Source organism: Vigna umbellata, chromosome 2 (genome assembly GCF_029865625.1).
Source record: "Vigna umbellata cultivar VRB3 chromosome 2, Vumbellata_1.0, whole genome shotgun sequence".
In the NCBI taxonomy this organism is placed as follows: domain Eukaryota; kingdom Viridiplantae; phylum Streptophyta; class Magnoliopsida; order Fabales; family Fabaceae; genus Vigna; species Vigna umbellata.
Window position 1 is genome coordinate 49535595 of NC_142166.1, and position 279942 is coordinate 49815536.

Consider the following 279942-nt stretch of genomic DNA (forward strand, 5'->3'; position numbering starts at 1 on the left):
TCAGAATCCATGATGAATATATTATTTGTTTAATATAGTTTTCTACAAAATGATTTTATATTTTGTATACTATAAATATTATCATCACTTTATAACTATTAAAAAATACTTATTTAAAATTGTGTTGCTAAATAGAATATATATATATATATATATATATATATATATATATATATATATATATATATATATATATGCCATCTCGATGATAAATTTCATTGAGTTACAAGAAAATTAGATAAAAAATTTATTTAATATTTCATTAATTATTCATTTTCGAACAAAAAATAATATATTTTTAAAATTTATTAAAAACTCAGTAAAATTTAATGTACTTAATTATTTATTTTAATATTTATGTAATTATATATATATATATATATATATATATATATATATATATATATTATTTATTTCTTAACATCCTGTAAAGTTTTGAACATGTTTCTAATAACTCTTACAAATCATATCACACACAAAAAATATTTTAATTCTCGTACATATGTTTTATTTAAGTCTAGTCTAGTCAATTTCTTGTACTTTGTCTTTCTTGAAACATTTTGTTTTTATGTTAGGATAAGTAGGTAATGGTCATAACAAAAACAATAAAATAAACGTGGCCGTGGCCGAGGTATTCGCCACTGCCGTGTTCCAAATTAATTGGCAACCTCTTCCATAATTTCACATCCACACATACATTATCTTAACCTTTTCTTTCCTCTGATAGCCATAAGAACATCAGAGTTTCTAGCCATATCTGCTTGGTGCACCCCGCCAATATTACTTCAACACGTAAATCACTGTGTTTATCTAACCAAAGTCTCATATTTTAATATGACTATAATCTTTTAAAACAAAAATTAAGTTTTGTGTTCTTATAATTAAATATTTCCTAAAAAGAAAACATTCTTATATTGTTATGAATCAAACAAACAAAAGCTATTCCAGGATTGTTCTACTAAATATTTTAACTTAAATTTATATTTTATTTTCATAGTTTATACAATTTTTATTTCTAAAAAAACTAATTAATTAGTTGTTCAGTTTTTTAGTTTAAATTATTTTAATTCAATATTAATATGTATCTAGTTGATAGAAAATTATATGCGATTGTCAATTTATAGTAATACTAAATAGCTGTTTACGTATAATACTTTTATCAAAATTTAATGAAATTTCACACCTGTTATGTTTTTTTAACAATTCTTTTTAGAACTTTTTTACAACCCGATATATGCAGACTAATAAAATAGTAACCATAATGTGTTGTGAAAAAATTGTTAAGATATTATGGTACTCTCATATACACCTATAATTAGTAATAGTTGAATAATAAATTGATAACCAACTAAATAACTTGATTTTAACATGTCGGGTTTTGACAAGATACGCATAAACCAGACAGAAACGTTACAGGTACAACATTAATTATGGATAAATGATCTAGAGAGGATTGGAAGCTGAAACTGAATCCATGAACTCCTGGTCGGATTCCAGCGCAGTCATAACACTTGGAGAAAGACATACTTCTAAATCCACGCTTCCTCCTCCTTCATGACCTGGATATGACGTAACTTTTCCATCAAATTTGTTGGCATATCCACTTCTAACTGCTACTGTTTTCCCCATTCCAAATTCATTCCCGTACATGTTGAATCTGGGTGAGCTTCCCATCATCACACAGTAGGGATCAAAATAACGACCAAGTTGATATATCAGAGGACACTTTAACCACTCTCTCACCCATCCCAACACCACCCTGTCATTATGGTTTATAACAGCCATGTGCAACTTCCACGCTGCCCATCCCAGACCATTCTCAAGCAATTCCCCTGAGGTGGCTGTTCCTGCATTCAGTGTATGAATCGAGTTTCCAAAGTACTCCTTAGCCAGTGGCGGATCCATTCTTGTACGGTTGTTTGTCGATAACTTGCAACTTGTTTTCTGATCACGCGCCAAGCTCCGCGCCCGAGTTATGCATCTCCAAACAAGTGCTGACAGTGATTGAAACGAAGATATTTTTGTGGTATTGCATTCCGAGTTGGCTTTTGCTTTCAGTTTTGCAATAGACTCTGCTGAAAAGTGGAATATTCTCTCTCTCATCATGGGTGCTTCATACCTACTGATAAACTCGTTGTGGTGTTTGAAAGGAAGATCGATTGGTGGAACGCAATCATTCGGAAACCAGCGGTTGTGAATGGGAGGGTGCGATATGGGAGCATCATGTTCATGGCCTTGAGCTTGAGCTCGAAAGATCTCTGACCACGCGTTGAAGAAATTCCAATAAGCAGTGCCATCACCGAGAGAGTGGTTCATGGAACAGCCTATGAAAACACCATCCACTAGCTCGGTTACTTGGATGGACAACAGCGGCATGGTGTGACCATCGTGGTTGAGTGCTCTATCGTGATCAAACAATGATTGAACAATGGGTGGGACATCAACGGGAGAGAGGATATCAGATATTGTCATATCTAAAGTTGCATGGATGAATCTAGCTCCCGAATTACTTGTGCAATCGACGAAAACAGTATAGAAGGGAGGGTTTTTGGTTTTGTGGGTGACAAGGCGACCACACAATGGATAGAAATGGGAGAGGGTGAGAGAAAGAGAGTGTTTGAGCTTTTCCAACAGATTTTCTATGAAATCACGTTCATCAACAAGGGTTGCAGGCTTCTTGTAGAGAAGACCCTTTTGGATATAGTGTGCAGACAACATGGCAATATCCCAAGGTGTTAAGTGACATATTTGGTTTGATTCTTGGGTGGAGTGGTTCGCTTTGACGAAGCATTCTGAAACCTTATGCACTACAGGACCATCCATCGTCTTCGTCGAACTGTTGCACATCTCCGTTTTGTGTTACCAAGTCTACGAAAAGAGTCAAAAATTTATTATGATCAAATATGCTATTCTTACGATCCTATAAATACAGAATTATTCGAAAAGTTTTGAAATGCTGACAAATCATTCTTAGCAGCACGAAAAATAAAATTACAATATAGAATTATATATATTATCATGAAAAGAATACTAATTATTTGAAATATTTGCAGTAATTTTATAATATACTTTGCACCCTTTTGGGTGTAGAAGTAATTTTTTTCATATGAATTTATGATACGAAAGCTTTCGGATAAATTTAAATTTTAGAAATTTATTAATAATTTTGTTTAAATTTTATTTTATTTATTTGGGTACAGTGATATATATTTAGTTTGATTTTGATAAAAATAAAATAAAGCTAAGTAGTTTTGATTTTTCATTTATTTAAGAATAATATTATTTTATTTTATTGATATAAAATAGAGATATATTAAGTATTTTATTTTAAGTTAATTGATATTTTATTTTTAGTTTTTATTATTTATATTTAATTTAAAATTTTATTTGCATCTATTTAAAGATTGTGAAGATTTAATAAAAATAATTACAATAAATTTAAGAATTCAATTATTTGTGTAGATCACATTTTTTTTTAAACAAAAATAGCACTAACAAAAAAAAACACAAACACAAACCCACACCTAACTCATGATAAACGCCGGTAGCCCAGAGACGTAAACGCCGGTAGCCCTACCAAGTAAAGAATAAAAAAATTTCCTAATACCATGTAAAATAACAAAAAAACATACTTTCACAAAAACAAATTCATTGTATATTTTATTTAATATTATCTTTTTTAGTTTATTTTTTTAAAATATAAAAATTTACTTTTTTTTATTATCATCTCACTCTTATAATATATCAAATAAATATAAATATATGTCATTTTATTATTATTAAAAAACTTAGAATATTTTGAATGAAAAATTATCAATAAAAATGTGATAGAGGAAATATTTTAAATGACTTTACATTACTTGATTGCATTATTGTCCGTGACTTTTAGTACATACCGAGACAACTGGCAATATTGTCCTTGTAATAGTGTGTGTATATATATATATATAATATTCCTTGCTTCATTGACTCAATGATAATGAGTGAGAGAAATCCTAATATCTTCTTTTTTTTCTCTTTGAAAACTTTGATTATTAGACTAAAATAATTTTTTTTTCCTTTTAAAGAGTTTGAATGTTTAAACGCTCTTTTCAATGTTTAAACAAGGAAAAGACTTAGGCCCTGTTCTCTTGAGTGGATTTGAAGGAATGGATTTGAGGGGATTTGAGAGAATTTGAAGATAATTTTTTTTATCGTTTTTTTGAGCAAATTTGGAGGTAAATGAGAGTGAATTTAAAAATAATTTTTTTTAATATGTCATGTCAATACAATTCTATACTAATTCTCACAAATTTTATTTTCAAATTCACTCTCATTTACCTCCAAATTCGCTCAAAAAAACGATAAAAAAATTATTTTCAAATCCTCTCAAATCCCCTCAAATCCATTCCCTCAAATCCACTCAAGAGAACAGGGCCTTAGGAAATGTTCACTTCCAAAGAAATTACTGCTCACATGGATTGAAATTAAAAATTCTGGTCGTTTTAATTGATTTCTGAACAATGAAAGGCGAGTGAATGCGAAATTGTTGTTTTCTTCCATCATTACATAAGAAATGTGATTTGGAGAGATTTATGAGAAATTCTCATATCTACTCTTACTACAATTAATAATTCTCAGGTGTGAAACAACGTTTCAATCGTTTTTTATAATACTACTCAAATACTACTTAAAAAATCCAAAAATCTGGTCTAGAAAAGCCTTTAATATTTTTTTAGATGTTCTTTGTTTTTTCAAATTACATATATCTTCTTTTTACAAACGGTATTTTTTGAAACATGTTGCATACCACATTTTGTCAAATTATATATGATTAATGTATTCTAGTTGACACACTGTTTGTTTTAACAAGTTAAAATACCAATTTATCTGATGAATTTTAATTAAATAAAATATATTTTTTTACAATATGCACGATAAATTTTCACAAGTCATGTTAAAAATCTATGAATCTTTTTTTAATGTTTCTTTTCTTTTCTGGTAGGTAAATATATATTTTTAAAAATAATTTCATCAGTATACGATAAAACTGTGAAAAACTCTCTTAAAGAAAGTCAAAAATCAAATTTTTGTTATTTTACAGTGGAGTAACCCTTTTGCTAAACAAGAAAAATGGAAACAATCTAGAAAATACACGTTATTCACGTGCGTGCACCACCATCTACTTTATTTTTGTAAGGAGATTTATAAATAATTTTTCAAGAGTTTATACTGCTTCAAAACTAAATATATTACTGACATGCTTTCTGAAAACGTGTTTAGTTCATATTAAAACTCTTACAATCATAAAACAATTTTACATACAACATTAAACAAACAAAACTTCTGTAAATAATTATGGGTATTATTCTACTTATATAATTCCTCTCAATTCAAGTCAATCATATGTACCATATATATTAAGGGATCTTCTTCCTTATACAGCTTTTCTATTTCTATCTTTTAAGTATAAATCTCCATCGAATATTCTCTTAACTTTGTATACTTTGCATTATTCTACCGGATATTCTCTTTCGCATACTTTATTCGCACATCTTTTACAAACTATAGAATTTTCAGGTCTATTTTTGAAAGAATGATTTAGTCTTTTAAGTTTTTACGTATTATTCCACAAGCTTATTGGAGTTTAAGAAGCTTGTTGTAGTTTACGGTTGGAATCAAAGTATAAATTTAAATCCCACGTTAAATAAAAATAAATTAAACATTATATAAAGACTGAAAAAAATTAAACATTATATTATGATGGAGATCTATAAATTTATTGTTTTAAAATTTTGAAGTTTAGATATGATATTAATTTTTTTATATGTGTTTAGTTCATATTTTATTAATTAATGTTATATTTTTCTGATAATCTATTATCGAAAGACTTAATATTAAAATTGAAAGTTTAAGTATGAACTTAAATTCGACATTAAATAAAAAGATGAATATTCTATAAAAATAAAATATTATCTTAAGGTTTTAAGTTAAAATAATTATAAATTTCGTATATATGAAATTAATTAATGCCTTATTCATATAAATTTTATTATTCTTTCTCAAAAGATCTATCAATAAACTTTTATCTTGATTAATTTAAGAGACTATGTACTCCTTAAAAACATATAATCCTTAAAAAAATATAAATGGTGGACATAAAAAGGTTAAGATTAAAGTATCAATAAACTTTCTGATTTAATTTTTTTTTTAAATAACACAAACACTAATAAAAAAATGGGATTAGGAAGCGCAATATATGCTTCGGTTTAAGCGAACCCGAAGCGTATAATAGTGCGGTGGCAGAGTTGTAATAATAACTTAAATATATGCCTCGGTTGTTCCATAACCGGTGCCTAAAGCACGCTACTAACTCGGTTCTACGTAAAACCGAGGCATAAAACTCTGCCCAAACCTGCTCCACTGACAGCTGTTGGGTCTGATAAGAGCAACAAACTCGGTTCCCTAGCAACCGATGCCTAAAAGACACTACTAACTCGGTTTTAGGCGAAACCGAGGCATAACTCCTGCCACCTAACACACGGTTCTGACATTAACTCTTCATTTTCACTTCTCTCTGCCCGTGACTCCCATTCTTCCTCTCTTCTTCATGCTCACTCCCCCTCGTGCTCTCACTCCCCTCGTGCTCTCACTCTTCTCTGTCCGTGCCTCCGCCGCTGCCTCCGCCGCTGCCTCCGCTGCCTTCGCCGCTGCTGCTGCCTCCGCCGCTCTAGATCCACCGCTCCAAATCGCCATCGCCAAGCCGCTCCAGATCGGCGAGCCTCCGTCGTTGCTGCCTGCCTCCGCCGCTCTCGATCCACCTCTCCAGATCGCCGCTGCCTCCGCCTCTCCAGATCGACGAGCCTCCGTCGTTGCTGCCTGCCTCCGCCGCTCTCCATCCACCGCTCCAGATCGCCGCTGCCTCCGTCTCTCCAGATCGGCGAGCCCTCCGTCGTTGTTGCCTGCCTCCGCCGCTCTCAATCCACCGCTCCAGATCGCCGCTGCCTCCGCCTCTCCAGATCGGCGAGCCTCCGTCTACTCTTGTTCTTCTGCTTTTGAGGCCAGGCCAGTGAAGACTCACAGTCACAAGCACTTTGGGTTTCTGAAATTGTAAAATGTTAGGTCTGTTTTGATCTGGGATTGGGATTGGGGTTGGGATTGGGATTTTCCGATTGTGTGAAAAACATTGACTTGCTGAAACAGTTTCTTGTTGCTGAAAAAAATTTTGCTGAAACAATTTCTGGTTTCTGAAACCATTTCTGGTTGCCTACTGTAAACAGGTTGCAGGTTGCATCTGAAAAAAAAAATAAGATACTGCCTCGGTTATGTAAGAACCGAGGCATATTTCGTATGCTTTTTATCTCAGTCCATGACCCGAGGCATAAAATCGGCCCTTTTTACCTCGCTCACATATGCTTCGGTTACAAAACCGATGTCAATAATAAAATATAACCGGTGCCTTTTCTTGTTAATGTACCAGTGAAACAACATTAGATTGTTTCATCTTTAAACAGATATTAGAAAAAAAAAATAAAACAATTGCTGGGTTCGAAATAGTAACAAAAAATAATACAAGAATCAAGTTGGAACAAAGAAATTTGCATTCACTAGAAAGTTGTTTACAGAGTCTATTCGGAAAAGTTAATATATATAGAGTTTGAAACTATTGACGTGGTCTGTGAGAAAAAATTTTCAAGAGACTTGTGAATAAAATATTTTCAAGGAGGATTAAGACTTTGAAATGTATGGAGGAATCACACTTGATAGAATATATAATTAAGATTTTAAATTAGAGTTCTCATTATATTCTTGCATGAAATTATTAAAATAATATTATTGTTTATTAAGCGCCAAACATAATAACTTTTATCATATTTAGGTTAACACATTTTCTAACCTTTTTCTCTTGGTGGCATTGGGATTCGTCGTACAAATTTGGTTTTATTGAGCATAACTGTTTTAAACGTGTTGTTTAATGTGGACTTCGTTGAAACTAAATCATAAGGTGAGCCGTCATCTGTCCTCAATATCTTGTAATGATCTTGATTGTCTTGTATGATGGAATATTTTTTTAGCTTACTTTTTCCATCGTTGAAAAATAAAATCATTGAATTTGAATCTCGTTTGTAGATTAAGGACGTGTTATTTTATGAGGATGGATTTTGGGACACTGAGTTTAAGGATGGATTTGGGACACTGAGTTCATGAATTTGGATATATTTAAAGATAAAATTGTGTTATTTTTTAAAAAAAAATTAAAAATGAAAGTTAAAAAATTTAAAGATAAAAAGGTTTTGAAAAATTGAATGATATGATAAAATAAAATAAAAAATTAATAGAATAAAGTATAAAATTATTATTTTACTTCAATAGTTAAAATTAATATACTTAGCCAGAAATTTCTTTAAAAAAATTCTAACTTAAACGCGGTTTTAATAAAACTGTCGAATTTTTTTTTTTAGGTTTTCGAAACTGTCAAAAATATATTTCTCCTATATTACATTGTTTTCAAATATTAACTAGAATATAATAGGCTCTTAATAACTTCAATACAATATTAGAAAGTAAGTTTCAATGTAATTTAATCTTATTAAACCAGTTTAATATATATATATATATATATATATATATATATATATATATATATATATATATATTATAATTTAATATTATCTCTAGTTTACATATGATTTCAATTTACAAGTTTTCAACTTTTTTACATATTTTCATAATAACAAAATCTAATGAAATTTTAGCAATTAATTTAACACGAGTTACTTGATTCATTTAATAGTTAATTTGGATCTCAAAACTTGAACTAAACAGATGAATTTATTGGATAATTAAGAGGTCAATCTCAAATAAATGGTTCATGAATACGAAATTAATTAATAGTTTTTACCAACCTTGTAGCTTCTTATCTAATTAACCCTTGGTCAAAACTCATTTTGTAATTATGTTGTTTTACTCTTTATATCATATGTAACTTCTAGTCACATTTTTCCATGACATGTTTTAAATTGATGATTCTCAAGTTTCTTGATTCATGTTTATACTACTCTTTTCATAAAAAATAAACAAGGTTTATTCATTCATATAGTCCTTATTTTTTATTATTTTTCTCAATAAGTTTCTTATTTTGATATTTCTTTCAATTGGATTCTTGTTTTTTAAAAAATCAAGCAATTAAGTCATTGATGTTAGTTCCGTACTAACACAGTTAAATAGATGTCACGTGTCAACTCGTGATTTTTTTAATCTTTTAAATATTTTTTTTATTTTATTTTTATTTTAAATAAAAAAATTGTCACATGTCAAGCAGACACTGTGTCACGTGAGAATGAAAGTGTGACATGACATTGGTATTGACAGTATCACGTGTCACTCTCAGGCCACGTGTCATTGCATTTGTCTCAATTTAGTCCTTTAATTTTTTTAAAAGTTAAACAATTTTGTCCTCTCCAAATTCAAACAAAATTTAATTTGTATATGAACATATACAAGTATTTTTATTAAATTTGATATTTTTATTCTGTTTTAAAATTTTTGTCTTTAAATCTGTTTAAAAAAAGTTAATTTTTAGTGATGATGTATTCCAAGTCTTAATGTTTAAGTCCATAAACATCTTATGAATTATTGATGAATTATCGAGACTATTTTTTTGTAGATCACCTTCACGAAAATATTTATTATTGTTAACTTTTATAGTTTGTTCATTCATATTATTTAAGTTAAATGATTTCATTTTTGTTTAATTTTGTAGAACAAATTTAAATGAGTTTCTTTATTTTTATTTGTCTGAATTTAGTTTTTGTTTTGAAAATTTTAATGCAATTAAGTTATTTTCGTTAATAATACATAAATAAAAATGTGTCATATGTTAGTTTACAATTTTTTTTATTTTTCGAATAAAAAATATCAATTTGTATAAAAAAATTTGTAAAGATTTATATACAAATTAAATTTTGTTTGAATTTGGAGAGGAACAAAAATGTTTAATTTTTAAAAATATTATGACTAAATAGACAAAATAAAATACAAGGACCAAATTGAGTTAAAATAAAAATATAGGGAACAAATTGACACAAGTGCAATGATATAGTGACACATGGCACTGTCAATGTCATGTCACATTGTCATTGTTACATGGCAAATGTCATCTTGACATGTGGCAAAATTTTTTAAAATAAAATTAAAAAACAATAAAAAAATATTTAAAAAATTCAAAAAAATCACAAGCCGACACATATTACTTTTTTTAACAGTGTTAGTATGAAACTAACTGCAAAAACATAATTGTTTTAATTTTTAAAAAATAAAGAAAAACCTATTTAAAAAAAGTCACAAAAATAGAATGTATATGAATTATTAAACCTTTTGACGGTGTCGTAAAATCATAGAAGACAAATATATATATATATATATATATATATATATATATATATATATATATATATATATATATATATATATATATATATATATATATATGAAATATAATATAGAATGTACGTAAGTATATATTAAACCTTTTCTACACTAACATCCAATAAAGCCTAATCATTTAATCACGTAAGATTAATAGTTAAGAATTGTATTATAAATTAAAATTCTTTAATAATAATAGCTTGACCAACAATCTATTTTTTTTTTCCAACACTTCTCTACTTTATCAAAACTTCAGTTCATTTTTTTTTCCACCTTCCTTTATCTGAGAACCAATCCCCGTTCTTTCAACACTATCCTCCGCTTGACTTCTCCTAAAAAAAAATAACTCAACTTCTTTTGCCCCATCCTTTCATCTTAGGCCATTGCTTCCTGCACCCTATGTTTTCTAACCACCATATTTTTTTAACCACCCTCTTCAGATACATATATGCTAGCCTTTACTTAAATGGGCTTTGACTTTTCTTAAACGAATAGACTTAAGTTTGATATGTCAATTTCTTTTTTGAGTTTTTTTAAAAAACCTGTTCTCATATTTGAACTTTGAAGTTACTTCCTACACCACTTCACTTTGCTTCCTACACCATCACATTTTTTCTTTAATTTCAAAACTATACTTTATATTTTCAAATATCTTACACCCCCACCTCTTTTCTTCAACGGATCCGTTGAAGAATTTTCTTCAACGGATGTGGCACATCCGTTGAGTTTCTTTCTTTTTTTAATTTTTAGTTTTTTAATTTATTGTATTTTAAATTAATATGTAAATATTATTTAATTTTTTTTAAATTATTACTTAATTATTTATAAATTAATTTTATTTTATTTAATCAAATAATTATTATTAATTTAATTTATATATTATTATTTAAATAATAAATAAAATACTTTTTAAAAATCTATTAAACGGATGTGGCCACGTTGAAGTTTTTTTTTTAAATCAAAATAATAAACTAAAATATAAAATATGTAAGCGGATGTCAACATCCGTTGAAGGTGAAACGGATGTTGACATCCGTTTTATAGAAGGGCAAATTAGGTATGGGGTGGTGTAGGGAGCAACTCTCTTGAACTTTTTATATACGTGGTAATTCTTAGAGAGTCATTCCCTCCACCACCATAGTCTTCTCCATGCACCTCTCCATCCCTTATTTACCCTTGCCAAAAATTTATATCGTGTGGTTAAAAAAAATTAACTTTTCACCAATGGATATGAATATGCGTTCTTCCTTCATGGGAAAGTAAAGAAATGAGGAAGAGAAAAGTTTGTGTCGAGGTGGGGAAGAGAAACTGTTAGATGTGCATTTTAAGCCTAACTCAACCCCACAAAACCAACTTGTAAGGTGAGGTTTGCACCTCACTTATATATTATAATTTGGTCTTATCTCTAGTCGATGTGGGACTTCTAACACACCCTTTTCACGCCGAGGTATAGACATCTCGTGTGTGATAGTAGAAATTGGGTGGTCCGTTAATGGCCCGATAGCGGGTGGAATAGAAGAATAGAATGTCCACTTAGAACTCGCTAGGATAAGCTCTAACCATGACTTTGATACCATGTTATAAGTGGACATTAAACCTAACTCAACCCACAAAACCGACTTGTAAGGTAAGGTTTACACCTCACTTATATATTATAATTTGGCCTTTTCTCTAGTCGACGTGGAAAAGAAAATAAATAAGGAAGAGAGAAGTTTGTGTGGAGGTGAGGTGTATGTGCCCATAAGAAATTTAGCTTTTAAAAGTATAAAACCTAAGGGTAAAAGTAATAAAATTTTAACTTTAAGGATATTTTTGAAAAACAAAAATAAAATGGGGAGATACAAGAATTAAATAATCATTTTATCCTTTCATAACTGATAATTTGTAAATCTAGAATGGATAAAATGATCATTTAAATTTATTGGAGGAAGAATCAACAATTGTACATGACAATTAAAATTACTGCTCCTCCAAATATAAGACAAAGTTGGAAATAGAGAGACTAGCTTTGGAAAAAAAGCAAAGCTTATCATATTTTATGTGACATGACTTTTTAACGTGTAGTGCATTGCAATTTATTTTAAATAATATTTATACCAACGTTGTATTTTTTAATTTCAAAAAAACACACACACACACATATATATATATATATATTTATTAATGGAACTAGTTAATATAAAATATATAAGTATTATTCGTATATATAAATGTACAACTACATAATATTAAAATTTAAAAATAATTTTTAAATACATTACAAAAAAGTATGTGTAAATGATTTCGTAACTTAATAAATCCTTTATTAGCACTTGTAATGTTATGTATTATCCTACCATGTATAATCATAACATGGTTCAATAACAACATGTGAAAATGAACTAATAAAAGAAGTAAACATTTACCATATTATATACAAGTAAATATTCATACACATGTTACATACAAGTAAAAATTCATATACACACGTGTGTATATATAATTACACATGTACATCATATACATATGTATCATTATTTTGCCACTTAAGTGATATTATGCTACTTGAATAATACCAAACGTGATAACAACTTTCTTTTCCTGAAAAATCAAAGAAAAACAACATTTTATCTCATCAACACACATGTTAATACGTCCAAATCTCACTTTTTACATCAATTTCAACTCCATAATTAACCAACAACATATATTCTTCATTCATAAAAAAAAATATTCAAGGATGCATGTATATAACTTTTTTCCATATATGCATTTATATATATATATATATAAACTTAATTACTTATTTCATTTTTATTTTGGTTGAAAAATTGCAAGTAGGTCTTCACTTTTATTTTTGTTTCAATCAAGTCTTATTTTTTTTAAATTGACTCAATTAGATATTTTTTCGTTAATACCTTGTAAACAACGTTGAAAATATGTCATGATGTACGTTTGGCAAGTGTACCAATCGTAATTGTAGTAATAAAATATCGTCCTCAAGGATTGAATGAGTTGAGTACTAGTTTACTAATTTACTTAATTTTGAGCAACAAAGATTGTCAAGTAGAATGATGAACATAAACAAGTGATGGAAATTCAAATAGTATAAACAATGTTAGAGAATTGATTTCATACATTTTCATATAATTTCCTCCCCTTTTCAATCGATGTGTAAATTATAATTATCCACTTGAGTTTATTTAGAGCTTGTTTACCCCTAATCCCTTAGTAGGCAAACGTATCCCTTGAATTTGAATCCCCAATCCCTTAGGCCAATTACAAATTCAACAAGATCATGAAGAACAATCATATCTCAATTCAAACTAACTAGTCCTGCCCAATTTCCCAATTGTGACAGCATCTAATCTGTTCTATTTATAAACGCAATCAATTCCCAATCTTCCAACTGTGAATCTGCTCATAGAATAGACATTAAAACATAAATAGAACACTGGGATAATTAAAATGAACTTAACATCAATTGAAAAAGGTTCAGAAATATAATCCAAAGCACTACATCAATCCACTAACAAAAGGAAATTTAGTTCTGCATAATGTAAAAAGAAAAATCAAAAAGCAAAAAGTTCCGCAAAAAGTTGCAGCCAAAAGCTCCCAAGAAGAAGACGAAGAAGAAGCCCTTTGTTGTCTGTGAATTCCCTTTTTGTCTCCCCCTTCCACGTGTTTTCATTCCTCTCCCATCATTTCCACCAATTCCTCCTTTTTAGGAGAGTGGTTTTCCTTTTCCCTAACTTCCTCCAATTTTCCTTTAATTTAATCTTTTAAAATCAGTCATAAAAGAGATCAATAACTGCTCAATAACTGCTCCTGGAAACTTTCACAGCCCATGGAAAACTCCCCACTCTGCCTGTGTTCTTCTCTGCTTTAATTCTGTTTTCTTACGTGAATCCACAGATTACTCCACAGGTTGTGGAAACTTTCACAGCATAGTTGTTGAACTTTCTGTTTTGCAACTCCATTTAGAAGCAACATCCACATGTAACTCCACAGGTTGTGAGACTGTTCACAGCGTGGTTGTTGAACTCTCTGGATTCATCTTGGTATCTTGTACATCAATTCTTCCCACATTGTGATTTTGGCACTTAGAATCATCAATCTACAATAAAAACACAAAATGCCAATGTATGATCCGAAACAGAGATAATCCATGACTAAATCCTTCAATGAATGCAATTATGCATGCAAATGACCTAAACTAAGACATGAATGCAATTACATGTACTCACACATCATGTCACATGTTAGTTTGAAATTTTAAAAAAATATATATAATTTTTTTGCAAAAATTTGTTACCCACGTGTCAAAATACTGTGATGTGACATGTGATAATGTTATTGCCACGTGATACTGTATCACACAATATTGTCTTACACAATATTGTCTTATATTCAATTGAGACTATATATACATCTTTTTGATCCAATTCAGTCCTTTTTTTAATTGAATAATGTTGTCTATTGAATTCAGATTTATAAATGATATACAAACATTTATATTGAAATTAATATTTTTGTTAAATATTTCTCAAATAATTTTTTAACTAACTCTAACTATATTATGGGTTCCATTTAAATTAATTATTTTTAATCTTATAAAAAATATTGACTAATAATATAGTAGCTTTAAATAAATATTATTTTCGTAAATACAAATTAAATTTATTTAATAAATATAATAATTTTTATATGATAAATAAAAAAGTATTATTTGATTTAAAATAAAATAGAATATAAAATATATATTTGTGTGATTAAAAATATTAAAATTTAGAATGAAAATAATTTAAAATATCAATTTTTTATATAATTAAAAAAAGAATATAGAATAATTTAAATAATTAATATCTATGAATTAAATTTTAATAATAATAATAATAATTATTATTATTATTATAACAATAAAATAATTTAATTATTTTAATCTGACATGTTAAGAAATAACTTTTAATAAAAATATCACTATTACATTTATAAAAATAATAAATTTCGTCGAAATTTGGAGAAAGACACCATTGTTTTATTTTAAAAAACTTAAAATTGAATTAAATAATATATATATATATATATATATATATATATATATATATATATATATATATATATATATATATATATATATATATATATATAAATTGAATGAAATATTAAACAACGACAGTGATACCATGACACATAAATATATAAAAAAGAAATACTACCATTTGTTATTCCAAGAAATTGATACATAAACAACAATTTTTTTACAAAAATGTAATTAAAATGATAAAAAAATTACAAACAAACACATAACATTCTTTAATATCATATGTAATGTAAGTACAGTGGAAAGAACTAAAGTTTTAAAAAATTAAGACTTAATTAGAAGAATAAATAAAAGTAAGAATCAATTTCCAACTTTTTAAACTAAAATCAAGACAAAAAAGTAATTAAAACTAAAAAAATACAATCATTAAAATAAAATTAATCATTAATTTCGACTCCTATTGAAAATGAGTGTTAAAATTGCACAGTAAAATGTTTGTATATGAAGGATGAATTTGTGTGTTAAAAAAATTGTGTCTTTTAATTTTTTTTATAAACTAATTTTATAATAAAGATTGATTCTTTTTAAATAATAACAAAGATAACGAGTGTACCAATGAGTGTACCAAGATGGACGACTAATTTTATATCTCTATGAAATGTTTTACTTCTTTGAATATACTACTCCAATTATAATACCGCTTAACACACTCAATTCTAACCTATAAAAACAGGTTGGTATATCAAATTTTCTTTTCCTTTCTGAGAGAATGATTGATTTTTCTAATTAATAAAAGCTATGATTATAAAAACATATATAAAACGAATAAATTGAAATGGCGATATTATTTATTTTTCTTAAAAAATCATTTTTCTATTTCAAATCTCTATAATGGAATTTACATTTTTTTCTTTTAAATAAATTGTTTTATCTTAAAATTGTAAAAAGAAATTATAGAATTTACATTTTTTCCTTCAAATAGATTGTTTCTATCTTCAAAATTATAAAAATTATTTAATGTTTATAAATATTTTTTATTTAACCTTTTCCAGCAAAATTAAAGGAAATATTAGAAAAAGGAAACTTTTCAAAGAGCTTTAAAATATAAAGAAGTAGAATGTTTTTTTTATATAGGAAGATGAGTAAAATGACGAAGTAATGAATACAAAATTAATAAGAAAATATTTTTAAAAACGTGAAAATTAAGTAACTTTGTAACAAAAAAAAGTAGAAAGCATAAACCATTAAAAAAAAGAGAGAGATTGAAATAGACTGAAAAATAAACTATATGAATTGAAAACTAAAATAGGTAAAATTATAAATTGTGGAGAGAATTATTAATATATATACATGTATATATATATATATATATATATATATATATATATATATATATATATATATATATTAATATTGACTAGGAAATGTTTTAGTTAGTTGAATATACTACTCTAATTATAATACTATTCTAATTAACACACCCAATTCTAACATAAAATTTGGAATATCATACTTTATTTCTTTTAAAAATAATTATTGATTTTTTTAATGGGTTGTTCTTTATTTTTCTTAAAAAAAAGTCATTCAAAAGGCTCCCTATAATAATTTAGATTTTTGTTCCCTTTAAATAAATCGTTTCTATCTTCAAAATTATAAAAACAAATTAGTTAACTTATACAAAATTTATTTATTTTAACCCTTTTTTCCAGTAAAATTAAAATAGGTACTTACAAATTTTAGGTAAAAAACTAGATAAATATATTTAGAATCTAGTATTAAGAAAATAATTTAAAGAAAATCACCTAAAAAATTTAACATTAGAATTTCTATATTGATATATTGATGAATACTTAAAAAAATATTACTTAACATTTATTTATTTTTCTGTCAAAAACGACAAATATTTTGTATGATTGTTTCTAAAAAAAACTGCAAATCTTTGTCTATTTTCCTATAACTTTTGTGGACCAAATTATAAATCTTTCTTTTACCATTTTCATGGAAAAAATTACAAATTATTCTCGTACACTTTTTTCTATACAAATTACAAATTCTTATATTTTTTTTTATAAAGTTACAAATTTTGTGATATCTTTTAGGGAAAAAACTGTAAACTCATGTGATTTTTTTTACAAAATCGTAAGCTTTTACAGTATATTTTTTTAATAAAAATTACAAATTTACCAATAACACACAATTACCCAAATACTTTATACTAAAAAGATCCTATCAAGTGTTATCTCTATCAAATAAACTCTTATTTTTATAATAATTTTCTTATGCTCAATTCTTTATATTATTGAAACTTTGTTCGATATCTACTAAAGAAGAATATATCTTCCTTCATTAAAGTTTCATATATTTTTCGTATGTTTAATAATAAACATTGCCTAATTAGTGACTTTTACACTTATATTGACAATGATAATTTTTTTTATTATTAGCGTTCACAATCTTATACACAAGGTTAACAATTTTATAATAAAGATTGATTTTTTTAAAATAATAACAATAAAGATAACGAGTGTACCAACGTGCACGACTAATTTTATTTCTTTATGAAATGTTTTACTTCTTTGCATATACTACTCTAATTATAATCCAGCTTAACACACTCAATTCTAACCTATAAAAAGATATTGGTATATCCAATTTTCTTTTCCTTTATGTGTCAGACCCATTAAAACACACTCAAAACCCCAAATAGTGGGATCCATGTGCCAATGAGTGAATGAATGTTTAAGTTAGTGAAAAACAGGTGGTTGCAGGAGAGTGACCGTTCGACTTGGGTGACGGCAGTACTAATGCGAAATTTCAAATGTCGTGTCACTTCGCTGCATGCCTTCCTTCTTCTTCAAACTGCTAAAACCATTTTCTCCTCTTTCTCTCTAAAATCTCCACCTTCTCTCTAAGAAAACCTCACATTTTCTTCTTCCAATCACCTCTCAGGCACCGTTTGAACACTCCCGACGTCAAGAGCTTTCGTTTAAACCGATTGGTTTGTGATTCTAAGCTGATGAGTTTCTTTCTCTCTAGTACGTTCGTTTAGTCTCGCATGCAACCCTCTATTTCTGATAGCCTGAGTGGATGGTATAATTCTGAGTGTTTCTGGTTTCTGTTTGGTTCAGTACTCCTAAAACGTGACTGTCGAACGTTAAGTCTTTGGTAGAGGGGAGCTCTATTCTGCTTCGTTGAGCATTTGGTTACGTATAGAGGTAAGAGAAGCTTATATAATTTGATTAAATTCTTGTTTGAACGTTGCTATGTTTGCATGATACATTGTTTGATTATTTTATGAGTATGAGATATGCGTGTACTGCTTGTTTGGACGTGTGGATGGATGAATGATGCATGTGGTGAATAGAGTTGAGATAGGAATTGATCGTCAACTGTAGTATTTTGAGTAAAGGTGATAATCTAGTCGAGCGTCCGTTTATATTAGGTTCTTCTTATACAAGGAATTTCGGTAATAACGATCGTGTTATAATATTAGATATGTATGAATGAGTGTTCGACCTAAGTGTAGTCCTTCTTTAGGCTTCTTAAACAGTATATTTAATGTATTATATACTACTTAAGGTCGTAGATGTTATCGTTATTTTTCATTAAGAATAAGTGGTGGCTCAATTTTGTGTGTGTGTGTATATATATATATATATATATATATATATTCATTCGTTCTATGTAAGTTATTAGTGCTCGGTCTTGGACCAAGCGTTCAATCTCAGTAGCGCTCGTTCTTGATAATCACTTGGCCTTGGACTAGTGCTCGTTCAATAGTGTTCGAATTCTACAGGTCTCGGTCTTAAACCAAGCGCTGGGTCTCGTTTTCTATAATATATTATTACCATTTTTAGAATAAGAGTCTTCATTCAAACTCGATAGCGTTCGTTACTTCATAGTTTCTCATCAGTATTAGTATTGGGTGTCAAACAGTGTTGGTCTTTAAAAGGTGTTCGGCCTAGAGTCTTAGTACTCGGCCTAGGCTTCGTGGTGTCCGTTTTGAACTCTTAGGGGTCTGTTTATTGAAGTGGATAAGTAGCGCTCAGTTATGTTAGTTTCTAAGAAGTGTTATTCTAGTCGTACTTGTGCTACGATGAGAATGTATCATCTTATTTCATTTGAATATATGGATGATAAAGTATGAGAGAATTTGAAATGTGATGTGAATGAAATAGTTGGATTATGAACGAGTATTCCAGGAAGGAATATCTCAGAAAGTGGTTATTGATTGGTAAAGTATGAACGTGGGCAAAGCTTAGCGGGCGTTCATCCTGATATTCCATGATTACTCGTTCTCATGTAGAGAGGAGTAAGTCATGTGTGGGAATGGCAGGAGGTCCTAGTCCATAAGGTTAACTTGGACGGAACAGATCAACCTCGGGTGGCAGCTGTTGAGGGTATCCCAGTTACTACATCACCCGGGTGCACGAACGTCGTAGCTACACACGATTCATACAATCCGGACAGTCAGAGTCAAGTGTTCGTTATTTGCATGCCTAGATGTATGAATGATGATTTGGTTGTTGTTGGTTTAATTATGAATGTGTATGTCGTTATTGAATAAATTAAATTACATAAGCTTATCCTGTTTATCATTTTTTTGTGTCGGGTGTTCTGTCGTTGTCCTGTTGCAATGATCATCCGTGTGGATATGAGCAGAAGGAGAAGAGCTGTTGGAAGAAGTATTGGAGGATGCATCAGAAGTGAAGGCCGAACCTTAAGAACATTCAGTCTGTTGTTAGCTTTATAAATTGTAAGACCGTTCGGTATAAGTTATTTTGTGGAACGTTCGGTCTAGTGATAGTTAGTGTACGGTTTTACATTTTCTGCTGTTATGTAAGACCGTTATTGAGTTTTAAGTGGACATTCTATTCTTCTATTCCACCCGCTATCGGGCCGTTATTGAGTTAGGCTTAAAAATCCACTTACAAAATAGTAAACTTTTACAGTAAATTGTTTTAATAAAAATTACAGAACACACAGTTACCCAAATACTATACTAAAAAGATCATATCAAGTTGTGTTATCTCTATCAAATAAACTCTTTTTTTATAATAATTTTCTTATGCTCAATTTTTTATATTATTGTAACTTTGTTCAACGATATCTACTAAAGAAGAATATATCTTTCTTCCTTAAAGTTTCATATATTTTTCGTATGTTTAATAATAAACATTGCCTAATTAGTGACTTTTACACTTATATTGACAATGATAATCTTTTTTTATTATCAGCATTCACAATCTTATACACAAGACTTGTTAACAATTTTCACATTTTTGTCACTTACAACTCACTCATTTAAAGTGAAATCTGTGACCAACACTATTTTGATCAAGTCAGATTTAATTACACATATATCAACAAAATCATTGTAAAAAAAATGATAAAGACTAACCTCACTAAAAAAACACAACATACAATATTAATTTTGGTCAGCGTACCAAAATGTTCACTTCTCCTGTTAATTACCCTAGCTCTCCTACAAGATTGAGAATCATGCAATAGAAAAACAAAAATTTCAAACGAAAATACATGTACTAATAATAGCATAAATTTAAATAAAATCTCAGGAGTGGCACACACAGGCTATTATTACTTAACCTGCAATATTAATTGTTTTGTACATTTTCTTATTATTTAAAGACTTTATTGAATAGGAATAAAAAAAGAAGAAGCAAGAGTATATCTAATGCATGAATTTGTGTATTATTTTTGTTTTCCATGTACACACAGTACAATAGCACAGAAGAGAGAGAAAGAAGGAGTCCTTAACGTGTTATGGAATAGATGGGAACACAAAAAGGAAAAGGGGTTGCACTGAGACAGGAAGGCCAACACGGATAATTTATTAACATCATTATTATCTGCTCGGGGACAGAGGCAGACCCATATGGATTGAACAAGGTCAGAACTAAAGACACGCACCTCACCTCACTTCAATTGCTAATCTGCCAAACACCCATCCCTTCCCCCCACTTTCTCAATCCGGAATCACCCATTACTCATTTAATTATTAATTATTACTGTTAATTACCAATGTAACTCTTTTTTTTTTATTTCCATTTTCTATCTTCCTTCTTTTCAGGCCATAGCCTTTACAATAATTTAAATTAATATACTAATACATATCTCTTGGATTGTTTTGTAAATTGAAGATTTCTGTCTTCAATGCAATACATTTTTATTTTATTATTGTTTATTTTTTCTTCTTTTCAGTTTTCTATCCGATTTTGATATCCTCCACCATCCAACACCCTCTCTTCTCTCCCCTTTTCTCACTGTTCTTGCCTTTCTTCGTTTTCTACCAGGAGGAAAGGGAACATTAAATCGAATAAAAAGCACCCCCGTATCCAACCTGGTCGCTTTCTTTCTCTGTTTGTTTTGACCCACTCATACTTGATTATCCAATTAGATCGGCCGTTTTCCGTTTCATCTGGTGAGTTTCTTCCATTTAACCTATTTTTTTCTGCTCTGATTACTTGATCATGTGTTGCGTTTCAGAAATTTATAAAGTTATGCTCTTTTTTGGAGGGGACTTCAAGGAAGATTGGTTGTTCAACTGCGGAGTTTGTTGTTGGTTCTTGTTTTTGCAGAGTCTCTTAAATTCAGCTGGGTTATGTGTCTGTTGAACCTAGTTTGGTGTTTTGAAACATTGGAGCTGATCTTGTGAAAATTTTTTGTTTCTTTGTTTTTACCGATTTTATTCGTTGAGTTATATGAGAACGTGCTGACTTTGTTGTTGAGGTTTCGTCTATTTTATGCAGGGGGTGCGCGAATTTCTGGGACTAATCCATTGCCAATGCTGCATTAGGGGAATTGGTACTACAAGATTCTTACTGGTTATCAAGGATTGGGTAGTGGTGCATACCTGTTCTGTACGCCAATTGAGAAGGTTAGGGCATAAGATTAAGAAGCACCTACACATTGGCTTCTTAGTTACACATTGACTTTATTAATAGATGACCTTCCCGTGTTGAGGTTTGTTTGTTTTTGTAATTTTGTTTCTTAATTGTTGAGTTTGCCTTGTACTCTGATACTTTTGTTTATATCTTAGGTTTTACTGAAGCATATGTGATTTACATCTTACATGAACATTTTCTTGCATGATTGTTGAGTTTTCCTGATGAACATTTTCTTGGTTTGTTGAACAGCGCTGCTAAGTTTAGTGCCTGGCTTATTGGTGGTTTATTGAGGGATTAATTTCATATATTTAATTATTTTGTGCGGGAAATCAATAGATTCCTTCAATGCAAGGGCAGAGAGGTACAGTTGGTCCAATGCCAGAAACCTTAGAATTTGATTGTGGCTCTACGCCAGGTAATTCGACTGTGGATCAGCAGATTTGCTGGAATAATGTGAATCCTGCAGAAAATCAAATACCTGATTATATACTTTCTCCTGGTAATATGAACTCACCTTATGTGAATTCCATTGATCACGAATGGCAAAATTTGAGTGGATGGAGCTTAGGGGAGCCAAGTTCTAGCAATACCCCAAATGAGATTAACAATAATGAGCCAAAACGAGAAGTTGGATGGACATCAACCATTACTGCTGGTGCGTTGCCTGGTGCAAGGCTAGAAGAAAGGCGCCTTGAACCAACCAATACACTTTCTCTAGACAATGATAACACAAGTGCTGTGTACATGCGCAGTCCCGAGTCTCGTTTAATGTCCCAGAATCTCAACCTAAATGCAGGTTTAGCGGATAGTGGCGATGATAATAGTCAACATCTGGAGCTCCCTAACTTACACATGTCTAGTGGGTCATCAAATGAGCGCTTGCCATCTAATGTTGGATCTGGTTCATTTTTGCTTCCTTCTGCAAATAGTGGCTTCCTGGTAGAAGGTTCTGATGGTAGGCCAAGTTCTCTTGATACTCGACGAGTCTCTTGTAAAAGAAAGGCTGTTGAAGGAAATAATGGACAATCTTCAGATGCTGGAAGTTCTAGCTACAATCAGCATGCAGATGGTAGTGTTTGGCATGCGATTCCTACTCAGGATAATGCTGGAAGCAGTTCAAACAGAGCTGTATCCTCAGAGCAGGTGAATGCAAGACTTGGCCTGGGAATGGGGAATGAAGCATCTGAAAACGTTCCTGATTCAAACATTGCAGGAAGCTCAGAAAGCTTTCACAGGAATTTCCGGTTGAGGTTAAATCCTTCGAGTCAACAAAGTTCTGTTCCTCCCGCAGCATTCTCAACTGGGAGCACAATTAGGCAGTCTGGTGTTTCTTCATCCTCTCAAGCATCACAAAGGTTTCATTCCGTTGATAATTCTCTGAACTTGAGATCAGCTCCACCAATAGATAACGTGGTTCCTCAAAGCCAGCCACTTGTAATCCATGTTCCTGCTTTGCCTAGGAATAGGCAGTCGTTTAGATGGAATGGTGGTTCTAGCTCAAGAAATATCCATGCATCAAACCCAGTTATATGTGCCGACAGAGACCAAGAAGATGCAAGCTCAAGGCGAATGTCTAGAAATATTTTGGAGCATCCTGTCTTTGTACCTGCAACTGATTTAAGAAATTTGGTTCAAAATCCAACAGTTAGAGCTTCAAGTTCAAGTAGTGAAAATTTAAGTATTCCAGGAAACGTCTCTTCTTCATCACGGACTGGATCCAATCCAGCTACCAACCCCTCTCCTGCCTCAAATTGGGTATCTCGTCCTAATCCTCCACAACATCCACGGAGGCTATCTGAATATGTCCGTCGGTCCTTGTTTTCTCCTGGTTCTGATCCTATTGGAAATCCAAGCAATGCTTATTCTTCCTTGCGTTCTGCTCTTTCAACCTCTGAGCCAAGGCCATTATCATCTGGGACTGGGGCAAATCCAAGATCATCTCCATGGATGGATAGGCAAGTGGAAAGTGAATTTGGAATTCCTTATTCACTGCGTGCTCTGGATGTTGCAAGTGACGGGAGTAGTAGACTAGTATCTGAGGTTTGTATTTAACTGTCTTTTTACTTGTGTTTCAATACTCATAGTTTTTTGTGCTGGTAAAGACTGTTGCTTTAATGATTATATCAAGTGTTTGGAGGCATCAAGTGATTGGCACCATTTTCTTTGAAATTTTAGTTTTTGTTTCAGAAATTGTTTAAGTGGATACTTGTCTATTTAAAAATTGCAGCTTCAATTCTGAAGATTTGGTTTGCATGGTATGTTAGGATGATGAGTAGCCAAGCTTCTTTCCTTTTTGTCTCTATGCTATGAACAATATTTGGCTTCAAATTTATTTAAAGCAAACTCGTGGCTGAAGGAGGTGATCTTAAATTTAACCGTTCATAATGATTTCTGACAAACAAAATGAGTCTAGGAGCAAATTTTGATAACATTTACTCCTACGTTTAGTTGCTCTGGCTAACACACTTGGTTTGATCGCTCTTTTTGGATCTACAATAGTTTGATGTAGTTCCAATGCTTCAATGGTATTGAACTTCAATAACTAGCCTATAATGTTCATAAAGATCCAAAGTAGGATAAAGCCAGTAAAAAACATTTTCCCGGAGATTACTAAATACTAAGAATATACTCTAATAGCATGATTAGAAAGGAATAAATATTTCAGTAGCTAATAAAACCTCATATTCTGCCAATGTCCTATTCTGCCTTCTGACAATATTTAAGGTGTTATTTAAATACTCTTAAAAGTTGCTGTATTTTTTTTTTCTGAATAACTATTCTCTTGCATGACATTTTTTTCCATGATGCAGCTCCGCAATGTGTTGGGCATTATGCGTAGAGGTGGGAATGTGCGATTCGAGGTTAGTTATTCTAAATTAATGGTGTATATTGACAGATAGATGTTACTTCCTTTACCTTTATCTGATTTTCTGATGCGATAAACACTTCAAAGGCTGTTTAATCCCTATACAGATCTAATACAAAAAAATATAATTACCTGTCCCATTCTTAGCAGCGAGGATTGAGTTGTCACATTGACCCTTAACAGGCCTACAACGATGTTGATTTATTTGTGATTTTGTTTGGACATACACTCAGATTCTGGAATGTATATTCTGTCCAAAGGTTGCAAGTAATAATGATAAAATTCTTATTTGAGAAAAATTGGAAGAATGCAAAATTTTAAACATTATTAGTATGTCTTGTATGTTTCTGATAGAGCAGTATGAAATATTGTGAGCAAAATGATGAATCTGTATTAATCAACCCTAGTTCCTAATCCAACTCTAATGAGGGCACAATACCAAGAACTGGAAAATCTCAAAACAATGGTGAGTTCCTGGATTTTCGACAGATATAGGACTCTCTCCCTCCTTTTCCTGAAATGCAAGTTTGTCCCACCCTTCTCTAATTTTCATTGTTTATTCTTTGAGCCTAACTAACTGTTACCGTAGTTTATTAAACTCTTTTCTAACTACAACAACCCCTTAAAAAACTTAGAGTTCTTTCTATATAGTATAATTATTGAATTTAATTTCTTTCTTTAATTAGCTTGCACAAATTGTTAGCCTCTTGAGAAATGACGAGTTCTAGTCTGAGGTTTAGGGGTGTTGGATCAGATAATCCGATCCTAACATATCGAGTCTGGTTTTCATTGCAATTGGGTTGGGTTTTCTTTGCTATTAGGTCCAACCCAACCAATCTCTTATAGGTTGAGTGACAGTTTATGTATGATGAACTCGATACCCAACCCAACTTGACCAAAATTATTAAATAATAATAGTAATAAAGCTATTATTCAATTTACTTCATTAATCTCTTGACTAAATGTGTATTTTTGAAATATTGTATTATTCCATTCATCGAGTATTAAATAATATAGTCTATTTGTAAAAGCAATTACTCTAAATTAACAAAGAATGTTTTGAAATTACTAATTTTAACAAAAAGAAAGAATTTGAAACCTATGATCCAACTGACCCAGGCTCACTCTGAGATTGCCAAAGTGCAACTTGGAAACAAATACCCCTTCCTCCCTCATAAATATATCACGAATTACTTATTTATTTCTCCACGTATCAAAAGTTAAAAGCGAATAAGGTAAATAGGTTTACCCCCAAAAGGAGCACTTTCCTTTTCTACCCTTGAAATCCCAGTTTACACAATCAAAATTCCTAACCTCCTTTTGGTGAAACCAGGTCACTATATAAAGGAAAATACATTTCCTTAACAGGCTGTAATAGAAAACAGAAAGGAACCCCAATTAACACAAACATATATAACAAACCATATATGTCCTTATTTTAATCTTTCCTTTCTCCTATATCCAACAATACCTCCCTCCTCCACCACAGCTTGTCTTCAAGGTTTTAAGATGGAAAGCTGATCTCTGATGGAAGAAATATCTTGCCAAGTAGCTTCTTGTGGGGGCATTACTTACCATTTGACCAACTATCGAGATTTTTCTGACCTGCAATGATTGACTGTCCTTGTTCCCAAAATGTATAGTGGCTGGTAATTATCTATTGTATCTTGTAACTGAGTTAGAAGCTCTTTTTCAACTGGACGATGCACTATTACTTTCTTTGAACTGTGATGTATGAAAGGCTGGGTGCATATTTTTTATCTGTTCATAATCCCAATTTGGTTGTTTATTTACTATTTTTGGCTTAATGGATATTTTATAGTAAGCTTGTAAATGCTAGTGTAAGTCTTCATTTTGTGACAGGATGTTGTGATCCTTGATCATCAGTCGTTTCTTTCTGGAATAGCTGATGTTCATGATCGACACAGAGATATGCGACTTGATGTTGATAACATGTCTTACGAGGTAAAATTCATTTCTTCATGTGGATGCAAATATTAGTATATCAATTTAATCATAGTTTCACTTTTTTTTATCCTTTGATTATATTTCAAATTGCTTCTTCATTTTAGAGAGTTTCTCATTTGACATTTATGACAACAACAGGAGTTATTGGCTCTGGAAGAGCGCATTGGAAATGTGAGTACTGGATTGAGTGAGGAAGCCGTATTGAAACTCTTGAAACAGAAAAAGCACTCGGTTGAAAGAGAATCTCCGATTGATGCAGAACCCTGTTGTGTTTGTCAGGTAAACTTGACTAGCTGACTTAATTTAAATATCCCTGCGTGCTTGTTTACACAGGTCTCATCACTTGATTACGTTGAGTGCAGGAAGATTATGGTGATGGAGATGATATGGGAACGCTTGACTGCGGCCATGATTTCCATAGTGACTGTATCAAACAGTGGCTAATGCATAAGAATCTGTGTCCTATTTGTAAGACAACAGGCTTGGCAACATGATGTCTGTGACTCTATCCTCGGGCAATAAGCATGATCATGAAGAGAAAAATGCACAATTGACCCAGGAAATTCTGGTGCTTTGCTGCTGCCTTGTCATCATACCTTTTTTTTTTTCTATCTGTAGCCTAGTAAATTGTCGTACCTGTCTGACAAAGGTTTCCCCTACACTCCCTCCCTGGAATTTGTTATATCATTTTGTTTATTTATCTAAAAGCCAATTATCACCCGGTTTAGGTGATGGATTGGTTTGGATGAAGGAGCAATTTCTTAACTCAAGTTAACAAGGCTTGCTTTCGTTTATGATTTTTGTTTTTATGCTGAACGGATAACTAGGTACAAGAATATATTATACAAATGTAAGAATCATAGCTACTGGATTCTAGAGTATGCGGTCGTTCTTTTTTAATTATTATTATTACTATTATCAGTATTAACAAACTTAGAACTCATAACTACTTTTCCTTTCTTTCCTCAACGTGGGCATGATGAATGTTAGGGATGGAACTCTTAGCATTGCAAAGTTTTCCCTCCACAATCCTATTGTAGACAAAGGGAAAAGATTCCCATTTACAAGATGGTGAGAAAAGTCAAAACAAAGTTAATAGGAGATGGATGTTCTCGTAGAAAAGGATGTCATTATCATAGACATCCAGATCGTTTCTTTCACTAACACGAGTGTTACAATATTTTTTTACACTTCTCAAGCTTTTCTGTATTGTTTATAGCATAAAATTGTTCGTATGAGGTCATAATTAAACTTTTTCAATTTTTGTTTTACTAAACTCAAAATGCTTGTGAGATGTATATTTTTTTAGTTTTACTGTTCCTTTAAATTTAATTATTCTTTTAATTTGATCGTATTTTTAAAATTTAATAATTTTTTAAATATAAAATTATCTATAAAATAAATAAAAACTATTTATAATAAAATTATAAAAATTGTTTATGTTTAATTTTATAATAATAATAATAATAATAATAGTAATAAATATAAAAATAATATTAAATATAATAATAATAGTAATAATAATAATAATATATTATTATTATTAAAATATAAAAAAATAATATATTATTATTATTAAAATATAAAAAAATAATATTAATAATAATTATTATTATTATTATTATTATTTCAATAATTTTTTTTACATTTAAAAATTATTATTTTTTCTCTTATAAATATTTTTAGAATTAAATATAAAATTAACAATTATTATTTTATATTACTTTAATAACTAAGGACATTTTGATAATCTTTAATTTCTATCAATTAAATAATTTTTTTTATCTATTACATAAATAAAATCCTACACTAATTCTCCCAAATCCACTCTCAATTACCTCCAAATCCATTCAAATAAAAAACAAAAAATTTATTCTCAAATCTTCTCAAATCCATCCACTCACTTTCTCCTAAATCATCTCCTCCAAGTGAACAGAGTCTTAGGGAGATAATTTGGAGAAGAGTGAGAGGATGAATTTGAGGAGATTTCAAGTAAATTTTTTGTTATTTATTTGAGTAGATTTGGAGATGAGTAAAAGTGAATTTGGAAGTAAAGTTTGTGAGAATTAGTATAGAATTTGACCGATGTGACACGTAAAAAAATGATTTAGTCGGTAAAAATTAAAGATTACCAAAATATTCTTAATAATAAAAGTAATATAAAATAATAATCATTAATATTATATATAATTGTAAAAATTATTATAAAAAAAAGAAAAGAAAAATTAATTTTTAAAATCCACTATTATTATTATTTAATTATATCATTATTTTTATTATATATATATATATATATATATATATATATATATATATATATATATTATAAAATATTGATCGTGTACAGTAAAACAACAACACACTTTGGATATTTTCATAAAGTAAAAAGTATATTTATGTAAAGTTAATTAATATACACAATAAATGTCTCCAAATCTTCTGTCTATCCCGAAGATTTATTCCCTCGTATCATCTCTCTCAATTCTTCACAAATATGCTAAAATGAACATCTACTTCTCTCCCAATTCCTCACAATTCCATAATCTTCAACAGTAAAAACACACCCTAAGAGTCTAATACTTTCCTATCTATTTATAAGCAATATTCTTTATTTTTTTCTACAGTAACTTCCTCCCTTACGTAATAAACACCTAACAAATATTAATGAGTATTTTTTACCTTTCTCTTTATCATATGGTCTACAAGAATAAAAATAATTTAACTTCATTTCATCACAAAATTCAGTTTTAGGACGATTCCTACTTAAGAAAATATTTCTTATACTTGAGAGAAAATATATATTTTCATTAACATGTCGAAACTTAATTAGTAACCAGGCGCAAATATAAATATATGGGAGTTGTTATTATAAATTGAGATTAATATATATATATATATATATATATATATATATTGTAATCGCCTTGAAGATTTAACTTCACTAGCCTTGTAGATCTTTCTGCATATATTTTTGTTTTAAACCATCTTATTTTGAGAATTTTCAGTATATTTTTATCTTCTCTCTGAAATGATTGGTGTTCAGTATTTGCACGTCACTTTAAGTCTCTTCATTTTTTTTCTTTTACCTTTTCTTGTTTATTTTTAACGGAGATAAAAAATGTTTGTCATATTTATAGATGCTAACATTAGGAACTAACTTTAAGGATTAGTAGAAATATCTTTAAAAGATAATAAAAATTCCATGTTAAGTTTAGTTATAAATTAGATTTTCACTATTTATTAATTAAATTTACAAAGTTTATTATATTTTTAAATTTCTTTTCTTCATATTCTCTCTGATTTTTTTTCCTAAAATTTTGATATGATTTCTCATTCTTTTCTCTAATAAGAAAATGTAATTTAGAAAAAAATAAATTTTAGAATAATTTAAGCCAACCAAATTGTGTTTTTGAATGAGTTTTTTTTTTTTGGATCTTAACTTTTTCATTTTTGTGGTGTGGTTTGTATGTACGACATCTTGTTTCTATATGTGATATTTGAAAATAATTTAATCTTTACTAATTTAGATTTATAGTGATATGTTCTGTTTGTAAATTAAGTTTTTCGAGAGAAAGTTAGAATTTGCTTAATTTTACTTAACTCTTGGATATTTTTTTTTTAAATGAGCATATAAATCAAGGTACCAGGAACTATATGCTATTTAAAAGTGAACTTTTTGTATCTTACAAGTTGGTTGAGATCTTGATTTTGAAAAATTGTTTCATGTGAAATGCCATATAGATTTTGAAAATTTCACTCAATTAAGTATTTGAATAATTTTGAGCACTGGGATAATCATATTTGTTCTGAATCATGGGAAGTAGAAAGATGAACTTTGAGTTGGATTGAATTGAATTAGGTGCAAATGGTTAGTTTATGTGTTGATTTATATTGTTTAAAGTTTATTAGGAATGTCAAATTTACTTTGATAAATGTTGAATTGGTTACTTGGTGTGCATTGAGTTTTGGATGTACATAATGGAATGATGTTATTAAGTTGTAAAATGCGAAATAATGTGTAATGGTATATATTCATGAACGAGAGAGATTTAAGTGGGTGCATAGATTATTTATGATTTACTAAAGTATCTAAATGTGCCAAATATAACTAAAGCTTTGTGAGGGCCAATATGAAGTGGAAGCTTCAATGATGACATGGGTTGGGCTAACTAGTTTCAACTAATCCTAGAATGTTTCTTTCTACACCACTTTACATTTTTTTGTATACTCTCACATTTTTTTTTTAAATTTTAAAACTATTTTCTACGTTTCATATCTCATTAACGAATTTCAAAATGCTAAAAAAAAAATTCTTTCATAGTTTTTAAAATTTGTTAAAGAATTTTTCAAGCTATCAGTAAATATCGAAATGTTTGAAGTTTTCAAAATAAATTTTAACGAAAATTTTGAAATTTGTTCTTCAACAAATTTCGAAATCCGTTAGAGAATTCTTTCTTCAACATTCGAAATCCGTTAAAGGATTCAAAGAATTTCAAAATCCGTTAAAAAGAGGTTATTTTTGTAATGTAAGGTGCATAGAAACGTGTGGTGGTGCATAGAGAAATTCCTAACCCTAATCTCTTTTTGTCTGACCCGATTGCAATTCATGCTACTTGTTGGGCTAAGTGAAACACCCATATTCCTTCTATCATGAAAACAAAAATGGTTAGTTTTAAAAATCAAGCTTTATTTATAAAAGAGAAGGCTATAATTAGTGGGAATTGGAGAGAGAGAGAGATGCATGATTAAGAAAATGAGTTTGAAGAAGTGATATTCAAGTTTTGTAAGATGAAAGGAAGAGACAAATAACCTTTTTATTGTTGTTGGTTAATTAATAGTTTAATAGTGAGGAATATGTGAAACTTTTGTGGATGTATATTCAAGTAGTTGGGAACATAAAAGGGAGAGAGAAAGAAGGAAGGAGGTGGAGAAGATTGGTGAACTTTTTTCTAATCATGCCTTAGAAAGTGATGACAAAGAGGAAAGTGAATGTGGTTTGCCCATGATTATAACTATCTATATCTTGCAATCTATTATTGTTATTATAATTATTCCCACCACCTCTTCCACTTCCACCACCTTCCACCGCAAAATTCCAGCTGATCTTAGTCCTGTCCTACTCATACCCTTTGCCTTTTTCTTTCTCTTTCTTCAAAAGTAAATCACTCATCATCCTCTTCTAATTTCCACTCTACACCACAACTCAAATTAAGCGTATATGATGTTGTAAGTCTACACTTTCACTTCAATCATGCAACCTCATCCTCTTATTCCTCATAAAGCTGTTTTTATACTTTCTTTTTTCTTCTTTCTCTTTGTGGGGTATTCTCTAGGCCTGCTTCCTTCCACTTTGTATCACAATATGCTTCTTCTTTTTTCTTTTTTTTCCCCACTCAAACCATCTATACCATAATGAATTTATTTTAGGACTCCACCAATATCTCTGTTCTTTTCTGCAGTCAAAGTTATTCCCTCTTTAAGCTGAACCATGTAGCTACTTATGCCCACAGCTTCTGCTTTTCATGGATATTGCGCTCTGATGCAAAGCTTCCCCCACGTAAATGGAACATTTGTTCTTTTGCCAGGACATCTAAAACCCAATATTCTTTACCCTTGTGTTGCACCTTGGGAGATGAATTAACTTTATGCTACCTTACGGAATTATGCAAGTCCTACCTCGAGTATACATACATACATACATGCTGCTCCCTGTCCTATCTTTTCTTTTTCACCTATATATCCTTAATTTCATCACATTCATCACTAATCCAAATGCCTCCTCTTGTTTTTCGATCTGTCAGAATGTTATATGTTGCTATTAATCAAACATTATTCAAGAAACAATTTTTGTTCTCATGTATACGTATAGGTTGGGTAAATGACGTTGTTTTTTATTTAGTGAGGGTTGAATATTGAATAAGTGAAACAGTAAAATCAATGATGAGAATGGATTTGAAGGTAGTGTCCAGCATGGAAAACTAGGATGTACGCTTTGTCTTACATGGTTGTACGCTTGTGTTCTTTCACTTAAATCTACAAAAGTTTGGTGCGTACGCTTTGCTTTTTTGGGTGGGACGTGAAAACAGCTTCACTCTTGTTCTGCAAATAAAGCCAAACACCAAAGAAGCCCCGGACCATAATAGGATGTTGGTTCCACTTTTGGCAACAGTGATGCGCTCCTTCATACTTATACATCTCACTTACATTAAGACCATGTTTTTCTCTCTCATTATATCTGCGCCTACCTTTTAATTGCCTTATCTGCATTATCTTAATGCACATTTACTGTCTCCCCACTACTTTTTCATACCATATTAAATTCTTATGTCTCATTAATTAATTGTTTTTCTCCTCCACGTACCAAATCTTAACTGGTCTTAATCTCATATACCAAGGACACAATCACAACTTTTCATTATTTGTCTTTTCCCTTGTTTTTCTAATTACAAAACCACATCATGTCGAATAATCTGTGTCTTCTTTGTTCGCTTTTTTTAATTAAAATATCATTTTCTTTTGTTCGTAAGTTAAAAATCAGGAGATGGACGCACCAAAAAGATGATACAGATTTCATATATAAATCACTCCCAATGAGAACTGTAAACAAAATTAAATTTTAAATAACTAAGTTTTACGATTGAACTGGATCAAATTTAGATGCAATTTCAGAAACTAATTAAATCCTATACGATCTGAATATTATACGCCCTTTTATATATATAGAATCAAGTCACTCATAATATGCAATTACAGCATCAATTTTTTTTTTTGTAATTAATTCGTCAGTTTGTTGGAATTTTTTTTATCTCGCCAATTGTTATATAATTAGCATTTATGTTTTCCAATGTGTAACAAGTTATAATATATGGATAATGATACTTTGACAATATTTTTTTTGACAACATTTTAACACTAACTACGTGTCATTTTGTGATTGGTCCATATTGGTGTTTATGATTATTTATTGATTGTGGAGTAATTTTGGACCAATCACAGAATGACACGTACATGATGTTAAAATGTTGTCAAAAAAAATATTGTCAAAGTATCATTATTCATAATGTATAGAAAGAAAATAGACGAAAGAAAAAACGAAACGACAGAGAAGTACGCATTTGCGGTAAGGACCATGATATATGTTAACAAAAGAAATTATTAAAAAAACATTTTCCTTGTATTATTGAGTGTGTCTATTTTTTTTAGAAACAATTTTTTAAGCAAAAGGATATTTTATTATCATGATAGAGCATTTGAGATACAAACCTATTTACACTTTTTTCTAGAAACTTTAACATATTTAAGTAAATTATAATTTGGACAAGAGACTTAAAAGGAGATCAATAATGCAACCGATAATACGTAACAATTAAAAAATATTATTATATCATATAGATTTATATAACACATGTATGCATTTACAAATATTTTAATTCCTATTTCATTTTAAAATGAGATTACAATAATATTCAAATCCTATTTATAGTAACTTTGAAGTTACGATAACTCACAAGTTCTAATTTCTATAATCCTTACGCATTAAGTTATATCCTAAATACAAAACTCCATTAGGTATTTAATAATTTTAAATCTAAGTTTAAAAGACATTTTTCAACACCTAATTAATGAACCAAATATCCTGTTATGAATAACCAAATCAAAGCAAAAATTAAGCATAGAAATAAAATACTAACATGAAAATGGAAAAACATATGTACTAACACCATATAATACATAAGAAATCAATTTATTACATCTAATCTCAATAATAGGTTTTGTTTTCTCTATTAAAGAACCTAGGTCATGCAAATTGAAGAGATAAAGAAAAAATTGAAACTAAAGAGAAATGCATACCATTTTCCAGGGTTCTTTGCCTCTACTCCATGCTCCAATTGCGCTTCCTGCACTAATGCAAAAAACTCCTTTAACTTTGCTCAATATGCCTCAATTTTAAGAAATGGAAGTCTATAAAAATGCAATGACATTTTTGAAATTATTGAGAAAATTTAGGCTTTAGTTCTAATAAAATTGAAGCATATACACATTTTGGCTTTGGTTGTCTAAGAATCATTGCGTAAAAGTTTCCATTAATTTGAAAATTGTTACTAGTATTTTTTTTTTAATTTTTGGACAAAATTTTAGGTTTCGATTATTGTAAAACTGAAGCCTAAACGTGCTTAAACTTAGGTTATTGTTAAAATCAAAGCCTAAACATGTTTAGGCTTCAATTTTATAAATAACCAAAGCCTAAACACGTGCTTTGGATTATTTTTCTGAAATTTTACACTTGCCCCAAACATTTCATCCTGCAGAAGTTGCTTTCCTCCATTATCCACCACTCTTACCTCCTTCTTTCTTTATTCTTGAGCATCTCCGTCAAACTCAAGTCGCTACTGCCACTTAGTGTTGAGTGAACGATGAGTAAGTTTTCTTTCTTTCCTATTTAATTTGTTTTTTTCTTTTGCATTTTTCATTAGGTTCCTAATTTTTTAAAACTCCATAGCAACGAAGGTGACCTACGTGGGTTTTGATTGGGATTTCTAGTTGTCTTATTTTTTTTGGATTGGGACTTTTGGTTGCCTTGATTTTTTCAAATTGAGATTTTTGGTTAGATTATGCGTTTTTCTAATATGGATTTTCATGGCCTGAGCTGAGTTCTCAATGCATAGATGAAGATGATGGATCTCACACTATTTTTTTTATGAAGGTGAAAATATGATGAAGAAAACAAAGGTTAATGATGATAAAGATGAACAAAACCCTAAATGGAAGAAGAAGTTCAAAATAATGGGAAAAAAAATGAGGATTAGACTTTCGTTTCTGATAAGAACTAAAACCTAATTTGGAAGTTTAGGCTTCAGTTCATGATAGAAGCCAAAAGCACACTCTTGTTTACCTCACTTGGAATCGAAGCACAATGTCTGAAATAATTTGTGCCAAATCCCTTCCTTACCCTATTGCTCTTCACATTTCTATATTCTTCCTCAACTCAAAAAGGGCAAAATCACCATTGACAAAAATTGAAGCCCAAGGAGGAGATGGAGAGCTTCCCAGTACTCCAAAGAGTCTTCAAGGACCTCTCCCAATTGCTCTAAGTGAAAAATGAAGTATGGGAGGAGAGAAAAATTTAAAACTCTCGCAATAACCATGTATCAATACCTATTTTTGATGAATCAACGTCAACATGGCCCCACATGTACCGCTCAACACAACAAATCAAAAGCCTCTGTCAAATTGTCGCTCAATACTACCTATGCAAGGGCAAGTGGCTCTTAGCCCCACAAATGTGACACTCACTCAGACAGTTTGACAACACTCTTTAGTTGATGCACTGGATGTGATCCCAATGGTGTATGATCTGGGTATTTGCTGTAAATTGATCTATTTTGTCTAAAACATGTTTTTTTTAGTTCTTACTTATTTTTCTCTGCTAGAATGACTCTCTATTCATTTATTTTATACACTTAATAAATATATTAGAAGTAAAACAAAATATAAAACAACTAAAATATTGAACAATATAAAATGCACTAAATTTAAGGATAAAACAAGATAAAAAATATAAATAGTTGATTTATTCGTGACAATAAACATACAAAAATAAATAAAAATAATGGAAGTTGTGATATTTAATAATTTGGACAAACTTCTTTCTTTCATTTATTATATTTATTGTGCGTTTACCTAGTTTTATCTCATATGTGTTATTTTAGGATAAAAAAAAGGTAAAATTAATTAAATAGTAGATCCAGTTCCGATTAAAAAAGATTAGACGTGTAACAAGAAGGAAGTGAGTTAGACAAAAAGAGCAAATAACCCGCTATTAGTTCTTCTTCCGCTTCTGGTAAATCAAAAGGTAATCTTTCACATTCTACTAGGAATAGATCGGCCGATAAGAATATTTGGCCATCTGTAATGGAAATTACATTCGTAGGAATATAAGCTGAAACATCTCCTGATTGAGTTTCAACTATTGTGACTAGACATCTAGGGGTAAAGCACTGTTTCGGTGCGGGTCGCGAGAGCGGTACCAAATCGAGTCATACTCTAAATATTAGATATGACCTCAAAATAACAAGGTTCAAGGTTGGCCAGTAAGACGATGGGGGATAAGGTTCATCGTCGAGAGGGAAACAGCCCGGATCACCCGCTAGGACCCCTAAATGACCGCTCAGTGATAAAGGAGGTAGGGTGTAGAGACAACCAGGAGGTTTGCCTAAAGCAGTCACCCTTGAAAGAGTGGGTAATATAAATTAATTCAAATTGAACCATAATTCACATATATGATTGTATACCTAGGGCGAATAGCTAAAGTAGGAATATGCTAGCTACATTGGTCCACGAATAGAAATCCAACATCTGCTAAATGAAAGGTTGAAAAACTAGGACAATCAAATTAAAAATGCTTTCTCCTATATCATCAAAACTGAGAGAGTATTAGTACGACCTTGGGAATCAAATAATCGCCTTTTCTTTAATAATTTCTGCTTTCCTTTACGTCGCTTTAACAAATGAAAAAAATATATTAGTACATAAGTAAGGAAAGGAAGCAATAATAGAAAGAGTGTTGCCGTAGTTTAAAACATGTGAAACTTTTAGTCAAATAAGTTTTTAATTAAATAAAGAAGGCAAATGGAATTAGTGCATGTTTGATTACGATTTTAAACAAGCATACGCTGCATTGAAATCCATGTCCAACGGAGAAGCTATTCTTTGTAGTTTTTACAATTCATGTATTTTGTGCATCTCTCGTGGCTAAACCAAACATGATCTCAATATACACCTTTCAGATGTTCATCCTAACAACAAGAAGCTGAAACGAATTTAAATTCAAATGAAAATCACAAAATATATGATTTACAAATAATCATTAATTAACTCATCATCATCAAAATATTATAGACGGCAAAATAGGTTTCAATTTATGAGTCAACTTAATTCAACATGGATTCAAATAAGATTAGATGAAAAGAAATTAATTTTCTTAAATGTGAGTCATATTAGACATGTCTCACTTAATATGTGAATTAAACGGATTTAAACTAGTTTGAAAGTAGTTTGGTTTATACTATAAACAACAATCTTTTATTAATTTTTACTATTTTTTTATTATAATTATTTTCTACATTTAATTGTGTAGATTGACAATTTCATGGTTTTAAAACTAGAATAATGTTTAATAATATTTAAATAGTTTAGATGTTTAATTTATTTGTTTATCAAATTATATAAATTAATATTTTAATTTTTAATTACTATCTTTATCATAATATTTAGTAAAATAGATGAAAATAATGAGTTGAATCTGTCTGTTTTGATTATACGGTAATAAATATATATAATAAATTAAAAGAACAAATATTTTTTAATAGGACCCAAAACCAAGTTACAATATTTTTTACTCACAAAAAATAAACCTTTATTCATTTTTAACTCAAATAAGATCGTCTGAAGATTGACTCATTTTTTAATTTGATTTTTGCTGTGATAATTTTGAAAGTATTTTCGTCTCAGTTTTAAACTACTGAGAAATTAAGTGAATTAAAACACTCTGTAACTTTTTGTTTGCCTATTTTAGAAGAGAGGTCTAAACCGCCCAATTTGGTACAGCTTAAAACTCAAACAACAAGCTTCGTTTCTATATTTTGATTTAAATGAAAGTTTCCAACTCTCTTCCAACTTTGGTCCTTCAACTAATACCCTAAAAAAGGTAACAGAACAGAAAAGAATATTTAAACCTAGAAAACAATTAATTCTGAACACACGAAATATTAAATAATTGTATTTTAAATACTCTAAAAATGTATATAAATATAGATTACTAGAAAACCCGACATCTTATGGAAAGATTACCATATTCATCAGCTCATTATAGTTTTTCTTTCTATTTTATTTCAGAAAAGTTCCTTTGAAATTTAATAATTTGAACAGGATGAAACAAAATTTGCACTTGTCAATAAAAACAAGGAAGATGGTCTCTTGCTTCAGGAAATGAAAACAAAACCCATGGTATATTTTTCATAATTAGAACTAAGATAGATACTTTGAAGACTGAAGCAATTTTGAAAAGATTGCAAGGGATGAATTATGGCATGAACACTATACAGAAGAAGGAATTCCATGATCACGATATGTAAGGACTTCAATCCTCAAGTAATAAGTAAGTTAGCGTGAATCAAAGATTAAATTGAGGTAAATAAAGGATATCTTATATACGAATTAATGTGCAAAAAATACTGTCACATAGTTACTCGCACATAAGGAACAAGACACCTTGGGTTAGAAAAAGAAGACGAGGCAAATGAAGGGGAGTTTCATCCTCCGGCAAACTTTCACGGCGGTTTCACGGCGGTTTCACGGCGGCAAACTGGTGAAAGCCAGCCAGGTAAAATGTCGTCCAGAACTATAATATAGTTTGGATTACTTTTTTCTTTTCTTTTTCTTTTCTTCTGGAGTGCACCTTGGATAACTAGACGCATAGGTTGTGGGGTCAAAAATTTTCAATTTGTAGTAAAGAATAATGTCTTTTTTCTACTTAACCAAATTATTAATGCGATATCTCACACAAAGACTCTGCATAAAGATATTGGAATTCAAAATTAACCAATAACACAAGGTCATTCAAAGCAGAAAATAAATTGTTTGATAAAGAATAACACGTATAGCATTTGTTAACTTTTGAACAGAAAGATTTCAATTCATTAATCAGTTACCTTGCTGAATATTAAACTTAATGGAAGCTTTACTTTAAAATGCAGTGTCCATGAAAGTGTAAAAGAAAGTCCCAGGGACAAAAACTAATGAATTGAACCCATAAAAAGGATGCTGCTACAATTTTTAAAGATAACAACAAAGTTTGCGTAATAGACAGATAGTTAGGTTTATTATAAATTTATAATTAGGGTTTCTCTCTTGTTCCTATACATAGAAGGAGTTTATTACGAAAGATTGAGTTCGCTCCAGTAATTTTTACACTTAAAAAAAAAATCAATTTTCTAGATAACCAGATTATAAACGGAAAACTTGAGATTAGTCAGTTCCCTGGTTAATCGAACAAGAGTCGATCGTATGCCTATCAGATCACTAAGCGAAAAGAACTTTATATGAGACATGATTGACTCAGCAAAAAGGGTTTTGGTTTAGTGGAAAATTAGGTGGCAAGGCAAGTGTGTTTTTTAGCATTATAGATGTAGACATAAGCGTATACAGTAGATGTTGTATTTGTGTAAGGAACAAAAAGGGTAAAGATTTGAAGGAAGAAACTGGACAGTTGGAATCTATGGAACAAATGAAATGATTTTCCGATGACAGCATAATTAAAAAACGCGAAGGGATTGTGATTCAGTTAATTTAGGTTGTTTACTGGAAGTCGATGTCAAGAGGATAATGAGAGTGGTGGTGAGTGAGGGTGGTTGGCATTTTGATGAAGATGCAGTGATGCATTATTGGGTGGCATCAGAAAAAAATGGCACTTTAAGGAAATGGTTTGCAAAGTTATGGACGTGAGAGAGGTGGGTCTTTGAAGTATATGCATGAAATGATGAGGTGGGGGACCCAGAAGCAGAAGGAAGGAGTTTCATCATGTCATGGAATCCCTTGGATTGAGGAGGGTGTAGCAGAAGCAGCCTTCAAACTGTGGAATATGGAATGTGGATGTGGAATTAACCATTCCCCTTTTAATTTTTTGTTGCTTAGTAATCACCTTTATTTTTTGTTTTTTTCTCTTTAAACGATTAATCAGGGCACAGTATGAAAAGAAGAGAAGGAGAAGAAGAAGGAGAAAAGAATGTGATATGCATGTGATCCAACAGACTTTATGTTCCCCGTTACCTCCCACCTCTACCTAGATATCTATCCATCTATCATATCTTCCTTCTTCTATACTTCAACTCTATTTCTAAACCAAACCATTGCTTCCATCTCTGTCTTTTTTCACATTCCGTCCCTCCATCTTTTTGCTTAATCATGTTTAGGTCAAGCATCCACATTTTAATGCTAATTGTACTGAAACCACATTTTCTCTCGGGTCCCACTCCTAGACATGCGAGGTCGGCCATGCATGCCTCCATGCATGCTGCTAATATGTGCTTCATCATCCATCAAATTTAAACTTTCTTAGGCCCAACATCCCATCAACTACGCAATACTTCTACTTGCTTTTCTTTTCAATAATTAAATTACCAAAAGATAGATGGTGTTTTGATGAGTTAGGTGATACGAATATGAATATGAATATACTTCACCGTTCTATTCTTATTCTTTGGTACGAGCCAAAGTATCTCATGATATCGCATAATAAATAGAAGGATCTTTCTTTTTCTTCACGTAGAAGTCGTATGGATGGCTTTAAGAAAGAAAGAAAATAAAGCGAAAGAAAAAGGAGGGAAAGGAGAGGGGAAAAAAAAAGAGAAAGTTTTGAAAAGCAGAGGAAGAAAGACCTCTCTTGTTGTTCTCTCCTTTTAATGTAACTCTAAAGTATGCTAAAATGAACTTTCTTTTGTTGATGAGAGGTATCAATATGCCATGCATGTATAATATTTTGATCATAGAGATATTAATATTCTTCCAGGAAGCTGCTTTACAACGTCTTTTCCAGGACAATTTAACTTTTGCATGCAAACCCATTTCCCCCATGTACATCATACTTTTTATTCTATATACCCTCCTTTGTGTTACTTTTTCGTTTCATCAATTATGGATACTAGTTTTGCACATATGTGTGTTACATCTTCTTTTCATATATAAACATCTAGCTAATATTATATATCACTACTTGTAATTAAGATTAAGTTTCCCTGGACTTGCTTAGTTACTCAGCAAGTGTTTTTTTACATGAAATTTCTTACATCATATCAGAAACCACAACTAATTTAATTATATATAACAGTTTTTCTATATGGCTATCTTAATCAAGTTTCGAATTAAACGATAACCTTATATTCAAATAACATTTTATTGACACAAATGTCTTCATTATAGATTGCATATCTGTTATCTGAGGGAGAGTACGTAATTATTCCTTCTATCAATCTTTATCAGGTTGGCTCTTCCATTCGTTTCTGCGCCGTTGTTAAAATTTAGGAAAACGCTGGAGGGAGTAAATGTTGAACTCCACAAATTTTCCTATAGCAGTACGTGATTTGTCACATTTACTGTTATTTTACTATTTTAATTATATTTTATCTGATAAAGTTTGAACATGTTAGTACTAATTAACAGCTCTATAAAACTTATGTTCTTTTTTCTTTGTTAGACAAGAAAAAAAAATCCGAAGTTACTGGTTGTGTTAACAATAATTTTGTTAGCATTTATGGGCATTGGAACTGTACTTTTGAAGTGTTGGGTGTATTTAGATATAAAGCTGCTTATAGTATTATCCAGTCTCGGCAGAGGGAGCTCGTATATACTTTTGCCATTTTTAAAAAATGTGCCTTTTTTTTTCCTGTGAAAAAAATATAGTTGCTATAGTTACGTTGAGGAACATAATTATCGTATTTTTTTTTATTATGTTTAATTATAATAAAAAAATTCAGAATGTAATTTGGGCATGACTTAGTTTTGTGGACTTTTACTCAGAAATATTTTTTCGTTGAACTTTAATTTTAAAAGGGAAAATGGTTTTCTATTAGATATTTCACTTTTCATGTTATGGCAGTGTTTATTTAGATCACCCTCTTAGGGTGTTACTTTTAACTTTCAAGAAGGGTGATGAAAGCTTCGATTTTGGATACGGAATAACATAAGTGCATAATGCTACTATTATTTTGATAATAATTTTTCACACACTTTACATTTACTATTTTGGTTTTTAATTTCTTTTTTTATAAATACAAAAATAAAATTTTCAAATAATCAAAATACTCCTAAAAATAAGTTGTCCTAATTTTCTTATTCAACTTTCCCTTTTAGGTTTTCTAACTTAGTACGTCTAATTATTGTATGTGGTTTAGACCTCTTTGTCCTCTTAACGATGCTTTGCTCATAAAGAAAAAGGTGCATATATAGAGAGACAAAAAAAAAACTTTTGATTTAATAAAGGCAGTGTAAGTTTGTTCTAAAAAACCAAAAGATCCGAGAAGTAACAGAATGACCTAAGTTTGTAACTTTTGATTCGATTTGCAAAATTTAAACTTGGAATTTTATTTTATCTCCAAAAAATTAGCAATGTTCACCACAGCATATACATATTAAAAAATGAAATAGTATTTTCATTTAAAAAAAATCAACCAATTTTTAATTTTCATTGAATAGCTTTATTTTTAAACAAATGTATATTTAAATAGCAGGAATGTATGTTAAGAAGTATCTGTTGTTGAAGAAGAAGAATCAGAGTTGGCATTAAACTGAGAAGAAAATAGAAGAAGAAAGTAAATAGAGAAAACGCAAGGTGTCCGTTATTGAGGAAATTTATGCACGAGTGTGATGTGGGAGAGATATTTGAATGATTCCATACACAAAGAGAGCAAAAAGAACCTGGGGCTGAGGTACACGAATGTTTCTACATAAATTTAAATGACACTATAAAAACAAACGCCTATGTTGTCCTCTACATTATTATCAGTGTCATTTCCTCGTGGGATTCATATGTCATAGCCTCATAGCCCCTCGTGACCCTCCATTTAACCAATACTCTAAGAAAAAAAGAAAAAATTGAATTCAACTCACAAAAAAAGGTACATCATAGCCAAAATATGTGCTTCGTATTAGTTCCTAAACAAGTTTTAACTTCAAACCTAATACACATTACCCTCCTCTTAAGTTATTAATCCAATCTTAACAGCTTATCTGTCTCTCTTCTCATATTTATTTTCCTAAATTTAACAGGCATGTACGTATCTGTATGCTGTAATTTAATTAATATAAAATGTGTGTTTTATGGAAATTGAAGAGGCGTCAGTGAAACAGACAAAAAAGGAGTGCGGAAACAGACAGAAGAAGAAAGAAACAAGTTCAGTGGACTTGTCGTGTAGAGAATACGATTTGTTTTTTTTTTTAAATGATTAAATAGATATATGGGTTAGTATAACACAGGATGTTGGTAGCTTAAGGGTAGAATTGAAGTATAATAAATATTAATAATTAAATTGGTTGGATTGATAAAGAAAAGGGTTTATCCGTATTGGGTGTGTGTTTTGAAGTTGTCTGTTCTTGAAATTGGCGTTGGAGTTTTGTCCAATAATAAGAAAAATGATTTTATTGAGAGGTACACCGGCGGTGGTCATGTGACTGGAGGTGGGGTTGGTTCACTTTCACTGCGTTTTAGAAATTAGAATAGAATCTTCTTGGCTCTCGAACGTGAGTGAGTGTGAAGTGCGTGAAGCGAGAGCGAGGGATGTGAGTTTCATTTGTTTGTTGGGTGAATTTTGGGAGTGATTTTGCCCTTGGTGGGCTCACTAGGATCTGCTCAGTTGCTGACAACTTGTGAGCGAAAATCAGCCTTTCTTTTTCTAGATTTCCTTCCTCTCTGGCTCCACATCTTCTTTCTCTCTCTCTCTCTCTATCTAATTATTAAATAATATATACCCCTTCCTTATCTTCTGTTAAAATTACAACCCTAATCACCAAGCGAAAAAACAAATGCAAGGACTCTTCCATTTCAATTTAACAACTACGGTCCAAAAACTCTATCGTATCGTATCACATAAAATAAAACCGAGACGTTGGTGGGATTGGATCGTATCACACACTTCACTTCTTTTACCAAAATACCCCTAAAGAAAACTTGGGGCCCACATGGGTGGACCAGTCTAGTTATTATCTTTCATTTACAAATACATAATTAGGTCAAATTATATGCTGTTCTGGTCAAGGCAATGAAGCGGGCATAATTCTGGATAGATAGTATTATGGACTGTGAAAACATGGAGAAAGTTTCCATGTCGATGAAATTGTTTAATATTCAGCCGAGAGCGAGGTTAATTGTAGAGGTAGCTAGGTGGAGAAGAAGACGATGGTTTGAAGTAGCTTAGAGTGATGAAAGAAATAATTTAAAAAAAAAAGTGTGGAGAATTCCCATAAATAAGCACGTAACATGAACAAGGGAATAAGGTGGTGGTAATAAATATATGTTAGGATGGGAAAAAAACAAAAGAAGAATCACGAGACTAGTAATACTCAGATGCATAAAAAATAAAAAGGACTACTACTACTGTCTCCATGTCAGCCGCTGCTGCTGCTTCTGCTGCAATGGTGCAGTAGAGTACAGAGAAAGAGTCAGGGGGGGTGTGAACTGGGAATTGGGAATTAAGAAAAGGTTAGGAAGAAGCAGAAGGGGTGCAGAAGAAGAAGCAAAAAGAAATAGAAAGAAGGGCATGATTGTTTAGAAACTTGCCAGATACTTATCACTTTGGTCCTTTCCTCTTCTTACATAACATACACATCTACCTCATCTTCTTCTTCTTAATTCATTTTTTACATTTCTCTCTTTCTCTTTCTCTTTCTCTTTCTCTCTCTTTCTATCAATGCTATCATATGCTACACTACAATACAATAATAGAGTAGGGGAAGAACGACTACAAGGCATCATCCATTTCCCCATTCTCGTTTCATTATTGGGACTTGAAGCTGCCGGCATTGTTACCTCATGCTGCATTCTTTCTCACTTCTCATGCTTCCTTTTACTCGTCTATCTTTTATTTACCTATACCACCTTAATAAATCCACAAAAATCACTGAATAAAGGACAACACATATTCTGTTTTTTCAGTAATATTTTTATACTTTACTTCTTCACCATATGTAATATTTTGTTTGTAAAACCATTGTTTTAACTCCACTTCAGGAATAACTGAAAATTTAGAGTTACTTTTTTTAGAATAATTGCAAATAATTTACTGTTTATTATTCAATTATAAAATAATAGATTATATTTTCTTAAAAAATACCCTTTTCGATGGTTATCTTGTAAATCAAGGTTTAAAAGGTTAATGCTTAGTAACTTGTTGGATTTGTTACATGGATTATCTTCAGTAAATTCATCAGTACCATTGAATGGTACAGAATATTTTCTAAGAAATTTTATATTATTTTATCTAAAATAAAAAAATCCTACTGTACATTGACATCAAATTAGACAGAGAATAGAGCAAAATATTATATTGACCCCAGTTGAATTTCATCGTTTTACTTGTATCATTATTTGTAAATGTGAGGGAAATGTAAACTTGAATAAACAAAAACAGATTACAAAATATTATAAAAAGAACTTGCTTTATTATCCGTATTTATGTTCATTTTTTTTTATAATAATAAAATTATAATCACAAAAATAATATAAATATTTTTTACAATTTTATTATAAATTATTTTTATTTATTTTATAAGTAAAATTTTATTATTGATGATTATTTTAATTTAAAATATTATCACTTTAATAATATAATAAATAATATAATTATTTTAATTTAAAAATTGATTACTTGCACCAGTACAATCTGCCTTCTAACTCTCACAAATTTTAGTGAAATTTTAAATATGTTGTTTAAAGTTTATATGCTCAATAAACTAAAGAAAGTTAATTTTCTTGAATGGAATAGGTTAAACCTTAAATATAAAAACGATCAAAGTGGTCATTAAAATTATTGAAATATTATAAACAATTTCAGTGTATAAACGTATGGATCGAGATTGAATTAATTAATCATGCATCAATGTTGAATACGAAAGAAGAGTAGAAAAATGTATACAATTTGTGCAACGTAACGAGGATAAAAGTGACGATGAAGTTAACTTCAAATGTTATGAACTTTATTTGTTATATAAGTGTATCGTAAAATATTTTGTTGGTATAGAGTCAGAAAATTAAATAATTATTTAAAATAAGACATAGTTTATGACAATGGTTGCTGTTGGAATTGTTACCAAAAATCGAAAATTATTTTTTTTCTTCTTTAAATTTTGTTCAGATTCCTACTATAATGTTCTTATAATCGAAGCAAGATCTTCAACTTTTGGCTTCGATTCTGAACTGAGACGGAAAGTCTCTCCATTTTTACCTTGTCTTAATATGTTTGGGTTGATAAACTATTAATTATTGTCTAGATAACCGTTCTCGTATTCTTTCATTGTCCTAATATTATAAATATGTGTAAAATGTAAACTTGAATAAACAAATCAATCTATACAGTTTTCCAATAGAAAAGTCTTTAAGTACTTAATAACACTAATAAGTTTTATATAAATTGAAGAGAATTTGAAATTCACTTTCACAAATTATGAATTTTATTTGAGAATAGACTCAATTTCATTAAATCAAGTTATGAAATTAAAATAACTTTTTATATATTTTTTCTTTTTTAAGTTTCATATATTGAAGAAAGATATTGGTTCCTCATATATTATTTTTTGTGTTAATATTATAATTTGGTCTAAACTAGGTGAAAGTCTACAAAAGCAACTTATAATAAAAGTTATCTTCACTTTTTTTATGCATTATTTAAATTTATCTCTATTCAAAACAGTGATTTTTTTATAAAATATTTTACTTCACAACCAATATTAGTGTAATATCAAAATATTTAACTTCACGACCTAGTGTAATATCACGATATATTCAATTTATATTATATCAATATCACAATGAATCACATAAATATTTTTAAGACTTTTGTTTCTAATTAAAGTATAACCATGGCTTTTCTGATTAAGAAAATTAATATGTAAAATTAGGAACTGATTGCTAAACTTAACTACTTTAAATCCCATAAACCGTATCAATTTTGATAACATCAATAATATAATTTACAATTTTTTTTGTAATACGTATTTTAAATATAAAGCTTCCAAGAAATAGTTAAATAAATATGATTTATCAATTTTTTTCTAGAATCATTGTTATGCTATTTTCATTATAGTAATTAAAATATAAATAAAACATATACATAATCCTTTTTCTACAAATTTTCTAATTTTTTTTACCTTTTTTATTCAATATTAAATTTTTGTTATATACAGGGCATTCTTTCTTTTCATTACTCTTTTTTACTATTAAACGTATTAAGTCATTTTAAACCAAAACATTGAAATTGGATACAACTTCATGGAGCTATATTTATAAAACCTTTCACAGGTTAACTTATATCTTATAAAACATTGAAATTATATACATATTTTTAGTGTGAAATTAACATTAATAAATAATTTTACAGTGATTCGATGGTAAATAAAATAATAAATTAATGAATAACATAGTCAATATAAACTCTAACTCATAATTTTGATATCAAATTAAAAAATTAATTTTATATCTAACTCAACTCTACAATTATTATAATATAAGATTTCCAACATAAATAACCATTAAAATTGATCTTATTATCAAATAAAACAAATCACTTATATATTATGAAGTAACGAGATATTTCTATAACAATTAATCAACAACTTATACACCAAATTTGTTTTAAATCCATCATCACACGGATAATAGTATTTTCAACTAAAATTTTGTTTTAATTAACAAACACTAATAATTTTCATTTTTTTTATTTAAAACAGTATACAATAAAATTCATTTACTGCTAAAAATTGTTATGTGCATAAGATTAACGTTGGTAGTGTAACTTCTAAGAAAAAAAAACTATTCATATGGAGTTTAGAAATATACAGTAGCAATATAATGGATTCCAATAACTATGAAATGTATGTTTTGATTCTCTTCCGAATAATTATTTACTATTATAAGTGTAATATCGTATACAAATGCATAGTTAAGTTTTGAGAGAGAAAAAAATGTTAGTAAACACCAGCTTGGTGGACAGTAAATCATAGTTTTTTCTATAACTTCCACGTGGGAGACCAGTTTTCCTTATCAACCCTATGCAACAAACAAAATGAAAAAGGTAAAAAAAGACAAAGATGTACAATTAATAGAAAGAAAAGTCGTTTAGTTAAAAATATATTGTTAGAAAGAAAAATAATTTTATCCATTTATAATGTTTTTTCTAATTGTTTATTGTTATTATCATAAAAATTTACAAATTTAAAATTTATTATTAGTAATTCACACTTGGATTATGTCATTTCATAATTGATTATATGTTCACTCAGTAGATCTAATTAGAAAATAAATAAAAAATGTTCTCATCTTCCATTTCTTCATTGTTCATTCTCCCAACTTAATATATACACTAATAAATAGCAAAAATTTTCCTTTAAAGAGCTTTTGTATGATGTTATCTTCCTTGGTATTGTTAATAGTTGTTGTTGTGTTGGGTAGAGCGATGATAAAGTTAGAGGTTGTGTTGGAAGCTTGAATTGGGTAGTGAGGCACTTTTGAGATATTATTATTTATAAGTATATTCACATTGTTATATGAGGAAAGCAAAGAAAATTGTAAAGTGAGAAATAATTACTACATGGGTGGGGAACCGGGACAGTTTAGCTTTGTTTTTCCAATAATGAGAATCATAGACACTATCAAAATAATCAGTTGTGGTATCTATCCGAAATAATTAGTCATCATTTTCCCATTGTTTTGCTTTGGCCCTCAATCTGCTTCTGCGTCCCTACTATTCCACTTTCACTTATTATCACAAAATCAATGCTCTTCTCATTTTAATTATTTGGATCCTCACTCTCCACTTATTACTCTATGGTTTTCAAGCAACTTTTTTTACCTCCTCTTTTCTTTTAAATTATGAAACCTGTAGCTTACTGTGCAAACACAACCCTACCCACCCAGAAAAAAAGGTAATAAAAACTAAACATAATTAGCTAGACAATCAAAGAAATATTAGAAACTCGTTGCATGATTGTTGATGTGAAATCATGAATGGACAGAATGATTTGCTAATTGCCCTCTTCATATGTTTTACTTATACAAACATACACGGTAGATTAATGTGAAAAAGAAAGAAATAAAAAATATAATGGAGGTGGAAAAGGTGTGAAATTTTGGCTAGTTGTTTCATGGGAACTTTTGGGGTCAATAATTCAATTGAATCACCTGGACACATGAGGAAAAGAAGCCGAGCCAAAGTTGGAGGCTCAATGTAATGTAAAAGTAAAGGAAAGCTAAACACGGGTAGCTATAGCTACCTATTGTAAGCTAGCGAGTAAAAGGTACTAGTGGCCACAGTGAGCATACGTCTCTAGCACACGATTTTGAAGTTTGAAATATGTTTTTTTGTTTTTTTTTTTTCAATGAGAAGAAGGAAAACACATGAAAGAGAGAAATCATAGAAGCAATGGAAGGAAGAAATGTCATCACCCACAACAGTCTTTAATTCCCATCACGTACTTCGATGTATCCTTTGCCTTATTATATCTGCTAGAGATGTGCAACGCGAGAACAAAAAATAACTGATGGGGATTCGAAATTAGGGACTGTGTTTGGCTGGTGACATTAGACAACAAAAGGAAAGCTACAAATTGTGAAAAGAGGACACTCGTTTGACGTGAAGTGAAACCCACCTTCTTCACATTTCTGATGCATCTTTTGCTTGATTCCAATTCCAATATTTTATTTGGATACGGAAAATGTAATGTCAATACCCAAAACAAAAACCACATTGTTTGTCAAATATCAGATTGTACTTCTCTACGAGATTCCCTCCCCTTTGGAATTCGTAATTCAATACCACACCCCTCATGACATAATCATTCCAGCACATATATGTAACAAACATTCAAATTAATTATTAGTTACGATACCAACAACGACAACAACAAACGGTTAACTAAAAACATTAAAACCTGTTTATAAAATGATTAGGAAAAGGCTGTAACGTAGGAAGTGTTTGACTGATTACCCCTAATGGAACGGAATAAAAGTAAAAAGGAAGAGTGGATTGAGTTGAGGAAGGGTTGAACGGTCAATTGGAAAAGATGATATAGATAACATTGGTCTGCACCTTCTTCCTCTTGTGCGTGATTTTAAGTGGGTGTGCGCGGGATCGATGTCAGAACTCAGAAGCCTCTCTGCATCACCCACACACGTAGAAGGAGAGAGAGAGAGAGAAAGTGAGTCACGGGTTTGCCTTGAAAGGCCCTTATTTCACAGTCCTAGACAGACAGACACATATTCTCTCTCACAACACAACCGATGAGGGTAACAAAAATATAATGCCCCCTACCAGACAATATCCTTTCACCCAAAACATTAATACATCTCAATACAACCACATTAAAATAATACAAAATATATGTATAAAACATGCCAAATACCACCTTCTCTTTTCTCTCTCTCTCTCTCCTCTAAACATTTTTATCTATCCTTTCCCTCACCCTTCTCATTCTCACTCTCATTCATACGCACACCACCCTCTCTTTCTCTCCTCTTCCAATGGCTCTTCTTCTTGACAACTGTGAAGGCATTCTACTCTCCTTGGACTCACACAAATCAGTGCCAGCTCCTTTTCTCACCAAAACATACCAACTCGTCGACGACCCCGCCACAGATCACATAGTTTCTTGGGGTGAAGACGACACCACTTTCGTCGTTTGGCGTCCTCCTGAGTTCGCCAGAGACCTTCTTCCCAACTACTTCAAACACAACAACTTCTCCAGTTTCGTTCGCCAGCTCAACACCTATGTACTATATTCGCATACCGTCTACCTTCTAAAATTCTTTTTTTCTTTCTTGTTCTTTCGATTAACATGGTTGATTTCAAATGCATGAACTAGGGTTTCAGAAAGATTGTACCAGACCGATGGGAGTTCGCCAACGAATTCTTCAAGAAGGGAGAGAAACACCTGTTGTGCGAGATCCATAGGAGAAAAACCGCTCAGCCTCAACAAGGGAGCATGAATCACCATCACCACCATTCACATTCTCCACTCGGAGTCAACGTTAGCGTTCCCACTTTCTTTCCCTTTTCCAGCAGAGTCAGCATCTCTCCCTCCAACGACTCCGACGACCAAACCAATTGGTGTGACTCTCCGCCACGTGGAGCCACCTCATTGATGAACGGTGCAGCTAACTACAGCACTTCCGTCACCGCGCTTTCCGAGGACAACGAGAGACTCAGGCTAAGCAACAACATGCTCATGTCGGAACTTGCGCACATGAAGAAGCTTTACAATGACATTATCTATTTCGTTCAGAACCATGTCAAGCCCGTTGCTCCAAGCAACTCTTACTCTTCTTCTTTGCTACTGTGTAATACACCCTCGGCTACTCCGATGAATGGGGGCAATGTTTCGATGATGCAAAGGCCAATGAACCAGCTTCTGGGGTATTATTCTAATAACCCTAAGCAGGGAACTACTCCAATAACTCAACATCAGCAACATCAGCAACATCAACCTCAGACCTATGTTGTGAACTCCCCCACCAACACATCAAGGAGTTCTATAACGATTGTTGAAGGGCCTAGCGGTAACGTTAACAGCTGCAAGACAAAGCTTTTTGGCGTGTCGCTGCAGTCAAAGAAAAGGGTGCACCCCGATTATGGATCTAATTCGGAGACCAACAAGGCTCGTTTGGTTTTGGAAAAGGATGACTTGGGGTTGAATCTCATGCCTCCGTCCACTTGTTAGTTCCACTGATTGATTCTAAGAACTTTGATATCCCAAGCTAGCTTAATTTTCTTTTACTTGCTTTCATTTGTTTTCATTTTCTTCTTAATTTTTATATCACTACTCTCAAGTTTTGAGTCTTGGAGGAGCAGATGATATTGATGGAAACGTGTGTGTGCGTGCGTGGGTTCGTTTGTGTGACTGTTTTTGTGATTCTGTGTACATATAACTTAGCGCCGATATTATTATCTTTGTTCCCGGCCCATCATCTATTGATGTAGGTGGGTTTTGGTTAGTGTAAAAGGTCAGAAATTAAAGCAAACTTTAAATGTTCTTCAACTCCTCTTTCAGGTCGAGTTTTTCTCATTTTCATTGGTACACTTTATTGCCCAGGATTGTGTGGGATCATTCTTTTTTTCGTTTTGTTTGTTCATAGTCTCTTTCGCTTGTTTTGGTATCTGCATGCCTCCAGTTGCATTAATGCTAATGCCAGCGAGAAAAAGAGAGAGAGAGAGAGGGAGAGAGTTAATGATAAAGAGTTGCTTACAGTTTTATTGGGTAAAAAGCTGAGAACTGAGAATGTAACAGGCTGGCCTAAAGACAAATTTGCAAGGCTTTCTTGAGGAAGCTAGCCTCATTAATGGTGTCCGTGTACGAAGCAAAGAACACAAAATACATTGCATCTCAATTCAAAACCCGATGAAAAGACGAGTGATATTACAAAAGATCCATACTATAAAGGAGCTGACAGTAAATCACTGATTCGTTCAAAAAATATTCCCATTATTAGATGTACGATTTGTGGTTAGTCGTTTTAATTAAATAATAATATTTAGTAATCAAGATTGATCAATCTTTTTGTTTGAGATTGTGTACAGTACTATATATGATTCCATAGAAAAAAGGTTATCATAATGCTTCTTAGAGCAGTGCTATTAACATATTAGTAAATGAGAAGTTATTGGGACGTAATTATCCCATTATAAGTTTCATAAGAATGAGATAGATAAGAATCAGAAATGCGAGATAAAACGAAAAAGAAGACAGAAAAATGTAGGTAGTAAATTGTCAGTGGCAGAAAAGGAAAGTCCCTATCCTTTCCTTTCCCTCCATAAGAACGTAAGGAGAACTGTAGAGAGAGAAAGATCACGGGAATAAAATATTCAAAATGGTGTTGGAAGGTTTACAAGAAAAGAACAAGGAAGTGAATTATTCGATGAAAGCGAAATGTAAGGGAAGCTTGACTGAAAATGTTGTTTGAAATGTTTCTATCAAGGCTTCTTCTATGCTTCTGAGGACCAGAAACCTTTGCCTTTCCCCACTTTGAGTAGTCATCTGAATAGCGTTTTCTCAGCATTCTTAGGATTCCATTCTCTCCTTCTTCACTCTCTCACAATACAGTCTCTGTTTTATTTTCCCACTACTTTTCTCCATATATATTTTGTTTCTTACATAGACAATAACACGAGCATTGAAACAATGTATCATGTGTCTGTGCCTTTGCCCGGAAGTTCATGATTCTTGCTCCTTTGAGTCCAGTCTTCTTTTCTTGTCGCATTGCCCTACTCCTACATCCCTATAAGGGTAAAGTGTCCCATAATGTTTTGTCTAGCTAGTGTTCTATAACTTATTTTATTATATTACATATCATGTATTCATAACTTCATAACCATATATATATATATATATATATATATATATATATATATATATATATATATATATATATACACTCTTGCAAGTATTAAAATCTCAAACAGAGAAACCCTGAAAGGCATCAGAGAAAGCACAACAAGCAATGTCTATATTTGTATTTGAGTCTTCAGACAAACAAAGGAGGAGTATAAAGATGAGATAATTTGACATGGTGAGAGATAAAAAGTGTAAAAATAATAAAAGAGAAAAAAAAAGATGGAAACCCTAGTGCAGTTGTGTTTGTATTAAGTAATGATTAATAATGTTGATATTTTGGTTTGTTTAAGGTGAGTTTGGCACGTGTAGAGGGTGGAATGTCAGATGAGGTTCAGGTCCGAATGTCTGGGGCGAGAAGAGAGTGGAGATGAGTAGTAAGATGGAGTTGGAGTTCGAAGAAGATAAAGTGAGTGATGGGTTTCAAAAGTGGATACCGATCATGCTGCCAAAAGAAGCTTTCGGTTTAACACTTTTAAGCGCATTTGAGATTGGATAGAGCTGTTGTTAAATCTTACACACCGCATCGAACTACTCGCTAAAGCATTTCTTTCAATTACGCCTTAAAACAAACCAAAACTCCACACCAACATTCCTGCTTCTAAAACAAAAAACAATTCAACTTATTCTAAACTTTCTCTTTCTCAAAAATTCTTCAATTAACAATTCAATTCCTATCTGTTGTTATGTTGCTTAACGAGTAATAATGTTTAAGAAGAAACATATTTTTATAAATGAGTGCATTTATTTTAATAAGTTGTTTATTTGAGTTTTTAAGATTTTAGAAGTTAGGCATAAAAAAATGAATCAATTTATTATACTTTTATTTATCTAGTTTTTATTCACTGAAAACTATTAAAACGTACTAACTCACTAATGTAGGTTGAAACTTTAACCCACTAATATTTATAAATACATATTTAAAAACTTATCTAATTATATGAATAGTTTTTAAGTAAACTAATTAATTAATATTTTTAATTAAATAAATTTAAAGAATTGATACTTTACATATTAAATTATTTTACAACTTAATTTTTGAGTATCCATAATTTAAATTACAGTAATATTGTATATTTCATCTTTCACAAAAGTGAGAATCCTCTGAATTATATTTCATAATTTTAATAAATCATTTTTAATATTTTACACATATAGTATAAAAGTTATTGGTTCGGCAGTGGGTTGAGGTTAGCTATCTCGTACCCTAAGTTCCTAACAAATTTTAAAGTACGTTATATTCCAAGTATTGGTTCAATTCTGTAATACGAGAGTACTTGTAAAAAGTATTCTGATACTTAAGTTAATAGATAATTATTTGATAAGTAAAATTAACTTTTAATAAAGCGATTTCGAAGTAGAATTTTAATTAACTGACGTAATTATAATCCAATTAGTTGATAAATGTACTTTATTTATAAACATATTTTATCTAAATTTAATCATAATTACAATAATTACCGTTCAGTCTATTCCTTAATTAATATTATCCCTTAATTAATAAATGTCTAATTTTTTAGTAAACTGCTTTAGGATGTTGGAATTGACCGCCTAATAACTACTGGACGATATTATGATACATAACTTTTTTAAAATTAAAATGAACAAACAAACTTCATCGGCCTAATAATAGTATACTCATGTCACTTTGTGGTAAACAGATCATTTACTTTTTTTTATACATTTGTTTAAGAAAATTTTATTCAACGTTTTCAATCTATATAAATGTTAATTTCAATTAGTTTATGTTTACTCATAATATGACTATGTTAGTAGTGTATTCAAGAGAGAAATATATATATATATAATTTTATATTTCGTAGAATGTTATTTTATATTAAAAAACGCTAAAGTGATTGTTACGTCTTAAGTTAACTGCTAACACAAAAACAATTGTAAACTCAACTCAATATTAAAGTGACTTAAACTTATCAAACACTAAAATATAATTTTATTTTTTCTTTCATATTTTTTGTCGACTTCAATGAAATAATTTAGTTTGGTTACTTAAATAAAAACTGAATTAAAAAACAATTGTCAAGCAAGTGTAGAAATACTATAGAGTCTTAGGTTATAATAAAAGAGTGAAAGTGCAATTAACTTGGTGAAATAGTAATATAGACTCGTTGAGTTTTGCTTTATTGCGGGTGGTGGCAGTGGGACCTCATGCTTTCTGCCTTTATCACTGTACAAAGTACCTCAAAATCTTGGTTACATAATACATCACTATTCACACTCAATAAAAAATAAAAAATAACACTATTTACATGGGCCATCAACAATCATCATCTTGCATGCAAGCTGCAGCCCAATTCATGCATTGCAGAAATTATCCTTGAACACTGGGCCTGCTTTCACCACCTCCATCTCTCTCTCTCGCACTTCCACTCAACGATTTCTTTGCAATGGATCAAAGTTCTCATACACCCTTCTTAAACTAGCTCTCCCTGACACTGAATAGTTCAAAATGATGAACTTTGGTCTAAAAGCTTCATTAGTGCTCTGATTTTTTTACTTTATATCATGACACTTGTCATTCTAATTCTACACCCTTCTCTTATGGACCGATATATAACCAAATGAAATTATGATATAATATAAAAACTAAGATATTCATGTCTAGAATCATGACAGTTGTCCCCAAAATTGTTTTTTTGTTTCATTGTATTGCTGTCACTGCTTTGTTAGTCCTTTTACCAACGTAGCCCTTCTTTGTAAACTGAAGAATTGTATCTTGAATGGCAAAATGGTCTATCGAGCACCGCGCCAAGACTGTACTTTTTTGGCTCTCGTTTGTAATGTTTCAGAGTAGTATTTGAAATGACAAAGAAGGATTTCAAATGCAAATGTTTATCTCTCACGGTGAAGAAATGTTTGGAATCTTTCTTCTTATGTTTGGAGTTTTTGATTACTATGTTCTATCATTTTCTTAGAAGTTGTACTATGGTTGTTTTTTAAGCTGTGTCCAAGAAAATTTGTTCTTTCTATGTCGTTCTGAACCCGAATGGAAACTTTGGATTGTGGTTGTTTTCTTAAGTTTGTATGTTTGCTAAAATATTCATTTGTTATGTGTTTTTCTCGTCTGATTAAATTTTTGGGTTCTACAGGCACCCGTAAGATAGCATTGTCGTGGTCCACATTGTGACTCTTCTGTACCTTTGAGGACAAAACGTGATCATCACAGATTCCGATTTCGCACCCTTTGGCATGGTAGTTTTGTGTGTGGTGGGTTTTACTTCTAAATTATTTTTTTTGAAGGAAAACTTGTTATTTTTTTGCAGAAAAATGCTCTGAGATAAGTCTATTTTCAATGGTTGGACTGGTTGACTGCACAGTTAGATAATTAGCATTGAATTTAGTTCAACAGGTGCTAAAGGAATCATGTGTAGTTTTTGTTTCTTGCAGGCATGTCAACAACCCCTCAATGAAAGCCTATTCTATTTCAATTTTCTAAGAAGGTCTTAGAAGTGTGTTGACTTTAGCGACCTTGCTGATTTGAAACTTGCTAAAGGAATCATGGTGGAAGCTGCACCGAACAAAACACATGTTGCATTATTACTCCATCCGTTTAAGTCGCATTTCTTCGTGTTCAACATCTTTTAGAGATATCTGCATTTGGCTGTCAACGAGTTTGACGTTGAGAACAACTGATTATGGTGGTTAACTGATAAAGATCATCTTAATGTTAGTTTGTTATAAATCTCTTTTTGTCATATAATTTTGTATATAATGATTTTTATTGATTTTGTTTATTCTCATAACAATCCCAATTAATAAATATACTTTTTCTTGATATTTTCTCTTCTTTTTTTTATTTGGTTAATTTGTTTTGTGATTTTAGGTGGGTCTGTCAAAGTTTTATTTTGAAAACATAAATACTTTTGTAATTTAAGAAGAAAGTATTTCTGTAAAATATTATTGATTATGAGGTAGAATTTTAAGTTCAATAAAACAAAATCCAAAAATACTTGATATCTTGCCGGTAAATAAATTAAATATTTATTTGTTTTGTATTGGATTGGAAAGATGACAACCATTAAATTAATCATTCATTAAATTGCTAAATTTGTTATATTATTATTATTAGAAAATGTGTATGGACAGACAACATAATGTTGTGCTAACATTTGGAAGCCAATATTTTAGAAGTAATAGAATGATTTTATTGCTAAGATTGCAACAAATATATACACTAGAAAAGTAATTTATGAAATATAATAATAACATAATGTACTGATATATTAATACGGGTTGGCATGTTCTGTTTTCAGTTAGTACATTTTAGTAATGTGTATCGGGTTTTAGTAGATAAAAATACTCTTATATCATAGATTCTAAGTTTTAAGTTTAAGGGTATTTTAATAATTTTTATTCTAAAAAAAACTTCTCTCATAATAATATCTATGCTACCTAGTATTGTTATAATATCGGTCAATTTCAATCTTTTAACTAATTGAGGAAGAATTTGCAAATTGATAAAATCGGACAGATGAATTTTCCTTCTCCAAGGAAAACCATTTTGATCCCTTATTAGAAAAATCCCTAATTCTCCCTTGCGGGCATCAATTCTTACATAAAGTTGTATTATATAAATTCTCAGCCCTTTCTCTTTCATCTCTCACTCTAACATTTTTTCTGTTATCTAACCCTAATTGAAAAAAATCAGAAACACTTGTCTCACTTATCCAATTTGTTTCTCTCACATCTCCATATTCTCGCGACACCGCAATTTGTTGTTCTTAGCTTTATTCGTTCATTTGTTTTCCACTTTAATAACAAAATAATTGATGATGTTGATGTTGATTTTTTATTCGAGGACTGTGTTATATATTTTCCCTTATTATTATTAAATTTCATTCTTAAATTAAGTGATGGTAGGGATGACAGATAAAAGATTGGAGTGACAGAGATGAAAGAGAAATGAGAGAGGTAAGTAAAGGTTTGGATGTTTCTTTTTTTTAGTTTTGATAAAAAAAAATATTAAAATACCCTTAACTTTAAAACTTAGAATCCATGATATATAAAGATATTTTTGTTTACTAAAACCCGATACTGCTAAAATGTACTAACTGAAAAACAGGATACGCATTAGGAAACTCCTGTTAATATTATTATTTAGGAATATAAAAAGATTGTATACTGAATGTTATTAACAATAATTTGAAATTTAATTTTTTAATTAATTAAATGTATATCCTATTACTACTACAATATTATCATTATCACTAAAATTATCTTAGTACTTTTTATATGTTATTATATTTATTAAAACTTTATCTGTTACATTAAAGGTATAAATATTTTATACAGTTATTTAATTATAAATCCTCATTATATTATTGCTGACTTTTCTACTGATGTTTTTAAAGGTCATGTAATTATACATCATTAATCAATTATTATATCAATTTTATAATTTACACAAACACATTCATGGTCAAATGTTATTTTTTAACTTTAGTACTTATCATTCTAATTCTGTTTAAAAAATTAATTTCAAATTCATATTATTTTAATCTTTTTTAATAAATATTACATTTTACAATATATCTACATTTTAATAAATGTTATTTTAATCTTTTTTAATTAATTATTGTGTCAATTTTCTAATTTAAAACATACAAATTCATATTCAAATATTATTTTTTAATTTTATTATTATTATTGTTGATATTATTATTAATATTAGTATTACTATTATTGTTGTTATTATTATTATTAATATTATTTGTAGTAGTATTATTAGTATAACCACATTGATTTACTACACATTACTAATCAATTTTATGTTAATTTTATAATTTAATACAAAGAAATTCATATTCAAATATTAATCTTATTATTATTGTATATAACCATATATAAAGATAATATATTTTAAATTTAAATAATTATTCATAATAAAAAATATTTTCTTATTTAATAGCTACTTTTTTTAATTCAAATGATTATTCATTATAAAAAAGTTATTTATTCTTTTATAATATAATTTTTCAAATTTAAATAATTACTTATAATAAAAAAAATTATTTACACAATATTACTAATAATATTTTTTATTTCAATAACTTAAATTTATTTTATTTATAGCTATATTTATAACCACATAAAACTTTTTGTTTTTCTAAATTTATCATTTTAATTTTATTATTGGTATTATTTTTATTATTATTATTATTAGCAGTGCTATTATTTGTATTATTATTATCATTATTATTATTTGTATTAATTGAAAAGTATAATTCAAAATTTTAATTATGTTACTACACTATCAATTATTATGTCAATTTTATAATTTAGCACAAATAAATTCATATACAAAAAATATATTTTTAATCTTAATATTTATTATTAAAAAATAATAATATTTTTGTTTTCATATGCTAATAGCTTTTAATATATTTATCTATCTATATGTATGTGTTTTTATTTACAAATCTTAACATCAGATTTTTTTATTTTATATAAAATCTTATTTCACAATATATACACATTTTATTTTAAGAACGACTCGTGAATATGCATTTCATTCTAATATAATATATAATTCAAAGCTTTAACAGTAAATTTTAAAGGTTATATTATATAACTTTTGCTATATTAAATAAATAAATTATATTATTTTACAAATAAAAACTTTGATAATATAAAAAAATAAAGTTATTTTTCAACGAACCTAAATTAAATAATAATATTAGTAATAGAATAAGAAGTAATATCTAAACATATTTTCTTATATTAATTAAGTTCTGAAATATTTTTTTCGATGACGCTAAATATTACATAAATACAATATTGAAAACTAAATTTTAAACTTATTTCCTATAAATAAAAACATGTTTAAACATTATGGTAGTATTTTTATTATTACTAAGAATATTACTACTACTATATTGATATAGTGAGATATTCCTCATTAATAATTTCATATGTTCCGTATTATCAGATTTTAAATTTATTATTATCTTCATAAATATACATAATTATATATTATTTCTCTTAAAACATTGTTATAAAAGAAAAAATATCTGTATATGTACGGGTCTAACACTAATTTATTAAAAAATAAACCCAATGTATAATTTTAGTCAATAAAGTAATAAATTTATCAACTAATATAGCATTTTTCCGAGGATTTTGTCTCTAATTTTAATGATACAGTTTAATTTTAATGGAAAGTGACATCTACTTCCCATTTCAAAGATCATCGATTTAATATTTGCTAATTCACATTTTATTTATTTATTATCATATATTTCTAAATACTGAAGTTATAACATATGATAAACGATTGAAAGTTATTTGTTTGTAGTAGTATGTTAAATTTTTAGATTTTGTTAATATTTTTTTAAAATTAATTTAATGATATTTAAAGTGGGACCGGGGCAGTAGACAGTTTAGTTAAATAACAATTTAGTTAGATAAGAAGAAGAAAATAAGAAGAAAGAACATGATGAAAAGATATATTATAAAAAAAATGTTTCTAGAACAGTCCATGAGATATTTCAATGAAGATTGTTTTGCTCAGGAGTCATTGTTGCTTGTAGTGTTTGGTGTCTTGTACCCTCTTCAACATTTTATAGGTAAGAAGTTTAACCACAACTTCAAAACAAATTAACTTACAAAATCAAACTACTCATATTATTAAAAGAGGATGTCATTTTTTTTTTCTATTGATTCCTATCATGATTTTATTTTATTTTATTTTATTTTATAAACTAACGAATTGTAAGTTGATATATTTATGTATTTTAAATTTATCTTATTTTTTGTGAATGTATAAAGATATTGTTGAATGGTTCAAGAGCTGCATTTAACAAATAATAAAAATTTTAACATAAATTTACAATATTTTTTATACTATTCTAAAAGATGCACTTTACATCTATTTTAATTTAAAATTAGTATGTAGGGTGAAGTTATAAATCTACCTATAATCAATTTAAGGTTTTCAACATTTAATTTTTTTTAGAATAAACAATAAAGTCTGTTCTTACTTAAATGAACTTTTACCATTTGAGTTCAAAAATTACATATATTTTTCTTAATCCTAAATTAGTGATAACTTGTTCTTATGATATTATTATCATTAGCGAACTATCATAGAAGGATATCTAACCCTAAATTATATATTTAAACTAATATATAGTTAAAAAATTGATATATTTATATATTTAACATTTCAAAAACATTTATTTATAAAAAAAAAATTGATACTTTCAAAATATTTATTAAAATTTCATTACTAATTATCATCACGTGATTAGTTGTGGAATTATATCATTTAAAAGATGGTGAATAGAAATTTTTGGATTTACCTAATATAATTTGAGTGCATCTTGGTCTTATATAAACTGATGATGATCTCAAATTATTAGTTATGTGGATGTTTTTTTTTATTGTTGTCTAATGTCTATACGATCTAGGTTGACATTCATCCTAATCCTACATAATTTTGATATGTTAACTGAACATTCTCATATTGCAAGGATGTTTTGTGCAACAAAAACTATCACACCGTAGTGGAGAGAGATTGAACTTGAAGAGGGCACTCCGACCAAACCAGGGGAGGTAGTACATAGTACACTAAAGAAAGAAGGGAATGTTGTATACATCTAAAGAATTAAACTTGTATGATAATGGGATGTTTCAAGCATTGTTTAAGACTAAAGAAAATTAAAAAAAAATACGATAATTAGATTTATTATTTTTGAACCGGAGGAATTTATGAGAGATGATTTAATCTATTATGAACTCAAAGAAAGGTGGACCAAAACGATATTCAATAAATATAAACAAGTGTTTGTGTTTTAAAATTTGAAGCGAAGATGTGTACTAATTTAAAATTGAAAAAAAAATTGAGACAAATTTTTTTAATAATATTTTGATATAAAATATATATTATTTTTTATTGGTCTATTATTATTTATTATATATTTTAAATTTATTAAAAAATGACATATTTTCTGTAACGTCTCAGATTATATAGAAATATAATGTAGTAGGTCCACATTTTAATATAAGAGAACAGCTAGAGTAGACTTACAAATAAGTTGTTAAGCTTACAGTTATCCAAAATAAGTCATAATTTAAAAACTTTCTACTTAACAGAGTATTTCAAAATGATAGTACTTAATTAAGAAATTCCTAAACAAACTAAGTTGCAGTATCATCACCATCCAGGGCCTGCTCCAGGGGTACTTCATCCACCTCTGCTCACATTCAAGTGGATGATCATTGCAAAAGAAAAGCATACCCAAGCAAAACACAAACACATAAGCAAAGATGAGCTAGATATATAAAAATCATGTTATAATAATCACATACAATATGCAAATAAAGACATATATACTAGACTATACAAACATGACTTGTTACACTTTAAACTTGACTCGTCCGAACTTAGAATGATTGTCGAGCTATGGCGGGTCATGCACTCGTGGTGGCTTCTACTGCTTTGCAAAGTCGTTGCCAATAGGTTTGACCCTACCACACTCACGAGGTTAGTCCATTATCACTCACCTTGGGCCATACTGGAAGCACCCAAGACTAGGACCTCTTGCTACTCCTCACCACATGGTTCAATCCTCTTTACTTGAGAATGAAAGACCATTGGAGCGTCAGGATAACCCCCAAGACTGAGCTACCATGCAAATCATTCTAAAATACACCAAGGGCACCACCATGAATCCTCTCCTTGAGAAGCATGGAATTACGTCCAATAACCACACTTTGTTACATTCAACCACCAAACATTTCACATACTTTCAATGAAATACAATTACCACCATCATACTATGCATTTTGTTCATGCCACACACTTAATTCAACCAAAGAGAGAGCAAAAGAGAAGACTGGACTCAAAGGATCCGCACAGCGCACCCTCACTCGCAAGGCGAGTTAACTCGCTGAGGTGTTGTACCTCATGTCCCTCGCATAACGCACCCACTTAATTCGCTATGCGAATTAACTCGCTGAGGCTACAGGCCTTAGGTCTTCTCGCATAGCGAACCCAAGTCGTTATGCGAGAGCTCAAATAGAGGCCAACCCCCCTAAAACTCTCGCTATGCGCCCAATTCGCCTTTCAAATTAAACTGGATGTGGCTCCGGGTCACCATCAGTCGCACAGCGACTTGATTCGCTATCCGAATCACCAAACAAAGAGCACACCCTCTAGTCATTCGCACAACGCACCAACTCGCACAACGAATGACCCAAACAGTGAGCACTCTCTACAGGGATTCGCTATGCGAGACAGCTCGCATAGCGACTCTGCATCATCTGTAGAAACAAGTTCTGCAGAATCAGACCCTCATACCCCCCCTTACCATTTCTAGGCCTTTCCTCCAACTTCTAACACCTCTAATTCATGTTTTAGACCTAATTAAACTTATCTAAATGATTATAAACGTTCCTACTACAATTCTAAAGTGACTTAAACTCAAATTCTACTCTAGAACACCAAAATCAACAACTTAGGGACCCAAATCTAATTCTACTACTTGTAACTTGTTTTAGACCAGTTTGAGGTTCCTAACAAGTCAGAATTGACCTATCTGAGTTACCCAAACAGCACAAGAACACACAAGACCTGCAGTGTCCAAAATCACTACCTCACTTTCTCTAAAGTGACCAAAAACACTACAAATCCTCTTAACTTTCAACATACAGTTGCTACATCAGATTTTACTCATCTAACATCCTCAGTTGCAGTCACACAACACGTTTAAATCAGTGCACAAGCATTAGTTCACAGATTCACAGATGAACATTTAAGCACATATCATTTCATACACTCAAAACTTAAAAGTGCAACCCAAACAGCACAATGATGCATAAATCAGTCCATACACCTAACATATAACAACTTATAAGAAAGTATTCTAGCTCCCCTTACCTCAAAGTTGAACAGTTCAACTCACAACACTGCTCCCACAGTATCCTACTCGGTGAAGAACCTAATAGTACCTACAACCACCGAAATGGTGATGAAAACAGCTCTTAGAGCTCGAAATTTAGCAGAGAACAGAAAAGGGAAAACACAAGACATAGGCAACCAACAAAGATTGCATGTGTTAGGTTTAAGAAAGGAGAAGAGGTTGCATGCAGGGACTTACCAGCCTAGAACCCAAAACGAATCAGACAGTTGTGAAGCCCTCTACGTTGCGGACGTTTGAGCGCCACCTAATCGGAAATCCACTACCTCAAAGAGAAGAAATGGAAGAGAGAAGACAGAGATGTGGTAGAGAGAAGACAGAAAAAAATTTGAAACTGAGTTTTAGAGAGAGAGAGTAGAATGCTTGAGCTAATGGATCAGGATGTTTGAAAAGTCCATTTAAAGTCTGGTTCCTTTAACTTAATACACCTTTATGCTTCTTTTTAACTCCATTTTTCAGGTCCTCACATTTTCTATATAAAAAAAAAATCTATATTAACGTATATTTATTTTAAATTAGTGAGATGAAAAAAAGACAATGAAATTAAAGGGGAAGCAGGATGATCCGAAAGAGGGAAGAGGTGGACCAGTAGTTGCCTTTTTGTGTTGTTGCAAAATGATAATTAATTGACATAATTGCATAGGGAATTGAAACACTAAACTTACCAGTGATTGTATGGATGAAGCAAGTTGTGAATTGTGGATATTTAAAATTGTGGGCGTAAATGGCAAAGGAATTTATTGTGCTGGTTGCACTTCAAAGAAGAAATATGCTAAATTAAGGAAGGGAACATTCAACTCGTGAGATCACCATCACATTATATTTGTTTTTTCTCGTTATAGACATTTTTTTAATTTTATTGACATAAATAGGTTATTAATTTTTTTTTTAAACTATACTATTTTTTGCTGTAAGTATAATTTTATTTTATTTTGTTAAAAACTAAATTCTCGATGTATTTTTTTTTAATTTTACTGTTGCTAAAGTTCAACGTTCTTAGCTAACGAGATGTTTTATATGTTTTTTTTTTTGGTTTTGATAAATGAGATTTTTAAAGTTAGTTCTTAAGTCATTTACAACTTATTTAAATGTTGAGTTAAGTTAAATTTTAGATAGAATTGATACTTGGTTCTTATAATTGTTGTTATGTTATAAATTATAACTAGTGAAAAACTTAAAGTACAGAGGTTGTGATGAAAATGAGATGTTAGGATATGTTATTTAATCCTCTATGACTTGTTCAACTCTTTAGTTTGCAGAATTTTGTGTGAGAAAGAGTAGAATTAAGTTTCGATATTTTTGGAGTCGTCATATAAGTTTAATTAACCTAATTTGGATTTATCTAAAAGATACTTTGTTTTAGTTATAAACATGTTTTCATATCAATTTTAATATGTAAGAAATCCTTTTGATTGATTGAATAAGTTCTAGGTGCATCAAAGTCCATAAACAAAGTGTGTTGTCAACTGGTATGATGCTTGAGCACCCCTCTCTGGACGCCTGGGTGCCACTTTCCAGAGGCTCCAACATTGAGCGCTCCTTTTAGGCACTGAGCGCCAGTTTCCAAAACCTAGGACGCTGAGCGCTAGTCTCCGACGCCTAAGCGTCAACTTCTAGGTTTTGTTTTAGGTGTTTTATGTTGTATTGTGATTTCTCGATAGATTGTTTATTGTTTATTAATTGATAGATACTTAGTGATTTGGTGTGATGATTTTCAATGTTTATATGAGATTATATATGTGGATGAAAGGTTGTGGAATAGAGTTCTAAAGAAGAACCTCTTATCGGTGGTTTCCAAATGTTGTTAGTTTAAATGTAAGAAGTTTGATACGTGGGTTATTCTGATATCGTTCATGCTCAATTAGAGAGTGATGACTCATGTCGTGAGAATAACAAGAGGTTCTAGCCTGTGGGTCTTTCTCTAGTTGACAAAGAGTGTTTTGATGGACTAACCTTGTGTGATAGCTTTGAGTGAGTCAATTATTCCACCACACAAGTGCAGAACCCGCCATGGGTTGACATTTAAACTATTTCTAAATGGCCAAGTCTAACTTAGGGGTATGATCAGGATTAATGTTCTTCTTTGTGTAAAGTATAATATATGATGGAAATTTATTTTACCATGTTGAACTGTTTTATCACTAATTTAACTTGTCTTTTGTGTTGTTGGTTTGCATGTTTGTTTTCTCTTTTGCAATAATCATCTAAATCATATGAGCTTAGAAAGACGTCTTTTCAGTTCAAAGAGGTGAAAGTGAAGGAGATAGATACTTATTCTACATGTATACATCTCTTATTTGTGTTAGATTTGTTTTAATATATAGTAGTTCTATTATTATCTTTGTAACACTTTATTTTATTAGTTTTATATTATTAAAATGAGATGTTACATTATACAACAAATATATAAAATATAAACCAAATTGTATAAATCTATTTATTAAAAAATAAAAGTTCAGTCATAAATAATATGTGAAATTAAAAAATATATGATAAAAATTTAATCTTTCGGATAAAAAATTATACTTAAAAAGTAAAAAGATGTAGTTGGAAAAAAATCCTAATAATGTATAATATTAATAAATAAAGTTACAAAATATCAATTATAAAAAGAAAAAGTCTTGACATGATGACCCAACCCACTCTATACATGCCCCAAACAAACCCATATAGACTTCATTATGCACCTTTTTCCACTAAAAAAATGAAAATTCAAATGAACCAATTAAGGGTAGAATTGTTGAAGTTGAAGATTTGCGCAATTGGGGAAGCAGAAAATTATTCAAGTTGCGAGCGATGAAAATCATGCAGCAACAAATGCGCATGCTCACGCTATGTTGCAGCAGGCACACTGTTTCTCACAGACAAAGACCTGCCTGGGACCATTAAATATTGTAACCATCTCTCATTTTCCAAATTAATTTCTTTAAATGTAATTCAGACATATGTGTTTCATGATTTATCGAATCTGCAAGCCACCATGTTTTGGTTTTCAATGTGATGGTAATAATAATAATACTGATAATGATGAGAATGAATTAGATGCATGGGAAAGAGATGATAAGGTGATGACGGATGATAATGTAATAAAAAAATAAAAATAGCACACACCAAAATCATAATCTGTCCCTTTTGGATTCGTTTTATCTTGTCCAACTTATTCTTGCAGACAATTGTCTCCCCTCCCTTGTTATATATATATATATATATATTTATCTCTTCTTTTATCTTCATACCTTTTATATAATCTAAAAATATCAAACAATGATTCAAAATTCAGTCATGACTAAAATTATCACTAATGAAAACAATGACCCATTTAATAACTAAAAAAAATTATCATTAATATATTCATCATTAGCTATAGAGATTGAATTTGTGACTGAATTGTACCAAATTTATGACAAAAATTGATAATAGAATCTGTGATTGAAATCGACAACTATATAATTATCATTCTTTTACAATTTTTAGAATCATAATCCAGTCATGGTATTACATATATATTTTAGTACGTAATATATCATGAAAAGTTTAGTAAATTTATACTATATTAGACTACATATATATCATCCAATTGGAGTTTGAAATGGTTTTGAATTTTTATTTTCATGTACAAATTTGTACATCTTAGAATAATTATTTTTGGCATATCTTATTTATATATATATATTTTTTGATATTGAGATTAAATATTAATTGATAATCATATGATAACCTTTATTAATTTTATAATTTATAATGGTTCTAAAATAACAAAAGATTCACTTGATACATTATTAATCTATTCTTTTATATATTGCAAAAGTATGTAGCTTGAAAGTTGTTCTGTAAGTAAATTTGAAGGTTACCATTACTGCAAGAAACGGAATTTTATCATCATCTCTTTGTGAGTTTTGATTTGATTTCAACGAACTACAAAGTGTGAGACCTTCAACAAGATATAGACTTTTTGGTTGGTTACTTTAGGTATTTTAACTCTGTAAATAAAGGATGAATATATATTCTAAATCATACAATACATTCTTAATTAATTTTCTCTCTTTGTATAATAGTTTCTTTTAAAGTTTTTTTTTTTACAAAATTCATTTTGAGCTCTTTTCTTGTTATTTTTTTCTCATTTTTTTCCACAAACAATTTATTTATTGAAGATATTTGCTAATTTTGTTATCTCGGAATTTTGAAAAAGTTTATGTTGTATTTTGAGAAACTTGCGCAACATGTTGTTGATAAGTTCTTGAAGACAGTAAATCTACAAGTTTCGAGAAATTTTGTTCATGTATATTTTTTTTTATTTTACAACAAAATCATACATCTAAAATTGTCCTCAACAAGAAAGGATATTGTGACTTTTGGACTAGCAAAATAATAGACTTTAGGCCAATGATATAGGTTCTTATAACAATTTTGGAAGAAATTAGTTATCTAAATTATTGTTTAATTGTGTTCATGGTCTTCATGTTCTTTAAATTTTCTCTTTCATGGAACAATATAAGATTCAAGAAAAAGTGTTTTAATCTAGGACATTACACTAGTATAAAAACAGCGTATAACGTTGAATATTTTGGGCTTTTCACGTCAAATTTAAAAAATTCGAAAAATTATCTAATAATATTTATAATGTGTTCATGTTTGGACCTTTTAAGAGTATGTTCTTATGTAAGAATGAATTTGAATATTTTGTATTTCTTTTAAATATTTGAGAGTGAAAGTAGATAGATTTAAAAATTAACTTTATGAAAGTTTGCAAAAGATTTAATCTGTATAATTTTTTTTTTAATAAATTAAAATATAAAATTATTTTTGTATCTTTAATAATAATAATTATTTATATTATTTTGCTATATATATATATATATATATATATATATATATATATATATATATATATATATATATATATATATATATAGATAAATATGAAGGAACATAATCGTAAAAGCATATTTCATCCACCCAAATCTTTTCACTTTAACTAGATAAGATATTAATTAAGGTTATTTTTTCCTCTCATAATTGAATTGGTACAAACATCAAATCCGTCCTACCAAATTCTTATATACAATACCATCATTATATGTGAACGCAACATAAAAAAATAAAAAATGGACAAAGTTAGCACTTTGATAAAGGTATCTAAAGTATCTTTATTTAGGGTCGCAAAACACAGGTCTATAATAATTATTTTCGTCAAGATTTGATGAATTAGGTTTAAGTTTCTAGTATGTTAATTTATTTTTATGTTCTTCCAACTAAATTGGTGACATGAGATAAGTTAGTCAACAAACTTATTTTTAAATAGAAATTATTTTAAAAAATTATTTTTTATAATATATTATTTTAAAATGTAAATATACAATAATATTGTGATTTATTTTTTTATAATTACACATTAAATTTCAATTATTAATTATAATAAAATAATTTGATTCCCTTAATGATATTAATTAATTAATTAAAATTTTATTATTTTAATATTTTAATTCATTCCCTTAATAATATTAATTAATTAATTAATTAAAATTTAAAAAATGATTATATGATATTTTTAATATATATATATATATATAAAGTCTGTAATAAAACAAATATAAATAAAAATATAAAGTTTATTATACGACTTGCTACTACAAAATATTAAGAACTCAAGTTGAGCTATCGCTTTAAACTAAAATTAGTATGCTTTCTCACAGTAAAAAAGTGTTTGAGTTAAAAGAAGTAGAATAGTTTTTTTGAAGAGAATTAAGAAATCAAATTTAATTTTCGCATTAAGAATACAGCCAGAAAACATTCTCGGATTAAAAACATTTTTTCAAAATGCTTATAAATAAGTAGTTGAGTATGTCCTTAATGAAGAACACACAGAATCAATGATATTATTGCCTGGAAGTTTATATTATTATAAAATTTTATAGTGCTAAAATAAGAAGTATTTTTTGATAAACATGTCTAAGGTACAATGAACAAGTTTACTTAAATTGGTTGAAAGAATAGCTGAGTCCAACAACATTTAATGTATATAAATGTCAATAAAAGATGACAATAATTATTCTGGACACTTATCTATGAAAGATACATGGCCTTCAAATTCAATGCCACGTAGGTGACGTAGCATCTTTCATTTATCATTCACTACAATACAATCATCCTTCCCTGCATTATTAGTCAATGACTTCATTATCTCCTAAAACCATAAATTCAGGCATTTACAAATGAAATCTAACCTTCACCCGATTTATAATATTCACCATATTTATAATATCCACACTGAAATCTAAATGTAAAATATTTTATTATCCACACTACTAAACTAGGAATGATAATGAGAGTTCATTACATAAAATAGATTAGAATAGCTTAACTGATATAAGATATATGAGTTAATAGTTTTAATTCGTCATGCATAACTCTGAGTTTTTTCATCAACTTACATAAATTGAAAAATAATATTTAAAATTTTATTATAATTTTTTAATCTCAAACTTAAGTATCTAGTAAAAATAAAGATTAACTAAAATACATTTACCTGTGAATTGACTGTATGATTTGTCCTGGGTCACCATCCTTTAGTATTATTAAATTAATATTTTAATTATCTTATCATTTTTACAAATTTTCTTAATATTTATAAGTAAACATTGAACGATATCTATTTAATGTTTTCAAAATATACGAAGTACTTAATATTTCCTTCAATTAATTAAAATAATTATTAATGAAAAATTATTATTAAAAATTATTTATTCAGTTAACCCAATAAGCTATATATAAATCCCCGATAAATATTGGATAACTAGGCTATCTATGTCTAGTATTATCTGTCATTAGTTTTCTTAAACAAAGCTTTGAAATTTTATGGAGGAGTTTTATTTTTATTTTTGATAAAGCATGGCTATTTTTTTAGAGGGGTAGAGCTTAGAGTATAAGGACTATGATACATAATAAAAGATAAAAAATATTCTGCTTCCAATATTTAGTGAATCTATAACTATACATTAAAAAGAATAATAAATGTAAATTATTTTACTACAACAATTTATAGCATAAACGCGATAACGAAGGAAATAATAGAAGTTATATATCTTCCCACGTACTGATTCCCTTGCTATATATTAAATAATAAAATATTACATACTTGCATATATCTTTATAAAAATACTAATTATATTCACTTGAATAAAGACTGGCTTATTAACAAAGAGTTCGAGTGTTTGTATTAATTATGAAAAACTATGTAAATATGAATATCATATTCTTTTAAACCATTAAATGACAATTATATGTTCAATTCCCCGGTTTCTTAATTATTTAACGAGCTTGTTAATTTGGCTGTACATACTTATAATAAAATTTACAAATAATAGTTCTTAATATTTTTCAGTTATTTCCTTTTGTTTAATGAGAGCTTTAACAATATGTTCTTTAACATACTCGTTTTCATATATTTTATTATTTATTAAAATTAAATAATCTGAGTTTCGATAGCAAAGTTCACCAAACATTTTTGTAATTACTTGATCTTAATAATTCACACAGGTTGGAGTATCTTCAGTAATAGTTTATAAGAACAATATTATAACATGTTATATATATATATATATATATGTGTGTGTATGTATGTATATGAGAGGCATAAACATGTAGAGAGTCACCGCTTCCCAGGTGTTGATCATTTTCTGCAGTCTGTTCCCAATATCACTATTTTATTGATTTTATTTTTTTCACTATTGCCCCCTTCTTTCTCACCATTCTAACAAACTCTTCTCACACTGCAAATTCTGAGAGAAACTCAACTCCCGATTCCACTGCTAAATATATATTCTTCTTTTTCTTCCCCATCCCTCTGTACCCTTCTGCTAATTTTCTCAGTTTTTTCAGTTACCCTTTAAATACTTGTCCATCTTTTTTCCTTTACACCTCACTCTCACCATTTTCACTTCACCTTTTCCTTCAGCAAGCTGAAACAACCCATTAATGGACACTGTGGAGCAGTTAAAGCTGGAGGAGGAGGAGGAGCAGCAGCAGCAGCAGATGGACATCACGACCATGATGATGCAACACCTCCCTCAATTCTCTGAACCCTATTGTGACACCGACACCATGGATGGTTTTCATCCCCAAGAAGACTTCTACAGTAACAACAACAATATACGCAGTGGTAGCACCATGCCACTGGCAGATTTACTAGATAATAACCCTCCCAGCCACTTACCTTGGTCCTCTTACTCATTCACGCACTTAATACCATCACCCACATCCTCCGCTATAATCTCTTTCTCCGACAACAGCAACAACCCTACCCCAATAATGCTTCAACAAACCCCAACCGAGGGTGCAACTGCAACTGCAAACCCTTACGGTGAGAAGCGGAGCTCCATGGCGGCGATGAGGGAGATGATATTCAGGATGGCGGCGATGCAGCCGATACACATAGACCCGGAGTCGGTGAAGGCGCCGAAGAGGAGGAACGTGAAGATTTCGAAGGACCCTCAGAGTGTGGCAGCGCGGCACCGCAGAGAGAGGATCAGCGAGAGGATAAGGATCCTGCAGAGACTGGTCCCTGGAGGAACCAAGATGGACACCGCGTCGATGTTGGATGAGGCAATTCACTACGTCAAATTTCTGAAAACGCAGGTTCAGTCGCTGGAACGCGCTTCTGCTAACAATATTAGGCCCCTTGTCGGTGTTAATGCACCAGGGATAGGGTTTCCTGTTGCTATGTCTGGTTCTATTAGGACTGCTACCACTTCCGGTTCCAATTTCACCCCTTATTTTCCTCTGCCTAATACCTATGATTAAGATTCCCTTAGCGTGTAAAACCTAGTTAGTCCATTCATAAATACTCTTAATATATATAATTAAGGCATAGCCTCTCTGGATTATATATGTATATTGGTGCAAATTAATTATATGTATGCACCTATCCGCCGCATTTCATATCGGACTTGTGTTTCGAAATCCAGTTGTGTTAAACTGTTATGAACAACAAGAAAAAGTTATTCTCCAAACGTAATTCGCATAAATTAATCTGACTTAAAAGAAAGTGGGGGATAGATAATTTAATGAGAAAAAAGGAGTTGAATTTGACGTGTTATATTGTAATTAGGTTGGGGGAGAGGGAGCAATGTGCAAGATGAATGCAGAAAGAAATGATGGTGGTGGTGCTTGGAACATCTGTACGGCCATAATGGGAGGGTTTCCGAGGCTTGGAAAAGTTGAAGACGACAAAGTGTTGACACGGTGTAAAAGAGGATGATGCGAGCTGTAAGGTGTAGTTGTGTTAGTGCACTATAACTTAGCTGCTGATGCTGCTATGTATCATCATCAATAATATACACAGCCAAATCTGGTTTATATATTAAATAGTTTGGAAAAGAAAAAAGAAAAGGAAAAAATAAGAGGATTTAGCAACGTATGCAGAAAAGAAAAGCACGGGGATAGAGGAGAAGATGCATGAGAAATCCACGTGATTATCTGACACCAATGCGGTGGTTGCGTTTACTATCGGCCACGGCCATGACGTCCTTCCACCTCATCCCCTCACACGTGATCGCCATCTGCTTCCTCCACCCCAAATCTTACGGTGCTTCTCCACCTCACACTGCTTTTTCTTATATGCGCACTCTTTATTTTCAAAATTTACCCTTCTTATATTACAAATAAATAACTAAATACTTTTTTTTTTTAAATTAAACAGAATATGACTACCTTTCAAATTAAGGAGATCGGTGTAATTTTCTTAAACAAACATGCCTGTTATATCAGCAATACAATTATAATAAGCTTTTTTCTTAGCTTCCTTAAGTAAAAACGCTTAATTTATAATTTAACCATTGCTCATGCCCAAATAAATTCTTCCAGCTTAATAATAATATTAACTTGAAATTTCGCTAATATATATTTTTACCGACTAGGTCATAATATTTTCTATGTAGCATTTTGTCCGTAGGATTAGTGGAAACTATTTTATTTGTGAGACTAGCATGTTGTGAAATAAGTAAAATAATAACCATCTCTATCTGGATCTAATGTTTCAATAAAAAGTCAATATTTTAACATACATAGTAATTTCTGATTGTATTTTTTGGATATCCATACTATTATTTATATACAGACATATATATATATATATATATATATATATATATATATATATATATATATATATATATAATAGTTATTAACTTTACCAATGTTTAATCTTCACCAATAAATCTTACATTTTTAGTGGGACATCGTTTTATAATTTTAATTGTTCTTGCAATTGTAGTATTGAAACATTGTTTAGAGGATTGAAAACGGTAGAACTATGTTTCACACATTACTTGTTAGACGCAATGTTTGTCGTGATTTGAGTGATATCATACACTTCATATTTATGTTTTAGGGGAACATCACTTTCACGATCGCGCTTATTTTTCTTCCCTATAGATTTAAAGAATAATTGTGGTCCTTCTTGTATTGGTCCCGCTTCAATTTTGTAATTATGTATGTTTTTTTACGTTATATTTGTTACATTGATTCTGTACTTTGTTAATATGTTTTCGGCATAAGCATTTTTGAGTTGGAAATATTATTCTTGCATTTAACAGCTTAAATTAGAATTAGATTAATATATGTTTTTTTTTCGCATTAGATGCAATATTTGTTAGATTAATATTCCGCAAAATGTTATGCATTGACTCTTGGATGTTTAAGTTTATTTTTATATATAAAAAAGTAAAAAAAGTTCGTCTTAACATGGTCTTTTTTATCAAAATAGGTAAATTTGGATCCAATATTACGGAAATAGGCAAATTCTTTTCATTTGATGACGTCATGAGGGGATCAATGATCTTCGAACATTTGTTGGGGATAACTTCAATACAATGAATGAAAGCATCAACGCAAGATTTGAATAACTGGAACTGAACATGGGTGACCGCTTTGATACTTTTGATGCTCGAGTTGAGCATGTAGAGCACGACATTGCCTATCTGCGTTGTCATTTTGGTCCACATGGTGGATCATCTTCCTAGATACATTTCAATATTATTGTACTTTCGTTTTTTTTAATTTAAGTTTCTTCCTTTTGTTTTGTAATGCATTTTGAATTCAATAAAAAAAGACTTCAAATTTCATTTATGAGTTTGCCTTATCGTTTTACTTTCTTTGTTCTATTTACATTAAACAAATTACTCTTCCTACACATAACAATACATCACAATGTCAACATCAACAATGTGTGCTTTACATAAAAATAAAAATTCCATTCACACCAGAAAGTTTTCCCACACTGAACCTCCTGGTAATCAATTACTACTACGGTGTAATCGATTACCACTGACATTTTTGCCTACAAAAGTAAAGTCGTGCAGTGGGGGCACGACTTCAGCACGTTGTAATTGATTACAGTTCTTGGTAATCAATTACAACATCATGAAGTCATTTTTTGGGTGCACGACTTCAACACTGGTCAAATGAACAGTGTGAAGTCGTAAGGGGGGCACGACTTCTTCATTAGAAATCGTTCTGACCTCCACGACTTCCCATTTGGTCAAAAATTGCCTATTTTCGTAATATGGCAGGCAAATTTGTCTAGTTTGATACAAAAGTCACTTAACATGTTGTTAATATTGTACTCAATTAAATATGTATATGTAAGATGATCATAGTTGTAGAAAAAATATTGTGCACGGATTTTAGGAAATAACTTGGTTGCTAGAAAAAGGATGGCATGGAGTATCTCACCAGAGCTGGAAGAGATAAAGAGAAAGATATTAGAAATGGCTATTTGCTTGTCTTGTCGTGACTCTAACATCTCTCATCTTCTAACTTTAATTGGTTCACTTCATGGGAGGCCAAGTTGTCTGTAATTCAAGGGTAGAGTGCTAACCAACCTTTGTTTATATATATAATTAAATATCCAAGATATCACGTGCAATAAATAAAAATATCTCTACATGTAGTGGTTGCATTGAATTATTTTAGAGGCACTTATTTCATTCATCAGTTAAAAAGTTACGTAAACTTCTCTAAACAGCAATCATGTAAAGCATATATGTATTCGTTGAACATATGTTTATAGTGTATATGCACTTGTTTTTTGAATCAGTTTAATATTGTAAAACAGTGAGAATAACAAAAATTATACTTGTATTTATCTGTTCTAATAAATATGTTAAAAAAATGTGACTCGACAAGGATTTTTTTGGTATTATGAATATAAAGTAGTTAATAATATTTTGAAGATAAATTTATTAACTAATAGTATGTTAATAGAATATATGATAGAATCTCGATAATTTAATTATATTTTATATATTTTTTAATATTTTATATCAGTCGAATATATATGATATATTTAATTAATTTATATTATCTTTATTATTATTACATTAATTATAACATATTTATAAACTTTTATTATTAATAATATTTTGGATTTTATAATAATTTTTTAAGAATAAAAAATTCTATAAATGTATATCATTCTTCGAAAGAAAATTCATAGTGATTATTCAACTCTCATATACAATAAATTTTTCTTAAAGATTTGAACTATCTACATGTGAATCTTTTCCTTTTGTTCAAGCCACTAGAATTTCGATAAGAACAGTGCATAATGGTCTTGAAGAGTAGAAAGGATATGGCCAAACAAAAAGAAAATAATATAGGAACAAAAACAGTATATAAAATGTTGTTAATATTGGTGGATTGAATTGGATTGTGTAGCGTTCTGGGGGAGAAGAACTTGACAAACACAGTCTAATGTTTTTGCTGTGAGATGCGTGTTCTAGAGCCAAAAACATTTTAACCAAATTCTTTCTCTACATTGACGCAAAGATGAAGAATTCAATGTTCAGCAGCAACTTTAAGCTCTGAAAGAAAATACCATGTGTAGTGAAAAGAAACAGCACATAACATGTTCAAATTATTTATGTAAAGTGTTGACAAAGCCAATCAGTGAAATAAAAGCAATCTGTGATCAAATAGTAATAATATTATAATAAATCTTGTCGTTTTGCTCCAGCTTTCTTACTCAGGATTGTATTAAAAGTGAAAAAAAAAACATAAAAATTAATATATTGGATGTGAAGACAGGCCTTCACGTGTCCAAATTATTTAGATGGTATATGATGTTAAAAGTAAAATCAATTTAGACAGAAAATAGTTAATATTATATTTAATATGTGACTTACCTTTTTATTTTAAATATTTATTTATTCATTTTGTGATAGATTTTTAATTAAAGTTATCTTAATTATGATAATTGATCATATTTTAAGTAAAATTGTTTTGGAGTTTATATACATTATTGGTCCTGTTTAGACAATCTGTTTTTGTGGTTGGTCATTCGATTGGTTGTCAGCTCATCCAATTTTGTGTTTTATCGTTGGATTGCTAATTTGTCATTGGGTTGGTAGTTGATTGTTTGACTTGATAACTGATTATTCGATTTGTTAGTTGTTTGTCCGGTCGGTTAGTTGTCAGTTTGGTAGTTGATCGTTTGGTATGTTAGTTAGTCATCTAGGTTGATGGTTTGTCGTTCGGTCTATTAGATGACTGTCTGGATCCATGATCCATCATCCAATATGTTAGTTGAACTCTGTCGTCTGGTTTATTGATTTATTGTTTGGGTTGAGAGTTTGTCGTCTAGTTTATTAATAACTTTCAGATTGATAACTTGTCGTCTAATATGTTATCGAGTGTTCAGATTAATAATTATTATTCAATTTGTTAGTTGATCATATGATATAATATAATTAAGAAAAAAGTTAAAATATATATAACATCCTCCACAAGTGAAAATAAATAAATAATACAAAGAAATTAAATATACCAGACAAAAAATAAAGTGAATAAAAAATAATTAAAAATTCACTACAAAATATTTATTATTCTGATGCGTGTGAGAAATGTATAACAATAATAATGATGATGGTAACAATAATTTTAATGATAATATTGAAAATAATGATTGTTATATAGCAATGATAAGAAGATCATTTATTAGTAATGCAACAGATAATTAATTGAATGAAGATCAGATAGATTTGACTATGAAATAAAACACGAACGCTTATATAGTCTATGATAACATGGACTTAAGAAAATTATCTCAGAAAAAAAAAACATTGAAAATGGTATTAAAAAGCGTATTTCAATGTATGGTAATGAAAAAATCTCTTAAATTTTAATTTGCTGTTTTGGGAGACCTTTTAGCATTTGAAGGAAGAAAAATAATGGAGTGTGATTTATTAAAAAGTTCACTAATTTGAGATAAAAAATAATTGTATAGCATTAACATTGGAAGAAAAGGATCAAATAGTGAATGCTGGATTGTCATCTCATATGTGCTCTGATTCCTCTGTGAGATGATAAGATAAGTGTCCTTTCATTAACTGCTTCCACTCCAACACCTACTAAATCTCATAGGGAATTCATTATCACCAAGTTTGTCGATAAGTTTTGCTATATTGTTAATGAAATGAATTGAATGAATAGTCTTTATTTAACACATTTAAGAATAAAATTCGATGTACAATATAATTAAATATTCATTCAATATATTAATCAGTTATACGTTTAATACAAATCAGATTAATAATACAGCCAATATAAACTATAATGAGCTCTTTGATTTTCTTTTAAGGATAGTTGCTCTCTCCACCACCACCGAATGCTCTCTGCATCACTTCTTACTTATTTTGTCCTTGTTCTAAAACGGATGTCAACATCCTTTCACCTTCAACGGATGTTAACATCCGTTTACATATTTTATATTTTGGTTTATTGTTTCTATTTAAAAAAAAATCTTCAACAAATGTCGCACATTCGTTTTTATAAATTTTTTTAAAATATTTTGATTAATATTTAAATAATAATACATAAATTAAATTAATAATAATTATTTTATTAAATAAAATAAAATTAATTTATAAATAATTAAGTAATAATTTTAAAAAAATTAAATAATATTTATATATTAATTTAAAATATAATAAATTAGAAAACAAAAAACTAAAAAAATAATTGCAACGAATGTGACACATCCGTTTTAATAAATTTTTAAAAATATTTTAATATTATTTAAATAATAATACATAAATTAAATTAATAATTATTATTTTATTAAATTAAATTAATTTATAAATAATTATTTAATAATTTTAAAAAAATTAAATAATATTTATATATTAATTTAAAATACAATAAATTAAAATACTAAAAACTAAAAAAAAAAAACTCAACGAATGTGACACATCCGTTGAAAAAAATTTTCTTCAACGGATGTCGACATCCGTTTAAGAAAAGAGGTGGGGGTGTAGGATATTTTATAATATAAAAGATAGTTTTGAAATTTAAAAAAAATGTGGTGGTACAAAAAGTAATGTAGGGTGGTCTAGGAAGTAACCCTCTTCTTTTATAATATTATGATTAAAGGCCCACTGGCTAATTTGATTATTTAAGAAAGAGAAATGAGTATTACTCCTTACACTTCCCTATTTTTCTCCTTGCATCCTACGTTTTAAAAATATTCTTCTTTAATCGATTTTGAAATCTGTTAAAACTTTTAAAATGTCTCTTAACAAATTTTAAAATTCGTTTAAGAAAATAAATTCTTCAATGAATATTAAAATTCCGTGAACAAAAAAATCTTTTAATCTGTTTAAAAAAATTTCAAATGGTTCACTGGATTTCAAAATCTATTAAAGAAAAAGAAAAAATAGAGGTGTAGAATTTTTTTAAAATACAAAAACAATTTTGAAATTTAAAAAAAAAATACGGAAGTACCGGAAAAGAATGTGGGGGTGGTGTAAGGTGTAACCCTCAAAAGGTTAAAGTTTTAGAAACTTCGTAGTCCAAATTCTGTTTTTTTTTTCATAGCCAATACCATGTGTTCTTTCACAATGATTCGTATAAATTATTTTGTGGAGTATTATTATGTGAAATAAATAGGAAAAAAAGAGAAAAATAATGTTTGTTTGATGCGTTCAAGAGGCACAAAATATTTCTCAATTAAAATTTTTCACGTTTACAAAAATTATTAGCTTTCTAAAATTTACTAAACACTTATTTAGACATGGTTGGATATTGGAAATGGTGAGAAAGAAACATTATGATTACTCACGATTAAGGTTACAACTAAAAAAACATTTTTTCTTTAGATAAGCTTCTTTCCAAACATGTATACTTAAGAATTCTTTTATTACAACATAACTTAGATATATTTTTTTTCTTTCTTGCAAGTATTTTAAAACCATCCAACATTTTTAATTGACCATACTTCTCTTATATTAAAAATTGTAAGTTTGTATCTCACGATTAAAAAACTCAAATATTATAAACAAAAGTTTATTCATGAACCCAATCACGTTCTTCACATCAAATTTAATAATTATTATTAATTATAAATAATAAAGTCAATCAAAGAGATTATATTAGTACGAGTAAAACTTTATACTAAAAAACCAATAAAAAAGTAAGATTTAGATTAAATATATTTTATTATTATTATTATTATTATTAGGAAAAAAGCATCATTTTGGTATTTTCAAAAAATTATCAAAATTAACAATTAAAAAAATATATAAAAACAAACAAGTCATATTAAAGTATTATGATTTTATTGTAAAAACAAATCATATCAAGATAATATAATTTTAGTCTAAAATATTTTTTTAATATGATTTCAATTTGAAATAATTTAAATTAAACTCGTGTGTCAATTCTAATTCAAAAATATTTTACTCTAAAATCATATCATTTTAATGTGACTTTTTACAGTAAAATTATATCAAATTCTTTAGACTTATCTATTTTTATATTATTTTTTCAAAAACGCTAATTTTAATAATTTTAAAAACAAATTACAAACATTTCGGTGTTTATTTTGCCTTATTATTACCGCTAAAAATCGAACAATAAAAGATATAGAAGAGTAAATAGTACGAATTTGGTCTACTATGGGTGGATTGGATTATATAATTTTAGAAATTTAGAATTTCTAATGTACTTTTGGTGAGTTAGTTGAAAATGCAATGATGCATACCGAAGTAATGTCCTTAAATTACATTTGATAAGATTTTTTAAACATTTGAAATAATATACAAGGGAAAACACATTTCAACACACAGTAATTAATAAAAAATTTAAAGAGAAAACATTTAAAAAATATCAATTAGCCAATCATTATTTCGTTAAATAAATGAAAATTAAGTTAATCTGCAAAAAAAAAAGGTTTTATTTAATAATTTAAATATTAAAAAAAATGTAATGGAACTAAACCCCTCCGAGGACGTTGAACACTGATTAAGCAGCAGTGGTTGCAGTTTGATTGTCTTTCGTCGTGGCCGTCGTAGCCGTCGGAATTTAGTGCAGGAAGGAAGTAACTGGAGATAAAGAAAACGAGTTGTCTCTGACATTGTCTTGGAAGCGAGAAGCGGAAGAAAAAGGAGTTTAGGTCAAGGTTGTGAGAAAGAAGAGAGGAGAATCAATGGAAGACGGTGAGATAGAAGAGGGATCAATAGGTGGTGTAGAGGAAGAGGAGCATTCCTCAGAGCCTCACAAGTCGGAGGAATCGCCCTACGAAATCTTGCGCAACAGCAAGGCTTCCGTAGAGAACATCGTCGCCGACATACTCTCCATTAAAAAAGACCGAAAACCTAAACAACATCTTCGGGATCTCGCTACTCAGATGTTCTTACACTTCATCACTCTACGCCAGGTACTCTACTCTGCACTTCTCTTGCATTCTCATTCTCCGATTTAGTCTTTATAACTCTCTTTCTTTTGTTTTCAGGCAAATCGCTCTATCTTGCTAGAGGAAGACCGCGTCAAAACCGAAACGGAGCGTGCCAAGGCGCCGGTGGATTTCACTACGCTGCAGCTTCACAACCTCATGTACGAGAAAAACCACTATGTTAAGGCGATAAAGGCCTGCAAAGACTTCAAATCGAAATATCCTGACATTGACCTTGTTCCGGAGGAGGAGTTTTTCCGCGACGCTCCACAAGATATCAAGGACTCCGTTTTGTCGAACGACGCTGCGCACAATCTCATGCTCCGGAGGCTCAATTTCGAGCTATTCCAGGTTACTTTGCGATAAAATTCCTAGTTAACGAGTCTACTTAACAATTTGAAATTGGGTGGATTGGAAAATTGGGATAGTGAAACAGAAATGAATGTACAATATAGTTATTGTACGTTTTCATTTTTATTATAAGGGCTTCTGGCAGACGTTTATGCAGTGTGCCTCTGCCCTCAATGTTTTGCATTGAAAAGCTAGAAGCAAGGTTTTTAATTGCACTCGTGTTTTTATTTGGTCCTTGATATTGTGGGAAATTGTGGACGAATGCGACCTAGTTACAGTTGCAAAGACTCCAAAATTTTCGATTTTGTGATTGAAATCATGGTTGCAGACTAATCTTTAGAACCTTGTGGAGAAGTTAATGCTCTTATAGTTAAACACAAGGAGGGGATGAAGCCAACATGAAAATTTTGAAGATCATATAGATGTTAGCGACTCTGACTATGATTCTTTACTACCGTATGCTGAAATCCAAAATAGTGTTATAGAACTTCCTAATGAATTTGAGTTTTTTTTCAAAAAAGATCTTCATTAGGAGAACACTATTTCAAAGGAAAGACTATACACACACGCACGTACTAAATAGAATTTAAACCAAATAAACATATGTATACATAATAATTCTTAAACTCAGAAAATTTCTCGAATATATAATTTTTTTTTAAATCTGTCGAACAATCAACTGAACTGTTTTACTTACTACTATATGAGGCAAGCTCAAAGTTAAGACAACTCTAAGATATGAACCAAATCTCAGGTGGTATTTCCATATCGATCTATGATCTGACTAATGCATGTTTACATGCATACACTTCTTAGGTGGGATTTCCACATCAGTTGAGCACATCATCTTTTATTTTTAAAAACTATAACAAAAAAAACAAACAAAAATTAGGCCTGCTCCTAATTTCACTGCAATTTAGTAGAAAAGCGTTTGTATAAGTGGGACCCACATTTAAAATTCTGTACTTTTTTTTTGTTTTCTGAAGCAAATAATGAAAATTAGTATTTGTATCCTGTTTCCTTCCTCTCCATTTTCACCCATCTAAACATAGGGTTAGTCTTTCAAAGGTTCATTTGTCTATTACTATTCCTTTAGTGACCAAGTGGCTTTGAATTTTTCTTGCAAATAGTTGTAGGCATGCTTATAATTATTATTTCCAATTTTGTATCAGCGTAAAGAACTCTGCAAACATCATGAGAAGCTGGAACTGCAGAAGAAAATCCTCTTGCAGACTATTGCAAACCGAAAGAAATTCCTGACAAGTCTCCCATCACATCTCAAATCTCTTAAGAAGGCCTCCTTGCCTGTACAAAACCAGCTCGGGCTTCATCATACTAAGAGATTAAAGCAGCATCATTCTGCAGAGTTACTTCCTCCAGCCCTATACGTGATTTACTCACAGTTGTTGGCTCAAAAGGAGGCCTTTGGAGAACCCATTGATCTGGAGATTATAGGAAGCCTGAAAGATGCTCAAGCTTTTGCTCGTCAACAGGCTCACAAGGACAATGGTAATGGATAGTTGATTTTTTCATTTTAGCATTATTCTTGTTTGAATATGTGTTGTCTGTACTCTTGCAGCTGATAGCGTCTCTACTGACACTGGATTATACCCATGGACGTTATCTCTTTAATGAATTAACTTTAAACCTGAACTTCACATCAATTGTATTGTTTACTTGAGATATTTATAGATTTTGAAAATTGTCACTGGTTTTATTACTAAAATGTGATAAAAATACAGTAAAGGAAATTTATCACTAGTATGGAAGTACTGCTGTAGGTCATGTTTTATTAATGATCTTTAGTTCATTTTTTCCTGGCTTAATTAAATGGATGTTTAAAAATTTAGAATATTTCTACGTGTGTGCCTGGCATGGCTTTGGAATATCTGTACGAAGTTTAAATGGATTTGTTATTTCCAACATACCAAAATGGAACTTAAGGATTAACTATGATTTTTTATTGTTCAGACAATTCCACTACAGTGGAGAGTTCCAAATTGGAAGACGATGCTCCTGATGAAGAAGAAGATGGTCAGAGACGGAGGAAAAGGCCACGGAGGGTTCAAGCAAAGGAGAGCCTTGACCAGGGGGGAATATTTCAAGTTCACCCACTTAAAATCATTATCCATGTGTACGAAGATCAGCATTCTGATTCAAAATCTTCCAAACTTACCTTAAGGTTTGAGTATTTGGTGAAGTTGAACGTTGTATGTGTTGGAATAGAAGGTTCTAATGAAAGTCCGGAGAATGATATATTATGTAATTTATTCCCTAATGATACGGGACTTGAGCTTCCCCAGCAGGTTGTAGTGCCTTTACACAGTTATTGCATGATTTGTTTTCTTCCTGCAACTGTTAATCTATTCTCTATATTATTATTATATGCCATTTATTTCTATTTGAATGTTGGTGCAGTCTGCCAAACTCTTTGTTCAAGAGGCTATAGCATTCAATACTCTAAGAACTTCACGTCCTTACAAATGGGCTCAGCACTTGGCGGGGATTGAATTCTTGCCTGAGGTGTCTCCCTTACTTTTTACTGACGACAATGGAGCAGCGAAGAATGAAAATGTTATATCTGGTCTTTCACTATATCGCCAGCAGAACCGAATATCGACAGTTCTGCAGAGAATTCGCGATAGAAGAAAAGCTCAATTGGCTCTTCTGTGAGTCACTGTTGTAGCATGTTTGCAGTTTTAGAATTTGAAGGCCTATCTTAATATTAATGAAGATGAATATCATGTTTTGATCAAATTAAAGTTTGCTATCAGTCATTGCTTTGGTTATGTGTTGAATTAGCTTCTTAGTATTGCTGCTTTGTTTGCCTTCCTATTGTAAGATCTGTTTGTGTATCCTGAATTTCGTAAAATTTCATTCTATTTTCGAGCATCTCTGATAATCTTGCTTTACCTATTTGCTTGGGTACACTTGAGTTCTAATTTGATGAATTCTTCACCGGCTTACAGGGAACAGCTAGAATCTCTCGCAAAGCTTGACTGGCCTCGTTTGTCCTGCAGAAGTATTCCTTGGGCTTTTCACACTCCGTTGTGCAATTTGGATAGTTGGTCACCAGTAAGACTTCCACCTGTACCTAGAGAGTCCTCATCTCCTACTGTCATCGATGAAGAGGAGCATGTACAGGAACCAATGGATGCTGATGTAAATGAACGTTCTGATGTCACAAAAGCAGAACCTGAGAGTATTACAGAAGATGGGGAGCTTCCAACTTTGCTTCCTAACATGTCCAAGCTTGACCATTCCACACAGCTGAACTTAATTTCTAAAAGTATCCTTCCTCCACTCAATAAAATCAGGTCACAGAGTTTCAAAAAGTTTGATGACAGTTCTGATTTCTTGCTGGATACTGAAAGTGATCTAGATGAACCAGCGCAGACTGAACTAGAACATGAAAATACATTATCCAATTACCATGACAGAAATTCTGTATCATGGATGGATCATGGACTCAAGGAATTTTGTTTGGTTCTTTGCAGAAAAATCAGTGCAGATGAGAACAATGTGAATTTAGAAGCTAAGGTAAACGAATACTCTCCTTAATCTACTCAGTTTAATTCAGTGATCTATTGGCAATTTCATCTAGACTTTTTACCATTTGACAGATAAAGATCAGTATGGAATATCCTCTAAGGCCTCCTCTTTTTGCATTGAGCGTTCGCTGTATATCTTCTGGGCAAAAGAGTGATAAGTTAGGATTAGAGTGGTATAATGAACTCCGTGCAATGGAAGCAGAGGTGAGTAACTAATCACTCAAGTTGTTACGGGAGTAAAACTATTAGCATCTTGTGTGTGGATATGATTCTCTTAGGAATGGGAATTATGGGATGGGACGGTAATACATAGCAACAATTTAGCTTCTTAGAACCACAGATCACTTTTAAGTTCTTGATAGAACGTTGTGGCCCATGTCCTCTCCCCTCTTCCTTTCCCTCCCTCGCCGGGGTTTCCCCAATAAAGTATAAAGTACAAAAGAAAAAAGAGGAAAAGAATACCTAATATCTCTTCATCATACAAGTGTTACATATTTTATTCATTTTGTCCTGCTCATGGTCCTTGTTTGTGCTAATCCTTTCTAAATTGTAGGTCAATCTACACATACTGAGGATGCTACCTGTCAATCAACAAAATTATGTACTGGCTCATCAAGTTAGTTGTCTTGCTATGTTGTTCGACTATTATTTGGATGAGGCATTCCCATCGTCTGAAAGGACAAATTGTACTTCCGTGGTTGATGTTGGTTTATGTAAGCCTGTTACTGGTCGATTCCTGGGTAGATGTTTTAGAGGAAGGGATCGCAGGAAGATGATCTCCTGGAAAGACATGAAACTCAATTTCAGCTGTCCCCAATAGTTGTAGGTTCTTGTCTGTTGTTTACAAAGACATGAAGACTTCCCGCCAAACTGTCTCAAACAGTAATTCTCAGCTCTGGAGATGAGAAATGGATGCAATAGAATGTGGTGTGAATTTTTACTGTTGCAAGCATATGATCGTACCACTAATATATGCGTTCATCCAGCCATATTACAACATTGTTCTTGGCTCGTAGAACAAGAGAAATGGCGAAGACAGTTATAGAATTTTGATGGGTTCATTTCAGCTGTTGACTTTTTATTATTATATGATTTGATTTCTGGAGAATGCAGCTAGTTCGGTTTCAGTATATTGAATTTATATTAGTTTTACATTACTGAGGTCTCCTTCGTAGTGAATGTAGTATTTTCTTGTATTGATTACTGTGATAGGAACCCAGTTCAAGAGGAACAGAAGATTGTATGATTGATTGAAAACAAAAGCAATTGCAGAAGATATCCCCATGTCATCCCAGAGCCAATGCTTCTCAGAGAAGAAGTGACTCTGTCCAACCTTTCATAAGTTTCGAAGTGAAAGATGAACAAAATGCCACACCCACTCATTTCCATCGCTAACTGTCACAATCAATTCCCCGTAAAGTGGGATGCAGGATATTGAAACCTTCCACGTAACGCCAGCCCTTCTATTAATCCAATCGTATCATTAAGCACTTTTCATCGAGGAACCAAATTCTTCCTGCATCTCCATAATTTCATTCTATACCTTCTTAAATTTAAAATTTTCAAATTTACCTTTCAGTTTTAGTTCCGGATAATCCAGAACGTTAAAAATCAATATTTTCTGTATTTCGTTGGAATACGAAATTTGTATTCTGGAATATCTAACTTTTATATTGTAGAATATATAATTTGATATATAAAATAAAAATTTTACTTTGAAATGTACAATTTGAAATACAAATTTATATTTTTTAAATGTGTATTTCGAAATAAAAAAAATGTATTATAGAATATTTTAAATTGTAAATTTTGGAATATAAAAAATAAATTGCACCTCCATGTTTGATGTTCGGGAGTACAAATTCATAATGTGGCAGTTGCTCGACCTTTATACAAATTGGGTTTTCTGTGCCCCTAAATATTTGCTAGCACTTAAAGTTTTCGGCTTTGCTCATGAAATGTTTGCCATCTCTGATGTATTGTCTTAATAGACTTATTTGGCGGCCCTAGTGCATTCTTTACCAACTGCCTTTATTATCACCCAGCTGCGGTAGAAACAAAACCAACAAGAACTTAAAGAACTCATCTCTACTGAACTGTAGTTCGTTTAATATCAGCTGAAACAGAATTTGATTCTTAAATTTCTACATATATTTCTGTCGATGAAATCTTGATCAGGGAGAAGTTGCTAGAGTTTCATATACCTGTGCCATGCCAACCATTTTGGCTACGGGCAAAGTGGAAAAATTATACATATCGGCAGGTAAGACAGCAAAATTATACATACCGGCAGGTAAGACAGCGCACAACTAGAATGTATTTGAAAAAAATTATATATTTTGGATTTTGTGTAATTTAAACATTTTAAATTATACAATTTAATATTTTTTAAAACATATTTTGAATTATATAATTTTTAAGGTATTTCTATTAGATTACATAATTTGAAATGTTAGTTTTTAAGTATATTTTGAATTATCTAATTCATAATTTATTTTTGGATTTGAAAATGTTTTTTAAAAATTTAAATTCTCTGTTGATTCAATAGAAAATTCAAATTTATTTGAAAAGCGTTTTTAGATTCAAAAGTACATTTTATGTTGCATAATTCAGATTTTTTTTTTCGAACACAGTATGATTATACAATTCAAAAGGTAGAGTTGTTTTTTTTATTATTATTAAGGGTAAAAAGTCTTTCACCATCCCATGCAGGTGCATGATGAAAACATTGAGTACAGGAAGAATTTGCCTTTTGAAGATTGAACCATTAAGTCCAATAATGAGTCTGCTTGTAAAAGCTATGCTGGAATGTAATGTGCATCTTAGATTCTTAGGGGAACTCAATGAGAAATCAGACTGACTGTAGATTTAACATGTTTAATTCACCTTTAGTGTGTCAAATTAGTACTTGAAAATTACAAGTCTCTTAAAGTTACATAAGTAGTAAATTTAATGTTGATTTATATAGTTATTAATTTATTTCATTACAATTAGTGAGTTAATTTGATTCTGTTCAAAATTTGGAAATTATTTTGGACTTGAAATTTGATAATCGGTAGTCCAATTTGATTCTTGCTATCACGGATTGAATTGAGGAATGCATGTTAAAGTTGAAGAACAGAGCTGACTAATAGTTTTCGTAGTCAAGAATTAAAATGGCATCACTGTGTGTAGAGATTAAAATTAATAAATCCTTGCCTTTAGTGATTAAAATGACTTAACAGTTGTCTATCTGAGCAATTCATTTCTTTTTGATATTTTTGAGATTACAAACTCAAACTTCATTTTTTCATTTACTCGTTAGGCTCCCGATCCCAAAGATACTAACCATGTTTCAGTACAATAGTAGTGCCCACTTTTATGAATTAAGAAACAATACGCAACTTTTACGTGAATTGTTCTGAATCCCAGAAGCGGAAGAAAAATACAGTGGTTTGGTTTACTTAATTATCTCCTCCAGAGTTGACAAAAGATGTCTGACTTTTCATTCTCATTTTCATTTTATATGCAAATGATAAAATGGAAGATCTCGTAATTAAAATATGGTGAATGAAGAGAAGTGCATATATTGGACACCCAATCTCACCAAATCAAATCCAGGAAATGTGCCACTTCACAAGATTGTCCAACCAATGGTGACAAGAAATTGGATGTGTGCTGAAACATATTCTCATGATACTATGCATACCCTTCCTAACGTGTTCAAAAGATAAGTAATTCGTGAAAGTTTCCAAGTGCTAATCTAAAAACTACCAGAGCCTCGATCTACAACAGAATACGTTTTTATAATTATGTACATATATTTTAACGGTAGAGTCATAGTACAATCTTCACTCTACCACGGACCAGTTTGTGTTCGTCTGAGGCGTCTTCTCTTGACTTCTCGTTGCAAATTCATCATTTCCTTAACCTGCAATATTATCGGATGAAAGCAAATTCAGTAAAAAGGATGCTTAAATTTGTAATCTCTTACAATATATACTTTGAATCAGTAAGTCCTTGCATATTACAGTAACAACTTGTAAGAAAAAAACACAGACAGAACAATATCAATTAATAGTCCATTGAAATGGGAGCATTTCGTTCGAGTTTGAAAATCCTATGTTTTAGCTTTATACGATTCTGGAACAAGTGCAGACAGTCCTAAACATATATTAACACAACGAAGCAGGGGAGAAAACCCTTATTAAAAAGGAATTCGTCAATTCGTCAATAGGACATTCTAGTTCATAATCACTGTAATTGTATTGTACTCATCAAAAGAGCTCCAAGTTTGGGGCATGACAGGCTAATATGATGAAACTTCTGAACGTGATAGTTGTATATAGATATGATATCTTATCCAGGAATTTAAAACATAAGCACAATCACCGCACGGAACTGACATTTCTTCATACGGAAAATCCTAGAGACTTCTAAGCTGAAATTCCAAAACCACTCCTCCACTAATGTAGCAAAAATTTACCCACCCACCCCCAACAATAAAAAACAACCTAACTAGTAACAGATTGTTCCAAAAGACTTTTTGGACACAAGCCATATGAACAGATCAGTAACCTGGTTTACATGGCTAAAATTATCTGATCTCAAAAATACATTCACTGACAGTGATTATTGCTGATGTCTCTCTACTACAACCTTTCATGTGATTCTATTGTAAGATTGATAATTACTAAGTGAACAGGATTTTCAGTTCATTTAAATGGTTATATTAAAACATATTTCTTACTAGCTTTACATAATGATCATCAAATCAATTCAACACCCATAAACCAAAGAAAAAATGTCTGAGAGACAGAGACTAAACTAGAGAATTAAAAGTGATCCTTACAGACAATACATTGACAAATATTTAATCAAATAAAAATGGACTGAAACACTTGTTTTAGTAATTAATCGCATGACATAATTAACAGAAGAACCTAAAGTAGGTGGTAGTTCAAATCAGGTCTATCATTGTAGCACAATTTTGCACCAAACCTACCACCTCATTCATCACAAGTTTAACATGACCGGCACACCAATTTGTGCCGCTGATTGGCATAGTTTGTGACCACATTTTCTTCGGTTTGCTCCATTTGTCGGTGAATATTTTTTGTGGAAAAAAATGGTCTTAGTTAAGGACTGACAAAATAATATGTACTCGTGTAGAAAATTTAACCCTGATTCATGATATATGTTAACCAATCAGTCATGCAACAGGACATAAGGTTACAGCACTCCCTAAATTAAGGTCTACAAAATACTTTACAAGGACTAATGAAAAATAAAAACAGCAAATGGAATGCTGACAAAAAAAAAAACTTACTTGATTTTTCTGAATTTCCATGATTTCAGCCTGCAATACGCAAATAAATGTCGATTAGAGAAAATTTTAATGCGAACATACGACATAAATTCGTATACATGGGTGCTTGCATTTGTATGTGAAGTGACATGAGTCAATAACCATAATTACCTGTTTTTTCACAAGTTCTTGGTTCTCTTCTTTTAACTTTGCAACTTCTGCTTCCAATTCCATGGTATAAGCCTGAAACAAACAAAATGAAAATGTGAGGCCGAACTTACACCAGAAAAATAAATACATCTTACAAAATTTCAGCCTGCACTTCCTCCCACGTTATGTCTTGCAAGTTAATACATTTTTACTTATTATATGCTTCTTTGGATTTTATGATGATCCAACTGTTAGTGATGTTCCCAACCAGCTGTTCAATTACCTTGTAATAACCTGGATCTTTACAACTTCTCATGATTGTAACTTCTCAATATCTTTCACCTTTCATCAGATCAGATCGCTATCATATTACCATTCTGCTGCATAATCTTTCAAGGTATACAGCATGTTCACAGAGGATAAAAGCAGAACGTCAATGGCCGAGCAGTATTACTATTAGTAAAGAAATAACATGACGCATATCGTCATTATATTCTTTCGATTTTAGAACTGAACATTCACTAACCCTATTATAGAAAATTATGTGGCGTATTTTCATGAAAAATGTTACAGCTACTCCTCCCTCCTTTCTGATATTGAGAGTAAAATCTACAGTCTGCAACGGCAGGCATTTGATTATCTCATACCAGTAGATGGAGGTTGCAAGACAACAGATGAGTTGTAGACAAACACAAGTTTTATCATAGGCTCGTCTTGCATTTAGGCATTTAAACTGAAAGTTAAAGGTGTTTAATTAAAGCTTGAAAACGTAGCTTACAACCCTCCCAAAGCTCTTTTTAGCTGCTTTTTAATAAGCTTCATGCTAGCTTGATCTCATCAAAGTTATAGATTAAGCCCTAATGACATAAGCTCTTTTTAATTAAATTTTTACTCAAACATGCCTATGTACATGTTTAAAGTGATTGCATCAACCCATTGATATCCTTATGTTCTAACTAGAGAAATTAAATCAGTCTTTTTGCATTTAAGTAATTGTTCCTTTGAATATACAAATGCAAGAGAACTATGATTGCTAAATTTAGGATAGTGGAACAAATATTCACCTGCTTGCGTGCCCGTGACCTGGCAGCTGACTCTCTGTTCTTTATCATCCTTCTCTGCCTCCTCTCTATCACCTTCTCCACAGCTCCTCCAGTCTTCCTCCCCCGCATGCCTCCGTTAAAGACATAAGGAACCGGTGAGACAGACGAGGTATCACCATTGCTCTTGGTCATCTTATCACCGGATATTTGGTTAGCAGCAGGAGACCCAGTAGCAACATGAACTGACCCAGGTGCCAAACCAACCCTACCAATCCCTCCACCTTGCACGCTCAAACCCTGATCACCACCGAGTCCCACAATCCCACCCCTAACCATTCCCTGGGGCATCTGAGCAGCTGCATAAGACATAGGACTCTGCTTAGGAAATATCTGCTGCTGATGCTGTTGCTGAGACTGTGGACTCTGCATCTGTGGCTGCTGACTGGACGATCTCACCCCATTAACACTCAAAGGCAAATTGGCAGAAGACTGAAGACCCACCAGTGGATCATTGTTCAACCGGTTACCCATCAAACCGGTAGCAGTAGAAACCTTGTTCATCTGCTGGAACCCAAACCCCAAACCGTTGTTATTCCCCGCACGAGCCAGATCCATGAAAACGCCGTCGTTTGGCTTCGCATCTTCTCTAACAACACCAGCTCTGACCAGAAACTCCTCCAAAGTCATCTCTCCCAGAGTGGGCTGTCTCGGCGTCTGTGCAAGATTGGGCCCTCCGTGCCCACCGTAATCCTTCGAAATGTCCTTCCAAACCTCATCCACTGTCTTCTGGCTCAGAGTCCGCGGCAGGGTCAGCGACCCCTGCCGTTGCAAATGGCTGACGCCGGCTCCTACGTCCTCGGTGGCAACGCCCGCCGAAGCCATTGTCTGAACCTCCTCCGCCGTCCAAATGTTCTTGAGCAACTCGTCCATGTTCATGGAGCCAAAGTCCTTCCCGGAACCTCCCATGCTGTTCATGAACTCGTCGAACGTCAGCGAGTACACCGACGGCTGCCGCGTGAGGGAGAAGTTCCCCACCGGCCTCCCTCCTCCGTCGCCACCAGCTTCATTCCCGAAGCTCTTGAAATTCATATCGAAACTATGAACAACCAAACACAATCCCAACCTGATCCGAATCCAAATCTCAGTTTTCCACCAAACTAACACTGGTCTGTTTCTTAATTTTCCAGCAGGAAATTCAGAGAATCATGAATTACCAACCAAGTACAAACTATTTACATCCAAATAAAAACCTAAAAAAAGAAGAAGCAGAGAGCTTGCAAGAATGATGAAACTACAAAAGAGGCGTTAATCTATTGTGAGTGAGTGCGATACAGTTGGATTGTGTTACACTTACATTTTATCTCGGTAACCTATTTTATCTATACATATTATAGAGGAAATAATTAGATATAGCATCCTAGTAATAAGATGAATTGAGATCCGAATTTGAACCCTAGTAGATGATATTGTGAAGAGAATTGTTGCGTGTTAGTGTTTGAAGTGAAAGATAGAAAAGATAGAAAAGATAGAAATAAGAAAGTGGAGGAATAAAAGCAGATAAGAATTTGTAAGCATATAAAAAGAATGGAGGGCAATAGCAATACCTTTGCTATTTATTTTACAAAACTTAGGTATTCCCGATTTGGTATGATTTTGGTGTCTGATGAGAGTTTACACTTCCTTGGCTGCGTTCCTCCTTCCTCGCTCTCCAACCCTCTGCTCCAACCGCCAAGTGTCCTTCTGTCTCTTCACACTAACAATCCCTTAACTTTTATTTTATCTTGCTAATTCAATTCAAATCTCTTTTTTTTTTTAATTTCAACTTTCCTTCTATTATTGCTTCTTTTCAAAATATCAACCCAAAAAAAACTTTTAAATCATATATGGCTGAATTAGTTTCCTAAAATATATCTAATGCTCCTTTTAGATATCTAAATATCTTCTTTTATTTCAAGATATTTTTGCTTTTCTTATTAGGATAATAAATAAACATGATATGTAGGTTTATTATCCAAAATCACTGTTTGGTATGTTGTGCTCGGTGACATGTTATTAGGTCGATATTTCAACTTAATATCATATGCTAAAATTATTTAAACCTTTTTTTAGATTTCTAAATTAAATACAAAGTATGCTAATAATAATAATAATTTGTGAAATATACTCGGGTTTGAATTTACTTTAATACAAGAGTCTCGATTAAGATTTTGTTAAATCACTGTTTTTAATCAAATTTTGAATATTATGCTTATCAGATAATTTGTTTCAAAAATAAAGTAACCTGACTGTGAAAAGAGCTTCACGCATGGTGTGTGAAGATTATTTAATAAAGAACTTTAATTTCAATTTTTTAATTTTATTATATTAGGTTCCAACACAAATAACTAAAGACGCGTTTTGTTAACGAATATTCCAAGGTGTTGATTTATGAATTAATAAAAAAATCGTATTTTCAAACTGATAATAATAATATGGATTGGAATAGATCTAAATTAGAATGGTATTTGTAAAAATAATATTAATATTATTATTAAGATGTGTGTGATAATAAAGAAAGCATTAAAATATGATGAGAAAGACATAATAATGGAGTTTGCAGAGTGCCGACTTGGAGAGGTGTACCAATGAAAAAGGATTGTGTGCGATGTGATAGCCAACCAATAGTATTCCGCTTTCTGGGAGAATCTCAGCCGTACACGTTTCTGATAAAGGTATGGTCACCAATTCCTGCTTTCTTCCTTGCACTGAACACTGTCCTTCCACCCAATTGTTTTAAAAAATTAAATAAAGTGCTTCACCATAACACTTTTCTTCCTATCCTATAAAAAAAAGTATGTATCATAAAAGTGCTGAAAGAAACCAGAGATGATAAAGTATACCATACTTACTTATTAATGTATTTAATTCATTTAGTTATTAATAAATATTTTACTAAAGTTATGCAGAAAAAAAAAAACTAGAATTTGTAACTAGGTTAAAAAAATGGTATAACTCGTATTACTTTTGTAGTCTCAAACGAGAAAAATAATTCCTTGATTGACTTTATTGTTTAATCTTCTATTTGTAAATAACATTTTTTATATCACTGTTACAATTAAATTTATAATTGAGGTTCTTGAAGTGTTAAAACAGTTTAACTTAGTTTGTTAAGATTGAATTATTATAAAATTCTTTGATATTTATTTTATTTTTACAAATAAAAAATAACCATGAAATATCTATATCATTTGTTGGCTTGTCCAAAAATCTATTTTCAATACACATGTTGTTAGGAGTCAAATCCAAACTAATGTGTTTAAATTTTTTATCTATGCCAAAATTTATTGATGCAGTTATTTTCTAATTCATTCCTTTTTACTTCTTCCTTCTATCGTTCAAAAGCATTTATAACAAGGAAAATCAAATCCTTGTGCATTCATATTAACTATAGGAATTGTGAGTTTTTACCCAAGTTTTTTATATTCCATTTTATTTGTATATAACTACTTATACATTATTATTTCTTACACTGTTTTTCTCCTATAATAATTTTCAAATTAGCCAACGGTATTACAATTTTATCGTCTTTTTATCTTATTTTAATAATGTGAAACAAAAACATAAAACATCTCTTCAGTCCACGTGGATAGATATAAAATAATTTTAAATAGTACAATTTCACAGCTTGTAACGTTTCATTATAATAATTACATTATACTAAAGGGTTTAACATCGCGTGTGTGTATATATATATATATATATATTACTTCATAGCCGACTGAACGGTAAAGGTGCAGAAGAATCGTCCAACCGATGATACCTCTCAGGTCAATGAACTGATCGGTAAAATTAGCCCGGCCCGACCGATGATACCTCTCATGTCATTGACAATTAATATTATCATTCATTGGTGGTTAATGAGTCAGACCTAAGGGTAAGCTCATTATAATTTATAAATATTTGTCTGGCAAAGGGTACAGGTAACTGGAACTTGAACTTAGAGCTCTGATAACTAAATCTTGATTACAAGATTACTACGCGAGGTCACTGACTTGAGCGTCGGAGTGTCTTTTGCATGCACCCTCCCCCGCGGCTTGGACAAGGAGAGGAGAGAAGACAACACAACTGGACATCGGAGCAGACAACTTTAAATGTTTTAGATTAGGGTTCTAAATCCGGCCGAAACTATATATATATATATATATAATTTTCAAAATAAATAAATTATTATATATTTACACATGTATCGATACTATTTATGGGTACTCCCATGTGAAACATTTTAAAGCAAATTAAAAAATATATATTGAACTTTTCTTGTTTAATGTTGATGAAAAAGTTGTATATAGGTAGATTGATTTCTTTCTAAATTATGGAGACAAAATAAAATCTAAGTTACATGAGATCTTTATAAGGTAATACACACATTGGTCCATATGTCCGCATCTCTCCATTTAAACACTGTCTAGGGCCACCAATATTTGACTAATAAATAATGTAATTATAGAACACTATAGTTATATTTATATAATCAGTTTATAAACATATATTTTTATTAAAATAATATTTATTTTAAATATACAATAATAATAATACAGTTAATAATAACATAATAACATTCACCACAAATAATAATTAAATAATCGATATTAATTTCATTAGAAATGTTTTTTAATATGTTTATTGGATTAAATTATATTATTTTAATAGTTTATAATATTATTTTAATAGTTTATAATAATAACAGTTATAAGAGGTTCTGAAGTTTGAAATTAAAAATCATTTTCCTCAGTTGAACCGATTTTTTTTATTAGAATGCTACAAATCTGAAAATGATATATAAATCGTTTTGGTAATACGTGTCAAACGAGCGTTGTGAACAATGTTCTAAGCTAAAGGATGATCCAATCGAAAGTTGAGAGTGAAATAGAAAATGATTAGGAACGGCTAAGTGTGAAATTTAAGTACAACGGTTTTTTGGGACTCTGCATAATATCTGTTGCAAAGCCATTGGAGACTCTTTTCATTTCTGCACCCACTCCCACTACATCCTCATCCTATATATCAATTACACTGTTTCTAACATCATAACATTATAAAAATCAATTTAACTCAGTCTCTTTTCTTAATTTATTTTTGAAATATTCATTTTTACCGTGTCAAACTGTTTTATAAAAAGAAATATTAAATTCACTTATAAATATTAATTATGGTTAAAAATTTTAGACTAATTAAAGATAAAACTAACTTACAAAAAGTATAAACTTTTTTTACTTACAATTTTATATTAATTAAATCTAAAAGTTCAATTTCTAATATATATTATATTAAATTTATTTATATGTTTCTATTTTTGGGTTCATTCATTAAACAAATATATTTGTTGAATATCACTGACTATCAATGTCGTGCTTTTCTCGACCCAGCAATAGGTCATGGTGGATTTCAAATTGTGTGCAACTGTTCCAAATTATGTTAAATTTTAATATACCTTGAAATGATAAAACGTAATATTTAATATAGGTAAGGAAACATTGACTTTGAAATGTTTGGTTGAGAATTAAACGGTTGTTGTGATACACACGCATTGTTATAAATTGTCCATAAAATTTTATAGTAACTAATCATTGAATATAATATCTCGTCACATCAAAAATCACTCCAGATTGAATGATTCGTTTGATATTGTAGTTAAAACAAAATATTAATGTCGCGTTTGCATGAATAAACAAAAAAGAATAATAATGATGAAACAAAATAAATTTATTTAAGAATTAGAATAATTATGAATAGAGAACAAACAAACCTACTTCCTAACTAGAATTAGTAACAAGAAGATAAGGATTTGAGGATTGTAGAGTCAAACAATTAAGCTAAAGTAGTCGAAAATAATCTCCTCCACACAAAATTTACATCCACGTCTATCTTTAGCCCACTCACAAACTAAAAAAAAAAGTTTCAAGGTATTTTTGCTCTTCACGTCTCAAATTTGCAAACTATTTTCTTATATATAGAAAAGATAAAAAAATGTTTATCTTCAAAGTCTTTGTTTTAAACTTGTTTCACACTATCATCCAAACCAAACCATAAGTAGTCAACTATTTCAAAAGAAAAAGATATATAAAATAAAACAAATTCTCCTCCAAATTAAATTCAGTGTGTGTATATATATATATATATATATATATATATATATATATATATATATATATATATATATATATATATATATATATATATATTCTGTTGGATTAGAACGAGAATGATTCATGTATAACTCTCCTGTTTGGACGAACATTTATTTTTTCACTCTGTTATGGGTGATGACGCTCAAATCAGATCTTTTCTCTAAAAGTCTAAAATAATTAAATTATGCAAAAGTGTCTTTTACCCGAAATTAAACATTTACTTATAGTGTTTAAAAGAATCAAACTTATTAATATATTTTTTAATGGTCATTAATAGTACCTTAAATATTTATCAATGACAGTTACCGCATTAATTACGCTTTAACTCTTTTAACTGTAGTCGTGACTGCGGCTGCGAACTTCTTCTCTGTATTCTAATCGATCCTTCTATTCGACTCAAACACGTAGTAACATCCAATCGGTCAGTTCTCACCCTATAGTATAGTGTGTATATATATATATATAAACAATTTTGATAAGAAATTTCATTAAAACAAGAAGTAATAAATAATTAATGAATAATGTTAATTTGTTGTTGTAAGAGGTATGTGGTTAATTAGGCGGCGAAAATGTATAGATGCATTGATGTTGGCTTTAGAAAAAGTGTAAATTTAGGGATTAAGTGGATATGTATGCACAGTGATAGTGGATTGCAAAAGGACAAGCAAGCAGCATTGTCAATTCCGCGTGAAAAAGAGCACTACCTATTGGGGTTTCTGTTGTTATATCACGACTCCCATTTTTTCCACCCATTCAAACCAATGCTACATGCAGATACAAAACAATAACCATAACAAAACAAACAACGCACATAACTCATGCTTGGACCAAAAAACTTACAACAGTATCAAAATTAACACCCTATTACATCATACATTCATTCTTGTTTTCTCATGTGAGTTACGTTTCGCATGTTTATCAATATAGTGTATTAAGGGTGATTTTCAAATCCTAAGTCGAAGCATTTATGCTTAATTGTGTTTTATCTCAATCTCACATTGTTCGTTACTATTTACTTGATTATTTTAACACAATTTTCTTTTCATATTTTCATCATACTTTTACAGTTTTTCTATTTTTAAGAAACCACTCTCCTCTCTTTCGACAACATGGTATTGTTGTTTTATAAAATATTTTTCACCATTATACTTCTCAAAGTAAACACCCTATGATAGTATATGTTTTCTTAATATTAAACACATACGATACAAAAAAGACACTATATTAATCGGTATGTATAATTAGAACACACGTTCATAGTTAGTCTCAAACATATAACATAAAGGAATTTAAAAATATGTAACTTAAAAAAAATGAAATGGATAACTAATGATAATAAGAAGACTTCAAAATGAAAAAAAAAATGTGTTCAAAAACATAAATTCAGTCAAACAATAAAAACTTGTTTGAAACGTGGGGTTGAGGTTAATTACTTAATTTTCAACATATCGTCAGTCCAAGTTCAATTCGGTAAGAGAAGTATTTTATGCGTTCAAGTCGCTCAAATGATATTTACGGGTACTCTTTTTTCAAAGTCATATCAACTTAGATAAAAAAGAATTAATGTTATAATTAATACGTGATTTATCTTTTTACCTCAAACATTTATTTATAGGTTTTGTGGTAGACTTTTGATTAAAATCGACCTAATTACAATCAAAACCTGAGTAATTATACTTTAACCTTGAATATAAAAAATTGGAGTTGATTTACTTTAGTCATGTTCGGACTATTGAGTCTCATGAACTATTGTTGGGTTTGTTAGATAACCGTTCAGGTTTTGTGACTTGTTGTCTAGGCCATAGGTTGATCATGCAGACTTGTGATTTGTTGTCGGCTCATTCCAGTTATAGTTGACTAGACAATCATACAATACAAAACTCTTTATTTAAAGTACGATTTTTTCGTAAATGTTTTTTTTACTTAAGTTGTGCTTTAAGATGTATTTTCTTATATTTTCAAATTTAGGATAAATATGTTTTCGGTGTCTAGATTTTAACGTAAGATTGGAACTCATCCATTTTCGAAACTTTGGCATAGGTGGTCTCCAAATTTTAAAAATATGGATATTATCCTTCTAATCCAATTATGTTAAATTTTTTTATGTGTCAAATACATTTCATACTATCATTTGAGTAGTTTATACGATTTGACATGTTCCCTCTTTAATGTTAGTTAACAAACGCAATTGACACGTCAAATAGTATAAGCACGTCAAATAATATAAGCTACTCAAATGCTAACATGAGATGTGTTTGATACGTTAAAAGAATTTAACTTAATTGGATTAAAAAGATTATACTAATTCATTTTTAAAGTTTGAGACTAAAATGTATTAAAATTTTATATAATGACAATTTCGTATAAAAATTATGAGACTAAAAACATATTTAGCCCTTAAATTTATCCTTATACAAGACTAAAACTCATGCTTATATGCATAATTTTCTCTTTTTTAAATTTTGTTATCTATAGCATTTTTTTTATATAAAATATATGTTAGATTATGTATCGTGACATATAAGTTAGAGTGACATTTTAAAACACACAAATAATTTATCATTACATTAAAAATATTATTAAAAAAAATGAAAAACACGGTGAATCAAACTAAATTCATTTACAAAAAATATATAACAAATTTGTAGCTATCTTTCGATTCAGAATTTTAGAACCATAAGAAATTCAATTAGGAATATCATTAGGGAGAGTCACTTGAAGATGGTGCATGAATTGCAAGAGAGAAATTTCACTCAAAAAAGAGGTAGAGTCCAAACAAAATTAGCCTAGACCTGAGAAAAATGAATTAGTATAACACCATAAGAAAAATGCATCTAGCAAAACACTATAAATCATTCCAAAAATTAATTATAACACCATCACCAACAATTCAATAAGTATTTTCCAATACAATATCGTAAAAATCTCTTATTTCGGACCAAACAGAAGATTAAAAGTAAAATAGTGTTTGATATGGTACTTGTTTGAATAAATCCATTCAAGGAGCTATTTTTATTCATTGATTCTAAACCTAATTTTGTTAGGAGTGTTAAAGTTATTTTAACTTGTAATGAAAGATTCATTCTCTTCTCTTATCTTGGAGTTCTTATTTTTATACGTGCTCCTAAATTACACTTTTTACAAACTTGGACAAAATAGATGAGATCTAAATTGTCTAATTGGATATTCTTAATATAATGGAAAGAATAAAACTTGTTAATAGGATTATTTTTGTTTTTCCTTTCTTATTGTTTCTATAGATAGTCTAACACTTATAAGTAGGTGGGACATTTTATTTTAATTGGAAATATCTGCAAATAGGATATTAGTCTTGACTAATTGATATAAAATTTTCTATTCAAAAATTGAGGGAAGTCTCATGTGACAAACATTCAAATAGAGAATAAAATATATATTCCCAAGACCTTAAACAAATTTGATAATTAATATTTTTACAATTATAGATAATTTGATAATTTGAAAATATTTATTATAGATATTCACAAATGCAATTATTTTTTATAATTGTAATGCCAATGAATCAATTCCCATGACTCTGTTTTCAAGATGAAATTGTGAATATACCAAGAGCACAGAGAGCAGTTGTATTTATTCCATTTGTCTGTGAAAGGAAATGCAACGAGAACGAGAGTATTTTTGGGTAATGGGTGCAATAAAAAACCCTTAAATTTGGGCCGTGAATATGAAGTGAGACTGTGCTGTCACTCTAAAAAAATCTAAATTGAACAGACAACATAAGATTTAATTTTGAGGCAGTTTGTTTAGACAGTAATAAGAAGAGTGTTTTTAGGTTTGGTGCATTTCTTGTAGGAAAGAGAGACATATGATATTATTTTGTTGGTTGAGAAAGGGAATAAGAGTATAATATGCAGGAAGTCTGGAAAGGTCCAAAGTGGTTAGAACAGCTCAGCAGCTTTTGAAGCAATGAAGAAAAAGAAAGTGACATGAAGAGTACAGATGTTGCAAAGAGAAGATGCCATTACATTCTAATATTATGTTTGGGACCAACAAAAATGGAAACACAACACGTGTCCAACCAACACTTCTCGCTACCACACCCCATAAGTGCATGCCACATGCACTACCAACAAAGAATCTCAATTCTCTGCCATGCCTACATTTTTAGACCATTTTCCTTTATTCTATTTTTTTACCAATATTTATGTATTACTTAATTGATTAAAAGGACTCAACATATACAATTTCATTATTTAAAAACACAAATTTAATATTTTTTAACTATGTAAATAAAATAGTTTACTTCTTCATACAAGTTTTCTTCGTGACTAAAATATTAAAAAATAAGATCGAATGGTTAATCAATAGAAAAATTAGAATTAATTTTGATGAATTTAAAATAAAAGTGTACTTATTGTTAATTAAATTAGGTAGTTGTTAATTTAAATCTATCAATATATATAAAAGATAAGAAGATAAGTAATTACATTTAATTTTATATAAATTTTTAAAAATTAAATATTTTTTTATTTTTACGTTAGAATACTTGTTACAAATAATCTTCTAATTTGATAGAACAAACTAGTTAGATAGTTTAAAATTAGACATTATTATACTTAAAACGTTGATGTCGATCCACGTGAAACATAATTATTTTTCTTTTATAAAGTAATTAACAATGAGTTTCGATGCATCCGAAATATAACTATTTTTATTTTATAAAGTAATTAGTAATGAGTTTCGGTCTTCACCATTTGTATTCTATGATGTGAGGATATGCAGTTGTGTAAGTCACCTTTGGTATTTAATTGCATAAATGGAGAGTGGGTTTTAAAAGCTAGGAACCAATCAGAAGTGGACACTCAAGTTTTACAAATTGTAGGTCTGTTGCATAGTTTATCTCAAACAACAAAATACATTAAAAAGTCAAGGACGCACAAAATGTTAAGCACGTGATGGTGAGATTATAAGAGATTTTTTTTTCCTCAAAACATCATGGCTTTAATGTTTATTAGGTCAAAGTTACTATCTCCAAAAAAGCATTTTTAATAAATATATTCTGATTTGCGTTATATGTATTATATGCTTATTTTTAAAGATGTGACGAGAGATTACGTGATAAGTTTATTTAACAACGTTTTTGAACAAATTATATTCGCAAATATAAAATATTTATGATATGTCACTTTTTAAAACTAAAACAAAATAAATTTTAGTAAGTTAATTGATTTATCTTTCAACAGAGTCCAAAGTTAACTTAGTCCTAAAGATAACCATTAAACATTATCAATAATGTAATATTTGTGATCAACCAACAAAATTTTAAGAACATATGAACCTCATATATGAATAGATATCATAAACATTTTAGGATTAACTCTCTTAAAGATTGTGATAAAGTCGAGAAAAAGGACAATCAAATTATTTGTCATTTTTCTTATAAGTATATCCATAATAGCTTCAAATGAGTATGCATAATTCATATATTTTAGTGGTTATTTGTTATGGTTCCAACTTAGACATTATTCTCCACAAAACCACGACCTTTTACACCAACATAGTGGATGAACATGTATAGAATTATTGAGAAGAATTGAAGTAGAGAAAAGTATGAAATATAATTGGAAAAGGAAGAAAAATATTTTGTAGGCTATGGAAGGATGAAACAAAATAAGTTGGATGAATTTTTGATAGCCCAACTTTATCCTATTATAGTAAAACTAAAAAAAATAAAGGAGACACGTGGCACTTGTGGTATGGAGCTTTGAAGGGCTGAAGTAAAATTAAAAAAATTGGTTCTTTAATTGGTAATAAATTTTGTGGGAAATTGTCATGAAAATTTGATGAGGATAATAAGGTGGTGGAGGCTTCACGGATGCTCTCAAAGTAAAAGTTAGGTGCGTGGACCACTGTGATTCGTCTATGTCAACGACTCAATGAACTTCTGAAATAAATATATTAGGAAATTTGGTGCTTTCTGAGTTGGCAAGTAAGAAAATAAAACGGAAGTTAAATTCTTATATTATTATGTACTTATATTTGAAACTTCTTATAATTACCAATTGCTTCAAAAATAAACACGAAAATTATAAATAGTTTCATGTTAAAAAAGGACATATTAATACTATGAATAATATAAATACCATATGGTCTCATCCCATTTCTAGTAATGATAATTTGAAAGAATTGATGTTCAATTTTTTTATATGAGGTTGTGTAAATATAAATGATGATATAAAAGTATTCAAAATATATATAATGAAAACTTAATTAAGGGTAAGTATTAAGTATTTTTATTTAGATTTCTATTAAAAATTATTAAAAAATGTATTGAATTTGAGAAACGAATTAACTATTTTAGAGAGAGAAAAAACGAATTGACAAATTCAAAAGATTAAAAATAAAATAAACAAGTTAATCAGTAAATTAAAGACGAGATAACAAAATTTATTAATAAACAAAAATAAAAATATTTTAAAGACTCAATTTTAAACACTTAAATTATTTAGATACTTTAATGAGTTCATGCAGACTAGGTTCTAATGGAGCCAGCTCCCCCATTTTTACTTTGATTGAGGATAAAAGGAGAATTTTAAAATTTATGGGGTGTAGAAAGAAACAATGTGGGTGCTGGAAGAAATGTCCACTGTATTAATATCATGGTATATTTCATGGAACAAAAGCCCAGCTTAGTTATATCATGGTATATTTCATCAGCATGAAAAAAATAAATGGATCCAACTTCCCTCATCCCACAATTTTCTTTTAACACCTTCCATTAATTTTGAAATGAACTTTTTAAAATATATTTTTTACATTTTAAAAATTATATTCCATACTAAAAAGGTAACAGAAAATTACAATTCCTCTCATCCAGGCCCACAGAGATTTCATTCCTAATTTCACTTCTAAACAAACCGAAGGTTTATTTTTACATTTTTTTTCCATCATCTCCAATTATTTCTTCCTTATCTCACTCTAAGCAAACAGGGTGTAAAACGGTATAAAATGAACTTCAATTCTACAAATTTAAAAAATATATGCACTGAAAGGTACAATATCATCTACATCTACATTCCCATATTTTTATATCACTACGAATATTGTCAATAAAATGGGAACAAATTCCGGCATTGAGTGGCAATCATTTGTAGTGAGTCGCTAAATATCAAACACTCTTCAGAACTCCAAAAAATTGTGCACCATTTTTCTCTGACCTTTAAAATGCCATGCTACCAAACACGAAAATAATAAAAACAAAAAAAAAGATTTAAAAAAGAAGCGAACGCTAATATAAAATGGTCCAACCAGCATAATACAGCTTTAACTTCACAAATTACGACTTTTCTTCCTGAAATGTCTGAGAATGAAAGTGTCTGCATATAAAGGATAGTTCTTTCTGATCAAGCCCTTTATACATTTCCAATATGAAAAATCAACCACTTGACCATCTTGTCGAACAATGAACAAACACCTTGAGCGTTCAAAATCAGGATGATATCCAATCTGTCAATTTTAAAGCGAACCAAAAACTTTCAGCAACACGTAAAAATCGTAAACCAAGTGTAGTTTACCCCCAAAAAACCAGATTGGATGTAATACAATTCGAGAGACAATGAAGGCATTAAATACATATTTTATTGATTTTTATGAGTTTTTTTCAAAAGCTAATCTCGGAAAGTGATGGCAGACAGTTAGAGAGAATAAGCCAGTCAATGCACTGTGCACCTTACTTTTCAACAGCTAAGACAGGGATAAAATTATTACACACGTGATGGTAACACCAAGGTCAAAGGCCATATTTGGCTAGCCGGGAGGGCTTTATATAATGTAAAACCAGTTCAAATCAAACAAATTATAAGTATCGGATTTTAAAACTCGTTTGGTTTTGGTCGAACCAGTTTTAAACTAATTTTCCACTGGTTTTTATCCCAATTGAGTTTTTAACCAAAATTAGTTTTAAAACTTGTCTAGGACCAGCTTTGGCTAAAATATTAGCCACAACCAGTTTTAAAAGCCAACTGTAAGTCAAAATCAAATTTTTAAAACCAGTTAACTGAATTATCTGTTAAAATGTAGAAATCTTGGTTTAAAACCCTATTTACATTATTTGGATTTTTTTTTTTTAAATATGGTTAAAATTCAGGTTTATTTCCGTATAATTGGCTTTTTTTACATACTTCACATGGCTAGCAGCAAAAGGCTTTTACGGGGCTAAACATTTCTAATGAGTACATGTATTATGTGAATTCATAACTACCGTGGAATGAGACAAAGATTGAGCAAAGCAGATGAATTTGGGGCACTAAATTTACTGGCCTACTAGAAAGGGAAAAATCAATACAAGTTTAGTATGAAAATCCTGAAAAAACTTATCTGTAGCAGAGCCTGAGAGACAGAAGAGATACTTAAGTTCAGTTATTAACAATATTAAGGATGGAGTTCTCTAATTGCAAGGGACCATTTTGCCGAGTGAAATGTAGAGTGGATCACCAATGATGAACAAATCAGTGGCATAATTTTTTCATAAAACAGAATCAATCAGATAGCACTCCATGAATTAACAAAAGCCAATTACTTCATTTTCCCAGAAATAAACCAATTTGCACTATTGCACCCTGCATTTCGTCAGAGACAGATCCTACTATTAGTGGGTCCCCACTATTGGAATTTGAGCTCAGGACCAAACTAAATTCCAAATCTACCTAATAAGTTGTAAATTATCCAAAATTTATAATCGCTACTTAGGCTGCATTACTAGGCGACACAGGACAGGACTAACCACACTGTCTCACATCCAACACAATGAAGGTGATGGAGGCTGCAAATGCAATGAAAGCACCCCACCGTCTCACATAAACCGGCTAACCACAGTTAAGCTAGCTTTCCATCATCACCCATCATAAACCAGAGCCATTTTAAATTTTTTAATGGACGAACACCTTATGTCACGGCCACATATCTAATCTAAGAGACTGCTAAAACTATAAAATTCATCATTATTGGACCCAAATGAAAAAAAACAAAGAAAAGTAATATTGGGAAGGCCTTTTGTAAACAAGATTAGTGCATATATTGTGTGTGAATACGAGTTGAGCAAGAAGAAGAAAAGTGTATGTGATAGAGAGATACCGTGATATAATCAACTCCACATCCGATCTTTTGCTCAAATTCTGGATGAAAGGGAAGCAGCTTCTCAATAATGGTTTTCTCATGCTCTTCACTTAGTCTATCTCCACTTTCATATCTATGACAAGAATTTGCAACAAGGTATTATCAGAATTCCAAGAGAAACGATACCAGGACATGTATATCTGAGGCAAGAATTTGTAACAAGCTATCAACAGAATTTCCAAGATAAATGAAAGCAAAACATGTATGCAGATCCATCAGTATTTTAAATCCCAAATAGCAGCGCATAGCAACTGGCCACAGAAACTCTATAGAGAGATAACAAATGGTGGGATAAGAACAACTCTGAAAATTGTTATATAGTATACATATACGTGATTATAAAAATTATAGAAATTTCTCAAAATTCATACATTCATAAAAAAGCAAGAAAAAGCCATATGTGTCTAAACATACAAGTAAATACCAACAAAATGTCAAATACAAGTTTCCTAGATAGGTTTCATTAATCATCATCTTCTATATCCAAATCGTCTTTATCAATTTGACTGCTATTACAGCTATGGATTTCATTTCTGGAAATTGAAATCACCTGAAAGCCCAAAAGTGGTTTGGAAGTTTGGATAAAAAAGATTCCCACTTCCCTGGCCCTTTTCATATAGCCAAGGTTCTGAGTTTGAAACCCAGACAACATTTAAAATGGCAGAGCACTTAAAAATCAATCTCAATATTTAGGCCTGACACACAAGACGGTGTCAGTTACCAACAAAGAGGGTATTTCCTGCACCCGTATAAAAGTACTCACTCCTTGCTTTTCTTGTTTCCAGTTATATTGTTATGGACATAACCCTAGATGCATACAGTGATGGGATTCATCAGTTCAAACACCCAGTATCATCAGTTGTGGATAGCAGAAAACGGTGGAAAGTCAATAAACTGTTATATCCAGTGGTGGATACCACTGTGAGCAAATAGTGAAAAAGTCGCATAATAGGTTAAATATACTATATATATATATATATATCAATTATATATACATCACAATTTAAGCTGTAGGCAAATAAATATAAAATGAATAAAAATTGGCATAATATTAACTCAAAAAATTTCAATAGGCGATTTATTGAGAAAAGAAATTTACACACAGCACCAATAAAGTATGAATCCAACGGGATTGATATCATTCTTAACCCAAAACCTTAAACCTCTTTATGGGTTTTCATCCTTGTATGTATCCTTATATGCTGCACTACTTACTCATTTTTATCTAAAGTATACTTAGACTCACTTAGTTTTCGGAAAGAGATAACCAGAGGATGCATGCTACAACCATGACACTCATAGCAGCCACAATGGAAGACGGTGAACAATTGTGAATCCAGGGAAACTCACAAAGCAATAGCACCACAATAGTAGCTATTTAAGAACTCTGAACACCCAGATTCAAATACAAGAGGTGACAAGGAATTAAGATGGAGAATGAAATTGAAGACTCCCATGATACATGAATCTCCAAACTTGCTTAAACAAATCCACCTATGTCTTGTTTACGCATTTTTGCATCTCTTTCTCAAGGTATGGTTCTAAAATCATATAAGAGGAATCAATATGAAACTTCAGAGCAGGTCTTGAGCGTACTCGCTTATGATTGAACTGTTTATTGTGATGTGGAGAGATTAAAACACTCAAACGGTATAGTTAGACTGTTAGTATATGATCTGCATTGGATTCGAGTTAGACTAACTGATATATTAGTAGTTTCAACTGCAATTGCATAATACGGTCATAGTATGCAAATATAGGCATAAAGTAAAGTAAAGCGAGGAAATTGGTTTCATAAGAGAGACATACTGTCCAGAATGGAGAATCATCCTGACGAAACCAACGAGAGGAACGGTGTCCTCCAAAATCTGGTCCTCCCAGTCAATCCATTTGTCGTCGTCGTCTTCCTCAAAGGCTTGGCTGCCGTGTTCCTCCAAAATCCCCCTTCTCTGGGACATGAGGGGCTTGCTGCGCAAACTATCGCCGGCGGAGGAAGCGGCTTTGAGGAGAGAGAGAGGAGGAAGGTGAGAGAAAAAGTGGAAGCGGAAAGGTAAGATGAGAGTAGAGGGAGAGGAAGAGGAAGAGAAGGGGTTTGTGAGGGGAAGAAGATGCGGTGCCGTTTTGGGTAGTAAAGAAGGCAAAGCCATGGTTGAAGTCGAATTTATCACTCAGCTCACCCAATTATCCAACTAACATCGTATTCTATTATTCATCACTCGCTCTCTCAGCTCTGCGGGAAACTCAAGTTTAGGATAAAGAAGCAGCTTCAGCTCCCTCTCCTCTACCCATTTTCTTCCCCCAACGGGTTATCATTTCAATCTATTATTTCACAACTTTTTATCTTTTCAGCGGATATTAAAACCAATATTAAGAACTATTTTGCTTTAGATGCAATAAATTACTGATAATTTCATGAAAAATATTGTACTCTAAAGTCACATATGAATACAGATAAAAAATAAAATAAATAGAAATTAATTTTGTATATAGTGTTTTATATTTATTAAATTTAACAAATATAAATAGTAGGTAATTTAAATATATTGTAATTAACTGTTTTCTAGAATGCATATTTAATCATCGTATTTTTCAATTAATCTCTGATAAATTATATTATTATGGAAAAGGATTCGTCTAAGGAAAACCTCAAATATAATAATGATATATATAATAAAATTGTGTTAATTAAAATTTAAGAAGAGATCACAAATCATTAAACTTCAAAATTTTAGAATATTTTTTTTGTTGGGTTTTTTAATATATAAAACTTTATGTTGTGTTTTTTAGGGTGAACAGTTGTTAATAAATATTAACAAAGAAAAATTGAGGATAAAACCAAAATTATATTTATGTATTTGAAAGCGATAGAAGGATGTGTGGTTTTTTAATCTTTGAACAATTGTGTTAATTTGAGGATATTATGTATAAAAATATATTTTTATCTTTTGTTTATTCAAAGTACAACAAAAATACATTTTTTAATCTATCATGACTTACAAGTTGGAAATTAAAGAAGGATGAACATTTTTTGGAATCAATCATACAAGTTTAAATTGATTCCATAGTCAAAAGAAGTTGGAATTGATTTCATTGAGACTATAATCGATTTCAAGAATATGAAAAAACATTTGGAATTGATTATAACATATTTGAAATTGGATGAGTTACATTTTTAATCAATTTTTAATCAATTATGACATTGTATTTACGTTTGCATGTTGTAACATTATCGTATCAAAGTTGAAGTGTCAATAAGCCCAGAGAAAAGTCGATGACCACGTTCTTTTTTATTGTTTTATTGAGCTTAACTAATGTTTATTGAACTCAAACAGCATTTATCGACAAGAAAGTTGATAAAGTCGGTTAATTACCACTTATACATATTAATGAATTTTGAGACAAAATTAACACAATTAAAAAGAAAATTGATACACTCCGAAATGAAACAATATGAATAATTAAGCTTTAAAATAGAAATCATGTCAAAAACCTACTAATAATTTTTTATAAGATTTGAGTTCATTACAACATCATAATATAATTTGTAAATAATATAACAGGTTATATAAAGCTAGTGGTAACATATACAAAACCATTATCTTAAACTAAACATTCAAATAGCAAATAGTTGATAGGAGAACCTTATTAGGGAGGTTGGTAAGAAACAAATGACATAAAAATTGGAAAATGATTTAAGGGTGATCTAGAATTCGAAATTTGTTCAATTCAATGAAGAGAAAACTTTCGTTGTAGTTGTTAATACTAATGGATGAACTTCTTTTAAATTTGTTGAAAATGAAGGATTTGGAAAATTTACAGAGAAGTTCAATTCTATTTTAATATTTATTTTTCATTATTTTTTTATCATAAACATAGTGAATCACATATGTATTTTTATCAGTCTTAAATTAATTTGGATAAACTTTTTATCGATCCGTCTATCAATTATGTTAAATTAATTTTTTAACTTTGCATTACTTTCAATTAGATTAGTATTAGTTTTTGGAAATTAAAACTTTAAGAGATTTTGTTTTTTAATTTTAGTTCAATCTATTAAACTGAATTTAGTATAAAAATATAAAAATACAATATGATATATTTTTAGTGAATCAAACACTATTAAAAGTATAAACCATCCCGTTAACACTAATGAGTAAGGTGATTTAAGACGAATATAGGAGAATTTTACAAACTTGCATCTTTCGAATGACATAAGACTCCGAGCAAGGGGGACGACGGGTTTCCCTATTTCAGCGACGCTGCCCACGTGTGTACTCAACTATAAACGACGTCGTGCGGCGGTTGACAGTATATTGAAAAATGAAAAAGAAACTAAAATGACCTAATCAACCACGTGGCGCGGTGGTTTCATGTTTGAATATTTTCTTGATAAACAAGAATCACCAAATTTCCCCTCAAATTCGTAGTTGTTCTACCCAATAAATTCGCAAGCACATCCCATTCTATCTTTCCGTTTGAGTTTCTTCTCAGGATATCGCGTATCCTCCCATTGGAATATTCTGCTGTTCAACTATTTATGGTATTCTAGGGTTTCGCATTCTGGATCCGCGGTTCTCATTCCATCGATTTTTCAGCTAAGCCGTGGTCCTGGCTGCATCCTTATTGCAACCGTGGAAGGTGTAAAGTTCTGATTTTTCTCATAATTCCAAGTTTAATTAGATTAGGTATCCCAAATTTTTTCGGAGTTACTATGCCGCCGTTTTTGTCGACCTCGAAAGCCCTTTGCTCCTTAGCATCACGCAAAAGCGGTGCGAGTCAATTGATCAGGTCGAGCACGGGCAGATCAATCACAGCCATTACCGGCCATCACATTCAACCTTCTGTCTCTCGCATCGGCTTTTCCTCCATCATAGGAGGATCTAGTAATAGTAACAATAATAACAATTATAATGCTGTCCACACTAGACAGTTTCTTGGATGTGGTGATGGTGAAGAAGGGATTCTATCCAAAACTTACGAGGAGAGACGCGTTTTGGGGTAATAGAGCATGTTATTGTTACTATGGTTGTAGATTTTTCCGATTTTACTTTTCTACAGTCAGTGATTCAGAATATGTTAGCTTTTGTAAACATTTTTAAGGGTAGCTCTACTGGTGTCTTCTTGTACGATTCATTTCAATCCTTAAAAGAAAGTTAGGTTCTTTCTTTTTATGTCAGACTAGTTCCATCATGTTAGGATACGTTAAAATGTGGCTGAAAGCTTGCTTTTAAATTTGTTCTTTGAGTACTGAAATTATATGATAAATATTCTGTGTTTGGATTCTAAAAAGAAGCTTTATAAATTTGAGACTGTAAAATCTTATCCTAGATAAATTACTAGGTAGTCCAGGACCATCGTGACCCAGACTGTTATCCCTATGACATGTAATCAAGTGTTAATTTCTTTGCCTAAATGGAAAAACTTGAATACATGTTAAGGAGAGATTGGTCGGGACCACTGTTGATTTGGATTAACCTAATAATCTGTCATTATCTTGGCCTTGCATGTAATTATTGTTGAATGCGGGATATTTATACTTGTGTGTCATTGTCATTCTTTTTATGTGTTAACTGGTATATTTATTTATTGTTAGGTACTCTCCGGAACAATTATTTGATGTTGTTGCAGCTGTTGAGTTCTATCACGGTTTTGTTCCATGGTGTCAAAGGTCAGACATAATTAGACACCATCCAGACGGATCATTTGATGCCGAGTTGGAGATTGGATTTAAATTCCTTGTTGAAAGTTATGTTTCTCATGTACAAGTAGACAGGCCAAAGCGAATAAAGGTATTCAATAATCTCCGGTGTATTTTAGTTATCTTTTGCTTGCATTCCAGAGTATCATGGTTGTGATAGTTTTTGGTTTGTTCTTGTTGGCTGTTAGTGCATTGCTTAAAATTTCATAGTTAATGAGATCTATAGACTTATCCAAGCCAATGTCTGTTAATGTTTTGGCATAACTTTTATCTGGAAAATTTGCAGCTTGGTGCTAAAAGCACTAATGCTGATCGAAAATTGAAAATTGAATATTTTGATGGCTTTTATTCGCAATGGGTGCCAACTCCACGTGTGTTTTTTTATTTTAATTGCAGATGCAGAAAGACTATTATAAAAAAAGTTGCATCCTTCTAGTTCATTCTGACCAATTTTGCTTGTTATAATTCAAACTGATGTAGTTGAGCCCCTTCACCAATGTCATTGATGTGAGATGTTACACAGTTCCTCATAAACAATACAATTCCCCCGTGACCATCACTGTGAGGGACAGACTTAGTAGAGCATCAATTTGACATTTGGAAGGAAAAATGGAACATTTTAAAACTAGTTAAAGTCAAATTTAAATATGTCTGTATATAGCTTTTTACATTTTTCTGTGGTTGGTCAAGCTGTCAAGTAACGGGTTCATGCTCATTTTGAAAAAGATGTTGCAGAGGTTCAACTTGTGTCTTAATAAGTGGAATTTTGAGCTTAATCTCAAACGGATGTGATAGATACTGATTTACTGAAGACATGGTAGGAAAAATCAGGAGAGCCACTTTCTGATTAGGATGGAAATAGCAGAAAACATAAATACAGAGGTAAATTACTTACCCCATGCCTTCTCTTCCCTTTGCCATAATCATCCACACCAAAGCACCCTGAAAGATGATACCGCCCTGCACATATCCTTCCATTCCCTTGATATTCTGTTCCCTTTCATGATTGCTGTTCGTAGGCGCATGTCCCTTCTGCTAGTAATGCACAACAGGTTCCTCACTCCGCCTCCAAAGCTGCCTTTATTCTTCCTCTACCTTGTACTGTATACTTTAATTGAAGGTCTATGTTTTTTAGGCGCATCCGGATGGCAAAACAAACTTTTATATGTAGAATAATATGTTAAAAAAAATAAATTATTCAGAAGAATTGTGTATGTGCAGCATGTTTGATCCCCTGTCTGTAACTTGATTGCTATCAATTGAGTTGTCAAGGGGAAGTTAAGAGTTAATCAAAAGTAGCTGCATTTTAGTAATGGATAGTTAATTAGTAGCCTGACCAGTAGCTTATCAACATAATTACTGTTATTATATATTGGAAGATAAATGATAATATTTGGTATTCTAACGTCGTATAATGTTTTTGAGATCAATGTTAGCTTTATTGATGCCTCGTCGACATATTTATTTCATAATTAATAGGCAATAGTTAAGGTATCTGTTTCATGTTTTCCTGATTATTAGCTTTATGTCTACAGTAATTTAATTAATTATTAGGCTCTTAGTTTCAGGTAGTTATTTAAGGAAATATATTGTTTATGTATTTATATTCAATACCCATTAACAAAATTAGATATCTCACTGAACGAAGAGTTTTTTTTCTGGGTTTTACTTTTTACATGTAACTTATATATTGCTCTGGCTTCGTTTCTTTTAGCACGATCAATCTATGAGCCAGGTAATAAAATTGTAAATTCACAAGCTTGACTTGTTCGTTAAATGAATTTCCCACGTCTCAGTCTGTTTTTGTTCAGAGATGAGGCAAGCCAAGGCTGGAGATTTTTCCTTTGTAGTTTCTGATAGTATCTTTTCTCTGCAACTGTGGCTAGGCTTAGAGTATATTTTTGTCATATCATTATGCAATTGTGATGCTTGAGCATGATATGGCCATTCCATCTGTGGTATGATACTTCTGGAGTATTAAATCCTTCAGAGTGAACTACTATAACCTAGCTACCATAATGTATGTGCTGAAATGAGCATTGGAATATGAGATGAAGATTTTGAACAGCTGAGTTTAACGCTGCTATTGCTAAATACGTTAATTGTTCTCATATCAAATCTTTATAATTACTTGAGTGCCGATGGGTTCCGATCATTTTCAGTAGAAGATTGAATGATTAGATTTTAGATTCTTTACGCACAAACCAGTTAGATTAGTCAAATATGTTCTGTTCTTGAACACGGATCTTTGTTTTTCTCTTCATTTCTTTCTATCTTTTTAAATTTTTGTAGCAGAGTTCTGCTTATTGATACTTTGTTGTACTTATACTGTATATTTTCTTTTTTTGGTTTTCAGACAACCGTGTCAGAAAGTACCTTGTTTGACCATTTAATAAACGTATGGGAATTTAACCCTGGCCCTGTTCCTGGAAGTTGCAATCTTTATTTCTTGGTGGATTTTAAATTTCACTCTCCACTTTACAGACAGGTATAACTGTGTTATAATGTATATGTTCTCCACAGCTTTCTTTTTAAATTTTGTCTTTAACCTTTGATTGAAAAATCCATCCTATGTTGTCGTCAGTTTACCTTTTCTAGCACTGAACCTGTATGTCGTTCGCCTACTGGAGAAGGCTTAATTACTGCTCAATAGCATTACCAGTATTATGGCATAGCTTTCCCTCCTATGCTCATGCATCTGCATTTGTATTCATACAATTACCTACACAAAATTCACTTCATCACAACACTTTTTAGATTACAGAGATTGTAGTTATGTAATTTATATTTTGAACTTTTATTTTGTTATTGCTAATCAAATGTTCTTTTATGGTGATCAGATTGCTTCAATGTTCTTTAAGGAGGTAGCCTCTAAGATGGTTGGTTCATTTACAGAGCGTTGCCGTTTGATATATGGACCGGAAGTGCAGGTCCATGAAAATCCGTATGGAAAAAGGGCATAGAATTGTTCTCACCAGTTCTTGTCTTGAAAATAGTTGAGGTCAATTTACAGTCTCTGCATGAATTGGGTGGCTATTTATTATTGGCCGCTCAATGCCAAATGATTGATCATTTCTCTTTGTGATCCCTACTATTTTTGTAATTTATAGTTGAGGTCAATTTAGAGTCTCTAGATGAATTAACAATATTCTGCAGACAATCTCCAAATTTCATGAAGTTTATATGATTTGTTTAAAACTGCCTTCTGCTGTTGCAAACAGCTCCCTCTTTCCTCCCTCAAAATAAATAAATAACAGATTAATAGTTTTGGAGACAAACAATAATTTTGCTTTTATAATAAACTTAATACTAGGTGTTGCCAGGGATGGCAACGTCGGGCACGGATAGTGTCTATCCGCAACCCGACCTGTATGTAAAAAACCGTATCTGTAACCCAATCCACTATCCGTTCGATATTCACATAAAAAAATCTGGTGATTTTTTTCAACCTGCGGATATTCATTGGATACCCGTTTTTAACCCACAAATATTTAAAAAATATATTTTATGAATTTTTAAGTAAGGTTTAAACTAAATTACAAGTTAAAGAGAATAATTTAATATATTTGCTACATATTAAAAAAATCCAATGTAATTTTTAAACAAGTTTTTTTAAACAAGTTAAAGAAAACAAATACTCAAGTCTCAATTTAGTCAAAGAATTAACCTACAAATACTTATCAATGTATGAAACATAGGGATAAAGAATTTCTAAGAGAAAGCAAATAGGAACCCTAAACCCAAATTTCGAAAACGAACGTAATCACATAAATCTCCAAATCGTGATAACCACTAAGATCTTCAAAAATCCAATATGCATCAATGAACTAAAATCCAAAAAAACTCAAAACACTCACATTAAGGCATACTAGTCCTAATCCACAAGAAACTCAATTAGACATCAAAATGCACAAAACAACACAAGAAACTCTGTACAATATATCATTATTTCATTTAAACATTCACATTAAGACATACTAGTCCTAATACCTTAGCAACTAGTCAATTTAACATACAATTTGCATTAAATTCGATGCTAAAAATGACCAAGTTATCGAGTCTATCCATCACTTAGGTGCTCTATTTATATTCATGTTCAAAGTTACTTTCCAATAATAAAAGACATTCAAATAACATTATATTTTCATACAATGTTAGTAAATTCAAGAAAGAGCATACGAACGAACAACAATATATTGAACAGGAAAATTACATCAGAGTGAGTTCATTACATCCAATTCCAACGAAAGGAAAATTTAACTACTCCTAGACATCTAGAAGGTACACATTTGAAGCAATCCCTTGCAACAAGGGTGTCTTGATGCCTTGAAGTAGTCTCCGAAAGTTTATGAGATGTTTTCGTTTCTTTCCTTTGTCCAGACTTCTGTCAGGAGTTCTTTCTGTCTATTTCCCACTTTAAAAGCCAATTGAAAAAAATAACTAATTTGCTAAGCGCACAACTCTTTATGCGCTAAGCGAATATTCAACTGTAATATATCTTTAATTGTCCTTTATTCGCTCAACAAGTTGTGCTGGTGCGCTGAGTGAATAAAACATGTAATTTTCATACTTATCAAGTATAATACCCGCATCCGACCCGTTTAGAAGCGGATATTAAAATACCGCTACTTGTTACCCCGCGGGTAATAAATATCTGCGAATAATAACTATTCGTCGCATGTTTTATTCGCGGATGAACTTTTTTGTCATTCCTAGTTGCCCATCAAAACTAATATTTAAATTTAACAACCATAGTCTTCATTTTGCTAATTATAATGTGATTATTGAAATAAAATATTGACTTTTCATTAAAAAGTAATGCAATAAAGTTTGTAATTTTAAAGACTATACTGAGTAATATCAATTAGATGTATTTTTGTCCATTAGATATTTACTTTCAATTAACTTGTGAATGACGGATAACATTCTAGAACATCTGTAATCATTATAGAAAAGTTGTTTAACTCGTGTTTAATAGAATCTACAATGCTGTCTCAATAACTAATTATTTTTTTCTCCCCAATAATAAATCTTTAATAATTAAAAAAAAAACGTAGTTATCATAGTTCTTTTTTTATCCATGTAATAATGATCTCAATTCTTAAAAACTACTATTTATATACGGCAGAAATCTTATATAAGAAATGTCACGTGAATCGCTACAATAAAAAATTTGCATAGGAATGTCTCAATTACCTTTTTTCTATTATTTATTTATTTGATTTAATTTTCATATTAATAAAATATTTATTGAATTTTCTAATCTTCAAAAGCGTAACCACGTAATTTTTTTCCACTCAATTATCAATTATTATTAATAAGTATATAGTTACAACTTATAACCAATGTATGTTAATTTATAAAACTAATACTGTACTTCAATATTGTAATGCAGTTTTAGAATTTAATTATTAGAAGTATAAAATTATCATTTTTAAAATTGATAAATTTAATTAACTTTTTATCAATAAAAAACAAAATAAATAAATAATATAATGAAAGCTAGATAAGTAAAACTTTATTTATATATAACCTCTACGAAAGTAAAGGGTGTATATCATAGTGAACAATAAACTCTTCACTAGATCTTAGGAAGCAATATCCTGTCCTAACAAAGTGAACTCGAGCAGATAGGAAAGGACTGAAGTGTTTTGGTAATAAGTATATATGCAGCATGCTGTTTAATGAACATTGTCACTTACAAAAAAATGATTAATTTCCCTGCAGTGCACAACCGTCCCAGGGACAATGACCCCATCCTATTCGAAGTTAACCTAAGATATCTTCAGCTTCAAGAGATGAGTACTTGAGAATGGCTGCAACAATCCTTTCTTTGTCCCTGGTTGGAAATGCTTCCAACAGCACGCCATCTTTGTAGAAGTGGAAAAGAGGCACGGCCTGCATCATTTCGTTTCCTTTTCAAACTCATCGTATTATAGAGCATGAATGCACAGTAGCACAAATCATGCACAACATATCTATTGCCGATTGGAAGAAGATTGAATTAACCATAAAAGTGAGGTGAGGACCAAAACTAAGATGACATTGTGCACCAGTTAAATAAAGTTAACTAGATAAATGGTGTAAATGGAGACACTAACCACTAAACATTGAAAAGAAGTTGGACAGCAAACATTTAGATTAACCCATGGTTGATGCTTAGCCAGGTCAGTTTATGAAGATTAAGTTTCATTTGATAATCAGTAATCAATATATACCCTGATTCTAAGTCGATCAGCAACCTCGGACTGCTCATCATACTCGTCCATTACCTGCAAGCAATAGCGTAGTAAAAGTCTTTGTACATGAACTTTTAACATGTTCAATCTAATAATTAATCAAATAAAGCCTCTAGTTTGAGTGACAATGATAAAAGCTCTCGTCGGATAAATTTCTATGGAAGAAAAAAAAAACACCCAATTCCTTTGTAAATTAGAATTAGTATGTATAAATTAGAAATCAAATTTTGGAAAATTTAATATGAAATAATTTCTATAAATAGATTATAGAGGAACTAATTTTAATTTAGGATAAAACTGTTATATATATATATATATATATATATATATATATATATATATATATATATTATTTTTTATTTTACGCTCCTAAAAATCATGATGAATCTTTTTTTCAAGAATGTAAATATTAGCTGATCGTGAATTTCTTCTCCGCAAACTGTAAAGAGGTTTGTAAAAGGGAGACAGGAAACACACACATCACAAATAAAGACTTTAACTTTTATGCACTTTTATTCTGTAAGGAACTTTACATAGCACTATAAACTAGTTACAAATTATCACTAATGAGTTTTGACATAATATTAATATTTATTATCACTAATAGAGATCATTCAAATGGTCACATATACAATGTTTACTCAAAATAAAATCTTAATAGGACCTGGAAAATAAAATAATATAACATACGCTGATAGTGCAGAGGTTAATGACACTGTCTTCCAATTACATGTTATCGTGTCTATAAACTTGTTGCCTTTTACAATAATTACTTTAAAAATCAAATATTAAATAGTTTTGATTAATTAATAGTGTAATAATATTTACCGTATGGAAAAATTAATCTAAATAAAACTGTTGTACAGAATATAGGAACATAAATATTTGTCTGCTATATGGAGGAAACAGATACTTACATTATGCTTTAGAAAGATTACCGGAGCTTCATGATCGCCAGATTTCTTGCACAACTTTGCAAAACCCTGCTCTATATACTTGCAGCTTCCACAAGAGGTGCGGAAGAAATCTACCACCACCAAAGATCCAGTTCCTTTAGACTTCTCCAGAATTTTGCTGAACTCTTCATCAGTGGTGAATTCTCTTACACATTCAACGGGACAGAGATCTTCATCTTCATCAGATAACCCATCTTTATATTCATCAGCAACTCTTATCCTACTAGAAAATAATGTGTGCCTGATTTTCACTGGAGGTTCAACTTTTGTCTGACCAAGACATAGTTTGCCATGCCTGTCCCTAGCAGCTAAGCTGAAAACTACCTGGGAAATTCTACACTTAACTGACTTTTGTATCTCTACTCTAACACTGGCAAAGGACTTGCTAATCTGCCCAGGAATGACAACCTGCGGCATATTTCGTATTCAAAAGCTTACACTGCTCGTAATCAAGATTTTGGAATAGAAAATTTTAATAAGTTGGCCGGTAGCAGTGATGCCTCATACAAATGGTTGCTGAGTTTCAATTGATTCCAATACCATATAGAAGCATCATCAAGTGAAAGGATAAAATTAGCAATAAGGAAAATGACTTTCCCAAGGTATAGCGGTTACAGAAAAAAAAAAAAAAAACTCTAAAATGTGGACTATATTTGGGAAATGGAAAATGATTCTAAATGGTTGTGATACAATAGACATTGATGTTTATATAAAAACACAAAGATTAGACATAGCGACGATAGTATAAGGATTTCAAACTGGAAGCCAGATAGAGTCCTGAAGCAGCAGCAATCAGAAATCAAATCCCCAAGACATTGCACATCCACTCAGCCCTGCTTTTGACAGCAAAAGGAAGATCATTCTATTTGAAAGTGAGAACAACATGTTATATAAATATATTGTGAATAACAACAACACCTACCATTGAATGCAATTCAAGCATTTTCTTTTACCCTGCTAGCGGGGTTAACCAAGTATTCACTCTAATTCTAATTTTGAAGTTGAATTCAGAATAAACGAAATAAAGGAAGCACAAATTCAGGCAAAGGAAAGAAACAAATGGTATGAAGCACTGGAAATGAATCAGAAACAAAGAGCACGGGAAAATGAGAGAAGAAGGGTGAGATTTGATTTTGTTCAATGGATAAGAGAAGAGATGAAGGAAAGAGAGAGTGTGAATTACCAGAAAACAGGCACAGTGGAACTGCGGAAACCAAAAGCGCGCTTTTGCCATATCTCTCTCTGCACATCAAACGTCGAATGAGGAGAAGACACGCACTCCCCATATCCACTCATTGTGGTTTCTGATTTTTAGTATATATTTTTTTCCATTCTTTTATATTTTAAATTCTATTGCCTGATTTAAGATTTTTTTTTTAATTTTCTTTAATATGTTAATGAAAAATAATTTTATCTTTCTATTTACCAATACTGTTTGGCAACGTGTTTACTTAAATTTTAATGTTTTTAAGAATTTCTTTTTTAAGTTTAAAGGAGGAGGAGAAGGTAATGAGTGTAAAAAAAGATTTTTTTTTCTAAAAATTGGTAACACTTACAATATATTTGTAAAGAGTTGAACGTTATGTTTGACTAACTTTTGTTATTAGAAGTTTAAGTTAAATGTCAAAACGAAACTGTAAAAGGATGATGAAATGAAGTTGCCTTCTAAAACCAATCTTTCTCTGTTTCATTCTCTCTTCCAGGATGCAAGTTTTCCAATCCTTATCTTCCGACAACTGTTACAAGCCAATGCCATCCCCAACGATGTTACCTTTTCTTTACTCATCAAAGCATGCCTTTCCTCCCATTCTTTCTCTCGCGCTTCACCCTCTGCGACCCTACAAGCCAACCAGATTCAAACCCACTTGTTGAAACGGGCCACTCAAAATTTTCTGTATGTAAACACCGCTCTCATTGACTTTTACATGAAACTTGGGTTCACCAACCACGCACACCAACTGTTCGAAGATATGCCTTCGAAAGATGTGGTTTCATGGAACGTGTTGATTTGTGGATATTCACAAAATGGACTCCCTCGTGATGCTTTTCAATTCTTTGTGCAGATGCTTAGAGAGAGTTTTAGGCCTAACCAGACAACAATTGCTAGTTTGTTGCCCTCATTTGGTCGTCGCGAATTTATTCCTCATGGTGGATCCGTTCATGGATTTGGGATCAAAGCTGGCTTTGGTTTTGATCCTCAGTTGAATAATGCCCTTACCTCTATGTATGCTAAATGCGATGACTTGGAAGCAGCCCTACTCTTGTTTGTAGAGATGGGTGAGAAAAATGTTATCTCTTGGAATACCATGATCGGTGCCTATTGCCAAAATGGTTTTTCGGACAAGGCGGTTTTGTGCTTTAAAGAGATGCTGAAGGAAGGTTTGGAACCCAGTCCAGTGACAATGATGAACCTTACGTCAGCTAATGCTGTTCCCGAAACTGTCCATTGTTATATTGTCAAATGTGGCTTTACCAGTGACGCTTCTGTTGTAACCTCCCTGGTTTGTCTATATGCAAAGCAAGGGCTCACAGATATGGCAAAATTGCTTTACAAGCGTTATCCCACAAAGGACCTGATTTCGTTAACTGCGATAATCTCTAGCTATTCGGAAAAAGGTGATGTGGAGTCTGCGGTGGAGTGTTTTACCCAAACTCTGCTACTAGGCATTAGACCAGATGCAGTTGCATTAATTGGTGTCCTACATGGAATCACTAATCCGACTCATTTTTCCATTGGATGTGCTTTCCATGGTTATGGGTTGAAGAACGGGCTGACTAATGATTGCTTGGTTGCAAATGGGCTAATAAGCATGTATTCAAGATTTGATGAGATAGAAGCTGCATTATCTTTGTTTTATGACAGGAGTGAAAAACCACTGGTCACTTGGAATTCTGTGATATCTGGTTGCGTTCAGGCTGCAAAATCAAGTGAAGCTATGGAGTTATTCTGCCAAATGAGCTCATGCGGACAAAAACCAGATGCTATCACTATCGCTAGTCTACTATCAGCATGTTGCCAGCTTGGGTACCTGCGGATTGGAGAGACACTGCATGCGTATATTCTTAGAAACAATGTGAAAGTGGAAGATTTTACAGGAACTGCTCTTATAGATATGTATTCTAAGTGTGGAAGATTAGATTATGCTGAAAAGGTATTTTATAGCATCAATTGTCCGTGTTTAGCAACATGGAACTCCATCATATCGGGTTATAGTTTATATGGACACGAACACAAAGCTTTCAGTTGTTTTTCCAAACTACTTGAACAAGGGCTAGAACCAGATAAAATCACCTTCTTGGGAGTTTTAGCAGCATGTACTCATGGCGGACTTGTCTACGAAGGAATTCAATACTTCCGTAGCATGACAGAAGAGTATGGTCTGAGGCCAACTTTGCAGCATTACGCATGCATAGTTGGTCTCCTGGGTCGGGCAGGGTTGTTCAAGGAAGCAATGGAGGTTATTAACAACATGGAAATTCGGCCTGATTCTGCTGTCTGGGGAGCATTGTTAAGTGCTTGTTGCATTCAACATGAAGTAAAGCTTGGGGAATCCTTGGCGAAAAATTTGTTTTTGTTGAATTACAAAAACGGTGGATTTTATGTTTTAATGTCGAATCTTTATGCCATTGTTGGGAGGTGGGACGACGTAGCAAGGGTGAGGGATATGATGAGAGACAATGGAGGAGATGGATGTTCAGGTGTTAGTGTTATTGAAGTGTCGCCCCAAAGAGAAAATAATAACAATTTGTGCCCAACCGAGCTCTATTTTCTAATGCATCAGAATTTATAACCAAATAAAAGTATAAGAGAATTTCGACTCCCCACACACCATTTTCACGAAAAGGATTATTTTAAAGAATAATATACATAAATTTAATAGTTTTATATTACGTATGCCGACATTTTTATTAAAATAGAAACTTTTTCTAATTATTTATTTGTTAAAAAGTGAATGTTAAATCTATATATTGGAAACTAATTTTACTTTTAATGGACTTTCAACATTATCGCAAAAAAAAAACAAAAATATATGTAAAGCAAATCCATCAATAATACGTTATATTTGTATTAATAGGATATTTAAATATTATATAATCGTGCCTTGGAGTGTTGTTGTTAACAGGTTTGTAAAATCCTTAACCTATTTGACACATTCTTTATGACCAACATTTCAATTGAATTAGTTGTTTGAGTATAATATTATGTAATTCTTTTGTACCCTCAAACCAAACTAATATCATCCATAATATTCTTTCATTCAACTGCCCCTTAATTGAAAACATAATTATTTCTTCTTTTTCAATAATATTCCATATAATCAACTATGTTTCTGTCTTAAGTTTCAACTTTCCAAAATCTTCATTACTTTCAAAAGCTTTTTTATTCATAATATACTATATTTTGTCACAAGTTAATTTTAAATACAAACGATATTTCTTCTCCCTTCAAATTTAGTTGGCGACTATGTATTTGTATACACATTTATATTTATCCATTTTCTTCTTAACCTATTTTATCTATGCTGCTAATATTGTACTATACAATAAACTCTGAAAAAAAAAACTTTAGAATCGCAGTATTTAACACCGTACAAGTCTTCTATATTAAGAACTCTTTAATAAAGACATTTTACCAATATTATATAGAAATAATTTATTTTCAGTATTGAGATGTTACCGGACCCATCACCACAATTTTATATAATGCTTTTTATACATAGTAATCATTATTTTATCTTTTTCTAAACTTGCTCTTTTTTTTTTTTAATTTCAATTACGGTTTTAGATTTTAATTGGCCTCGATTTTAATTTTTGAAAATGTTATGTAAGTTTATCATCTATGTTAGTACGGTAAAACGATGTTAATATTTTTGTGTTACGTGTTAATTTGTGATTTTTTATTTTAAAAGAAAATTGTCATGTGTCACCGATTATAATTATAATTGAAAATCAAGTCACTCATACATGATCTAAGCATCAACGACTAAGATTATCCAATGAAATAGGATAATGAAGAAAGAAAGAAAGAAAGCGGTAAAGGGCAGTGTGTTTGAGTTGATTTTCTTTATGGAATTTAATAATGACGGTTGATTAAAATAAAATAAAATAAAAACTTTGGTATTATCCATTCTCGAAAAGCCTTAGCAAGCAAGGAAGCTAACTCACGAAAGTTTACTTCCCACGTCATTCAATTTCTTCTTGTCCAAAAACTTCTTTTTATAAATAAAATGAATTATTATATAAACATTTGCAACCTTATTTTACAAAATAACTTTCATATATTTAAATAAAAATATTTGAACTTAAATTTTAAATTATTATTTTATGATTAATATTTTTTATTAATAATTACTTAATTTTAAAAGGAATATATTCAAATGCATTTCTGTGAGAACCTGATTTAATTAGCACACAAAACCACTCTCTGATCACTCTTATGATGCGTTTTGCCACGTCAAAATCCACTCACATTCCCACTGCATGTGTCTGCCATGTGTCACAGTGGAAGCACTCTGCGAATGATAGTGGAAGACAAGTGGTGTGTGGAGAATGGGAGTTAGTTTCTGTGAAAGAAGGAAGTAAATTTTCAGGAAAACTCTTCCCATTCTCTGCATGCAATCACCTTCCTTTTCTCGAAAATTCTGACCTCAAATTCTCTCTGAAATTTCTCTGCACTCGTTCATCATCTCTTCAAGATAACTTACCATCAAACCCTCTGATCTCATTTCAGACACAGGAGAAAGTTTCCCTGCACCGTGAGCACTATTCAGATCCGAACAGAATTGAGAACTGAACTGGTAAGTTCTCGTTTCTGCACAATTGTCCACTTAGTTCATGCGAACCAAAATTCTGGTTGCATGCAGGATTAGAAGTCTGATCTGTTATGATTTTTGGTGTATTAGATTTAGTGGAAGTGGTTGAGTGAATTCCTGGATAGAAAGCCGTGAGTGAAAGAGTGAAATTCTGAGCAATTGGAAGTACACTGCAGTAACAGGTAAGGGAAGCTTAGTAATTTAATTTAAATGCTGTTTTAATGTTAATGACATTAATGAAGTGCACTGGATGTTGAATTGTATGAAATATCTGAATTTTAAGTATGCATGTATGAGTATATTGTACTGGTTGTATATGGTTGATAAAATTTGAAACTGTATGTGGATGATGCTATTGTTTGAACTGTATGCAGAAAATGATATGTATGAGTAGAACTTTGATTGAATTCTGTATAATTTGGAAAGATGAGTTTTACTGTATATTGATGATGATATGTTGAACTGGAAAATTCTGTATTGAGGAGATGATAATACGAATTCTGTAATGTATGAAATTATGTTGAAGATAAATTCTAAGTCTATGAATTGTATGAAAACTGTGAGGTTATCGTGAATGACAAATCTGGAAATCTGATCTTCTCTGATTGATCATGAACGCTCGTCATCGAACGGTCTTATACCGTTCGGTTTCCCTGGAAAATTTCTTAGAATGAGGATCCTTTCATTTGGAAAGGACTCTGGTTGTGAACGAGCGTTATTTGTGTGAAGGATTAAGTTTGAGCGTTCGGTTCAGCTTAACGTGCCCAACAATTCAAAATAAATTGAAAAGTACTTAGAGCGTTCGGTTTTGTTTATCAGCATTCGTCATAAGCAGCGCTTAGTATTATACTGAGCGTTCGTCCAAATGAACTCTCGATCTTAGATTGAGCGTTCGTCCTAGTTAGCGTTCGGTCTGTTACCGAACGATCGTTATGATGCACGTTCGTTCAAGTGCACGTTCGTTCAAATGCGCGTTCGTTCAATTACGCGTTCGTTCTATTTGGCGCTCGGTCATTGGTCTGGTGTTCGTCCGAGCAGCGTTCGGTTTAATAATTGAACGCTCGTCTTTCATGGCTTCGTGAGCGAACGTATCTGGCGTTCGTTCAAATTATTAATTTACGTTCGGTCTTTGACTGGCAGTGTTGCTTTCTGAATTCAATCATATTTGGTTGTTTATCTAAATATTTCTTACTGGCTTTATTCTTTGGATTCTGCCTGGAGTCTTTATACTTAAAATTTTTCTAAGTATTATCCATAATTTCTAAGATCAAGCTATTCAAAGTATTAAGTGTCATCAAGTATCAAGTGGATAAATGGCTCGTTTCTCTTGTTCAGAAACGTGGATGTATGAGTACTGCAACATGTTCTTTGTTATCTAATGAATGATGGATGTTCCTTAAAAGTAAGAGAGTGAATACAGAATGAAGATTTGATTAAGAGAAATTGTGAAAATGTGCGAATGATGATTTGAATGGATTTATGGGATTGGATTGTGAAAGAGCGTTCCAAGGAGGAACGTCTCTATGATGTGAATATGAGAAGTAGTGTAGTATGACCATGGATTAAGCTACTGATGGCTGTTCATCCTGATATTCCGTGATTGCTCATCCTCATGTAGAGGAGAGTAGTTCATGCGTGGGAATGGCAGGAGGCCCTAGTCCTTATAGTACTTTGGGCTGATAAGGGTTAACCTCGGGTGGCAGCTGTTGAGGGTATCCCAGTTACTACATCACCCGGGTGCAAGAACGCCTGTAGATACATGGATCATACAGTCCGGACAGTCTTTAATTATGAGAATTTGGATGAGTCACTTGTATGCGTGGATATGTGTTTAATATTGTAGGAATTGTATGACTGATTTTATATGTTAAATTATGTTGATTGTGTTGAATTAAATTACCTAAGCTTACCCTTGCAATTTCCTTGTGTTGTCTACTGTTTTCTGTATGTCCGTCTTGTCAATGCAATGATCATCCGTTGTGGATGTGAGCAGATGGTGAGGCACCCCTTGAAACCATGCTGGAAGAAGAAAATTTGGAGGATGCCAACCTTGTGGAAGTTGAAGTTAAAGTTGAGCAGTAGAGGCGCGTTTCTGTAGTAGCTTTAGTTAGTTTTTCTGTACTGTATTTTGACATTTCTGTATATAGTTATGCAGAATAGTAAATCAGAACTGGTTTCTGTATTTATTTTGAATTCTGAATACTGTTAAGTGCTGCATATTCAGTTTTAAATATGTGTGAGCAGTTGATGTAAATTGCTGTACGTGCTGTTTTCTTTTTGAGCAGCTACTGTAAATATTAAGACTGTACTGTATTTTCTGTAAATGTGATTAGTTCTGATTAATGGTGATTACTATTTATTGGGATGTTACATTTATTGGTATCAGAGCAGTTTTGTTCTTTTAAGGACATATAGGGTATGAGTGCACTGTGCTTTTCGTTGTGTGCTTGATATGTGTTTGATGAGTTATTAATTTTTAACTCTTGAACATAGCTAACGTACGTTTTCTCTGATCCAGAAAACGAATGGCTCCTAGACTTCCTCCCCCACCTCAGCCGAATGAATCTGATGCACCAATTAGTGCCCGTGTGTTGGAGGCAGTCATAGACAGGCTTCAACAACAAAACACAACTTTGGTTGAGCAGAACGCTGCCTTGATGAGGCAAAACCAGGAAGCAATGCAAAGTTTGGAGGCTTCTCGTGTTCACTCAGAAGCAACGCAAAGACAACTAATGGACATCTTGGCAGCTGGCCGAGGCACACCAGGAGCCTCCTCCTCTAATGCTGCACCCCATGCAGAATGGAGTTTGGAAAGCTTCTTGCAGCACCATCCTGCCAAGTTTAATGGGAAAGGACTTCCAGATGAAGCGGATCAGTGGCTTAGAGATATGGAGCGGATTTATGAGGCCAAGAGATGTCCAAATGAAAACCGTTTGGCATTCACAGAGTATTTGTTGACGGGAGAAGCTAACCATTGGTGGTCAAGTGTGAAGATGTTGTTGACAGAAGCTCAAAGTCCAATTTCCTGGGAGGTTTTCAGAACAAAATTTTATGAAGAATATTTTCCAGACAGTGTACGGTTTGCTAAGGAGGTGGAGTTCCTACAATTGGTACAAGGCAGTATGTCTGTTTCAGAATATACAAATAAATTCAAGCATCTTGTCCGTTTCAATACCATGGCAACCAGTGAAGAATGGCAATGCAGGAAGTTTGAAAATGGTTTGAGAAGTGACTTGAAGGTCTTAATATCCTGTCTATGTATTAGATCTTTTCCTGCAATGGTTGAGAGAGCTAAGGTTCTGGAGAAGAACATTGCTGAAGCCGAGCAACAGAAGAAGCAGCAATTGAACAGGGGGCAGGTTGCATCCAGAAACACACCGAACTTAAGAAGATCCCCATACGTTCGTCCAACTCAGTCATCTGGTGGATCACAGGCCTTGGTTCATGTTGGCCAAACTGGACAGTCAAGGACTGTGACGTGCTATCAGTGTGGAGGACCACATTTGAGATGGGCTTGTCCTCAACTGGCTGGAATAAAACACTGCAACAAATGTGGGAGAAATGGACACTCGGATCAGGAGTGTAATGTGGGAGGCCGTGCGGTAATGAGACCTCCAAATGCTGGAAGGACTCAACAAGGTAGAGGTGGACGTGCACAAGCAACAGGAAGGGTGTACGCTATTACTGGTGCTGAAGCTGCTCGCTCAGGTACCCTTATCACCAGTACTTGTTTACTGTTTGGAAAGCCGTGTGGTGTATTGTATGATTCGGGGGCGACTCACTCCTTCATCTCGAAGGCGTGTGTTGAGAAGTTGGGGCTAGTGGAGAGCGAGTTACAGTTCGATCTGGTGGTGTCAACCCCAGCGGCTGGTGGGATCAAGACATCTACAGTTTGTGTAAGATGTCCTATAGAAGTTGAGGGGCGTAGATATAAAGTTAATCTCATTTGCCTACCCCTTCAAGACTTAGAAGTAATTTTGGGGATGGATTGGTTGGCTACCAATCGGATCCTCATTGACTGTGGGAAGAAGGAATTAGTCTTTCCAGCTGAAGAAGATGAAGAACTGTCAATCACTCTTGGGCAGTTAAAGGAGGACATCATGGAAGGAGCAAGCTGTTTCCTTATCATGACATATGAAGGCAATGAGATGGGGCGTTCATCTGATGTTGATAACAGTGGAGGGAGAACAGTAGTGGATGAGTTTTCAGATGTTTTTCCGGATGAAGTACCTGGTTTACCTCCCATTCGTGAGGTAGAATTCACGATTGACTTGGTGACCACTGCTGCACCCATCTCGGTTCAACCTTACAGAATGGCACCAGCTGAATTAGTGGAACTTAAGAAACAGATTGAGGAATTGATGGACAAGAGGTTCATCCGTCCAAGTGCTTCACCGTGGGGAGCACCTGTATTATTGGTAAAGAAGAAGGATGGCAGCTCCCGTCTCTGTATTGATTATAGGCAACTTAATAAGCTGACCATCAAGAACAAGTATCCACTGCCGAGGATAGACGATCTGCTGGATCAATTGCATGGTGCGTGCGTATTTTCAAAAATTGATTTACGTTCGGGCTATCATCAAATCAGAGTTAAAGAGGAGGACATTCAGAAGACTGCATTTCGGTCTCGTTATGGCCATTATGAGTATGTGGTGATGCCCTTTGGAGTGACAAACGCACCTGCAATCTTCATGGATTATATGAACAGAATTTTTAGACCGTACCTGGATAAATTTGTTGTGGTGTTTATTGATGACATCCTCATTTATTCCAAGAGCTTTGAAGAGCATGAAGACCATTTGAGGACTGTCTTGAGCGTATTAAGGGAGAAAGAGCTGTATGCCAAGCGTTCAAAGTGTGAATTCTGGATGAAGGAGATCCAATTTTTGGGACACGTTGTGTCTGCTGGTGGTATTGCAGTGGATCCAGCCAAGGTGAAGGCAGTGCTGGATTGGGAGAGTCCACGTTCAGTCACGGAGGTTAGGAGTTTTGTGGGACTCGCTGGCTACTATAGGAGGTTCATTGAGGGATTTTCTAAGATAGTAGCCCCTCTGACTTACCTCACCAGGAAGGACCAGCCGTTTGCTTGGACAGATAAATGTGAGGAGAGCTTCCAGGAATTGAAGAAGAAATTAACAAGCGCTCCTGTGTTGGTCATTCCAGATACAGCCAAACCTTTTGAAGTGTATTGTGATGCATCATATCAAGGTTTGGGCTGTGTACTGATGCAGGAAAGAAAGGCAGTGGCATACGCTTCCAGGCAGTTGAAAGTTCATGAGAAGAATTACCCCACACACGACTTGGAGCTGGCAGCAGTGGTGTTTGCGTTAAAAATCTGGAGGCATTATCTGTATGGTGCAACGTTTCAAGTATTTAGTGATCACAAGAGTCTCAAGTACCTCTTTGATCAAAAGGAGTTGAATATGAGGCAAAGGAGGTGGCTTGAATTCTTGAAGGATTACGAATTTGAATTACTGTATCATCCTGGAAAAGCAAATGTGGTGGCTGATGCATTGAGTAGGAAAGCCGTAAGGGTCTCTGCAATGATGGTGAAGGAGCTAAATTTGGTGGAAAGCTTTAGAGATCTAAGATTGCAGTTTGACTTGGGAACGGATGTTATCAGATGCTGTAATCTCAGAATTTCCAGTGATGTATTTGACCGAATCTGGAAGAAGCAACGTGAGGATGAAGAGCTGGTGAAGATATTGGGCGAGCTCGGTTTGAGTAAAGATAAGGATTTCAATGCAGGAACAGACGGTATGTTGCGCTACCGGGGAAGGACGTGTGTCCCTAATGATGGCGAGCTGAAGAAAATCATATTGGAGGAAGCACATCACAGCCGTCTTAGCATGCATCCTGGCATGACTAAGATGTATCATGACCTTCGTTTGTCATTCTGGTGGCCTGGTATGAAGAGTGACATTGCACGTTTTGTGTCCTCTTGCTTAACTTGTCAAAGAGCCAAAGCTGAACATCAAAGACCGGGAGGATTGCTGCAGCCATTGGAAATTCCAGAATGGAAGTGGGACAGCATCTCTATGGATTTCGTGACTCATCTGCCACGTACAGTCCGAAACCATGATTCAATTTGGGTAAGTGTGGATAGATTGACTAAGAGCGCCCATTTCCTGGCTGTTAATTTAAGGATGTCCATGACAAATTTGGCCAAGCTGTACGTCAAAGAGATTGTTCGGTTGCATGGAGTTCCCTCAAGCATTATATCAGATCGAGACACGAGATTCACATCTCGTTTTTGGCAGTCATTGCAAGTAGAATTGGGAAGCAAACTTCAAATGAGTTCTGCATATCACCCTCAGACGGATGGCCAATCTGAACGAACCATCCAAACTCTTGAAGACTTGTTGAGGACCTGCGTTGTAGATCATATGGGAGTATGGGATGAGGTTCTGCCGCTTGTGGAATTCACGTATAATAACAGTTATCAAGCAAGCATAGGAATGGCACCGTTTGAAGCTCTTTATGGAAGAAAGTGTAGAACTCCTTTGTGTTGGTTCCAAGAAGGTGAAACTGCAGTCACTGGACCAGAATTAATCCAGCAAACAACAGAGAAAGTGAAACTGATCCAAGAGCGTTTGAAGACTTCTCAAAGCAGGCAGAAATCATATGCAGATAAGAGAAGAAGACCCTTAGAATTCACTGCTGGAGATCACGTGTTTCTGAGGTTAAATCCAATCACTGGTGTGGGAAGAGTCCTTCGTCCAAAGAAGCTTTCTCCCAAGTATGTTGGACCTTATCTAATTCTGAAGAAGATTGGAGCAGTGGCGTATGAATTGGCTTTACCACCTCAACTGTCCAACCTTCATCCAGTATTTCATGTCTCTCAACTCAGGAAATATATAGCTGATCCATCACACGTATTGGAGTTAGAAGATATCCAACTTCGGCCAGATAGAACACTGGAGATGCAACCAGTCTGCATTGAAGACAGCCGCACCAGACTTTACAAAGGGAAGGATGTTAGTCTTGTGAAAGTGGTGTGGAATGCAAAGACTGGTGACTCAACTTGGGAGGTTGAAGAGGCTGTGAAGGAATTATATCCGCACCTATTCCCTGGTAAGTTTTAGAATTTTCGAGGACGAAAATTTTTGAAGTAAGGGGGAATGTGAGAACCTGATTTAATTAGCACACAAAACCACTCTCTGATCACTCTTATGATGCGTTTTGCCACGTCAAAATCCACTCACATTCCCACTGCATGTGTCTGCCATGTGTCACAGTGGAAGCACTCTGCGAATGATAGTGGAAGACAAGTGGTGTGTGGAGAATGGGAGTTAGTTTCTGTGAAAGAAGGAAGTAAATTTTCAGGAAAACTCTTCCCATTCTCTGCATGCAATCACCTTCCTTTTCTCGAAAATTCTGACCTCAAATTCTCTCTGAAATTTCTCTGCACTCGTTCATCATCTCTTCAAGATAACTTACCATCAAACCCTCTGATCTCATTTCAGACACAGGAGAAAGTTTCCCTGCACCGTGAGCACTATTCAGATCCGAACAGAATTGAGAACTGAACTGGTAAGTTCTCGTTTCTGCACAATTGTCCACTTAGTTCATGCGAACCAAAATTCTGGTTGCATGCAGGATTAGAAGTCTGATCTGTTATGATTTTTGGTGTATTAGATTTAGTGGAAGTGGTTGAGTGAATTCCTGGATAGAAAGCCGTGAGTGAAAGAGTGAAATTCTGAGCAATTGGAAGTACACTGCAGTAACAGGTAAGGGAAGCTTAGTAATTTAATTTAAATGCTGTTTTAATGTTAATGACAGTAATGAAGTGCACTGGATGTTGAATTGTATGAAATATCTGAATTTTAAGTATGCATGTATGAGTATATTGTACTGGTTGTATATGGTTGATAAAATTTGAAACTGTATGTGGATGATGCTATTGTTTGAACTGTATGCAGAAAATGATATGTATGAGTAGAACTTTGATTGAATTCTGTATAATTTGGAAAGATGAGTTTTACTGTATATTGATGATGATATGTTGAACTGGAAAATTCTGTATTGAGGAGATGATAATACGAATTCTGTAATGTATGAAATTATGTTGAAGATAAATTCTAAGTCTATGAATTGTATGAAAACTGTGAGGTTATCGTGAATGACAAATCTGGAAATCTGATCTTCTCTGATTGATCATGAACGCTCGTCATCGAACGGTCTTATACCGTTCGGTTTCCCTGGAAAATTTCTTAGAATGAGGATCCTTTCATTTGGAAAGGACTCTGGTTGTGAACGAGCGTTATTTGTGTGAAGGATTAAGTTTGAGCGTTCGGTTCAGCTTAACGTGCCCAACAATTCAAAATAAATTGAAAAGTACTTAGAGCGTTCGGTTTTGTTTATCAGCATTCGTCATAAGCAGCGCTTAGTATTATACTGAGCGTTCGTCCAAATGAACTCTCGATCTTAGATTGAGCGTTCGTCCTAGTTAGCGTTCGGTCTGTTACCGAACGATCGTTATGATGCACGTTCGTTCAAGTGCACGTTCGTTCAAATGCGCGTTCGTTCAATTACGCGTTCGTTCTATTTGGCGCTCGGTCATTGGTCTGGTGTTCGTCCGAGCAGCGTTCGGTTTAATAATTGAACGCTCGTCTTTCATGGCTTCGTGAGCGAACGTATCTGGCGTTCGTTCAAATTATTAATTTACGTTCGGTCTTTGACTGGCAGTGTTGCTTTCTGAATTCAATCATATTTGGTTGTTTATCTAAATATTTCTTACTGGCTTTATTCTTTGGATTCTGCCTGGAGTCTTTATACTTAAAATTTTTCTAAGTATTATCCATAATTTCTAAGATCAAGCTATTCAAAGTATTAAGTGTCATCAAGTATCAAGTGGATAAATGGCTCGTTTCTCTTGTTCAGAAACGTGGATGTATGAGTACTGCAACATGTTCTTTGTTATCTAATGAATGATGGATGTTCCTTAAAAGTAAGAGAGTGAATACAGAATGAAGATTTGATTAAGAGAAATTGTGAAAATGTGCGAATGATGATTTGAATGGATTTATGGGATTGGATTGTGAAAGAGCGTTCCAAGGAGGAACGTCTCTATGATGTGAATATGAGAAGTAGTGTAGTATGACCATGGATTAAGCTACTGATGGCTGTTCATCCTGATATTCCGTGATTGCTCATCCTCATGTAGAGGAGAGTAGTTCATGCGTGGGAATGGCAGGAGGCCCTAGTCCTTATAGTACTTTGGGCTGATAAGGGTTAACCTCGGGTGGCAGCTGTTGAGGGTATCCCAGTTACTACATCACCCGGGTGCAAGAACGCCTGTAGATACATGGATCATACAGTCCGGACAGTCTTTAATTATGAGAATTTGGATGAGTCACTGTATGCGTGGATATGTGTTTAATATTGTAGGAATTGTATGACTGATTTTATATGTTAAATTATGTTGATTGTGTTGAATTAAATTACCTAAGCTTACCCTTGCAATTTCCTTGTGTTGTCTACTGTTTTCTGTATGTCCGTCTTGTCAATGCAATGATCATCCGTTGTGGATGTGAGCAGATGGTGAGGCACCCCTTGAAACCATGCTGGAAGAAGAAAATTTGGAGGATGCCAACCTTGTGGAAGTTGAAGTTAAAGCTGAGCAGTAGAGGCGCGTTTCTGTAGTAGCTTTAGTTAGTTTTTCTGTACTGTATTTTGACATTTCTGTATATAGTTATGCAGAATAGTAAATCAGAACTGGTTTCTGTATTTATTTTGAATTCTGAATACTGTTAAGTGCTGCATATTCAGTTTTAAATATGTGTGAGCAGTTGATGTAAATTGCTGTACGTGCTGTTTTCTTTTTGAGCAGCTACTGTAAATATTAAGACTGTACTGTATTTTCTGTAAATGTGATTAGTTCTGATTAATGGTGATTACTATTTATTGGGATGTTACAATTTCCTTGGTAATTATTATTACCACATTGTAGATCGGATACCATAATAATTATATATGTCTCGTAAATAAGCGGGTAATTGAATAACAATACTCATCGTATACCATAATAATTATACATGTCCCATAAATAAGTGGATAATTGAATAACAATACTCATTAGCCACATATATTACTATGTCATCTTTAGCAAATTTTATCCGTATATATAAATATGAATATTTTTACCATCCAATATGAATACAAAATTTAGTAGAACATATACAGTTATACAATAGATTAGATTAAAAATATTAACTATAATTTTTTTTATTACAATAATATATAAGATAAATTAATTGCATTGTATTTAGAGAAATTTATTTTATAAAATTAGGTTGTTCCGATTTTTTTTCCTTTTCAAAGATATATATATATATATATATTATAAAAGAAAGTAAGATGACGATTTCTTATACTTTCAAGCAAATTATGCAATGTAATTAAGTTACCTCTTATTTGTTAGAATAAACCAGAAAAAAAAAACATAGTTCTTGTTTAAGCAACTATTATGTCTTTATTCTTCAGAATTTTAAAGAAGACTTGCGAAACACTGAAACCGATATTCAAGTGTTATCATGTTTTTACAAAATAAAATTATATAAAGTATAAATTGATGTAGTGTTTATGATTATTATTATTAATTGTGAAATTATTTTGGATTAATCATGTAGATAATTTTAAAATATTGTCAAAAAAATATTATTAAAAAGTATCATTATCTTTATATAAATATCTTAAAACAATATTTAAATTTTAAAATTTTTCTACAAATAATTGGAAATGATTTTAAATATGCTTACTTGAATAATTAAATTTAAAAAATTTCTACAAAATTAAACATGTTTAAGTTCTCGCTATAGTTTTAGTATGATAAAGTTTTACTGAAATTTTACTTTAAACATCATAAAACCATAGTTTATTATAAACTTAAATTAAATATTTTATAAACTTGACTAGATATGAAACAAATTAAAATAAGTGAGTTGAGTTAAGCATATTGGCTAAGACATTGCATCAAGAGGTTGCTTAGGTTGGCCCCACTCTACACGCGTTTCATTCCGTTGCGATTTAAAAACCCTAACCCCAAACGCTCCTTTTTCAAATTTCGAACTTGTTGCTCTTAGCATCATCACCATCTTCTTCGTATCCCCAAGTTGCAATTCGGATCTCATCTCGTCGAAATAAACTCCATGGGATCCTCTCACAGCCGCGAAGATCTGTTAGATTCATCCGATTCGGAGCAGGAGGAGGAGGAAACCTACCAAGACGCCCATGGAGGAAGCTCCGAACGGCCACCAAAAACGCTGTCAACTTCATCCCTTGATGACGTGGAGGCCAAGCTCAAAGCCCTCAAACTCAAATATTCCTCCTCCAGCACCCCCGCTGTTAAAAACGCAGTCAAACTCTACCTCCACGTCGGCGGCAACACCCCCAAAGCCAAGTGGGTAATCTCCGACAAACTCACCACCTATTCTTTCGTCAAAACTCACTCCAACGCCGACACCGACGACGAAAACGACGATACGGACGATGACGAAAGCAACAGAGAACAACCATTCTGGGTTATGAAAGTCGGTTCCAAAATCCGGGCAAAGGTGGACCCCGAGATGGGCCTGAAGAGTTTCCCCGACCAGCGGCGTGTGGACTTCGTGGCGCGCGGCGTCTGGGCGATGAAGTTCTTCACCGTGCAAGACCAAATCGACTTCATTGATTCCTTCCAGAACTGTCTCTTCGAGAACACGCACGGGGTCGAGGCGACGGAAGCAAATAAGCTCAAGATCTACGGCAAGGATTTCATGGTGTGGGCGAAACCCGAGGCCGCGGACGATTCTATGTGGGAAGACGCAGAAGAAACTTTCTCCAAAAGCTCCACTCCGGTTAGGGCAAATCAGGATTTGAAAGAAGAGTTCGAAGAAGCTTCAAACGGCGGCATTCAGAGTATTGCATTGGGTGCTTTAGATAACAGTTTTTTGGTGAGTGATAACGGGATTCAGGTTGTGAAGAACTTCGCACACGGGATTCATGGGAAGGGTGCTTTCGTGAATTTCAGTGATGGGTATAAAAATGGGGGTGGGGATTCTTCTTCCTATTCTACCCCTAAGAAGACGCTTCTTATGAAGGCTGAGACGAACATGCTTCTGATGAGTCCAATGGGTGGCGGAAAGCTTCACTCCACGGGGATTCATCAGCTTGATATTGAGACCGGGAAGGTGGTCAGTGAATGGATGTTTGGGAAGGACGGTACAGAGATTACAATGAGGGATATTACGAATGATTGTAAAGGAGCGCAGTTGGATCCGTCTGGGTCAACATTTCTGGGGTTGGATGATAACAGACTTTGTAGGTGGGATATGAGGGATCGCAATGGGATGGTTCAGAACTTGGCTGATTCGAATGCCCCTGTGTTGAATTGGGCGCAGGGACATCAGTTTTCGAGGGGGACTAATTTTCAGTGCTTTGCCACTACCGGTGATGGGTCCATTGTTGTAGGGTCTTTGGATGGAAAGATAAGACTGTATTCGGTGAACACGATGAGGCAGGCGAAGACTGCGTTTCCTGGCCTTGGATCTCCCGTCACTCATGTGGATGTTACCTTTGATGGCAAGTGGATCGTGGGTACTACTGATACATACTTGATTCTTATTTGTACCCTCTTTACTGACAAAGATGGAAGGACGAAGACTGGTTTTTCTGGGAGGATGGGGAACAAGATTGCTGCTCCCAGGTTGTTGAAGCTCACCCCTCTTGATTCCCATTTGGCCGGAGCGAATAACAAGTTCCGGAATGCACAGTTTTCGTGGGTAAGTTTGAATTAAATTCTCTGCTTGCTTCGCCTATTGTTGTGTGGCAAATTAAAAATGTGATAATTATAATATCGTTTGCTTGTGAATTGTCATGGTATCTAATTAAATGTTGTTATTATCATTGCTGTCCTATTGTTCTTCTCAATTGCATCCTTTATTTCAAAGTGTCTTTTTACTAAATTTATTAAGTTTGTGCACATTACAGTATTTTGGCAATAAATATATTTTCCTTATACATTGCTGCATGTTTGCTATTGAACAGTTAGCCTGTATTATGTTGGTGTTATTTGTAAATCACAATACAAGGAGTTATAACATTACGAATATTTGTGCAAATGAAGTTTTTACGGTTGGTTCAGGAGACCGATTAAGGTTGAAAGCTATTGCCTTATAAATTTTCCTTTTGTTGCATATTTTTTATAATATGCTGCTGTGCTCTTATTTTGTTTTGTTAACTGAAGCTTTATCCTTGTATCTAGTTGTCAAAAACATTATCATGCATTGATAGAACTTGAACAGAAAAGGCTGAGAAGTAGTACCGTATTATAACTAAAACTACGCTCTTAATAACATGTGATATCACTAATCGTTTCCTCTCTCTGAACTGATCAGATAGAAATTATAGGTATCTCAGATTCTTGGATAGGTCTCGACTCTCCCACCTATATCTTCACGCAATAATGTCCTCTTCTACCTCCTTTTTGTTTTTCTTTCCCTCTATCTCACAAGGAAATCTGTCCCTTTCTTCCCACACTCCTGCTGCCACATGTGCAGTATATTGGTACATGAAGTCAACACTTTGACCCCTTTTCCTGTAATACACAATACCTATCACGTGCACTTTGAGGTTTTTAGTCAGTTTTTTTTCTTCTAGTTAAAGGGTATCCCGTGTTCAGATTAGCAAACTCATAATGTTTAGCATGTTAATTGTTTGTTGGTTTTCAAAGGAATGTCGTGCTTGCTGTTGTTGAAAGCATGGGGATTTCCCCTTGGCAATTCATGCATGAGTATGGTATCAATAAGCACAACCAACTTTAGCATATCCTTAATTATTATCTTAATAATATGATCTTGAGTTTTTTATTGGTTATATAGGCACTCTTCCCAGGCAAAAGTTTTTCTTCTCCCTTTTAAGATTGTGTCTGTGCTGTTCCCATATCTGCTGAGAAATTTCATGTTTTAATCTCGTGGAAATATATTTTTATTCTTTCTGCTTCTTGGTTGATTAGGTGACAGAGAATGGGAAGCAGGAGCGGCATATAGTAGCCACTGTGGGGAAGTTCAGTGTGATATGGAACTTCCAGCAAGTCAAGGATGGTTCTCATGAGTGCTATCGTAACCAGCAGGGTCTTAAGAGCTGCTACTGCTACAAGATAGTCCTTAGGGATGATTCCATTGTTGAGAGCCGTTTTATGCATGACAGATTTGCAGTCAGCGATTCTCCTGAAGCGCCACTGGTCATAGCAACACCAATGAAAGTTAGCTCTTTCAGCATATCTGGCAAGCGATGATACACAGCCAGTGAACAATTGTTGCTCTCTTAGCTTAACTAATATCGTTTCATATATTTCATTTAAAGACTTTTCAGTTGTACGTAGGATGTTTTCAATTGTAGCTGATATTGATGTCATTTCTGATATACAGGAAAAGTGTTGATTGTCCAATTGTATCAGCATGTTCAATTGTATAATTTTTTATCTCAATATCTTTTCCCTTTTACCCATTTACCAGTTCCTTTTTATTTAGCGCCTCAACAAGTGCTGGTAGAGCGAACATGCTGAACTTCCACCATTAATTTGCTTGTTTTGGCTTTACATACACTATGTCAATTAAAACATAAAAGGTATGAAAAATAAATAAAAACAAACCTGGATTGTACAAATTGGGAAAGGTTCACACCTCTCTTTGCTCTTACGGAAGAAGCTGAAGTAATTTATGATTTCTAGTGTGGTAATCTAAAACGGATGTCTCTAGATTGAAGGAAAATGTATTTTATCACGAGGCCTGAGAAGCAGCCGTTTGTTATCCAACTTCTATCTCAGTGGATAAGTGGGCCCCCTGTAACTTTTTACCTTTAAATCAATATGTATTAATGTGGTTGTTGGGAAGTCACAAATTTGAGGTCGGGCACAGAAGCAGATAATCAGAAAACAATGGTGGCAGTAGCAGTAGGAAGAGGCCTTCCTATTCAAACCCGCTCTTTATTCAATAGTAAGAGCATAGATAGAGCTTCACCAGCAGGAAGAGTCTCGTGGCTTGGGCATTCTGCTGCTGTCACTCCACATTATAGACAAACTTGTGTAGCAGCGCAACAGCGACCTACATGGCTCCCAGGACTTGATCCCCCACCTTATCTTGATGGAACGTGAGGATATGATTCCTAGTTCCTCTACTGCTACTTTCTCTATTCAGCTTTTCATATAATGGTATGCTTTTCAGTCTGGCTGGAGATTTTGGATTTGACCCACTTGGGCTTGGAGAGGATCCTGAAAACTTAAGGTGGTATGTGCAGGCAGAGCTGGTTCATTCCCGCTTTGCAATGCTTGGGGTATTGGGAATTCTTGTGACAGATGTGAGTGACAACTTGCGCATGTACCTATACTAAAAGTTTAATGTAGAAAACGTCTTTATGATAAATTGATAAAATATATCAAGATTCTTTAGTTATTACTAACCATTAGAGTCCTTGCCTGAAGTAGTAGTTGCTAATCTGTGCAGCTGCTTCGCGTCACAGGAGTTAGTAAGATACCGGTTTGGTTTGAAGCTGGTGCAGTAAAATACGACCTTGCCAATACACAGACACTCTTCATTGTTCAACTACTTTTGATGGGGTATAATTTTCGTCATGAATTCGGGTTCTCATAATTCCATTATTCTTTAGAGAATTAAGAGGCCAATTCATATGACTTCACATTTGCTTGCACAGGTTTGCCGAAACAAAAAGGTACATGGATTTTATTAGTCCTGGATCTCAGGCTAAAGAGGGGTCCTTCTTTGGACTGGAAGCTTCACTGGAAGGCTTAGAGCCAGGGTATTGGCATTTCCATTAACAGTATATATATTCTCTAAATTTTTTACCATTCTTCATGTTCTTTAATTATCGTACTGAACATGAATAATTGTCAACAATGGCATAACCGTCATAGGGCATTGTGATTTTACAGTTCTTGAATTAGTAGACATTGAGGTGTATATGCATGTTTCGAACAGGTACCCAGGGGGTCCTCTGCTAAATCCTCTTGGCCTAGCTAAAGACATTAAAAACGCTCATGATTCGAAGCTTAAAGAGATTAAAAATGGTATATTTCTTTCTTAGTTCTTTGATTCTTATTATCAATAAATTTAAAGCCCCAAAAGGTCGTTACCATAGTTGTAAATCTCCTATTTACAGGACGACTTGCAATGGTTGCAATGGTTGGCTTCTTTGTACAAGCTTCGGTGACTCACGTTGGACCAATTGACAACCTTGTGGAGCATCTTTCCAATCCATGGCATAAAACTATTATTCAGACCATTGCGAATTCTAGTTCTTAGTTCTACCAACTGCTGTATGGCTTGGACTTATCCATAAAACGAAATTACTTTTAATTTTTCCACCTTGACCTCGTTGAGGCCAAGGATCAAGTTTAGATGTAGTTGTCTTGAAGCAAATGTATTCTAATTCATTTTCAATCGACTTCATTGTTTGTTTAGGCTTTTGGGGGAAATAAATGACTCAAAATCCGATGAAATTAACCTTCAAACCAAAAATTAATAAATAACAACCGTTTAAGTTTTCCACTTTAGCAAGCAAATCGATTTACTTTAAGAAGCTTTCTTAATTGTGGATAGAGTATGAATTGAATTATTTTGATGCGTAGTTCTTAAGAATTTGAAATGAAATACTTCCAGGGGAGTCGAACAACGAATTTCCTTTCTTTATATGCTTTATATTAAAAATATTGTAAGGATCTATGGAATGTTTCAGGTTCAGCAGCAGCAGTTGTCCTAACTTTTATAAGACAGGGATACTGAGCAGTATTTCCATAATCACAGGGATAACATTCGTACGTTGCGAAGTTCATGAAAGGAGATATAATTGGATCATTAAAATAATTTACTAAAATTTAGGAACTCTAGGTTTAAAGAAGAGGAAAGAGAAGAATGGAGTTTCTGTTAAACATTTTTCTTTAGTTTAATTTTAATATAAAGGAATAATTGTTATTTTTGTTTAATTCCCAGAGAAAGAGAAAATATTTTAAAAACTATTTTAGGCTCGTGATCTCATAACTTCAAATTAAATTACAAAACATAAATATTGATAGTTTAATCATTACACTTGAAATGTTTTTAATTCCCTCTAAAATTGGATAGAAACAAGAATAGGATTAAAAATGATTCCATTTCTCTTCCTTCCTAAAAATGAAACCAAGCAAAATTAATTTATAAAAAATCTCTTCTTTCTACTTTCATGTCCTCTATTTTCCATCATTCAAATTCTGTGTTAAAATTTAATGATGAATAAGAAAAAAAAAATGTGAACAGAACAAAGGATAAATCTATCACTGACAACTCACTGAATTAAAATCGCAATATAAGTTAGATGTATAACTAATACAGAAAAGCGGGTGCTGAACCTGTAAAAAGACTCAAAATTTGGCGAGTGATCTGGATAAATTGTCTGAAAACATTGGAGACTTCAGCCTATATACGGTATATTCCAGGCATCAGAAGATCTGCAACATTCCAGGTATCTTCCCTGTTCCAATCTAATGAGGTGTTTCCAATAAGCTCACATCATGTCACTAAAAGCATCAAGTCTCAGACTCGGAAACCTTTTTCTTTCATTTGGTAAAATCTCAAACAAATCTTTACAAAAGCCTGAGGTTCAATATATCAGAAGCCTATACACAATACAGAATCATCTAATTTTCTCTTTCCCACTAAAGATGAATTTATTTTTATCTCCACGTAAAACACTCAGCAGGCGACCATATACCAACCCTTCATTGAGAGAGAATACAATCAAATACACAGTACAACAAGTGCCAACGTTTACAGGTTCATGCAGTTGAAGATTCCAATATTTAAAGTCACTTTGAGATATCCAAAACGAGTGACTGCTAAGTTATCTGCAGTACAATTTGGAATTATCCTCACTTGGTTGAATGTGTTTTTCTCCTAGCAAAGAACATCAAAACCCTCGGGAAAAGTGACCTTTTCTTCTTTTTCCCTTGTTTTGTTTCTGGGGATGATCCACTTTCATCAATGTCTGGATGTAGATTAGTCTTTGGACTTGGAAACTGATGTGCAGCATTAGCTGCAACACCAGTGCGCTCAAAATTATTTGCTTCATGACTCCCCTCAAAACTACCCCTAGGACTTTTACTCTGGTTTACCGCTCCTTGGCCAGAGTCTCCCGCCTTTCTTCGTTGTTCACTTTCAGCTCTCCACTTTCTTAATTCTTGCTCTACGCCCAATTTACCTTCCTTAGCCTTCTCAGCCTTTTCCATCGCCACTTTCAAAGATTCCCTTCCTGCAGCTATCTCCCTATTCACTTCGTCCAACTTTTCAAAGGCTTTCAATTCAGACTCCTTAGCTTTATCAATTTCAGAATTAGCAGTTGCAACCCTCATATTGGCCCGTTCTTCTGCCTCATGTGCTCGTTTGCTAAGCTCATAGTACTCTTCCAAAGAAAGTGTTACCCCTTTGGATGGGTCCACTGCATTCTTGCTTCTAGTTGATTCACTCTCTTGCAATGCTTTAATTGCCGCTATTGCCAAATGTTCAGACGCCCTTGCAGCCTCTATCTCCTTCTGAGCTGCAAGTAATCTACTTTCCAAGGTACTTACTCCAGCCTTGGCTTGCTCTGCTTCTGCCTTTACTTTTTGTAGCTCTTCACGAGCTGCCTGAGAAAGCAAGTTGGCTTGACTAGTCTCTTCAGCCGCAATTTGTAGCTTCTTGGGAAGCTCGGTCATTTTCTCTTTAGCTTCTTTCTCCTTCATCTGGACCAAAGCAATTTCTGATCTGGTCTTTTCCAATTCAGCTTCCAGAGATGCAACCGCAATGGAGGCCATTCCCTCCCTTTGCCTGATGGCGGCAAGAGTTGCTTTTTCCTGTTCAAGTTCTGATTTTAATGATGTAGCAGCTACCTTCAAGCAACTAACCTCTGCGGTTGCTTTCTCTATGTTAAGATTCACTTCCTCAAGTTCCTTTTTGGCTGATGCAACTGCTGTTTGTATGTCAGTGTGGGTCTTTTTCTCTGATTCTTCCGGGCCTCCTTCTGAGTTTCCTTCTTCGTCACCTTCCTGCTTTAACTTTGATTCCATATAAGAAGATAATTCAGCTTTCAAATCAATCAGCAATGTAGAGGCTGTATCCAATTTAGATTTGAGTTCCTTTGCAGACAAAATTTGCTGGTTGAGTCTCTGGAGCTCTTCTTCTGTCTCTTTAAGTTCCTTCTCCCAATCAAGGGAATCTTGATCTCGTGCCATGACTGTTCCTATTCTTTGTTCCTCCGCTTCCAAGTGTGCACCGTGCGCAGTCTCCAATGATTCTTTTGCAGCAATTAACTCAATAGTTAAATCCTCTACAGACTTCTCTACTTCCTTTGATTCAGCAACGGCCTCTTCAGCTTTCTTAATAGCTAAATCTCTTTCACTCACTAAGATAGAAAAATTTTTGCGCAATGTTTCCTGCTCCTCTTTCACGGCTTTTAAATCTGAAACAGCAGCTGCATACCTTGCTTTGGCAACCTCAAGTTGTGCCTTGGCTGCAACACTAGATTCGTCTGCAATACCCTGCTCCATCTCTTCCACTCTGAGCTTTGCAAGTTCTGAGTCCTGTCTTGCTTGACGCTCTTCTGTTTCTGCTCTCTCTAGGTTAAGTTTTAATTCTTCTATTAATCTCTTTGTACTGTCTAACTCCTTAAGCATTTGGCCTTTTTCCTGTTCAGCATCCTCTGCTTGTTTTCTGTACTCTGGGATCTCCTCTTGTGCCTTTTCAAGCTCATGTTCTACAAGATCACGTCTCTGTACATCCAGGGAAAAACTAAAGTTAACAGCAGTTCGAGCAGACAAACAAATATGCATAGCAGGAAGAATGATCATCAGGATCTCTATTTTTCCTTAGAAAACAAACAGTATTGGACATTAGAAAGCACATATATAGGCATAAAAGTACATATACTTCATTTTCTAGTTCATCTGAGGTCAAAATGAATTCATAAGTTCACAAATATAATTTGTTTTCTTTATTATCATGTTTTCAGTATAATAAGTATTTTCGTTTTCAAAAAATACTTCCGACTTTTGTTTTTGTTCATTAGCACTCTAATGCCACTTCAAAGCATTTCCATGTCATAAACATTATCTGCAGAGATTTTAACACCAAGAAAATTAGCCTGTTCAACACACTAGACTGATCATAGCATACATAAATCTGCCTAAATATTGGGTGACACATACACAGACACTTATATCCCAAATAAAAGAGCTCATATTCTAGTGGCATAAATTAGAGACAATTGCATCAGAAGGGCCTGCAACAAACTACCAAGTCAGTAATTTTTACATATACAGTTTATGTAAAGGCAAATTTGTAAATATGTCCCATAAAAAGCATTGAGGGAATATGTAGAAAATAAAAGTTCCAAATTTCTGCAACATGTGTGCCACGCCAATGCTTAGCCCTGTAATGTAATTTATGTTCGCAGAATATTTTTTTACTTCTATTATCAATATTAACATAAAAGGCCTGGTTAACCTTCTGTCACCAGTGGATGTTGCAACTGCCACTGTTAATCAAGGATACTATCTCTTTCATCTTTATACCCACTACAGCATCTACCTCTTGCCTATCTCATCATTATTGTATAGGTTTAGCTTTGAGAAGCAAACGGAACAGTGAATAGAATTTGAAATTATAAGATAGAAGTACGAAGAAGATAAATTGGAAATAACTGTCATAAAATACCGATGCTTGAAAATGCAAGACATACCTCCACAGTCTGGATTCTGTGAGCCTTCCAATCCACAATTCCTCCAAACTTGGAAACAGCTTGCTTGACGGATTTAATAGGAGCTCTGGTATCGATAATGTGTTTTTTCTCATCAAACATCTTGCCATGGGGGAGTGAGCCAACGGTTCCCATGGTCATTAAAAGTTCATTGTGATCATTTTGCAAATCTTTTGTTTCAGAAGAAGAAGCTGAACGCCTAATCTCATCATTAACATCACTATCAGCAGTGATATTAGAAACATTATCCAGCAATGCATGCCCGTCAGAAACATTTTCTAGAGCACCTGGTTTTGATTCTTCAACTGAAGTGACCTGCTGCCTTTTCTCTGTTACATCAAATGCAGCATCTGGGTTTGCAACTGAATTAACTAAAGAAACACTCCCCTCTTGCATTACAGTTTGACAATCATTAGAATTTGGAAAAAGTATTTGTTCAGGGAACCCATCCAATGGTAAATGAATGCCAGACTCCACTTTTGCATTACTAAGTGGGACAGTTGGAGCTTCGGTGGAAGATTGATTGTTGGGTAATTTTATCACTTCGGTGTTTTCTTCAGGGTGTTCTACCAGTGTCATCTCTTCAAAAAAATTTGTGGTGGATTCAGAGGGTAGCTTGTTGACAACATGTTCTGCCAGTGTCGCCTCTTCTGCAACTTTAGAAGAGGATTCAGAGTTCTCTATCACATACTCAGCAGGTGGTGTCTCTTTAATTTTGGAAGAAGATGCAGACGGTTGGTTGTCTCCAACAAGTTCTACCAGTGGTTCTTCAGCAATATTTGGGGAAGTTTCCAATGGTAGCTTGTCTCCAACAAGCTCAGCCAGGAGTATCTCTTCGGCATTTTTTGGAGAAGATTCATATGGTCTCATGTTTCCAACAAGTTCTGCCAGCAGTGAAGCCTCTTTAGCAATTTTTGGAGAAGATTCAGACGGTAGCTTGTCTCCAACATGTTCTGCAAGTTGTGTCTCTTCAGTAATTTTTGAAGAGAATACAGGGGGTATCTTGTCTTCAACATCCTCCATTGTAAGGATCAATCGGGAGCGCTAAAAGTGTCTAACCACTTAACAATAATAAGAAAAATGAGTCAGTAGAAAATAAAATTAAAACAAGAGAATTACAAGCCTATACAAGCTTTCCAAAATAATACAATCGAATTAGAAATTAAAAATCCCCTTGTATAAGTTTCAATTTCGAGCGAAATTGCTATTCACAAGAACAAGTCACCAATAGAGAATTGAATTCTACATATACCATTTAATTACTTTCCTTTTACGAATCATCGTCTCTGTTGGTTGTTAAAATGAAAATTTCAAAGGATTATCCGATTCCTGAATAAGAAAAAAACTGTTCCCCAGGTTTTAGGTGTTCAAACTCCGAATGACAGATTGAGACTTCTCTATGGATAATTGTAATTTCACAAATCACAACCAAATTCACTCAAAGGGAAAGGGATGAAACAGGGCATTTTAAAATCAATCCGTACTATTAACAGAGATAAAGATCTCATTTAATTCAAGTTCCAACCATGCTTAACAGCAATCTAAAGTTATCAACCACCTACAATTCTTGATGTTTGATCAACAAAAAAGTAATCATATAACACACGGAAGCTCACTCGTCTTTTCTCTTGATAGACGTTCCTACAAATCCCATCGTTATGAAATTTACAATGACAAACACAGAAGAAGACAGGACATATCGGCAAAAAAAAAATTGAAGGAAAAAGTAATCTAAACAATAGTTAAAACAGAAAATAAATATTTCCTGTTTCTAATTTATAAGCCGTCAACATTTCCCCCGTAATTTTCCCCAAGAAATAGAAATACAAGTAAACCAGAACAATGCACCATCTCTTGTGTGGCCAACCTTTTGAAAGCAAAGACTTGAATCATTAAAGACAGTAGGCAGTCGGGTGCAGGGAAAAGACACGGTGAAGAAAATTCTGATGAGAGAACAAAAAGCAAGGAAAAACACTGAAAAGTCAATTCCTGACCATTGTTAAAGCCAGAGAGCATTCACACGCTCTGTTTCCTTCCCCATAATTTTCTCACAAGTGTGGAAGCGTTTGCAAAACACGTGACATCTAGCTCTAAATACTCACAAATACTTGCATGCTACGACGTGATCGCAGATAAACAGAACAGAGCAGAACCGACGGAGAAATTAAACAAAGAAACGGGATTATGAAGTGAAATAGGCGTTGAAAGAAGAAGAAAGAACATACCAGATTAGGATTACGAATAATAATAAGGAGAAAATTGAAATCGGGGAAAGAGAGATAGATTCTAATTGCGCAGAAAAATCTGAGGAGGAAATTAAAATTAGGTTGGGGAAAAATAAATGAAGGTGGAAAAAATTTGCAGCCAAAATTAGAACACAGAAAAATAGAAAGAAAGATACACAGTTAGTGGAGCCTACCTCATCACAGCGGCTAGATCCATCTGTACCCTCCTTTTCTTTCTCTCTCATCTCCAATATCAATTATCAATTACCAACTATCAAATATCAATTTCTTCCTTCGACAGAAAATAATTAACTCATCCCTCCATTGCATTTTATTATTTTCTTATGAATATTACTTCTATTATTATCTTTCCTGCTAATCAAAACTATAATTACGTACGCCGCTACAATGCATTACCAATTAATTAATCTTCCGTAGTTGGTATTGAGGTAAGTTAACTCAAGAATAGTATTTAATTCATAATATAGTGCAGATATGAGATCAGTTAGCTTACCCACCTTGCATACCTTTTTCTTGGTCGGTGGTCCAGATTCTATTTCTTGGTTTTGCATTTTCCACTGCTATAAATGACCTAAAATCATACCGTTCATGTCAATCCGATCATGCAATTCCATTTCCATACAAATAAAAGAAGTAACTTTAGAAGAATTTGAAAAAAGCTGAGTAATTAATACAAAAGTGACCGCGGATAGTAAATGATGTAGATTCCAGCATGGCAAACCGTGTAAATGGAAGAGATCCGTTACATTACATTCATGATACCGACAGTAATGCACACATTATCAATAATAAATATTAATTAATGAGTTTTCTTTACCCTTTCTTTAGTAATCGAGTTTAATGCCATGATTCACATTGCTTTGCATGTAACGCGATCCACCAATAAGTGGACCTCGTTAATTGGGCCCAAAAAAGTCCAACAAGTTTCCGTCCGTTGGATGTTGTAGAGTGGGGTCCACATTCGGAAATCGCATGATAACGTTGTGAGGGCTTATTTTATTATTAGCACATGCTCATCTTGAATTTATAATTTGTTAATTTAACTATATGTTAGTATCGCTTATCATTGACTCTATTAAAATTTAAAACGAATTACCCACCCAATAATTATGTCTGCAACAAGGTGTGAAACGAGGAAAAGTATCATTATAATTCTAAATTTATGATTAAGAAAATCATTACTTTATAACTAGTTAAATGAATTTATTTTAAGTTTTTAACTGAATTGAAAATTGATATTCGGAAATAAAATACTATGGAAAATTAAATCATGAAAAGACTAGGGTGTAAATTAAAGTTTGGGGGCCATGGTTTATTTTATTCTTTTGGTTTTATTCGTTACCAACCCAATGGTGCCACGTGGAAGGTTGGTTTGACACTAAAGTTGTGTTTAATATGTGCGTAAACTTTGGCTTTTGCTAGAGAATCATTGTTGGGTGGGGTTAAAGAAGTATGTGATGACTTTTCAACTAAATACAAAAAAAAAAAGCAAGGCATAATTAATTTTTTTTTTTATCACTTTTGGAATTATTTACAATTTTTCATAGTCTTTTAAATATAAATGTCATGCTTTCAAATTAGGGATTTCATTTTCGTGAAAACGAGTTATTGGATAACGAAATCTATTATCATATTCAGAAGGAGAAGTTGTGTTTAGCTTTGATAATTTTTCAATTAAATTTTTTCTATAATTTTTATTATAAATTATTTTCGATTTTAAATCAACTTGACTAAATATATATTATCAATTTTCTGCATCTTAAAAGAAACTAAAATATAAACTACTTTGTTGCTTAATAATAAACAGGAAATTAGTAAAAAAGGAGAAATTAAAACAATATTTTAAAGTAGAACATTCAAACTAATCCGACCCGTTAACCCGTTAAGTCAAGTGACCCATTAAATACAGGCAAAACTTGTACGATACTTCATATTTCAATAACACAAGTCTTATATTATTTTAAATCTTCGAAAATGATGTATCTATAAACCCATAACATTTTCAAAGTGTCCGTTTCCGTCAATCGAGGAATCATTACACAAGTCGGTGCATATATAATCAATCTTTTCTTCTTTCTAATGAAAAAGATAAAAGAAAAATTGGGTGCCATGCTTCTCTCTTTTTTAAGCTTTTTGTTTCCAGGGTGAACAAAAAGTTATAAACAATCGTATTTACCACATTAATTTTATAATACATATTTTATTGTATTTATTTGTATAATTAATTACGTTGAAAATGTAATTAATTATATTTTATTTTAGTTGATTATTTTTTTATATAATAGATTCTTCTTAAAATATAAAATAACAATAAAATCAAATTTACTAATTTAAATTTTAATATTTTTGTAAATTACTTAATTTTAATGTACTTTTTAATTTGAAATAAATGTATTTTTATTAAACGTTTGTAATAACCTTTTTGTTTGAATTTAATTTTTTTAACTTTATTTTATATTTTAAAAATTATTTTACTTTTAAAAAGTTACTTTACAAATTACATATGTCAAATATAAACAAAATTCATTGTATTCCATCACTGAGCTAGTTATCTTTTACTTTTCAGTTTCTTTTATATTCAATTCAAATATCTTTAATTTTTATTTTCTTTCTCTCTTTTTTAATCTTCATTTAATCTAAACAAAACAGTAATATAAGTTATTGATACTATTTTATTGTTCACTTTAAATAGATTAACTTGAGTGGTAAATATCTTCTCAATGTTATGTATTATAATAATATTAAGTTTGAGTCGATTTAATCTTATTTTATGTGTGATAGAAGAATTTTTCACACAGATAGCACCCTTTTACTTTGAAACTTAAATTTTGAACACATTTTTGGTGTTTCTTAAAAAACATACTAATGCAAAATCATGTTCAGAATTCAATTCTTCAAAAACCAAATTTCGAAGCACAAGAAAAATGTATATACTATTTGAGTAAATAAAATGTATTATACTATTTTGGTAAAAAGAAATTGACATTATGATATTTGTTTAAAAAATGCGCGATAGAATCAATTTGAATAGATATAACATGACATCGATTAACATAAGAAAAAGATTAATTTAATTCGTCTATTTAACATACTAATTCCACTATTATACATAATTAAGAAAGAAAGTACTAAAATAAGGCATATTTTAAGATTATTGTATCAAACAAAAAAACCATATATTTTATAAGTATATATAATATGTGATAAATTTTTTTCATGTTTAGTAGTGTTTACGTGTGAAGATTCTCTTAATTAAAGTAGTTACCATTTGTGTTTTTTTTTATTTATTTGTGCTAAGACTTTTTATGCTTATAATTGATATTTTTTTTATAATGCATGTTTGATCTCCCTTGAGATTAAGTATACTTGGTTGTGCATTCAAGTTGAGTACCAGTCGAGTCATAAGATTACCCATCTAAGTTGAATATTAACCAAACCACAAGGTTGTTCATTCAAGTTGAGAACCAAGTCATTCATCTATGGTCGAGCTCCACATGGACGACCTCTCCATAGTCATCCATTCATAGCATGACTGAGTAATCGCACCATAGTTAGATTAATAAGAGTAATGACTTAATTAACCTTTTATTACAGATTAATGTATGATTAGATCATCATTAGACCATCAAAATATAAAGAGGTTTTAGGTATGACTTTAGAGATCAAGCACATAATATGCATCACTTGTCAATCGAGTGATCATTTACTAACTTTGACATCAAAGTATTTTCTACAAGTATCCTCTGAACAATTGTGAATGAGCGAGAGACCCAGAGAAGGAGGGAGGACCAAAACAGCCAATCTACAACCGTCATTCGCTTAACACCAATTATGAATCTGTCCAATTTTCAACACATCTTGTCTAGTCTGACCATTTTACAACTCTTCTGCTAACGTATGTCACTTAACTCGAGTAGTTTACAATAACGCTTGGTCATTCTTAAGCTCGATCAAAAATCTGCGAAACATTTCTCATAACTAATTTAAGTATAACTTAGAGTTTTACCATTTGTTGTTTTTATCTACCTATTTACATTGTTTATTATGTTGATTTAGTTATTTAAAAAAAAATAACTTGAACAGAATTTGTTTGGTAGTCCACGTTCACATTCATCATGTAATTAGATTTTAATAGAAAAAGTTTAGTAGATTATAAGAGAGGCTATTGAGAAAATTTGGATTATAGATGTAATTGTATTTATTTTTTTAACATACACAACGAAAAGAAAATTAAACGAGTCACGATATTTTTTATCAAATCATAATTTCTAATATTAAGTGGCAAAACCATTTGAAATGATTGGAATAAAACCCATTGATATATAACCTCTCTTGAGTGTTGAGTGATAAAATTATCTAAAGGGATCAAAATAAGACGCTTAGTACAAATCTAGTCCAATTTCTCTGATGATTTTTTTAATGCATTTAAAATAAATTGATTTTGATATTTTAAAACAGATTTTTATATACTTCAAAACATTAAAATCAATGTATTTTGAAAACATAGCATAGAAATAATTAAAAAAAAAAACTTAAAAGAAAAATCCAAATTACGAATCTCTATAAAATTGTTGTAGATAGTCACATTGTGGACAAATATTTTTTTTTTCCTTCTACCTTCATCTGTACTTTTCCTTGTGATATATCCTTTTCACGTTAGAATAAAAATAGTGTTTTGTATCCTTACTTTTTAAGATGATTTTATCATTTTTCGCATATGAATGTCTTGTTACTCAGGTTTCTATTTCATAACGTGTTAAAAAAGAAAAAAAGTATTTTGATATAATTTTTTTTATAACATTTTGACTCATCATTTTTTTATTAATTTATTATTTATTTATTATTTTACTAATATATTTTAAACTTAATAAAAAAACGACACATGTGTTTTATAAAAATATTGTTAAAAAATCTTTATTAATATATTAATATCGATTAAAAAGAGGGAAGAAAGAATTACACGGATAAGCTCGGAGGTCAAAACCAACCAACCCAACTTACATTTTGCAGTTAAATGCGGGTTTGGGCCGGACCTATTCGTCTTGTCATCCATCCTATTAGGTGACCCTTGGGAAGCTTATCCATGTTCAATCAGCTACATTTTTTCATAGGTGGCACATGGAAGTTCAGGTTGTGGAAATTATAAGAATTCAAATGTCAAAAAGAAAAATATTTTTTTAATAATTTTTTTTAAACGACTTACGCTTTATGATAATTTAAGATTGGTCTTTTTTTAAATATACAAATTAATAGAATAATAACACATAATTTATTGTGAAAAAATTATTAAAAAAATTATTAACAGTCAAAAATCAGATTACATTTTAGTAGTACAATAACAATAAATATTTGCGAGGAAAAGATACAATAAAAAAAAAAAGCTTAATGTTTATTCGTTTATTAAGTGAAAGTTTTTCTTTTATAGTGATTCAGATTAAGACTAAGAACTATTACTATTTCTAAATAAATTATTTTCATTAGTTTAACTTATACTTTAATTAAGAACTATTTTCACTAACCTAATGGATGAGAAGAGGGGTAAATCGTCTGGGATCAGTGATATTGATTTTCCAATGTCCATCAGAAAAGCCCATGCTCCGAGCCTTCCTCCTCTCCCACTTCAGCTCAGTGCGACGCCGTTTCGTCAACCCACATAATCTTTGCCAACCCTCCTCCATGGCGTCGTGAACCTTCCACCATCTCCGGTGCGCCACGTCGCTGGCGTACACCCTCTGCTCCAGGGTGTCCCAATTGCAGTCGTAGTCCCTGAAGCAGTGCCAGGGCTTCCACCCCAGGTAGTGAATCGCATACACCTCTGCCGGCTCCGCCCCGAACAGCGCATTCTTCTCCCTTGCCTCTGCACTCGTGTTCGCCCAGAAATTCTTTAGAAGGTTCACCCTCCGCGGCAGCCTGTGCCACCACACCAACACCTCGTTCAGAAACCCCTGGTCCCCTCCGTTGTACGAAACGATGACATCGCGAAGCCGCATCAGCTCGCCGAACGTGCAGTTCGAAGGTTCGATCACCATTATCCCGGAGTTGAATATCGATTGGTCGTTCCCCGCGGCGGATATCTGCGGGAAGCGGAAGAGGATGTCCAGGTTCCGGAGAACGATGATGTCGGAATCGATGAAGATTATTTTGTCGTAGTCGGTAAGCTGCCACAGTCGGAGCTTGCTGTAGTTGTATTCATTGTAGCTTCCCTTCTCTGCCCTTGGGTTTCGGATCCGGGTAATCATTCGGATCTTCCAACCCGCTTCCGATAGGGACCTGCGTTTGGGAACGGAGATTGACTTATCCGCGAGGAGGATTAGGTGGCGTTTGGTCCCTGTTTGGTGGAGGGTTTGTGCTAGTGTTATTGCGCCGCAAACGTATGCTTCTGAGGAATGCAACACTGTCGCATAGGCTTCGCGCTTCATTTTCCCTCTGCTTTCACCGTTTTTCTCACTCTTCAACAACTCCTTCCTTCCTGCAAATTCATAACTTCAATTAGATTCTTTTCTATTATTTAATTTCTCACTTTTAAAAAATGTAACCCAGTTCAATTATATTTTTTTTCCAAAGAAAATTCATATTATTAGTTTTGTATTATATTTTTATTATTAATATTATAAGAAAGACGTACTTGTCCAGGTTTATGTATTTTTATCTCTGACTACTTACGCTTTAGTTTTCGAAAACTATTCTTGAATTTTTAATTAGATTTTATTAATGCATGTAAATTATTAGTATTACAAGAGAGAGGTAGTTGTTTAAGTGTATATATTTTTATTACATTAAAATATTATTATGGTGATTTGTCCGAAAGTAATAATGGTTCTATGTCTGGTTATTGATAATTGAAACGATCAAGTACCGAAGGAATCTATAAACGTTATTATGGTAAAGGATTTAAAGAGAAAATAAATATTTTAAAAGGTTTTAATCTGTTTAAAAAGATCGAAAATTAAAAGGTCAAATGATTAAAAATATAAAAACAGGCAAAGGAAATAAGAGGGACAGACTTTTTTTAATGCTCTAACTTAAGAGTATCCGTAGTTTCTAGCCAGAACAAGAGAAATAAAAAGATTTAACAGTATTAAAGAATTATGTTCATTTCTAATGACCTTTATACCGATATTTCTGAATGAAGAGTTTGGCAGTTATCTTTTATATATGTTTAAACAAAACAATGTAACATAAAAGGAAAAAACAATACCATAGATATAGAGATGTTATAAAATATTGCATGGATGTGAAATTCATCCTCTTTGGCGGATACGGAATTTGTTTACGCTACGAACAATGGCAAACGAATGCTACTATGGTAAAAAGAAAAAAAAAAGGTTGGTGGAAGAAAAAGATAATTAGCTAAAAATAAGTGAAAATTGAAGTTCCAAATTTGAAAGAAAAAAGAGATGGACAAGCTAAAAGTAGTAGAAATTGATGAAAAATATTACAATAAATTTTACTATTTAATTGAAAAAAATTCCCAGCCCATGTTTTACCAAATATATCCCACCTCATTACATCTTTATCCACTTTGTTTCATCGTCTGAATGAAGCAAACAGTAACAGGTATGGGTGGAGGCATCATAATCCTATAGTTGGTTACCTTCACATCGCAGGAAAAGTGAAGTGGTTGCATGGTTGGTATGGGTGGTTTAACCAAAATTCAAATAAACATGCTTGTACTAATACTTTTGGATAAATGTTGTGATGACCAACACAAACATTTAACTATTAGCTCATTCATTGCTAGGGCATTTTAAAATTTTAGTCATTTAGCGTGTGCATTTATTGTTTCTTTGTTCATTTTTATGAAACCTAACCTAGTGGGTTTCTTAACCAGATGACTGAGGCTTTTGAGATGAAGAAAATAAATGCATTTTGTAGACGATAAACTTGAGAAGGAAGAAGAAGAAATATATGGCCATCACTTGTTGCAGCTATTGTAAGATCAGCCATATTTTTATCATATTCTTGCCACACTACGCTTCTTCTAATTAGTGTTTAGAAGAAAGTGCTGAAAATACTAGAATGTAAAGAGCTGTTTTCAAAAAACAAATATAAAAAAGAATAAAATTTTACATGACTTTTTCACTAAATTAATAAAAAAAAAAACTTAAAGTTATTCATTACAATAAAATGTCTTTTAGAATCGCCTTTGTAAATACTACTTGTTCATCTTAGTAATATTTTGAAAATTAAATTTGGGAAATAATTTTGGTATAAATGGTGCGTATCTATAATATGCAGTGAGTGTAAAAGTATTTGAAAGCAATTTTTTCACCTTGTTCCCAGAGAGGCATCGCCAACTTACACGAACCGACGGGCAATGAAACTTTGTCTTGTAACTTATTCATGTCAGCTTCATAGTACCACCATTCACCTTCCCGCTTAACCAAGTTCTCGCATGGAAACAGTTCCATCATTGGTCTACACTTGCTCCAAAAAACCACTCTAGTCTTCCCTCTCCAATCCTTCTTCCCATTCTTTGTGGCTAAATTCGCAACTATAAGATGAACTTGCAACCTAAAAACGTCCCTGTTCCACCCTTTTTCGGGATACCTGCATGGCAGCTTGGCAACGATGATGTCCATGCATCCATATTCTGCAAACTCTGGCATAGGTATCTCCGGACACGACGGCACATCATTCTCTTCTTCCTCGTCTATCCATTCAGGAAACAAGTCTGTCCAGTTCAGAGACTGTGATACCCTCTGGAAATGAACCGTCGTGGTTTCCCCATGCGTGCTCCATTCTCTCACAAGGCCTTCTTCCATGTTCACCATTCCTATCCTCGTTCCTTTCCCCATCTCGCCAAAAAAGCTTGGTACTACATTCTTTTCCCTGTGTTGGTTTTCTTGAGGTTCTTCCAATACCGCTTTCATTTTCAGGCTTTTTTCTGCCTACAGGTTTTGAAGATCGGATAAATAATGGCAGATAGAATGCGTGCTTCACATGCACATCAGCTGAAGTTTGAATTAAGCTTGTACACACAAAAGGAAGAAAAAAATGATATGCCACTGAAGTATAGGCTCACCTTCTTGTGATGACATTCGCCCAAGGAGCACCTCACAAGGGAGCCCGCATTCTCCAAATAGTCAGAAGATGGATGGGGAAGAATGGTGGCATAAACAAGCAGAAAGACAGTGAGGAAAACAAAATTGGTTATGGTGATCAAAGCTTTAGATGGCATTATCTTCAGCATCTTTCGAACACTCAAACCTTGCATCCCGTGGGTAGTGTTATCAGCGATGCTCGAATTGAGAGGACTATACTACGTATTTAAATGAACTCCCCACTGATCAATTTAGGTGTGAATTATGTAGTAGTTAAAGATAGTGAAGAGAATAAGGAGTAAGGATCGGTAGTAGTTGCAGTAGCAGTTAGAAAATAAGAGTAAATCTCAAATCATTTACGTAACTCCCGAGGGTGATTTCCTTGCTTTGATATTTCCTTTCGAATGAGACAAATGAATCCGAACAAAACGGCTTTACTTATATCACAGGCCAATGGTCAACTAAAATTCTAGGCACAAAGATATGAAATTACCCTTATACCATTGGGTATCAGTAGCTAAAATCAGTTAAGAATCACAGGGGCAGAGAAGTAAAATCCCCAAGTCCATTAACATTGGAAAATGCTCAAGTGTCAAAGTGCAAGGACAAGGCTCGCCAACTATTCGGTTGATACGTCACTCTCTTACATGCAAAGAGAGATTGCTATTCTTTGTTTCTCAATTGCGAGTCTCCACCAATTCCTTATAGTTTATAATATATCTAATGAAAAATCTCTTTTAGCTTGTTCAAAATTGATATAAAAAACTGTCTGCAGGTTGTGCGTCCGCACATCATATATCACCAAAAATGATTCCGGGGGAAGTTTAGAAGGGCTAAATCCCAGTAGCTGTTAAACTATCAGATTTATGTCCCCACATCCAAGAATTATCAGATCAAATAAAAGTGGGGCCATATATGTGAGACCAATGTCATGCTCCCTATTTCAATCATTCAATGAAATGAAGCGCGGCAGCGGGTCAACCACACTTGCTTCAGGTGGTGAACCAATCCCACTATGAATCGTGCTTGAGATGTGATGAATCTTGTTAGTCCTCCTTAGTTTCCACCAAAAAAATAATTCTAGATCTCTTCTCTTGTCCAAAAACAGATCGGATATCAAATGCAAACGAAAACCAATTTCTTCCAAAAAATTGTAGAATTCAATAAAAAGGATTACACAGCTATTTCCGAAACAAATAAATTATCTGTACACGTATGAGTAAGAACACCTCTCGCACAGCATGCTCAACTACAGTAAAATGACCTCATAACTTAAATGTACGTTAGCCTTTATGTCCTCTCACATTCACATTTTCCTTACATTACATCCACTGAGAATGTTAATGCAGCGTTCATATCAGAAGGAATTTCTATTGAGAAGACAAGAAGAATAACACAACTTGAAGGCAGACGTCCTGGCATCTCACCAGCTGATCAAATTGCGACAACAATAACATCCAATTTCTCAAGGAAAACACATGAAATTATGGTTAGCTCAAGTTTGCAACCTGGAAATCATTTAGTAATTTCTTGTATGTGTTGAGAGTGACTTTTTCCTGGGGGAATAAAAATCAAATCCTCCCATCCTGAACTCCTTTCACTCATCTGCATCGAGAGAGAGAGAGACAGAACTTATCAGAATTCAGACCACTGCGAAGCTTATAAGCTAAAGAACTTGTAAGCAGAGGTAACTACCTCCATTTTTTTCAGTACATCTTCCAAGCTACCAACCTGTTAATTTATATATATAAAAAAAAAAACAGAGAGAAACACAAACTTCAAATAAATTACGAATGATTGATTAAAAAAACAAATTCACTCTAGCATGCAAGTTATTGTATTATTTGAACAACACAAGAAATTTAACAGAATATCAGAATTTATATTAGCCGACAGGAACAATGTGGTTTCCACACACAAAAATCTAAATCCAGTTTATTTACTAAAACACAAGTTTCTTCCTTTCCCTTTAACCCATTTTTGATGGAAGACAGATTACAAGGGTTTACACATGAACATGCTTTGTTTGGTTTGGAAAAATTCTGTCTTCATTTCTTATTTCCAGTAAGAATTACAAAAATGTTATTTTTTTTTTTTGGCCGTGTCCTGCTTTCAAAGATTTATAAAAAAATGGTGAAAACAAATCTTCATTCCAAGCCCCTAAGTTCTCATCATTTCCTACACAACTTTTCCAAGCAAGGAATATAGTTAAAAACACACCATTATTGTAATTGTTAATGACGGTTAAAAACACATCATTATTGTAATTGTTAATGAAAAAAAAAATTGTCTTCAATCAAACAAGCCCTATGATTCTATTTTTACATTGAAACCATCCATTGGAAGATGCTTTGTTCACAATGAAGATGGAAAAAGAGCATTGGCAAAATGTAAACCATTTAAAGGGCTAAAACTAATTAGTCCATCAGCACAATTGTTTCCTAGCCCATTTTGATTCAAAGCCAAATTTAAATAACACAAGCATCTCTTGCCTTAATCATTTCCTCAAAAGACAATGATGTCATGGTTATCAGGAAAATATAGTACACAAGACACCTATGATTCAACCAAATATTCAGCAAGTTTTCAAGTTGATCATACAGGAAGTTATAAGTTAATATTTATTCAAGAATCAAGGTAAGTCTAGCACAAAGCACTAGCAACACGAAATTAGGGTTAAATTAAATTAAATATGCTACTGCTATTGTGGTAAAAAGATTATCAAGTTCGCGAGCAGCTTTGACTGATACATTGCAGCGGCAAAAGTATAATAATTTAAACAGAATACTTTGAAAGATGCTTCCAAGTAACAAGAGTAAGGATGGAGAATACTATACCACTATTTGCTGAGAAGCACCAGGTGCTCTAGATGCCCTGGAAACTTTGGACAGTTCCTGCTCAATATCCTCCTGTCAATATAACCAGAAAAATGATAAAATACTATATACTACTTATATTTTATGAAACAAAACGCAAATGACTAATGATTCTAGATAAAGACTGTGAAATAATGATAAGATCAACGAATCAGACAACCTTAGAGAAATACACAGGGCAGTAACGCTTGTTCTTCTTCTTCACAACCAAAAGTTCAGACTGTAAGCAAGCACATATAATTATTAGTCAACAACAGCGCCAATTTTGCACCGAAGCAAGGAATTACTAAAATAGTGAGTGAAATGGCTTAAAGTTGTCAGCCTCTAATATTTATATGTATTCTGTACAACAGTTGCAGTTAATTAATTGACAAATATTGCAGTGAGAAAAAGTGAGCTGAAGTATACTGAACCAAATAGTAATAGTTGTCGTGCTATACTGATAAATAATGCATAGATGAAAAGACAAACTAAAACCATTTTTTAAGTCCCAACAAACCATCCAAAGTTCAGAAAAAAGAAAAGAGAATACACCTGAAAAACAGGAACTCCATCAAAGCCTCCCTTGTTGGCTGGTTTGAGCTGATAAACATGAAATGGAAGTTACATTTAGCACAATCTAGGAACCCTATATGGTTCACTAACATATTTTACGTGTTTATGTACAATTTAGTTTAAATTAATGCCAAAGAACTAATTCCCACACTTCAGCTAACATGATCAAAGCTTTTTTTCTTTTCGCCCATTATTGTCATTGCCAGTGAACTGAAATGGTCATGCAAAAATTGTAGATGCTAACCTCCAAAGCATTTTTTATTTGAACTGGATCAGGTAAGAATCGGAATGCAATGCCTTCCACCTTCAACATGTATACCTGTTGTGCAAGAAAAGTCATCCATGAAAGGTACAAGATTAACACTACGGTTCATGCGTTACAAAAAAATGATCCAGTTGCAGTCAATAGCATAGCCTCCCCTTGTTGATAGGAAAGACAAAGGTGTACAATAAAATTCATGTTGCAAAGCTCCTAATAAGTGACATGGATTGTCTCACTTGTATAGAGATTCAAAGGTAAATGGAAATTCAACTTTTTCAAAAAGAATTGTTCCCTGTCATAATTAAGTACTTAACTACCACGTGGCTTTCAATATGATAGAAGTCCATCCACATCTTTATTGAATGTCAAGCATGGATAGGTCAATTAACGTCAGTAGATGGATAGAGGCTTCACATTGGCAAAATACATATGCTGCTAATGAAGTAAGAATGAACATAAAGTTTGCCGATATATATATTTGAGAAATCGGAATTAACATTTATTTCTCATTTCATAAAAGCAGCATTAGGACGAGACAGTTGAGAAATTGCAAAAGACCTGGTCGAGAGTAATTGGAACAACCCTAGCCTTGTTTCGAAGTTCTCTGCTACTTGATCGAACCTAAAACAGGGAGTAACGAATTAGGAGAATGCAATTAAGAGGATGAAAATAAAGGAAAGTGGAAGGAAGAAACCTGAGCGAGGAAGGCTTGGGCGTCCTCTTGGCGAAAGCAGAGCAATCCAATGGACTTGTCACCGTCGGCGTCGGAGATAAGAACGAACTCATTGTTGGAATTGCTGACGGTGTAAACAGAGGTGCCGATGAGGGACTTGGCGACGTGATTGGAGCCCAATGTGGGAGTGGCGGCAAGGGCATGTTTGGTGGAGAGAAAATTGTGATGAGCTTGAGCTAGGGCTCGCCTTGTGTCATCCAAACGAGTGGTTAGGTCGGCCCCGAGACGGACGCAGTGTTGATGGACGAAGCTGGAAAACGACAGAAGCGGGTTTGAGTGTCCGCGGGACTCCATCTTAGCCTTCCCTTCACACAATCCCTTCGCCTTAACTACATAAACATAAATATCCCATTTCTTTCTTATCTTAACAAACCCATTAATTATTTCGGCCCTCACGCTGTAAAAACGGCTCACCGAGTTCGGCTTCGTTTGGCTTAATATACTGTTACTCGGTAACTTATTCACTGAATTTAATTTGACTTATTTATTAATAAATTTGAAAAATTGAATCTGATTTGACCTTGATAGATTAAATAAATTAGTTTATTGATTTATTTAATTATAATTTTTTTATTTAAGAAAAATCTTTTTAATTGAATCTAAATAAAATTAATTTTAAATGATAAAAATAACAAAAATGGATAAATGAAGTAATTGGACTCAAGGATGATAATTAAGAAAATAAGTTTTTTTAATATAATATATAATTTTAGAAAATTGGATGAGTTGATAAATCAACTCGATTCATTACCGATTTAATCCAAAATAAATCAAATTTGCAGTGAATCAAACTTAAAATTAATCTATATCAAAAATAAATTTTTTAAATTTAATTGTTTGAATCCGTAATAAATTAGATTAATTCATGAATTTGAACCCCTTATACAATGTGTTAAAATAAAATAAAAAATGCTAATTTGAAAGATATAACTTTAGACCATGAACATATGTATTTATATTAAATGAACTAAATAAATAAATAACAAATGATGATTCCAACCCAACACGGGCCTATGCTTAATTTATGACTCTTAAACTTAATTTCTATTCCTTGTTCATCTTGTTTTGGCTTCCATATTCTCAACTTCCTAACTACTAAAATTACAAGTAGAATTTATTAAATTGGATTAAATATTTCATTTATTTCTTATGTTGACTACCTTAACTAGTCATTAATCCGTTAACCCCATCACTAAATAATGTTTTACTTTCGCCCAAAATCTGATTAACCAAAGGGATTACAGTTTTGCCGTTATTTTTCTTCGTGTTTATACATGGACCACGGATTATGCAGACCAACTCTTTTTAACACCCTATTTTAACCGAAGTTTTAACAAACAATAAAAACGTTTAAGGTGTGATATATATGGTTAATACAAAATGTTGATGGTTGATTGGCGTGCATGGTATATGGACAGCTTTTAAACTCCAAGTCATTCATAGTGTCTATAATCTATTGGGAACAAAGTGTAATCTTCAACTATTGTATACGTATTTTTATACCAGTATTATTATTTTAGCGTTTGCATAAATAACACGTTCTTTCGCCTTTAATGTAACAAAGCTTTAAAGCCCACAAAATGCCCTTTTTAAAATATTTCAAATCCTCTTCATCTAGAGAAAAGATGAGCATATGGATAACTTTGTGCTAATACTTTGTATTATGAATCCCAAGTTGCAATAAGAGAGAATAAACACGTCATTATAATTAAACAAAGATAAAAGAATTATTTAATAGAATTAATCCAACCAGAATCATCATGATTATCTGCACACAACGATGCTTTAGAAATTAATATATTGGATTATTCCTTATGTATTCGTATATAATATAAACACCGTGTACGTTAACACAATACCAAAGCAAATGCGAGGCACTATAACACTATAAAGCAAGTGGACATAACATTCAGATATTATGGCGTTCATTGAGCGTAATGTGTCCAGTGATGGAAAGCGCGTGATGACGGTGGAGCAGTTTAGACGGTGGTTGACGACGGCATTTGACACAAACGGAGATGGAAGAATCAGCAAAGCCGAACTCCGTCGTGCCGTGCGCCTCGCCGGAGGGCTCTTTGCGTCGTGGAGTAGTGGCCAGGTCTTCAGATCCGCAGACACCAACCACGACGGTTTCATCGATGAAAAGGAGTTCAGAAACCTTGCTCAGTTTGCAGACAAGCATTTCAATGTTACGATCACACGCTAGTTTTTACCTTGTTTTCTTCCATTTCTCTTCTTATCACATGCTGTATGTGAATGTGATTATTTTCCCTTTTAATATAGCTTTTTTCTTGTTTTTATATTTTTATCAGGCGAGGCAAAATAATATTAAGGAAATGAGAAGGTGATAAAAGCAAATGATTTTCCATTTTGCTGAAAATAAAAATGGCTAACATTTTTTAACTTATGTGTAAATGAAGCCACATATACAATAAAAAAAAGTCTTGACACAGATTTTTTTTTTTACAATATTTTAACACAATATACAGTGTACGTATTATCTTTTTAGTAATTTATTATTTATTTATTATTATTTTAACATATTTTAAATTTAATTAAAAATTAATATATATTGCATCAAAAAAGAAAATTGTATTAACATATTATTACTCGATATAATATTATACACGTAATCTTTTAATACCTCAAGACAATATAACAGATATAATATAACAGATATAATATAACAAGATGTTTCCAGTATTGTTACCCTGCAAAAAAATATATTGGAAATTCACTAAAAATACGAACCATTATATTAGAGTATGTACCATTTGCAGGGACAAACAAATATAATAAATACATAAATTAAGGAATAAAGTAAAACATAGATAATGCAAATGACCAATGAAAGAAGCTTAATTTCAATATTAAGAGGAATAACTAACTTTTAGCAAGGGATTTCTGATCCTAAAAGAAAGACCAATGTTTTAATTTAAAGGGACGTATTATTATTAGTTTGAATTATAATAATTATTACGTACTTAAAATTTATAATAAATAAATTTGAATACAAACTATATCAATATAAATGAATGTATTTAAGTGTATAAAACATACTTTAAATTGTAATGTAAGGTCAATTTTAACTACTGATATAACTAAAAAAATATCAAAGTACAAATAAAATAAAAGATAATAGATAGAAAGAAAAAAAAATAAGTGTTTGAGAAAATAAATTTTACTTAGATAATTTAGAGAGTATTATGATTTATTAATTGAGATGATTTAGAGAGTATTATCATTTATTAATTGCAAGAACATTGCACATGAAATGCGTTAAGAAAAAGACTTTGAATTTATATATATATATATATATATATATATATATATATATATATATATATATATATATATATATATATAAAAGTCTCAATAAGACAAATTTTAAATTATTGTCATACTTATATTTTAAATTTAATTTAAATTTATATTTTAAATTTAATTTAACCTGTAAAATTAATTTAAAAAATAAAATATAGTAAATATGTTTTATAGATTTCTAAGAAAATATTTTCCAAAAGAACCAAGAAAATGTCTATTTTTCTCGTATACATGTGATGTGATGTAGATGTTAGGTATATAGCATGAAGTATTATCTGAAATGTTATATAGGATAATAATAATCATAAACATCAATAATAATAATCATAAATATCAAAATGGATCAATCACAAAATGACACGTAAATAGTGTTAAAATATTGTTAAAGTATCATTGTCCCATGTTATATAATATTTGGAATGCTCTTCGTTTCACACCAGGTAGCTTTTTGAGAGGATCATAGTACATCTACATACATGTAGGATTAACATGAATACTATTATGTTTATATATACCCAACTTGCGAATAAATTAACAGATCACCCTTTATGCCTATAAATATGCCAGTTAATAAAAGAGAAAAAGAAAGACTTAAAAAGCAATGTACAGCAACCATATTCCTTATAAATATATATAATAATATCAACATTCACATACAAAGGTTGTGTTCATAGAGAATATATAACAAAAGAAGGACAATTCTATTTTAGAATTTAGATCATATAGATCCTTCCTTCTAATTTCTTAGAACATCATTCTTAATTTCTCATTCTTTCACAAAGAATGAAGAGAAATACGATATGTACAACTATTTAATTTTAACATCTTAAAATGGTTAGTTACATTTTTTTTTTACAAAAAAATAATTATTAACAAAGCTAATAAATATTTCGTACACACATATTTAGAAAACAGAATAAAATGGAAGTTTCCGTTCAAAGAACAAGTAATAAAACCATATGTAATAACTATAACTGGACTATTGATATTAGAAGGGAATAAAAAAACCTTTAATATATACATTGTGTATTAGTTTAACTTTTTATTTAGGTTTAAACCCTCCCTTGGTCCTCAAGTTTGTATGAAAATCTCAGTTGGGTCCTCAAGTTTTTTTCTGTCTCAACTGGGTCATATTTTTTGTAAAAGTGAGCACATTTTGCCATAACCGTTAAGTAGTGTGAGACGGCGTTAAATTTTTGTGAGCTGGATTTTTTCATTTACTGACGTGGCATTGTGCATTAAAATTGAAAGGCCACGTGGTGATGTTTTGACTAAAATCAGATCTTCTCCTCCCTCCCCTCTGCTTCCTTCCATCGGCGCCACCCAACTGCAACCTGTTCACCTTTCATGGCTTTGGGAACACTACCAATCCCCGGATTAGAACGAGGCTCAAGAACGAGGCTCAAGAACGGAGACAGCGACAGTCACAGAGACAATTAATAAATGCAAGAATAAATTAGACGTATGCAGATTCAATGTAGTTTGAACGAAAAAACTTCTTCTGCAGATTGTCATGTAGTTGGAAATAGTAACAGGGGACAACTTGTTCCGTTTATGCATATGAATTAAAATACTGATACCAGAACTCATCCAATACATAAAGTCATCTTAAAAACAAGTGTACAATTTTTTTTTCATTACTGAAAAGTTGCTTTATCAGTGGGCTTTCTTTTAAGCAGGAAAGGGGCTGAAAGTTGTAACACAAGAATGCTGTTAAGCATTACCTGGGTGGAAATAAATTTTCACTAAATTACAGTAACTTCCAAGAATTCATCGTTGTATCTAGGATCCATACATCACTAAGAATTTTGTCAGGACCAGTCCGACCTCCAATCACAAACATGCAATTTTCAACAACAGAAGCTGTATGGCCCAATCGTGGAGTGGGAGAAGCACAATCAACAGTGCTAACAATTTCAAGATTGCCAGAATATGGATCAAGCAGCAACAAACCATTTCTCCTGGCATGTCTTCCCAAGCCTCCAAAGCCACCAAAAATGATAAGTTTCTTGTCACCAACCTTATTCAATACACAAGCTGAGTGGCCCCAAAGGAAAAGCTTCTCGGCTGGTTCACCGACAATATCAAAATGGCTAATTGATAGACCAGAACCAGGAGAACTCACAGACCCTGCCAACCATTCAAAGATTCAGACTTTTTCAAGATGGCTGCAAGCTTCATTCGTCGGCAACAAACGGTCCCCGCTATCAGCAATCAAGGAATCAGTGGACAGCAAAACTTCGAAAAATCTCTGAGTTCTCTTCCTATTAGCTTCCATCTTGTCATTTGCGACCCGAACGAGATAACGAACATACTCGGGCGTGACCATGACAGTGCGCGTATCCCCCAACGGCACCTCCATGCGAATGGAGCAGCGAATGGCGATGATGACGCGCTTCTTGGCATTGGTAATGCCACTCTCTCTAAAGCCGCAGGAGATGGCGAGGGAAACGAGGGAGTGAGCGGCGGAGAGGTCTCTGCACTCGAGAGCAATTATGAGGGGCTCGAATCGGAAGACGAGTTCGGAGACGAAGGGGGAGGGAGTTGGCTCGGAGGGGAAGAGGATAGAGTTGCCATGTCATAATTTCTCAAATTAAATAAAAATTCCACGTAATAAAAATTTCACGTAACTATGCAACACGTCAGCACCAACTAACGCCGTTTGTTACAATTTAACGGTTAGGATAAAATGTGTTCATTTTTACAAAAAATATGACCCAATTGAGACAGAAAAAAACTTGAGGACCCAACTGAGATTTTCATACAAACTTGAGGACCAACGGAGGGTTTAAACCTTTTATTTACTTTCATAATTTTGAATTGTATATATATACTTTCATTTAAATGATTTATTTATGTTTTTTCTTAATTGTTTAATTACATACATATCATTTTTTTTCAATTTTACTTATTCATTCATGTTAATTATATTTATTATTCTTCATTAATATATTTCCCAAATTTTTTATTATTATTTAAATTTTTGTAATAATACATTTTTATTTTTATTTTTTAATGTATTTTATATTTGTTTTTTTAATAATAACATTAATGAATACAGTAATTAATCAATAAACTTTTGTTGTTTATCGAAAAAAATAATTTATTTTGGAAAAAAGTGAATCATCACTTTAGAAAACTAAAACGGGAATTATACGTTAGTTTTGGTCTATTTATTTTGTTCATTGCTTTTTAATTATTTGCCTGCACTGCACGACTCCCGTCTATCTATTTTTCTTTAATTTTATAAACCCAAATCTTTAGTCATCCATGTCAATTCAAATCATTCTCATTAATTGTTTGCTAAATTATTTTCAAACACTAGATTTTTTAAAACTTCCTCTCATAGGAAGCCATCAACTTTACAATTTAGTTCAATAAAACTAACTAATGATCATGTTTAGAAATAAATATATTATTAAATAACTTGTAAAAACTTAAAAGTATTCAGTATTATTTATGTAATAAGCAGGATTTAAAATTATTTCTTTTAATAGACTTTTCAGTCCATCTTTAATCTTCTGGTAACATAAATACAAAAAAGCATCTGATATCTAATTTCTTGTCCCTGTGAGTTCATTTAATTTCAGGATACAGATGAATAAACACGTTAAGCACCTTGAGATAGAACGATGAAGAAAGAAAGAAAAAAGTATAGATATGATAAATGACAGATGAAAAGAAGAGTGAAATGCAAAGAGTAATAGACTGTGTGATATATAAGTGTCTGTCTCAACATATTAAAAAATTTTATAAAGGAAATTGCACTAAATTCGGAAAACTTACACGAGCAGAAGACTGAAACATAAAAGTAAGGAATAATGTTTGGTGACCATCCAATGCTAAATCTACACCTTTTAGAGAAAAAAGAAATACGACAGAAATGCTAAATTTACACCCAGAGAAATGAGAGGCGTCAAATAAGTGTATCTAGTGTTAGTGTGCCAATATATTATCCCTTTGGGAAAGGAAAAACAACGACGAATGAAACAAGCATAAACTTTTTCTATATGTTGTTAGAATAATAAAACTGAAGAAGCATAACTCAATTACAGTTACATACATATGCAAGTTATGCAATCAAATGAAAAGGACTTAACTATGCACTAATCTATCTATAATCAATAAGTGATATCAGTTGTGGGATTCCATGACTTAAGTGGTCATGGGTTAATTTCATAACTAACCAATGACAAAAATGGATTTGATCTCGCAGCAACAAACAGGGAAGAAGCTCCATTCCGCTCTTTCATAAGAGTTCCATCCACCAAATTATGAGTTCCAATCAATCAATTCAGAGTACATGTCAACAACAGAATATGGTGGTTTTTGTTGGGCTCAGATACACATATATATAACCTGTATTAGCAAAAGAACTAAACAATGAAGTAGCATGCTCGATTGAACACATGGAATGGTGAAAACATACATGCATACAATAAAATCAGTCAAATTAATATCTTCAATACTTCAGTTCCAGGGGAAATATTGAACGTATTATACCAGCACAAATATAAAGATATTCCTTTGAAGTTTCTGATCAAAGCAAACATTTGTGTTAAAACTATGCAAAATATATATATAAAGTATCTAATTATTAAAACCTAATCCTAGTCAGAGTAGTTACTTGGAGCTGATAAATTTACCTGTATAATTCTTGGAGCGGCACAGCCTGCGCCCGTCCGGATCAGACCATCATAATTGAGCCAAAAAAATCCATGGGGAACTTTCAAATATCTATAGCAGGAGGTGGTAGTTTCCAAAAATTCCAAGAGTTAAAGTCCTCCTGCAAAGAAGGTTCAGAAAAAAGATTGATTGGCAAAAAGCAATTTACAACATGCAGCTTTTCAAAGAAACCTTTAATAGAACGAAATTTACATTCAAGCAAAATAATGTAACAAAGATTTAAATCACACAGTAGGAAAATATAAAAAGGTCCATCCCATCTCTCTCACACAACACTAAACATGATTTGCATTGAATTTTAAACGTTCCGAAGACCACAGTACCAATCCCCAAGGCTGACATCATGAACAAGAAAATAAAAAGATAAAGCTTCTTCAAGATTAAACCTGTTCATTGGAGTTCGTAGGGGGGAATATCCCATTCACGAGAGCATGCAGAGAAGCATATGATTTTGAGTCAACGCGACGGTTTACAACAACCTCTCCCTGTGAAATTAAAAATAAGAATAGTTTGACAATCTAAGAACATTTTAGAAACTTCAAACAAATATTTAAAATTTTAAAAAATAGATGAATTATTTACCCTGGGATTAATTATGAAGATTTTTCCCAAGGGAATTCCAACCTTAAGGTAGCTGATTTCATCCGTATCCCTATTACCAAAACCAGCATAGAAAGGATTGCAATCAGAAGGAAAAAGATCCTTGATGACCTGATGACATAAAAATTCAAATTGACTTTTAATAACATTGTGAATGACGAGGTTGAAATATATTAGAGTATGTTAATTTAATTTGTGGTTGTACGAAACTAACCTCTAAGCATGCAATTTTGAATTCGTGGGGAACCCTCCTAATAACTGGAAAAGAGAGAAAAAAAAGAAAGGAAAATGATTGTCTTAGACCAGAATTATATTGATGAGGCCCGGACATTTCACATGCTGCAGCCTTGAACTTTGATGAATCCTTATACTAATTCATTCATCAAATTAATTGGCCAATAAGTTATAAGAAAACATCGAAAATCATAATAGTCCTAAATATATCGGTCACACCTCTACATGGTAGTTTCTTACACGATCTGGAATAAAAAAAAATCAGACTCAAGCCATAGAAAAATCCAAAACTTCTTCATTTATGGCATGCAGAGTGCTTGTGTCTTCGTATTATCTAAGGGAATCTAAGTGGAATGTTGTCATTTTATCCCATTTATACTATTCGAAGAGGTTCCTAGTTCAATACTATACAATAACCCTATCATTCAAAGGCCATCTATTATTTAAGGACAAAACAGCGCACAAGAGAGTCCAGCCTCCAGATTTCCATTTCCAGCTTTGCCGAATCCGCTAGTTCGCTAGCTAAATTACTTGAATTTCAACTTACAACTTCAAGAAGACATTAAACAAGAATTTTTTATTTATTTGCACTAGATTCTCTACTCTAGGTTTAATCAGTACGTTTAGATGGGAAATTTACAGAAGACCCAGTAAAGTGTTAGATTGTTCAAGAACGACTTTTTCAACAAGTTTAATTACCCTGTTTCTTAATACTAAGCCCGTGAAATCAAAGTTCAAGTATCGTCAAAGACAATCGACATTCATACAAAAAAGTTGTACCACTTGGAAGAATGGGAACAATAAGAAGCAGCAGAGACGAAAGAGACGTTTACCTTCCCGATATAGAGAAGGAAAAAGTCCATCAGGAGAAATAACAACAGGACCATCGGGTAAAACTTTTCCATCCTGCAATTTATAAAATAAATACGAAAATGTAAATGAGTTTCTCTCCTTCCAAATTTTGTTGTCCAAATGGATTGGAAAATGATTACTATATTTATACATGACCTGTTTAAGATTAACTAGGAACTGTCGTGTAAGATAGGCCTGAGAAATTGAACGAGCACTAAGAAAAAGAAGTTGGTAACCATTCTCCTGTGTATGTGAAATTGACAAGGAAAAGACCATGAAAGACTCAAAACAAGGTGAAAAGAGATCAAAAGAGTTATTATGGGCAAGGCAATTTACAGTTCCCATTATTAAACTCCTCAGAAAATTAATCATATCAGAATTAATAAAACTTTTAAAATAAAAGTAAGCAATTTCGTGGATTTAACAGATAAAACAACCAATTGTTTGTTTTGAGCATACCTAATCCCTACCCAAAAACTGCCCATACGTAATTATGTATAATCACTATATTTAGAGGATATAACCACAATATATGACATTGTATCAGTCTCAAAACATCTAAATAACCACATGGCCAAGATAAACAAACCTTAATAGCGGAGTATAAATGTGCAACACCTGTCTGTGACCAGTCAATACCAACCAAAGGCATGAACTGACCAAGAACATCCGACCTGAATGACATGAAACAAGACAGAAATTACAATTGACAAACTACAGGGTTAGATATTTCAAAAATAGACGAGAAGCAGAAGATGTGAAAAGCATATCAGGATACTGAAAGTCCTAGCATTTCAAACATTTTCTATTTGTTTTCTGTTGTCCATCTTGTTTTACTTCCTTATGTTCTACTCATAATGTACTTGGCATTCCAATAACAACTAATTTTCTAAAATATACTAACCCATACTTATCATCTCAACTTGTGAAACTAATTCTAATCCGTAAACTTTGAAGGTGTAACTATAGTTGTGAAACTAATTATACCTTCCAACTTTAGAATAAATAATCATGACTAGACGGACCAAACAAGGATCTTTATCTACTGAAAAAATTTAGATCCAATCGGGGCAGTTTCAATGGCAACTGGCCAGCCTAGGTTTTCTGGCTCGATCATCTGACTACCCCGAGTGAATGGCAAATATGTATACTCTCACCTTGTAATTGTACCATCCACATCAGAGATCACTATGCGAGTGTTCCATTTCCACAGATATATTCGAGCATCGACCTGCCGGTTAGACTTGAAATATAAGAAATTAACAGTAAACGATATATTTTAAACGTAAAGTAAGCGTCATTTTCTTGAAATGAAATTATAGAAAACCGTGATTATTGACCTGTTGATTCCCCAGCACGGCTGTAGAGAAAGTGAAGGTTACAGTATTCATCCCATCCGTCAGATTCAAGGAGGCTACCTGTTCAGAAGTTGGAGTTGTTTCCCTAACCTTTATTTTTTTTAAATTGGGTTTGGTTTTATCTTTGTTCATAACGGTGCTAATCGTACTCTCTAGGGAATTACCATCAGTAGTGTTTTTGGCATCACTTAAAGAAGGCGGCAATATAGAATCTTTAGATCCTGCTTTGGGTTCGGGTTTATCTTTGTTCATAACTGTGCTAGTCGTATTCTCTAGAGAATTACCATCAGTAGTGTTTTTGGAATCACTTAGAGACGGCGGCAATATAGAATCTTTAGATTCTGCTCTCCTCAAGGAGAAAGGCCAAAGTCTCCAGTTTCCAGCAGGGGAAGGGTTCTGTGTTGATGGATCATCTCCTGTATGATTTTTCTCAACTTGGTCAGCTGGTATCATGCCTTTCAGTTCAAATACATATAAACATTCAAAATACACCATGCCTAGATCCCATGAAAAATAATGATAACCAATCTTAATACAAACCTATCATACCGCAGGTTACAGAGAAGTAAACTTATTTACCAACCAGGTATTCAGCATTGAATGCTTTAGAAATACAGTCAGATTCCATCTCTTCATACAAAAAGTGTTTATAGAGACTGTTGTTTGCATAAATGATGAATCAGTATAGTACTACCTACAGGCTACACACCTTAATGTTTATTTTCAAAGCTACAATAATTACAAAGCCCTCCATGTTGCTGTTATTAATACAAGTCTACTCAAACTAAAACTATTTCTCAAAATACAGAGTCGCATCTGAATCTTTACCCAAATTGTAACTTGTTGCTATAAAATGTTTAACAATTATTATTCCATAAAAACAGTATTTTCAGTACACTATCAGAAGAGGATGAAATATAACCTCAAGACATGGATTGTTTTCCATTTAGTTGAGAGTCAACTTATACAAGGTCTCTTACCAAGGGGAAGCTTCGGAGTTGTATCTTTGATTTCCCCAGAATGATGATAATCCTTGTTACCTGACTCCTCGTGTGTTAGGTTGTTTCCTTTGTCTTCATCAGGTTTTAGACATTCTAAATCATCTTTTGGAGGAAATGCACATGGCAAGGATTTTGATCTTGATTGCAGTGATTGACTTAAAGGGTAACGGACATCATGTTGATTCATAATGTCAATTCTAGAAGAAAAGTTTGGCAAGGATCCCGAATGATGCCCAACTTTCTCTCCAGCAGCTTCATTTCTAGGAATGACTATGGGACAGGATATTGCTGTTAACTTTCCAGTGTCATTCTCATAAGAAACATGATCTTCTTTATCTAAATGTTCAGGGAAGGGTGTTCTCTCGGGTCGATCATTGATTTCACTTTCATCAAGGTCACTGAAAAGGAATCTTTCATCCTCTGAACTTAGTGATGGTGATGTCCTTGATGCTTTTCTAGGTAAACAATTATCAACAGGGTCCAGAGGAGTCGATAATGTGCTGGAGAAGTCCTTGTCCTTCATATTCTCGCTTATGGCTTGGTAATCCAGAATGCTGTAGCTGGAAGGTTTGATAACATAATTGGGCTCAACTTTCTCACCTGAAAAATGTCCTAGGCTAATTTTGACAGTTTGAGGTGTTGTAGATATTGATTGCTCTTCAATATCCACCTCATTATATATAATATCACCAGAATCCAAACAATCTATTTGCTGAACCCCAGAATGGAACTCAGAGATCCCCAGTACTGGCATCCCAAGATCGGCCTTCTCAATAACTTCCACAGCTTCTGTACCCTAAAGGACAACTTTAGTGTGAGTGTCAAAGAAAACAGATTAAATGTTTGCTCGATTTAATTATGCTATGCTACAGTGGTATATGCTTCAACAAAAACGTTCTAGTTCTTTGTAAGAAAGAAAGTATTAAATGAAAAAGTAAATGCATTTAATACAATAACAAAAAAATTTCAATACTTTCTATGTATGGTGAGTAGGGGGATTAGTAGAAGTATTTTGAGGATTGAGAATGACTCTTCAGTTATTCGAGTTGACATGTAAAAATTCCATAAAAGATTTAGTATCATTTATTATTGGACAAAACTTAAATATAGTATCATAAATACTAATGTTAATGTTCTCCAATCAAAATGGGCCACGGTTTTAATTTTATCCCAGTCATTCCTTCTAATCTTCAATGCAGCCAGCCATCTCATCTACAGTAACTAAAATCAGCCTCTCGGTGACCAGTGTTATATTTTCAATTGCTAGTTTTGATAGGAGAACTCAAATGCTAAGGTACTATTTATTTCTGTCTAATTCCGCTGGCAAAACGATAGGTGAAGACTACTTGTCTTTGAATTTACCAGATTACCTCAGATAGCAGTACAGTGGCACGATGCAAGACTTCATCATGGACATGGACGCGGACTTCTTCACATTCTGCTGCGCCATCAAGGTACATCACCTCTTCAGCTTGTTCACTAGAGCACGACACGCCCAACTTGGAGGTCTCTGGTGTTTCACGGCAAACCCCATCAGCCGAAACATCGTTTTTTGAAATATCATTACTATTATCACATGCATCAACAGCGCTCACCCCAGAAACTTCTTCTCCATTCAACTCCTTTTCCACAAGCTTCACCTTCACGCACGCAACCTGCACGTCAGACTCTGCAATATCATACACTACTTCCTTCCCATTCAAGTCACACTCACGACCAAAACAAGCTTCCTCTTTCAACTCAGCATCGTCCACGACCACATTACCATCCCCAGACGAGTTAGCAAGAACCTTTTGCCCTTGTTCCCCGGAGAGATTAGTGGACCACTTGAGGTCTAACAAGTTAGCTGCAATCTCTGCACGCTCCAACGAACCCACCCTGTTCCCAATCGCTTCACCATTACCATCTCTCTGCTTCAAAGACCTTCTCCCAAAAACAAAGCCAAGTATTCTTGAACGGCGAGAATTACTCTTTACCGCACCCTCTCCATCATAATCGCAACTCTTGGACCTGCGAGAGTGTTCGTCTTTATCATTGCCAGAAGAAGGCGGAAACATCAAATTGTCTTCTTCTTGTGCAACGACTTCCCTGAGAAAGTAAGCTTCCCCCTTATTATCGAGATGCATTTGGAAACCAGCAAGCACCCCGTTGACAGAGATATCCACCACCTTTTCCCTCGACTTCAAAACCCCCTGGAATTTGCCGAATCGAACGTACCAGGGCGACGACTTGAAACTGCCATCTTTCTGTTCCACCACCACAATATCGACGGCGCCTCCGAACGGATGAAATGGCCCCGAAACCGTATACACGCCCTGACTCAGTATTCTCCCCACCGTTTGCATCCTCCTCGATTAATCCACCCCTTATCATAAATCCAATCTCTCTTTCGCAACACTCAAATCTCAGAAATAACAAAACAACACTACACACGGATTGGATTACATGATTGAATTACGATCATAATTAATCAACGAGGATGGATTTTAGGGGGATCGCAAAATTCTCTGTAAGCTTGAACTAAAGGATATTGGGTTTGTTTTCGGAGGAGAATAATGATTAAAACTGTGAACGGAGGGTGCAGTGTAACGCGTAAACTGGAGAAGAGAAGTGGTTGAATTTTGCGATGGGTGGAAGAGTGTGTCGCGGCGGGAGGAAGAGGTCGTTGGTGGGGAATGTGGGGCCCGCTTTCTGATTCGTGGGTTGTTTCACACCGTTCGATCCATCAATCCATGCATCTTCCTTCACGCTTCTTCATCCTCGCCATCCTCACTCACAAATTATTATATCACAAACCAAAACTCATATTTTCTATCATAACACTTTCTACAAACCCTCCGCGGACACGCCATTGTCTTCCTAGTGTAAGCAACCTAATTTAATCGCAAATCATTATAATGTCACTTTTAAGATAATTACCATTAATCATAACATAAAACTATTTTTAACTAATTTAGATTTCGACCAAATTATATAGATCTGTTATATATATGTATCGAGATAAGATAAAGAATATTTAATAAATGACGAATTTAACAAACACTAATTTAATAAAGTATACTTGACTTGTCATTTTCATCAACAAACTTGATTCAGAGATAATTGTATCTTTGTGTTCGTTAGACGAGGAGAATGCTTTACGAGGGGGATATTATAAATGGTAAAAAAAATCCAAAATCCAAAAATGTTCTATAAAGATTAAGTTTTTATATATGAATATATGAATTACAAAAAAAATAAATAAATATAGACACCGTCACTTTCCAATTATATGCCTAATATGGTTGTCTTGTCTGGAGGACCAGTGTGAAAGGCGGTATAAGACTGAACTCTGATAATGATTCTGACATGCGTCATGTCATGAGTAATGAACAATAATAACCCAGTAATGTTAGGTTGTTGTTTTGTTAGGAAAGGAAGGGACCACAAAGAACTCAAACTTTTCTGTGGATGGCTGCGCCGGTTATTCTTCTTGCAAATGGATACAACGATACAAACACATATATACACTCGGGACTTTCCACATCTACGTATATCTTCAATCTGTGGGACCATTTTGAATTACCTTCACATGTTCTTGGACTTACACCACGATTTTCAGTGTGTTTGTTTTCTCCGATTGAAACCCAGCCGAGCGTCAATCTGTGGATTTAGCACACCAGTTCATGGCTCCATACATCTAATAGTGTAGCTTAATTTGTGGTGGAGTATTCCATTACGACCTGCTATTCTAATACGTTTTCCTGAAATACTGATTGCTCCATCATTCTAATATGCAGTTAATGTCTTGAATTCTAATCTCGTCCAAAAACTTATTCTGCTTTTCCATTGGTGATAAAGCTCAGGAGTGGGAACTATACCACAAACAGTTAATTATGTGTTGTGAAATTATTGGCGACTATAATCATTCTGGAATACAAATACTATAGTTTCTCTGTTTGCACAGGAAAATTGGTTCGTTCTTGGGCTTTTGGTCCATTTGTTTCTTGACCCAATCTCATGAACAAACTGTAATTTCAGTCCATCACAATTAAATACATACAGAACAAGATGGCATGATGCGTCATTTTCAAGGACAGATCGAGTGGTCCTAAATGTGTTGGTGGGCTTAGTGGGATTGGATCATTTAGAGACAATTTTCTTTTCTTATTTCCTTATGTTCATCCCTGAAACAAAGTTGCAGTTTTATTTGTAGTAAATTGTATGTATATCATTGAAAATTGAGTCAATTTAAACATGCGAATATGATGCATAAAGTTTATTTTATCGATAATGTGTGCGTTCTGATGTGCAACGCATAGAAAGGAAAGGAGTGGAAGTTATCAAGTTATCCTAAATATAATTACCAGATACACACGAAGAGGTACTCCATGCCCCTTTGTTGTGCATGCCTTAGTAAAGTGGAATGGTCAAACACAGCACATGCACTTTGCATATAGAATGGGATTTTGTTTCAATTCGACTCATAGTACAACAGCGATCGCAGATGGTGGTCCTCTTCATAAAGAGAACATTTTGTAAATTCTAACCCTACTTTCATAGTATATCAAAGCTCATCATTATGTTTATCATTAATTGTTCTCAAGACCTTGATGACTTTCATCACTACTGTCTCAACTTATAATTACATGTGGGGAATATATATATAGATATATATTTTCCCTGCATTATATATAACCTTCATATAATTGTTGTACTTGAAACTTTACGCCCCATTGATGCTTCTGTGACCATGCCATCCCTATCCACATTCACCACCGTTCATTGATTTAATGCATTATTATGATATAATAATCCTACCCTCCACTGCCTTTTTAATTTCATTCATTGCCTTCATGTGTAGGGGCTACAAAAAGGTGATTTGACCTTTTTGACTTTATGATTTGATGCCCAGAAAAGAAGAGTGTTTTTATAAGTAGTTAAATTTATAGTGTAATCGCATAATGATGTTGATTCTCCTTGTTCTGACCATAGGGCTTGGTTGGTTTACGTTGCGCTTTCGTAACTGTTAAGCCTGTAAAGAACATGTCCCACCCTTTACGTACGTATAAGTCAGTGACAGTTGTTACTTCACCTTCGTGATTCCATGAATACAGTCTTTCTTAGTTCTTACAATGGGGACAGGATTGTGACAACGTAGAACGGATTGTTTGGCAGGGAATCTAGTACTTTCGCCTCTAAAAATACATTTCCATTTGCCTTGTTTTTAGAAAAGTTCAAACAAAATGAAAATAAACACCACATTAGGAAATGAAAAAAATACACATAAAAAATAACAGATAAACAAAACCTCTCGTCATTGCAGATCATCTACGAGGAGAATGTCAGAGAACATAGGCAGTTTAGACTTTAAGTTTTCTGACGCGTCTCTAGCTACTACATGCGTGCTCATCATTGATATGTCAGAACTGAGAATTCCCATCAGAGTCTTATTTTAAAAAATCGTAAACATTTTTGTTTTGTTATCTCTTTCTATGGATCAGTGTAGATCAATGCATTTTTCAATATCTCGAATTTTGACTAATTTAACAGTAATTGATGGAAAAAACAATGCAGTAGAGTAAAATTATCTGTAGCCAATTTTTTTTTCTTCTCATGATTACGACACTCCAACATAAGATTTTACTTAGAAAAGTCCATCCTTCACCATTTCCATAAGGAGGAGAGGCCCATGGTGAGCGACAATTGTTCAATCACCTCATCATGGAAAAAGACTCGGTTACAGAGTTTTCTGAATTTTATGAGATACTATTCGCTACAAGACAGAAATCATCAATCTTCTCTGACTTGTATACTTTTTACACTTGCCCTTCTTGTCAAACTCCCATAATGGCGCATAATTTTTTCTGCAACCGCAATGCAGTGGTAAAATACTATTTTTTTGGTGTGTGTGAAAATAAAATACGAAAATATTATCCACATCTAAAAAACCACACCAGACTTGCATTTACCAGTTTGTTAATTATATTTCGATCATCAATGTTTATCACTTAATCACATATATTGTTTTAAAAAATAAATTTCAACCCGACGAATGTTAGAAACCAAGAATTACGTATGGGCAGCAACCAAGTGTAACAATCTTCTGACGTAGATTTAACATTACTAAAATACTATAAAACACCAAAGCTACGACAATAATGAGCAAAACTAGTAACAAAAATATTTTCTACCACGTGCGTATCAGCAATTGAGCTTCTCTTCTTTTGCAATAGAATTTTTGCAGTGAGCAATAGCAGCTTGAATGGCTGCTTGCAACTCTTCCATGGTGCTGTCATTGGAAGGAGGAAGAGCAGCGGTTGCAAGGAGAAGACCGCTGTTTGATGGAGAAGTTCTCATGGATGCCGGTGCTGAAAACTCACCTCTTCTTCCTCTCAATTCAGGCTTGGTTTTCCGAATCAAATTCCCTGAATGAGAATAAGCCTGTCCATGGAACTGTACCTTTTCTCTTTTCCCTCTGAAAAGCACTAGTGGCTGCACCATTCTCAAGTACTTCTTCAGTGCATGCATCACATCATACCCGAGTTTCTTCTTGTGCTTACTATTCTCTTTATCTTCCTTGTCTCTAACCGGACACCCTTTACGCCCTTTTGATGACCCAAACAATGAGAAACCAGGCTTGGACTTGGTTTCTTCCTTTGTGACTCTATTGTTGTGGTTTTCTTTGTTGTTGGAGTTGGTAATGCTGTCTATGGTGATGTTGCTCCTGGTGCTGGTGTTGCAGCTGGTACGTTTTTCGTCTTCTAAGAAGTCTCTGATGGGGAGAGTGAAACTGTCGACGGAGTTGGTGGAAAAGCGAGGAGAAGAAGAGAAGTGAGATAAGAGGTGTAAGGGAAGCAAGTGACCGTGGAAGAAAATGTCATCAGCAGGAGATAAATCAACAGCAAGAGAAGGTGGGGTTTTGGATTTGTCAAGGATTGTGGCGTTAGAAGAATGGAGAGAGATTGTAAAGGAGAACTCATGAGAAGGGGAAGAGGATGGTGAAGCTGCCTTGGGGACTCCTTCTTCAGTTTTCTTTTGCACATCGTTTTCTGTGTTCTTTTGGGGTTGATGATGTGTTTCCATTATTACAGTTGAGGTTGTCTTGAAGACTAACAAGTATGTGTGTGAAATTCTCGCTCTATGATCTTTTCTTTTTAGTAGAAATAGAGAGAGAGAGAGAGAGAGAGAGAGATAGAGAAAAAGGTGCTGTGATCTTTTCTTTGTTGTATGGATGTTAACAAAGCTTTATGAGGGATAAGGGAACCGAAAAACATGGAAAGAAAGAGAGAGTCATTGTCAAAGCACTGTTGGACTTGGTGTGTCTTGTTTTAAAATTTTTTTCATAAGACACCAACTGTGTGTGTATGCGTATTATTTACGTGTGATGATTAACAAGCATATTAATTATCAATAATGGATGCATATTTTTCTTCACACTTATTTGCGTTTTATGAGATGAGATGAGACGTGTTTTGTGGTGTGTCAAAATGGTTAGTGGTGCGTATTGTTGGGTCCCTATCAGTTCCAACAGCAATTGTTGTGCTGGTTTTGGGAATGAGATCACAAACATCCAAATTTGGCCACCAAAGGAAGATGGGATTGGCATGGCGGATTTCACTCGAGAAATTTTGGACCTTTTTTCCCATCAGTGCGAAGCTCCCTGCACAAAAATAAATCAATTCCAATTCCCTTGTACATTATTAAATCATAAGGATAATTGATTAGCCAACTCTAGCTAGTAGTCTAGGAGGCTAGAGCCAGACGGTGCACGGTTGAATCTTTAAACATCACCCAAAAAGAGTTTTGTACGACCAAGTCAAATTCCATGCTTTATCTTGTACCTTTTTCCGATACACTTTCCTAAACTTCGTAAAATTCACTCTTACCATGGACCTCTTTCAAGTATTTGTCAAAACGTATGTTACTTAGAAAGAAAAGAGAGACTACAGAAAAGCATAAGTAAAAGGGAATTCCTGAATTGAAAAAGAGATTTGGAGAGGGCCACGATCAGCGCCAGCTGGTGGGAATGATTCAGTTCACCCATTCATCCATTCATTGATTCATTGATGAACACGAAAGCTCAAAGAAACAGAAGCTCCAATGTCGTTTAGGGAAGAAAGCGTGGCCATCATCTACGTGTACATTGACTACTGCTCTATCCTATTCGTATACTCTTCTTTTTCTCTCGAGAAAAATACTAACAATTTTTTTATATACATAAAACTCGTATAGTATACTATACATATATATATATAGTTAGGTGGTGGGGTGGTGACAGACCCACACACACGTGCATGCGGTGGTGGTCCATGCAGCAAGCATAAAGGAATTTTGTATTCATGGTTAAGGTCAACATCTTAATCATGGAGCCATTATTTGGTTCGACTGAACCATCCTCACCACTTTCACCCTTATATTTTATATTATATTCCACATTTCTCGTCTTTTTCTTTTTCAGATAATTAGAGAGGGAAAATGTTATTTGGACAACAAAAGTTTGACACAATTTTGACAACGGCGACGTGGCAGCTGTGCATTGGCTCAGTGAATTGAAAACAAACCAGAAAAAACCCAAAATACCCCTCACTCCGGTTCATTGAGCCAATGCACAGCTGCCACGTCGCCGTTGTCAAAATTGTGTCAAACTTTTGTTGTCAAAATAACATTTTCCATTAGAGAGAGAACCTATCATACCATTGCATAAAACAAATCCTTCACAATCCCACAACATAGAGATCCTTTTGCTTATTAGCCATTCAATATCCACCCCTTTTTCCCAGCCAACAACGAAACCTACCTTACTTTGGATCGCATTCAGGATCACTCATATGCATTTCTTTCGTTTCAACTTGTCAGAGAAAAAAAAAGTACTTCATCTTTTTCAGAAAATCCCCGAGAAAACGGATCACGTTTTCATCTTAGCATGCATCATTGCAATATTGAATGGATTTGCAGCAACTGCTTTATTCGATTTTGATGTTTTCATGCATATTCCTAAACAATTAATTAATGTACGTATCCCCAACATTCATATTTACTTAGTTTTTGCTGACTTTTGTTGTCAATTCGACGTGATTTAGCTCTTGTATTGACCTAATTAAGGATTTACTAAGCGATTTTTTTAAAGATCACATACTTTGCAACTGTAAGTTCTATGGCCTCCAATAAGAGTAAAATAACATACCTATTGTAGTTTAGCTAAACCTTATCTTTTTGCACTTCTCACTGGAATTTGACCTAACTCCAGAACTATGAGAAAATGGCAAAATATATGTGCTGTAAAGCAAAATGAGAATTCTTACCAGCTTTTTCGAGGACACAAAGGACTTCTTAGACGTAATTGCATGAGGAAGCATAAATTCTCTAGAGACAGATATCTATCTTTTTTCTTGGCTTTTAATTGGATTTAGCACATGAAATGACTACTCAATTATCTTTATATATCAATCATTACGCATTCCATCCCAACCAAAGAATCATAAACAATTATCACACTGATTATTTGGTTTCCTCTTATATCATTCATTTTGCTTATTGAATTTCTACCTTCCTTTAGAAAATAAATAATACTATTATATTAATGTTTATATAATAGTAGTTGTTTTTTCAACTTCAAAATTCATTGGATAATCACCATGTTTTAGTCAAAAATTCTTTTACGATTTTCTCCTCTCTTAAAAGATATTTTAAAGGATTAAGAGAATAAAGTATATTTAAGTTATCTTGAATCTCAATCATTAAATAATGTAATATTATTAAACATATATGAAAATAAACAAAACACAAAAATGTTACATAAATACTTATTTACATAAGATCAATAATAAATAATATCTCGAAGACAGCATAATGAATAGGTAATAAATGTTTTTTTACACTAAATATAATCACTTGACAACTACTGTTAGGGCAATATAGTTATATTAAAAGGTAAATTTTTAATTTTAATATTTATAAAAAAAAGATAAAAGATAAAAAGACGAATGGGAGTGGATGTAAAAATTTATTGAGTATCAAAAAGTGAAACCTTTACTAATATTAATATTGTATTGTGCTCATACAAATGTCATTCATTTAATCTAGAATAAAATTACATATCAATTAATTCAGAAGTGAAAAAAATGGTTGGTGATTTTATTATACAATCTAATTGTTTTTCAAACTTTTTGATTGTAGAATATGAAATAACTTTTTTTACAATATTGTTAAACAGTCATATGTAATCCAAATTGTATTTTTAAATTATTTATGCTGAGTTATATAATTTAAAAGTCATTCCAAATTATGTGAAAGCGGTTTTGAAGAAAATTTATGTATCGATTGATTTAAATTTTCAAAGTACAAAGACAAATAAATTTTAAAAAGTTCCTTAATAAAAGATAGTAATATAATTTGCAATTTGAATATGTAAAATTCATACAAATTAATCAAAACCATTTCTACTAAACACGTTGTGTCAGTAGAATTCATTTCTAAAATTATATCAAACAAAATTAAACTAACATATAGAAGGTCCTTGTAGTCAGCGGCAAGAACATGAGCATGAACGAAGTTAGTATAAATTGCAAAATCTCAATGTTGAAACCGTTTTTTCCTTCTTCTTTCCACTTTCGTTGTGCATCTTCTGTCCTTTCTCTGCTTCTCAGGTACGTTAGATTCTCAATTCTCATTTCACATCGCTTTTTCTTTTAATTCTCTTCCAATGGACATATTCCTCTTTTCGTAGTTTGCGCATAGAGAAGCACATTTAAGTTACATTTGTTGTGAGAACAGAAGATCTACCCAAGCAGATTCAAAGAATTAGGAAACAAATAATTGAATGATTGCAACCTACCGATTTTCTTCAACTATAACAATCTATTGATAATTGTTGAGCTGCATGATAATCTAGATTTCGCGCAAGTTCTTGTTCGGGTCGTGATTTCCTGTGCATTACTCGTTGAATTGCTTAGTGAATTTTGTTCGGAATACTTATGATAACGGTTTGCTTTTATTTTGATGATATCGTTTGGCCTCTCGCTTGGATTCTGATGCTATGTTTCCATTCTGTTTTGTTGCGTGAATCTTTGCTAGGCTTGACAGAGAGAGACTATAGATTGTTGCGGGGTGGTCCATGTGTGTTTCCATTGCACCGTTGCAAAGCCATTCACCTAGATCGTATTGGAATTCGCTTTTAGGCGCGGAATACACTCTGAAATACATAATCTTAAGCCAAAATGGATTGTCAAATTCCAAATTCATTTTTTAGGATTTCAGATTAGGTAAGAGCTTACATGGTCAAATTTCAAATTCATTCTAGTCCCCTTAGATCTCAAGGGGATCTCAAGGGGATCTCAAGGGGCTGTTCCAAAAGATAAAAAAACTAGAGACCTTCGATGCAATCTTACTCAAGCATGTCACGATTAAACATGTCATCATCAAGCATACTGATATGATTTTGGTAGCGATCGACTTGCCTCTTCCCACATATATGGTTGAAGTGCTGACAAGACTTTAGTGGCAACTTAGTCTAGTGCCTCCTATAAAATAAAATGAAATGGAAATTTTACACGTATGTGACACCTCTTGAACCAGACGTTCATTAAACTTGGATGATAACACACACTTTGGTATCTCCTAAAAACTAATAAAATAGGAAAATCTCAACATGCACAACGCTTTACACTACTACGCAAAAAACCAATATTTTGTACATTATTTATCACTTATTTCTCTTTTTTTCCTCTTCTTGTCTCTTACTTGGCTTGGTGTCATTTTTAAAACAAAACCTTTACTCGAAGAGTAGAACTTGTCATCTTCCACAAACATTAGTATAAAAAACCTTTCGTTTCTAATTAAGTCACTTTCTTCAAAGGTGATGTATCAATACCCAATTTGAAGGTGGGGAACGAGATAGTGTAAATGCCACATTTTTTCAGTAGGAATAACTTTCGGCAGGAATAACATTCCTAGGAATAAAATTATTGAAGAAAATCAATATATATAGTTCTTATCCAATTTTGATAGGAATATTTTATTTCTAATTCTTTATTATAAAAATTGTTTGATAATTTTACATTTAATTATTACTAAAAAAACCCTATAAAAGCAAAAAGAAAGTTTGTAGAGTAAAAAAATTACTGCTTATTTACAAAATAATATTCTTGAGAATCATTTATATAAATGTTTACGAAAACTATTTTTATAAAAAATTTGCTACTATCACGTGTATGGATCAACTATCTGAAGTTGTACTAACTCATCCAATAATATCGAATTTGAATATTGAATATTCGACAGAGTTGTCATCCATAATTGTTCCATAAGGCTTAGACATGAATGTACGGAAGATACTTGTGGTTTTTCCCGAATAAAATATAGAAAACAGACTTCAAAAACAATGAAATGGGTTGAAAGAAACCCGTTAATCCGGAAAAATAAAGGGACGGGGAAGGCGGAAACATTTCTAATACAAAACAGATAATATAGGCATGGTAAAAGAAACAATAAAAATTGAATGCTACCAGAAAAAAATCGTTGAGAAACCTTAACGAGAATAAAAAATTTTCTTCTTTTTTGAAAAACATCTATTCTATAGTGGAACTGGTCTACATGAATTCCAAATAAACTCCCTTGTATTCCCAAGAAAAGAAACTGAATACCCTCTCTGAAGCACAATACAACAAAGGCCACTTCCATTAAAGGTCGATTTCGTGATTCCAAAGACCTATATACAGATGAATGGATATGGGGAGAAAAAAGGAATAAAATAATGAATCACCTCGACGTCCTGTTGTACATTTCCACTTTTAACACTACACTTCGGTGGTTCAAACTCCTCTCTTAAGTCAGAATTCTTCCATCAAGCTGCAATTGTTTGTTGATCTACTCACTGGAATAACACAGAAAGCTCCACACTGTTCTTCATGAAAATTTCCAAAATAGACCCGTATTTAGAGAAGCCTCCCTTGTAATCTAATAAAGAAGTCACTGTTGCTTGGAAGTTTGAGCTTCCCGTTACTGTAACAATCTTTGTTTCTCAATATGCAAATTTACATGATAATTCATTAGTCACTTCCGCTGCTAAGTCTATCTGAAAGCAAAATGTCGAATTAGAAAATCATATTATGGACATGCATTACTTGAGGCATCGATGGTTATAAATGAGGGGATGCGTTAACGAAACAAATACCTGATGTTCGCTTCCCTTCCATGGCTTCTCTCTTCTCCTGGCAACTTGAACAAAGGAAAGGTCCATCCCAGGGACGCAACCTTCCTGGATTAGACGCACCCACGTGTATGGAAATACCCTCCCCAGGTTTAATCTCTACCTGACACACTGCGCAGACAAACAACTTGAACATGTTGCAGAGTGGATATTTTGTTTCCAACCTGCATATTTGACAAGGATGTCTCATGTTAAGAGGAATATAACTAAAGAGCAAGATGCCAACATTCACAAAACATGTTATGAAACCAGACCTCTCTGAAAGCATAGCAGATCCTTCCTCGTATAGTTCCCGTACCACATCTGGCTCAACGTATTGTTTGTCAATGTAAGATGATGATTCAGAGGCCTTTTTGCGAAAAATGGACTTAAGCCTTCCTTTTACCGGTTTCTTTTGTGTTGTCCCTGAAGTAGGTGGCTTCTCCTGCGGATATACATCAATAACAATGCAGGTTGTGTCATCTCTAAGTCCCTTTGCTTGCACGGCTTCCTGAAGGAAGAAAAGAAGCAGTAGGTACAAATAGAAATAAGTAATATTTCCCTCCAATTTTAGTACATATTTTAGTACAAATTGCTGATCATTTGACATTAATTTCTTATGTAAAATATGTGCATACTTTCACAATATGTGGTGCGGCAACCTCAGCTGACATGCCACGACAGCAATCAAAGGCCATTTCTGCTGTTAGAGCATCCCAGACACCATCACTGCTGATAATGATCCTGCCTCCAGCAGTAGAAAGCTGCACAAACAGACACGAGAGGAAAATGCAGAAATTAAGCACTGTAAGGGAATAAAAAATACGGAAGGATTGACAACAGGAAACAATCATTTCGAGTTTTAAAAGGAAATAGATAATCTTCAGAAAAAAAATATTTAAATGCTCTTTATGAATTGGAAGAGAATCATGCCACTATTTCAGCCTACGAAGCAGAGATAGAGAACAAATAAGAACTAAACTTAAGTATACAAAAAAATTATATACAATACATTAAAGTAAAATTAAGAAGTGAAGCGTGAGAGAAACAACTAATGAACATAAAACACAAGAAAAAAATGGCCAACCTTCACTTGCTTTACGTGTGGTACAGGGACAATAAATTCACCAACATCCTTATCACCAATGGATCGGGAGAGACACAAACCACCTGGCCAACATCTCAAAGGACCAACCTACAAATATCGTTAATCTAGTAAGGTATAGGACAACTTAAAAGCAAGTTTTTTATAAAGAGAATATTAGAAAATTGCAAAGGAAGATAATTTATAAATCATCACAAATGACCAGTATAACACCAATAATGTAAACAAAAGTTATCCTAAAAATATTAAGAAAATTGATGACATGTGATGAGTAATGTTAAGCGAAAGTCGTGATCCTACAACTAGCAAAAATTATCTCGCTTCTCGACAATCCACAGTATAATTGACCTAGTTTACTTCTTAATATCTGCTTATCTAGTTTAACTGTTCAAGCGTAGTGCACAGAAAGATAAATATTGCTGTTGCCAGAGGCATCAAACCCATTGGACAACCAGCCTCACTCCCTGCTTCAATTTTAGCAATGGCGACATTGTTTTCCTAAAAGGGGGTGGTGGTGAGAGGTATTGAAGTTTTTAGGGAATCAGTTCCATGAAAGATAAAAAAAGGAATCACAATTAAAAAAGAAAAATACCTCTGTGCCTCCCCCTGTATTTAGACGACCAACCTCACCTCCACTAGAAGTGATGCGGACCCTCCTGATTAAAAGAAAAAAAAAAGGTTGAGGCGGTGCTGCAATGTAATGTAGCAATTCCAACAGTTATTCAAACAAACCATTCCAGTAACAACTCACTCCTCTTCGTTGCTATCTAGTCTATGGTCTGCTGACAAGTAATAAATCCCACCCTCATGAGGTTCAAGTATGCAACGGGAATCACCAACTGATGCAACTGTCACAACACATCCATCTATAATCATGAAGGTTGCAGTTGTTCCTGATGTTTGTGCTGTACAAGTAAAGATAATAGTGTATATTAAATCAACATAAAAGTTAAGAAAATACAACAAAAAGCTTGGTAATTCGTAAGTATAAAACCTATCAGTCACAGCTCAGCTAGTAATTTTCATTAGAAAATGTATGTTCTCCAAGAACTATGGCAATGTCTTATTTTTCATTTGGGGTGTTCAACTGCCCTTATGCCTAAACAAGATTAAACTGTTCTCGGTATGCATTAGACAATTAAAGCTATAGCTGACGAAAATATAAGCACGTTTTTTATGGTTGGAAAAATATTATGAGAGCTTCATGATATAGTCAACATATTCAGCATGAATTCTACCTTCTATTCTTTAATTTATTTTTTTTTTTTTTTGCTTTTGACAATTGAGAATATTGACTAGTTGTTTACGTAAAGAGTAATACTAAGTTATCCTATAATGTTTTCCCATCAATTCCCACAGCTTACTAGATGAAAAAAGTATTGAATACATTTAACTTTTTATCCAACACAGTTTACTTTTTCACTCAATAATTTCTTTAAAAAGTACGATGTTACATAGAAGATACAGCACTACTCTTTGGCAACATTACATCATTACTATGAAGATTTCAAATAGAAGACACGAATTTGCCTCATAAGCTAATAATTAATAGAAACAAGAACAAACACTACATTTATACCTTTTCTTTGAAAATCTTTATCAGTTTTTACAAAGCCTGCAACCAAAGCCCTAGGCAACGCTGAAACCCACTCATCTCTGTTAAGATCAGAAGGAATTGCACTTAAAACGTTGTTCAGAAGATTCTCCTTGGCATAAATAGCGGCAGCAGATCCATTATGTCCATCAAATAGCTGTAAAACATCGACATCAGAGAATGCAAGTACAAGAAGAAAAAAATAGTTTACTTTGTATTAACATCAGCATCATCGAAAAACCGCGAACAAAATCTTGTCATTCAACTAATGCAACTGAATTAGAAAAAAAACTTTTACTTGCTTTCACATACACAAACAAAAGCTAGCTATCAAGAAGTAGCCGGTGAACAATCATTTCAATTTGCTAGAAAAATCAATTCTGAGGGAAAACTCTTGGAAAATCGCTTCTAGGGTAAAACCTTGGCAAGTGAACAATAAAATCAGTAATATGGGCTTCCATGTTGAAAGAGAAATCATACCATTGGCAATTTGCTAGAACTGTCTCCAGTTTTGACTATCTAAGAGTGTGTTTGAAAATCCACAGAAAAATAACAAATCACAGTTTGAAACGTAAAAGATATGACTATCAGTTTCTTACTAAGGAGGAAAAACCACATCTGAGATACGGCGGATCCAAACATCAAATTTAAGCAAAAATAAGAAGTGATTGACTTCAAATTGTATGCAACTCAACAAGAAGTAGGCAGTCAACAAGCTGAATTTGCATTGTACTCACTGAAAGCTCTTTCAATTTTATATATCATAATGTCATGTCAGTGTATCATACATAAAATAAGACATCTCACACACATTGACTTCCGATGCATCATCACAATCACATTAAAACTCACACACGAATTGCAACATTCATTGAATCCACTTTTACAGAAAAAAAAAAGCAGGAAGCGACGGTATGAAAAAGGAACATAACATACCCCAAAAACAGAATACGTAGAAACCCCATCTCCCACCACCCTCTGGCATTCCGTCTTCAGCAGCGTGAAATCCTCTCCTTTCTTATTCTCACTGGCTTGACCGTGCACGAGGACAACATCCGGCTTCTCAGTTTTCTCGTTGGCCAACTCACGCTTCAGCAGCACCGAAAGGGGAACCGTTTGGCGTTCACCCAGACCAGACATTGTTCGCGCCGATGAACCTCAATTTCTCCGACACGACACACCGACACGCAGTGCTTTAATCCTCCATATGGTTGCAAGAAAATCGTAAAATAGGAGAGAATCGGACACAGCAACCAATTGTGGTAACGGAAATGACTATAAGATGGCAATGCGGAGAAAGGGGGAGGTTAAGACAGCGTGGAATGGAGCCGTCGAAAAACGCGGATCCCGGCGTTCTGCAAAGCTTGCATTCTTGTTTGTATGGTTGAATAATGCACTCAACAACGCAGAGACAACAAAGCACAAAACTAAACGAAACAGAGAGATTAATGAATGAACCGTTTTCTTTTTCTTTCTAAGCCCCCAAAGAACACGGTGAATGACGTGACATGGCAAAAACGCATCGTTTCATTCGTCCGCGCCAGCCAGGCACGTTCAATGTCAACGTTTTCTTCACTCTACCTCCCTGTCAAATTCACTTCCCAAACTCCACTTTTTTTCATCAAATCTACTCCACCCAAAACTAAAACACTCAACCTTCAAAAATATACCCATTCAAATTTTATTTTTATCATTTTCTTATACTAACTACCATAAAAAATTATTACTTTATCGTAATTTGTAACTAAATAATTGTATGAAAAAATCACCACTCCCAATACTATTACAAAATCGTATAGGCGATTGATGTTCGATTCAATACATTACAGAAAACACTTACTGGAATAACAAAATAAATAATCGTACAAAACCATTTTGCAGTATGAGTTTATTAAAATATATTCTTTAATAATTGAGTTTTTTTTTTAATTTGGGAGAGTTATTCATAAAGTGTAAATTAAGATTTGTGAAAAAGCAATAATAGAAAGTGTATGGGTAACATCGGGATATCCAAATTCGCCAACAATTAGAAGGCCCTACCCTACATGTTTTCAGAGTGAGTCAGGACGGAAATTTCCAGGATAACTACTTTATTTTACAAAATTTTAAATATATATATATATTGTTTAAATAAAGAATTTTAAAAATTATAGGACTAATTTAATTATTAAAATTATATACAAGCGTGTGGATATATTGTTGCTGTAGTTTGCAAAAAAGTAAATATAAGAGTATACTATCCACGTAAAATTATTACTGAACTTTTAATATTGATGAATTTCTAGTCTAATAAAATGTATGTATTTTATGCGTGTCATGAACAGTATGTGAAGTAAGTAGATATCATTAGACCTAACTAAATAATTTAAAAACATGATATTTAAACTAATTGAATATTAATTATATTTGGGTTCTTTGGTGGATCTTCGTTTAATTTGAAGAATCATCTTTCGTATCTTGTCTTAATATGTAAGATTAGATTCTTTGAACTTTTGTCATAATTCAAGCATTAAGGAAAGAATAAAAAGAACAAGTCAACATTTTTATATTTATCGTTAAAAAAATGAATATACTAAAGTGATTTTAATAAAACTCAATGCTAAAAAAAACACCGCTTAAATACTTTCTTATAATTTGAAACGAAGATGTATTACACATACAGATATCAATAATCTATTAGTTCACCAATGTTAAATAGAAAATAATACTAAAGTAATTATATAATTAATGAAGAAAAAATAATACACGTTATGGATAATGATACTTTGACCATATTTTTTAACAATATTTTAACATATTTATGTATCATTTTGTGATTAGTCCATATTAATGTTTATAAATATTATTATATATTATAGAGTAATTTTGGACCAATTACAAAATAATACGTATATGATATTAAAATATTGTAAAAAAATGTTGCAAAAACATCATTGTCCTTTATAACTAAAAAGCTACCTACTGCATGAGTTTATCGGATCTACTCTCACTTGATCAAAGTTTATAGAGTTTAAAGTGAAAAAACATTTGTTTGACTTTTTCATTTTCTTTTCCTCCGATGAATCTGAGATTGAAGATAATGTTAAAAATAACCAAACTCGTTTTCACTCCTTGAATTCTGAATAATATATCTTCCAGTGATAACATTTTCTCCTCATTAGGTTTTCTAGTTGAGATGATGTTTTTGTAGTTCAGTATGTGTTGAGTAATTTTTTAGTTCAGAACTTATTTTAAAAAAAATTACTAAAATAAATAATTATTTAAGTTTATTTTTTATGAACTGTCAATATAGAAAGCTACACACTGCCAACAAGTTAAAAATTAGAAGCATGAATTTATTTTTAATATAATTATAAAAGTAAGAAAAAATTGATAGTTGTAGTGAGAATGCAAAAATGTGTTGTGTGCAAAGTGGTGTTTGATTTGAAGTAAGAAAAGGGGAAAAACCTGAACATCGGATGCGGAGAAGCCGCAATCATCGGCGCTTGTTATTTTAGTCTTATAGACAAAAACAATTGGCGCATCCACGTCACACCACGCCGAAAGGAACAGATCATCAAATCAAAATCAGAACAAAAATAATATGGTAAAGTGATGTATATTTATATTTATTTAATATATATTAAAAAAGTAAAATATTATAAAAAAAAGTAATTTTTTATATTATTTCAAAAGTAATAATATTAAATAAATTTAAAAATTTTGTGTATGTGAAATTATTAATTTTTGAAATCGAAGGATCCTTTGTTTATGTTGTGTGAGGGAAGATTTTAGAAAATGCTCCAAAAGATAAAGAGAATTGTTGTGGGAGAAAGTTCCCGCTAATTATGGTGCATAATCTTTTATTTAACACTTCAATTAGTAGTAACAGAATCAATATAAAATGGATTTGATATTTGTTTCATTAGAAAGCTGTTAAATTAAAAAATAATTTTGTTGATTTACTGAAAAATATGATAGATGTGATGATAATGTGAAAGAGAAACGAAAGAATAATTATATTTTTATAACATTCTTTTAACAACATTTTAATACGTGTTATTTTGTGATTTGTCAAAAATTACTTTACAATTAATAATAATAATTATAAACATTAACATAAACTAATCACATAATGATACATAAATGGTGTTAAAATATAAAAAAAATATTTTCAAACGAAATTGTAAGTTAAGTAGAATAGAAAGTAATAAGAGAAGTATATTAAGTTTTGAATTTGCAAGCTGTAAACACCCCACCTGACTCAAACTTTCCGAGAAAGTATTGTGTTGTGATGAAACAGAAGATATTATATTCATGAAAATTCAAATACGCGTATTCCATTCCAGCCAAGCATCTCCGCCACATCCTCTATTTCCAAACTTCTCCAAATTCAATCAATTATTATGCATTGCACTCTTCTTTTCCTCTTACAATCAACTCTTCCATCAAAACACTTTTATAACTTCCTTATATAGGAGGTGGAGTTGCTTCCATTGGGTGGTAGTGAAATTGCCAAAGACATGTTAATTCATTATTCTCAATTTCATAATGATTAATATGGTTATTTTTTATTTTGTTTATTTTAAATATGTTTAACGAAATGGTGAGGATTTAAGTTTACTTCATTTGTTGTATAGGATGAAATGAAATACATAAAAATGACAAAAGAAAATGTTTTTTTATTGACTTATTTGAATGATGAAATATTTTTGATAACATTTAATAAATAAATAGTTCCTGATGAATATAAAATTAAAGAGATCTTATTTATTTTAACAAGATAATTACTTAAATAAATAAAAATTGAGGCACCAACTTACTATTATCTTTCAATTATTTAAGACGTGTAACATAATTTACATTCTGCATTTAGAAATCTGAAAAAGATATCACATTTAACTTCTTCTGTGAATTGATTTTTTTTTATAATCAAATTAATGAAAACAAAATATAACTCAAACATTTAGTATTTTTATTTTATAATGCTGTCATAATTATAGAATTTTTATTAAATTTAAAAAGGTAAAATGAAATAAGAAAAATAATAGTGATTTAGTGTAAACACATGATGATGACATGTTTGCACAATGGCACATGTGCGACAAGACTATTTTCTGCCTTTGTGCTCTTCACTCGGCTAGGCCAAGGGATATCCAGCTATGTGCTGGAGTCAACAATTTCACACATAACATGTTTTTTAAATAGGAAAAAGAAAAAGAACGTTCGTCAATTACTTACTTATCAATGTAGCATCAGATTCAAGAAGTTCGTCATGGGGTCATTCGATTCAATTATATGCATATATAGATTACAGAAGTAGAATAGTTCCATGAACTTGCACTCCTCAAAGAGGATACATACAAACAGAAGTTGGTCTTTCACACAAACTGAGCCCGAAGACGTTTCTTCCACTACATTAGAGCTCCTGCAAAAAGAAAAATTAAATAAACAACGGATTCATTAGAGGGAAGACTAAGAGAAATGATGCACGACTAGAACAGAAAAGCAAACTTTCACTGCTTTAAGACTCACATGAACAATGTTGAATTAAGACAAAAATGAAACTGACTGTAACAGCACCCACCATGACACACACACAAGACCCACATGTATCTTTAAGACGACAAATACAAAATTTAGTATGAGTATGATTGCAACCACCGGACAGAATGTGATGGGAAAGTTGGAATTTATTGTGCCTAACCTAGCCATAACCCTCGGAAGCAACTAAGAAACTCAATACATATAATTAATAAATTAAGAAAAGGACAAAACTTAAGATGCATGATTACAGTGCCACAAGTATTATTTGTTATTCCCCAATCAGATTTCGAGATTGTCACGGTAATTTACACAATGTCGAGGTTTTATTATCAGGATGAAACTCTGATTCTAATTGGTACTATATCTAAGTAATGTGTACCTATCCCATGCTGAGGTATGTCTTGAGTATCCCCGTGACACGTTCTCACCTGGTGTGTATTATCACTTTTCTCTTGTTAAATATGTATTGGGATCTTGATTTAAGCAATGAATGTTTGTTTGTATTCTTCCCCTATGGATATTTTCTTATTCTGTCTGTTTCTGTAGGTGTACAAGTACTCCTTTCAAACATTACAGACTTGCTGTTTAATTTCTTATCGGGTTTTATCAAATCACCATTGTTAGTGTCCAAAAGCCTAGGACAATTAAAGTATCAACCCCTAAAGGATAATTGTTTGTACTAACTCAGCCTAGGACATTACCGCTGAAGGCCTTTTCTAACTCAGCCTTTTAACATTACAACCGACTTGTTGCTTAATTTTTCATCTCAGAAGTACTCACCGTCATTGATGTCCAAACAAAAAACCCTAGTGAAACAATATTATTTAAGTATCTCCCCTGATTCACATTTCATTGTTAGGTTATGCTTACTTTTCATATAAGTTATGAGTGGTAATGCTTATGGAATACATAATACCTAGATTAATTTACTGGCTGCAATCTCCAAATGCAATTCACTCGAGTTGTTTATCCTTTGAAGGACCATTCGCTCTAATAATGTACACCTGAAAAGAAAACATTAGCAACCACAATATGTGTCATGGTTAGAGAATTCAAAGAGAATTCCAGTAAATAGCAAATATTGCGATAGCTCAAAAGGGATCAAGTAACAACAGAAAAGAAAACTGAATTACGAAGGTGTATGGTGTAATAACCACAACAGATGTATGTATCAAATATCACTAAGACAAAGTTGGCCTGCAGTGTATGGTCAGTCTATTATAAAAAGTACAGTTTATTTATGCCAATGTGACCGTGGAGTAGAAAACACCCTTAACCATTAATTGGGTTTGAATTTTATTTTAACTGAAACACTCCTTGAGTTTGAATTTTGTTTTAACTGAAACCTCCATCCATCAAGAGAGTGAACAAGTGTTCCGGCTCAAGAAAAAAAAAAAAGTGAATTTTAATTATATTAATTTTTAACTGAATGGTATCAGCACACGTAGCACACATAACATGATGAATTTTTAATTGTATTAAGTCTCAATTATCTTTATGTTTTATTTAAACTAAACTCATTCACCCAAGAAGATAAAGGTAGTGGAGTGATCCCAATCCATACTATTTCACAATTTTGTTCAATTTTGTCGTACCTCATCCACGTGTGGATTTGAATAAAAATACTATACAAAATTGTAGGGTGTACAATTTTATTAGTAAAATCTAAAATCTCAATTTTAACTACAGTAGGCAGGATATTTAGGTATTTGACAACATTTATGTCAACACCTTATAAATTCACTTTTATTATTAACCTAGTTAAATAAATTGATCAACGACGCCAATATTTATACATCAAAATTTTTACATTTCCAATATTGAGATGGTTAGGAAGAAAATTTTATCTGTCATTAGATAGAGGAACTTCAACACTTTATAAACACAGGAGCATGTGTTCCAAAACTTTCAGGATGAAGTATCAGATGTACACTTCAATGTCAATGAGTTAGTCAGTTAGACTCCTTCTATTTAAAAAAAATCCAATATTTATGTCGGATTTTTTACTAACATAAATTTTGAACTTTTTATCATTTTTTTAGTAATATTCGTGTTTGTAAAAAGTGAATTTTTACGTCCAACTTAAATTTATGCTTTCTGCATCCAACATTAGATAGATTACTACCTAACATAAGTAAAAAAAGTCTTTTTAGCTAATACTATAGATTATTTAAAGTTTTAAAGAGCTGTCATGGACTTAATTATTAGGCACATCACAATTTTTTTCTTCTTTCTAACAATAGTAAATAGCGCTCACATAATTCAAAATTATAAAAAATGTAATAAACTAAAACACAAGGGTATGATGAGTCACCTTGAACGTAGTGCGCTTGATTAATTGGAAAATTAATGCGTCCCCATCAGCTAGGTCATGAGCAACCGCAAAACCTTTCCATCCCCCACTAAGTCCTGTTTTGCGTTTCAAATATATTGTTGGATACTCGTTCCCATCTTCATCAATCAAAGTCATCACTTCGTCTCCTTTTGGAAGATTGCTCTTGCAAAAATGAACTGGAAGGCCCTGAAAAAGTATTTAACTGAGTAACTTCTTCAGTAAGGTTGTCTGGTGTTGTATGTACATGGGTATAAACTTTTCTTAGGAATCCTACATCCAATATCCTTGATTACTTTAAATTTTTATTATACTGAAAACAAAAAATATCAATACTTTTTATACTTAACTCGCTCTTTTAATATGAAAAAAAATAAACATACATGTTAAGTGAAGACTCAAAAGGATAACATGACACATGAATATTCGTTTGACAAAACTAACAAAAAATAAAATAATCTTAAAAAAATAATTTTTTATACTTTTTCAAAGAAAAGAAAAAGTAAAAAATAATATAAAATGAATGTAAAAAAATTATATATGTTAAAGTATATTTTTTAACTATAAAAGATAAAAATATCTTTCAAGAAAACATGAGGTTTGTATGCAATTTTCCCTGAAATTCATTAGCCAACTTAATATCTTTAAGTTACACATGGAAGACTTCAAATATTCAAATACCACATAAAAATGCTGTGCTGTACCTTTTGAATGATCAAAAGGATATAAATCCCTCTTATGGTAACTTTTAATCCAATTAGACATCAGCAGCTATAGTAGAACATAAAATATTTTTTTATGTTATCTCCCTCTTTCTCTCTTTCTCTACTCTTCGAATAAATGTCAACAATTTTATTTACCCATCAAATTTGCACACAATTCAAAATAGAAAACTACTATTAAATAAGAAATCAACCATGATTTATGATCGTATATGTAAATATGAAAAATAAAAAATCAGTATTATTTTACATACCAGCCAAAACCCTCCACTGACATGAGATTGGAGCATAGATTTTATGAAGTTTGGGATATCAGATTTTAAACCCGACATTAAATTTTCTGCTTGTTCTAATGCTTCCATCCTGGCTTCATCTGAGGCATATACTCTATTACTAAGATCTCTGTGCCTATTGCTAACACATCTACAAAAACAAATGAAAAAAAAAATTATGTTTGGTTAGTTTAAAAAAAAGTAAAATGAAAGTTAAGACGAGAAAGAGAGTCTAACCTTCGAGGTATAGAAACGCGATCAATAGGCATCTGTCAAAAGATGACACCGAGTAAGAAAAGAATGGAAGATGAAAGCACCAAAGTAATTAATGGAAGAAGGAAAAGACAGAAGCTGACTTCTTTGTAAACAGGGGAACACAATTTCGCCAGACGACCAGATCTTCTCACTACAACTAACTCTTTTTCGGTGGTCCTGCTTTTCTTGATCGATTTTAACTTCAATCAAACAAAGGTGATGAAATGCAATAAGATGAATGATGTAAATAAATTAAAAGTAATAAAAAAAGAATTACATTATTAAATTTAGAATGTAGAGTTTAGGGTTTACCGGAGAAGATTTGGGTGAAGGGGATTTGTGAAGAGCTCGAGAGAGGAGAGGGAGATTGAGAGCTTCCATTCTCTTTCTGTTTTCCTCTACTCTCTTGCGACGAGTCTCCTCGTATGCAGATGCTGCCACCATTTTTGCTTTGGAGAAGACAATGCAGGAGAAATTATGTTTAGGTTACTTTCATCTTATTTGTATATATCTCCTGTGGCATGGCAACTGCTGTGTGTTTGTAAATCGACCGTTGCATTCCCACTTTCCTATGTACAGTGCATCGTCATTTGCAGAATTTTATTTTCAAAATAAAGCGCTATTTTTTTTTAAAATTCGTCCAAATATAGTATATTTTTTTAGTAATCAGAAATTTAAAATCTGAAACCTGTACAGTAAAATAATTTATTTGTGCCAATAAAGATTGAGAAAATTTGAATTTAAGTTTTTAGTAGTACCAATACTAAAGTCATTCTTGTTATCTACGATCATAAATTTCTATCTTTTATTATGTGTAAAAGGCCTCCTCACTTGAGTTATTTTGAACTAAAATCACTAATTTTAAATTATTATTCTTAGTAGAAAGTATTTTAGATTTTTATTTGACAGTTTACTCAGTCACTTTTTCTCTGGATCAACCTATTTAGATGTAAAAGAATGCATTGAGTTGCAACTTCTTTTTCCAATTTCAACACATAACAAATAACACAGTTGTTGTTGAATCTATTTTCCAATGATTTTATGTTCAATTTCAACCACTATACTTCTGTTAATGCAATGACAGTCTTTAACATTATGGTAGTCATGTTTTGAACAAGCGAGTGAAACCGTTTAGAATATGTTTGAAAATCTTTTATTTTTCTTTAATATAAGTTGTTTTCATGGGAAAAAAGTGTGATGATTGAGAATATCATCTGAAAAATATATCTTAGAAGATATTTATGTAATCAATACAAAAATTTAATAAAGAAATTAGTTTAATTTCACTTTATTTATATTTTTAGAAAATATTATCAATGTATCATATTTTTTCTTATTATTTATGACTTATTAAATTCTTTTATTATTATTCATTAATTAAAAAATACATATTAATAAATAAAAAAAGAAAATATAGTATTATATAAAAATTACAAATATTATTAAGTGTTTTATTATATCCAAACAAAAGTAACCGTCTTGTAATAATGAATTAAATATGTTTTTTTAATTATTATGAAAAAATATGTTTAATTTTTAAATTAAATTATAAAATATTACTTCGTGTATTTTATGAAAGTTAATATAAAATATTAATAAATGAAATGTAGACATTATATTTTAGTTTATTATATAACTTTGTTTGTTTACTTGAAAAATAAAATATTTTATATTGGCTTTCATGAAATACATCTAAATAGATTACATTATAAACTTTTATAAAGACAAAATTATCATGAAACTCCAAATTTTAAAGTACAATTTTTTTTCATAATAACATTTTTTTTTTATTTGAAGAGACCTGAAATCAAAACAATACTCCTAGATTAACAAAACTTGTGTCCATTAATTTTTATAACACATCAGAATCCTAAAAAACAATGAAGTTAATTTACTAACTCATTGATACAATATGGGTGAACCAAAAAAGGGATTACTAACATTGTAACATGATAACTTTTTGGCAAGTATACCAAATCGTTACAAGTAATACAGTGATAAATAAAGTATCGTTCTCCTCAGGGAATTTGTGTTACGTTATTCAATTAAAATTTATTTATCAAAATCAATTGAACAACAAAATATAGGTGAATTAACAGTTTCAAGCTAGATGACAATTTTAAATTGAAATTAAAATTTAAAGAAAGCTTCATTGGAATTGACTTCATGACCACATTACAGTGACTAATCTGAGCAATATAACTTGCGTTCACACATCAACATCACAGTATCTTGGTTTAATTCCTTAAAACAAGTTCTAAAGAATTATGTTCAATTATTAATTCCTTAAGTAATTAAACATAAACTTTGCATTAAGAACGATGTTATTGATGACCAGGAGAATTGAAACTATTCCTAGCATCTTTCCTTCTGGTTGCTTTTCTTGCGTTAATACTCAAATTTACTTCCCAGTACAATTTAAATATAAAAACAAGTTTATTTTACTTCCGTAAAATAAAATAAAAAGTAAACAAGAAAAGCATACGAACACAATTTATATTGAACAGGAAAGATTACATCAAATGTCAGCCATTACAGTCAATTCCAACGAATAAAAGTTTAGCCTATCCTAGACATCACAAACATACTCATTTCTGCAATTCCTTGCATGATGTGCAGTCTTGATGTCTTCAGAGAGGTCTCCTGATGGTCTCCAGAGCAGTTCTTCTCCACCAAATCTATTTTCCACTACACCGTAAGGATGCTTAATGGACCTATCTGCCATTTGCAAGATCATTCTTGTTGACTTAACTTCAAGGCCACCAATCTTTTTGAGCATAGATAGGGGCATCAAATTAATGCTAGCCCCTAAGTCAACAAGAGCCTTCCCTATATCATGATTTCCAATGGTGCACGGGATAGTGAAACTCCCTGGATCTTTGACTTTTGGAGGTAGAGATTTCTGCATAATTGCACTGCAATTTCCCTGCACTTCAATTGTTTCCTCATCTAAATACTTCTTCTTTTTACTGAGGAATTGCTTCACATATTTTGCATAAGCAGGAATTTGTTGCAGTGCTTCAGTCAGGGGCAAAGTAATCTCAAGTTGATTAAATATCTTCTTGAACCGATCCATTTGTCTTTCCTTATCCTTCTGTGAAGTATTTTTAGGATAAGGAAGTTGCTCCACCAACACTTGCTCTTTTTGTCTTCCAGCTTCATTCCTGTTTCTACATTCTTCTTCTTCAATCACCTCCTTTTGATCATCCTCTATGTGTGCTTCAACCTCTTTATTTGTCGGCTTCTCCTTGGAATCAAACCCCACTTCTTTTCCACTTCTGGTTATTATGACATTACATTCCTCCCTGGAGTGAACTTCATTCTTAGCCACAAATTTCTTTTCAGATGTCTCATCCAACTTCTTTGCAATTTGACTCACTTGTGTCTCCAAGTTTCTAATAGAAGCTTCAGTGCTTTTATGATTGGAGATGGATGCTTGCATAAATTGTTGCAAAGTTTCTTCAAGCTTGGATGTCCTATCAGAAAGAGTAGGTTGTTGTTGAAACTGTTGTTGTGGTGGTCTACTAGAACTAGCCTGACCCATGCTAGGATGAGGTTTCCATCCTTGATTATAATTTCCATAATTACCAGAACGGCCTTGATTTCCCATATAATTGACCTCTTCCTTTGCATTAGACTGAATAGCACACTGTCCATTTTGGTGCTCTCCACCACACAGTTCACATCCTTGCACAGTATGTTGTGCCTGTGATACATTTTGAATTTGTAATTGTGATACCTTTTTCATCAGAGACTCAAGCTGTTGAGTCATAATTTTATTTTGGGCTAATAAGGCATCTTGGGATTGCAACTCAAACATTCCCTTCTTTTGATTTTGTCCTCTCTCACCCTGAACATCATTGTCGCTTGATGCCATATTTTCAATAATTTCATGAGCTTCATCAGGTGTCTTCCACCTAATGTTACCTCCTGCTGAGGCATCTAGCATCAATTTTGTGTGAGATTTTAACCCTCCTAAGAACAGGTTCAATTGAGTGGGGACATCAAATCCATGTATGGGAGTCTTTCTTAACAATCCCTTAAACCTATCCCATGTCTGACTCAAAGTCTCTTCAGGTTCCTGCTGGAAAGAGGATATTTCTTGCTTGCCTTTGTTTATTTTTGATTGAGGGAAATATTTCTGCAAAAACTTTGACACAACTTCATCCCAACCTGTCAGACTTCTCTCAGGAAAAGAATTTAACCATTTCTTGGCATTGCCTGCCAAGGAAAATGGAAAAAGACTAAGTCTGATTGCATCCTCTGACACATTCAACATTTTCACAGTGTTGCAATATTCATTAAAAGTTGCCAGATGATCATAGGGATTTTCGTGTGACAATCCTGAAAACTGATTACTTTGAACAAGATGTATCAATGCTGGCTTCATTTCCATGTTAGCCGCAATTATCACAGGTTTGGCTATACTGTTGAAAGATGTAGGTACAGTCACTGAAGCATAATCTTCCAACGTACGCCTTCTTTGTTCATTATCCTCGTTTTCCTCCATCTTTTTACCCTCTCGGTCAGATGAAGAATAAGCGTTTGAAGACAAGCTGGATTCTCTAGCTTCTTTTTTTTTATTTTCTTTTCTACGCCTACTATTATTTCTACGGGCTGTCCTTTCAATCTCAGAATCAAACAATAAATCCTCAGATTTTGTTCTGCGTGGCATGCAGAACAAAAATCTCCAATGACAAACCCAAGAAATAACAACAGGAACAAAACACAATATATACAGATACACAGAAAACTAAAACAATGAATTTACGGAGATGGGAACAAAATTGAATTTGATAAACAACTAATTAAATAACTAAACAATCAAATTCCCCGGCAACGGCGCCAAAAACTTGATAACTTTTTGGCAAGTATACCAAATCGTTACAAGTAATACAGTGATAAGTAAAGTATCGTTCTCCACAGGGAATTTGTGTTACGTTATTCAATTAAAATTTATTTATCAAAATCAATTGAACAACAAAATAATAGTGAATTAACAGTAGCAACTAGATGACAATTTAAAAATGGAAATTAAAATTTAAAGAACGCTTCATTGGAATTGACTTCATGACCACATTACAGTAACTAATCTGAACAATATAACTTGCGTTCACACATCAACATCACAGTATCTTGGTTTAATTCCTTAAAACAAGTTCTAAAGAATTATGTTCAATTATTAATTCCTTAAGTAATTAAACATAAACTTTGCATTAAGAACGATGTTATTGATGACCAGAAGAATTGAAACTATTCCTAGAATCTTTCCTTCTGGTTGCTTTTCTTGCGTTAATACTCAAATTTACTTTCCAGTACAATTTAAATATAAAAACAAGTTTATTTTACTTCCGTAAAATAAAAGAAAAAGTAAACAAGAAAAGCATACGAACACAATTTATATTGAACAGGAAAGATTACATCAAATGTCAACCATTACAGTCAATTCCAACGAATAAAAGTTTAGCCTATCCTAGACATTACAAACATACTCATTTCTGCAATCCCTTGCATGATGTGCAGTCTTGATGTCTTTAGAGAGGTCCCCCTTTTTTTGATCTCCAGAGCAGTTCTCTAAAATTATTCTCCTCCAGTCTCCTCTCTCTATCCTCCAAAGCACGTCTTTTAAGAGACAGTTTATATCTCATAAAACTGCTCTATTCGCTCAGCGCACAGAAGCAGATTCGCTGTGCGAATTAAAATTAATTCAGCACTCAACTGCACCAACTCGCTAAGCGCACAGCCTCTGGTGCGCTGTGCGAATGCAAGACTTGCAATCTCCAAACTGGCATGATTCGCTCAGCGAACCAATTATGGTGCGCTATGCGAATGGATTCTCCTGGCTCTGCGAATTTTGCTTCTGCTATGCGAGAATTGGCTGACAAATTCACTTTTGTGCAACTTTTCCTGAACAATAATTTACAACACAATCTACTTCCTATTACGACTTTTCACTGAGTAATAACATAAATAATTACAAAATTGAGATCATTTATAAGTGTCAAAACATCTGTTTTTCACACTTATCATAACATGGCATCGTGGCTTATTATTTTGTTTTATTTTTTTGTCTTTTAGAGCAAGATGCAACCCCAAAAGAGTAGTAGCATATGTATATGTATAAAAAAGTGCAGAAATAGTAACTAATATTTGATCAACTTGGAGTTCTTCAACCAGAGCAGTATCTCCGCAAGCCCTTCTTTCAAGCTTCTTGGCCTATAATCTAGCTCACTTTTAGCTTTCTCGCAACAATACTCCCACCGGTGTCTTAGAACATGGACAGTCTGCTCCAACATTTCCACAACAATAAGAACAAGGAATTTGGAATTATGTCTAAGGAATATTTTCGTTAGGATCAGATTTGGAGTTTTTTTTTTTTCAATCAACCCGACCAAACCAATTAAAATTAGATTAAAGTCATTATGTTCAAAATAAATAAATATATTTTTACAATTTTTATTTGAGTTTATTATTTCTTTTATATAAATATTCAATTTTAAATTAACACAAGGTAACCGCATTTTTTTTTTAATTTTTAATAGCTAATTGTTTATTTTATTTAAAATATCTAATTTTTCTAAAGTTATCACTTTGCAAATATCATTAATTTCTTTACTTACAATATAATAAAAAGTTTACATAATAAACATGACAAAATTAAGATATTTGATAATTGTATATAAAATCAAAATAAAATTCAAATTTTGAAATAAAATTAAATTACAAGTTCTTATTGATCTAAAAATAATAATTGATTGAATTTGTTTAAATTGAAAAAATATAATCCTACAACTGAACCAGCTATAGAATTTGAAGTAAAAATAATCAATAATCCAACAACTTTGATTAGTTTGATTTCTGAGTGTTGGATTCATTGAGTAAATCCAACCTATTATTTGAACTAAAATATCTTTATTCAATCTTTACCTCTTAAAAAATCATAAATTATATTAGAACCGTTCATGTATTTCTCCATTATCAAATTTTTCCAACTAAAAAGATAACCCCAACGCAACATCATTTTTTATCATTTATCTCGTTTCCTAAAATCCACTTATTTTCTACCTCTAATCCAAACAGAAGCTTATCTGAGAGTATGTAAAGAAAACAAAAAGCATTAAACCTTGAGAATTAATGTATGGAAAGAGAAGAGAGAACTGACCGGTGGACTGATGAAAGGGAGCTTTCCAGTGATTCTAGAGAATAAAACTGAGAGCCACCCGTATACTTCAATCACCCACAAAGGGATGCTAAACACTGGTTTTTTAGTATCAGTAATCACAGCGGCCATATCAAAAACATGCTTGAACGAAGCATTTTCCCCCGTTAGTAGATACCTACTCCCAACTTTTCCTTTCTTCATTGCTGAAATGTGCCCCTCCACCACATCGTCAACATGACTGAAAGAAAATTTATCGCTTCCATACCCTACGTAACCAGGTAATCGACCACTGAAGCGTTCTACTAGCTATCATCAAATGAATCAAATCCAAATATTAAACATCATGAATTTCATTTAAATGTATATAAAAATCCATGTACCATAGTTCAATCGTATATAGCTAGCCAGGATTCAACAAACCGTAGTAATTTAATCATTTACCATTCGTGCAACAACGTTTCCTGCAGTGACCTTGCCAGGCCCATAGATTACTCCAGGATACAGTAGCACTATTGGCACCCCCTCCGACGCAGCTTGCAGCGCAATTTTATCCGCAGCGGCCTTTGATTTCTCATATTCAGTACAGAAATATTTCTCGTGATGGACCTGCAATTGCAATTGGAATCAGAATCGGACTTCAGAGTATGAGAAAGCTATAAATAAATAAATAAAGGCACAAAACACAGCATCTAGAAGATTCTGAATTGCACTTGATTCTCGTCCGCAACGCCTCCGTCAGTTGGTCCGAGGGCGAAAAACGACGACGTATACAGGAGTTTCTCCACCGTGCGAGTCTCCATCACCGCCGCCAACACGTTTTTCAATCCCCCAACGTTGACCTAACGAAAATGAGGAAAGCGATTGAGAATTGCGGTTCGGTGATAGACGAGCGAGAGTTGGGGGAGCTTACGGAGAAGAATTTGGAGGGGTCGGGAAGCCAGGGTTCGACGAGAGCGGCGAGGTGGAAGACGATGGTGCAGGAGGAGCAAGCGGCGAGGATAGAGGCGTAGTCGGTGATGTCGCCGTGGAAGATTTCGATATCTGGAGAAAGAGAAGAGATATCGCTGGTGGACCTAACCAGAACCCTCACGGAGTAACCCTGCCGGAGCAGCGCGTCGCAGAGTCTTCCCCCGAGGAAACCGGATGCACCGGTCACCAATATCTTCATTGTTCCGGATTCAACCCTGAAGAATTCCCTTTGGTTTTGAAACACTCTTTCTGTTCTCTTCGAGTTGCCAAGAACTGAATTGGAAAAAATAAAATATGAACGGAAACTTATTTATTTCGTATCAGAAAATCAGAGGGAGAAATAATAGTTTGTTGTAGCTCCTGTCAGAAATTTGTTTCCCCCCACTGCTGCCTTGAAATGGAGTGCGTTTTTTTTATTCATAAATGGAATGAAAAATTAGCAAACAATTAGTGATACTATTAAGTTTATGTTCGTATAAATGATGTAACAATAAACTAATATTGTCTTTCTATTTCTTAAATTTTAATTTTAATGAATTTATAATTTGCTTGGTGGAGATCAATAGAGAGCTGACACTTACCAGCAAAATTTAATAAAAAGGAAGGCAAATATGGAGTATAATACTCCTTGCTCCATACTCGCACGTATAAATATATAGTTATTTGTTTAAAATATCTGGTATATTATTATTGATTATTACTTTAATTAATATAATATAGTCTTGAATCCTAAGTGAAGCTTTTAATTTGGTTGAATTTCACGTGATTGGGTGATGCGGCAGACAGACACTTCGGGTGAACGATTATAAGAAAAAGAAAGGACAATGGAATAAGTACCGAAACACATACCAAATTTATCAAAATAGAAATTTGTTAAGAAATTTAATTTTGAATATAAGTTTTATATTGAATAAAAATTATAAAGTTGACGGGTCAGGATGAAGACTCGTTTGTGAAGATGATTTTAAAAAAATTGAATTTCATCTTTGCATATGTGAAGGGATTTGAGAAGTAAGGCACTTGAGCATAAATTATTTCATATAAATATAATTCACTTTTAATTGAATTTTAACGGTGAAATGTTTTTAATAATAATAATTATTTATTAATAATATTAATATTTATCATAATAATTATTATTATTATTATTATAATGATAATAATAATTGTATTTTATTTTATATTAATTATAACTACAAGAACAAAATTATAATCTAGTAATTTTACCTATTAAAATATTTTTTATCTATCACATTCATCAAATCATTTACAAATTTTATCTACAAATTTCTTTACTTTCGTCTTGCAATTTCTTAAAACAAATAACATCACAATCATCTCTCAATCTTTTCGATTTCATCCATTTATTCTTCTTCAATTTATTTTTGAAGCAAATTGGAATTGATGTCAATTATGTATACGTTGGTTGAACAAATATCTAATTGATGTTATTTTTTTTTTATAAAAGTATCTTACCATGATGAATGATGGTACAAGAAGAACACACTCATGGTGTGCAAAATGTCAACAGAAAAATGTACACCTTATAGTGAACTTAACATTAAAGAATAAAGAAGAAGAACTTACTTTAAAAAAACAATTATACAATAGAGTGAAACATGAATAATAACAAATAAAATCATGTTAAAATAATCACTTATATATATTTAGTTTCTTATGTAACGTAAGTATTATATATTTAGGTAATAAAAAAATTTTAAGAATACAATCGTGAAACAAAACTAAATTCTAAAGTAATTAATATTTTAAAATAATTAATATTTTTAATGTGGTAATTGATTTTAATAATATTACTTCAATTGCCTTAAAAGTTAAAATATTAATATCATATAGGATAAAAACGAAGTTTCAAGGACAAATTCTCATTTTCCAGTGGAATAGAAAAGTGATCCAAAAAATGATTTTTTTTTTCTTTAGTCATTAATGAAAGAGCATTTTTTATTTTTGTGGACTATGTTTGTTCATTATTAATAATTATTAGAATTTTCAATTAAATTATTACCATTTAAATTAACATTTTTATTATTATATTGTTATCATTTAAATTAACATTATTAGAGTTCATTTAAATTGTTATCATTTAAATTTTTAATTATATACAAATTAACATTTCTATTATTACATTCAAATAAAAACTGTAATAATTATTAATTATATATAAATTAATTTTTTTTATTATATTTAAATAAAAATTGTAATAATTACTAATTATATACAAATTAACATTTTTATTATTACTGAAATTGTAACAATTATTAATTATATACAAATTAACATTTTTATTATTATATTTAAATTAAAATTGTAATAATTACTAATTTAAATGGTATCCATATGGAAACTCTAATAATTAACAAACATAACCAAAAGAAATTCTTTGTTATAAAAAAAACCCTTTGTTATAAAAATAAAAATAAGTAATTTTTATAATTTTTTTAAGATAATTTTCATTTATTTTATAACTAATAATTTTATTATAAATAATTATTTTACTTTAAAAAATATTAAAATGGTTAAATTTAAAAAGTTGTGACTTAAAAATAAAACTCATAAAATAATTATTTTTATTTTAAAAAATAATTATTTTAGGAAAATTAAAAAAAATGTGTAATTAAATAATGTTAATTATTAGTAATTATTAGAGTTTCATTTAAATTGTTACCATTTTAAATTTAGTAATTATTACAATTTCAATTTAAATGTAGTAATAAAAATGTTAATTTATATATAATTAACATATTAAATGGTAACAAATTAAATGAAAACTCTAATAATATTAATTCAAATGGTAACAATGTAATAATAGGAATGTTAATTTAAATAGTAACAATTTAAATGAAAATTCTAATAATTACTAATAATTAACCAACATAGTCCACAAAACCAAAAATACTCTTTGTTTTAACACTAAATCCATCTGGTAATTGATTATCATAGGTATGTAATTGATTATCAAAGATTTTGCCTATTACACACAAGTTCAGCCTTCTGTAATTGATTACAAAGTCTGGTAATCAATTACCAAGGTCTGAAATCGTTTTAGGAGTGCACAATTTCACCTCTGACTCATGTGTCAGGATGAAGTTGTGTAGGAAGACACGACTTCTTCATTTGAAGTCGTCTGAAACCCCGTAACTTGTTTAACATCAGTAATTTTTTGTTCAAATTTGCCTATATATACAAAATAAACCCGAAGAAATAGAATGAGAATTGTGGAAGGAGAAATGATGGACATTAATACACAGCAATGCATGACAAAACTTACTGGTAGACAAAGAGATCGAGTAGCATTCCATTTATTCAACACGTCAAACAACCTTGATTCTTAACGAACTCAAGCAGTGATTAGGACTACTTTCTTTATGAACAGAATTTAAGGTTACAATTACAGTTCCCACTATATTCTCTGTCAAACCACTTTTATCTCCGTTGAAGTAGCTGTACAACTTACGTTAAAAAAGACAAGCTGCTCAATCACATTACTTAAGTCCACACAGTGCTTAATGAACAGCTAAGGTGGTAACTATCAGTCCTTTTGGTTCTTATTTCAGGTAATACAGGATTACGTCTTTTGTGCCCATTACATCTCCCTAAAAATTTTGAACCTTGAAGAAAACATCACCTGAGGATTTGTCAGTCAACAACTTACAACCTTGAACGCCGCATGCATTTTATAGGATTAAATGGAACATGCTTCCCTGTACCTGCCGACAAAGCATTCTTCGAACTTGACCTGATATCCCAATCCTCAACATTCTTAGGCACACAAACATCAAACAATATTTGGCTAAGAAGCCCGTGTGCGTTGATGCTCGGACGGCTTGGAAGATGAATATACCCTCCCTTGCGTTCATCTGCTATGGTGCCAATATCTTTGCCCACTTCATACTCCGTTGAGCTAGAAGACAAACTATCACTTGGAGCAAGAGCAAAGCCCTGGAAACTAGTCGAGGTCATTGCTGCTTTCCGCGACTCTGAAAACGGATCTGTGATCTCATCTCTTGCTCCTTCTATACCCAGTTTCTCATCTTCAACTTTTCTACTGCTTTTGCAACAATAAGTTGCCACTGCCTTGCCAAGGATCTCAGTGATAGCAGCCTTGTAATCAATTGGATGATGCCGAAAGTGACCTGTGACAAATTCAATTCAAGTTCAATACTTTCACCCCTACTCTAAAAAACCCACTTTAAATATTAACCAGCAACTGGCACTGCACTAAAATGAGTAGGTTACAGTCATCATTTCAATTTCACACAAATACCATGAATAATTATCAATTCTGTCCTTCTTTACACACATTTAGCAAAAATAATTGCATCTGTCAGCTTTAAAATGGGAAACAAATTCATAATTTTAGTTTGCAGACTCAAGTAATTGGAACTTCGGGTGAAACCTATCCTGCATACTCGTGCGGGAATGTAAATTGCAGAACTCATCTTAAGGTTAATGAATTTACCTACTTTTCAAAGACTACACATAAGTCGTTTCATTTAAATGAATAAAATACAGGAAAAAACTAAAAATAAATAACGGATCAGCTAACTGCATGCAGAGCAACAGAAGGTGTGCAAAAATGTTTACACCAAATTACTTGATGTAGAAGGCCTGTACCCATGGAAGAGGAAGCAAGGTCACTATTTTGTGCAAAAATCTAAAGCCGCTAAACCAGACTTGAAGACATTTCTTCCACTCCCACTTCTATTCGGCTCTGCAACCTGTTCCATACTTTGAAGGCCATGCAATAATGTCTTGCCGCCAACTCTTAGACTGCAACTATAACTGCCAGTCTCATGATAAATTTTGGCCATTTCTGTTTCAATATCTCTAGCCAATTGCATGCCATTACGGCAGGGCGAAAGGTTAAAAGTATGGATCGTGCCATACGGTACTCTTCCAAACTGTGGAGATTCAAAATCAGACCCTTAATCTATTGTTCCATCCTTATGATTGGAATTCTCAATTTTCCACTGCCCTCTTCCTAAACAGCCTCAACGTCCCAGAGAGAAGCCTCTCTTCCATATATCCTACCCTCTTATTCAGTTGCACGACTTCATTTCACACTCCTGCCAATTGTTGCTATTCTACATTATCAGATACTCTAACCACTATCAGATCATCAACTCAATAGTCTAAACAGATTTTAGTTACCACTAATATGGAAGGTAGGACTAAAATGATAAAGCACAAACTGATAAACCAATAAAATATAATGTATAACACAAATCACATTACAGCAACAAACTTTCCATCCTAGAGATAGAATCTCCAATAGAGAGAGTATCCTCTCTCTACAAAATGCAAAATACAACACCTGCTAATCTACATGCCCGCTACCATATATACCCTAATAGATTACTACCATCAGTTATTATTTATGAATTATTGTTATTCAAGGAAATTTTCAATTCTTATACAGGACATCTAAATTAGGATAACTTATTTTCTATCACATATTAGAATAAAAAATTACTGCTCCTAACTTCAACACTTAACTGCCAAGATTGTTAACTACATGCGGTTCACATCAGATGCCATAGATTGATATATAGGCCATCACAGCCTATAGGGCAATTAAGGCGTCATATTGTTAATGCTAGTGATTTGAATGAGGAAACTTTTGTTAAGGAGAAACCCTCGGTTTGTTGATGTCTGTACTCAAGTTTGGCCAAAAGCTGAATTATTTTTATTACATAATTTAGAGTTTATTTCTTGAGTCACAGTATGTGTTTGTCGAGAATAAACTTATCAACTCATTCATGTATCAGTATGAAAAAAATTAGTCAAAATACTGACCTACATGAGGAGAGGCACTCCATTTTAACATTTTTACATCCCCACCAAGGTCCTTTAGTCTTTGGAAAAAATTTGAAATGACTTGAAAAGGAGCAAGATCATCATTTTCTGAACATAGAATGAGATAAGGGACCTTCATATTCTGCAAAATAACTATTTGATAAGCAGATAACTCGATAGACCTGAGTAAAGAAAAGAGTTAATTTGTTTACGGATTCTTAGCTACTTACAATGGTGGAGTAAAGTGTCTGCCAATATTCTGCACGCTGTGACTCGAATCTACTGAGGAAAAGAGAATCAAGACCAGATGCTATGCCATTTGCAAACCATGAAGCAAATCTTGGTGGATGAGAGACTTTTAAAACATTTGGGTGTAGAAGAAATTGAACACCCAAATTACTGGTAAAATCAATTGGACTGGAATCATAAATATAGCCAGATATACACTCTCTAACTAGCTGGTAGTCATCCTGTGCCATGAAAATAGTTTAGAAGCAGTGAAAAAAGAAAAAGATAAAAGAACTAATAGTGAGCATACATTTATGTGAGGGTGGATGAACAGATAGAGAATTATAATGACAAAAACTACTGTCCACAATACATAAGTCCAAGTAACAAGAACATGACCAAAATACTTGGTAAAAGGGAATATATGATCAATTACATCATAGAGCACAGAATGCAGGGTTTGGATTCAATCACATTTCACAAATTAAAATGTTTTGAACAAATGTAGGACAATGATGAGTTTATCAATTATACAATCTGTGTAACTCAACCATCCTCTGAACTGCAAATGGAAGGAAACGTACCATATTATGAGCTTCAGAGCTGCCACTAATTATCTGGATGACAGAAAACCAGAGTTAGTAGACGTTAGAACTAAATGGTTGTATAGCATGATGGTCAAAACATAAAAACCAGTCTAGAAAAGAATACCTGAAGAATCTTCTGCATACAAGCTTTTGAACCGCCTGAAAAGGATGCAAAAACAATGGGGCATTGCCTGATTTTCAGCACCTGTATATATATTGATTAAAATGCAGTATTCACTCTGTTGCAAATCTTAATCAAGATCATGGAAATGTAAACCACTTTATAATAAATTAAAAAGGAAGCTTTCAGCTTACTTAAAGTCGTTCTGACTGACAAGAAAAATAGAGGACTACAGTAAAACTTACCTCAACAAGTTCATTAAGAATATCAACAGCAAGAATTGTGGCTTTCTCAGGGAAGAACCTGCAAATAATAGCAATTTAATAATAATCTTTTAGTATACATTAAGACTGAGATGTGCAAAGAACCAAAGTATCAATGGCCCCATCACTCAGAAAGTAAATAAATTCGCAAGGCACCTGTAGAACATTTTACATAACAACGGAAGACTTTAAGTAAAATATTTTTTGCAAACTTAGCATTAGTTTATCACTCCCCTAGTAAACCCATCAGAGAAGAGATTTGAATGTTTGAATATTAACCACCATTTTAAATATTACAAGTAAAAAAATTGAAATAAAGTTTGCACACACCCAATAAAAAAGAAAACAACTAAAATGTAAATTAACAGGTACAACTTTGACCATGTGATACGTCAAACAAAAGCTTAGGTTTTAGCATGACAATCAGCTCGCTCAAACATTCAACAATTGGAATAAAAAAACCCTTCCATCCAAACTGCTCTAATTTATAAAATGTACATGGAAAATTGTATCTGCAAAATTGAGTGAAACTTCACCCAACTTGGTCAGGATAACCATATTGATCAAGCCCAGGCAAGGTTAGCTACAAAAGACAACATCCATATACAAAGCCTAAATTATTGTGACATTTTAACATGTAGTTTTGTCTATTTGGGATCTCTAAAGACAAGGCATCACTCGAGCTCATTACATGTGATGGTCCCATCAGCAACCAAAAAGCAGGGACTGATAGTGCACACCAGTCATGCTTATCTGGGAATATCTCATTCCTCTTCTAATTTGAAGCCATTCGTCTTGAAATGTCCACTCAGCACCCCCACTATTGTATAATAAGGTTTTAGTGGTACGATACCTGCTTTATACTTTAGTTTTGGAGTAATTGCCACCTCACCCATACCCTTTGCACTATGCATCCTCGTGCTGTCGTTGGTCTTTAGTCCCTAATCCCATCTATACCAAGGCAGCAGGAATACAAGATCTATGGTGGAAGAGGGTTATTAGTCATTCATGAGGGGTTTTCTTACTAAGTGGGGAAATATTTTAAAGGGTGGAATTCATATCCATTACTTCACACAATTGAACAAGAAATAGGTGAGTTTGATCGTGGCAAAACCTTCCTTCTTCGATTTGACTTCTCTAAAGTACATTTTAGAGGCTAAAATGAGGAGTAACAGTTGAAACTGTAACAAAACATTTACATGTGGATAGAAAAATTATCACCACATACTTTTGGAATCAAATCCTGTCTTCTCACAACTCTGTGATCATCTATGAATGTTTGTGACCAGAAGGATGATTAGCAACATAATTCTGGAGCACCCAATAGCGAATTAAATTTAGAACTCACATGTTGAGAAATTGAGAATGACAAACGAGTGAATTCCATCCCACAGAGGAGTAGAGGTCCACGTATTTCATCAAGTGCTTCTCCTCGCTTGACATCCATGCAAACACCACAACTATCCCGTCGGCTTTCTCAGAAGCCACCTTTCTCCCCCAGTAATATCTACCACCAAACCCCCACATTCTTCTTCTTCTTCTTAACCTACCATGGCCAAAACAACAGAGCTCAGAACATTTACTTTCCAGAGAACTAACTAACAAGGAGAAACATAATTCAAAAATTTGCACAAGATCAAAGAAGAAACAGAAAAGGTTTACTTGAGAAGAAGACAGGCTGGCACAATTGAAGCTTTCTCTTAGTTTACGACAATCTGACGCGGGAAAAACAAAACCGTGCTTGGAACTTGGAAAGACCGAAGTTAAGGTTGTCTCAATTAGAGACAGATGGTGTTGTGTGTTTGAGCTCAAGCTCCTCCTTCGAAGATCGCAACACAGAAGAAGAACATTTTCTATTGGTAATTGCTTCACCCACTTTTCATATTAGGTCAGTAGCGTTGTCCACAACTCGTGGCATAGAAAATGGGATTTGGAATTCACCAAAAAAAGTCAGAAACTTTCACGAGAGATATTATCAATACAATTATTATTATCTAAATTTGTCTTTACTGACTAAGTTTAAAATTAATCTTATAATTTAAAAAATAATCTATTTTAATATCTCTATAGACACAAACAACTTTCAATCTCATCTAAATTCAATTAAAAAACTACTTTTTAATTATAAATACTTAGCAGAAGTAACTTTAATTACACATATATTTGTGTGAACACGTTTTGGAAGAACTGGGATTGCTTATCGCTTACACCTCACAACAGCGTTTAGAATCAATGATTCAATCCATTCAGCATGATAGAATCGGTAAAACAAGATTCAATCACAAGTATTTTATTTCGTAAGTTGTTTAAAATATATGTTTATGAATCGGCAATCTAATCTTCATCTAATGAAATTTATTCTCGTTTTTAAATTCATTTCAAAACCTAACTTCAAAATGTATTAACTTTCGCATTTATTATTTATTTAAATATATTGAATATCTTTAAATTATAATAAAATCCCTTGAATAAGCTTCACATAGATTTATAGTTACTGATATATTTTATTGACAATATAAAAATGTTTTAAAATATGTGTTCCTCGTACTCTACACCTTCCTTGTCCTGTCTTGCCTCAACCCATAAAATAATTTTGAACACTTTTTTTTATAACTTTGCTTTGAATTTGTTGAGAGCATTAGGTGTACGAGAGGAGGAAGCTTGAAGATAAATACAAGCAGAATTTGATGGTGGTTGTCCTTATCCTCTCCATCATTGCCTTTCTCATCCATTCCATTGGTACAAAGGTTTTAGCTTTTTTATTTATCACTAAATTAACAGCATTTTTCATGTTTTGCATAAATTTTCACATTCTCAATAACATATTTGTCATCGATGCATGATTAAAGTTACAACTTGAATTTTCTTTTGATAATCAAGCATGTGATTTTCTTATTTTATCGATTCTATTGTTTAGCGTATCCCATAGAATTTCAAAAGATTGAGCACAATATTAAAATTTAAAAGTTATGTAAAAAAAAAAAGGGTTAAGTCAAATAACTTATTATTTATTATAATATAAAAATAATAATATACTAATAAATTTATTTTATTTTGTTGACAGGTGTTTCAAAAGTTAATTTTTTAATTTCTTAATAAAAGGCTATTCATACATTAATTAAATTAACATAACAAAAAAATATAACAATCAAAATTAGACGAGTCTGTCCATATATTGATTAGATAAATATAATGAAAAAATATTATATGAGTAATTTCATACAGTTATTAAATGAGTATAAAAATAATACATTAGACAAGTATGTTCATATGTTGATCAGACGAGTTTTGTAACATACAATAAATAGATTTTTGTCCATACACTAAAAATATAAGGTAGATGAGTTTGTTCATACACATATTAGATGAATCTATTAATACATATTAGACGACTCTATCTATTATACGATTATGTGAGTCTTGAAATATACATTATACAAGTTGATTTATATACTAATTAAATGAGTTTAACAACATACATAAGACGATTGTGTCTATATTATGGTTAACAAAAGTATTTGTACTTGCAGATAGTAGCGGGTATTTTAAAATCCTCTTATAAATAGGTTGAACGTGGTATCATACTACCCATACCCGCAGATATCTATTATAGGTAAAAAGTTAAAATAAAAATTTAATTTATATTTTATTAAGTTAAATTTAATTAAAATTAAAATTAATTTATATTGTATTATGTTAAATTTATTTCATTAAATTCTAATTTACATTCTATTTTATTTATATTATAGTTTATATTTTTTGTATTTTTATTTTAAAATTTTATAAAATATATTTTTAAAATATTTACGGATATCTATGAGTATTCACGAGTTTTAAATATATTTGTTGATATTTTTTAAACTTGTATCAAAATGATAAGAAGTTAAATTATTTTGTTACGAGTCAGGTAGGTAGTATATTTATTTGTTGTCATCCATAGTTAGGGATGATAACGGGTCGGGTCGGGTACGAATAGTGCCTACCCGCAACCCGACCCAACAAAAAAAAATTCACCCGCTATCTGACCCGCTACCCGCACGGATACCCGCGGATATTTTAAAACCCGCGAATATCCGTGGATACCCGCAAATATTTAAAAATATGTTTTATAAAATATTATAATAAAACTTAAATAAAATTACAAAAATATATAAAATATAATATATATTAAATTAAATTTTAATTTTAACTATATTTAACCTTATAAAATATAAATTAATGTTAATTTTAGGTTAAACTCCTTTACTTGTCCTTATTTTTGTCGGTTTTTCCCAATTCGATCCCCGTTTTATGAGAATCCTCAATTTACTCATAAAAAATGAAAAATTGAGTCAATTGTACCCCTACCATTAAATTGGCTTAATGGGGTTAAGTTTTTGATGACCCGAGACGTTGACGTGGCCAAATTTTTAAACTAGGGACAACTAAAGGGTTTAACCTTAATTTTAATTAAATTTAACTTAATAAAATATAAATTAAATTTTTATTTTTATTTTTTGCGGGTAGCAGATATCCTTCGGTACGGATAATATAATACCGCACCCGACACGTTTATAAGTAGGTATTAAAAAACTCGTTATCTGCAACCCGCAGGTAGTAAATATCCGCAGATACCAACTATCCGTCGCGAATCTTATCTGCGGATATTCGCGGGCGTGAATTTTTTTGCAATCCCTATCCATAGTCCATATACTAATTATACGATTTTAACAATACATATGAAATAAGTTTATCTACGCATTTATTAGACGAGTCTAACAATTTACACTACACCAATATATTCATACATTAATTTATATTTTTAGTGAATCAACTCTACATGTATCTTTATACTTTTGGAGAATCTACACCTGTTTTATCTTTTATATCTCTACAAAGTTCACTGTTTATATTTTTATAAATATTATGACTTTCAAAACCTGTAAATTATTTTTAAACTTGATTATATTAAAAACTTAATAATAAATTTAAAAATATTTATTAGTTTTTTATATGTATTTCTCTTTTAATAAACATGCAAAGTAATATTAACTTGTGCATATAACTAGTTCAAACGAAAACTAGTTCAAACGAAAACTGTATCTTAACCAGACAAATATAATTGTAAAAAAGTAAAATATTTTTCGGAATAAGATTAAAGTTTTAATCTTAAAAAATGTAATTAGAATAATAAAATTTTATAAAAGAATTCAAACTGGTTTAGTTTTTCAAAATTGAGTGAACATGCCTGAAAGATAATAAAAACTTAAACACTGTCTTAAATAAGCTATACAAATTTGTAAAAAAGTTTAAATGAATTGTTTTATTAATTTTAAAATTAAATATTTCATTTAGTTCCTGTCATGATTTTTGAGTAAATTTATAAAATGATAACATACTCTGGGCTCTAGTTTAACTAAGGGCTTGAGACATCTACCTAAAGGCCAACCCAAGCTAAAAGAAGTTAATGCTTAAACGAAACGGCAAGTGAAATTTCGACACAGTTTTACAAATTTAATGCAATGGATAATGACAATGATTGGTAAGAAAAACAGATGATTAAATTTCTTTGTATTTATTGATCAAACTTGTAGGAAATATTAATTTTCTCTTTTAGTTTATTTTCTTTCAAATATTTGTAAACTTGTACTTGATCTTTCGTTGAGATTTTTATGGATATTATTTATTCTTTTGTTTGTTTGTTTAATATTATTTATTATTTGATGATTCTATTAGATATGATTACTCATTCAATACTCATCTTATTCTTTTAAATTATTTTTGAAATATTTTTTTACATTTCAAGAACTTAAGTACAAACTCTCTCTTCCTATATAACAATATTTTTCACTCAAACTAATAAAAACATTTAAGTATTTTATTTTTAAAAAAATATTTATTAATTGTTTTCAATTTCCTTTTTCAAATTTTTTGAATACATAACAAAAATAGAAATAAAGGAAGTGAAAAAATTAGATTATCTTGAATTTTTAAAAAGATACATGATAAAAAAAATCAATATTCCTTTAAAACAAAGTATTATACAGGATAAAATAAATTATTTTGAAAAGAAGGCGCAAGTTAGTAAAAAAATGTTGTGCGTAGTTTAGTAGAACCACCATCAATAATCGCGGAATCACCGAAATGATTAGGTGTTCCGTCTAATTCCCAACTCATCCAACCACCTCAGACAAAAAGCGAAGTATACATTTGCAACCAAACAGGGTTCTTCCCATGTCTCCACACACTTCACCTTAGGCATAAGAGAAATCGCAGCCGAAACTGACAGAACACAAAATCCTAAAATCTTTGTAATTAAATTCAACAAAGTCTCCGTCCAACAGCTAAAGCAAATCGCTAATTGGTGGCGCTAGCTTGTCAATTGAGGTTTTCTTCGATTCTTCGATCTCAGATTAAAGTAGTTGGAGCAGGCTTTTTTCCCATTAAAAGGAGGAAGTTTGCAATGGTGGGATGAAGAAGAGAGGGAAAGAGGAACATGGCGAGAGGGAAGTGGGTCTTTTCTTACAAGAAAACCACTCTCTTAGTTTGCTTCTTCAATATTGCCGTTGCTCTTTACGTTCTTCGCTCTCTTTATGCTTCTCTTTATATCTACTCCGGTAACGTTTCCCGCAACGGTAAGTTACTTGCACCGATTTTCTTCCTTTTCGAAATAGTGGAAACGGTTGCTGCATGGATTTTGATTTTTGTGTCTTTCTGCAGTTGCTTTGTATAATCCAGATCAGATTCGGAAAATGGAAGAGTCAATGCAAATCCGCAGGGAATTTAAACCCGTGGAGTTAATTAAGTGGGTAAGAAGTGTGAACCCTTTATCTGCTTCCATTTGAGGCTAGTTGAAGTTAACGTTGTGAAATCGTTGTGCAAAAAGGTAAAGGCTCTAGAGGGGGAGCTTTCGAGTGAAACTAGGGCGGTTGAGTTGTCGCAGCATTTGAAACAGAACATAATTGATGAGATCTTGCAGAGACTAAGGGGGTTGAATTCTAGTGGCGCAGATATTGCCAAGGAACGAGGTGAGTGTATGCTTGTAAATTTTGTGGATAGGAATCCTATTTATTCCACGTCTATACGTATAAACACTGTTGGACATCAAGCATTTTCGTATTGAATTGGTAACATCTGTTCCTGCTAAGCTGACATGGGATATGATTTGCACTCTAATTTCTTGCTGCCTTGAGGCTGTGTCTTACTACAACTCTGGCATTTGGCCTTTCAGTTATGAAATTGCGTTTTCGATCTTCTTACTGAACTTCTTAGTTTTTTTGCAATCAATTGCTAGTCTCCTGTGCTCACTTCGTTATTACGACAAAATTGCATCAATTGCTGGTCTTATAACTGTATCTTTCTTTTTATTCTAACAGTTGGATGAAAAATAAGGAATTGCATTTAATTTCTTGTTTTTTCTCCTATTAACCTAGATCAGTCCATCTCATGCATCCCTCTTTTGCAATAAAAAGTGAATCCCTCGTTTGCAATAGAATGTCCTCTGACAAGTTATAATTGTGGTAATCTATGAGAATGAAGATTCTACTATAACTTTAGATACGAGAAGGAAGGAACATGAAAAAAAAATTATATTTAGTTTTAGCTGGGAGATCTCTCTACACTGATGTGAGACTTAACACTCATCATTTTATAATTGAAGTATGGGTTGAAATCTCATATGTAGAAATTTTCAAATCGGGTAACATATAAGTAAGAAAAACTAGCAAACTTATAACATTAAGGTTTTAGGTTGAAGGTGGTGTTTAGTTATTTTGTTTTGTTAGCACATGTTCTCTTTCAAATTGCTCAACAAGTGGTATTAAAGTGAATCGTTTGTCTTGATGACTAACTCAACTTAATTAGATATCACACTCGAGGGGTAAATTGTTGGAGTTTAAATGAGTTGAAGTCTCACATTGTGTAGAAATAGGCAAGTTGAGTAACAAATAAATAAGATTCACAAACTTATAGTCTCAAGGTTTTGAGTTGAACGTGGTGTCAAGTTCTCTTGTGTTATTGGCTCTAGCTCATTGGTGAAGATCTCTATGTTGTTTTCTCCCTTCAACTTGAATATGGTTTTTAGTAATCCAACTGAATAATAAATGTATACAGTGTTTGTGTCAATCTTTCTAAAACGTAAGCAGCAATAAGAATATAATTAAATGCTTCTTGTTTTATATATTTTGATAGTATTATTAATTTTGACACATTTTACTCAGGTATAAAATAATTTTTTAGTAAATCTAAGATTTTGTAAATAAGTCCAATATTCTAGAAACTTTCAATACAATAATAGTTTTTATTTTTATTTTTTAGATTTGAGGGTAAATCTATCCTGTAGAAAGTTATAGAAGGGCATAAGAGGGATCTTAGGTGATCCCTCTCTTGTTTTTCTTCTTTCTCTCTTTCTCTCATTTTCTCTGTCTATGTATGAAGTGCTCACTTTGTATTGATTAATATGCACTCTCAGAATAATAACGTAGTTGCTTTAATATTGACTAAGTTTTCACTTTTCAGTCACTCAAGTTGAAACTCTGAAATTCTTATAATGTATTACTATATTAAACAACAAAATTAGTGAAGATAGTTTGAATTGTTTTATATATTTTGGGCACTAAATAATTTTGATGGATGATAACATTTGTTTCTATTTGGTTTGCAACATCTACTTAATTGGATTTTACATGTCATTTGTCATCCTGAATCATAGAGAGATAGAGATCACTGTTTTGTCTGTTATGGTCTTAAAATGAAAAGGCACATACAATGTTTGGGATGAAAATCAACAACTTAAGATGTTTTCATTGCGTTGGGTGTATAATGTTTGTTTTATAAAATTCCAATCTAGGCTCCTGGGCCCATTCTCCAATTTAATTGCCTTTTTAAGTAAAAATAAGGCTTTGTGAAGACAAAAGAGATTTGTGAAGAAACATAGCATGTAAATTTATGTTGTGAAGATTTATGTATAATCATTCATTTCATAATATGTGTCCAAAGGGATTGGGGGAGCTAAGAAAAAAGGTTCATTCTAAGAACGAGGAGTCTATTCCCCTTGTTTAATGAATTATAAGTGTATTGTCCCGGGACCTAACTCAATACTCAAAGATGGATAGAAAGCTTAAAGGCCGATCTAAAGTCTATAGGTCCAGGAATTGGGCCTAAAGAAGTTTTGATTCAATTAATAGATATTATAGTCTAGGAGAGGTTTTAGCAAAAGATAAAGGGGTTTATATTTGTTTATATTTTGTTATTATTTATTATAACTGAAATAAAATATTAGATCTCATGGCCAAGGGACGGAACTCTTTTGGCTTAAGGTAGTCATTAACTTTGAGTCAGAGAGTTCAATTTATTTTTATTCTTTGGTTAAAGGCACCCAACTTTTTACTTGAACAATAAGCTACTCTGTTTTGGACATTGAATTTGGTGGTGTTATTTAAATGAATAGTTTAAAAAATTTGGAAGTAATCTTGTTCCTAATTCATTTGTTACGCAACTGATATCCTCATTTTGCTGATATTACATTTTCATAAATACAGAAGTAGTTGAAAATTGGCGCAAGGGAAAACTGGAAGAGGTCAAGTCGGCTCTTGTGAAGGGGACTTCCAATTCATCCATCCCCCATGAAGAAGCTGGTATGAACATTGATTTTCTATTATGTCTGTAACTGAGGAGTTTTTTGTGTGGTACTTTTAAGATAATGTTCTTTGCAAACTGTTAATGAATACCTTACAAATCTTTGACACCTTGTGCATAATCTTATTTCAACTTCCTAGGTATACTAGCAAGAGCCTTGGAGTCTGATTGGGCTCTGCTTTGTGAAGAAATTGGCCTTTGGGTACCTGCTCAAGTTGCCAATGAAGAACATGATGACAAACCTGAGGGTGCAGAGGAGTTTGGTAATATCAGTTTCTTCAGTTATAATATCCATTTTTTTTTTCTATTTCCTTTATATGCATTGCCTTCAATATTGTTTGTAGAAAATTCATCACTTGAGTGGTTTTTCGGAATCAATTAACGACGCATACATTCCATGATAGAATCTGGTGGTGTACATTTATATTTATTTCTTTGGACTTACCAAGTATACGTTTTCTCCAGATGAGGAGGTTCTTCCTGGCAGGCCCCTTTCACCCGAGTGCCATGCGGAACTTCATACAGATTATGATGGTTCTGCAGTAAGATGGGGTCTTACACATCACAAGGATAGCGCAGCTGATTGCTGTCAAGCTTGCTTGGATCATGCTAAACATGCCAAAGAAGGTGAAAAGAAATGCAATATCTGGGTTTATTGCCCATCTGAGTTTGGGTGTCATTCTCCAGATATTTACCAGCACAAACATCAGGAATGTTGGCTGAAATATGTAAGTTCTACCCCATTCTATCTTTTGATACTTTTATTATCTGATTTAGGAAAATACTCGAGTTTTCAGGTCTGGTTTAAAATTTTTCCTTTTCATCGTTTATTTCCCCTCCTCACCTGGCTAATGTACTCCTAATTTTGATCCAGGCTGAGAAACCTCGACTAAATTTTAAGAATAAGTATCCAGAATGGTATCGAAATTCGCACCCTTCTGCACCAGTGATCGTTCCATGGGCCTCTGGTATTACTAGTTCATGAGTCCAATAACCAAACACCAAATGTAACTTTATCAACCAGAGCTACCGTCACACGAGCTCAAACATGATCGTGGATTATATACCACTGTTCTTGAACATGTTTTTTTGTGTAGGAAATGAACTGGGGAACAAAGAATTTTCCCAATGGTCATTTAGGACTTGGTTTTGGTCAAAATGCAGTTTTTGACAGACTCACCTCAGTGCCAAGGATTTTCCACCAAGGTCGGGTCTAAAACACTTAGGAAAGGTGACTTATAAATGATGAGGAAGTTGTTTTTCTGTATGCTATCTGATAACATTATTCATTGTATCTGTGGGACTTAGAATCCTACTCATATTATCATTCTTGTTCCTCCCACGTTGATGATGATTCATCAAACTGTTCTGTCCGCTTCCCCCCTCCTTTCAATCCATCGTCATCGTACTTACATTTATACGTGTACAATAAAATGTATATATATGTCACATGTAGTCGTAGTCGTTATGTTATCCACTTTGTTTTGTCAGCTCAATCCTTTCTATTTTCCTCTTAAAGATTAAAGTACTATCAAGCACAATAGGTTATTAATAACTGATTACATGTTTTTGTTACATGCATACCACCGTGGCTATATCCGTCAAAAAGGGTTGGGTGGCAGTAAAAGTTTGTCATGTTACTTTAATTTAAATCTATATACTTTAAGTTCACCCGGAGGTGAATATGGTCCTTAAGTCTAGCATATTCATTTATATTTTCTAGAGTTGTCAAAATGGGTCATAATCTGCAAACCAATTCGGTCCACCACTGGTTTAACTTGCATGAGCCGGGTTGGGTTTGAAAAAATTGTATTTTTTTTATGCGGATCAGATTTCAACCCAGCTCATGCGGGTTGAACCTGTGGTGGACCGGGTTGGTACACCAATTCACCTATCTAATTTTATTTTATTAAAATTTACTTTTAATTTTATAAAAAAATATTTATTATTTTTTTTGCTTGAAAAAATTATTTAAGTTTTTTATTTTCAAAATTAATTAAACACTCATGTTGGGAGTGAAATTTGTTTAGATTTGAATTATAGAAAGTTTGTAACTTTTTTTATTTAAAAAAAGTTGTAATTAAGTGAGGCAACCTGTTTATCCACCAACCCGGTGGGTTGGGTCGAGTTGGAATTTTTCTGATTTACTAATAAATGAGCCGGGTTGGATTGACTCAGTAAATGATCAATCCGTGATGGATTGAGCTAGGTGATCTGTTTTGAAAGCTCTAATATTTTCTTCTTGGGTTTAGTTTGCAACTTACGCTGCTCAGGCATAACTGTTCAGCAACCACGGTTCTAACTTCGTGATTAAGGTAGTGTTATACATGAAATTTTGCAGATCCAGAACACAAATTCAACTTTTATAAAACAAATTATAAATGTAATTAAGTCTCATATTTGTCTTATGTTAATATTCTATTAAAATCCTTTATATTTTCACTTGAATAGGAGTCGAATATGGTCTTGAAGTCTAACATTCATTATTGTTTTTTACTTCGGTTTAGTTTATGATTGATGTTATTTTGATTATGGAATTTACTATTTTAGAAGGTATTGCTTATATGCTTGTAATAGAATAGTCATTATCTCTCACGATGAATAATAACGACTTAGACTTAGTCATTATCTTAAGTTTTGTCAAACACTTTTTACTTATCTCAAATTTTTTAGTTTCATGTTTGTGAAACGTAACAGTGAAAAGAAGTACTTAAATGATAAGAAACTACCAATTACGCACTCTAAGCATAATTATCGGAAAGTGATTTATATAAATAAGGTAGAATCAAGTGAAACTTATGGACGAAGTAAAGAATTAATCCTATAACCCGATAAAGTAATTTTCTGATTTTAAAAATCAAATTTTTATTTTGTTATTGACTAAAGATTTATTCTTTTCTTTCTTGAAACAATACAAAAGTTTACACTTTTTTGACCATTTTATCCTTGTAGTTTGTGTCAAATGAATGTAAAAGTGTGTCATGGTATTATTATTCTATGTTATTTAGTCAATGTGAAACTATATTTAAAACTTAAAGTATAACTCAAGTAAATATCTTTTTTTTTTTCGTTAAAAAGTTAACTCCTTGCGGCAAGAACTCGTGGAAAAAAACCTTCTTTGGCCCATATTCATGCTTTAAAGTTCATCAACTGAGTTTCAAATTGCCCTATTATACTCTCATTTTTTTTATCAGCAAAATATTATGTATTGTATATATAATAAAACACTTGGAGTTTTTACTAGAAAGTGTATACAGTGCCTATTTACTTCAAAACTAAACATCCCTACTTATACTTTTGATACATGATATTACTGGGCAGATTGATAAACCAGTCACATTTGGCTTGTTAGGGAAAATAAGAGTATCCCTGCATATTTTATAGCAATCTCAACACCTTTACAAAAGTCCCTTAGTAGTTCAGTATAATGAGTGATTGTACTTTGTATTTTCTTGATACTAGAAAGGGGGAACTGCTCCTATCTATTACATTTACGTGTCTTCATGGTAACTTCCTCTGCACTTATGTTCTTCTTGTTTCTTCAAGTGCCATTGTGTTGTTGCCTTCTCCCTTTCCGCCTTCCGTTCTCGTCTATATTTTTTATCTGCAAACGAAATCTGTATTCTTCCATACCAAAACATTTTATGAGGTTCTGCACATCCTATTAACCTGTTTCTGACTCCACCTTTTCATAATGTTTCTAGTCTGTGTACGGGATAAAAATGTCAGTCTAAATAAGACATTGTTACTTTACATAGTATACATTTCAACCATAATCATATATCTATGCATTTGTCATACCGAAGATATCTTGTGAGTCTATATACTTCTTTAAAGATAATCATATTTCTGTAAGTCCAAATTGCCCATATAATTGAAATCCACATACAACATACCGGAGTTCTTGTCCCTTTCTGGTTTTTTCCTGATATATAACTTCAATTGGAGGGTAACCAATCCAATTGGATTTATCTAATACCAGTATTTATTCGGTAGCACGTCCCATTAACGATGACTTTAACTTAAAGTGTAACACTCATTAAGCACTATCTCTAGGCTCATAAATAAACAAATCGTTGAAAGTTACCCGGTGGAGACATTTCTTATGTGTACCACAGGCATAGTACGCCCAAAAAGACGTCATATGTCATATACTGACTTCTTTACCTGATGCAAAATTCCCAACCAAATCACTTACCCATGTCAAATAAACATTTCAATCCTAAATTGAATACTGTTGCCATTGGTTAAAATGTCTTTAGGCCATTTTATGTTTGTCTTTACCTTAAAGAACAGAGAACTTTTTAGGGCTCCCAGTACGCTGCTGGGCCACTATCAATGAAGCAGGTCAATTCCAACATTAAATCTAGAGAATTGATAGTGTCTTATATATGTCTTTGCGGTGCTCCTATCTAACACAACGATGCATAAATTTTCACATGGGTGTGTTCTACCACGAAGAGCCACCAAACCAACCCAAGATATGCAAATACATTGTTGCAACTCTTAAGGAAGTATTTTCCAGTTGCCAAACTTTGGGTGCACGGCTTTCAACTTCAAGTTTTGAGGATGAGTACCCAGTGAGCGATTTTGACGAAGAACAAGAAGTAAGTGTTTATTTGAGTTCAGAATCAATTTTGAACATTGATTTCTATTAGAATTGGTGTTGAAATAAAGTATTTGTGATTAAAGGCTTTTATTTAAAAAAAATGCCATGGTTTCGTGATATAAATTGTTTCAGCATTCTGGAAAAATTTCAGGATATTCTCCTGCAACCATTGTCATTATTGTTTCCTTCGTTTGCAGGTGTTTATCTCAGCAGTGATAAACCGCACAATGGAGAAACAGAAGAAGAAGGCAAGCGTGTCGAGACACAGCTTTTCCTGGGTATACTCTCCTGCAACGAAAGAACTATTCGTGACAGAGGCAGTGACACCGCAGAAAAAAGTGGAGGGTGGTGATAAAGAAAACGACGAAAGAGAAGAGTTTTTGTCTGTCAAAAGTTGTTTCTCACGCTGTTCGAGTTCTCCCAGTGGGTCAGTATTCTATTCTGTTAAGACAAACCTTTCACGATGTTCAAGCTTCAACGACCTTCACCAGCAGTCCAAGCATTGGAGACGTTCAGTGATTGAGGAGTTTTGTCACTGCGAGGGATGGCCCTTTGGTCTGTGCCGCAGAGCCGTGTTGCTTCCACCACTGCCCAAGTCACCTTCTGAGTCATGGTTATCGCGTAAGATGAAACCAAGTATTAAGAAACCATGAATTTCTTCGCCTGTATCTCACGTTAACAATGTCGGAATGCCGAAGCAAAAGCTTCTTCTATGGTTTTTATTGTGTTTATTCACTTCAAAAAAAAAAAAAAACACTTAATATATATTTTCTTTCCATAACTCATGTTAGTATCATCAGTTTTCTGAGCATGGCTGCAACTGAAATAGTCAACAACAATACGAGGAACATATTGCATTTGCAGTTCTCCTATAAAACTTGAGATTGTCCTCATAAATTTAGACACAAGATTGGTCGGTGGAGTTACTAAGAATTAAGTATAAGAGTACAAACTATCTCGACAGAATCTTTAAATTTTAAATTTGATAATCTTAAAGTTAGTTTATAAGAAGTTATTATTAATTGTATTCAGATAAAATGCATTTAATCTCTTTAAAAATAATCTTTTTATAAGTACATTTAAAAAAAAATTAAACTTCGCGATATTGTTCCAACAAATATTTTTTAACTGTATAAATATTTTAATTTCAACTTAATATTAATTACTCTAAAATTTACCCCTTTACAAATAGTTTCTTATGTTAAATTGGAATTAAACTGTTAATAAGAAAAAATTACAACAACTTCATCATGTTAATGTTAATCATTTATTTCTTTTATTTGTATTAATAACTTGTCAAACATTGAAACGTAATAAAATTTATAATTGAATTTTTCTAGAAAGAAACTTATAATAAAATATTAAATCAATATTTATCTCTGTTTGTTTGTTTTTCTAAAGTCATATTTTTATTATTCAAAACATGAAAAAATAAATTGTAACGAAAGACAAAAAAAACGCGTGATTGACATTTAACATAAAATTTTACAGCTGTCTTTTTATAAGAACGTAAAGTACAAGATAAATCGAAATCATATTAAAGTTTATACTATATGAAAATGAAAAAGAAAACAAGGATGTATTTAGGATAAACAAAAAACTTGAAGTATTGTCTCATAAAAAAGATAAAAGAAATAATTTTTATTTCTTTGTATTATACTTTGTTTACATTAAAAATTACCGAGGATATTAATAATTATTTTTACCACGATCGATAATCTATATCAACAACATGATCAACTCACAAAAATATACACTATACTATTAATATGAATAATTTTTTAACAAGTAGTGTTTATTGAAAGTTTTAGTTAATTATTTATAATAAATATTTTTCTCGTGATAATAAGCTACTTTATCATTGTAAGTAAATTGTATCGTCAAATCGTGGTGGTACAATTATTGTGAGTTGTCTTTTATCTAACAAAGGAGTGAGAAAGTTTAACTCATAATTATGTCCATAAACTACCATCTTATATACTTCACTTTTATTTTGTTTATAGGATTATTTTACCACAAAAAAGTTATACCTTTAATTATGACTTTCTATATAAACTGAAATTCAAATATCAAATCTTAATTAAAAAAAATCCAAGTATCAAAGCACTTGTTTATATACTTCAGTTAATTATTTGTCTAATTTTTTCTTGCCATCCTTTAAATATTTTATAAAAAAATGTAAATCACTTATTATATCCTTAAAATAAATCAGCATTCACTTGAAAAAAAAAATTAACTTCTCTTCGGATGAAGTAGAAAACGTGTTTTCTAACTTTCCAATATGACGATGAAAAGTAGCGAAAATAGGACGTGAACCCTAATTATTAATTGTTGTCAATCTAAAATATTTTTTATTCAAATCATCTAAAAATTAATTAGAAACACAAAGAAACAGAGTGTATGGGATGATTGATTACACATAGGCATTATTGATGGTATGTAGGTTAGCACGTACCTCTCGAATTTTAATAAACAAAATCATTTAATATCTTTTTTTCTTTTCGTTACTTTGACCTTGGAATTAAACTATGAAAAGAATATAAATATTATATCATCATAGAAAATTGCAAATGAAAATAATTTTTAAAGATTGGAATGATAGCAATCTCTTCTGTACTTTTCCTATTCGTTGGAAGGTGGGCCCATTTTTGATCCATGGGCCAGTACGAATATGTTAGCCTTTTTTTTAGAAGAATGAGGTTGAAGAAAATAATATTTATTATTTGAAATGAGAAAGATGGAAAGGAAAAAAAGTTGAGGGACTTATTTTATTATTTATTTTACTTTTTATTTGTTTTTATTTTTTTAATAAAATGATCAAATCACACAATCTTCAAAATGATTTTTTCGTTATTTTTTATTTATCAAATAATTATTGAATTTTGTTTCTTTTTTATATTCATGAATTATGAATTATTTAGGAAAATGGAAAACCGAAATCCTAAAGGGAGTATGTGCGCTGAAAACACCAAACATTTCACATCACATTTGTTAAAGAAAATCTAAATCAAATCTAAACCATCTTTAGTGGATTCCACTGAAAGGTGAGGAAACTAAAATATTTATATTTAATATTTTTTATTTACGTGGAATGAGGATTTTCTAAAATTAATTTTTTATATTTTTATACTTTTAGATTTCAAAAGATATATTTAAATTACTCTCCCGTTCAAATTTTTTTGTACATAAACTATATATAAAAAAATCTTGCAATCAAACAAAATTTTCATTACAATTAAAAATTAAGTTATTTTATTTTTATGATTAAATTAATAAAACATTTCTTTCTTATATATACACACATATATGGTACACATTAGTATATCGAATTCATTTCATTTAAGTATTCTTGTATTATTTATGTGACAACAATTTTAAACAATTTTTAAAAAGAGAAGTTTAGTTTCTTTCTTATTCGTTTTATTATTAATTTTTTTTTCTTATCACTTAAATTGTACATTGAGTGAGAAGACTAATTGTATTATTAATTTTTTTTATTAATACTATTCATCACCTCTTCAAAGTGTAAACGATCTTGTTATCACTTGAATAAATATATTTTTTGCATGTTAAGTTTCATAAATATTATACATCACTATAAGACATCTACGTTTAAGTGCTCGTATTGTGTGATTTATGTATTGAGTATCTCGTAGTAAAAAAAAATTATTGGTTCAATATTTATTTTTCTTTTAAACTGAAAAAAATAATAGTATTTATATATAGATATAGATATGATCGACATGTCATCACATTATTAAATATTTAAGGTGCACAATTATATACTTGTAATAATTTTAGAAAGATTTTGTTCCTCCCATTGAAACTACAAAAGTAAAAATCACAGAACTACAGTATTTTAGAAAAAACGAAAACCATAATTGAGAAAAACTAGATTTCTTTTTTCAGAAAAACATAAAATTTGAAGCAAACCCCATAATTATGGATTGGGGCGACGCAAATGCTGACTTTCACAACTCATCGTCACAGACAACCAAATATATAAATTAGAAAATGTTTTTCTAACAATTTATTTTAACAAATTTTTTAGAATAGTTAATTTGTAATTGATTTATTTTAAATATACGAAATAATAAAATAGATAATTCATTCTCAGAAAAAAAAATGGTTAAAACACCTCCTGTTACCAATAAAACACTAACAAATAAAGAATTACATTCTTCATTATCTCTGAACATAAAAGACACTCCTGTCTTGTGCCATTCGACTCTACAATACTTACAAAAACAGTACAGAGAGAGAAACGGAACCTTAATTTCCTTATATACTCTCTGTTTTGCAAGACCCACATGGAAATCTCAATGGAAGTTCCTCCGTACCTTCGAGTGCACAAAGATGGCACCGTTGAGCGAATGGCCGGTATCCAAGTTGTTCCCGCGGGTTTCGATCCCAACACCAACGTTGTCTCCAAAGACATTATCGTCATCCCCGAAGCTGCCGTCACAGCCAGGCTCTACCGTCCCAATTTCACACCCCAAAACACCAAGCTCCCGTTAGTTATCTACTTCCACGGCGGCGCCTTCTGCATCTCTTCTCCCTCCGACCCTGTCTACCACAACTCCCTCAACAAACTCGTTGCAGAGTCCAACGTTGTCGCTCTCTCCCTCAACTATCGCCTCGCTCCAGAACACCCTCTTCCAACGGCGTATCAAGACTCTTGGGCCGCGATCCAATGGGTCGCTTCTCAGGCTAAAGCCCCGGAAGATTGGTTCAGGGATAACGTTGACTTTGAGAGAGTATTCTTGGCAGGGGACAGCGCAGGTGCCAACATAGGACACTACATGGCCCTGAAGTTGAACAATGTTTCAAAAAATGATTTTGATTTGAAGATCAAGGGTCTTGTCATGGTGAATCCTTACTTCTGGGGAAAAGAAGCAATTGGGATAGAGATCACTGATCCAGAGAGGAAAAAGATGGTGGATGTATGGTGGGATTTTGTTTGTCCTTCGGATAAAGGGAACGATGATCCCCTGATTAACCCGTTTGTGGAGGAGGCTCCGAGTGTTGAAGGGGTGGCTTGCGAGAAGGTGCTTGTGATTGTTGCAGAGAAAGACATTCTGAGGGAAAGGGGGAAACTGTATCACAAAATGTTGACTAACAGTGGTTGGAAAGGAAAAGCTGAGTTCTATGAGACTCTTGGGGAGGATCACGTGTTTCACATCTTCAACCCCGATTGTGACAAAGCCCAGAGTTTGATTAAACGCATAGCTGATTTCATCAATGAACAAACAGTGAATTGAATGTTTAGTAACATGTTGTGTTTGTTGTGTGGATACATAATAATAAAGTTGAACAAAGCTTAGGAATTGTTGTCTTGTGTCTGAATTTGAGCTTCTCATCTTTCACAGGTGGAAATCCGTAAAATTTGTTCTGCTTCACTGTTTATAATTAACTGTTATATGCTTTTTTAATTACCAAACTGTGTTGGACGCTATAAGAAGTTTGAAACAGAGAGACGGAAAAGCAGAAAGTAAAAGAAAAAACAGAGAGCCAATCTAAATGAGAAAGTTATGCACATGTGAAACTGTAGCAGTTTCAAAATATGAAGCCATATTCAGAATAAAAAAGTAAAACGTGTGGGTAGGGTTGAAGGGCAATGTTTTGAGCATTTTTACTGTGCTTTTTAAGTAAATTAATGTTTTATTTTTCTGATTAAGGTTGATTTCCACAATTGTATTTTGTTGTAGATCATTTTATGTACTTATAGTTTGTCTAAACTTAAAAGGAAAAAAGAGAAAGCAATAAGACAATAATAAAAAGTCATCATGTCACTCAGGATTCTGGCATGTTCTATGCTCCTGATGGAAAGAAATCCCTCACAGGACGTAATAGTCAAACCTTCTCTGCTTTTACAAATCCCATCATAGGCCATTGAATTTAACTGTTATCCCGTATCCCCAAATGGCTAAAGCGTATTAAGTATCTCTTGGCTCGCTAAAGATCATTTTATGTGAATGCTATAATAAAATTTAGGACTTAATGCTGTCGTTTTAGTCAAAGAAAATTGCAACAGAAACCTTGGGCCATCCAAATAGCAAGGTTTTTTTTATCAAGTGTTAAAGATTTGCGACATCAAGGTTGTGTAGTAAAGTGAGTTTGGAAAATCTCAAAAATTACCTTCCAAAAATCTTTTCACGTGTCAAAGAGCCTTTGAACATTGTTTGCTTAAGCTAAAATTGCTCCAACATTTTACAGTATTCATTTATACGCTGCTCCTTGAAAATAGAGTACCTTATCAGCTTTTAATTTATGAAGAGCCACACTATCCAGATTTTTGGCACAAATTGAGTTCAAGCTATAATGAACAATGACACATACACTCTTGTACCTTATCAAGATCAAAAGAAAGTCATAGACTTATTGGTGTGCAAAATCAAATTTGAAGTTGATGACTCCATATTGTTATTATAATAACCCTGATTGCTGCCTTCGCTTCTAGATAATGATATCATTATCTGGAGAGTTGAGTATATGCTTGGTTTATATATATATATATATATGAACAATTCGCTGTGTTTTAAGTTTAATTCAGCTTCCTAATTTTTTTTGTCTTTAATGAAACGTACTTAAGTTGGATACTAATGCTGTAGAATTTTAAAAAAGTGAATTAGAACTAATAATTTTTCATATTTTATAGGATTTTTCATGTAAGTTTATTATAAAATTTTGTAAGATCTTTTTTTTATTTATTTTTTTCTAAAAATTTCAATTGGCAGATAATTTCTTTACGCATAATTATTTTCTATAAAATTATAAATTTTATAAATATTTGCTGTAAATTTTTTATAAAAAATATTTATGTAGAATATTTTGAAAAAAAAATAGTAACAATTTCTTTCTTGTAAATCATTATTTATAACAAAATTTATAAGTATTTTCTAAGAAAGTTTTTTGAAAAGAAAATTGATAGAAAATATATATTGAGAGAATAAATGTGGTCAAAGGAAGGTAATGGTTTGTATTATGTAAGTTTAGCTTATAACATACTGCAAAATCCAATGCTAGACGATGAGAAAGAAAAAAACTCTGGCATTTCGTGGCATATTCCAACTCCTCTCCATTTTACATGGAGGGTGTTATTGGATAGAGAACCAACGATTTATTTTATACCTTATTATCTGGTATACCCATATCTATGTAACTGTAACTTTATAAAAATAGAATCCAACACAAACAAGAATACAAAGAAAAAAGAAGAACTTTCAAATTAACAATTAAGATACATGGATGAGCCGCACTGAATTATTATTTAGAAGAATGTCAAACTAAACTTTAGGAAAGAAAACTCGAGTACATGTGAACAACTAATGCCTAACTATTGTAGGGACTTGTTAGTGAGAGGGGATTTCAATTCTCGGAAACTTCTCTCTTCTGAAAGCATTTTCGCTAACCTGCAAAATTTAGCTCCAATATTAGTTTTACTCACTAAAAACTATGCATAGTCTGACAAACGAAATGGATGATATAGCTAGCATTAATATTGCTGGGATATATTTTCAGACTGTTCCTGTGAACTGAATGACACATTAATCATAATATAAGTAATTTTCATTTGATGTTACCTTCTGAGAGCATCTTCGTTGGTCTCCCCATCTCCCAACGGTTCAAACAGACCAGTCTCCAAATTGATCTGAGATACTGGTTTCTTCAACAACCTCTCACCAATTTGGCTAAGTTTTTCCATATTTTTTTTCGTGGCAATATCAGTTGAAGCATCTGTACCAGTCAATGTATCATCCTGCATGTTGACGAATTTTCCAAAACGAAAATAATCTTTCAGCTTTGAGTTGAATATTTGCAGGTATATGAAAATTAATCTCTTGTAATAAAGCATACACAAGAATGTACCTGTATACGAAGGTAATTTTTTTCTGAATTAAGAGCCCGGGTGACAGTAGCAAGATGGAAATCAACCATATCTCCACTGGAGTGAGTTAAAACATCGATCAAGGGAGATGAACCACTGTTAGTTAACCAATCGAGTAGACCCCATTTTGCTGCTATTTTAGCATTGAATTTGTGTTCATTCTTGGGAGTCCCGGTGCCCAGAGAGATTATCAGGAAACGACCATATTCCATTGGCTTGATGGAGAAGAAGTCAGGATTGTCATTAATGATCTGCTTGGTTAACTGGTTCATGGCTACTAAGCTCTGGATCACCAAGTCACAATCATTATTGTTGATACTAAATTTCGGAAGAATATTTTTACAAGTAAAGAAAGTTAAGTTATTTTGTAAGTACCGGATTATTAGCACAAACGCCACCATCAATAAGGTTGAATTCGTGCACGTTCCCTTCTGAACCTTTGTTCTTGAAGCTGTGGGCTGGAAGATAAGTTGGTGCGGCAGAAGTGCTGATGCATATGTCCGATAGTGGAGCATCCAAATAAGGAGACATCTTGATTTGGTACGAGGAGAAAATGATTGGCTGCAGTGACTTGATGTCGAAGGTGGGAATCACAATATTGGTCAGCGTTTCATGCAAACGTGTCTTCCCTAGCTTCTCTCTCACCACTTCTCGAAGGTATTTTCCATCGTATTTTGGTCCTCCTAATGATCTCACCATCCTTTCTATCCATCCCCATATGCCACTGTGCTCAATTCGTACAACTAAAGCTCGTAAATATAAACTTGATATATAACAATTATATATTATGTGAACTTTTGCTAGCTAGCTTCTCTATGTTTGTCTGGTTTTTAGTAAACTTCTTTAGTTCGATATATAGATAAGAACATAGAAATTAATATACCTGCGTTGTGGGAAAATCTTTGGAAGGTGATCCAAGTAAAAGGGCCTGATATCCTTGGCAGCAAATAAAGGACGCTGACGATCATTTGGAGCAGTTAACATGGCGGTTACAAGACCACCTGTGCTTGTTCCTGCAATCACATCAAAATAGTCTGCAAGCCTTGCATCCTCACCGTCCAATTCCTGCATGAAAACATCCTTGTTAATTAACAGACTACGTGAAATTATAGTAACTAATCAAATACAAGGTAGTTATTATTATTGATGTTTTGTTTTGACGAATATACCTGAAGTTGTGCTTCAAGGAAAGCAAGAATAGTTGCGGGGATAATGCCCCTAATGCCACCACCATCGATGCTGAGAATTGTGACTAAGTTTCCATAGGTTGGAGGCTGAATCTGTAGAAGGGATGACTTTGATCTCTCCATATATTTTACTCCCAAAGTTACTACTCACTTGGGAAAGTTGAACTTTGTCTCTGTATGTACGCTGTTTTTGTGTTCTTTTTTTCTGAAGGAAAGCCAATGAAAAGTTGAAAGCTTATGAATTGTTTGCACAATTGAAAACTTGCTATTATAAGAAATGGTGAAGAAGTTTAGATTAATCAAGTTTTTCGTAGGTTGTTTGATGTCTTTTCTTAAAGCTCTATTTATAGGGCAATGCGTGCAAAGGATAAATTAAAGTTAAAATTACACTACGATGCACCTGATTAATGTCTCCAATACGCAAACCATTTAAGGCCCCGCGTTGAACAATCCAAGTCCAAACATTGTCTTAAATAATAGAATTAGACTTGTGAGACAAAACAAGAAGAAAAAAAATAGAGAAGTGAGGAACTTCTCTTAGACCATTTCACGCATAAATTTTTCAGCCAGTATAATTTCTACGAATGTGGTTTACAAAAATGAGTGGATAGTAGCATTTGGCTTTTCCTCACGAAAAGTTTAACAATTAATGATTGTTTGTACAAGTTTAATTTCTAAGACAAAAGAAAGGGTAGAACTAAACCACATTTTGAAAAAGTCTCGCTAAGTAGACACTTGTTAAAAAATAAAATAAAAAATTGTTGAAATCTTGAAAAAAACATTAAAAAATGATAAAAAAAACTTCTTTTTGTTTAAGAAAAAACAAGTAATTTTCACTCAATTTTTTTTTCTTAATGACATTTGTCTTGATTTGTTTATTATGCTAAATGTAGAGAGCTAGATAACTTTTAAAATTGTTTTATTATATTGTAAAACGTTCTAATAATGTGGGAGTAACGCTTTTGGATGCAGTCTTTTGTTTAAATATTTTAACAAAGTATAATAAAAGATTGTTTTAGAATATATAGATTCAAGGTGCAGTCTTTTTAGACTCATTCCCAGTGAAGAATATATATATATATATATATATATATATATATATATATATATATATATATATATCATACTTTGGTATGTTGCCCTCTAATTTTAATTAAACATATGATTATGAAGGCTGAACCAAAGATTATGAAGGACGAACCACATATAATATACATTTCTTTTTTGATAATGATAAAGTTAGAACTTGTTAAAAGTTCAAAGTGAGATAGAAGTTTCACATTAATTAAAAGAAAATAAGATGAATAATATATAATAAAGAGTCATAAACATGTGTTAAAATTTTGAAGTAAATGTGATTTTTAACTTTTCATTTATTCATGGTGCCTAATCTTTCAATGACACAAAAAAACTAATACTGATATTATAGTTAGATATGTCAAGATTGTGGCTGTTTTTGTCGCAAGTGATGTCTGTACGTCACTATTACATTTTTTCCACACCTTTGTGATTATATTACAGATTACTTGTATTAAAGTTTGGTAATTAACTTTAAATCATTATAGATAACTAAGGAATATGTTTAAACTAAATTTAACCATAAACTTTGCATTAAAACATGAATCATAATGGATGTGTAAAATCCGAGTTAGATAACAATAAACAAGCACCATATCGTGTCTTTTAGACTTGTAGAAGTAGAAACTGATGTGCATTGCTTTATGTGCATGCTATGTATTAATGTTATCACACGTATGTTAGGTTTCCATATATATCAGATTTAATTAAAACTCGAAAGCCATACAGCCATATATATCAGGCTGAGGGAGTTCACGTATTTTTTTCTGAAACATCACGTACTTAAATACGATATATATATATATATATATATATATATATATATATATATATATATATATATATATATATATATATATATATGTATAATATGTGTGTTTTTTGTGACGATAAAAACTAAGTTAATTTCTAGTGAAAATAATGTATTTTCGGAAAAAGAAGAAGAAAACCTTGCATATATAATTTCATGTTGTAATGTTTCCGCTCTACAATACATAATTAAATTAATTAAAAAATAGATAAGGATAAATGTGAAGAATTTTGGAAAGAGTAAATACCTAATAACTTGTCTTGAATGATTGATGGCCATTAAAAATGGTGTAACTTACACACACGTAATCAATAATTTAGTAAACATGCAAATTAGGTTTGTGAGGGTTATGACTTATCTTAGCATACGTTGAATGGCATCACGCATTTGTGTGGATAGTAACATCTTGTAGCTTATGACATAGTCTTGTCTTCCAAACTCAAGTAACTCGTCAACTTAATTCACGTTTACCTAAATTTTGTAAGAGCTTTCTTGAGGAGAAACTGATATTAATATTATATATATATATATATATATATATATATATATATATATATATATATATATATATATATATATATATATATATATATATAATGCCAATGAGTGGTTGAGTCTATCAATTTGAAGCTTTCGTGAGTGGCTGTGTTCACAGAAAAGAAGCGTGACTTCTTATTACTTTCACATGGTGATAACCTTCAACAAAGACTCACGTATAACACCAATATTTATAACAAATCTTTCATCATTATTTTAAAGTATTGAATTGAAAGTAATATCAATGTAGGTTGGGCTCATGTCTTGTTAAGGATACATATCATCAATAATTCTTTTTCAAAAGATCAATGTCTTCCTTTCAAGTAAGATATTCAATTGTCGAAAGAGATAAATCAAATTAACTAAAACTAATTACATGTGTATGAGTACTCAGCCAAGTTGTTAAAAGTATTTTGACAATATTCTTCTTATTATTTTAAGCCTTTGAGTTAAACGTGCACGTTTAACTCATCGACTCTGATATCACTGTTGAAAAAAATCGAGGAAGAGGTTTGTCTTGGTGACCGGCTCAGACGAGTATAATGATCCCTATAGCGAAAGTCTTCCTCCTGACAAAGGGTATTCAGGTAAGCGAATTCCGTTAAGATGAACGACGGTTGGAAATGGTTACTCATGGTTGTGATTAGTTGGGAATGTTTCCGCTGGAGGGAGAATGTACCTATGTGGAAGGGACTCACCCTTAAGGGGGAGATGTTGGGAATCCAAGTATGAATCTAAGTCCCACATTGGATAGAAATGAGAAAGTAGAACAGTATATAAAGATGAAAGATCCATTAGCCTATTGTCTTAAAGTTTTGGATAAAAAGTGGTGTCAATTCCTTATATAATTTTCAAATATTATTGGTGTTTATGTAATCATATGCAAATCCTTCTCGATAGACCAAACAAACATTTCTTACAATAGCTCATTACTATTTATATCATTGCAGTGTAAAGAATTGTTTACGAGGTTTCCTCCATTTTTATTTTTTAATTCATGGTTTGTTCTGAAATCTACATCCAATGTCAGGGTAAAACAGAAAAGCAAGATTCATGGATACATTTTATGATATACTGATATTTTAGAGTACTTGACCAAGTTTTGTCTATAGAGTATCTAATTTATAAAATTGGTACTTTATGATAACAATAATGTATAATATTTTATTTTGACCATGTTTAATACATATGGATTTAATTTAGATTCACTATGGTATTTTTATTTTTATTATATTTTCAAATACATGTCCTATTATTGTATTCATATATCATAGGTTTTATCTATGTGTAATAGGTTTTTATTTTTTAATTTTTTTTTCTAAATAACACATTAAAGAAATGAAAAAATAAATGTATTAAATATAATTAAAATTGTTTTAAGTTTTAAATATAGGATTCAATAGTTGTTATTTGGTAACAGTAGAATAACTCTTTAAAAAATATATTTATATAACTTGACAGTTATATTCATCCACCCTTACTTATAAAAAATATTTTTAATTAACTGTACTTTCATAAATACTTATGGTTATGTTATAATTTTATAAATATAAAAGAAATAAAAATTTAAATGTGTGTGATATCAAAGATTTATAAATAAAATTACACACATATGCTTTTAATTTAAATATCAAATTCAAAATTCGAGATTTAATTCAATAAAAAAAGTTTACCTTTTTTTTCTTTAAGCTTATTAAAAAAAAATTCAATAAGATTTGATTGTTCAATTCAATAAAAAAAACGAGAATAATCTAATTTTTTTATATATGTAATTTGCCAGTAAACCCTCTGACCTCTTCTCTCGCCATGTATCTCTCAAGCTTTCCAACAAAATTTATGAAACCATGCCTTTCACTACTCTGTTCTTCTTTATGGATCTTTTCTATTTTGTTCACCAAGATCTTAAATGGAATCCAAAGTAAGTTCTGGGTTTCTCTTTTCATCATCGTTTTTGTCAGTTACCTTTGCCTGCATGCCTCAGATTACACCTTAATCACACCTTAATTGCTAACTTTTCTTTAACAGGACCCTCCGGATATAAAATCTTTCAAGAAATTCCCATTAACATTGAGGTTTGTAGTTTTAGTAGTGGCCGTCCTTTGTGGAATTTACATTTTCACAATATCTGTAGAGCAAAAAGGTGTAAGCACAAGTAACAAGTTGCTGGAAAACACTGTCTTCAAGCAGCCATGTCATCATCCTCCTGGTGTTGAAGAATGGGAAGTCTCATACTTGCACTATCCAGAACCCAAAACCTTTAGCAGGTAACATATACCTATATGTTGAAATGAGGGCATCTATTTCTCTTCAACAATTTCATTAATACTAAAAAACAATGAATGGTAATTTACTGACCGATAATTGTTTTTTCTTTACAATTTATATATAACTGTTGATGGTTGTGCATTAATTATGCAGAGAAGAGTGTGCCTGCAATCCTGTTCGATTTTTCTGCATTGTGTCAATGCAAAGATCTGGGAGCGGTTGGTTTGAGACATTTTTGAACAGTCATATTAATGTAAGCTCTAATGGAGAAATATTTTCAGTAGGCAGAAGAAGGACTAACGTTTCTTCCATTTTGGAGACAATGGATCAAGTTTACAATCTCGACTGGTTTTCCAGTGCCTCCAAGAATGAGTGTTCTGCAGCTGTTGGCTTCAAGTGGATGCTTAATCAGGTACAAAAGAAACCATTACACTAAATAAGAAAACTTAAAGTTATTACGTATTTCTATACGAAAATTATTTAATTGGATGGCCATGTATCTGTAGCCAATTCAAATATCAGTTATAGTAATACTAATTTGTTGTGTTTTGTATCACTTTTCTCCTCGTTTAGCATCTTTGTTTTGAAAACATATTTTTTGAATTTCCTATAATATGTCACCAGTTGTCTGATACAGGGTTTGATGGAGCATCATGAGGAAATTGGAGAATACTTTGAACGAAGACGAGTTTCTATAATCTTCCTATTCAGAAAGAACTTGCTCCGTAGAATGATATCAGTGCTAGCGAATGCCTATGACAAAGATGCCAAGGCACTGAATGGAACTCATAAGTCTCACGTGCACTCTGCAACGGAGGTTTCTACTTTGGTTTCCTTCCTTCGCATAACTTGTGGTTGTTGACTTCAATTGAAAAGTGATTTAGTTGTGGTTGTGCAGGCTAAAATTCTTGCCAACTATAAACCACGGCTCAATATCACATTGCTGATACCAGAGCTAAAGATAATGAAGGAGACAGCAGCAAAAGCCATCACATACTTTAGGAACACTCGCCATATTGTTCTCTATTACGATGATCTTGTCCACAATCGCACTGTAAGACTCGCTAGTTAAACAAAAGACACATTATGTTCTTCCAACCTTAATTATTTTAAGATTGTTTACTGAATGTTTTATGTTCCAGAAACTGAAGGACGTTCAAGAATTTCTAAGGGTGCCATACAGAGATCTGGAGAGTCGTCAGGTAAAGATACACACTGCCCCATTATCGGAGCAGATTGAAAACTGGGATGAGGTCCAGGAAGAGCTCACAGGGACGCCATTCCAATGGTTTCTCGGAAAAAATTCTCAAATACAGTAGTACATTTTGTCACAACATTCCACCAACATCTATGCTTCTATATAGCTTGTACATATGATATCAAAGGTTTAATGACTAGGGAGTAGCCATGAGATTATATTGCAAGCATTTCAGTACCACTTTTTGGAAAGTAATGACAGAAAAATTCAATCTAGTTATTACAAGATAAATGGTTTGTTTCAATATGATCAAAACTGAAGATCTAGCACTCGCTTCTCGAATATATCACAGGATAAATTGTTTCCTTGAGGACTAGAATTACTTTTTATAGATGATATAAGGGTCTGAAATTTTAAAAATACACATAGTATTTCATCATAAAAGATACTCTGAAAACTTATACTTGTTATTCTATACTTAAGATTGAACTCTCTTACTTGAGCATACTTCTCCCATATCTCAACTTTTAGGTGCATATGTGAGAATCATCCAAGCATATTTTAGAGGATTTATATTCCTATTACATTCAATAATTCCACTTAGTAATTAAAGAAAAAATGCATTTTAAATACATAAAACTCAAACAAACAAATATCGAATGATTGACCTTAAAAATATTATTCAAAAGATTATAATTGTTACTATTTGTTACTTACAACTCTACCTACTTACATCACCAGTAACCTGGCATGTTATTTATTATATGTCAAATATATACTTTTACTCCAAATCTAATATCATCCACGATTATACCAGCTATTTGGTGTTGCCAAAGTAAAATAAAAAATCAACTTAAACTTGTATTTGTATGCCTAATTTTTCACCCACAACCAAAATATAGGAATTATGATTCTGAACCAATTTCATTTATATAAAATTAAAATCCCGAAATTTCATTTTAGCTAAAAAATTCGCTGTCATAGAAATAGAATTGATAATGGAGAAATCCGCCAGTGCCAATAGATGAACCAAAATTAAACACATACAAAATGACATGATTGAACTAAAGTGTTAACAAATTTGAATATACATGTATGGAAGAATTCATCATTATTACAAAGATTAGTCCTTAACTCAGTAAATATTAAGATACCAGATGATCTACTAATAGAAGAGATAAGCAGTGCATTTTACATTGCGTATAGGCAACTATAGATGTATATATTTCTTATAGAATATGATGAGAAAGCGAGATAAATAAATATCCTTTTACTGTTCAGCGGTCACCGGTCACTGGTGACGAACTTCCCCAGCTCTAGGAGCCAACCCAGAATTTCAAGAAGCACTCAAAATTTCCCCTAAAGTTGATGCAAGTTGAGGACTAAATCATTACATTAATTTGACTAATAATTTTCATTCTTGGAAATTTTCTCAAGAGGGTGGATATGGATCTAAAGTGGGGTTCAAAAGGTTATCAACCTTTCTTTTACTTCCAGTTTTAGTGCGCAGTTAAATATGGTGAAGATCTCCTACACTTTTTTAATAGCATATCAAAGCATCATGTCTCTCTCTCCCATTGCAACATTTTAGTGCGCTTTTCTTTTCTATTTTTCTAAAATTCTCTCACTAATTAAGTCTGCCTTTTAAGAAAACAACTGCATTTAATTTTTATTATTATTCACTTAATTTATTATTATTGAAATGTAATTTTTCTATTCGAAATAATCAAATAAATTGACACAGGATTTCTTTTTTGTTGGCAAATGAAGAGATTATAGGACATTCATGAAATAAACAGGCACGACTAGAGAGACAAGTTTATTTTTAAGGCTAAGATGTTGTGAACATTTTTTTTCCTCTATTTTAAGTTCACTTAAAATTAGCAATTAATTTTTACCTATGCGTGTTTAAGTGATGTCTGCTAATATTGTGATGGCAAGAAATATTTGCAAAAAAAATAATAGTACACATAAAAATAAACATATTATTTAATCCTAAAATAGATTCGAGGATCAAACTTAGTAATTTAAAATTTTAAAAGACAATTATTTAAAATTTTACAAAAACTGAAAAGTACAAAAGAAAAACTTTGTAAGACCAAAATCAAACCCCTTGATTGAGTTTATAGGACTAAAAATATATTTAAGTTTAACTTTAATGACAAAAAATATATAATTGTGTCTAATTTTAATTACTCAAAAATGTATTCTCCTTTTCCCACTTTTTCACATAATTTTTTGCGCTTATTTATTTCTTCATAAATATTCACAAGAATATAGTGTTCTGCAGACTCTTTTAATACATAAAGCCGTCTGAAACTTATTAACTATGGAATAGCCTTCCGCAATTTTATTAAGATTCAAGTAAATTTTAACTGATAGCAAAAGATATATATATAAAAAAAAATACACTAAATGGTTATTTGTTACCTGAAAAACATGATATCACACTCTCTTTTAATATATTTATACCTTCTTGAAATTCTATAAATTTATAAAGTTAAAATACTTTGTTTAGAAAATAATTTTCTTAAAAATGGTTATTGAATAATTTAAAGTTATTTAGATATATTTGTAAATTTTGATAAAATTCTAGTACCTATTGCAGTAAGGTCTACTGCAATAGTGGCACAGTAACTACTTCCAATAACTGGTGAGAGTATGGAATCTAGGCAAGGCCTAGGGCCCCCCAAAACACACTTGGCTTCAAACCAGAAACGTCTAATCAGGATACCCATAGTGGCTACACTATTTCTTTTGCACCATTTCTTCATTTTGAAATAACTAATTATACGTTACTTTTCTTATTTTACTAAAGATCTATTATATTTAATAAAATCAATGTTAAAATTGGCTCTTCATGAGTGTTATTAAATAAACTGAAGACTAAATTTTTAAATATATTATCTCTTCAAACAAAATTTTCAATATATTTCTTGATTTTCCTTCCACCCTTAATTTGTAGTGGAGTCTTCTTTGAGTGTAAATTAATAACACCATTACATCGAAGTGCACACCGAAATAATAGTTGCATGCAACGTGCAAAACACATAGTAGTAGGAAAATTCAAAGGGACACCAAATTGAAAGATACTCCCACATATTGGTTCCCAAAAGGGAATCTTGGAGGAGCATAATCATGAACAAGTTTACATTCACCATTAATACTTACCCACATTCTCATTAATATTATACATTCATTTCAGTTGAGTGGCCTATAAAAACTCACAAAACACACATTATTTTCAGGCACAGCTTCATATACATCTCAGTTTTCCCAATCCACACACTAAAAATATCTCAAGGCCAAGCTTCATCATGGGCAATTCGAGAATTGAGTTCATGGTCAGTGCTATTTTTCTCTCCTTAATGATTTTTCATGGAACTTTTTTAGCTCAGGGAAGGCCACTGCAATTGGAGACCAAGCATGAAAACAGTATCACAGAAATGGCTAAAGTGGCAGAATATACTTCAACTGCAGCACTTAACACCAAGAATCCACAAAATGACAGTGTCAGAAACTGGACTGTGAACGATTTCCAACCGACAGATCCAGGGCACAGTCCTGGTGCTGGTCATTCCTCACCACGCGCCGACATTCCAAAGCCCTAGATACACTGCTATTACTACACTCTGCATTTCACAATATAATATATTATCACTATATTTGAAAAATGTTACTCCCAGATTTAAATCTAACATCTTTCTGTATGCTCATCACATTTGGAGAGAAGAAAAAAGATTGGGAATTGAAGCTGGTTCCAAAACCAAGTTCCAATATGCAGATTTAGGTGTACAGATAATAAAGGTATTTATATCTGTAGATGGGGATTAATTATGTGTATAAGTTATGGATATCCCATGCATACAGAAACCTGCACATAGTTTATGGCCCTTCATTAATTTGTGTGTAAGTTTTACACTATGTAAGTATTAAATATATGCATCTGTTATTTTAAAATTGTACTCAATTGCTTTGTAGCTTCATATCTCATAACTTGTTTCTTCTTTCACTCTTTTCGGTCGTTTTAAATATTATTTTTCTTTTAATTAAAAATTGTTTTCTTTGTTTGATCTTTTTAACTTTCGAGGTTAATATTTGTTTCTTCTAATTGTATATCTTTAATTTGATTAATATATATAAAAAAACGGATATTGTAACAAATAAAATAATAATAACATATAAATATGTGTGTATTTAAATAAAAATTGAAAAATAATAATAATTTACTCACTTAAAATTCTATTAAAATTTTAAAAAAATAGTTTCCTTCATTTAGATAAAAAAAACTATTTTATGACGGTGTATTGTTTGACAACGTTATTTTGTGTTAAGAAAACCACAGGAGGAAAAAATAATACTAAAATTGGAAAAAAAAATTAGGCAAAGTGGCAAAGCGGTATGACGGTGTACTGTTTGACAACGTTATTTTGAAATACAACATTGTACTTCATTGATTTGAGCTGTTCAAAAATAAATATATTAACACGTATTAAATTTATTAAGAATTAGGTTATTCTTACAATTTATTATTTTTTGATGATGTCGAAATTTGATGCAAGGAAAGCTATTAATTAGATACATTCAAATAATATCGTCAATATTGAAGTAATAAAATTAATGCCACAAATTAAGTTATGCATTAGTTAAATTAATGAATAGGTAACAAAAGGTCAACAAAGTGTGAGGGTTCGTATGTGAATCAAATTGTCATAAAATTGGAATTGTTATAGAATGAAATTGTGATATTTGGAGGAAGAAATGACTTGACATAAATTAACTTCACTTGTTAGAATGCATTTAGGAGTTGTTTGGCCGAAAATATCAACACCAAAAAATCTAAATCTTGTCTAATAGTCCAAAACAATTCATAAGACATTATGCAACTTTTCAAATAAGGTCACAAAGTAAGTACTACCCATAGTTGCAGGTTGAGTAGGTGTAGGTGCTGTTGCAGATTTTAAAGGCTAAACTGCTACATATGATAGCTTGTTATGCCTTCTTTTGCTTTGACCGATGAATGTTGACGAATTTAATTATGAATTAAAATTTTATATTGAATAAAATTAATAAAGTTTAAGATAATATGAAAAATAAGATTTTAAAGTTTATCATCTGATGTTTTTGAGTTAAAAATAATTTTATTCTGTTTAAGTTTTACGCATATTTTATTAATGTTGAATCTTCTGTTTGATTATCTTATAAAAGACCTTTTACTTTTGCTACTGCTGAAATTCATACATGTTTCTTTTATCAAGAAATAATACTATATATTTATACATACATAAGATTTTAGTCTTTATATACAAAGCAGAAAACAAAACTCACTCTCCTCCTTTAATTTCTAATTTCAGAAGAACCAAAATAAGCCAATTTTAGAAATGCCAAGTTCATAAAATCCAACTTTGAACATTTCAAACCGTCCTGGATTTACATATTGTAAAGGGATTCTGACATATCAAATATCATTACATGTTATTTTTTATCGATAAAAAACTCATATATACAAGTAGAGTGTGGATTTTTTTGTTATTATTATGAAATCAATCTCATTGATACTTAATCTAGATGATACAAAAAAAGTAACATATTTTGTCAAATAAATTAGGACTTTAAATTTAATTAATTAGATTGTCTTGTTAAACTAGTCAATGATGTTATGTAACATGTAGTTGAATTAACCAAGTGTAATTCCAATCACATGGTAATAACCAACTTCCATTACACCTGGGATTATGAAACAAAAAAATCTAATAATATTTAATTAAAATTTATAATCATACCAATTTAAATAATTTTAATTATATCTTAATAAAGTTGGAAATTTATAGTTTTGAATTTCAAATATAATCTAACTAATTAGATTTAGATTGAATATGGATTGATTTATGTTTTGTTGGATTTTAAAAATCAAACCTTCTCCGCCTGCCCTGGAGGGCATCTTGTGTTATCCTATAAAAGATAGAAATAATGAATATTAATTTCCATTAATGTGAAGTACTAGGTCAATTAAAAGGGAAATAACATTAGAAGTAAATGTAGTGACAATTTAGTAAATATTAAAATATATGCTATATTAATTAAATTTGAATCAATGTAAGAAAATAAATTACATTAAATAATGTATTCGATGTAAAGGCATAATTTTTAAATATTTATTTTTATTATACACATTATGTTGGTTGTTATTAACATGTGATGTGATGGAGTCTTTTCTTTATTAAAATGTGTATTAAAATGTGGTTCACTTTCTTTGTTATTCGTTGGTACTTTTGCTCACACGTTTTGAATTTCCATCATTCTGTGTTTCTACTTTTGTTGTTTGATGTCCTTTTTTTGGTCTACTCTATGTTAATCCTGTATCAAGGTTTTGGAGGGTCGTGGCCACCGTGTTTTATCTTTCACAAAATAATGTTTACATCATTAATTTAAACAATATAAATACTTACTAATAACCTATGTAAAATATCTAGTTGCTTACTTAATTTCAATGTCAAGGTTAAAACATCTCAATTTAATTTGTTATAATTCTCAATTTTAAATGATTCCTTTTTCATCTCTATCCATCTATCTAACGAATAGATACATTTTTTTTTCTATATTTTTCATCTGAAAAATTTCTTTAGATTTAAAGTTGTCGTGATAAAACAAAATTAAAGTTGGTATAGTATATTTTTAAAAACTGTAACAGAATCATGTTCTTTATAAATTATCATGTTATTTTTGGAATAACAACTAAAAACAAACTGTCAATATTGGGTATGGATTTCTGCATTCTTTCTTCAAGTTCAGTGTAAAAGGCCTTTCACTTTCCCGTGGATGGAACGGGCTCTTTCTGAGGTTCGTTTAGAAACTACATTATTTTTATTTTTAAATTTAAAAATCATATTAAATTTAGAATTACAAAGTAAAATGAAAACAAAAATATTATTCTATGGTGTGATTAAAATTTGAAACTAATTGATTTTTAATATTTTATATAAACATTTATGACCTTAAAAAACGATTATTTTTTTCTAAAAACAAAAAAGGAACAAAATAGAGCAGAAGGATAGAGAAAGTGGTAGTACGGTGCGCAGATAGTATGGTAGCATAGCATAGTCCTGAACCATGTGATCTGATTCCAAGGCAATCTACCGTGCCGTTAAGTTTTCACTGCCATTAACTTCCCAACATCACTGACCACCGTAACATAAGTTGTGCGAGGTTAAAGTTAAACTGTCACACACAAACACACGAACGAACAAACTAAAATAATAATATATATATATATATAAATAAATAAATAAAAGAAGTGAAGAGTGAGGGAAAGAAAGGAAGAGGTGGCGGCGGATCCTGGAGAGAGAGGAAGCGAAGTTAGCGAAGCATAGTAGGAGAGTGTTATGCATATCCCTGATTAATAGATCCAACGATTGAGATCGCATCCCACCATTTGATCTAAGGGTGGAAAGGGGAACCGCGTTCACGAAGCCAACCCAAGAATCCGTCATCCTCATCATAAATCATAAATCATAAATCATCATCCTCCTCTTAGACCCTCACCGCGACCTTTCTCAAAATCCAGATTCAACCCTTCTCTCTCTCTCACTACACACATACTCGCGTAACGAACTCGCCTCGTTCCTATTTTTATTTATTTATTTAGGGTGAAAGAAGGAAGAAAGAACAGCCGAGAGAGGCGCTTGCCGTAACGGTAATTGAGAGAAAAGATGCAACCAACATCGAACGGCTCTGATTCGCAACCCACGGAGCAGAACCAGCAGACGCCGCCCCCGCCGCCACCGCCGCAGCCTGTGCCCGTACCGCCGCAGTGGCTCCCGATGCAGTACCCAGCGGCTGCCATGGTAATGCAGCACCACATGATGCCGCCTCAACATTATGCCGCGCCGCCGCCGCCTCCGCAGCCCTATGTCGCCTATCACCAGTACCAGCAGCAGCTCTCGCACGTGTCGCACGCGCACCATCAGGGATCCAGCGTCGAGAACAAGACCGTATGGGTCGGCGATTTGCATCACTGGATGGATGAAAATTATCTCCACCGCTGTTTCGCTTCTACCGGCGAGGTCCCTCTCTCTCTCTGTCTCTCTGTGTATATATGTTTTCTCGTCCGACACGTTAACACACACTCGTACTAGTGTGTTTTTTCACTTATTGTTTTTTTTTTCAAACGTAAGACTGTTCCTGTTCGGTTTCTTTGTTTAAAGAGGTTGGGTTCTAATCAATATTATTGTGAGATGAGGAGTCTGACGTGGGATTTTGACAATTGGATTGAGGCTTCTTTGTTATGATGTGGTATGTGAAGTTTCTTGCATGGTTTCGTTTTGGTTTGGTGTCAACCTCGGCAATGTAAGAAGAAAGGGTAGTCCTCCTTTTTTTTTTTCTTTTTGTAATCGTGTGATAAAAAAAAGGTGATATACTTTTAGTTTTTTATAACCATGCTAATTGAAGTTAAGAAATTGAATAGAATTTTCAATTTGGTTTTGTGTTATTTGAAAAATTCCTTCTGTTTGCAAATCATGTAGCCAACCTCAATCTGACCTGTTTAATTAAGGTTTTATTGTTTTTGTTGTGTTACTTGAAATTGTGTTTGGAACCTTATACATAACGACGATAACGAAGAAATGTTGTGTCACAGTGACTGGTGAACAGTTTGGTAGGAGGTTGCATTAGATTATAAGTTCAAAGATGAATGTTGCCTTTATATATAACCAAAATGTTGGAGAAACAGTTTTTTTTCATCTGCATTATGTTGCAATGAAGCACAGATAAAATCCCTTTTCAGTTTTGCTTTCTGTGTCTTACCTGTTCATTTAGCTTCTCTCTAATTTTATTTTCTGACATTTCAAGCTATGTATAAATTTAGGTGGTGCCATTTGATTCAATTTAATGAAATTTGAATCGGTTGGAAGTTCGAGGGTTAAGTGCCTGTGTGCAAAAATCTGAAATCTTCCGATGTGATAAATTTCTTTTGTGTCATTTGAAGTATGAAAAATTAGGATTTAAGTGAATTTGAAGGCTTTTGTCTTTGTTAGCTGGGTTGGGCTTAAGCATTGAAGGTTTTAGACACAAGTAGAGTTGTTGTAGGTAAGCTAGTTTTAACTAGAAAAAGGTGATTTCAGTGTCATTCATCTGCTAGTGCCATCTGAAGTATAAATAATCATTAACCTGATTACTCAAAGATTTGTTTGTTATGATGGAAACTTGTCCCTGAGCTTTTCTTATAATTTACTATTGTACATTTTTGCAGATTTCCTCCATTAAGGTTATTCGAAATAAGCAGACTGGTCTATCAGAGGGTTATGGATTTGTTGAATTCTATTCGCATGGCACAGCTGAGAAAGTTTTGCAGAATTATGCTGGGATATTGATGCCTAACACAGAGCAACCTTTCCGCCTGAACTGGGCATCATTTAGCACAGGAGACAAGCGTTCAGATAATGTCCCTGATCTTTCTATTTTTGTAGGAGATTTAGCTGCTGATGTTACAGATAGCATGTTGCATGAAACTTTTTCTAATAGATACCCATCTGTTAAAGCTGCAAAAGTTGTTTTTGATGCCAATACTGGCCGTTCAAAGGGTTATGGTTTCGTCAGGTTTGGAGATGATAATGAGAGGTCTCAGGCTATGACTGAAATGAATGGAGTTTACTGCTCTAGCAGGCCTATGCGTATTGGTGCTGCAACTCCAAGGAAAACGTCTGGCTATCAACAAGGTACGCCAAATCCCAGCCATTGCGTCTAGTATCTGAAATTAAATTATCTTCTTTAAAAGGAATACCACCAAAAGATATTATACATTCAATTTAAAGAAAAATATTTTTAGACGCTTGTTTCCTGTTTTACATGTTTTGCATCATGTTACTGCTGATAGACATTGGAAGCACATGTGAGCTATATGCATGGATTCATTGTTGGAGTGGTGATTTCAGCATGATGTTATTTGTTCCTTAGTAGGCAAGTAGCTGATTGATAAAAAATATTGAATCTTTGTTTTCCTAATAACCTTTTTCTTTTAAAAGTTGTTTTCTAAAACAATTCTATACTCGGGTATTTTGCAATCAATTTCATACCTAGAATCTATACAATTTTAAAAATTGTTTCCCAGTGTTTTAAAAAGCAAAAATCATAAACAATTGGAACTTTTTTTCTCACTCTCTCTTCTGTCATCTTTACGCTTATATTCAAGTGACAAAGAGTAAACTTTTAGAGAACAGAAATGTGTACAGGAACAAACACTAGTAAATGTACTCAGAAACAAACAAAATTTAGAAAACATATATGTTTGCGAAAACAGTAAACAAACAAGGCCTATGTCACTCAAATTTAACTTTTACATTTGTTTGTCGTGTGCTTGCTGCTGCATAAGTCTGAAATAATTGTACTAGTTGAGATTTGATTTTGTCCCTTTATTTGTATAGGAAGTCAGTCCAATGGCACATCCAACCAATCTGAAGCTGATTCTACGAACACAACTGTAAGCTTTTCAGCTTTTCATTATTAGGTTCTTTTTTCAGCCAAAAACAAAATTGATTTGTCACTATATTTTCTGTTGGTTGATTCAATTATAGATATTTGTCGGAGGTCTTGACCCCAATGTTACTGCTGAAGATCTTAGGCAGCCATTCTCCCAGTATGGTGAGATAGTCTCTGTTAAGATACCTGTTGGAAAAGGATGTGGTTTTGTACAATTTGCAAACAGGTAGGAGTCCTGACCCTGTCATTTAAATCTTAACATATTCTCAGATAACATGGTTTTTGATTAACATGTGTGTGTCCACTACCTCAACCATTCCAGAAATAATGCTGAAGAGGCATTGCAGAAGCTAAATGGGACAACTATAGGCAAGCAAATGGTTCGTCTTTCGTGGGGCCGCAATCCAGCAAATAAGCAGGTAATCTCTGTCAAACATGCAGGGAAATATGTTCTCAATGCCATTTTATCTACTCTATTAATCTACAGGAAGGAACTAGATTCATTAAGTTTTGACATGTCTGTTACTACCACGTTGTGCTGGTGTCATAGGAAGTTAAAAAACAATTTTATAATACAATTTAAGTTTTTCCAACAGCCAATTTACTCTAAAAAATGTTTGTTTGCTTCCCTCCTGATAAAATCACTGAACGGCATTTCTTTGAGTTGGAAATGAGAGAGAAAGGAAAGATAATTATTAAAAAGTTAGATGTTTTCTAAGATAATTGGTATAAAAAACGGAAAAGAAAATAAATTTCTTATTTCCTCTTTTTTATTTTTAATGAAGTGAGAAAGAATATTATATAGATACTGTTAACTTGTTAACTTGTGTTACTAATTGCTGCACGTGATTCATGAATAATTATACATGAATTGCAGTATATTTGTTTTGGTGGTGTCTCACATTAAATTGCAATTACTGTGTGGGTAACAGTTTAGAGGAGATTTCGGGAGTCCTTGGAATGGGGCATATTACGGGGGAGCTGTTTATGATGGTTATGGGTATGCTTTACCAGCTCCTCATGATCCCAGTATCTATGCTGCTGCTTATGGGGCATACCCTATTTATGGAGGACACCAGCAGCAAGTAAGTTAAGTGCATTGCAGGAGTAGGACTTACCAACAGCATCTCGCCCTTGAACAACCACATTAACATTCTCCCTTCTAACTTTCTCAAGAATCCCTCCTAATTCTGGAGTGGAGTTGAATTTTGATAACCAAAGCTAGGAATTCAATTAATATTATCATTCGTTTAGACTCATGGGATTTAAACTTGTTTGTTTTAATAATTAAGTATGCTTAAGTTTGTCCTCTTCCTTGCATTTAAATTCTCTGTGTTTTTTTTTTTGGAAATATCGATATAAAAGCTTTTTATAATTTTGTTTAAAACCCAATTTTAGTTCATGTAGATTTTTTTTTATTTCGTTTTCTTTTCCTATGTAGATCCTTACATAATTTTGAAGAATTGAATTCGTTGTGGCTTTTATTGCTTTCGAGTCTTGTCTTCAAGTGGATATTATGTTATTTTTATCTAAATCATTAATTTGGTATCGTATTTAATAGTTTAATAAAAGTAGTCATATGTGTTTCTTAATTAAAAATCATTCATATAAGTTAGTTTTGCATGAGTGTGACAAAATTGCTTAAAGATTATTTTATCCTTTTTGTCTGCGAGAGAGAGGTGACAGTGGAAAAGACAGACTCAATGGAAGGAGACGAGGGAGAGGGAGAGAGAAAAGCTGAGAAAGACTGACTCAATGTCAGAAAAAAAATCGTACAATTTTACCGTTAGCCACCTCGACCTTTTTTTAACGTCGTTGGGTCTGGAGGACTAAAATCAAAGTTTTCTTAAAAAGGAGGACTAAAATGTATCTTAGTTTGAAAGAGGGACTAAACCCAAAATCGTTTGATAGTTTAGAGACTAAAAACATATTTAACCCTATTTAATAGTTTAATAAAAGTAGCCGTATGTATTCCTTAATTAAAAATCATTCACATAAGTTAGTTTTGCATGAGTGTGACAAAATTGCTTAAAGATTATTTTATTCTTTTTGTCTGAGAATTTTATTTTTTAATAAGTAAACCAAATATACAAAAATTTGTTTTGTTATCTGTTATTATAATTTTTGTTTAGTAAATATTTTTTAAATTTTAAAAGATGTTTTTATTTTTTAATCGAATTTTTATGTAAAGTTTAAATGTAGTTCTTTTTATATACTACTCAAACATGTTAGATTTTATTTTCTAAATATTTAATCTAAACTATTGATGATTTGGGATGAAACAGATAATAAGAGTGTATTTAGATTTTAGTAAAATTGCTAAATTAACTGCTGTTTTATGTTTGACATTTTTAAAGATAAAATTAAAAATTACATTTAACTTTAATTGGCTTAAAAGTTATTATAATTATACTTTATTAACTGTAATTAAATTTTAGATTCTTTTATCAAGGACTAACAAGTTTAGTTGAATGGACATAGCAACGGAAAGAGAGAGCAAAATTTTACAAGAAAATTTATTATTATAAACTAGTATTATGATAAAAAAATAATGAAATTATAATTATTAAAATAATCTAATCGGTCTAGTTCGGTTTAGTTCGGTTTGGTTCAGTTCAGTTCGGCTAAATTCGATTCGGTTTGTTTTGGTTAGGTTCAGTTCGGTTTAACTTGGCTTTGCTCGATTCGACTAGACTCTTCTAAGTTAGGCTCGGGTCAGCTAACCTTGACTCAGTTTTGGCTTAGTCAACTAAACTTGGCTTACCTCACCTCGCCTTTACTAGCCTAGGCTCAACTTGGTGGGCTTGGCTCGATTAGCTTTGCTCAGCTTTGCTCAACTTTGCTCAGCTGGGCATGTCAGTTAGTTGGGTTCTATTTGATTTGGTTTAGTTTAGTTTGTTTTGATTCGATTTGATTCGATTCAATTCAATATAGTTCAGTTTGGTCCAAACCTATTTGGTTTGATTCGGTTCAATCCAGTTTAGTTCGGTCTAGCTTGACTTGGTTTGCTCTGAAGAAGTAATGTGTAAATATTATTTCTAAGAAATCAAATACATCATTTATTAATTAACATATTCACTAAAACTATAATAAAAAATACTTACTTAAATAGACATATTTTTACTCTTTTATTATTGTCTATTTTAAGCTTTTAATGAATTAGTGGTAAAGAGTTTTTCTAAGTGAAGTTTTAGAAACTGTGACTAAAATTTATTTTCAAGAAGTCTAGAAATTCATTAAAAGGATTTCTTTTAACTGGTTTTACTTTCTAATAAAAAACAATTGTCAATACATACGAAAAACCATTTTCAAAAGAGTGATAAAACCCAACAATTAAAATTATGAGTCATTTAAGATTAAAAAGATGAAAACATTTTCATTCAACTTGCTTGGAGTTTGGACAACATCAAGCTCAGGCCAACCTCTAATATAATGACATAACAAGCTTAAAGGTTACAAAGAGACAAAGAAAATATATTCTAACTCCCACAAAAAATACTACTGCATTCAAAGAAAGTATGAAGAATTGGGAGTATATGGGCTAGGGAAACAATACTACACATACATTGTTATAATTCAACTTTTAATAATTAAGATTTTATAAATCCAATACATTTTTGTTAATTCAGTAATTTTCTTTTACTTACTTACATGCTACTGGGACTCTTTTATGTGAAAAAAAAAACACATTTAATTATTGTTTTAGTTCTGAGGACAAGGTTATCTATTCGCTAAATCTTTACGTATCTGGATGTTTGTCTTTGTTACTGTTCATCCTTCAATTCAGTTGAATCGAATTAAAACTTACTCGCAACAGATACTCCAATGACAATATCAATCAAAATTTGACGGTAATAATAATGAATGCATATTAAATATTATTTATTTATAGATTTTGATTAGTGACCATCTAATCTTACTAGTCATATTCTATCGTAAATTAATGAGAACAGTTTCCAATCTCCAAATATTCACTATGTTTATGTTTATAGGTGATTCATGGTTTAAATAATCCAATCCCATGTTGTCTAATAACCGGATGTCATAGAGTATAATTATTTATTTATTTAATAAAAAAAATTAACTCAGGAAAAAAAAAACCACTTACCTTCGGAATATGGGTAAATAAGTTTTTTTATTTTTTCTTTTTATCTCAACTCAAATATAGGTTGTAAAAGGAAGTGGTGTGTTTGGGTAGACAATGAGAATCTGTAACAAGTACTGTGTCAAGACGTTAATCTGAGCATGATGCTATATATCATTTCAACGACAACAGAGAAAAAGCAAGTTGGTTCTTTCCACATTAAGCAATTTTTAATAAAGCCATGGACGACCCTATCATTTGTTTAATACAATGCAGGTTTAGCTTTCATGTACTATTAATATATATTTTTATAATATCAATCAGTTACAATTTTTTCAACAATATAGTCATTTATTTTTAAATAAAACAATAAGTGGTGAAGTATATTTTAGGTCTCTGTAAATTTATACAATATTTAATTTAATACCTTTTGTGATTTTTTTATTTTATTTTCATCTCTTTAAAATTTAAATATATCTTTGGAAGACTTATTTAATTATATGAAATTTTATTCGACAGAAACTACAGTACAATACATGGTAATTAAAAATTAGATTTAAAATAGAAAACACTAATCAATTAAGAATTCAGTAATAACATAAAATGGAGAATACAATGCATCGCATTTTTAAATTTAAAGGCTTCATGTTGATGAATGATTGAATGGTATACTTTACAATGAATAAAAAAAATAGTAGCTTTTATTAAAAAAAAACTTCCAATACATCTAGAACTTGAAAAATATTTCTTCTCTGCTTTTAATTCATCGATAAATGTTCAGAGATATTCTCTGATGTACTTTTCTTAAAATTAAAAATTCAGAAAAGTTATTCCTTTTCAAGTTGGAGAAATAAAAAAATAATACGCCCAAAGGCAGTATGATTTATTTAGTATCCAAAATTGTCGATCTCTTGTATTGATGTCAAATAAAAAAAATACAAAATTTAACTGAAATTCAACTGATTAGTGAATCTCACTCGTCAAACTAAATTATAAACTTATTAAAATAATTTATAAATTACTAAAATTTTTACTAAATACATTCTGGATTTGTTTTTGTCATAAATTTGTGGCAACTAAAAGGATAGCATTTTTTTCCTGACCTATCATTAATAATCTAAAACTTCAAATGCTTTAATAACAAATAATCTATGCAACGAAGGTAATACTGAATTTGTCAATTTTATAACTTTCTTGGAATTCAAATGACTAAACTTTTGAATTAGTATATGCCTGTTCGATTTATGTTACTAATATTAGACAAAAACTAGAAAATGGAAAAATGCTTTTTTATTCTTGCAAATAAAAAAGGACAAATGGAAAAATGAAATTAAATTAAAAAAAAAAGTAAAAAAATAAATAAAAGAAATGCATAATAATATAATAATTCCACACCTTCAAATTTCTCCACTCTCTTTACCAAAAATTTATTTATTTTAGTTTTTATATATTTATATATTCATTTCCTCTTCGTTTGATGGTACTGTTGCTGGGAGGTAGGGCACAGAGCAACGAGCAACAACGTAGTACTCGGAAGAAGCAGATTTGGGTCGGGTTGGGAGATTAGGACGCAAATCCCCACCGTTAATCTCATCATTGCAATTCAAGCACCAACACGCCAAACGGCTATCGATATCTCCCAACCACCGCATGCCACGTGGCATCAACTCCTCTTAATCTTAATCTTAATTTAATCGGTCTCTAATTTAATAGGGTTATGTCGGCAGATATTTTGAGCAGTTCATGAATTTATTAATTATTAATAAATAAAATAAAGCAAAGCGCAGAGAAACGGGTCGAGTTTTTGATAGCACAGCTGGACCCAAGCTACTTCCTTTGCTCAACACGTTACAATAATGGCACAGTTTTCTCTCTCCCCTCCCTCCTTTCCAACTTCTCCTCTCCCACTGCGACGGCGGATCTTTTTCGCTCCTCCACCAAGAACCGCCGCCTCTTCCGCCACCGACGCCGTTTCCACTTCCACTTCCTCTTCCGCTTCGAATTACGCGCCCAAAGTCATCGTTACTAGAGAGCGCGGCAAGAACTCCAAGCTCATCGCGGCTCTGGTACTCGCTTCTGTTCATTTACTTAACCTTTCACTGCTACGATTTTGTCTTTTGGGACCGCATTGCAATGTGCTTAATCTTATATACTTGAACTTGAACGAGTTGGCTGTGCCATGTTTTCCGTGTCTATTCTCATTCCTATGCTTGCGTTTCCTGCAATCTGAACAAGTTTTTGCTGTCTCTCACCTATTTCCAGTATTTAAGTTACGTGTTTTTAGGACCTGAATACCATTCCGTCCTCTAGGTGTTTGATTAAAGGTTGAAATGAATGATGAGAATATGTACTGCTTTCTATGATTTTTCCTTCCCTATATTTACTGTCAGAATTTTCTATGACGTTATTGTATTGTATGTCTTAAAACTATAAAGTTTAACTATGAATATAAACGTCCGGATTATGATCTAATATATTTTACGTAGCATTACAAGTCATGCTTACACTAGGTTGTTAGTTTAACGTTCGGTTTAAGACCCAGATCGATGTTTGTGACCGATCAGCTACAATTTCTTCACCCGTTCATAAATATTAAAGTTGCACGTTATATATAATGGTTTGGGATTTCCTTTATCGTATAAAACCATTCTCAAACAGTTTAAGAGCTTCAGTTTGGTGATGAACGCCAACTGTTGTTCTTCACACTCTTTCTTTCTTTATTGAATCTCAAAGCAGCTTTGCCATGCTTATTTTTTCTTAACCATGTCACTGAGGTGTGTTTATCATAAGTTGAAAAGAAATAATACAACTTTCGTCTTTTGTTGTTTCATCATTACCTTGTGCTTCCAATGTTTATCTTTCCCTAAATATATAAGTGAATTGGCAATCTATTCATATTAAATGTTTCTATTCTAAACCCATTATATAGAAGTTTCATCTATGTTTTTGCATTTCCCTCTACTTTGAACAAATTGTTGCATAATCCAAATTGACGACACACTGTATTTATTTTGTTCAATTTTTTATCTTTTACCATTGGGGACTTCACATATATACTTCATGATTGGGATTAGTTTATTTCGTTTAAAACAGCTTATAATGAAATTCTGAATTAGAAATCTTAGAAAGAATTCCCCAAAATAATTGGAACCAAACATGCTCTTAGATGTTCAGCTAGGTTTGGAGCCAAGGCCATGTCAATAAAATAGGATCTCCTCAAATTATAACCACACTTTTTAGCTTGCCCATTTAAGTTTTGTAGTGGTCATCAGGTCTGACTAATCATATACACTGAAGCTATTTAGGTAATTCCGATGTTGAGTGCAGGCTAAACATGAAATCAATTGTTTGGAGCTTCCACTCATTGAGCACACGCAGGGACCTGATTTAGACAGGCTTCCTTCTGTATTAGGTGGTAAGTTCTAGGAAAAATCACGCCAAGAAATTTGAATGATTTATAAGATTTGACTCATGCCATTTTTATCTCGTAAAGATAATTATATATTTATCTTTTATTGGGCCAATTTTTAGAATAAATTTATGCATGCCTAACAGGAAGTAGTGGCCAAGGAAGCACAAACACATGTAGATATTAGTCATATTTTTGTTGTGCACATGTTACTTTTAGCTGCATTTTACAATATTTTTTCTTCCTTTTTTAAACTACTATATTGATTCAAAAGATAATATTCTGTCATATATTTGTGCATGTTATAGGCATGCATTCTTAGTGGTGACATTTATAATGTGAAATCGCTTACTTCGCATTACCAATATTCTCCTTGAAAATGAGGGTTAATAGCTACAAATGCGTACAATATGCCTTTATTATCTCCTACTCAGTTTACATTTGAATTCTTTGATTATACTTCTTTCCTTGTATAATATTTTTATTTTTATATATAATCTTTCTTGCTCTTATTTATGAGTTGTGGGACCTCTAGAGTTCCGTACCACATTTGTGATATATAATGTTAAATGTGGTTCTTTGATATTTATGAATGTATAATTATTTTGTCAACAAAAGTATCGTTTGCAAATTGCATTTTATATCTCAGCCATCTTTTCTGATACAATGACAAGATCAGTTATGCATGTTAGTGCCTTATTATTTTTCACGGATTTGTTACTTCCCCTCATACTTGATACATGCAGACAATGCATTTGACTGGGTTGTCATAACTTCTCCTGAGGCAGGTTCAGTCTTTCTAGAGGCATGGAGGTAAACAACCAGTGCTTGGGTAGTTTGTGCAAAATTTCTTGCGTATAGTGTATTTTAAACAAATATTTATTTTGAATTGAAGTAAAACATTTTTTTCAGAAGTAACCTTTAGTCCAATCCAAATGACTTTGAAAATTAATCTGAGCATTCTTTTTCCCTCCAAGATCAATTTTAGGGTTATTGTGGAGTGCAAGCCAAATATGCACTAGGGCATCTCGTACACAAGTGTTATGGCCAGAGTCATAAGCTTTAAATTTGGTTCGTATAAGACACCCCATTGGAGGAACGTTGATGTAGCGTGAAGTTTAGGACTTTAAGTCTTAAATAAGACCTTAGTTATAAGAGTAAAAATTGTTTTTTGAAGTTTTGACAAATTAAGTGTAAATGAAAAATTATTAAAGTGTGGGTTTTGTAAGACCCTTGCATTGGAGCAAAAATTGCATAACGGGATCCAAATAGAGTAAAATAAGACAGTGTAGTATGACCCTTCCATTTGAGATGTAATTATTAGTTATTAAGCGGAAAAAAGTCACAATATTGATCGGAGTGTACTGAAGTTTGTAAAGTGTCTTGATATTTCTGCTAATTTTTCATCATTTATTTTCTTCAGTGACATCACCCACTTGATATATTTTCTCTGATTACTTTGAATAAATTTTGTACCATTTTAACAATTTGCATTTCTTCCCTTTAACCATGGTCTTCATATGGGAAGAATACTTGAAATATCCTGTTTTGCAACATGTTATCCTATTACCAAAGATTGTGCATTAGTTGTCAAAGATGCAAATGTAAATTATTAAAGATAGTTGTTTATTGTTTTGGTCTATTTTGTTGATAAAATTTATAGTTAGTTAGATGCAATGATACAAAGAATAACATAAATAACTAAGCATTTGTGTTCTATTCTTTAAAATGCTTTTTATTTTGTTTGTGCACCCTGCAGTTTTGTATGGTTTTGGTGAACACGTTAATTTTTTAGCAAATGATTATCTTTCTCTTGATTGTTGTACCTAGAGCTTCTGGGATGCCTCATGTCAAAATAGGTGTTGTTGGGACTGGCACTGCAAGCATTTTCGAGGAAACTTTGCAGTCTTCAAACCGATCCCTTGATATTGCCTTTGTGCCATCAAGAGGTATCTGTGTGATTGGGTGTATGCTGAAGCTGAATTTAAATATCTCATGCATTTTACTACACGTAGTATCACTTCTTTTACCTTGATTGACTAAAGAAATATATAGTCATCTCCTCAATCTCAAATTCTTTAGGCTATTAAAGGAGACTATGGAATACCATGAATAGTTGGTTTAAATATTCATTTAGATTGCTCAGTTCATGCCACTTTAAGTACTATTCCTTGGATGAGAAAAACGAAAGTTTTAGTCTCTACTCTTGCATTTGTGTTGAAGAGTGGTCTCTACCATTACATCTTTGTTTAAATGTCACATGTAGTTGACATGATTAACAAGTGACAATGATGTGAATGAAAATCACTTGGTCCCTATAGGTTATATTACTTTAGGAGTACCTCTATGGAACAGAAAACATCAAGATTTAGTTATTAATTCGTGATGGTTTCCGCCCTAACATTCTTCCTTAACTTGTTCAAGAAGCATTGCTAATAATGGTTGAATATGGGTTGGAAGGGTCATCACCAACCACAGGTGGGAATGTCGCCTTTGTTGGGGATTACGATGAGCATCTCTTAGATTTTATGCTTGAATATACTTCCCTATATTCCTCTTCCACAAACACCCTTATTGCTTCAATCACCAAGTCCATCCCTGGGTCATGTAATAGCATACACACACCGTATGACTGCCAACAACACTCCATTCAACCTTCAACGAAAATTTAAGAGTACTAGGGGCCACTGCTTCCCATCTTCAAAAATTGATGCACTAACAGTTGCAGTTTTAAATCTTTATCAGTCATTGACAAAAGCGGATGATGTATTGAATACTCATTTGAAGATTTTAGAAGACAATGAGCATTTCCAGCTATGGTTGAAGGTTTCCTCCATCCATCCTTGTTCTCTAAACAATTTTCTTCAGTTACCTTCTGATGAACATAGGTAACTATTTCGAACCACTGTTGGGAGACAAGTGCATGGCTGTTGTTTTGATGACAAGAGTCTTATATTGACAGAGTTAAGGAAGAAAATAATGTCTCACTATATAAAGGACTTACATTTTTCTTTTATACTGGAACTAACTCTTAAGGTAGTATCCCTATAAGTACCCATTGATTAATTTTTAGCCACTTCAGTGCTATGTATCATCCATGCCTTGATGCCGTTAATAAAGATTTAATTACAAGGACCATTCTTCAACAAAAATGCAGGTATTGGAACTAAACTTATATTTGTTTTCGTCTAGAGACTCAAATTAAAGCAGTGCCAACTGTATGGACCAAATAAATAGTTTAACCTTAATAGTTTCAAGATATGCTCTAGATAGGGGAGATTACGACTTTGACCAGTCCTTTACTTTGAAGAAAATTAACCGATTCTAACCATGATTATAGCATTTCATCGGTAGGTTTTGTCTCATAGTATTGCTTTTGCCAAACTGCAATTTTGAAGCTTCAACTTCTGAAACTGAAACTTATTATGGTTTTGATAATTTCCAGCAACGGGAAAGGTTTTGGCTACTGAGCTTCCTAAGATTGGAAATAAATGCACCGTTCTCTATCCTGCTTCGGCAAAGGCTAGCAATGAGATTGGTACATATGTCTTATTGCCTTTTAAAAAGATACTCTGAAGTTCAGTACTTGGATTAATAAATGTGAGGACAATCATACGCTAATTACTGTGACATTTACATAAGCAGAGGATGGACTTTCAAAGCGTGGATTTGAGGTTACTAGAATGAATACATATACAACGGTACATTGTTTTAGCCATACTTCTTCCTTACAATCCCTACATATTCTTTTGGTGTTTCATATGATTAGTTGGGTTAAACTATTTAAGTTTAATGTTTATTAATGTTCAATTACCAATATACTTCATGGCTGTCGAGAAACAATTTACCTGTACGTATGTATGTATGTTGTGCATGTGTCCTGCTATGCAGTTTAAAGGAAAAGGTTACAAAAGCGGAGGATTGTGTCTTTACAATATTTTTAGTGTTGAGTATGACTCTCAATGGCTCTAATTGGTTGTGTATTTTTACTGCATAAATTATATGGTTATTATTTTAGTTTTAATATTAGCCAATAATTAGTTTGTGGTTTAGTTTCTTCCCCATAGCCTATAAAACTTTTGTTGTGGTATATTTACAATTCTCATTGCTGTTCTAGTCTTCTATATTTTCTCTTCTCTTTATTAGAGGTAATATATTTTGCTTCTTATAATTCTTCAATTCTTTTTGCTCTTAATGCCGCGTAATGCACATACCATAATATTTATTTTGTGATGTTTATAAGTTACAACCTAAGAACATGGGGCGTCTGTAAACTATCTGTTCAGTGGCTTTTATTTTATTGTCATTTTTGTACATAAAAAATGGTTTTACATAGCTTTGATCATAACGGACCATTTCTTGCATGTGAAACAACTTCTACAACTAGAGTGGGCTATTTATGGTCTCTATCTCTGAGAGATTCACTGCTTCCCCTATTTTTAAACTTCTTTATCAGGTTCCAGTTCAACATGTTGACCATATGGTTCTAAAGCTAGCATTTGATGCCCCTGTTCTTACAGTAGCTTCACCATCTGCTATTCGGTGAGTTTCTTTTTACACTATCTTTTTTCCCTGTTAAGTTTTTATAATGTCACATTCAGTTCAATCCTTCGGATAGTTTAGTATATTTGAAGTCAATATTCGATTCTGTGTAAGAGCGGCATCTATTAAGCTTTCAAAGCATCCAATGACTGTTTTCATACCAATTAAGTGGGATACTGTTTTTTACCCTTTCTTAATCAACATCAGAGTGATTCATGGTACTGTATGAATCACGGAAATCTTGCTTTATCTTATTTGTGCAGTAGAAATAAGTAGGGACGTTTCTTAAGAAATTGTACTTTTTCGGTTTACCCAGTTTACATAGTTCAGATAATCTGCTGTAACAGTGCCTGGAAGAATCTTCTTTCAGATTTAGAGTGGAACAATTCTGTGGCATGCATTGGTGAGACAACTGCCGCAATGGCAAGAAGTTTAGGCTTCACTAATGTGTTCTACCCAACACAACCAGGCCTCGAAGGGTAATCACAACCACTTTTTAGAAATTCTTTTTCCGGATCTTTCTTGTGATATTTCTTTGACTAATTATTTCGTACCTGTTACTGTTGCCTATATTCGACCGGTACTATGTCTTATTTCGTGTCATGTTTCCTTCTATGCTATTATGTTGCGATTGAATTTTTTGGAGACAACATAAAACCTTTGGGAAATTATAGAAATCACTACAAAAATATAGACAATGCCAAACAGGGGAAATTTCTTTATTCCTTGCTAAAAAGATTGTAGTGAATATGATTACTTCATTTTTCCTTTATAGTAAATGAGTTTTTATAATTTCCTTCCGGTGATTTACCCTCTTTCACCTCCTGGTCTACGGGATCCTAAGATGGTATAGTACGTAAAGAGACCCTTTGCTAGTATAGATTATGAAATACTAAATTAAATCCTAAATTTTTTTTCCATTATAGAAATTCAAATGATTATTGTTCGGTAATGTGGACTTAACTACTTACTCGATAAATTTTAGGACTAAAACACATTTTTGTTATATATAGACGTGAATTGACCTATGATAAGTTAGTTTGTTAGACTGGTTTGAAAACCTGTTAATAACATTTGTTTTCTTGTAACCTTCTTCCTGACAGCTGGGTAGAAAGCATTCTGGAAGCATTACGTTCCTAAAGAATTAATGTAGGTCTCAGCCCTTCGTTGCAACCTGGAGATGTTTACAACCGTTTTTCATGCTGCAAGATTAATATAATGATTTGGCATAGTGGATGGATAAAATTTCTTTTCTTTTCAGTAGTAATTTTTAAGGCTAGATTGATTTAGCTTTAATAAAGTCAGTAGTGTATATTAGGCAATAAAGTGCACTTATAGTCATTGATTAAAATACCAGTAGTTGAGACTGTAATTGATTTAAAGTTTTGTTACATATATGCATTTGTTTTTTAATCACAAATTCTAACCATTAATTTTTTTAATTAATGACTATAAATGTACCTTATCTAGTGCACTCTACTTGAAAACTGGACCCTTTTAGGACTAATGGAGAGGCTACCATCATGAGATAGGCAAATAGTTTCCATGTAAATAGCAATGCTTATATTTCTTCTATAACTACATTGAGCACTCAATTTGTCCTTAAACTATACTGATGTCCTTGATTTTAGGAAGATTTTATTTTTGCATTAAATTATGATTTTTCATGTTGTGGTAGTTTAGAGCAAGAAAATCTAACCAGAACATTTGTATCCTTTCATTCAAACACGACTTGCATTCAGTAATGAGATGACCGTTGTGTATTTGTCCCTTAGTTTGCGTGTGGTGTGTTTTTGTTCTGCGATAGTTTTTGTTCCAATGAAGTTTTATTTTTTAATTAGGTAACTTATTATATTTTGAAAATACTTTCTTTAAGATGATTTACATTTCTGTATAGGTCTAAATACCTTGTTACTTCTCGGAAATGCCTTTTTATAATTTGTGTATGCGTATTGGATGAGTCTTTTGATAATCAATTTTAGGAAAAATAATAAGAAAAATTAAAATAAATTTTTTATAAATCAAAATTATATGTAAGTTAGTTAGTAAAAGTTCTTATGTATTTTTTCTAATTTTTTAATTTTCATTATATATAAAACAATTTTACTTTATGGAAGTTTACTTATTTTCTCTTCGTATTTCCTTAGAACTTTTATTGAAGAAATTTGATCAAACAGATCTTTAGTACATTCAAGAGCTTTGTGATTTTTGTTTTATTTTTTGTAATGTATCATCTTAATTCCTTTAATAAATTGAATACGTTGATTTAGTTGGCATGGAAAATTGATAGGTTGGAAAACCCAAATGATTCACATTGTAAGAACTAAAACTAAAAAAAATTCGTATATTACAAAGAATAACAAGGGTTTTTGAAGGATTTAAATGAACAAAAACTCAAGAACCATTAAAATCCACTAAAAATTCCTGCATAGTGGATTACAAGTGTCAAGAAAGGAATGTCTTAGAATCAGATAGTGGAAGATAGGTGTGTGATGCAGATTGGACGTTCGATTTTGACGGTAGAAGTAAAACTCAAAGTTTTCAAAAATTCACGCCATTTCTGCATACACCCTTCTTCCCCAAAGTTCTGGACTTTCATTTTCTTCTCCTTCTCTCTAGATTTCTTCATCTTCTCTCTAAGAAATCTTACTCTTTTCTTCTTCCGGTCAACAAACAGACCACACTTGAGCACTTCCGGCGTCGAGGGCGTTCGTTTGAACCGATCAGTCTTCGATTCTGAGCTGCTAAGTTCATATCTCCCTCAGCCGTGTGTTCTCAGTCGCATGCAAACCCAGATTTTTGGTTGCATGAGTTTATCATCTCATTCTGAGTATTTATGGTCTAATGTTTGATTTAGTTTCATAACGAGTGATCGTAGTCTTCTAAGAAATCTGGTGGTGAGCTTATCCCTCTGAATTGTGAACGTTTGGTCATGCTTAGAGGTAAGGGAAACTTATATAACTTGATTTAGATTCTTGCTTTGAATGGATGCATGTTCGTTGATTGCTGAATGAATATGAAATATGGTTGTTATTGCATTGTTGACTGTATGAGTATATGAATATAAGAGATGAGAAACTGGAATGATATTGTGTTTGATGATTTGGTTGATAATGAAATATGGTATGTTGTTTAAAAGTATTAATGATTAATGAAAGCCATGAAATGGGTAGGGATGTTGTCGAGAGTCAGTATTGACCATTCAGTTATACTTGAGTATTCGGTCTTGGACCAAACGTTCGTTTTCAGTAGCGTTCGTTCTTAATAAGTGTTTGGTATTAGACCAGCGTTCGTTCGATATAGTGTTCGGTTTTCTTGTGGACACGGTTGAAACGAGATTCTTTCATTTGGAGAGAATTCTAGTTGAGGACGAACGTCTTCGTTCTATAATATTTGTAAATGAGCGTTCGGCCAAGGGTAGTCGTTCCTTGGTATTTGGTTATAAATATATATATATATATATATATATATATATATATATATATATATATATATATATATATATATATATATATGAATTTGTATATTTAGTTTGTTCTTGAACACTATTTAAATAGTATCTTATTAAATTTATCAAGCCTCGCTTCTATAAGTTTAGTAGTGCTCGATCTTACACCAAGCGCTCGTACTAAGTAAGTGTTCGGTCTTACACTAGGCGCTCGTTCTCATTTCCGTAATCTATCTTTATAATAAGAGCGTTCGTCCAAACTCAATAGCGTTCGCGCTCTACAGTGCTCGGTCTTCGACTAACATTCGGTTTCCTTGATGTTAAACTCATAAATAAGCTAAGTACTATAACATTCGATTTCTTCATATAACCCTGTCACTTATTATTATTCGATGTCCTACAGTGTCAGTTTCTAATGGTGTTAAGCCTAGAGTCTTAGTACTCGGCCTAGGCTTATTTGCGTTCGATCTAAACTCTCATGAGTCATTCATTAAATTGGCTCACCTTGTAAATAACGTCCGATTCTATTAGTCTTTGAGAAGTATTATTGTAATTGGTCTCTTTCACAACCCCGTTAGTAACTCTCTTGATCTTGATCTGTTTCGGAACTAGAGACCTCTTGGTCTCACTCCAAGTGTTCGGTCTCGTTCAGAGTTGAAGATTACGTTCAGTATTTGGTATCCTATGTGATTCGTATTGAAATTGGTTCGATTTGAGGTTGGAAAATGAAAGATGATGGAATATGATGTGGATGAAATGAATTTGGTTATGAAAGAGTATTCCGGGGAGGAATATCTCATGAATGAATGTTGAAATGGTAAAGTATGAATGTGGATAAAGCTTAGCTGGCGGTTCATCTTGATATTCCGTGATTACTCGTTTCTCACGTCGAGAAGGGTAAGTCATGTGTGGGAATGACAAGAGGTCCTAGTCTTTATGGTTAATTTGGATGGAACGGACTAACCTCGGGTGGCAGCTGTTGAGGGTATCCCAGTTAGTACATCACCCGGGTACACGAACGTCATAGCTACACAGAATTCATACAGTCCGGACAGTCAGAGTCTAGTATTAGGCTTTGCATGCAAGAGTGAATGATTTATCTGTTTAATTGATTTGTGTGAAATATATGTTGATACTTGAACTAAATTACATAAGTTTACCCTATTTCTTGTCTTGTCCGTTTTGTACGTTCGGTCGTTTGTCCTGTTGCAATGATCATCCGTGTGGATGTGAGCAGAACGAGAAGAGTTGCTGGAAGAAGCACTGGAAGAGAATCTGGTCGAAGTGGAAGTTAAGACCGAACAGTAGAACCGTTCGATCAGCTGTTGGTTTTATTTGTATGACCGTTCGGTCATCTTTTGGCTACTTCTTTTGTAAACCGTTCGGCCTAATTGTAGCTAGGGTACAGTTTTAACTCCTCGTTATATTGTAAGGCCGTTCGACCGTATCTGTACTGAATATATTTTGGAAGATTTAACTATAATATTATTATATGTGATTATTCTATTGTATGGTTTCACACTATATTTTTGGGATGTTACGAGAACCAATAATATTATTTTATGGGAATTAATATAAATGTATGTTGATTATATTTTCAGGGATTAATATTGAGTGTGTTACTTGCGGTAAAAGAATTATCGACCATGTTAGCTTACAAATAAAACCGTGATCGAATTTTGAAATCAAGTATCCATAAAAATAAAAATAACCTGATTACGACATCCAGTGACCAGATACACATATAGAATTGCATTTCAAAAAGGAAAATGATACTTAGACAACAAATTTTGACAACATTTCGACACAGCACACGTGTCAGCGTTTGAGCGACCCACGTTTTGGTTGGAAAAAGCTGCTGCGTTCTGAGAAAGTCTGATGAAACCTGCTTCAACGCTGACGTGGCGAGGACGGGCACGGGCACGGGCAGATTGGGGTGTGCGTTTCAAAAATTAAAATGACGTGGCAATGACAGAATTGGGGGCAGATTCAAATTTTAGGGTTGTTTCGAAAATTTGAGATTCAAATATTTTGAGAGAGAGAGAAAACGGAGAACATTTGATGGAGCACCTTCTTTCCTTCTTTCCTTCTTTCCTTCGAACCAGCCACCACAGCTCTCGCCGGATACGCGCCGCCCGTAGACGTTGCCGTTTTCGCTCCATCCAGTGCCGCCGGTGTCCGTCGTCTTCCACCCAGCCACGCAGTTCCGTTTGCGGGTCGCCGCAGCGCCAGTGTTGGCAGACGAACCGAAGACGGCATCGTCTTCCCTCCGGCCCAGCCAACCAAGTTTGCGTTTTGAGTATCGATTCCTCCCACCCGCTTCCTTCCCTGTGCCGGACCCTTGCGGTGGCCGCCGGACTGCCGTCGGAGTGTCGCCGGACCAAAAATAGTCCCACTTGGTCCCTTCCCTTCCCTTGATGATATTTTATGGACTTGCAAATCTCTTTTGCCAGTAAACCAACTTCCTTAGATTGTACTGATTCATTGGATGGTAGAAATACATAAATTTGTTGCAATATATGCTGTCTTTTTGGACGAATTTCTTATAAACTATGCTTAGAATATATGTTCATTAGATTTGATAGAGTATTGAGATCAAGTTCTTTAATTGCTTGAATAGACCCAAAACTATTTTTGTCGTTCTTGGATTTATTTTGTTAATTTGAGTTGACAAATCATGATACAATGATAATTTTGTTTCGGTTCTTACATGTTTTAATCACATCTATTGGTTTGAAATTCCACAGGAGACTATTGGATGATTGTTGATAATGGAATCATTAGGTAGGCAGACATAATTGGAGGGTTGGTGGAGTGGGAAACATTAGTGGAAGTTTGTTAAGTGGGAATCATTAGTGAAGATCGTGGGAATCATTAGTGAAGATCGTGGGAATCATTAGTGAAGATCGTGGGAATCATTACTGGGGCCCTAAACGAGGGGAGCGATCAAGACGAGAGAGGGAGTGATCAGGACGAGCGGTAGATGAGGGGAAGGGATTAGGACGAGCGGTAGATGAGGGGAAGTGATTAGGACGAGCGGTAGATGAGGGGAAGTGATTAGGACGAGCGGTAGATGAGGGGAAGTGATTAGGACGAGCGGTAGAGGAAGAGAAATGATTAGGACTATTTTAAAACAGCAAACCGTTTTAAAACCTATTATATACTGTTATGACGAACGCCTTGTAAAGACCGAACGTTCAACTGAGAATAAGATCGTAGACAACGAACGTTCACTAACACATAAAATGAACGCCCATCGAACAGCAAGCCAGGACGCTCGTCCAGCGCGCAGCGCAGAGGACGCTCGGCCAGCGCTCAGAGAAGGCTCGTCCAGCGCGCAGAGGACGCTCGTCCAGAGAGCGGAGATCGCTCGCTCAGCTCGCAGAGGACGCTCGTCCAGAAGCTTGTCGCCCAGAGGGGACGCTCGTCCAGCGCGCAGAGGACGCTCGTCCTATCAACCATTTACAGCAGATGTGGTGTGCTACGACTGTCTCATTTTTTTGTGATTGGAATTGTTATATGGATTCTTGAACACCGAGTCAATAGTGACTTTCGTGGTCCTCCTAAGAAGCAAATTGTAATTATGTTAATGTACGCCTTTGTAGCGTCATATGATAACCTTTTACGGCCAGTTTATTGAATTTGGTGCAGCAATAGGTGCCCCAATGTTCATCTTTTGTTTAAGATTCTAAATCCATTTAACGAGTTATTGATGATTTGAATTAATGCAGTATAGACTAGGAAGTATTGCGGTTCAGTCATAGATGACACACGAAAAAAAGGGGGGTTTTTTTTTGGATTGTTTTGCAAGGAAAATTAAATTAATTAAAAGTTGAAAGTTAAAAACAATTGACAAAATTATGAAAATTAAAAGCTGAAAGCAGAAAACCGAACGGTTCTAACCAATGTTAAAACCGAACGGTGATATAAAAGACCGAACGGTCCAAAGCACAGAACGAAAGGTTGAAGTATAAATTGCACAGAAGTAAAAACCGAGCTGTAATAACATTGAGACCGAGCGGTCTCCGAAAATGCATTTGAGCGAACGCTAAATACCGAGCGTCCTAACTGCACGGTTCTTATAACAAGGCCGATCGGTTAAGGCAGTAAATCAGAAATGAGCACAATAAAGCCGAACGGTAAAAGCAGCTTAAACAGTTAACTTCACTAATGATTCCCACTTAACAAACTTCCACTAATGTTTCCCACTCCACCAACCCTCCAATTATGTCTGCCTACCTAATGATTCCATTATCAACAGTCATCCAATAGTCTCCTGTGGAATTTCAAACCAATAGATGTGATTAAAACATGTAAGAACCGAAACAAAATTATCATTGTATCATGATTTGTCAACTCAAATTAACAAAATAAATCCAAGAACGACAAAAATAGTTTTGGGTCTATTCAAGCAATTAAAGAACTTGATCTCAATACTCTATCAAATCTAATGAACATATATTCTAAGCATAGTTTATGAGAAATTCGTCCAAAAAGACAGCATATATTGCAACAAATTTATGTATTTCTACCATCCAATGAATCAGTACAATCTAAGGAAGTTGGTTTACTGGCAAAAGAGATTTGCAAGTCCATAAAATATCATCAAGGGAAGGGAAGGGACCAAGTGGGACTATTTTTGGTCCGGCGACACTCCGACGGCAGTCCGGCGGCCACCGCAAGGGTCCGGCACAGGGAAGGAAGCGGGTGGGAGGAATCGATACTCAAAACGCAAACTTGGTTGGCTGGGCCGGAGGGAAGACGATGCCGTCTTCGGTTCGTCTGCCAACACTGGCGCTGCGGCGACCCGCAAACGGAACTGCGTGGCTGGGTGGAAGACGACGGACACTGGCGGCACTGGATGGAGCGAAAACGGCAACGTCTACGGGCGGCGCGTATCCGGCGAGAGCTGTGGTGGCTGGTTCGAAGGAAAGAAGGAAAGAAGGAAAGAAGGTGCTCCATCAAATGTTCTCCGTTTTCTCTCTCTCTCAAAATATTTGAATCTCAAATTTTCGAAACAACCCTAAAATTTGAATCTGCCCCCAATTCTGTCATTGCCACGTCATTTTAATTTTTGAAACGCACACCCCAATCTGCCCGTGCCCGTGCCCGTCCTCGCCACGTCAGCGTTGAAGCAGGTTTCATCAGACTTTCTCAGAACGCAGCAGCTTTTTCCAACCAAAACGTGGGTCGCTCAAACGCTGACACGTGTGCTGTGTCGAAATGTTGTCAAAATTTGTTGTCTAAGTATCATTTTCCTTTCAAAAAACATACTTCTCCCCTTTCACCAGTATCCAGTTTACTATGTCCCGGATACTGTAATCTTTGGACTCCTGAAATTGTACCCAGATTTTGTTTTCCGGTGAACACTCGATTCTGGTCTCAGCCCCTCCTCTTCATCTCCCTCTTGTGGTAGGCTGAGATGGCATGGAACGTTAAACACTTATCAAATTTGATTAAATATTAATTTTTTTATCAAATTTTAAAATTTGATTAAATATAATTTTTTTATCAAATTTTAAAATTTGATTAAGTATTAATTTTGTTATTTATGGAATTTTAAAATCTGATTAAATGTTTTATTTTTCAGATTTTGAATTTCAAATTATGAAATTCTATTAAATGGAAATTCGCATCACCGAATCAGTCCTGAACTAGATTTTAAACTTCGATATATGTCCTATTACACATATAATAGTAATTTATTTATTTAATATATATTTTGTAGGAAACTGTACCCAAAAAGTTAGAGTTGCAGGAAGAAATCCTACTTGATCATCTAATACGATTTATAATAATTAGGTAATTTAATAAAAGAAATCATTCGGAATTGGGTTACATTTAATAATATAAAAGATTGAATGTCTATTTAAATAGTATATGGAGGGAACATTATTTTATTAAAAATGTAAGGGAGATGATTGTTTATTTTACAAGTAGAGAGTGCATCTTATTTTTATATTGTATTAGGAGAGGTAAGTGTTATTTTCCTAAATCAAATATAAATAAGAAGCATTTCAATTCACATAAAACCTTTTTTTTTCAAAATTGAAACCAATTATTTTTTATACTAATTAATCAATCAACGATTGAACGGTGGACGTAGTAGTTTTTGTTTAAATAATGAGTTTTATTTAAGATGCCTGTACTTGATATTTCAAAGGCTAGGAGACTGACTCTGTACTCTCCAAACAATTGATTGACTTGACATATGATTCACCAACCTGTGCAATCATATTTTCAAACTTTGCCTCATCTTTTGACCTACCATTATCATAATAATGGAACGTTAAACACTTATCAATGAGTAAGGATTATGTTATGGAAAATGTCATTTTAACTATGGTAACAATAATCTACGTACGTGGGTAACGTGTGGTTGGTCTATTTTAAATATATATATTAATAAAATAATAATACATAATTTGTTATAAAAAATTTTAAAATATTATGATTATTATGTGATTGTCAAGATAACTTAAAAATATATCAACATTAATATTTTTTGTTTATTGTCCAATTTTAAGAAGAAAATAAAAAAATCACATTAAATATCTCTAAAAAATATAAAACTATATTGAACAAAGAATAAATAAAAAAATATTAAATCATTATTATAGCATAAATTCTATTGAGCTAACATATTACACACTTAAATACTCAGAAGGTTATTTCAAAATAGAAAATAAAAAATGGTCTCCTCATGGTTTTGGCAACAGCGGTTTCATACGGGTCGCTGGTGCGCGATGCTTCACTTTAGGTGGCACCGTCGTAGTGCAGCGCATTTTTTGGAATTGGTTTTAAAAGTTTTGGGTTTATTAAAATAAAATTTTAAAATAAAATAAAATTAATAATTAATTTGAGTTTGGAATAAATAAAATTCAATTTTTATTTTGTTTCGTTATTGATAATTAAGAAATCATCAAAGTAAAATATTTGATCGAATTGTAATAACGTGTAATAATTTTAAGGTTTTATGTGTCAATAATAAATCAATCTAAATATAAATTTGTTATTATACATGTTTTATTGATCATTACATTAATTATTAATATTATTCTCCAAATACAAATTGAAAATTCTTTCCCAATTTAGGATTCTAGAAACTATTAAAGTTTTGAACATTCAGATTTTTTAAATGTTAAATCAAATTCTGACTAATCAAAATGAATTTTATGTGACTGATAATCAAATGAAAGAAACAGATGCACTAGAAACAAAAAACAAATTGCGGATTTTCTAATTTTAAGTTTTCCAAATTTCAAATTTGGGTTCTTTTTAACCCGATGAACATGATAGAAGAATTTGAGTGAATTGTAACTCATAATCCATTAAAACTCTCAAATTTCATAAATATTTGTTTTCATAAAATTAGAAAATATAAATTAGGATTCATATTAACTAATCATAAATTAACATTTTAATGATTAGATTCATGAATCACTTATCAAAACATAATAAACAATAAACTTTTAAAGAAATAAAGTAATTATCAATTTTCTTTAAAAGAAAACATATCTCAATAATTTGTCATTAAACAATATAGATTGATCTTTAAACTTTTCTATATAGAACATTTTAGGTTTTTTTATTGATTTTCTCCTTCAATGTAATAAAAAGAAAAAAAATAAAAATGATGATCATATTCACATGTGAGAATTATAAATTTTTTATATAACCTTCTAAATTTCAATATTATCCCTCAATAAATTAAATTATTATTTATAAATTTTATAAAATAATTCTTTTATAACATATATATACACTTAGTCACGCTTATTTAATTATATTTATAATAAATTTATAATTAATTAATACAATATTATATTTTTAAAATATTTAATGATCTTTTATACATACATTATTCATTGCTTACCTTAACCCGCATTTAAGTTTGAGTGACGGATGCGGAGGTTTAAAAGTCACACATTTATAAAGAAACTTTCAGATTTTCCTACAAATAAAAATTACATGTGCTTCTTTATTATGGCTAAATTATTAATAAGTGGTGTTTCGTCGTTTACCCTTATTTCAGTTTGATCTTTATATTTTAAAATGTTTGTTCAGTCATTTATACTTTTAAAACAATTAAAAATAGTTCTTACAAATTAATAATTTAAAAATATTAATGTTAAAACACCACAAAAGCACACACTTTTAAAAATATATTCTTCACAGGTAATGATAATTTTAACCACCACCACAACTAAGAAGAAAAAGTCACTCGCTTTCTCTTCCTTTCACGAGGCTTCAAACGACACTGTTGCTGTGCTTTTTCCAAAATCCTTTTCGTCACCAAAGAAATTTCAATGCATTTGAATGATATCTCACTGTAAATCACTGCTACGTGGGGGTTTGCATTCAAGGGATTTAATCTCTCGCACGTCTAATATTTGACCCTAACGCATGCAATATTTTAGCATTATTTGTTTCCACGAGTGCAGCAAGCAAATTTATGCCAATTTTAAAGCATATGTACCAAATTAATCGCCTTTATAATATAATAATTTAATGCGACATTTTTGGTTCGTTTATATCATTCCATTAGTTTTATTCTTTCTCAAATCCATCGTTATCGCTTCTAAAATAACAAATATCTTATCACAGTATGATATGTAACGTCAGAGTGCTAGTTTTTTTTCTTCTTAATTGTGCGATCATTAAATATGACAATTTTGTTGTGTTAGGACAAAAGAAATGACTCATTACGACTTTTATTGCCACGGAGGTAATCAGGTTGGTTTAGACATATAACAAATCAAAC

General features: G+C 32.2%; 31 protein-coding genes and 2 long non-coding RNA genes across 50 annotated transcripts; 18 read left to right on the forward strand and 15 right to left on the reverse strand.

The window, feature by feature from the left end:
* Positions 1–1304: 1304 nt before the first annotated feature.
* Positions 1305–2931, reverse strand: LOC124831302 (putative acetyltransferase At3g50280). The gene has a single exon (XM_047305248.2). It carries the CDS (start codon positions 2845–2847, stop codon positions 1444–1446), a length of 1404 nt encoding a protein of 467 aa, XP_047161204.1. The 5' UTR covers positions 2848–2931; the 3' UTR covers positions 1305–1443.
* An 18458-nt stretch (positions 2932–21389) lies between these two features.
* Positions 21390–27966, forward strand: LOC124831291 (putative E3 ubiquitin-protein ligase RHG1A). Of its 4 annotated transcripts, none has more exons than XM_088107293.1 (7): positions 21390–21872; positions 21979–22414; positions 22588–24378; positions 25149–25199; positions 27068–27169; positions 27311–27451; positions 27535–27966. In XM_088107293.1, exons 3-7 carry the CDS (start codon positions 22684–22686, stop codon positions 27664–27666), a joined length of 2121 nt encoding a protein of 706 aa, XP_087963419.1. In that variant the 5' UTR covers positions 21390–21872; positions 21979–22414; positions 22588–22683; the 3' UTR covers positions 27667–27966. The 4 variants fall into 4 exon arrangements, with proteins under 4 accessions (XP_087963419.1, XP_087963421.1, XP_047161183.2 ...); XM_088107295.1 differs by having other exon boundaries at positions 21979–22328; XM_047305227.2 differs by having other exon boundaries at positions 22201–22414.
* Positions 27967–51198: 23232 nt separating this feature from the next.
* On the forward strand, positions 51199–52966 carry LOC124831292 (heat stress transcription factor B-4). Its single transcript, XM_047305229.2, has 2 exons — positions 51199–51701; positions 51794–52966. Exons 1-2 carry the CDS (start codon positions 51453–51455, stop codon positions 52646–52648), a joined length of 1104 nt encoding a protein of 367 aa, XP_047161185.2. The 5' UTR covers positions 51199–51452; the 3' UTR covers positions 52649–52966.
* Positions 52967–72900: 19934 nt separating this feature from the next.
* On the forward strand, positions 72901–74247 carry LOC124831294 (transcription factor LATE FLOWERING-like). Its single transcript, XM_047305232.2, has one exon. It carries the CDS (start codon positions 73228–73230, stop codon positions 74050–74052), a length of 825 nt encoding a protein of 274 aa, XP_047161188.1. The 5' UTR covers positions 72901–73227; the 3' UTR covers positions 74053–74247.
* An 8281-nt stretch (positions 74248–82528) lies between these two features.
* On the forward strand, positions 82529–88156 carry LOC124831295 (THO complex, subunit 5). Its single transcript, XM_047305234.2, has 8 exons — positions 82529–82963; positions 83039–83329; positions 84502–84838; positions 85301–85635; positions 85748–85998; positions 86299–86869; positions 86953–87084; positions 87434–88156. The coding sequence occupies exons 1-8, from the start codon at positions 82733–82735 to the stop codon at positions 87698–87700; spliced, it is 2415 nt and encodes an 804-aa protein (XP_047161190.2). The 5' UTR covers positions 82529–82732; the 3' UTR covers positions 87701–88156.
* Positions 88157–88670: 514 nt separating this feature from the next.
* LOC148204199 (uncharacterized) lies at positions 88671–89882 on the forward strand. The gene is made up of 2 exons (XR_015784009.1): positions 88671–89143; positions 89593–89882. It is a non-coding gene; the product is annotated as an uncharacterized LOC148204199 (long non-coding RNA).
* A 580-nt stretch (positions 89883–90462) lies between these two features.
* On the reverse strand, positions 90463–95120 carry ABF2 (abscisic acid responsive elements-binding factor 2). 3 transcript variants are annotated; one of them, XM_047305241.2, is made up of 5 exons: positions 94965–95120; positions 93382–94483; positions 92339–92410; positions 92189–92218; positions 90463–90790 (listed from the first exon to the last, which is right to left on the reverse strand). In XM_047305241.2, the coding sequence occupies exons 2-5, from the start codon at positions 94447–94449 to the stop codon at positions 90716–90718; spliced, it is 1245 nt and encodes a 414-aa protein (XP_047161197.1). In that variant the 5' UTR covers positions 94450–94483; positions 94965–95120; the 3' UTR covers positions 90463–90715. The 3 variants fall into 3 exon arrangements, 2 of the variants coding, with proteins under 2 accessions (XP_047161197.1, XP_087963422.1); XR_007028254.2 differs by lacking the exons at positions 90463–90790; positions 94965–95120 and adding exons at positions 91649–92042; positions 92601–92706 and having other exon boundaries at positions 93382–94938; XM_088107296.1 differs by lacking the exons at positions 90463–90790; positions 94965–95120 and adding an exon at positions 91649–92042 and having other exon boundaries at positions 93382–94935.
* An 11405-nt stretch (positions 95121–106525) lies between these two features.
* Positions 106526–110999, reverse strand: LOC124831299 (DCL-like protein). Its single transcript, XM_047305244.2, has 3 exons — positions 110490–110999; positions 108639–108753; positions 106526–107012 (listed from the first exon to the last, which is right to left on the reverse strand). The coding sequence occupies exons 1-3, from the start codon at positions 110825–110827 to the stop codon at positions 106836–106838; spliced, it is 630 nt and encodes a 209-aa protein (XP_047161200.1). The 5' UTR covers positions 110828–110999; the 3' UTR covers positions 106526–106835.
* A 1882-nt stretch (positions 111000–112881) lies between these two features.
* LOC124831300 (Polyketide cyclase / dehydrase and lipid transport protein) lies at positions 112882–117576 on the forward strand. The gene is made up of 4 exons (XM_047305245.2): positions 112882–113678; positions 114274–114469; positions 116735–116866; positions 117219–117576. The coding sequence occupies exons 1-4, from the start codon at positions 113392–113394 to the stop codon at positions 117339–117341; spliced, it is 738 nt and encodes a 245-aa protein (XP_047161201.1). The 5' UTR covers positions 112882–113391; the 3' UTR covers positions 117342–117576.
* A 2309-nt stretch (positions 117577–119885) lies between these two features.
* LOC148204200 (thioredoxin-like 4, chloroplastic) lies at positions 119886–122901 on the reverse strand. Of its 5 annotated transcripts, none has more exons than XR_015784454.1 (4): positions 122496–122750; positions 121535–122406; positions 120480–120650; positions 119886–120276 (listed from the first exon to the last, which is right to left on the reverse strand). XR_015784454.1 is itself a non-coding variant. In XM_088107298.1 (4 exons), the coding sequence occupies exons 2-4, from the start codon at positions 121988–121990 to the stop codon at positions 120148–120150; spliced, it is 639 nt and encodes a 212-aa protein (XP_087963424.1). In that variant the 5' UTR covers positions 121991–122406; positions 122757–122901; the 3' UTR covers positions 119886–120147. The 5 variants fall into 5 exon arrangements, 4 of the variants coding, with proteins under 4 accessions (XP_087963424.1, XP_087963426.1, XP_087963423.1 ...); XM_088107298.1 differs by lacking the exon at positions 122496–122750 and adding an exon at positions 122757–122901 and having other exon boundaries at positions 120597–120650; XM_088107300.1 differs by lacking the exon at positions 122496–122750 and adding an exon at positions 122757–122887 and having other exon boundaries at positions 120597–120650; positions 121535–122409.
* Positions 122902–123070: 169 nt separating this feature from the next.
* LOC124831301 (Tetratricopeptide repeat (TPR)-like superfamily protein) lies at positions 123071–125398 on the forward strand. Its single transcript, XM_047305247.2, has one exon. It carries the CDS (start codon positions 123226–123228, stop codon positions 125362–125364), a length of 2139 nt encoding a protein of 712 aa, XP_047161203.2. The 5' UTR covers positions 123071–123225; the 3' UTR covers positions 125365–125398.
* A 9398-nt stretch (positions 125399–134796) lies between these two features.
* On the forward strand, positions 134797–137085 carry LOC148204201 (uncharacterized). The gene is made up of 3 exons (XR_015784255.1): positions 134797–134919; positions 135025–135116; positions 136927–137085. It is a non-coding gene; the product is annotated as an uncharacterized LOC148204201 (long non-coding RNA).
* A 1317-nt stretch (positions 137086–138402) lies between these two features.
* On the forward strand, positions 138403–141853 carry LOC124846294 (Vacuolar import/degradation, Vid27-related protein). Its single transcript, XM_047323526.2, has 2 exons — positions 138403–140147; positions 141380–141853. The coding sequence occupies exons 1-2, from the start codon at positions 138537–138539 to the stop codon at positions 141659–141661; spliced, it is 1893 nt and encodes a 630-aa protein (XP_047179482.1). The 5' UTR covers positions 138403–138536; the 3' UTR covers positions 141662–141853.
* Positions 141854–142243: 390 nt separating this feature from the next.
* Positions 142244–143842, forward strand: LHCA5 (photosystem I light harvesting complex protein 5). Its single transcript, XM_047323527.2, has 6 exons — positions 142244–142515; positions 142590–142722; positions 142869–142981; positions 143077–143181; positions 143361–143449; positions 143542–143842. Exons 1-6 carry the CDS (start codon positions 142304–142306, stop codon positions 143682–143684), a joined length of 795 nt encoding a protein of 264 aa, XP_047179483.2. The 5' UTR covers positions 142244–142303; the 3' UTR covers positions 143685–143842.
* An 825-nt stretch (positions 143843–144667) lies between these two features.
* LOC124846289 (protein WEAK CHLOROPLAST MOVEMENT UNDER BLUE LIGHT 1-like) lies at positions 144668–150701 on the reverse strand. 4 transcript variants are annotated; one of them, XM_047323516.2, is made up of 3 exons: positions 150566–150701; positions 148129–149207; positions 144668–147160 (listed from the first exon to the last, which is right to left on the reverse strand). In XM_047323516.2, exons 2-3 carry the CDS (start codon positions 149167–149169, stop codon positions 145286–145288), a joined length of 2916 nt encoding a protein of 971 aa, XP_047179472.1. In that variant the 5' UTR covers positions 149170–149207; positions 150566–150701; the 3' UTR covers positions 144668–145285. The 4 variants fall into 4 exon arrangements, with proteins under 4 accessions (XP_047179472.1, XP_047179470.1, XP_047179474.1 ...); XM_047323514.2 differs by lacking the exon at positions 150566–150701 and adding an exon at positions 150372–150526; XM_047323518.2 differs by lacking the exon at positions 150566–150701 and adding an exon at positions 150141–150349.
* A 5061-nt stretch (positions 150702–155762) lies between these two features.
* LOC124846292 (UDP-glucuronate:xylan alpha-glucuronosyltransferase 2-like) lies at positions 155763–160424 on the reverse strand. Its single transcript, XM_047323522.2, has 3 exons — positions 159418–160424; positions 158665–159283; positions 155763–156861 (listed from the first exon to the last, which is right to left on the reverse strand). The coding sequence occupies exons 1-3, from the start codon at positions 159607–159609 to the stop codon at positions 155912–155914; spliced, it is 1761 nt and encodes a 586-aa protein (XP_047179478.2). The 5' UTR covers positions 159610–160424; the 3' UTR covers positions 155763–155911.
* Positions 160425–160552: 128 nt separating this feature from the next.
* TIC22-IV (Tic22-like family protein) lies at positions 160553–164197 on the reverse strand. The gene is made up of 8 exons (XM_047323523.2): positions 163824–164197; positions 163688–163750; positions 163112–163186; positions 162847–162894; positions 162473–162532; positions 162274–162345; positions 161132–161167; positions 160553–161041 (listed from the first exon to the last, which is right to left on the reverse strand). The coding sequence occupies exons 1-8, from the start codon at positions 164154–164156 to the stop codon at positions 160952–160954; spliced, it is 777 nt and encodes a 258-aa protein (XP_047179479.1). The 5' UTR covers positions 164157–164197; the 3' UTR covers positions 160553–160951.
* A 1544-nt stretch (positions 164198–165741) lies between these two features.
* On the forward strand, positions 165742–166298 carry LOC148204202 (polcalcin Cyn d 7-like). Its single transcript, XM_088105945.1, has one exon. The coding sequence runs from the start codon at positions 165781–165783 to the stop codon at positions 166066–166068; it is 288 nt and encodes a 95-aa protein (XP_087962071.1). The 5' UTR covers positions 165742–165780; the 3' UTR covers positions 166069–166298.
* Positions 166299–171093: 4795 nt separating this feature from the next.
* LOC124846290 (phosphatidate phosphatase PAH2-like) lies at positions 171094–178860 on the reverse strand. Of its 3 annotated transcripts, XM_047323519.2 has the most exons (12): positions 177288–178853; positions 175897–176713; positions 174899–175332; positions 174716–174789; positions 174148–174232; positions 173715–173801; positions 173540–173612; positions 172687–172730; positions 172455–172583; positions 172259–172357; positions 171833–171972; positions 171094–171545 (listed from the first exon to the last, which is right to left on the reverse strand). In XM_047323519.2, exons 1-11 carry the CDS (start codon positions 178260–178262, stop codon positions 171916–171918), a joined length of 2874 nt encoding a protein of 957 aa, XP_047179475.2. In that variant the 5' UTR covers positions 178263–178853; the 3' UTR covers positions 171094–171545; positions 171833–171915. The 3 variants fall into 3 exon arrangements, with proteins under 3 accessions (XP_047179475.2, XP_047179476.2, XP_047179477.2); XM_047323520.2 differs by lacking the exons at positions 171094–171545; positions 172687–172730 and having other exon boundaries at positions 171930–171972; positions 172455–172524; positions 177288–178860; XM_047323521.2 differs by lacking the exons at positions 171094–171545; positions 171833–171972 and having other exon boundaries at positions 172455–172524; positions 177288–178860.
* Positions 178861–181990: 3130 nt separating this feature from the next.
* On the reverse strand, positions 181991–183303 carry LOC124846287 (BRI1 kinase inhibitor 1-like). The gene has a single exon (XM_047323512.2). The coding sequence runs from the start codon at positions 182980–182982 to the stop codon at positions 182101–182103; it is 882 nt and encodes a 293-aa protein (XP_047179468.1). The 5' UTR covers positions 182983–183303; the 3' UTR covers positions 181991–182100.
* A 5114-nt stretch (positions 183304–188417) lies between these two features.
* LOC124819592 (putative protein phosphatase 2C 12) lies at positions 188418–193405 on the reverse strand. 2 transcript variants are annotated; one of them, XM_088107302.1, is made up of 9 exons: positions 192721–193405; positions 191770–191941; positions 190942–191095; positions 190783–190846; positions 190173–190280; positions 189724–189849; positions 189361–189596; positions 189071–189270; positions 188418–188967 (listed from the first exon to the last, which is right to left on the reverse strand). In XM_088107302.1, the coding sequence occupies exons 1-9, from the start codon at positions 192922–192924 to the stop codon at positions 188918–188920; spliced, it is 1314 nt and encodes a 437-aa protein (XP_087963428.1). In that variant the 5' UTR covers positions 192925–193405; the 3' UTR covers positions 188418–188917. The 2 variants fall into 2 exon arrangements, with proteins under 2 accessions (XP_087963428.1, XP_047147100.1); XM_047291144.2 differs by having other exon boundaries at positions 188418–188971; positions 192721–193401.
* A 3618-nt stretch (positions 193406–197023) lies between these two features.
* LOC124819591 (B3 domain-containing protein At5g42700-like) lies at positions 197024–201390 on the reverse strand. The gene is made up of 7 exons (XM_088107305.1): positions 201204–201390; positions 200993–201091; positions 200874–200905; positions 200619–200787; positions 199625–199831; positions 198227–198314; positions 197024–197191 (listed from the first exon to the last, which is right to left on the reverse strand). The coding sequence occupies exons 1-6, from the start codon at positions 201333–201335 to the stop codon at positions 198264–198266; spliced, it is 690 nt and encodes a 229-aa protein (XP_087963431.1). The 5' UTR covers positions 201336–201390; the 3' UTR covers positions 197024–197191; positions 198227–198263.
* Positions 201391–203460: 2070 nt separating this feature from the next.
* LOC148204203 (uncharacterized) lies at positions 203461–205566 on the reverse strand. The gene has a single exon (XM_088107863.1). It carries the CDS (start codon positions 205564–205566, stop codon positions 203461–203463), a length of 2106 nt encoding a protein of 701 aa, XP_087963989.1.
* Positions 205567–206262: 696 nt separating this feature from the next.
* Positions 206263–209455, reverse strand: FLDH (NAD(P)-binding Rossmann-fold superfamily protein). Of its 2 annotated transcripts, none has more exons than XM_088107304.1 (5): positions 208964–209455; positions 208764–208892; positions 208495–208659; positions 208054–208359; positions 206263–206798 (listed from the first exon to the last, which is right to left on the reverse strand). In XM_088107304.1, exons 1-5 carry the CDS (start codon positions 209219–209221, stop codon positions 206703–206705), a joined length of 954 nt encoding a protein of 317 aa, XP_087963430.1. In that variant the 5' UTR covers positions 209222–209455; the 3' UTR covers positions 206263–206702. The 2 variants fall into 2 exon arrangements, with proteins under 2 accessions (XP_087963430.1, XP_087963429.1); XM_088107303.1 differs by having other exon boundaries at positions 206263–207175; positions 208964–209452.
* Positions 209456–212308: 2853 nt separating this feature from the next.
* On the reverse strand, positions 212309–217960 carry LOC124833777 (peptidase, S9A/B/C family, catalytic domain protein (Protein of unknown function DUF829, transmembrane 53)). Its single transcript, XM_047308324.2, has 8 exons — positions 217698–217960; positions 217384–217581; positions 216018–216075; positions 215776–215856; positions 215649–215681; positions 215067–215306; positions 214837–214978; positions 212309–213173 (listed from the first exon to the last, which is right to left on the reverse strand). Exons 2-8 carry the CDS (start codon positions 217560–217562, stop codon positions 212689–212691), a joined length of 1218 nt encoding a protein of 405 aa, XP_047164280.2. The 5' UTR covers positions 217563–217581; positions 217698–217960; the 3' UTR covers positions 212309–212688.
* Positions 217961–222178: 4218 nt separating this feature from the next.
* Positions 222179–227140, forward strand: LOC124833769 (dimethylallyl, adenosine tRNA methylthiotransferase). The gene is made up of 7 exons (XM_047308312.2): positions 222179–222649; positions 222735–222823; positions 222901–223042; positions 225554–225649; positions 225791–225913; positions 226116–226378; positions 226525–227140. Exons 1-7 carry the CDS (start codon positions 222511–222513, stop codon positions 226633–226635), a joined length of 963 nt encoding a protein of 320 aa, XP_047164268.1. The 5' UTR covers positions 222179–222510; the 3' UTR covers positions 226636–227140.
* Positions 227141–229648: 2508 nt separating this feature from the next.
* On the forward strand, positions 229649–231098 carry LOC148204205 (uncharacterized). Its single transcript, XM_088108047.1, has 2 exons — positions 229649–230257; positions 230457–231098. Exons 1-2 carry the CDS (start codon positions 230042–230044, stop codon positions 230910–230912), a joined length of 672 nt encoding a protein of 223 aa, XP_087964173.1. The 5' UTR covers positions 229649–230041; the 3' UTR covers positions 230913–231098.
* Positions 231099–234438: 3340 nt separating this feature from the next.
* On the forward strand, positions 234439–235586 carry LOC148204206 (alpha/beta-Hydrolases superfamily protein). Its single transcript, XM_088108048.1, has one exon. It carries the CDS (start codon positions 234570–234572, stop codon positions 235518–235520), a length of 951 nt encoding a protein of 316 aa, XP_087964174.1. The 5' UTR covers positions 234439–234569; the 3' UTR covers positions 235521–235586.
* Positions 235587–237423: 1837 nt separating this feature from the next.
* On the reverse strand, positions 237424–239629 carry LOC124823084 (patatin-like protein 2). Its single transcript, XM_047295227.2, has 6 exons — positions 239317–239629; positions 239031–239212; positions 238523–238871; positions 238129–238431; positions 237843–238018; positions 237424–237671 (listed from the first exon to the last, which is right to left on the reverse strand). The coding sequence occupies exons 1-6, from the start codon at positions 239455–239457 to the stop codon at positions 237596–237598; spliced, it is 1227 nt and encodes a 408-aa protein (XP_047151183.2). The 5' UTR covers positions 239458–239629; the 3' UTR covers positions 237424–237595.
* A 4036-nt stretch (positions 239630–243665) lies between these two features.
* LOC124823079 (uncharacterized) lies at positions 243666–245451 on the forward strand. The gene is made up of 6 exons (XM_047295218.2): positions 243666–243677; positions 243785–244023; positions 244178–244436; positions 244662–244841; positions 244923–245078; positions 245167–245451. Exons 1-6 carry the CDS (start codon positions 243666–243668, stop codon positions 245341–245343), a joined length of 1023 nt encoding a protein of 340 aa, XP_047151174.1. The 3' UTR covers positions 245344–245451.
* A 3032-nt stretch (positions 245452–248483) lies between these two features.
* LOC148204207 (uncharacterized) lies at positions 248484–249192 on the forward strand. Its single transcript, XM_088105876.1, has one exon. It carries the CDS (start codon positions 248540–248542, stop codon positions 248831–248833), a length of 294 nt encoding a protein of 97 aa, XP_087962002.1. The 5' UTR covers positions 248484–248539; the 3' UTR covers positions 248834–249192.
* A 3338-nt stretch (positions 249193–252530) lies between these two features.
* Positions 252531–257005, forward strand: LOC124823107 (polyadenylate-binding protein RBP47C-like). Its single transcript, XM_047295248.2, has 6 exons — positions 252531–253285; positions 254470–254935; positions 255641–255696; positions 255791–255921; positions 256018–256114; positions 256628–257005. Exons 1-6 carry the CDS (start codon positions 252932–252934, stop codon positions 256787–256789), a joined length of 1266 nt encoding a protein of 421 aa, XP_047151204.1. The 5' UTR covers positions 252531–252931; the 3' UTR covers positions 256790–257005.
* A 4550-nt stretch (positions 257006–261555) lies between these two features.
* On the forward strand, positions 261556–269172 carry HEMD (uroporphyrinogen-III synthase family protein). 2 transcript variants are annotated; one of them, XR_015784455.1, is made up of 9 exons: positions 261556–261845; positions 263107–263194; positions 263935–264001; positions 265019–265137; positions 266634–266726; positions 266834–266889; positions 267645–267730; positions 268101–268209; positions 268834–269172. XR_015784455.1 is itself a non-coding variant. In XM_047295238.2 (9 exons), the coding sequence occupies exons 1-9, from the start codon at positions 261636–261638 to the stop codon at positions 268868–268870; spliced, it is 888 nt and encodes a 295-aa protein (XP_047151194.1). In that variant the 5' UTR covers positions 261560–261635; the 3' UTR covers positions 268871–269172. The 2 variants fall into 2 exon arrangements, 1 of the variants encoding a protein (XP_047151194.1); XM_047295238.2 differs by having other exon boundaries at positions 261560–261845; positions 268078–268209.
* The last annotated feature ends 10770 nt before the right edge of the window (positions 269173–279942 follow it).

Bases quoted from the DNA above. Each gene is read 5' to 3' on its own strand.
- LOC124831302 (XM_047305248.2), bottom strand. From the start codon at position 2,847: ATGTGCAACAGTTCGACGAAGACGATGGATGGTCCTGTAGTGCATAAG.
- LOC124831291 (XM_088107293.1), top strand. From the start codon at position 22,684: ATGCAAGGGCAGAGAGGTACAGTTGGTCCAATGCCAGAAACCTTAGAA. The intron at 24,379-25,148 runs GTTTGTATTTAA...TCCATGATGCAG, and splicing joins GTAGTAGACTAGTATCTGAG to CTCCGCAATGTGTTGGGCAT. The intron at 25,200-27,067 runs GTTAGTTATTCT...ATTTTGTGACAG, and splicing joins GTGGGAATGTGCGATTCGAG to GATGTTGTGATCCTTGATCA.
- LOC124831292 (XM_047305229.2), top strand. From the start codon at position 51,453: ATGGCTCTTCTTCTTGACAACTGTGAAGGCATTCTACTCTCCTTGGAC. The intron at 51,702-51,793 runs GTACTATATTCG...TGCATGAACTAG, and splicing joins TTCGCCAGCTCAACACCTAT to GGTTTCAGAAAGATTGTACC.
- LOC124831294 (XM_047305232.2), top strand. From the start codon at position 73,228: ATGGACACTGTGGAGCAGTTAAAGCTGGAGGAGGAGGAGGAGCAGCAG.
- LOC124831295 (XM_047305234.2), top strand. From the start codon at position 82,733: ATGGAAGACGGTGAGATAGAAGAGGGATCAATAGGTGGTGTAGAGGAA. The intron at 82,964-83,038 runs GTACTCTACTCT...TTTTGTTTTCAG, and splicing joins ACTTCATCACTCTACGCCAG to GCAAATCGCTCTATCTTGCT. The intron at 84,839-85,300 runs GTAATGGATAGT...TTTATTGTTCAG, and splicing joins ACAGGCTCACAAGGACAATG to ACAATTCCACTACAGTGGAG.
- ABF2 (XM_047305241.2), bottom strand. From the start codon at position 94,449: ATGAATTTCAAGAGCTTCGGGAATGAAGCTGGTGGCGACGGAGGAGGG. The intron at 92,411-93,381 runs GTGAATATTTGT...TGTTTGTTTCAG, and splicing joins GGTCACGGGCACGCAAGCAG to GCTTATACCATGGAATTGGA. The intron at 92,219-92,338 runs GTAATTATGGTT...TGCGTATTGCAG, and splicing joins AAGAACTTGTGAAAAAACAG to GCTGAAATCATGGAAATTCA.
- LOC124831299 (XM_047305244.2), bottom strand. From the start codon at position 110,827: ATGGCTTTGCCTTCTTTACTACCCAAAACGGCACCGCATCTTCTTCCC. The intron at 108,754-110,489 runs GTATGTCTCTCT...TTCTTGTCATAG, and splicing joins ATGATTCTCCATTCTGGACA to ATATGAAAGTGGAGATAGAC. The intron at 107,013-108,638 runs GTATCTCTCTAT...TAAAATTGACAG, and splicing joins GTGGAGTTGATTATATCACG to ATTGGATATCATCCTGATTT.
- LOC124831300 (XM_047305245.2), top strand. From the start codon at position 113,392: ATGCCGCCGTTTTTGTCGACCTCGAAAGCCCTTTGCTCCTTAGCATCA. The intron at 113,679-114,273 runs GTAATAGAGCAT...ATTTATTGTTAG, and splicing joins GAGGAGAGACGCGTTTTGGG to GTACTCTCCGGAACAATTAT. The intron at 114,470-116,734 runs GTATTCAATAAT...TTTGGTTTTCAG, and splicing joins ACAGGCCAAAGCGAATAAAG to ACAACCGTGTCAGAAAGTAC.
- LOC148204200 (XM_088107298.1), bottom strand. From the start codon at position 121,990: ATGCCGCAGGTTGTCATTCCTGGGCAGATTAGCAAGTCCTTTGCCAGT. The intron at 120,651-121,534 runs GTAAGTATCTGT...TATTGCTTGCAG, and splicing joins TAATCTTTCTAAAGCATAAT to GTAATGGACGAGTATGATGA. The intron at 120,277-120,596 runs GTATATATTGAT...GAAATGATGCAG, and splicing joins CTGATCGACTTAGAATCAGG to GCCGTGCCTCTTTTCCACTT.
- LOC124831301 (XM_047305247.2), top strand. From the start codon at position 123,226: ATGAAGTTGCCTTCTAAAACCAATCTTTCTCTGTTTCATTCTCTCTTC.
- LOC124846294 (XM_047323526.2), top strand. From the start codon at position 138,537: ATGGGATCCTCTCACAGCCGCGAAGATCTGTTAGATTCATCCGATTCG. The intron at 140,148-141,379 runs GTAAGTTTGAAT...TTGGTTGATTAG, and splicing joins GGAATGCACAGTTTTCGTGG to GTGACAGAGAATGGGAAGCA.
- LHCA5 (XM_047323527.2), top strand. From the start codon at position 142,304: ATGGTGGCAGTAGCAGTAGGAAGAGGCCTTCCTATTCAAACCCGCTCT. The intron at 142,723-142,868 runs GTGAGTGACAAC...TAATCTGTGCAG, and splicing joins TGGGAATTCTTGTGACAGAT to CTGCTTCGCGTCACAGGAGT. The intron at 143,450-143,541 runs GTATATTTCTTT...TCCTATTTACAG, and splicing joins GCTTAAAGAGATTAAAAATG to GACGACTTGCAATGGTTGCA.
- LOC124846289 (XM_047323516.2), bottom strand. From the start codon at position 149,169: ATGGAGGATGTTGAAGACAAGATACCCCCTGTATTCTCTTCAAAAATT. The intron at 147,161-148,128 runs GTATGTCTTGCA...CTGGATGTACAG, and splicing joins ACAGAATCCAGACTGTGGAG to AGACGTGATCTTGTAGAACA.
- LOC124846292 (XM_047323522.2), bottom strand. From the start codon at position 159,609: ATGCAAGGTTTGAGTGTTCGAAAGATGCTGAAGATAATGCCATCTAAA. The intron at 159,284-159,417 runs GTGAGCCTATAC...CAAAACCTGTAG, and splicing joins GCGAATGTCATCACAAGAAG to GCAGAAAAAAGCCTGAAAAT. The intron at 156,862-158,664 runs GTGAAAAAATTG...ATGAATTTGCAG, and splicing joins GATGCCTCTCTGGGAACAAG to GAAGGAAGGAGTTGTTGAAG.
- TIC22-IV (XM_047323523.2), bottom strand. From the start codon at position 164,156: ATGGAGTCCCGCGGACACTCAAACCCGCTTCTGTCGTTTTCCAGCTTC. The intron at 163,187-163,687 runs GTCTTTTGCAAT...CTTGCACAACAG, and splicing joins TTCCAATTACTCTCGACCAG to GTATACATGTTGAAGGTGGA. The intron at 161,168-162,273 runs GTATAGTATTCT...ATAAATTAACAG, and splicing joins GTGCTTCTCAGCAAATAGTG to GTTGGTAGCTTGGAAGATGT.
- LOC148204202 (XM_088105945.1), top strand. From the start codon at position 165,781: ATGGCGTTCATTGAGCGTAATGTGTCCAGTGATGGAAAGCGCGTGATG.
- LOC124846290 (XM_047323519.2), bottom strand. From the start codon at position 178,262: ATGCAAACGGTGGGGAGAATACTGAGTCAGGGCGTGTATACGGTTTCG. The intron at 175,333-175,896 runs GTAAGAGACCTT...AAAATCATACAG, and splicing joins AACTCCGAAGCTTCCCCTTG to GAGATGATCCATCAACACAG. The intron at 174,233-174,715 runs GTGAGAGTATAC...CATGTCATTCAG, and splicing joins GTGGATGGTACAATTACAAG to GTCGGATGTTCTTGGTCAGT.
- LOC124846287 (XM_047323512.2), bottom strand. From the start codon at position 182,982: ATGGAAACACATCATCAACCCCAAAAGAACACAGAAAACGATGTGCAA.
- LOC124819592 (XM_088107302.1), bottom strand. From the start codon at position 192,924: ATGTCTGGTCTGGGTGAACGCCAAACGGTTCCCCTTTCGGTGCTGCTG. The intron at 191,096-191,769 runs GTATAAATGTAG...TTACTTGTACAG, and splicing joins TAAAGATTTTCAAAGAAAAG to CACAAACATCAGGAACAACT. The intron at 188,968-189,070 runs GTATTTGTTTCG...GCTTTCAGATAG, and splicing joins GGAAGGGAAGCGAACATCAG to ACTTAGCAGCGGAAGTGACT.
- LOC124819591 (XM_088107305.1), bottom strand. From the start codon at position 201,335: ATGGTGGCAGCATCTGCATACGAGGAGACTCGTCGCAAGAGAGTAGAG. The intron at 201,092-201,203 runs GTAAACCCTAAA...GTTTGATTGAAG, and splicing joins CTTCACCCAAATCTTCTCCG to TTAAAATCGATCAAGAAAAG. The intron at 198,315-199,624 runs GTGACTCATCAT...TTTTCTTTTCAG, and splicing joins TCAAGCGCACTACGTTCAAG to GTGTACATTATTAGAGCGAA.
- LOC148204203 (XM_088107863.1), bottom strand. From the start codon at position 205,566: ATGCCACGCAGAACAAAATCTGAGGATTTATTGTTTGATTCTGAGATT.
- FLDH (XM_088107303.1), bottom strand. From the start codon at position 209,221: ATGAAGATATTGGTGACCGGTGCATCCGGTTTCCTCGGGGGAAGACTC. The intron at 208,660-208,763 runs GTGCAATTCAGA...TTGCAATTGCAG, and splicing joins GCGTTGCGGACGAGAATCAA to GTCCATCACGAGAAATATTT. The intron at 207,176-208,053 runs GTCAGTTCTCTC...ATGTTGGAGCAG, and splicing joins TCCCTTTCATCAGTCCACCG to ACTGTCCATGTTCTAAGACA.
- LOC124833777 (XM_047308324.2), bottom strand. From the start codon at position 217,562: ATGTGGGGGTTTGGTGGTAGATATTACTGGGGGAGAAAGGTGGCTTCT. The intron at 215,857-216,017 runs GTAAGTTTTACT...ATATATATACAG, and splicing joins TTCTTAATGAACTTGTTGAG to GTGCTGAAAATCAGGCAATG. The intron at 214,979-215,066 runs GTAAGTAGCTAA...GTTATTTTGCAG, and splicing joins AGACACTTTACTCCACCATT to AATATGAAGGTCCCTTATCT.
- LOC124833769 (XM_047308312.2), top strand. From the start codon at position 222,511: ATGGCGAGAGGGAAGTGGGTCTTTTCTTACAAGAAAACCACTCTCTTA. The intron at 225,914-226,115 runs GTAATATCAGTT...CGTTTTCTCCAG, and splicing joins TGAGGGTGCAGAGGAGTTTG to ATGAGGAGGTTCTTCCTGGC. The intron at 226,379-226,524 runs GTAAGTTCTACC...ATTTTGATCCAG, and splicing joins AGGAATGTTGGCTGAAATAT to GCTGAGAAACCTCGACTAAA.
- LOC148204205 (XM_088108047.1), top strand. From the start codon at position 230,042: ATGTCTTTGCGGTGCTCCTATCTAACACAACGATGCATAAATTTTCAC. The intron at 230,258-230,456 runs GTAAGTGTTTAT...CTTCGTTTGCAG, and splicing joins ATTTTGACGAAGAACAAGAA to GTGTTTATCTCAGCAGTGAT.
- LOC148204206 (XM_088108048.1), top strand. From the start codon at position 234,570: ATGGAAATCTCAATGGAAGTTCCTCCGTACCTTCGAGTGCACAAAGAT.
- LOC124823084 (XM_047295227.2), bottom strand. From the start codon at position 239,457: ATGGAGAGATCAAAGTCATCCCTTCTACAGATTCAGCCTCCAACCTAT. The intron at 239,213-239,316 runs GTATATTCGTCA...GTTTTCATGCAG, and splicing joins TCCTTGAAGCACAACTTCAG to GAATTGGACGGTGAGGATGC. The intron at 237,672-237,842 runs GTAACATCAAAT...TAAATTTTGCAG, and splicing joins AACGAAGATGCTCTCAGAAG to GTTAGCGAAAATGCTTTCAG.
- LOC124823079 (XM_047295218.2), top strand. The intron at 244,437-244,661 runs GTACAAAAGAAA...TGTCTGATACAG, and splicing joins TCAAGTGGATGCTTAATCAG to GGTTTGATGGAGCATCATGA. The intron at 244,842-244,922 runs GTTTCTACTTTG...GTGGTTGTGCAG, and splicing joins ACGTGCACTCTGCAACGGAG to GCTAAAATTCTTGCCAACTA.
- LOC148204207 (XM_088105876.1), top strand. From the start codon at position 248,540: ATGGGCAATTCGAGAATTGAGTTCATGGTCAGTGCTATTTTTCTCTCC.
- LOC124823107 (XM_047295248.2), top strand. From the start codon at position 252,932: ATGCAACCAACATCGAACGGCTCTGATTCGCAACCCACGGAGCAGAAC. The intron at 253,286-254,469 runs GTCCCTCTCTCT...ACATTTTTGCAG, and splicing joins GTTTCGCTTCTACCGGCGAG to ATTTCCTCCATTAAGGTTAT. The intron at 255,922-256,017 runs GTAGGAGTCCTG...CAACCATTCCAG, and splicing joins TTTGTACAATTTGCAAACAG to AAATAATGCTGAAGAGGCAT.
- HEMD (XM_047295238.2), top strand. From the start codon at position 261,636: ATGGCACAGTTTTCTCTCTCCCCTCCCTCCTTTCCAACTTCTCCTCTC. The intron at 261,846-263,106 runs GTACTCGCTTCT...TGTTGAGTGCAG, and splicing joins CCAAGCTCATCGCGGCTCTG to GCTAAACATGAAATCAATTG. The intron at 263,195-263,934 runs GTAAGTTCTAGG...TGATACATGCAG, and splicing joins GCTTCCTTCTGTATTAGGTG to ACAATGCATTTGACTGGGTT.